This window comes from Pelophylax lessonae, assembly GCF_965119305.1.
Source record: "Pelophylax lessonae genome assembly, chromosome: 2".
NCBI lineage: Eukaryota > Metazoa > Chordata > Amphibia > Anura > Ranidae > Pelophylax > Pelophylax lessonae.
In genome coordinates this window covers 427,653,270-427,941,627 of record NC_138769.1, presented here as the reverse complement: position 1 = coordinate 427,941,627, position 288,358 = coordinate 427,653,270, and the positions used below count along the sequence as shown (strand labels likewise).

The following is a 288,358-nucleotide window of genomic DNA, read 5'->3' as shown; positions in this document are numbered from 1 at the left end:
CTAAACATTAGTACCACTTGGTACAGCATATAGCTATGTCCAGTCACTGCATTTTTCAGCATCTCATAGACTTATACAGGGTGCTTGTGTCAGGAACCATGAATCAGACTGAGACAGTAAATGCAGAAACAATCACACCTTTAATGTAACGGTAAAAAATGGTACAGAACAGTAAACGTAGTCAAAACATAAGCCCGGGGCCAGAAGCCAAAACAGGAAGTCAGTCGAGCTGTGATCAGGAAACCAGAAATCAGCATAGTCTGAGGCAGAGGAACAGGATCAGGAACCAGAAGGGACGTCAGTAGGGCAAATTCTTTCACAGGAACACAGCAGAGAAACTCCAGATATGTTGACAATTATCGGACAGCTGAGCAGCCTGAGCACAGAGAAGAGAGCTGTTGCGAGTCCAGCCCTGACAGCTTGCAGCAGGGCTGGATGGTGCACCTGTACCCTCTGCTTGCACAAAAACATCAGAATTTCAAGAATTGGGGCTAAACACTGTCTAAGTGTTAGAATAGCTTCTATAGATTCTGTAAATCACAGGTTGGTTACAATAAATATACTGTATACCATTATGTACTTTTGCGAGCACAACAGCACATAATGATAAATTCAAGATTTTACAGTTATTGCTGGATTTGTATATCTTCCAAAAGAGACACCTGTTCTAGTGACAACTTTCTAGCAGAGTAATTATTTTTAATTTGATGAGATTTTCTCACTTTTTCTTGTGTCTCTGGAACAAAAAGAGAAGGCAAACTTCCTCAATGGAACACACAAAGCGAGAAAAAAAAAAAAAACACAACGGGGTTTTTAACAATTACTTACACTATCCAGAATTAGTGATGAAGCAAACTTCTCTGGGTTCAGATCAGGGCAGGTTCAACAAGCATTATTAAAGTTTGGGTGCCTAATCCAAAATCAAGGGAAGCCAAATGCTTAAAAATTGAAACAAATGGCACAGAGACTGGGCACTGCCCCGGGGGACATATACCAATGCAAAACAAAAAATCCCCTTAGTGGGGACTGGGTAACAGCAATTACATTGTAAGATTATTTTTATTACCAAGCCAGGGGAAAGTCCTGACCCTGCCTGGGAAGAGGTGCAACAGTTTGATGTATACATCCTACTAGAGCAACACAGACATATACAAAAATTGTTTAAATTGCAAGCAAATGACTGCTCCTTGCCACTTCCTTCTTTTTGTAAACAGAGAAGCCCTGGCCACTGGATTCCTTTTATCAATACCAGACCCATTTGGTATTTCATACCAGGATCTTCAGTTCTGGTAAGAATTTTAAGGGGGACCCACACAAAACAATAGTGTGAGGTCCCATCAAATTTTACCAGCCCCTTATCCAAGTATGCAGACTTGCAAGTCAGGAAATGGGGAAACAAGCACATGCTCCTCTCCATTTGAAACAAACTAGGCCACGTGCCTTCAACATATGGGGCATACCTCCCTGGCAAACTACCTTGTCCCCATGTGGATGAGGAAAAGGGCTTCTTTCCCACAGCCCTGGCCCAGTGATTGTGGAGGTCTGTGGGCAGAGGGGCTTATCAGAATGTGGAAGCCTCCTTTCACAAAAAGAGGTACCAACCACCCCCCCACCCCCCGTCATGTGAATGAGTAAGGGGTACATAGTACTCCTATTCATTTACAAAAAAAATTGTAATGTGTAAACCAAGACACTGTTTTGAAAAGTCTTTTACCAGATAATCATAAATAAAAAAAAAAAAAAACTTATCCCACAATATACATTTTGACTCCCATGGCAAAAAATAAAGCCATTGGACTTTTGCTTATTTCCTAATCAGCACATCCTGTTACTCCCAGTGGGTTACAATCATATTCTCCTGACCTTACATTTAGAAATATACTGGCAACAATTGTGCGAACATTTTTGGCCTGCTTACTGTTATAAATCTCACCCACTTAACAACACACACAATAAGAGCTCCAGGAAAAGGATGTACTAGCATCCAATGACAATATGCCTGTGTGCTAGTGCTATGCTGCCTGTACATTAAATGCAATATTGTTTATTTTGATTCACTATGCAAAAAAACCCTCCAAAAGTTTGTTTGGGTAATTAAACTTCATATTAGTCTGGTCCATCTTAAAGATTAAATATAGCTTTAAAAAACTATAATGAGGGTGACTGGGGGTGCAAAATAACTTGTAACTTGTTTCCTGGCACATTTAGATACCATCATACCTTTTCTAAAAAATAGATCACTCCATAGTAAAGGGAATATTATTAAAGAAGTTGGATAATAGTTTAACTATCCCAGAACATGTATTCATATTTGCGTAAACTGTTGCATTTACCAAAACTTTGTTCATTTAGGAGCTCAATTTTTTTTGGTGCGTTGCTGACTTTAGCCTTGTGATTGTTAGGGACTTCAGAACCGGTTGGCTGGCGCTACTCCCTACTAGGGATGATCGAACTTTTGAAAAGTTCGGTTCGACCAGAACACCCGAACTTCACGAAAGTTCGGTTCGGATTTCAGAACCCCATTGAAATCAATGGGACCCGAACTTCTGTAATCAAAAAACACCATTTTTAAGCCCTAAAACCCAATAAATGCCCCTAAAAAGTGCCTAGGGTTCTGGGTCATGCCCCAGGGACTATTAATCACACAAAAAAAAGTTCTTAAAAATTGTCGTTTTTGATAGATAGCCAATTATTGAAAAAATTAAAAAAAAAAAAAAAAGAGATTTCTTTGGATTTAGTGTCTGGGGGGTCTAAAAGTTGTACCTGTGAAGTTTCAGCTCTGTAGCATGTCCAGAACCAGAATTACAGCATACCAAACCTTCAAAAATGACTTTTTTGCTTAACCGCACCTTTCTTTTGCTCCTAATCAACGGCTCAGCCAATGTGTATGATGGGGACATAATGCAGTGCACTGGGAACAAGATTAGAGGTTTTTTTGGAAAAAGGTGCTGTCTCTTTAAATGTGCATATAATTAACGGGTGTATTTCCACAATGGGGCTTTTATTACCAAATGTTTCAAGAAGTCCAAAGATGTATGTAATTGCACTTTATTTCATGTAAAATGGTGTTTGGTGCACTTTAACTTGAAATCTCACAAGAAACAGACATATATGCACGGATACATTGAGGGTTAGGGGTAGGGGCCACAATGTAGTGCAGAGTGAACAAGATTAGAGATGTTTTGGATGAATACTGTTGTCTCTTGACTTTGAATAGAAGTAAAGGATGCTTAAAAATTGGGCATTTGGTGGTGCGGACGATGCCTTGACACCATATCCCTATGAAAGTGCTGGTAATGAAAGCAATAATTGCCTTTGTAAGGAAAAAAATTACAATGATATGCATCTGTGTGACAGGTGCGCAAAAATTGTTGTTTGGGTGTTGGCGGAGCCATACCACTGTAAGCCCAAAGAGCTGGTGTTGAAGAAGGCGTAAAAATTATGAAGGTGTGCACCTGTGGAACAGGTGCGCAAACATGGTAGTTTTGGTGTTGGCGGAGCCTCCCCACCATAACCCCAAAGAGCTGGCTTTGAAGGAGGCCCAAAAATTGTAAAGGTGTGCACCTGTGGAACAGGTTCGCAAACATGGTAGTTTTTGTTTAGCATAGCCTCCCCACCTTAACCCCAAAGAGCTGGTGTTGAAGGAGGCCCAAAAATTGTAAAGGTGTGCACCTGTGGAACAGGTGCGCAAACATTGTAGTTTTTGTTTTAGCATAGCCTCCCCACCTTAACCCCAAAGAGCTGGCGTTGAAGGAGGCCCAAAAATTGTAAAGGTGTGCACCTGTGGAACAGGTGCGCAAACATTGTAGTTTTTGTTTTAGCATAGCCTCCCCACCTTAACCCCAAAGAGCTGGTGTTGAAGGAGGCCCAAAAATTGTAAAGGTGTGCACCTGTGGAACAGGTGCGCAAACATTGTCGTTTTTGTTTTAGCATAGCCTCCCCACCTTAACCCCAAAGAGCTGGTGTTGAAGGAGGCCCAAAAATTGTAAAGGTGTGCACCTGTGGAACAGGTTCGCAAACATGGTAGTTTTTGTTTAGCATAGCCTCCCCACCTTAACCCCAAAGAGCTGGTGTTGAAGGAGGCCCAAAAATTGTAAAGGTGTGCACCTGTGGAACAGGTGCGCAAACATTGTCGTTTTTGTTTTAGCATAGCCTCCCCACCTTAACCCCAAAGAGCTGGCGTTGAAGGAGGCCCAAAAATTGTAAAGGTGTGCACCTGTGGAACAGGTGCGCAAACATTGTAGTTTTTGTTTTAGCATAGCCTCCCCACCTTAACCCCAAAGAGCTGGTGTTGAAGGAGGCCCAAAAATTGTAAAGGTGTGCACCTGTGGAACAGGTGCGCAAACATTGTCGTTTTTGTTTTAGCATAGCCTCCCCACCTTAACCCCAAAGAGCTGGTGTTGAAGGAGGCCCAAAAATTGTAAAGGTGTGCACCTGTGGAACAGGTGCGCAAACATTGTCGTTTTTGTTTTAGCATAGCCTCCCCACCTTAACCCCAAAGAGCTGGTGTTGAAGGAGGCCCAAAAATTGTAAAGGTGTGCACCTGTGGAACAGGTGCGCAAACATTGTCGTTTTTGTTTTAGCATAGCCTCCCCACCTTAACCCCAAAGAGCTGGTGTTGAAGGAGGCCCAAAAATTGTAAAGGTGTGCACCTGTGGAACAGGTGCGCAAACATTGTCGTTTTTGTTTTAGTATAGCCTCCCCACCTTAACCCCAAAGAGCTGGTGTTGAAGGAGGCCCAAAAATTGTAAAGGTGTGCACCTGTGGAACAGGTGCGCAAACATTGTCGTTTTTGTTTTAGCATAGCCTCCCCACCTTAACCCCAAAGAGCTGGTGTTGAAGGAGGCCCAAAAATTGTAAAGGTGTGCACCTGTGGAACAGGTGCGCAAACATTGTCGTTTTTGTCATAACCAAAATGAGGTTCTGTGAACGTAAAGAGAATGAGAGGAGGGTTTGAGGGTGGCACCATGGTCCAGGCTTAAACTGAGGCTCAACTGCCACATCACAACGATAGCCTAGTCTACAAGGTCTGCATCAGGTGCATCAAAGCTTGATATCCACGACTGATTCATCTTAATGAATGTCAAACGGTCGACTGAGTCGGTGGAGAGTCTAGTTCGATGGTCTGTGACGAATCCTCCTGCTGCGCTGAATGCCCGTTCCGATAGGACACTGGAAGCAGGGCAGGCCAACAACTCCATGGCATACTGGGCCAGTTCTGGCCAGTGGTCTAATCTTAAGACCCAGTATGCCAGTGGATCGGATTCGTCACATGAAAAGCCCTCTGTGTCACTTTGTGCCCTCACGTAATCGTCCACCATGTGATGCAGACGGTGTCGATGCGATGTGGCAGCTGAGAGGCCTGGGCGGTGAGGACTAAAAAAAGACCGAAAGGCATCCGTCAACCGCACGCCTTCTCCAACGCTCCTCTCGTGACCACCAGTAGAATCCATGGTAGGTTGTCCCCGCCCCTGCACCCTACGGGAGTCGGGGAACATGTTCACCAGATTCCTCTTGAGACTGTCCTCAAGGGATTTGATCCTGTGGACTCTATGGGTGGATGGGAAAAGCTCCGAGACTTTACACTTGTACCGGGGGTCAAGTAGGGTGGCCAACCAATAGTGGTTAGTCTCTTTAATGGCCTTGATTCTGGGGTCCTTTCGCAGGCTCTGGAGCATGATGTTTCCCATGCGTCGCAAATTAGCGAAGGCCTGAGAAGCTGACTCCTCGGGGTCACTCATAACGACATTATCTTCAACGGGCTCCTCCTCCTCCCAGCCACGTACTACTCCAAAGTGTCCCGAGGGAGTCAAACTAGGCCTTGCAGATTGCCGCATGTCTTCCTCCTCCTCCTCCTCAAACCCTGCAAAAGTTCCCGCAGAATCGTCCTCCTCCTCCTCTTCCACCCCTGGATCCTGCTCGGGCCTCTGGGAGCTAGGCATAATGGGGTCAGGATTCTCAGGATAAAGGGGGCCTTGAGAGGCAAGGAAGTCCTCCTCTTCCTCCTGCTGCTCTGCCTCCAGTGCCCTGTCCATAATGCCACGCAGAGTGTGCTCCAACAAAAACAGTACCGGTAGGGTGTCACTGATGCATGCGCTGTCCCGGCTGACCATCCTTGTGGCCTCCTCAAATGGCGAGAGGACAGCGCATGCATCCTTAATCAAAAGCCACTGCCGTGGTGAAAAGAAGCCCAGGCGCGCAGAGCCAGTGCTGGTGCCGTACTCGCATAGGTATTCATTGAGGGCCCTCTGCTGCGTGTACAGGCGCTGCAGCATAGCCAAGGTGGAGTTCCAGCGGGTGGGCATGTCACAGATGAGGCGGTGTACCGGCAGGTGAAACTCGCGCTGCACTTCGGCCAAACGTGCAGTGGCACTGTACGACCGCCTGAAGTGACTGCACACCCTTCTTGCCATCCTTAGCACATCCTGCATTCCCGGGTACGAGTTCAAAAACCGCTGTACCACGAGATTCAGGACATGCGCCAGGCATGGCACATGGGTTAACTTTCCCTGACGAAGGGCGGCCAGGAGGTTTGACCCATTATCAGTAACCACCATCCCTGGCTGCAGCTGGCGTGGTGTCAACCACCTCTGGGCCTGTGCCTGCAGAGCCCCAAGAATCTGAGGGGCAGTGTGCTGCCTGTCCCCTAGACACACAAGCTGCAGCACTGCGTGACACCTTTTGGCCTGAGACATAGAATAGCCCTTTGAACGTTTACGTGGTATCTCATCATATTCAAAGGACCATTCTGCAGAGGAGGGCATGGAGGAGGTAGAGGAGGAGGAGCAGGAGGGGGTAGAAGTGATCGATCTACCCGGATCAGCGACACCACCAGCTGTTTGCAGACGTGGGGGCAACACTGGCTGCAGCACCGAGCCCTGGCTACAATCCCTTCCACTGGCAAGCAGTGTCACCCAGTGAGCAGTGACAGAAATGTACCGTCCCTGCCCATGTTTGCTTGACCAAGTGTCAGCCGTCAAGTGTATCTTACGGCTGACTGACTTGGCCAGGGATGACACTACATTGCCTTCCACATGTTGGTATAGGGATGGCAGGGCCTTACGGGAAAAGTAATGCCGACTTGGCACCTGCCACTGTGGAACTGCACATTTTGCGAAGTCACGGAAGGGAGCAGACTCTACCAGGTTAAATGGTAATAGTTGCAGAGCCAGTAGTTTAGCCAAACTACTGTTTAGACGCTGGGCATGTGGGTGGCGGGGAGTATACATTTTTTTTCGTTCCAGCATGTGTGGAATCGAAATTTGGCGTCTAGATGATACAGCTGGTGGTGTGCTGGAGGTAGATGCGACACTGCCTGCTATATCATCATCCCTGCCAGTGGAGGCTGCCAACAGGTGACGAGTGACTATAGCAGGGCCAGGAACAGACTGATGTGCAGGTGGAGCAGGTGGAGCAGATGGAGCATGAGGAGGAGCGCGAGGAGAACTAGGAGGCCGACTGACCAATCTTTGGCCCTTTTGTGGGTTCTTTAAATGCTCCTGCCAACGGGCCGAGTGGTGGGTTGTCAAATGCCTGTTTAGGCAGCTTGTACCCAGGTGGTTGACATTTTTGCCACGTTTTATACCCTTCTTACAAATCTTGCAGATCGCAACTGTTTTATCTGCATGGGATGTCTCAAAAAAGGCCCAGCAAGATGAGGTGTGTATAGTGGCCCGGGAGACAACAGGTGCGGCCTTAGATGGAGTAGGCCGTCTGCTCTCCCCTCTTGCTTGCTCTGCCTCCTCCTCAACCTCAAACCCAACATCTGACTCCATCAAAGACTGAGCATCAGGCCTGGCCTGGGAGACAACAGGTGCGGCCTTAGATGGAGCGGGCCGTCTGCTCTCCCCTCTTGTTTGCTCTGCCTCCTCCTCAACCTCAGACCCAACATCTGATTCTATCAAAGACTGAGCATCAGGCCTGGCCTGGGAGACAACAGGTGCGGCCTTAGATGGAGCGGGCCGTCTGCTCTCCCCTCTTGTTTGCTCTGCCTCCTCCTCAAACTCAGACCCAACATCAGACTCCATAAAGGACTGAGCATCAGGCTGGAGTAGATGGCCGACACTGTGGTCAAACAGCTCAGCTGACTCCTCTGCCATGTCTGAAATTGGGTCTAAGGGAGGACATGAGGTGGACATGGACTCATCTGTATTTGTTCTGACAACTGCAGAAGACTGACCACTTTTCTCTGCCTGGGTCACTGTAGTTGCAGATGATGCCGATGATGAGGGTTTGTTCATATAGTCCACCACCTCCTGTACATACTGTGGACGTATAGCTTGGCCACTGCCGGAGAACAATCCAAATGGTGGCCTGGCTGAGGACTGACCACCACGTCCACCCCTGCCTCTAGACACCCTAGAAGCTGTGCCCCTTTCCGCAGCAGGGCCACGTATGCCTTTTCTTGGTCTACCAGGCATATTTCTCAATGATGCGTTGGCAACTGTGTGCGGTGAAAAACGCACACTGCTATGCGACCCACAGTTGTCGCTGGATACAGCACAGCAGTTGCGGTTCACGCACAGTAGCAAAGCCTTTTGCACAGTGGACCTAACGCTTTGAACAACAGGCGTTAGGTTGTCACTGATGCGTTGGCAACTGTGTGCGGTGAAAAACGCACACTGCTATGCGACCCACAGTTGTCGCTTGATACAGCACAGCAGTTGCGTGTCACGCACAGTTGCAAAGGCTTTTGTACAGTGCACCTAACGCTTTGAACAACAGGCGTTAAGTTGTCACTGATGCGTTGGCAACTGTGTGCGGTGAAAAACGCACACTGCTATGCGACCCACAGTTGTCGCTGGATACAGCACAGCAGTTGCGGTTCACGCACAGTAGCAAAGCCTTTTGCACAGTGGACCTAACGCTTTGAACAACAGGCGTTAGGTTGTCACTGATGCGTTGGCAACTGTGTGCGGGGAAAAACGCACACTGCTATGCGACCCACAGTTGTCGCTGGATACAGCACAGCAGTTGCGTGTCACGCACAGTTGCAAAGGCTTTTGTACAGTGCACCTAACGCTTTGAACAACAGGCATTAAGTTGTCACTGTATTTTGCTGCCTAGCAAGCACGTATACCTGCTGTGATACAGCAGCACTGTGCCACGTGCTCACTAAACAGAACCCTCACACTTTCCCTACAGAAACTAAATTTTCAAATCTAACTAATGTAGTACAAAGTTCCCTAACTACACTAGATATCCCTTTCCACTAAATAGAAAGCTCCATACAGCAGAAGACTGACACTGTCCCTTAAGTTTTTTTTTTTTTTTTTTTTTTTTTAACTCTAAGAACCAGCACAATCGCTGTATCTAACTACACTGGCTGTAAGCTAAATACAATTCTGCTATATGGAGCTTTAGAACCACTCGATATGTAGGAAATGTAGTGTAGCAAGCAGGAGTCAGACAGAACTGCTTCAACTCTCTTCAACAGGCTCTGGATAACTGTGCTAGGGGTTAGGCGGGGCCATCTTATATAGTGTGGGGCGTATTCACTCCTGATTGGCCTCTGGTCCCCGTAGTCACTCCAATCACGTTCCTAGGAGACTCCTGCCCCCTCATTGGCTTTTGCAGACGTTTCTGGGCCAATCACGGGCTTTTAAAGCCCAGTTCCTGTCCCAGTGCATTTTGGGCGGTTCTGGTGGCCGAATACCGAACTTTTGCCGCAAAAAGTTCGGTATTCGGCCGAATATCGAACATCCAATGTTCGGGTCGAACCGATGGTCGACCCGAACCGTTCGATCATCCCTACTCCCTACAAGCCCTCAGGAACACACAGAGACACCTACACACCAGGGTAGAGTCAGAGTATGTTTGTTTATTACTGGAAATGTCCCGAGCATATATACAGTTGTGTTCAAAATTATTCAACCCCCACTGAAATTGATTGTTTTGGCCAGTTTGACATTGATTTTGATCATTCAGTCATCCTGCTTACAATTAAATCAAAGAGGCACGTGTAGGTCAGACAAATATAACATAACATTTATAATGAAATAACCACAAATGTCTTTTCTGTGCTCACATCATTATCAGTTTTATTCAACCCCCAAGTGACATTCAATCTTAGTACTTAGTACAACATCCTTTTACAGTTATAACAGCTTTTAAACGTCAAGCATAGCTTGACACAAGTGTCTTGCAGCGATCTACGGGTATCTTCGCCCATTCGTCATGGGCAAAAGCCTCCAGTTCAGTCACATTCTTAGGCTTGTGCACTGCAACTGCTTTCTTTAAGTCCCACCAGAGGTTCTCAATCGGATTCAAGTCTGATGACTGTGATGGCCACTCCAAAATGTTCCAGCCTTTAATCTGCAACCATGCTCTAGTGGACTTGGAGGTATGCTTGGGATCATTGTCCTGTTGAAAGGTCCAACATCTCCCAAGCCTCAGGTTTGTGACAGACTGCATCACATTGTCATCCAATATCTCCTGGTACTGAAGAGAATTAATGGTACCTTGCACACGCTGAAGCTTCCCTGTACCTGCAGAAGCAAAACAGCCCCAAAGCATGATTGACCCCCCGCCATGCTTCACAGTAGGCAAGGTGTTTTTTTCTTCATAGGCCTTGTTCTTCCTCCTCCAAACATAGCGTTTATCCATGGGCCCAAACAGTTCTAATTTTGTTTCATCAGTCCACAAAACACTATCCCAAAACTTCTGTGGTTTGTTCACATGACTTTTGGCATACTGCAGTCGACTCTTCTTATTATTTGGAGACAGCAAGGGGGTGCGCCTGGGAGTTCTGGCATGGAGGCCTTCATTACGCAGTGTGCGCCGTATTGTCTGAGCAGAAACTTCAGTACCCACATCTGACAAATCTTTTCTCAGTTCCTCAGCAGTCACACAGGGACTTTTCTCCACTCTACGCTTCAGGTAGCGCACAGCAGTCGAAGTCAGCATCTTCTTTCTGCCACGACCAGGTAGCGTTTCAACAGTGCCCTTTGCCTTGAATTTGCGAATGATGCTTCCTATGGTGTCTCTTGGTATGTTTAACATCTTTGCAATCTTCTAATTGCCATTGCCCTTCCTGTGAAGAGTAATCACCTCTTCTCTTGTCTTCCTGGACCATTCTCTTGACTTCACCATGTTTGTAACCACACCAGTAAATGTCTAGAAGGAACTGAGTATCACAGTCATTTTAAAGCTGCCTAATTGGGGCTTATTAGGCTTTATTGCTGCTCCCTGACATCCACAGGTGTTTTCAATACTTGATTGAAAACACTTCAAAGAACCTCTGTTCTTGTAGAGGTAGTCTTTAAGGGGTTGAATAATTGTGTCAATGAAGAATTCACAAAAGAAACATTTACTACTGTATTACAAAACCAATTGATGTCATTTTAGTTGCATATGGTTCTTTAAGAAGTCCTTGTAGGATTTCACTCTGAATACAATTACAAATGTACACTAAATTCCCTAAAACCCTTTACAACATTGGGGGTTGAATAATTTTGAACACAACTGTACAATTTGAAACAGAGAGATTGATTTTGCGATACTTTTTTTCCATACTACATGAGTTAGATTATTCCCATAACAAATTTATGTTCTCATGTGAAACTATTTCTGCAAAGTAAGACATATATGAACAAACAAGATGTTATGACTAAGAATCAAGGATAGCTACATGAGAAATAGAGAAGAATATACAGCATGAAAACACCATTAACCCTTCAGTGATATATAGGTGCATCTCTCTGAAGAGGTGCTAGCCAGCTACTCTTTATAGTGCAGACAGTCCCAACCCTTCGACTCCATACCATGCTCCACTGACAGATGGTTGCTGGCTTCAGGTGGTCCATTACCCGCTCACAGCGCTGACATTAACGAAAAATGAAGACAAAACAAAGGGTTGTAAGGACCAAGAGAGGTCCCAGAAAGTGGGACTATACCGGCATAGCAGATGGTTGCAGGAATACAAACACAACACTAATATATGTAAAACATATTCATTTTATTACACAAGATAAAAAAACAGATATGACAACAGGACATACAAAGCATAAAAATTGAATATACAGGTCCGTGTGTGTATGATAACTATGAATAGATAACAAAATATCACACCAACAGATCCCAGTATATATGCAGACTTTTGGTCTCTGGATAAGCTGATGCGTTTCGCACTCATTGCTCATCAGGGCATTACAAAGACCAAATAGGTGCTGCACTAGAGAAATATAAGGATATAGAAATACAAATGTTACTATCACAATTAATATTAGTACATTCATATTACATCAATTTGCAACTATAATTATGCTAACCTGAAAACAAGAAAGGCGAGATGAAAGAGTACCTCCTCTGCAGGCGCCGGGAGCCCATATGTGTGGATCATGAAGGTGGTGATATAATAATTGCTGATTACATCATATAGATAGGCAAAAACCTCATATGAGTAATAGAATATATATGAAGCTCCGAGTAGGATGCTGTATGTAGCAACACTGGGGGGGGGGGGGCTGTTGTATGTGTGGGGGGCTAATAACTTTAACTTCAACTTCAAACCGGTAGCCGTATCATCCACAATACAGATGAAAAAACACCCCTCCTAAAAAAGATCCAAAGGAGCAAATTGTACCAGGGCTGATGACCAGAATGGTAAATATAAGATACCAGAGAGGTATTGAAGTAAAAAGTAATGGAATAGGTTGCATAGGAGGAAAAAATAATCCTCCATAATGTGCCTCCATTCAAACATGTAACATACCTCGCTGCATAGTGTTGTGAAATGAACGCCGTCTCACTCCTTCTGGTCATGTGACCGGCTATATATAAGGCACCGCCTCTGCCATGGGACCAAGGAAACAGCTGCTAAGCCGATGAACACTCATCGGCCGCAGCTGTGTGACCGTCCCCTAGTCACGTCCGCAAAGCCGAAGTGACGTCGGCAGAGCGGCGGAAGTGCTCAGAAGGCCATAGAAAGAGAAAATCCCCTCCCCCATCACTTTTTTTCTCCTTTTTATTAAAAAGGAGTTCATGACTTGTTTTATTAGTAGCTTTATTATGTGCTTTGCGTAATATAGACTTGGAATATCCTCTCTTTTTAATAAAAAGGAGAAAAAAAGTGATGAGAAAGTCAGGTTCATTACTACATATTCTGGACAGCATGCCAAAATTTATGAGATACTTAGAAAAAATTGGAATATTCTTACAAATGATCCAGTCCTGTGCAAATATCTGGGATCTTCCCCAAATGTCACGTATAGGCGGGCAAAGTCTTTACGTGATAGTATGGTACATAGTCATTACACCAGACCTCAGAATGATGCTCAACTACCTAAAGGGATGTGCAAGTGCGGTAACTGTAGTTTTTGCCCTTGGATTCTGGAAGGGCAATCTTTCAGACTCCCATCAGGACGTATACACTACATGAATGAACATGTGACCTGTCAGACCAAAAATGTAGTATATATTATGCTATGCAGCTGTGGCTCATTTTATGTGGGAAAGACGATCCGATTTCTGCATAAACGTATTTCCGACCATATTTCCTATATTAACACAGGACAGATTAACACACCCATTGGGGGACATATGGAGCTAAAACACAAGTTTGAGGACTCTGTGATTAAATTCACAGTCTTGGAAGTAATACATCAGGACTCCAGGGGGGGGGGGGGCAATGTGGACAAAAAAGTTTTATGTAAGGAGGCCAAATGGATTTTTGACTTAAAGGCCACTCAAAGTCCGGGCCTGAATGATGTTCTGAGCTTCAACTCATTCCTATAGCACTATGGTATAGGTAGCTCTGGGAGTGATATGCATACTTATGCCTTTTTCTCTATTTTCTGTATGCACTCCTGTTATTATGTCTGTGTATTAACGCATGTATTTCTGCCAATATATTGTACATTAATGTGCGTATTTTCGCTCAATATTTAATTATTGATATATGTACATCACATTTGGGATAATTATAGAGGGCTTCGGCCTTCAATTTTATATAGATGTTACTGTTACCAAAATATGACAGGTTTTCTGATGGGATTCTCTTCTGCAGGCGTTCGGTGGAAGTCTACACTTCGGCCGCTAGATGGCGGTACGATATGGAACGGCCGTGGAGGGGATTTTCTCTCTCTATGGCCTTCTGAGCACTTCCGCCGCTCTGCCGACGTCACTTCGGCTTTGCGGACGTGACTAGGGGACGGTCACACAGCTGCGGCCGATGAGTGTTCATCGGCTTAGCAGCTGTTTCCTTGGTCCCATGGCAGAGGCGGTGCCTTATATATAGCCGGTCACATGACCAGAAGGAGTGAGACGGCGTTCATTTCACAACACTATGCAGCGAGGTATGTTACATGTTTGAATGGAGGCACATTATGGAGGATTATTTTTTCCTCCTATGCAACCTATTCCATTACTTTTTACTTCAATACCTCTCTGGTATCTTATATTTACCATTCTGGTCATCAGCCCTGGTACAATTTGCTCCTTTGGATCTTTTTTAGGTGGGGTGTTTTTTCATCTGTATTGTGGATGATACGGCTACCATATCCTGGGACTTTTTTACTTGTTCTGCTATAGGAGGTATGTATCTTTGACTATCATGGGGGTTTCCTGCGGGGACTCCAGGAGCGGAGTATCTGTATTCCCTCCTTCCCCTATATATTTATGGACCTAGTTGTCCCTATTTCCCTTATTAAGGGGACTCTGCTTTTAGATAATATACATATGTGATACATTTATTATCTTTCTCTTTAGGCAACAGTCTCCCTGGTGGATCTCACAATGATACCTGCACCAGCGGTTTGAAGTTGAAGTTCAAGTTATTAGCCCCCCACACATACAACAGCCCCCCCCGGTGTTGCTACATACAGCATCCTACTCGGTGCTTCATATATATTCTATTACTCATATGAGGTTTTTGCCTATCTATATGATGTAATCAGCAATTATTATATCACCACCTTCATGATCCACACATATGGGCTCCCGGCGCCTGCAGAGGAGGTACTCTTTCATCTCGCCTTTCTTGTTTTGAGGTTAGCATAATTATAGTTGCAAATTGATGTAATATGAATGTACTAGTATTAATTGTGATTGTAACATTTGTATTTCTATATCCTTTTATTTCTCTAGTGCAGCACCTATTCGGTCTTTGTAATGCCCTGATGAAGCAATGAATGCGAAACGCATCGGCTTGTCCAGGGACCAATAGTCTGCATATACACCGTTGGTGTGATATTTTGGTATCTATTCATAGTTATCATACACACACGGACCTGTATATTCAATTTTTATGCTTTGTATGTCCTGTTGTCATATCTGTTTTTTATTCTTGTGTAATAAAATTAATATGTTTTACATATATTAGTGTTGTGTTTGTATTCCTGCAACCATCTGCTATGCCGGTATAGTCCCGCTCTCTGGGACCTCTCTTGGTCCTTACAACCCTTTGTTTTGTCTTCATTTTTCGTTAATGTCAGCGCTGTGAGCGGGTAATGGACCACCTGAAGCCAGCAACCATCTGTCAGTGGAGCATGGTATGGAGTCGAAGGGTTGGGACTGTCTGCACTATAAAGAGTAGCTGGCTAGCACCTCTTCAGAGAGATGCACCTATATATCACTGAAGGGTTAATGGTGTTTTCATGCTGTATATTCTTCTCTATTTCTCATGTAGCTATCCTTGATTCTTAGTCATAACATCTTGTATGTTCATATATGTCTTACTTTGCAGAAATAGTTTCCCATGAGAACATAAATTTGTTCTATGGGGATGATGGCATATATATCACGGAACCCTTTTTTTTGTCTAACGAAAAATGAAAGCAACATATAACAAATAATAAAAAAAGCTAAAAGACCATTTTTGAAGCCCCCCCCCCCCCCCCCACACACACACACACACACACACACATGCACTTTATATGAAACTACATACAGAGATGAAGACTACACTACACATACCGTATTTTCCGGCGTATAAGACGACTGGGCGTATAAGACGACCCCCCTAATTTTCATCTACCGGTAATACTTATACTTGGGTTATCTTGGAGATATTATACTCGGCGTATAAGACGACCCCCCATTTTTGGGGGATTTTTTTGAGGTTCAAAGGTAGTCTTATACGCCAGAAAATACAGTATTAAGATTAAGTATGCCAGGGTGGGGGAAATAATTCAAGGGCCATCATTCACAATTAACTTGTGTAAATGCTTTTAAAGCCTTATCTATGGACAATTTTGGGTACCAAAGTTTGTTGTGCAGTTTTAAAGCTTGATCCTTTAGGTATTTATTCACTCAACACATTCTCATCTTTTATATTTTGCCAAAAAGTGGGTAATATATTGTGTTTGTGTGCACTAAAATTACCTTTAACATATTTTTTACTGAATATTGGGGGTTTGTGCAAATATTGTGTTACATTAATAAATTGCAGCTACCACTTTTTTTTATTCTCCAGGGTCTTTGCTTTCAGGAAGTATATAAGGATTTGGGGGTTCAACTAATCTGCTGGCCTAAAATGTGCACGTTAACATGTGTGAGTGGAAAAGGGGTTGTCAGTGCTTCCTGGCCTTTTGTGGTCTTTCTTGGTGACAAGGGTCACTAGTACAAATAGAATAATGAATCCCCAAATGTGGGCAGTGGCAGAAAAAAACAAAAACAAACGGGGGGTCTATCCCTTCCCCGCATCATCCAAAAAAAAAAATCAAAGACTTGCCTAGTCCAGCTTTAACCACAACTTGCTGTGTAGGGCTATTTTCTTGCCTATTGATTTAGTACTTTTCTTACCTCTTTACAATAATGATGGGTAAAGGCTGTGAATACTCAACGTCTAGTATGTTTATCAGAAAATATTCCAGGGAAATTGAATTTAGTTTGACAAGGTAGTTCATGATAATAGTTACAAAAAAAATAAAACAACACTGTGTTGAACTAGTTAAAGTTTATTAAAAATGGCAAAATCAATAATCCAGAGATCCAGCCTCTGGCAATCACATTCTTTGCTTGTGGCAGAAAAATAAGTGTATGTTCATCAAGGATTTGTCATTCTGTATTCATTACTTTTGATGTCGTTGGGGATGACTAAAGTCATGCTGTAGTTATGAAGTCAAACACAAAACATTTTGTAACTAATACAGTATGTGGGGTTGTGTACCAGGAATGAGTGATTATAATTATGGTTCCTGAAAAGTGTTGAAACCTGTAAAGTCCTTACATCTCTACATATAATCAAACACCATCTTACTGCAAGTATTCCTGTTGGGACACCAAGTGTAGCCATGATCAGAAGTATGCCGCTGCAATGAGAAAATTATACTCAGAACTAAGTGAAGCAATATGATTTATTAAGAATTCAACATAAGTGTCAAACAATATAACCACAGCAATCCATACATACACCAGCGATTACAGAGAAAAAAAAATGAACTAACTAGGCTATCTGCAATGCAGATGGATAAAATTGGGTAAAGCATGGTAAGTTGCAGTAACACAGGTCAGAAATGGGCCAGGACAAGGATGGGGTTCACAGGCAACAGGTACCAGCAGCAGGATAAGTAACTGATACAAGGCAAATTGGACAGAGAAAAGAGGCACACAGGTAAAATGCTGAGGAGCTGAGAGATTCCTGAGAAAGAACTAAGTACCCTCCCAGAAGCCAGCACTAAGTGCAGATTAATTCCTGGGAGCTGTTGACTGCTGGAAGACACCTACTGGTGGGCACTGGAGTTGCATTTTTTCAGGTTGGTGGACCACAGTGTTACCAGCACGTGTTCTAGCTCCTAATAACGTCACAATCAAAGTTACCAAAAAAAATTATAAATGGACATCTTTTACCCATAACTTTTACTCAAGACAGCAACACCTTTTAGGAAAACTGCTAGGTTGAGAATATGGCTAGTAAAAATTGTAGATGTTTTCAGTGACAACTAGTCATGGTCAATATTTTATTTTTTTTAGTGAAGTTTGGATAATCAAAGCTAAAACCTTATTGGTTTCCAAGCTCAGCTCCATTCCCGAATTACTGACTTCTCATTTTTTTACTGCTGCTCCAGTTTTCATAACCTAACCCCTTAAGAGGCACCCTGCTATAAGTAGTGATGATTCTAATCCTGTATCTTACACAGCAGCAGAAAATCCAAAATAAATAGAAAAAACTTTTGATCATTTTCTATATATGGAAAAAAGATAAAGCAGTACATATTATAAATAATTGATGCAGATAAAGTTCAGTATTCCTGAATCCCATAAGCATGCACTAAGCCTCAAATATATTGAACACATCAAATGGTCTTATATTCTGAATTTTCCAACCATGGATCAAAGACTAAAGAAGAAAAGATGCCTTTTTAATGAAACTGTCTGCGTAATGTACACAACTCAATAAAGCGGGTATGTTTTCCTGTCTTTGTTACTTTGTAGTGTCAGTATACCTTTGTTCTTTTCTATCATCCATGTCTAAACTATGGCAAGAAGGTGGAAATAAATGGCCCGTAAAACAGGACTCCTTGATAGTTTTGTAACATCTACTGTGGAAGGTACTATAAGCAAATAATAGCACTATCTTTTATTTTCATGAGAAAGAAAAATAACATAGCACCAATAAAGGATGTCAGTACTGTGGCAAGGCAAATAGAGCCCGTGGAGCCCTTTATAAAATACACAAAAGCAAGTATGTACTGAGTTTTGTTGTGCACCTTCTTTAATTAGATACCGTGCTAGGTGTGTCTTTTATACTCATATGGGTAATACAGTATTTTGGGTACTATGATTATAAATGAGACAGGAAAATGTATTGTCATATAACCCTGCTGCTACTAATCACACTGAAATATGCATTATTATTTTGCTTTAATGTCTACTGCAAGCTATGTATGCTGTTTTTTTACTGTAATATGTGTATCTGGGCCAATATCATGTCAAGTTCATGGTAAAAAGAGGTCACTAGTCCCTAACAGTAGACAACTAGTAGACATGGGGAGAAGATAAAGACTAAACTGTGTGGGGACACTAAATCCACAAATGGACCTCTGTCTATAGCACTAGTGGACCTCTGTGATAGCACAAATAATACCAACATTTTATCTAGATAGGATCCCATTTAAAAGAGGAGCATTGCCAATGCTTTTTCTGGCCATACTTCTCTTGAGGGTCACAGGAGTATATTTACTTTTGTTCTCTCGTGACCCAGAGTCAGCTGATAGCAGGCTATTGCCCACATCAGCTCAGCTGGCAAGGTCGAGCATCACCAGGCTCTGGAAGGATCCTGATAATATTTCCAAAAGAGAATGCATATAGCTCACCCTTTTCTTGCATGGACTTTCCATCCACAGAAGTGCATAGGAAGGAGCCCTCTCTGTAGACAAATTACTGTGTAAGGAAAGCAAGTATCCAACACAGCATAATGCATCTTTCCTTCATTGGAAAAGCATTAAAAGAGATCTGCTACCACTATGATTAGGCCCTTTCAAGCAGAAATGTGCTAGAAGATTGCTTTTAAAGCTCCCTAACAGTAGACAACTAGAAGGCATAGGGAGAAGATAAAGACACTAAACTGTGTGGGAACTCATACTCTAAACCCACAAATGCACCTCTGTCCATCGCACCAGTGGACCTCTGTAATAGCACAAATCATACCAACAGTCTACCTATGCAGAATCACATTTAAAAGAGAAGAATCGCCAATGCTTTTTCTGGCCATACTTCTCCTGAGGGTCACAAGAGTATGTTTACTTTTGTTCTCCCGTGACCCAGAGTCAGCTGATAGCAGGCTATTGCCCACTATCAGCTAAGCTGGCAGGGCAGAGCATCACCAGGCTCTGGAAGAATCCTAACAATATTTCCAAAAGAGAATGAATATAGCTCACCCTTTTCTTACGTGGACCTTCCACCCACAGAAGTGCATAGGAGGAAGGAGCCTTCTTTGTAGACAAATTACTGTGTAAGGAAAGCAAGTATCCAACACAGCATAATTCCATCTTTCCTTCATTGGAAAAGCATTAAAAGAAATCTGCTACCACTATGATTAGGCCCCTTCAAGAAGAAACATGCTAGCAGATTGCTTTTAAAGCCCAACTGTGGGCAACAAAAAAGTTTTCCCATGTGTGTGTGCTGTGGCTGCACATGTTAACTGCTCATTTTTGTCTAAGGGATTGAAGAAAGGAGATTTACTCACCTAATCCTCCAATCCCCCCCCCCCCCAACACCCACCGAGCTACAGCTGTTTTGAATAGTGGACTGTTTCTGACATCATGAAGCTCAGGGCTGGCTCCATAGACCAGGAACAGTCCACCACTGGACTGTGGGAAAGAGCCATTTTTCAGGGTAAAGGAGGATCAAGTAAGTATAAGCTTTCTCCTCACCCCTAGACAAAACAAGCAGTTGACTGGGGCAGTGCGGGCACAGCCCCACTGCATAGATAAAAATGTTTTGCCTGGAGTTGGGCTTTAATACCATCAGACCTCATTCACACGGGGCAATGAAATGCGTGCCCCCTGCAGGACCATGTTCTTCTGGCACGAGGTCGCACAGCTATTGCATGCATCCCTGGGCTGTCAGTCCAATTGTTGTATATTTGGACAGATAACTGCATAGACACAGCCACTGTATCCCAATGTGACATCAATGTGCATGCAGGTCCTCAAACCCACCCTGTGTGTATTTGGGGACCCACACCTACATGCACAAGGAAGTCATATTGGGACACAGCAACTGTGTCTGTGCAGCCCTGTGTTCCAATAGACAGCAATGGTAGTTTTAGCACAGGGATGCACGCAACACTTGTGCATCCCTGTGCTGGCAAAACACAGCCCTGCATGGGGCACACATGTCATCGACCCATGTGAACAAAGCCTTACAATAAAGAAATTATTCTGAGAAATATGCTGTGCTTGGATACTTGTTTACCTTATTCCGACAATATTGTCAGGATGCACCCGGCTTCCTGATTGACAGTTGACTCTACCTTTCAACGAGGAGCTGAGAGCACCAGCCATCCCAACCCTTCTCCAACCTGATCTAGTGCATTATCCCAAGACAAAAAATGTATTGTATAAAAACACGGTAAGTATTATATTCACAAAAGTAACAGTAAAAAGCGCATTACAGATCTCAGTAAGTTCCATCTAATGCATCAAGACATATAAATAACAGTGACTGAAACCCCCATGGGCTGACACGTTTCAAGGAATTCCTCCTCTTCAGAAGAGCACCTGATGCTCCAATGAGCGCTGGAAAGCAGAGACATTGACTGACTGGTCTGTGCTTGGAGCAGGCCGATAGCTAACGGATCAGTGGTCATGTGACTGCTCAGCCCTCATTATTAGAGCTAGTGTGGCACAGCTGCAGCATTACACAAATGTTGCAGCATGGAAGTGAGTATGTATGTTTGTTTTTTATACATCCCACACTCCTCTTTTAGGTAGATATGAACTTTAAAACAGGCATCTTTTTATGTTTTGTGTTTTTAAGGATACCCTTGCTTTCCAGCGGGACTGTGCATAAATATATGTTTGCCAGGGGCTAATTGACAAGGGCAGCAGCAGGACATGTGACCAGTGACCACTTTCTTCTTGCTATAAGAGAGATCCCTTCCTGACATTAAATGTGCTGTTGTAGGATTGAAGCCAATGTTCTTTTCTTTTATCCAAACACCATGTAAGCATTTTGTATGGTTGTCTCAACAAATTACTTTTTACAATTTGTGAACAAAAGATATAAAACAAATGTATCTACAAATCATTAGTGTAATTATTGCCTTACATGATATTGCAAGTTCACAGAAGGTCACAATATAATTTGGATCAAAATACATGCTAAAGGGACACAAATGTTCATTGTTCTGTACGCAAAGGTGGCAAGCATATCATTGTAAATCAATCAATTATTTCAAACTTTCATCTTTTTTTATAATACACATGATTTTTTTTGAAACGTGTTTCATTTTTATGGAAACATTATATAATCTGGATCTATTTCTTTTTATATCATTCAATAATGAAAGAAGCATGCGTGGAAGTTTTTTCTGTTTAAACCTACAAATTCTACAGATGCAAATTTTGGCCAAAAGACAAAGTTTGGAGGCTTGACAGCTATTTCAGATTAAAAAGAAACATCCTCCTAAAACATAGTCTGTGGAGCATGTGGTGCTCACTAGGTATAGCGGATGTTGGGTAGTGAGGAACATATGACTGATTGGCATAGTATGCCATCAGTGAATATACACTGAAAACCATAGAACCTACTGACAAGCGTGCTATAATTATGTATTAGACATAATAAGACCTAGATGCATAATGCCACAAACATTTTGAGACTTTTTTCTTAATCTTCATACTTCTACAGTAAACCAGACCTAGAGCACAATCATTATATAACTGGACAGTGTATAAGGGGCAAAAGATCACAGATGTGCAGAACACAAATATCTTCTAAAAACCTAACTGCCCTGGTTTGGGACTTGCCATTTAATATTTTCCTGATCCCCTAAAAGGCAAGCAAAGAAAAGCTCCATCAAGTTGAGGGATTGTTTTTAAATATTTCAATAACTGCTAAAGGGTTTATAGTGGGTCAAGTGTACACAACATACACTTTAGTTTGGCTGTTTCCTACCAAATGAATATCATACTATTGGCGCTTTTCCACTGCATGGAACCGAACGGTTTGGCTCGCTTTTGTGCTTTTCCACTGCATGGTACCGCATGGTACGGTGTAGGAACGGTACGGTATGGCAGCGCTTTTCCACTACATGAAACCGAACGGTACGGCTCGCTTAAAGAGTACCACCTCGGTTGTGGTTCCAAGAGGGCCGTACCGGTACCATATCCCACAATCCTTTGCATGCAGCCTTGACTGTTTATCACTACTAGCCACTGATTGGTCAGAGAATCGTTGTTATCCCACCCACTTACTATAGTACTACTTTAGTGGAAAAGCAAACCATACCAAACCGTACTGAACTGTTCCAACACCGTACCATGCAGTACCATGCAGTGGAAAACCAAACCGAGCCAAGCAGGGCCAAGCAGGGCCGAGTAGAGCCGAGCCGGTACTTGCAGTGGAAAAGTGTCATAAGTCTACAGACTAGAACTGTGGAAACTGTTCCTAAAAAAGGCAAGCTGCTGTTTTATCCTCATCAAAAACTTACCGTGAATCATTCTGCACCGTGTCAATCTATATCCATCACAGTAAATGAGCAAGGTTTTCTTTCTTATGGTATAGCTACCCTCTGGCACTGCGAGCGTTAACTGCTCATTTAGGTCTAGGGGGCAAGAAAAGTGGATTTACTTACTTAGTCCTCTGATGTTAGGTCCCTATAGTGTATTTTCCTCCATGCTCCATCAATCTAAGCCAGGGGTCTCCAAACTTTATAAACAAAGGGCCAGTTTACTGTCCCTCAGACTTTAGGGGGGTGGACTGTGGCCAGTAGGAATATAACTTTTTCTGACATCAGTGGAGTAAACATTGCCCCATCTTTGGTATTAGGGGGAGGAATAGTGCCCCATTGTTAGTGTCAGTGGGAGAAATAGTGCCCCACTGTTGATGGCAGTGGCAGGCATTATGCCCCCTTGTTGGTGTCAGTGGGCAGAATAGTGTTTCATTTCATTGGGATAAATAGTGCTCCAAGAGCTGGATAAAGGCAAGCAAAGGGTTTGGAGACCCCTGATCTAAGGTTCTGATGTCATCAAAAGCAATGCAAGGTCCAAAGCACGGTGCTACTGACAGGATGGCAGGGGACGGTCCACTGCCGGAGCATGCATGAGCACTGTCTGCTGTGGGAGTGCAGGATTTGAGTAAGTAAAGGCACTTTTAAGCCAAGTTCACACTAGAATGAGGTAGAGGAAAGCAACGATCACTTTTACCGTTCAAAACTCACTACAGTTGCAATCTGCAGCAGATGTCAATGATAAGTTATTGACACCCCACATACAGATCACAAATGCAGTGCGTTTTCCTGCACCGGATAGCATGGTACAAAAGTGCTATGCAATCCAGTTGCAGTGCATTTCCACAAGTAGTGCATGCACTACTTTTGGTGCAATGGAGTGTGATTTGAGCCCATTCAAAATTAATAGGCTCAAATCGCACCACACTGAATCGCACAGGAATGTGCACATTTCTGTTCAATTCATAGGGTGAACCAGTTCCTTACTCTCCTCTAAACTAAACAAGCACAGCCTCACTGCAGGGGAGAATTTTCAGATTCCCTGGAGTTGGGCTTTAAAGAAAAAGACACCCAAAGCTGAGTAAAGGTAATAAGAGCACAGCCACATATACCATATAAATGCCTTTTGGTAACAGATACATAGAGATTTGTTTTGACTAATCTTCATGAGAAAAGTGAATGAAATGCACTGAAGTGAATACATTAGGCTACTGGTTGCCATGTAGGGTAAAGACAGTGGAATTAAAAGTATGTAGAAAAAGAATGGAAACATCAATTTTTATGCTAATCTAAACCTTGGCAATCACAAACTACCAGTATATTGTAAAATACATTTCCAAGTCACACCCTGACTATAGAAGTACCTCTGCGCTTCAGGAGGAACCAGCTATTCACTGTAATGACGAGTAATAATAAATGCTGCTACTTGACCAAATAATGGAAATATTTGATAGAAACCATAAAATATAAATAATATCAGCGCAAGAGTCAATGTATAATTGTCTCAACAGAACTATAGGTGACCAGTGAACAATATATACATATGATTAATATAGCACTACAGTCACTAAAAATCACTAAGAACATCCCATAGTCCTCTGAATAAAATGTCAGAAAGTCCAATAAACAGCCGACAATTCGTGCAGTCTATCAGGATCACCTCTTTTTCCACCACCAAGTGCCGGGGATAAAATCAGAAGAAGTGGTAACTCACCAGATCCTATTGCTCAATTGTTCTCACAACTGAGCGCAAAACGCAGGGGTTTAAACTGGACCAGCAGGAAAACATGACATGACATGTACAGTCCACTCTGCTTCAGGATCGTTGTCCACTCCTTTTAATATAATCCTCATAAGCCGCACAACATGTAAGGATAAATACCTCAAATTTTGTTCATATATTTTATGATATAAATGTGTTTTTATTGTTTGCATATTGTGTCTATGAAAGTTGTGGGTATACATTTTATTAATGTTAATATATGACTGGCGTACGGCAAGCTATCCAGTCGGATCATATCGCTATAGTCTATATTATACGCCCTTTCCAGTATCCAGATTTGGATTAACCATCTTTTTCCCTTAGGTGACATCTCCGATTTATTTATGACAGTTCCGGTGTCTAATAATCAGGAACGGGGGTCACGCTATATTGGGAGAGATTGGGACTTAACCTGTTTGAGGTTTTACTTCCGCTGCACAGAGTGATAATTTCCTTCCAGTTAGCTTGCAGGCATGCTGATTGGTTAGGACTGCGCAGCAGCGGGGTATTAATGGGCCGTGGTGCGTCATTCTGGTCACGCCCCCAGTTGAAGTCGGATATGACGAAACTCGTCGGGCGTGACCAGACGACGCATCCGGCAACACGTGATACAGCGGAGGAACATCCGGGAACTAGTTGCGCTGGCGTTGAGCCAGCTCACAGTACACAACGGCTGTTTCCTCTCTGCCTTAAGTTTGATGATGTGCCTACTTTCTTCCTACTAAATGTGAGTGTAACCTAATTTATACCTTAATAAACGTATTTGAGACGTATTACACTATTGGAGGTATTTATCCTTACATGTTGTGCGGCTTATGAGGATTATATTGAAAGGAGTGGTCAACGATCCTGAAGCAGAGTGGACTGTACATGTCATGTCATGTTTTCCTGCTGGTCCAGTTTAAACCCCTGCGTTTTGCACTCAGTTGTGAGAACAATTGAGCAATAGGATCTGGTGAGTTACCACTTCTTCTGATTTTATCCCCGGCACTTGGTGGTGGAAAAAGAGGTGATCCTGGTAGACTGCACGAATTGTCGGCTGTTTATTGGACTTTCTGACATTTTATTCAGAGGACTATGGGACGTTCTTAGTGATTTTTAGTGACTGTAGTGCTATATTAATCATATATATATTGTTCACTGGTCACCTATAGTTCTGTATATTTATACATAAATATATTTATATTTTATGGTTTCTACCAGTATATTGGTTTAGGGGCATAAAGGGTATAAAAAATATAAGGATGTTTTAGCCATTAAACACTGTACACTGCTCATTACATTTTGTTGATTTGGAGAATGCAAAATCTAGTGCAGCTCTGCATAGAAACCAATCAGCTTCAAGGAATTTTTGTCAAAGCTTATTTGAACAAGCTAAAGTTGGAAGCTGATTGGCTACCATACACAGCTGCATCAGATTTTGTACACTTCAGTCTTAGTAAATCAACTTTGCCAAACTCAAGAGCACTATAAAACTCTATAGAGTGCTCCAGTTTACCCAAGGGCTCATAACAACGTATTAGCTGCAGTATTATGGCCGACATGTTATTGCTTTTGTTTAAAATATGACCGTTGAATGATTTTTTTTGTCTCCCAATGTGCTTGTAGACTTTGTAAACATAAAATACATCACCAAGCATGTTGACAATCAGATCCCTTCACATCTCCTTTGTAAAAGTGCACAATAGGGAGTCCAAAATTTACAACCTACGTTATTGCATTTTCTTTTAACAATGATGTCCGTAGGGGGACCTGTTATGATCAACTGCAACCAATACAGATAAAACTGTCCTATAAAATTCCATAATTTCCTGTAAATATTTTGTACACAAGTATTTCCTTTTTTTCTTTTGCATAGATATATTGATATCCAAACATTAATATACCATATGGCAAATATTAACATTCATTCTGGTGCATCGCTCACAGACATACAACCTTGAAATGCAGTTCTTGTAACTTTGGATAATACATCCATCCATACCCATATGCACATAAGGATCCAATGTTCTGTGAAATTAGGCTACTTTTTTTAAATACAATCAAACACAAACAAACAACCTTCAACAAAAAAATGCAGGAGCCTGCACAGAAACATTTGGAGGTGTATTCATAAATGTGATGACTTTGTAGATAGAGGAGTAAAATAAAAGTGGTTTTGTCAAATTGGCTTTAAAGTATTGCAGTGCATTGATTTTCAATCCACTCTGTGGTCTTTGTGTTGTGTATGTTTTGAGAAGATAGTTTTTGCTTACCACCACTGTGGGATTAATACCTAACCTGTCAGAGTGAACAGTTTGGCCCAAGCAGGAGTTTGGGCCGAACGTTGGCTGTTCGCCTATTCAGCGAACACCTGAAATGTTGGGGAGTTTGACTATTTGTTCTGCCTGCCGAACGGCCCAAAATGCGCTGTGTGCGGCACAGATTTGTCAGCTCCACCACCTTCTCCTCCATGCCCTCCCACTACTGAATTGTCCAATGAACCACCAGTACCCTCTAAGTGTTCAGGGGGCTATTTATTGAGTCAGGTTAAAAGATGCCATGCAGTGCTTCAGCTGGTCTGTCTAGGGGATTAGAAACTAGTGGAGGAGCTAGTGATGTCAGACTCAGCTGTCTGACTGCGATATGAGCTGGGAAGCCACTGAGCGCAGCTCCATCATGAAATTTAAAACAAGACAGTCTCTGCACTATTTGATTTTAATGTCTAATTCCATCAACCAAAATGTGAGTGTTCTGGATACTTTTCTATGCATAAATTAAGTTTTAAAGGATTGCTGCACTATGGTATTTCCTTCTCTATCTTTGCATAAACGCGGAGATGACCCATTGTTATAAGGAAACACTCTTGTCAAGCTGAATTGTCCTTCCGGTGGAGGACTTTTAATATCATACTGCACACGTTTGTTGCTCCAGGTGAGTGCGCACTGCACTAAAAGGTGGAAGTGTGTGGCACAACAGCACTATATTCAATGAAGAGCCACTTTTGATAAAAGTTTTTTATTTGATCACATTGAAAAAGCACTGCATGTTTAATCACGGGCTTTTATTAACTACTATAAATTTTGTTTATTAGACAAATGCTCTAAAGGTTTTTTATTGTTTGTAAATTGAAGTTTATCTATGTTTAAAATAAACACATAAGAATAGAGTACCACCATTCATTCACATTTTCTAGGGGACAAGAGCCACACTGGAGCAGAGATTCTTTCAGCTCTGCAGGGGCAGGCCCAGAGGTGGTTCACGCCATGCCAGCTGGAGCCAGGAATGGTGGTGTGCGATAATGCCACTAACCTCCTGTCCGCCCTTAGACAGGGAAAGTTGACACATGTGCTATGCCGGGCACATGTTCTCAGTTTGGTGGTGCAGTGTTTCTTAAACAGGTACCCAGGGTTGGAAGATCTAACTTCCAAGCAAAGCAGAAGAGTTTGTAGCCATGTCAGGCAGTCATACACAGCCAGTGCTGGATTGGTGGAAATTCAGTGGGAATTCAACCTGCCAGAAAAACTGCCTAATTTTTGACATGCCTACCAGACGGAAATCAAATTTGACAAAGCTGCAGTGGCTGCACATGCAGCAGAGGGCAGTCAATGAGTGCCTGTGTCAGTATGGCATAATGAGAGACTCAGGTGAGCTTGTTTTTTTTTCCCCATGCCAATTGCTGCTAATAAAGGATGCATGCACTGTACTGTCACCATTTGAGGAGGCGACAAGGATGGTGAGCCGTGACAATGCATGTATCAGTGGCACAATCCCCGTTGTGTTCCTGCTGGAGCAGACTTTCCATGGCATTATGGACAGGGCGCTCACGGCAAAGTAGTGGGAGGAAGAGGAGGACTTCCTTTCCTCTCAAGGCCCGTTTTATGCAGACACCATTCTTGCGATGCCACTGAACACACAAGAGGAGGAGGAGAAGGAGGGGAATTCTGGCCATTTTGGAGGCATTGAAGCAGAGGAAGACATGCATCAAACATTAACCCCTTCCTGCCTAAGCCTTTTTTTGACATTTGTTGCTTACAAGTTAAAACAGCATTTTTTGCTAGAAGATTACTAAATTAAAAACCCCTAAACATTATATATATTTTTTAGCAGAGACCCTAGAGAATACAATGGTTATCATTGCATTATTTTATGTCAAACGGTATTTGCGCAGCGGTCTTTCAAATGCAATTTTATTTTGGAAGAAATATACTTTCATGAATTAAAAAAAAAAAAACATTAAAGTTAGCCCAATTTTTTTGTATAATGTGAAAAATGATGTTACGCAGAGTAAATAGATACCTAACATTTCATTTTTAATTGAGTAAAAATAATGCCAAAATACAGGCCTGAAGAAAAGAAAGGCAAAACGGGGAACAAAATATCACACTTCACATAAATACAAACAAAATAATTTTTCAAAGTGTAAAAGTATATAATAGAAGCATCCAGCATAAGTGCCAGAAGTGAGAAAGAATATTTTGTCTCGGAGGTCCAAAAATTGTGAGGGGGGACAGGGTGATGAAGGGTGGAGTGAGAAGAGAAAAAGTGAGAGACAAGTAGGAAAAAAGGGGAAGGAAATGAGTTGTAGAACTAAGCCAGGAAAGAGAAAGAGAAACAGTCAAGACAGGAATGGAAAAGGAGGAGGTGTAGGCCTGCAAGTTGGGTGGTATATTAGAACAGTCTGGAATACCCAAACTGGTCAGGGGCAGGGTGGGGAGAGCGTAGGGCCACCATGGGTTCCACACTTTGAGGAACTTAGCATGAGCGTCATGAAGTACACTGGTCATCTTCTCATGCGACATGAGGGTAGTAAAAATGCTCTTCACCTCTTCCACCTAGCTCTGGCAATAGCGCATTTTGCGGCATTGAAGAGGTAGGTGGCCAGCTTTGTTGGTATGAGAATAGGCCTGGGAGGGGGCAGTGAAGAAGAGCATGCCGGGCGTCTTTGTGGAAGGGTACATGAAAAAGGGTTGAAATTAAGCCATAGACCCTAGACCGGAAACCCACCAATCGTGGGCAAGACCACCAAATGTGAATCTCATCTCCGCATTGGCCACATACCCTGAAGCATCTACCGTTGTACTATGGGTTAGAATGAGCTCTGCGGGCCGGAAACCTAGTACCAGGGGAGGAGAACCTTATAGGCCGCCTCTATAGTGACCAAATTGAAAGAACATTTGCCGAAGGGTGACCAAGACTTGCTCCAGTCCTCTAAATCTATAGAGACTGCCAAGTCTCGCTCCCATTTGGAGACGTACAGGTGGGAGCTGGACGAGCCCTCCACAGTCAACTAGAATAAATAGAGGAGATAGTGCCCTGGGTTCAAAGATCATCGTCTGGAATGGGAAAGAAGAGTAACAGCAGGGAGATGAAATCCAGTTTTGGAGTTGTAGATAATGAAACCATTTAGGGGGGGGGGTGTGTCATTGGTCTGGCGAATGGAAGCCCAGGATGGTGGAAAGGTGCAGGGTCCTAAGAAGTGACATACCTGTGAGTAGCCATGAGCGGGCCACAAGGCAACTTATTTCTTTTTCTAAAAGACCCCAAATCTCTCCTTTGCACTTAAAAGCATTCAAAACACCTAGTTTGGCTGTTTTGAATACTGTAGGAGATCCAGGCCAGCTGCGGAAGGCGGCGGGAAGGGAGGGACATCCCCTCTCGCTGCTTGTAATAACAGCTGAGGGACTGATTAGCTGCATCGGTTGTTATTACAAGAAAGCTGACTGATGCCTCTAGCTGCAGGCATCACCCCGGTACAACCCCTTGAAAACGGGGCTTCATATTTGCGTTATATTGGCGGGAAGGGGAGGGACTCACAGTGTCCCCACTTAGGGAGCAGAGGATGAAATATCTTGAGGACACCTTAAAGAGGAGATTATGTAATGCCTTTCCAGACTCTGCTAGGTTACAGTTTTTAAAAGCTAGTTTGGAGGCTTCTGTTTGAGGAGCGGTGGAGAAGGGAGCCACCTTAGTGATGCATTTCAAATTTTTTTTAGTTCTTGACGCCCAGGGCTGTCAGCTTCTACATCCCATCAGCAGCATCTGCATCATATGGTGGGAGATTATCTAGAGGCGAAAACTGACATGGAGAGTTTTCTAGTTGATGATCCACTAGTTTACTGGGTCGTGAGAATAGACCACTGTCCAGAACCTGCCCAGTATGCAAATTGAGCTGCTGGGCTGCCCTGCATCCAGTGTGCTTTTCAAATGGACAGCTGAAGGTTTTGTGATAGATAAAAGAAAGCGTCTGTCCACAGACTCCGTTGACCGTCTGACATTTATTCAAATGAATCATTCCTGTATTAGCAGAAGCTATCAAGCCCCTGATGCCGATGTCGCTGATTAAGTCTTGCTCATTTAAGAATTATATTTTTTCAAGGTTTTTTTTCATTAATACATGTCCCCTAGGGCAGTACCCGGACCCCCATACTGTTTGTATTTCTAATAACTTGCATCTACAGTAAGCTCTCAAAATGGGCACTTTTGATTTTTGCAATTCGGGTCCCATAGACTTTAATGGGGCACATTATTCAGCTTCAAAACTTCAGCCCATCTCTACAATTCAGTTTTTTCACACCTGTATGTCCCATATGGAACAGAGGAATTTTTCAGCTACAGGTTTATTGATTGATAACTGTTGTTACTTAAGATGTTGATAGTAAATCTGCATTTCAAATAGAAATGATATAAATGTACTTTTTTTCATTTGCATTTTAAATAACTAGAAAAAAAAGTAAAAAAAAAACTAATTAAAAGTAAAAAAATATTAATAGTAAAAACACTAGAAATAAAGAAAAGTCAGTAGAAAAATAATAACTAAGTCTAAAAGGAGATGAAGGATTTAGGGTTTCACAGGGTTCACTAATGATTAATAAATAATTTAATAGGATCACAGTTTATTCAACTTTGCTTAACTTGTAAGGGTAAATAAAATACACAAAAAACAGTGCTACATATATAAATGACCATGGGTGATAACACCCACATAAGTGTGCAATAAACAAATAAAGTAAAAACAACTTTGTGCAATAAGTCTGTAAGACTCAGTGAATGATACTCTTCCACCTTCATGTTCAGTGCTCTAAATATATAGAAGGCTCACCAGATTCCTATGACCCATTTTTTATATACTGTATATTTCATATTTTTTGAAAAGTTAACAAATATACAGAATGTAATCACAATGGTAAGAAAAAAATAACATAAGAGAAAAAAGCATAATAAGTTCACCTTTTAACAACAAATAATAAATGCACATCATTTGCAGGTTTTCTTTTTTGTTTTTTCCCATTCACAAATGACTGTGAATAAATGACGTGGCTGGACGGGAGGAGCCCCGCATGGCCATTTTAGTTTCAAAGAGTGACAGCGGGCGCCCAGAGAAGATGACCCCCCCGCTGTCCCTGGGGATGGGGGAGAGGAAAAATGGCTGCAGCTGCTGGAACATGTTACATGTTCCACCCTAAATATGGGTGGAACATATTAAATGCTCCAAAAGGTGAATGTATCCTTTAAGCAACCAAGGCTGCCCTGTTGGCTAGATGATATCATTCAAAGGCTCAAGAAAAAAAAGTAAAGGCACGTAACTTTAGCTGGCCATAGCTTATACAATTTTCCTATTCAATTTCCTTTGGATTTACCCTCAACTATGTAGTGTAGGGCCTGACTGATTGCATACAAATTGAAAGTGTTCAGGTTTGACCTCATATTATATGTTTTTGCTAAATCTAAAGGAAAACTGTAGAAGACTACTGTATAATGTATGGCCAGCCTTTGTACAATACATGTTCAGTAACCCATTCAATAGAATTCATTAATCACACCTGAGGTAGAATTTAAAGTAATTATTACGGATATATAATCATAAATTGGTGTGTGCAAAAAGTATTATTCCAATAATGTTGTAAAAATCATAAATGATCACAACTAAATTAAAATTAAATGAAAAAAACACATATCATGAAAATAAAGAAAGTCCAAGTGCATCAGTCTCTGTGCTTCTTCCTTTGTTCCACTCAGTATATTATACTTCTACGAAGATTATCCACTTGATGTGTTAAATTATCACTTGAAAAGTGTATCCACTCTTCCACTCTTGCTCCAGTGCACCGCCAACACCAGAGATTCCCCCAAAGAAGTCATGTGTTCCTGTGAAGGGACGGGACTTATTGAATGACGTCATCACACATTGTGAAACAGAAAGTACGTTATCTATACAGCCAGAGCTATATAACGACACAGCATTTATCAGTGTGGCTTTTACATGTGGATGCATTGCATGCACCATATAATGTGAGTGGAATTTTTTTGAATGGGTGAATAAAAGGTTTTAAAAATGTGAAGCACTATGTGTGTCTGTTTGTTTTTTGTAGATACTGTGATTTGGAGGAGAAAAGGACAAGAGGTGAAACCTGCTAGCGAGAAAGTAGTCCATTTAAAGTGAACTTGTGCTATTATTGACCTTACATTGTTTGCGGGTCATATATACCAGGTGAGAGCACAACTGGTGTTGGTAGAGCACTGGAAGTGGAGGAGTAGATACAGTTTGCAAGCATTATTTACACTTTAAGTGAATGCACTTTGTAGAAGTATAATAATATAGTGATTGCACAAAGGAAGAAGCACAGAGTTATATGTTATGGTTTTTTGTTACTGTATATTTTGCTTATGCACAGATGAGGCTGTTCACGGAGTATAGCTAGTGTATAAATAATAGAGCACTGTTTTTTTCTAATTACACAGCAATGATAAGGATAACATGGACTAGAGTCCCCTGAGGTTAAATATGTCATAGAAGCAAAGGCCTTGAAAAAAAAAAAGGGGGGGAGGAATAGCTACCCCACTCCCCTGCCCATCACACCTTATTTCCAAGCAGGTCATGAAGCACATTATGCAGGTATGTACGGAATACTCCTGTACTCTCTCTTTCTATCTGCTCCACTCCAACTTCTTTACTCACAAGGTAACGTTGCTCTTCCAAACCATTCAACACTGGCAGAGGTGCTTACAATGATCAGTTTTAAAAAATGATCAGTTTTATTTAATTATGTAAAACCATTATCCCAAAAAGGAAAACACTGTTAGCTGTAACTGCTAAAGAAGTGTGAGCTGGAGTTTGGCTTCAATTTGTGTATTTAAATACGCTATTTCATCTAACATTCCCCCCAGACTGACGATGTTGCTGTCTAAATATACCCCCTGTGCTTATTTATGCATGGGGGGGGGGGGGGCACTCTAATACAGGAGGTTTGTTACTGCCCGGATTGTTAGGAAAAAAAGCCTAAAAATTTTGGTTTTGTGTTTAATACCGATTTCAAACAAGAGCATCTCCATAGTGTAGAAAAAAAAGTAAACAAATTATTTTATTAAAGATGATCATACTCACATAAAATCCCCTAAACCCCAGAGAAGCATAAAAATGTTCCTGCAGGTGTAAATCCCTGTAGTTCTTGGAGTCCCTAGCGTCTGACCTCACTTCTGCTTGACGCGTTTTGTCACAAAGAACTTCTTCGGGATCTGACGTCATATCATGAGGAAGTCCTAACAAACTCTTGAACTCTGGGGCAAATTCCCATGCAAAGTGAACAGCATATTTGCCCTCAGTAAATCAAGCCCAGTGTGCACTCTTGGGAATCAAGGCAGCAGAATTGTTTTTCTGGGATAAAAATTAGTATTTGCATGTGCAGAGGGACAGAGTTGGGTGGGGATAGGATAAGCTCTGTAGTCCAGCAAACAGGGCTGACAACATTGGTTGGGAATTTATGGCGGCAAAGACACCAAGTTGCCAGCCCAGACAAGGAAGTTAACAGCATGCTGGATTTCTGGGACATCATTTTTCTGTAATTGTAGTTTTAAGGAGAAAAAAACATGGGTAATTGTGCTTGTATTGGAGACTGAACATATATTTGTGACCATTTTGTCCTATAATACATGTTAAGCATTTTCTTGCATATCATAACAAGGCCAAAAAAGGGACAGTGGAGAAGTGGTTTAAAAAAAAAAAAATGAAAACTGTGAGGAATATGTGTTTACAGCAAATGTAGCAAAGATGTGATTTCACATTTCACTTGCAATGGAAAGACTGTTGCAGTTTAAAGGATAATATTGGCAGAGAGATCTGAGATATATGCATTAAAGTTAAACATATCAGCTTTGGAAGAACAGGAAAGAGGCAATTTATTTTCAACTGTAGCTTGTTTTTTTTTTCTCTTTGTTCTTTGCACATCTATTTTTATTAGAACCATTTTTCATGCTTTCATATAAATAAAGGAATCCTGGGAGGTTTTATAAGTCAGGCTTTGCGTATGGAATAAATATAAGGTGGGACCTCACCTAACCTATTATAGAGAAAAAAAACATTGAAGCAACCCTTTCCTATTCTGCTGCTAAAGCCTAAAGTGTTACCAAACCCACCACAGTAAAATCAGTCCCCGTATGCAGTAAAGCATGCTTGTTATACTCATTAATCCCCTGCATTGTTTAAAAAGGCTGTTTGATCCTGTCCTGTCTTCTCTTAACCTCTCCTTTTCCCACTGTCCCAATCTATCTGCTGATAGAACAGAGCCTTGGGGGCAAGTTGCCCATACTCAGTTTGGTGTGTATCGCTAGAATTTTTTTTTTTCCTAAAAGAGTGCATGTGATAAGTACAGGGCCAATCAGCACTGCCCAGACAGAGAGTCAGGAGTCATGCAGTCTCAAAGGACAAACAGGAGAGAATGAAAACTACTCCTAAAAGCTTTAACCTGACACTGAAAGAAGTCATAAGACTGCTATATACTGCTGATGAGAAAAGGTATTTAGCAGTTTATATTTGCTAAAATAATTACCTTTCTATGTTCTGTGTACTGTGGGAAACCAGATATAATGAATGCAGAGTCCTGGGTTTACTAACACTTTAAGGGCCAGTTCACACCACATGCAGTCCAGTAAGTTTTTTTTCTGCATCAAAAAAGCATGGAAAGTAGGTTATATGGTTTCCAAAAGCATAGTTCACACTAGTGCTTGCAGTTCCAGTGTGTTCCAGTTCCAGAAAAAAAAGTAGAACATGCTGCATTTTTCCTGCACTGGACTGTACTGGAACGCTGTAAAATGAATCAAAAACACACTGGAATGCACAGGAACACACTCTAAATGCACCAAAACTGCTCTGGAACACACATGTTCTTATTTAATGTTAAAAACACGCATGCAGTAAATCATCTGGATCGCATTCGGACTGTGTTTCTATGGTGTGAACAGGCCCTCAGGGATTATCTCACCAAAAGTTACATTTCTATTTCTATTACAGGGGGTGCCTCAAATTTGACTTGTATATTAGTGTAGACTTCTAGGAACATCAGTGTGCCAATCACACAAGCAGGAGACATTCCTGAAGAACCGGCTGTACAGGCAGGCTAAATGTACCCAAGTTTATTGATCGATTAATTGATTAGTATATTGATTGTGATTATTGCTAGCGGCTGTTATAGACCAGCACTTTAACCACTTCTGGACCGAAAGGTTTTACCCCCTTAATGAGCAGACAGTTTTTTGTGATACGGCACTGCATTACTTTAACTGACAATTATGCAGTCATGCGATGCTGTACCCAAATAAAATTGATGTCCTTTTTTCCCACAAATAGAGCTTTCTTTTGGTAGTATTTGATCATCTCTGCGATTTTTGTTTTTGCGCTATAAACAAAAAAGGAGCAACAATTCTAAAAAAAAAAAAACAAAACATATTTTTTACTTTCTACTGTATAACATTCCCAATAAAAGAAAAAAGGAAAAATGACATGTTTTCATTATTTTAGGCCAATATGTATTCTGCCACATATTTTTGGTAAAAAAAATTCCCAATAGCTGCATATTGATTGGTTTGCGCAAAAGTTATAACATCTACAAACTAGGGGAAAGATTTTTTTCATTTTTATTTTGTTATTTTTTTTTTACTAGTAAAGGCGGTGATAAGCGATTTTTAGTGGGACTGCGACATTGCGGCGGACAGATCGGACACCTAACTGACATTTTTGACCCTTTTGGGGGGACCAGTGACATTACTACAGTAATTAGTGCTAACAATATGCACTGTTACTGTAATAATGACCCTGGCAAAGAAAGGGGTAACACCAGGGGTGATCAAGGGGGTAAATGTGTCCCTAGGGGGTGCTTTTTAACTGTGTGTGGGATGGGCTTGCTGAATGAACACAGAGACCTGTGTTCCTAAATAAGAGGAACACAGGATCCCTGTGTTCATTACTGACAGAACAGTGGTCTGCCGTTATTTCAAAGACAGACCGCCGTTCTGTCTCCACAGGCAGCGATCGATTGCGGCCCCCCGACCCACTGATTAGCTCCCCCTGTAGCCAATCAGTGCGTGCGCCCCCACTAAAGGTCCTGCAAATTGACATAAGGTATGTTGTTTCGCTGGACAGAGCCGACCTGCCAGAGTATAAGTACGGCGGCTGGTCGGCAAGTGGTTAAAGTTGCAGGCATTAGGAGTTTACGAAGGTGGCCGGGAGTCAGAAAAAGAGGAAGTTCATATTCATTTTTACCACCTTCCAACTGCTCACCTACAAGTGGATATGGAGGCCGATTGGGTCTGTTTACATTTCCATGGTCACAATGTTTTACTATGCAGTACAGCAATTTTATTATGGCATGTCAATCAAGTCAACGGGACAACACCGCAACCACGTGCCAAATGCAGCTGTGTGAGTTACCGCATTGTAGAAAAATGTAAAACATTTAAAAAAAGAAACTGCCATTCAGAAGGCGTAAGTATTACAATCAGAATGCCTGTAACTGGCTCCTGAAAAAGCTATCCACTGCTGATGGCTCTGCAACCCATGTGAAAAGGCCCTAAAAAGTATCTAAACCTAAAGTATAACTAAAGGCAAAACCTTTTTTCATAGTTTTGGATAGAGTGGAGAAGGATTACAACCCCTGTAAGTTTTTATTACTATCTATGCCCCCGTTAAGGTGTTTCACCCGCTCTATTTCCCCTGTTGACCATTATCAGTGAAAGTAAAAGAATATCCCACATTTTGGGTTGTCCCCAGAAAAGTAATAGGAGGAAATCTTTCAATGGGGACACTAGTTTTGGTGACCTTGTGGTCCTCAAGGAATGCCCTTAATTTGCAGCAATATACCTTTCACTTCCTGTTTGGTTATTGCACAGGAAGTAAAGGGAAAACTCCGCAATTGGACAGAGATGGCGAAAAAAAATTCTGTCAGGGGTTATAACCCTCCCTTACTCCATCCAAAATGAAAAAATAGTTTTCCCTGTAGTTCTACTCTAAGAGAAAATTGTAAAATAATTCAGTGCTTAGATGTGATGGCTACATTGTTTTTAGTTTCATGCTTTTTTCCCATTTTTATCACCTGGTGATCCTACCAGTAACACATTTCCTAGGGAGACAACATTCACTTATCCCACTGTTCTTATGGAGAAGCAACATTGTCACCCTAGGACAGAAAGGCCCCTTTCACAAGGCTGGCCCGATCAGGTCCACCTGTCAGTTTTTCAGGTGGACCTAATCAGATGGTCCATTCACCCCTATCCATTCACTAGACTTTTGTCTATTTACACCAGCCCACCTCTGGCTCTGATTCAGTCCGCTAAAAAAACACATCCTCTTCCCTTTGGGTGAATAGGATCTGAGGGTAGTCAGGTGTAAATAGACAGAAGAATCCGCTGTCTGTTTACACCTGGCTAGCCATAGAGCAGAGCGGGCTGTGTCCATGTTCACTCTGCATACAGTGAGCGGACATGGATTTGTCATCGGGCCACTCTGCTCTTATTAGTAGGAGATCTGTGATTGGATCCCCTGCTGATCAGGACAGAGTCCTCTCCGTCTGAAAAAACTGGGAACACCGATGGCAGGATAAACGGGCATTTTTTTTGCACCTATTGAACAGATACCGGTTTAACAAAATGTTTTCAATGGTAAACTTAACAAATCCACTGAATAGTTTCTTACTGTGACTTTACGATTAATACCTGATTACGAAAATCTCTGTCCCTCCTCCAATTGACACTATTCATGAACTGTACCTACATTCCCCCCCTATCTATTCCTGGTCTCCTCAGTCCTGTCCCGTCCACCCCCCCCCCCCCCCTCTATTCCTATGTCCACCATTTTATTATATACCTTTGTCATGCTCTTATCTTAGCCTTTTGGCTTACAGTTACAAGGCCTACTAATTTGTGGGAGGTGCATTATGTTCCCAGTGGGGCGCGCCCAAAGGGAACCCATATCCAGCTATATGGACATTTCTCTGCTTGTCCTTGTGACGCTGTTTTTGAATTTGCATTATTATGGAAACTCATATTGTATAACCATGGCATATCTGTATGCTTCGTTGTTTTACTTTCATGTTTTACTTTCATGCTACTTTTGTAATTGTTCTTTTGTTATCCTTCTTTAAAAACTTATAAAACTTTTTTGGAAAAAAAAAAGTATGTAAAAAAAAATCTTAACCGACCAAAAGGGAAAAATGACTAGAGGTTTATTGTTAGGATTTACATACACTTTAAAACGTGCACTCCAGTCAAAGTTAGATATTAACCCATTAAATACATACCTGTAAAGGTTAGCACTCTGGCTTTCCACTTTCTTTCAAACACTGCTATAGAGCATCAGTTTACCCCAAAGATTTTTAGTAACTTTATGGCCCTTTGCTTACAAGTTTGTAACATGGGGGGTTATTAAAAACACACTCTGCAGATGTCTTACTCTACCTCACACATGGAAAGCAAAATGGATAAAATAATTCATGAATAATGGATAAAGAAGGATTGAATCCCAGCCTAGAAAGTAAAAATGTTATTGGTCACACAATACATCAAGTGCATAGAGAATGTAGAGACTTCAAGAAGAAGACCCCCACCCCACATATAGATCTCCAGCTGCAGGTAAATGCACAGATTAAGGCAGATTGAGCTGACATTCTAACTTTTACATTGTTGCAGAAATTGCCAGAGAGCGACTGATTAGTTTCACTTTTTCCTTGGAATTACACTTTATATTCCCTAATGTGCATTTTACTGACTCTGGCTTCGCTGAAATACGTGAAAGCCAAGAGATGTGATTTCTGTAATGCACGTGTACTGTGTGTGTTGACATCTTTGGTACATCCCGACAGATGTATCATTCTTTTAAAAATGTACAGTAAAATAATTGTTCCTTATTCTACAATGAAATAGTAAATTATCTTGAAACATTATTCAATCCTTTCTGAATTATGTGATATTATAAGGTTGTACAGTGAGATATTTTAATGTTGAATAGAACATGATGTACCCATGGTATTTTATGAATGCACAAGCTTTTTAAGTACACATTTTTCCCAGTGGATACAGGTTTTAAACGATAGGAAAATGTTTGAAACATTCTAATTGCCATGGCAGTGTGTCTACAGCTGTCTACAGCTGACTGTGGATTGTTCACATAGTCTATAGTTACACCATGACAACCAGCACTATATGAAGATTTCCAGTATGACATAATGAATAAGGCAGTAAAGGCATGACAGGTAAGGTTATTTATAAAAACAGGTTCTGATAGCACTCAGAAGCTAACGAAAGCTGGTGCTTGAGAATGGAAGCAATGATCCATAGGCAATGTTCAATAAAAGTGCTGTCATTTTATTTATAACATTTAAAAGGATGTAGGTCAGCAGCACAGTAGAGCTGAGATTATAACTTTGTACTTTTGTTGCATATATACTCCTATGTGGGTGTTTACAGTATATAGCGCCTGTAACTTAGCTTTTGCTTTTTTAATGTTATTTATAAAGCCTGCTATTTTTAACTCTGCCCTACGTGAGAAGGTGGTAGTCTATCTATAATTTATTTACAGTAATATGCCAAAATAAACCTCTGGAATTGACAGTTAGTTATTTAGTTAGTATTCAGTTGTCCCTGAATACTCATTAACCCCTGTACAATACTATTACTGGTAGTAACATGCATATTAGTCATACTACAGGTAATGGTGGCCATACAGGTTTTTATTATATTATACTAACAATGTGAGATTTGATCAAAGCAATCAAATCGGCAAACAATGGAAAAGGTATAATTTCCTTTCAGTTAAATTAAACTCAATTTGCATCGGGTTTGATCAAACTGAGTTGGTTGGTCAAGATGGAAAATTATCAATCTTGTTGCATTTATTGGCAACACTGAGATGCTTTGTTCAGAAATTAGATTATTTTTTGACTGACCAGATTATAAGATTGCATGGTGATAACAGAGATTAATCATTTACGATTGTATCTTCCAACCACCAATGAAAACCAATTTCCCCTTTTGTGTCATATCGATTGAATAGGCTGTTAATTGTAGAATGAATATTCCTTTCAGGAGAGATTGATCGGAAATGAATTAATCATTTATCAAATATGTATTCCTAACATAAGATTTGGCTTGGAGAGGGTTTTATATAACTCTATAACCAGTGTGAACTTTAATCACATGTTGCATGATCAGTATAAATCAATAGTTCCCTATGAAAGTCATCTTAACTGCTTCGACACAAGAAGGTATGACTTTGAAAAAGGTTCCTGCACTACTTTGGTCCAACTTTGTTCCATTTTCAGTTCATTCAATATCATCAAGCCGGATCAAAGACGGATCATTAACTTAACTGATCTGACTTTTGGCATGGACTTTTAGGGGAACCCCATGCCAAAAAAAAAAATGGTGCCAGACCCTTATCCAAGCAGGCAGCCCGGCAGGCAGGCAGCCCCCCTCCTGGACCATACCAGGCCACATGCCCTCAACAGGGTTGGTTGCTTTGGGGCAAGAGGTGCTCTGCGACCCCCCCCCACCCCAAAGCATTTTGTCCCCATGTTGATGGGGAGGTGGCCCGGAAGGGGGTGCTCGCTCATTCCCAACCCCTTTCCTGACCTGCTGGGTTGCGTGCACATATAAGGGTCTAGTATAGATTTGGGGGGAACCCCACACATTTTTCCTTTTTGCGTGGGGTTTCCCCTCAAAAACCATACCAGACCGAAGGGTAAGGTGTGGTCGGATCAAAGTCGAATCCTGCTTATTGAACTTGCATGGAAGTTGGACATGAAGTCGTAGGAAAAAGCCAGATCAGAAGTCATCTGACTTCCATGACGGAGCAGTGTAAACCCAGCCTTTAAGGACTAATGAAAAAAAAATTCTTCTAATATGAGCGTTTAAAACAAACACAAGCTCAGACAGCTGGTGTATAAAATGTTAAGCCTTAATGCATGGTAATTATGGTGTCATGTACACTTTATATAATCACTTTATGAACAGCAGATGTTTTCAGGACATGGAATCAGTAACTCTGGTGCTTGGGTTTTTGGAGTGCCTTTCCAGCATATGATTCTTAACTTGAGGTCAAAATATGCCCAAAATGATTACCAGACATAGACATGTACATAGAAACATGGCTGCATGATGCATATGTATCCTGAGTTAGGCCATGACTATTTAATTACACCTGAGTATTAGTTCAGTGGCAGATCTCTCATCATTTGCAAAAGGTGGTGAGAGATGACCATCTATGGTCAAATCACATACTGCTGGTATCCATCATGGATTTGCCTCCAACATGGATGACACACACATTCAGCACACATGAAGTGAAGGAACGGTCTCTTTTTCTATGAAAAACAGATTGCTGAGTGACTGCTCAGATTTTCTAACACGTACCAAACCTCTGTGCAATACTGAACACTGTAGAATTTCATAAGTGCTTTTTATTAAATCGTACATAACCCACGGATCACTTGATAATCCTGTTACTGGTCATATTACAGGCACATAATGGACTATTATGTATGGCCAAAGCCAGAAGAATAAATTATCACCTGGTATTTGCTACTGGTCGCTACTACATAACTGATCTAGCTCTTTATCTTCTGTACTTCTCAGATAAACCTGTGTTTTGCCTATGTAGGGTGCATAAACAGGCTCATTTAATTGCCCCCACCCCCTGCAGTACATACATTTCCTTCAGTATCTTGCCACCCCATTATGCTGCTCAAGTTGGGGATTACACAAAAATATAAACATATTTCACCCCCCTGTATTAACAATGGGCCAACCACCAGCACTGTGAAATGCTCCTCCATACCCACAGAACTAGGTATTCACTTCACTCCCATTGGGGTAGAAGTATGTGAATGAAGGAAAGGTAAATTGATAGAAACATAGAAAAGTGACAGCAAGTGGTCCATAGATGCTGCTTAGGAAGGGGGGAATTACCCTGTTGCTTTTTGCTGCTTGGGCAAAGTTTGCTGTAAAGAACACTGTCATCTTGTCCTTTACAATTGTCACCTTGGGCAACATAAAGGACCAATAAGGAGACTTGAGAGTAGACAGGACATGCGCAAGAAAGGTTGAAAATTGCATATGGTTTTAGCTGCTGATTGCTTTGACATGCGCTTTCATTGACCATAACTTCCGATTATATATTTTTGATCATAAGCTCAGTTTGAACTAACCAGAATTCTGACAGATTTGATTAAAGAACATTTTTAAAAAATCACATTGTAAAAAAAAGTCCAATTTCCATAAATGTTTTTGACCTTACAGTGACACTCAACTATATCTATATTCTCTAAGAATAATCTATTCACATCCACTACTTAAAGTGTTACTAGACCTAGGAGCCTGCATTCACTATACCTGGTCTCCCACAGTGCACAGAACATGGAAATGCAATAGTTTTAATAAATATAAACTGCTAAATACCTTTTCTCATCAGCAGTTAGAGCAGTCTTGTGACTTCTATATGTGTCTGGTTAAAGCTTGTAGGAGGAGTTTTCATTCTCCCCTGATTGTCCTATGAGGCTGCATGGGTCCCTTTGTCTGGACAGTGCTGATTGACCCTGTGCTGATCACATGCACCCTCTCAAGAAAAAAAACTCTCTACCAATACACACCAAACTGAACATGTGCAGCTTGCCCCCAAGGCTCTCTTTTATAAGCTACTGGTTTGGGACTGTGGAAGAAGGGGGACTGTGGAAGAAGGGGGACTGTGGAATGAGGGGAGGATCAAACAGCCTTTTTAGACAATGTAGAGGATTAACCCCTTAGGTTCCAGTGAATATAACAATCAAGCATGCTTTATTGCATATTTACTGTTGTGAGCATGCTTTACTGCATATTTATTGTTGTGGGTTTAGTAACACTTTAATACCTTCTACTACTTGTCATAAAATTGTGTTATTGTGTTTTTTATACTGTGATACTGTGTTTTTTTGCCTCCTTGTAACTTTCTCCTCTTTTGTCCCTCACTTACTTGTTGGGGATGAGCAGCAGGGCTGGCCCAAGACATTGTGATGCCTGGGTCCAAGAATAAAATGCTGCCACTCCCCCCCCCCCCAAAAAAAAAAAATCACACCCACCAAAAGGCCCCCACATCCATTATTTTATATAAATATAAAATTTAGAAAATATTATATATCCTGTTATCTTCATCCATAACTCCCCACTGGACTGGTCCGCCAAACACCCACTGTCTGTCCTCAGTCCTCCTGTCACTCCTGTGTCTGCCGCGGCCACCGCCTTAGAAGATCAAGCCTGCCCTGCGTGAGATGGAGTACACTGATGTCTGACATCATTGCGCACACCACGATCATGAAAGGGACATTCCCTGGAGGAGATGCTCCGCCTCCTCATACTCATCAGTTTGCACTACAGGCGGCAGTATGAGATGGGAAAATGCCACCCGTAACGCACAGCAAACTGATGACACACAAAACTGCTGGAAAAAATCTTGGGAGTCAATTTGCTGCCTCTCTCCAAGTTCTGCCTTGGTCCAATGGACCCAGCGGGACCCATGGTAGGGCCGGCCCTGATGAGCAGTACACATTACTTGCAGCCAGGTGAACTGCTCTATGCACACTACAAATCCCACAGTCCATAGTTCATAGTCCATCTCAGGAGCAAGCAAGCGAGGGTGGTTACATTCCTACATACAGTGGGACTATGGAGAACGAAGGTAGAAATCCTCTAATAGGAAGTCAGATCACAGGAGCAAAATATAAAAAGAAACTTGAAGATTTAGAAGTGGCTGAGAACAATATAGGGCCCTTTTTTTTAACTTAAGGCGGAGTTCCGGGCACAAAATCGATGTTTTTTTTTTGTGCCCGTCCGCTAGTTCTGGATAACCTGAAAAGGAATTGGATAGTTAGGTTTTTTTTTTTTTAAAACTCACCTTGTAATTGTAGATCGTAAATACTCACCTCAGGGTACTTCCTCCCTCGGAGCCGCGGCTCACCCCGTCACTTCCTGCCTGGCGATGATTCCTGGGAGCTGAACGTCATCGCTCCCAGGAATCAATGCGACGGCACCGGCCCCGCACGTCATTTCCGGGCGACGCCGCTGTTTAGGAATGCGGCGCCGCACCGGAAGTGACGAGAGGGGCCGGTGCGGCGCATTCTGGGAGAAGAAGACGCGGAAGAAGACGCAGAAGAGGACCGTGCCGGCTTCAGCTGCCCACAAGAGAGATGGAAACGCTGTGGAAGAAATTTTATAAGTAAGTATTTCTTCTAAAAGGTAAGTGCGCACGGGGACAGATCAGAGGCTAGCCATTGTGGAATGTGCTAGCCCTGACTGTCCCGGGGGTATGCTTATTGAAAAATGACATCTGTGCCCGGAACTCCGCTTTAAGAATACATAATTGAATACATTTTTATTATTTTCTTTTTTAACTTGAGTTTAGTTTAAAATACTTTATTTTAAGCATCAGATGTGCCTGACATACAGGTTTATATAATGTGATTAGCCTATAAAATTTCACAATTTAAAAACTGAAACAATTAAATAAATTAACAGAAGAGAACGGTAAAAAGTAACTATATAGTATGATTACAGGTTTCAAGCCATTCTCTGTCTCGGTAGTTGTGGGAGCCTGGGGGTTAAATGTAATAATGCTCACAATATATGCAGCCCACTCCTCCCAATGTAAAGTCTTGTCACAACCCACCGACCTCCTGCGCTGTCATCAATGAGTGCAAGGGCAGACAGGCTGGAATTTCACTACAGCCAAGTGTTGCATGCAGCTGCTGAAGGCAGGAAAAAGGCAGAGCTTACACCCAACAAAAGACAAGCCAGAGAAGAGAACTGCTTCTCATTGCTTCAAGTGCTGCTGTTCCACCAACATCAGAGATGGAGAAACTAGCCTGCTAAGGAATTGCTCACTGTACAAGGAGCAGGTCTGATAAGAGTTAATGAAATAGGACACATCAGGAAGGAGAAAGGATCTTCTGGTACCCATCATTCTAAAATGAGATTTCCAGGAGGTGTGCTGAGCTCAGACATGTTGCTGCTGCTTTGGATAACTGTAGGTGCATACCTTACCCCTGCTGCAAGTAGGTTTGCAGAGTTTTCAAGGTAAGTTTGAATTAGCAATTGTCTCAATGCTGATAATGCAAAATCAGTTTTCCCTCTATTTAAATGTGTATTATATTATATATATATATATATAGATATATATATATATCTATATATATATATATAGATATATATAGATATATTTGTGTGTGCAGATACATACATAGATAGATAGGTATATATGTAGATACATAGATAGATAGATAGATAGATAGATAGATAGATAGATAGATAGATAGATAGATAGATAGATAGATAGATAGATAGATAGATAGATAGATAGATAGATAGATAGATAGATAGATAGATAGATAGATAGATAGATAGATAGATAGATATAAAAAACACACTCACAATATATATATATATATATATATATATATATATATATATATATATATATATATATAAAACACACACAATATATATATATATATATATATATATATATATATAAATTTTCTGCAATGGCTTAATTTTCTTGTACAAAATGAGGTTCTATTTCAATTAAATGGTTTGAGTCCTTGGGGTTGATTTACTAAAGGCAAATAGACCATGCACTTTACAAAGTTACTCTTAGTACGTGAGGTAAAGCTTCACTTTGCAAAGAGTTCCCAATCACGTGCAAGGAAAATAAAAATAAAAAACATTTTTACTTGAACGTGATTGGATGATGGAAGTCAGCAGGACTTTTGCTCATTTTCTAAGCTCTGGAGCAACTGCACTTGTAGAGTGCAACTGCACTTTGCAAAGTGCACAGTGTATTCGCCTTTAGTAAATGAACCCCTTTATTTTACATTAATTTTATATTTGCTCTAATGTCTTAAATTTTAGAAACCTCTTTAAAAACAATTTACTAAATAATTTGCTTTACCGACACTACGCACGCTGCAACATTTGCAGGTTTAATTTGTTTTGTGAATGTACTGGATAGCATACTTAAATGGTTATTTAGCAAGAGGATTTCCATCCTAGAATAAACACTGTGGGTTGTGTAAAGCTATGCTGGAAGTCTGGCTCTTGTCATCCTAAGTGATGCCTTGTGTGTGTGATTTTTCTCCGGTGTGCCAATGCTCTGGCTGGGTCCTGGGCAGGATTAAATGGAAGTCCTGTAAGTAGTAGACAATTGCCTTAAGTGGCAGGAAATGAGCAGTAGACAGATATTCAGTGTGCGGTTACATGCACTGGAAGTAACAGTTGATTGGATAGATAAGCAGCACGTTTTTGCACCACCATAATTGCTGCGTATTTGTTTATAAATCACACGTTTATTATTTTCACAGAGGGGGGGGGGGGGGGAGCAGGTGCAAATGGATGCAGAGACCCAAATAATAATTTCAACCAGATGTTTCATAAGGAGTAAGCCAACAGCAGCATAATCCTGGAATTCTGCTGCCCTGGAAAGCAGGAGTTGGAAGTCTGTTTTTCACATCACTTGCTTTCTTGCCCTGGAGTTAGAAACAACTACTGTAATAGAAATTTCCTTAAGTAGACAATCATGCCCTTCATAAAAGCAGTGTAACCTGAGAAACATATCTTAAAGAAAAAAGTATTAACTGCACCAGTAGAAGGTGACGGTGGTCACAATACAGTGGAGGCAATGATTTCTGCCCTTCTTTTACAAAACGTCGGTGAGTACAGATAGCCAAGGTATTAAGGTTTTTGAAAGAATAGTCAACATTTGCCTATGACCCCGTTTAGGGAGGTTTTTCTTCCCTTCCTGATTCCCTTATGCCCCTACATGAATTTGAAGGAGCCCTCAGTTATGGGCACAGAAATAAAAAAAAAACTTTACAGAAGCCCAAAAGTTTTGGATGGAGTTGGACTATCCAACTGGGCTATAACTCTCTAAGAATGATTATAGGCAGATGTGACAAATTCGAGCAACCTATGAAACATTAGTTGGATCTTGTTTTGGGTAATTCCTAGGTATTAAGAATCATGACCATGATTCTTGAATATACTTTTCCTATGTATAATCCTGATTCTTGAGACATCAATTCCTTTTTTAATGACTCAGATAAAAATGATAAGGTCTCTTACTCTTCATTGTGTGAGCTCTTCCTTCCTACTTGACCAAGGCAAAGTCCTTTCTTGTAATATGGACTCCAGAGAGAGAGATATCATTTTGCCCCTGTACAAATCATTAGTAAAACCTCATCTGGAATATGCAATATGAGGAAAGATTAGAGGAACTTAATGCATTCTCTCTTGATAAGAGGAGATTAGGGGGGATATGATCAACATGTATAAATACATAAGGGGTCCATATAGTGAACTTGGTTTTGACTAATTCCCTTAAAGGTCAACACAGAGGACAAGGGGGCACTCTTGGAAAATTGATTTTGTCTCCAAATACGGAAAGGTTTCTTCACTGTAAGAGCTGTGAAAATGTGGAATAGATTCCCTCCAGAGGTGGTTCTGGCTAGCTCACTAGATTGCTTTAAAAAGGCCTGGATTCTTTTCTAGGTGTACATAATATTAATGGGTACTAATATTTATAGGTAAAGTTGACCCAGGGAATATCGGATTGCCTCTCGGGGGATCAAGAAGGGACTTTTTTTCCCTGCTATAGCAAATTGGATCATACTTTGCTGGGGTTTTTTGCCTTCCTCTGGATCTACTGCGGGTATAGAATTGTGTATATGGGATTGTATGGTTGGGTTTTCTTACTGTTACTGTTTTTTTTGTTTTTTATTGGTTGAGCCAGATGGACTTGTGTCTTTTGTCAACCTGACTAACTATGTAACTTGTCTTACTACCCCATCCTGCATTTATAAAGCAACCAGTCAATAAAATCAGCCAGTTATAATGATGAACACCCAATTGGGGGTTATTTACTAAAACAGACACACACAGAAACTGGTGCAACAGTACATAGTAACCAACTTCTAACTTCATCATAAAACCTGGGCGTTGATTGGTCACCATGCACAGCTGCATCACATTCTGTGTGCTCCAGCTTTACTAAATATCCCCCCAGTGTTTTGCTCTGCAGTGAACCATGAACAAAAATGCATTACCAAGATATGTTATCTCCTAGACTTGGTTACCAAATAATCAAATGATTCAGAAACCCTCCATGTAGCAACAACACTATTGTACCCTTATACACCAAAGTAACAATCTATTCTTTCCACTGAGTTGCTAAGTTTAGTTACTTTGCATCCTCCAAGTAAATTATGTCTCAGCCTGTGGGTTTATTGGAGAGGTTCATGTGTAAGTGATCCAAGAAGAGTCACGCCCCCATAATTTGCATATAAAAGACACTCTCTCTCCCTATGTTATTCACTTCAACTGAAGAAGGAGTGCGCATGCCCTGCCCGGGCCCTCGCTCAGACTCCGAAACGCGTCTTGAAGCTCCCTCAGCCATCTTGTCAGTTTCCTGCTGCTGACGTCAGACGCCTTCCGGTTCCTTCCACGGCCGTGTCTTTCTGATTGCCCGGGCGCATACAGCCAGTTGGTCTGGCGCTCTGTACCCGAGGCACCCTGGATTGTGTGGACCCCTCTCACCATCGTGGAACCGTTTTTGGACCTGACAGACGCTTTTATCCTTACTTTAATGTAAGTTACTACGTATTTATGTCATAATAAATCATAATCTTGCACTCAAGTGGCGCTCTTACCTCCTCCTTTACATGTGACCATTGTCTATTTGTGTAAGATTCTGGTACCTTTGGTACCCTTATTTACCATTTTCCTTTCAAAACATTGCGTCCCACCTTTCTAGTTAGGTGGAACGCATACACCTTTAAGACGGATGACGTCATCGCTGAGCGCCGCTGAGCGGCTATTTCAATCGCCAGCGTTCTCTCTCACATTGTTCGTTCAATGTGTGTCTACATGCTCACAAGCCTTGTCTTGCTGTCGGAACCTCCAGCTATTTGCCTTTACCTGGAACAGACCGGAACCTCGCAACTGATCCCGTATCTCGCTACCGGATCACTCCCTCACTACTGGACCCCTCTACTTACTAAACCTTACTAGTGATAAGTACCCCACAGGGGAATCCTCCATAACTAACTTACACTATCATCTTCTGCACATTAAGGACTGTTACTATATATGCATACTAATTCTACCATCTGCACTGTTACATAGATTGCTAGCTCTTGAGTCTACTACCATCTATCCTTGCACTGGGTTAGTCTATCCTGTCTATGTCATCTGCTGTCCTTACCACCTGTTACCATACATGATTACTAACCTATCTGCATTCTACCTATTACCATCTACTACTCTCCTGAACATTACTATCAAGTGCTTACCATTACTGTCACTGCTCACACCTGTCCCTTCAGCACATCACCTCCATACTATCATATACATCCTATCACTCCAGGAACATCTTATTGAGTGTGTGTATATCTGTATGCTGAAGCAGACAGGCCAACAGTGATGAGTCTGGAGAGTTGGATCTGGTATTCCAACACATCTCTGCATGACTACTGAGTGGAGATTCTGCAGCTGCAAATCCAGCTTACAATAAAAACGCAGGAGCGTTACAATTTGCTAACTGTAAAGTCTTGTGGATGCCAAGAACTTATGAGTTTTTATATGAATATAGATTGATGATAGTAATATAACAAATATTCAACATTCCAGTGAAAAGTTAATCATATAACAGTCAAATACCCTTATAACAGTCACACAGGTACTCACTCAAATTCTAGGGCAATTTAGGTCAGGAACCAATTAACCTGCCAGCATGTGACTGTATTGCAGGAAATAGCAGGAGCCCACACATACACTAGATCACTAAACAAAATCTATGCAGGTAGCATCTTAGGGGAGTAAAAGTTCTTGATCACAGTAGTAAATCAGTTCTAGCAACTGTGCCACCCGCTATGTTTCACTTCAGTAGCAAAGACACATTTTGCACCATCATTGTATAACTGGAATTGTCTCAAGATCCTTCACATTTCCAAGATTTAGGAGGATGTGAGCTTTGGAAGTTTAAAAGATATCTAAACCCAAAAATAAAAATGTTGTATGTTTTAGTTCAAATAAAGTTGCTGCATAATTTTTCCTTCTTCAAAGTGGTATTAAACACAGCAACAAAAATTTAATGTATTGCAGCTCACCAATCCTTAAACATGGTGGCTACATTAGTTTTCTTTTTTAGGCATTTTTACTTATGGTCATCATGCCAGCAATAGCTTTTTTTAGAGGTTTTATATAAATAAATAAAAGCTGACCATTGTAAGCCCCCCTGTCAGAGGTAAATTATTATTATTATCATTAAGGATTTCTATAGCGCCAGCAATTTACGCAGCGCTTTACAATAATAGAGGGAGACAGTACATATACAATACAATACAATAGAATACAAGAGGATTTAGAGGGCCCTGCTCAGAAGAGCTTACAATCTAATGGGGTGGGGCAGGTGTTACAAGAGGTAAGAGTAGGGAATCAGCTGATGGCAGATTAGTTGTCGGTGTGATAGGCTTCCCTGAAGAGATGAGTTTTCAGGGATCGCCTGAAAGCAGCTAGAGTAGGAAATTGCCATACAGGTTGAGGTAGAGGGTTCCAGAGGATGGGAGAGGCCCTGGAGAAATCCTGGAGATGAGCGTGAGAGGAGGAGACAAGGGAGCTTGAGAGTAGGAGGTCTTGAGAGGAGCGGAGAGGATGATTTGGGTGATATTTGGAGACAAGGTTGGTGATGTAGCTCGGGGCAGAGTTGTGAATGGCTTTGTATGCTGTGGTTAGTATTTTGAATTTAATTAGCTGGGCAATCGGGAGCCAGTGTAGGGATTGGCAGAGAGGGGAGGCAGACGCTGAGCGGTTGGTAAGGTGGATAAGCCTGGCAGCAGCGTTCATGATAGACTGAAGAGGGGATAGCTATAAAGTGGTAGACCTATGAGAAGGGAGTTGCAATAGTCGAGGCGAGAAATAACTAGGGAGTGAATGAGTAGCTTGGTGGTTTCAGTTGTTAAAAAGGGGTGAATTTTAGAGATGTTGCGGAGGTGAAGTCTACAAGCTTTTGACAATGATTGGATTTGGGGCTGAAAGGACAGGTCAGAGTCCATGATTACACCTAGTACCCTGGCATGAGGGGAGGGATTGATGGTTGCATAACTAACTTTGATAGAAAAGTCATGGAGGGGGGCACGGGCAGGAGGGAATATTACCAACTCTGTTTTAGAGAGATTTAGTTTGAGGAAGTGGTGCGACATCCATGTTGATATGTCAGTGAGTAAGTTAGCAATGCGAGAGGAGACTGAAGGAGTGAGGTGAGGAGTAGACAGATAGATTTGAGTGTCATCGGCGTATAGATGGTATTGGAAGCCGTGGGAGGTTATCAAGTGACCAAGGGAGGTGGTGTAGATAGAGAAGAGGAGGGGTCCAAGAACAGAGCCTTGGGGAACCCCCACTGAAAGGGGCAATGGGGAGGAGGAGGTAGAGTTGTGGGTAACACTGAAGGAGCGCTGTGATAGGTAGGAGGAGAACCAAGATAGAGCAGAATCTTGGAGGCCAAGGGAATAGAGGGTGTCCGTAGTAGTTGTGAGGGAACAGGATCCAGGGAACAGGTAGTTAGGTGGGCATCTGAAAACAGTTTTTTAACCTCTTCAGTAGTAGCCAGTTCAAAGGAGGAGAGCGTTGACTGTGCTGTTAGGCAAGGTATGTTGAGTGGGGAAGATGTGCACGCAGTGGAGGTGTCCTCACGTATTGCATCAACCTTGTCTTTGAAGTGATTGGCAATCTCTTGGGCAGTGAGTGAGTTAGTGAGTAGAGGGGGTGGGGGACAAAGTAGAGAGTTAAAAGTTGAGAAGAACCGGCGGGGACTGGATGACAGGGTAGTGAAAAGAGAGACAAAGTAGGCTTGTTTGGCAGCATGGAGGCATGAATTGTAAGTTTGGAGGGAAGATTTATATAGGGTAAAGTCCTGCAAGCATTTGGTTTTATGCCATCGTCATTCAAGAGCACGGCAGTGTCTCTTGAGATTTCTACTAAAGTCAGTTTGCCAGGGTTGCAATGGTCGGGGCTTGATTCTGCGTGTAGTTAGAGGAGCAAGTGCGTCAAGTGATGACGAGAGTGAACTGTTGTAAACAGAGGTGGCCAGGTCAGGACAGGACAGGGGAGAGATTATGTCATGTAGGTGGTCAGTAGCAGAATAGAGGCGAGAGGGGTTAAAGTAATGAAGGTTCCTACAAGTAATTGTTTGCTGCTTGGGGGGTTGGGTGATTTGAGGCAAGGATACAGAGAAACTGATGAGGTTGTGATCAAAGAGAGGAAAGGGGGTGTTGGTGAGGTTGCCAGCAGAGCAGAGATGGGAGAATATAAGGTCAAGGGTATTATCATTGGGTAAATGGTTTGTCACAGCATAGTAAGGCTGGGTTCATACATGCTGCGGCTGTGGCTCACAGCAGGGGGTTCAGTATGTCCCCGTTCACTGATTCAGTTGTGAATCAGGTCTGAATTGTTGCCTGAATTTGCACCTGATTCAGAACCAAAGATGCACAGGACCCTTTCCAAATGTGGTTATAAAGATTAAACATGTTTTTCAATGAATGTATTAGGGTAAAAAATGTTTAGTAGGTAGCAGTATCCCCCCCCCCCCCCCTTATACTTACCTGAGGCCTCATTCATTCCAGCGCTGTGCCCGTCTGCAGCTGCTCTCTACCCTCACATCCTGGTCTCACAGGTTTTAATAAGGCAGCGGGAGCCAAAGCCAATAACAAGATAGCAGGGGGGGTGGGGCCGAGACCCGCTGTCTGTACCTTCAAATGGCAAGCGGCTTCCTATTGGGGCACTCGCCACAGAGGAGGAGGCAGAAGCCAGCAGGGGACCTAAGCAGAGGGGGCTCAGGGCCATTGTGTACAATTCCACTGCACAGAACAGGTAAGTTTATAAATCTGTTTGTTATTAAACAAAAAATGTATTTACATTGACTTTAAATGTGTCATTGGTTTAGATACGCTTTAAAGTCAAATTACTAGAAAACAAATAAAAAAGCAATAAAGATAAATTTCACAGAAATGTTTACGTTTGGGGGGGGGGGGGGCATGAGTGGGTTCAGTCAGCAGGCATTGCCTTATCATTTTTGCAAACTTCATTGGAAGGGAGTTCTTTGTGGTATTTTGCATCTTGACCTCGTGCCATAGGATAGGACATAACATTGAAAATCTTCAAGGAAGTGCTGCATGCCACCACTATTTGACTTTATAAGGGTCTGTGTTAATGAGCTTTTTAGGAATTGTATTCTCAATCAAGTCTTTGCTGCTGCTGCTGCTTAACCACTTCAGCTCCAGAAGGTTTACCCCCCTTCATGACCAAGCCATTTTTTGTGAAAAGGCACATCGTTACTTTAACTGACAATTGCGCGGTCATGCGACACTGTACATAATAAAATGTATGTCCTTTTTCCCCACAAATAGAGCTTTCTTTTGGTGGTATTTGATCACCTCTGCAGTTTTTAATTATTTTCTTGCGATATATACAAAAAAAGACCGACAATTTTGAAAAAGAAAATATGTTTTACTTTATACTATAAAACATTCCTAATAAAAAAATTTTTAAAAATCTGATTTCTTCATTAATTTGGACCAATTTGTATTCTGCTACATATTTTTGGTAAAAAAAAAAATCCCAATATGTGTATATTGTTTGGTTTGCGCAAAAGTTATAGCAGCTACAAACTATGATCAATTTTTATTTATTTTGTTTTATTACTAGTAATGGTGGGGCTCAGCAATTTATAGCAGGACTGCGATATTTCCGCAGACAAATCAGACACCGAACTGACACTTTTGACACTTTTTGGGGACCAGTGACACCAATACAATGATCAGTTTGATCAAAAGGTTACTTGTGTCCCTAAGAGTGATTACTAATAGTGAGGGATGTGCTTTGACTGGGGGAATGTAGAGATCCATGTTCATGCTTAGCAGGAACACAGGATCAGCACATTCTCCTCTCACAGAATGGTGGTCTGCTTTTCTCCTGAACAACCAGCGGGTCCCGGCGTCCGCCGGACCCGCTGATTGGCTCCCGCTGTGCCCAGTCACAGCAGGAGCGAATGTCCCAGACCCGGAAGTGTCAGATCACATACTAGGTACGTCATCTGGCACAGAGCAGCCACAGTATATCTGCGAACAAATGCCACCCTCTATCACAACCTTTCTCAACCTTTTCAACACAGAGGAACCCTTAAAAATAACTTTCAGGGTCTCAGGGAACCCCTGCTAAAAATGACTATATTTACAACTCCTTACACTTGTGGACATTGGGAAGAATTACCTTCTTCCAGACAGCTAAAAAGATCATTGGTGTCAGGGGAACTTATCTTAAAGGCAGAAATTGCTCGTTGATCAAGGAACCCCTGGCAACTTCTGGAGGAACCTTAGGGTTCCATGGAACCCTGGTTGAGAACCATTGCTCTATCAGGATATCCAATCACAGCAGTAAAGTTAGGTTAAAGCGGAGTTCCACCCAAAAATGGAACTTCCACTTTAAGGCCTCCTGACCTACTGACACGACACATTTGGCACGTCATTTTTTCTGGGGGGGGAGCAGGTACCTAGATTTGACAGGTACCCGCTCCCACTTCTGCTCCCTCCCTGCAATCTTCTGGGACACATCACATCACACATAACAGGTCCCAGAAAATTTCCCGTCCACTCAGGACAAGCAGCGCAACTCATACATGCGCAATGCACACCCGGCTGTGAAGCCGCAAGCTGCCACAGCTGGGTGCCCACACTTGTGATGCCCCATCGGCATCGCTGGACCATGGGACAGGTGAGTGTGTGTTTATTAAAAGTCAGCAGCTACACTTTTTGTAGCTGCTGACTTTTAATAAACACAAAAATGGGTGGAACTCCGCTTTAGGAATATATACTTGAATATAATTTTTTTTCCAGTGCTTAGGGTCACAATAAATGCAGGTCGGAATGAGGTCAACTGCAGGTAAAATGCACCTATCAATAAATCCTGAATGATCTCTAAAGTGTTTTCATAATGATGTCAAACTTATGCTGTCAACACAAGCCCAAAGCCCGTTGACACAGGCCCTAATTGTGTGAGTTGAGAAAAAGAAAGAGCTTAGTAGATTGCCTGTGATATGTAAGGAAACCAGCATGTGATTTAACTTGCCTCGAATAACAACAGCTGCTATGGGGCCCAGGTGCAGATTTGAAATTGAAGGAACTTGGGTTGTCACTAAGAATTATTGACACTGAAGTGATCTATTATCCAGCTGCGATGATTGCAGAGATGTTGGCCCTAAAAGTGACATCACTGGTCACATAATCTAGTCACACTGTCTGAGCAGACAGCCCCTCCTCAGAGAAGAGCAGCATGCTTCCCTGTGCACCATTGTAGAATAGTTATGTCTCTGCCACTTTACATCAGTTTTCATTTTGGACTAATGGAGGTTACAAATGCTTTGGTTTTATTATCTGATCGATATATATGATTCAATCAAAATGTTTCTGTCTGCAAACAACTAAAAAGCCATAACTTCCTGCCATCTTAAGGGCCCAATTAATCAGATAAAGGTGAAGCGCTCCACACCATAGAAATAAATATAAGAAAACAAAACACAATATTGCAAATAAAAACAAGTCCTAAATAAAGCTCCAAATGTCACACATGTGAAATATGTGACGTTCGGGGCTTTATTTAAGACTTATTTTTATTTGCATTATTGTGTTTTGTTGTCTTATGTTTATTTATATGTTTGTAGTGTGAAGCGCTTCACTTTTATCTGATTTATTGTTTTTTTATGTGTATAGTGATTGTACATAGGTGGTAGCAGCTCTACTTAGGCATGCCATACATGTTTAATACGCTTGTACAATTGTCCTTTAGATTTTCAAAAAATCATATAATATGTGATCAAAACTAAAGAACTTACAATTGTATCCAATTAGGCAGGCTCTTGCACTACATAGTTTAGGGTAAATCTAAAGCAAATTTGTACAAGACAATTGAACATGTATGGCCATCTTTTCACTGTATGGTCAAAAGTATTGAGAAACCTGCCTTTACACGCACATGAATTTTAATGGCATTCCAGTCTTAGTCCGTAGGGTTCAATATTGAGTTGGTCCACCCTTTGCAGCTCTAACAAGTTCAACTCTTCTGGGAAGGCTTGACAGAAGGTTTAGGAGTGTGTCTATGGGAATGTTTGACCATTCTTCCAGAAGCTCATTTGTGAGGTCAGGCGCTGATGTGGACAAAAAGAACTGGTTTGCACCCTCCACTCTAATTCATTCCAAAGGTGTTCTATCGGGTTGAGGTCAGGATTTTGTTCAGGCCAGTCAAGTTCCTCCACCCCAAACTCACTCATCCACGTCTTTATGGACCTTGCTCTATGCACTGGTCTAAATCATTTGGTGGAGGGGGGATTTTGATGTGGGTTTTTTTTTTTCAGGGGTTGGGCTTGGCCCCTTAGTTCCAGTGAAGGGAACTCTTAAGGTGTCAGCATACCAAGACATTTTGGACAATTTCATGCTCCCAACTTTGTGGAAACAGTTCGGGGCTGGCCCCTTCCTGTTCCAACATGACTGCGCATCAGTGCACAAAGCAAGGTTCATAAAGACATGTATGAGCTTGACTCCCCTGCACAGAGTACTGACCTCAATCCGATAGAACACCTTTGGGATGAATTAGAGTGGAGATTGTGGCCCAGAACTTCTCGTCCAACTTCAGTGCCTGACCTCACAAATGCACTTCTGGAAGAATGGTCAAACATTCCCATAGACACACTCCTAAACCTTGGGGACAGCTTTTCCAGAAGAGTTGAAGCTGCAAAGCTGCAAAGGGTGAGCCAACTCAATATTGAACCTTACAGACTAAGACTGGGATGCCATTAAAGTTTGTGTGTCTTTTGTGAAATTTAATAGCGCAGGAATTTTTCATTATTTATTTCACCTTAAGGCCCCATTCATACCATTTCTATTGGGCTGCATTGGGCAAGCTTTAGCTGGCCATAGATGGAGCAAATTTCTTTCCTGCAACCATGGGTTGCAGGAAAGAAAATTGCTTGATTCCCCCATCAACACAATCAGTGTTGATGAGGGAATCCCTCCCGCAGAGCTATTGTGTTCTCCCAGCACGAAGATGTAGGGAGCCTTCCCCTCTGGGAGAACACACAGTGATTATTGCTAGTGGCTCTAGTCACTGGCAATCATCACAAGAAAAATCCAACAACCTAGTTGTATCAAACTAATCAACTTGGGTACATTCAGCCTGCCCATACATGGTTTGAATCTCAGCTTGCCCCGCTGAACCGGCCAAGTTTGGAACCATCTATGGCTTGCTCTTCCCTGCGTAGTCCCAATGCAAAGACAATGCAATTTGCCTTGCTTGCTATAAAGTCAGTATACATGAATGCAGTACTTGCAGCATGTTGCCACACAAACCCCAGCATCACAACTTTGCTGCAGTCAATCAAACTAACTGAAACTTGTCATCTAACAAAAAAAAAAAAACCCCATAAACAGTGAACAGTATTACCTCCCAGTACACACCAGTGGCTTCTGGTGTGAACAAAATCTAAATAATAAAGAAAACTTTGACTATAATTATGTTTTATATGATTATGTTTTTTGTTTTTCTATTATGTTTTAAAGAGAGAGAAAAGCCCTAATGCATAAATTCCAGTTTTGTATACAAATAAGAAAATCAGCCTTAGGCTTTTAAAAAGGCAACAGCTGGACCAGGCTGTCACATTACATAGTAGCCATCATCCTGTGATCATATTACTGTCAAAATAGTTCACATCTACTAACTGATCATGGCACCAGACCCCATCGCTCAACCATGTCACAGGAGGAAATAAACACAAAAAATACCTTGTAGAGATTCAGAAAAATAAATGATTCCAATCTCTTTTAAATTCTCTTGGAGGTACATATTTTGAATAAATGTGAAACATACAAAGACATGTCATAATAAAGGAAACTTGCAGAAGTTTTAACTAAACCTTTCCGGGTTTAAAGCATATATCCTTCTCTACGATATCTTTTAATATTTTGAATAATAATATTACATATTTTAGTATTGTGGTATAAATGCTATTGCAGACTCAGTTTTGTTTTCTGAATAAATCTATAGTCCGGAAATCCACCAGTGGCATACTAATGCTATACTCCATATCTGCACACTTGTATGTAGACAAAACATTAAACATTACATCTGATATACATCTCTACTTTTGGATTCTTTTGCAAAGCTTGGGAAATAGCTGTTTATCTGTAAAGTAAATGCATACTGCTGAGTGCATGTGTAGTTATCTGCATGACAGTAAAATAACTATGCAACATTAGATTTATTTTAAAATGTTAGAAAGTTCATAATAAATTCATGCTTGAGTAAACGTAAATTAGACATCTAACCAAACATCTTAAAGACATAACATATGAAAATGTAGTGGCATTTACACTGGCTGTAATGGAAATTGGGAATCTAATAAATATTTTAATAATTATATTGAATATTTTCCTTTTACCTTTTTACTTCACGTCATTTAATTATTTTTTGTCAAGGAAGGTGCAAGATACTGTATGTTCAATCTTAAAATGTATGTTTATTTTAAAGCTGTAATAAACCCAAAACCAAAAATGTGATTTATTGCAGTTTACCAATCATTAGATGTGGCGGGTGTATTCCTTTGTTCAATTTTTAGGCTTTTTCCTCTGTTTTCACCTGACGATCTGGCCAGTAACACAACTCCTGTATTAATGTGCCACTCCTCTGGATGAAGGAGCACAGGGGCACCTTTGGACACTCCGGGGGGAGAGGAGTGTTAGATGTACTAGTAGATTTAAATATACTAACAACTTGAAGCCAATCTTCAGCTCACACTGCATTTACAAAAGCAGTTACAGCAATATTTGTTTCTTTTGGGATAAAGGTTTTACATAAATAAATAAACCCTTACCAATATGATCCAGAACAGTTCTGCACATCAGTTCTAACTTTACTCCAACTTTCCTGATCTGTATACGTAGATAAGGGACGGAAAAAATTGTAACTGCAAGGTATTATGCCTAAGTTCCGTAAGATCTAGGAACCATGAGTCTTGCTAACTTTGAGCACCGTATCCTTCAACTCCAAATCATATAACCCACTTCTGCCACCATGACCAAACTCCCAACGCCCCTATCACTCAATCTTACTTCCTTCATCTTTCATCTACCTCGTGACCATCTATACTACATACATTATTTTGTATACACTGTATGTACCCCTTACTTCCTCTGTTGATGTAAGGTTTATGTGCACACTTGTTATGTCCCGATATTGCAACCTTTGTATATCTGAAATTTTCCAAATAAAATAATTGAAAATTAACAAAAAAATGAGTAAATAATAGAATAAAATGTAGTAGCGGGGTGAGAAGTCATCCCTCAAAAGTGTACTATAGCTCTGCTGTCGAAAATGTTGGGTAGACATTGAAAAGTTAAATTACCTTCTGGTATGATTTTCTTCTATTGTTCTTGTGATTGCTCCACCATTATTATGGTGTCTAGGGGGGGCGTGGCCAGCTTGGCATGTGAGTGGTATAGCCTTACAGAGCTCCCAACTAATATCCTGCTACCGATCCTGACTCCAGACGTAAAGCGATATAGGTATCATTCTCTTAAGCACAGCCAGATTAATCTATTGACACCACTCCCGACCAGATCCGATCGATAATGACCTGAGGAGGCAAGGGAAAAAAAACAGCCCTGGAGATTCAACATGCACTGCCTAAAGGAACACCACAAGGCTCCGAGAAGCACAAAGACACAGGCACCAAAGCGGGTAAGGGTCATAAAAATGATGCCCCCAGAGACATGCTCAACTATACACAAAAAATCACAGAGGTGCAGGGGCAAGGCTCCTCTGCAGCCTAGGAGGAAGAAGCTGATCCATCCCAGTATATAGAGACAGAGCATGGGACCTGAGCTTGACACCATGTCTCTCCCTGACAGTGATCAGCAGACAGGCACTGCAGATATGATAGAGGGAGAAGTACAACCCACCCTAAGTCAAATCTTACAAGCTGTACAGCATTGCACTGCTTCAGTTAACTTAGTCAAGGAGCGCTTAGGGGGGCTAACAGAGGAGGTGTCGCTGCTGTGACAAGACCTCCAGAAGATTAGAGAAAGAACAACTGCTGCTGAAGGCCGCATCAGTGATCTTGAGGACAATATACCTCCACTGATTGCTGAAACCCACACAACTGCCCTAATAGCCACTGCCACAAGTGACAAAACGAATTGAAAATCGTCTTAGACTAAACAATGTTCACATAGTGGGGCTGCCAGAAAAGATGGAGGGTCATTACCGCACAGAATTAGTCGAGAAATGGCTACTGGACCTATTCAGGAAAGAAGCCCTTACTCCATTGTTCGCGGTTGAAAGGGCGCATCGTGTTCCTGCTAGGGCTCTCCCAGGCAACGCACCTAGGCCAGTCCTGGCACAGATACTCCACTACCGCCACAGAGAGAAAATCTTCAAGCTAGCAAGGGAGAAATCCACCATACATTACAATGGCACCAGGGTTTCATTTTATCATGATTTCTCGGCGGAGGTGCAGAAGAAGCAGGCCAAATTCCTGGATGTCAAGCAACATCTTCAACGCCTTAATTTTCCATATGCAATGCTCTACCCTGCACAGCTGTGGATTACAGCCAGAAGCCAGGGGCACTTTTTCAACTCAGCCGGGGAAGTTGCAGACTGCTTGGATGTCAATAAGTCCTCTCTTCGTGCCAGGCACCGAGACAACGCTGAAGCCTATGACCGTTTCCTTGTTCTTCCTCTACAAATGGGCGCAAACCTTTGATTCGGTTGTTCTCAAGGGTGCTGCACTTTTCTACCGGAGTCACTAAATTGTTGCTATGTTTGCAGATAAGCTCAAATGGAAGCAGCCCTTTAAAAGAGATAGTGAAAAGCTCTCTGCAAAATCCCTCACCACCAAATGCGAACGCACCTGATAGGTGTTATCTGTTGGAAAGCTTTGCCTGAAAGGCACCACTTCAAGTAATGGTTTTGTTTAATTGATACCTATAGCCGGGAAGAACGGTCTCTCAACCCTCTCGGCCGGGATTTACCTGAGTTAATCTTTGGTATTTTTTTGTTTTATGCACTTCCGGAGCTATCTTGTTCAGTTACAATACTTACTATGCCTAAGCAGGTGCTTTAGTAGTATGAGGTGCAGATGCATCTCACTTGCCACATTGTATAAGATCTTATCATTAGTCTAATGACGGACATACCTCTGGTTACCTGAAATGTTAGGGGACTACACGATCCTTTAAAGTGGGAGATAGTGAGTACGGTCCTCCGTAAGTACCATCCTGCAATAATAGGTCTCCAAGAGACCCATCTCACACCAGAGACTCTTAGCTGTTTAAAGTTCTCCTGGGCACAAAAGATATATCATGCCATGCATACTTCATACTCCAGAGGGGTGTGTGTCCTTGTACACAAATCTCTGGATTTTCATGAACGAGCTGCAATATTTGATTCGGAGGGGTGATATGTATTTTTATCTTGTAAAATGTTCTCTTTAATATGTATCATAGCTGTGGTATACATACCTCCACCCTTTTCCATTTCAGTGCTGCGGGACCTGCTGGTCCTCACTTTAGATAAGCCTGATATTCCAAACCTTGTCCTAGGTGATGTTAATAATGTCTTAAATCCTTCCCTAGGCAGACATCCCCCCCCAAATTTAGGTTCCTCACAACGAGGCAGCCCACTTCTACGATTTATGGAAGAAGTAAAATATGCGGACGTATGCAGGGCCGGTGCTTCCACTAGGCAAACTAGGCAGCCGCCTAGGGTGCATTGCCACCTAGGGGCGCAGCCAGGAGTCGGCACTCTCTCTCCATCAGAAATGATTATTGTGAGCTGAGGGGAGAGGTGGCGGTAGGGGAGGAAGAAGGGACAGAGAAAGATGCCAGGTGTCTTGGGCAGTGGCGGAATTATCTGGCCCTGGCTTTCCCCACTGTTGGAGGGGCCCCAAGAGGCAGGAATGGAGCCCACCAGAGTGCTGCCTGCATGATGATCCTCTTCAGCTGGAGCTGAACGGCCTTAACCCCAGGCAGGAAGTGACTCTCTGCACTGAGCTGGTAGGCAGCCGTTCATTTCCCTGGGTTGGTATTAAGCAGGGAGCGGAGGAGAGCTGAACCTGAGCCGGAGCTCGGCACTGGAGGGTGGAACCTTTACTGGGGCAGAAGTGACAAAGCACCGAAATGGTCTGAGGAGGTTGGTGATGAAGGACATGCGGAGCTCTCTGACTGCTGCTTTTCCCTCCACCAGGAGCCGGTTGGGGCTGTGGTGAGCACTGTGGTCCAGGAGAGGAGTGTCCTGGGAGAAGGAATCAGCAGGATCACTGTGAAGGAGGGCAGAGTGGGGGCCACTCTGTTCATACCGCCCAGTTAGTGTCCCCAGAACAGTGGATCGGGTCCCTGGGTGTTACATGGAGCATCCCTAGTATGAAAGGGAATCAGGGTCACCAGGTGTGCCATGGGGAATCAGAGTCACCAGGTGTGACATGGAGGATAGGGGTCACCGGGTGTAACAGGAGTTCAGGGTCACCAGGTGTGCCATGAGGAATTGGGGTCCCTGGGTGTGCCATGGGGGATTGGAGTCCCCAAGTGTGACACGGAGGAACATCAGGGTCCCCAGGTGTGACATGGAGGAACATCAGGGTCCCCAACTGTGACATGGAAAAACATCAGGGTCTGACATAGAGGAACATTGGGGTCACTGAGTATGACAGCATGACATGGAGGAACACGGGGGTCCCTGGGTGTGACATGGAGGAACATCAGGGTCAGTGGGTATGACAGCATGACATTGAGGAATATTTGGGTCCAAGGGTGTGACATGGAAAATCATCAAAGTCCCTGGGTGTGACACGGAGGGATATTAGGGTCCCCGAGTGTGACATGGAGGAATATGGGGGGTCACTGGGTATGAAAGCATAACATGGAGGAACCATCGGATCAGGGTCACTGGGTATGACATAGAGGAGTTTTTAACCCCTTCCCTTTTTTTTTGGGGGGGGGGACGCACGTAGCAGGTCTTGCCTAGGGCATAAAATAGTCTAGCACCGGCCCTGGACGTATGGAGAGAAAAGTTCCCTGTAACTGTCCAATTCTCTTGTTATTCTAAGACATATGGGTCACTGTCCCGTATAGATCTTTGTCTTGGGTCAGCTCGATTGATTGGACTGCTTTCGAAAAAACTGTATGCTCCTAGAGGTGTGTCTGACCACTCACCTTTGATATGCTGGATTACAGCTAGACCTATCCTGACCCTTCCCAGAGCTCTGTGACGTTGAAATGTTTTTTGGCTGAAACTGATACCTGAGAGGGCTGGAAATTGGACAAAACATGGTTAGTTTCTTTGAGGATAAAGCACTCTATACTGATAACCTACTGAAGTGGGATGCTTTTAAATGCTATATATGTGGAGTCTTCATATCCGCAGTTATTAGTATAAATATAGAATCTAAAAAGCATGAAAAACTTCTCACTCAGCATGTCCAGGAAAGGGAGAGGGTGTATGTTTCACAACCCACAGACAAGGCCCAGTCAGCTTAGCTCGTTGCACAGGATACCCTGACACAAATGATTAACTCCAAAGCCAAAAAAAAAGAGTTTTTTTTCCAAGGTAGCCTTTTATGAAGAGGGGGAACAGACTGGTCGTCTGTTGCAAAAATGGTTAATGTACTCCCAGCGGCTCCGGTGATTGGTGCACTAAAGCACCTATAGGGGCCTATGCGGATTTCCCAGGAAACGGTTATGGCAGAACTAGTACAATTCTATCGGATCTCTATGCCACTAAGGTCTCATATACCCCAGAGGCCCTATCAAGTTATTTATAGTCTATCAATATACCCACCCTTGTCAGACGCTCATAGAGTAAGTTTGGATGTTCCTCTTACATTAGAGAAGATCCAGGAGGCGACCAGCTCTTTTCCCAACTCCAAAGCACCTGAGGATGATGGGCTGCCAATGGAGGTATTCCAACAACGTGCTGATATCCTTTTTACCTAAGCTTTTGAAAGTATTCAATGAGACCCACGAGCATGGATGGTTCCCGCCTTCCATGAACAGGGCTAGTATTATTTTGCTTTTGAAGCCTGATAAGCCAGCTACAGAGCCTAATTCCTATAGACCTATTTCCTTGTTACCGACTGACATAAAAATTGTGTTTAAAGTACTGGCACAGAGGCTAACAAAGTAATTGCTGATATCATTCATGCAGACCAAGCTGGCTTCATCCTTAACAAATCAAATGTTTTCAACCTCAGACGACGTTATATAAATATGCAAACACCAGCTGATAATGTAGGGGCGAGAGCGCTTTTTTCGCTGGACGTAAACAAAGCCTTTGATAGCGTGGAGTGGTGCTATTTGTAGGCAGTGCTGGAAAGATTTGGCTTCAGAGAACAATTTATTGCATGTGTCCATTTATTGTACCATAATCACTAGGCTGCTATCTGGGAGGTTGACAGGACCTCACAGGTATTTTCACTGGGTGGGGGTACTAGGCAGGGGTGCCTCCTCTCCCCCCTCCTATTTGCCCTTGCAATAGAACCCCTGGCGGCTAAAATTAGGATCAGCTCTCTGGTTGAAGGCTTTAAATATGGTTCACACCATGAAAAGATCATGTTGTATGCAGGTGACATGCTGCTTTTGATGGGAAACACCTGCCCCTCTTTGCAAGCTGTAATGGACATAGTCACTGAATTTGCCATTTATTCAGGCTTTACTATTAACTGGACCAAGTCCGCCCTGTTGCCGCTGGATGGAGTTCTTGACCCCCAGTTATCTTCTTTCTGCCCAGTGGGGCAGTTCAGATATTTGGGAATCATAGTCTCGGCTGAGATTATGGACTATTGCCATTAAACATATTTCCCCTGCTGTCACAGTTTAGGGATAAGGTGAAATTGTGATTTAAACTACTGCTGTCAGTGGTGGGTAGAGCTAATTTAGCAAAAAATTACCCTAATGCCCCAGCTGCTCTATTTCCACCACAATACACCTGTGGTTATACCCCTTAAAATAATTTGAGTGTTAATTTCCTCGCTACTATGGAACTCGGGTCCTGCTAAAGTGAGAGCAACCCCAGAGGTCTAAGGATACTGGGAGCTTAGCTTTCCCAAATCCCTGGCTGTACTATCTGGCAGCCCACCTTCAGCAGCGGATATATGGCATGAATGTTGTATTAATATGGTGTCTCCCTGCCTCACCTCATCACTTGAGGCTAATGGCAATTGCTTCTTCAAGAGCCCAAAAATATAAAAACAACTAGATTGATATTAAATGGAACAGCATTTATCTAACACTAAAATACCGCTTCTGGTTGCCTTTGGCTTTTATGTTTTATTATAATCATAACAGTTACTAAACAAATCAGTTAATTTACCTAGTAGAATATGAATGCATTTACATCAGGTGATCACAGTGATAATTTTATTTACTTTTTAACAGCCTTTGGTAATAGTATATTGTTGCCATTACATAGTGATGAGTACATTCATAAATTGTGTTTTTTTATGTCGTGAAACAGCTGCTCACAGTGTATGTCTCACATTACAAAGAGGTGCTGGCAACAATGGCATGCATAAGTACCTGTTGTAAACGCTTAGAAAATAGCTAAGTACAGTAGACAAGTCAATAAAACCCTTTTATCACATTCTTAGATCTCCAAGACTTTGTTCTGAGGCTGTATTTTTTGCTATAATAACATATTGTCTAACAAATCAGTTGCTTTTAACACATACTTTTGTGGTTGCTATCCCAACATTTTATTTGTGAACAGTGTTGCACAATGGAGTTGATTGGAGGTGTCTAGATAACTGTTAAGATTCCTTTTCAGTATTTAGTGGAGGCATTTTAAGTTTCAAACACCAAATAAGCTAAAAATTCTATTAGATCACCAAGGTGAGTAATTGCAAACAGCAAGATATGATGCAAACAGTCACTGATGGTTTTTAGCACAATGACCCCCATGCTTTTCCAAGACATATGTTTAAAGCGGAGTTCCACCCTCAAAAAGAACTTTTCCCCATTCGCTTGCTCTAAATTACCTGAAAAAGAATTGGATAGTTAAATTTTTTTTTTCGATTCACTTACCTTGTTTTTAAAGAAAATATACTTACCTTCCTTCCTCTTCCTCCCTCTGCGGACACGGCCGCCAACGTCACTTCCTGCTTGCATTGACTCCTGGGAGATAAGCGTCATCGATCCCAGGAGTCAATGCGCCTGCACCGGCCCAGTGCAGGCGCGTCATTCCCTGCTAAACAGCTTATGGGCATGCCCAGAAGCTGTGCAGGGATGACGCACCTGCACCGGAAGTGACGAGCAGGGCCGGTGCAGGGCATTCTGGGACTCCAACGTCACTGAAGAGGACACCGAAGAGGGACGCTCCGGCTTCAGCTGCCCACACCTGAGATGGCAGCACTGGACAAGACATTTTCAAGGTAAGCATTTCTTCTTACAGGTAAGTGAAACAGGGGAAAGTTCAGAGGCTATCGTTGCTTAAATGCACTAGCCCTGACCGTCCCGGGGGTATTTTTATCTAAAAAAACATTTTCAGGGTGGAACTCCGCTTTAAGAACAAATCTTTATGACTGATCTGACTATAGTTTCTCAACATGAACTCATTAAGTTTATGCTGTTTGTCATAAAGTACAGTTTTGCCCTTTAAAAAGAAAAGGTACAGCACTGGAGTGTAAAGAGAAAATACAGTGTGTTTTCTGTTAGCATATATTTTTTTATTTTTTCAGTTATCATTAAAGTAATTGTTTATGTGTATTTTGACATACTTACTTTTCCATATTTTTTATTGTATTAAATATTGAGATTTATAAAGCAGCCACTAGAGTGAGCTCTGTATTTGAATTAACTTACACCCCCTTAGCCCTTGCATTAGGGGTTAATACAGCTAGAGGGCAGTCAGGAGGTCTCATCAAGTGAGCTTGACCATGCCACCCTTTCCTGCCACACGATCTCTGAATGAGGATGGGTGGATGATTGATATCTCCGCTTCCTCCATTCAGAGATCCTGTGTCATTCATAGAAGCTGTATTACAGATTCTTTAAATGTCTGATCTAGCAGGAAAGGGCAGGCTTAGTTGAGATGTAGGTGGTGGCAAGGGCGCGGGTGAAGTAGGACAGATGAAGATATCTACTGAAAGTAGAAGAATCAACACAAGGGACACATCATAGTAAATGTCCCTTGTGTTGATTTTTATGTTTTTTAGCTAAACCTAGGCTTAAAAATTTACCTTCACCCCTTTCTCTAAGGTCCTCTCTCCTGTCTTTTTCTACCTTTGCCCGCAACTTGCCTGAACTTTGCCTGCAAGCAATACAAGGCTGGAATCCATGCACTAAGAAGTATGTGTTTTTTTTTTTTTTTTTGTATACATGGACACGTATTAGGGACTTAAATTTTCTTCTTTGGTAGGTAGGGTGGAGTTCCTCTTTAGGTTCTCATCCCTTTAAGAAAACTATTGAGGCAAGATATCAACTACATTTTCGTTCATCAGTTTTCAAAAGTTATCCACTGTTTGGATAACTAATAAACTAATACTGGGCCTACTGTAAACTTGTGACATTCTCCTCTTTTGCATCTTCTTTGGACCACTCAGAGGACCTGCCTATTAGAACTGGGGACCACACACTTCATTACACTTACCTTTGGGTCTGGCACTCCACCAACACTTTCTTTGGACATATGAATAAATGGAGATTCTAAAGCTGGGTATATACTGAGTTTTTTTTTTTTTCATTCAACCAGCGGGCTGAACAATAGAAAACTCACAGATCCCGGCATCCACCCAATGAATGTGGATGCAGGGATCTCCCCCGATGCGCTGTATTTTCACAGCAGGGACTTCTTCCCCATCGGCATACACCGATCAGTGCTGCAGAAATTGGCTGCAGCAGCTGATCGAATGCTGGTTTTCCAGCAGGACCATTTGTCAGAAGCCAGTAAAACAATCGGCTTTTGTTGAACGGACAAGGCTACTCACAGATCAAAATTCAAGTCTGCCTTCTGATTGGACAATGAAATAGCCGCAGCATGCTCATCACAACATTCTGCTCTTCTTTTTGCTTTGACCTTTAGTTAGCATATTCACTGTTAGTGCACTGCAGGATAGTTGAATTGGCTTCTAATGCTCACCCTCTCTCTCCCACTCCAAGTACTGTTCTGCGGGTAATTAGAGGAGACATACATCAAGACCAGTTCAGGTACTTTTAGTTCATTTTAAAATAAAATGTAAGTGGATCTTAATGATTTTTAAATTAAAATGAAGTTAGAATGAATACATTGTTGTTTTTTTATATCTGCCTGATAGCTTTGCCAAACATGACAAGACTACATGTATACATGTTAAATATACGTGGAAGCCAAACAAAAGAATCAGGTTCCAATGCAAAGAGAGAGTTCTGCTCTTATTTATGGGAGTACAGGCATTTGGATATACACAGAATAAAATGCAGAGGTTACCAAGCCCTTATAAAAAAAAAAAAAATAATTCCAATAGAGGACTAGACAGAAGACTATGGCCATGGCAGCTGAAACTTGAATTGCTGTGAACCAAAAAGTGAAAAGATGAAAAAAATGGAAAAGGGAAATATATAAAACTACACATGGTGGAAGGTACAATTCAATAAAAGTAAACACAACCAAAATGATCTCAATACTGTTTGATCTGCAACTGCCATGGATCCTGCACAGGGAATCAGTTATGACATCAGCCGTTTGATGGTTTGACATTTTTTTTGAGGACACAAACAAATGTGACAGTTAGCAATCCCAGCATTCTTGGAATGTAACTGTTTTTTAAATCAATAAATTGATGGGTTTAGTTTTACTTTATGATTGACTGCTGCTCAGGGGCTCTGGGCTTCAGCAAAATGGCAGCTTTGAGAAAGAAGAAACAGGAGCAATGCTGGAAGCTATTTACAGCACACTAGGTTTAGTAGCATAATTAATAATGTAGAATGTATGTTCTGTGCTTGTTGTTCTGCTTTAAGTAAAGTCAAATGTAATTTAACAGGTTTGAAAGTTATGTTTCCTTTTTCTAGTATGTCTCTTTGGGAAAGCTAGTACTTAGATGCCACTTATTACACAATATGTTGAGCCAACACAGTCAGTTAGGTGATTTGTAAATTGCAGAAGAAAATACATTAAAATCACTCCACCATTCCACACATATTGCATATATTAGAATTCACGTAATAGTTAACAAATGCAAAAGATGCATTAATGCAAATGGAGATTTATATCATTCACCGTGATCTATAAAGAAGTTTACTCTAAAGCCCCATACACAGGAACGGAATGCTGGCTGACATTTGGCCCGTGTATATGGCACCCTGCCTGACAGAACCTGGCTGTTTGGCTGGCTTCTATTGGACAAGCATGCTGGAAAACCAGCAGCCGAACGCCTCCCGATCAGTGCTTTCTGCCAATGGCTGAGAGTGCTGATCGGAGTGTTCTGGGGGGGGGGGGGGGGTCATCCCTCCGTCACAACACAACAGCTCAACTGGAGAGATCTCTGTACTAACGTCGGTTTGTTAGTACAGCAGCTACAAACAGAGCTGACGGCTTTTTTTTTTTTTTCAACCTGCTGGGTTGAACAGAAAAAAACTAATAGTGTGTGCCAGGCCTAAACACACTTATACCACCAGAGTGTAGAGATAAGTCATCATTAAAGTTCAGCTCAATGGACATTCAGCAAACATTGTATGTGCATGCTCGGTGAAACCAAAACAAAGACCTTCTACTTCCTCCTGAAAGACCTATCAGGAGCCAATCGGTGATGCTAATGTTAGAAAAATCAGCTCAGTTTACAAAAATTATATTAAGACTAGGACTATTATAACTTTAACTTTATAATTACTGTTTGTACATTTGAAGGCCAACATTGGACTTTGTTACCATTTATTTTCTTTTTTTATGGGGCCCTGTGTGCTTAGTGAAAATTAATGCTTTTTTTTTTTTTCAACATCTGTTGAAATGCCTGTTATACATCAAGCAGTGATAGTAAAAATATGCATGGACTTTCTTCTTTCGTCTCTTCTTTTCACAACAGCTCTCTTAAAAGAGGCCTTAGCACAACATGCTTTTTGTATATCAACACTTGGGTAATTTGTGGGAATCCAGATGTCCAATGAAATATTAATATCACAAAGTTTATTTTTTTCAGCGCAGATCTGCTGATTTTAGGGCATTAACAAATCATTTTTTTTGAAGTAATAGAAAATAGTTGATGTAACTGAACACTTTAACACCACTCCAGCCATTTCCTGCATAATCTTCTCCACTGATCTTATATTGTTTCCCTTATGGAGACTCTAACAGATAAGAGAACTATAAAAGCCCTGAAGGCTGACTTGGTGATTTCCTTGTATTAACATGGGAATTCTCAGTTCCATTTGCTAATTTAGTTTTTTCTATGCATCCATTTAGAGTGTAAATCCAGTTGTTTTGCTATATAACTTCCTGTCTCTAAACAAGAACATCAGTGACCTTTTCTGACACGTTTTCTTGATTAGTAGGCCATTAGGATAATGAGACTATCATCAGTCTTTGTAGCACTAAACTAGAGGCTCTAAAATAAATATATACAATATATTGTGAGTCACTGGCTGGGAGGATTTGAATGGTGTAAAAGTATGTACATAAGTACGTCTTACCTATACATGGTAAGGGGCTACAGGAGATGTGTCTGCTTTGGAGAAAGCAAACTTTGTTGTAAACAATGATTTAGGCCTATAACAATAATAAGCCCTGTTATGGGTCATTGATCCCAGAGGCTTTGTAGAGCCTTGTTTATAGCCTTTATTCCTAGGTCTATATCATACCTGTTATTCAGATGTCATTAATTAGTCTCTGCTATCCACAGGCCTTAATTTATATGTGAGCTGACAGATACTCAGGGCTCTCTCTCTGCTTTGGGGGACTGCTGCTGTGTAAAAATGGCTGACTGCTGACAGAACACTAACACCTCCTGCACACAGACATTAACACACTCCTGAGTCTTGAAGCATTAAATGTGTGGTGCTTTCTTGCACTGTGTACAGCCACCAATAGTTAATGGCTGCATGCGCCCAGCTGCTTGTAAACACTGATTGCTTCTGCATTTACTGTATCTGCGCATGTACAGTACTGTGCAAAAGTTTTAGGCAGGTGTGAAAAGTTGCTATAAATTAAGAAAGCTTTTAGAAATAGAAGTGTTAATAGTATTTTTTTTTTTTTTGAACAGAAGAGAAATACAAATCAAATTAATATTTGGTGTGACCCCCCTTTGCCTTCAAAACAGCATACATTTTTCTAGGTTGTTCCAAGCATCCTGAAGAACTAAGCACAGATCATCTGTAGATGTAGGCTGCCTCAATTCCTTCTGTCTCTTCATGTAATTTCAGAGATCCCTCGATGATGTTGAGATCAGGGCTCTGTAGGGGCCAAACCATTGCTTCCAGGACTCTTTGTTCTTCTGTACGTGGCTGTATAATTGGTTATTGTCCTGCTGCAAAATACGTTTGAGGCCAATCACACTATTCCCTTATGCTTTGGCATAATAGATAAGTATCTGTCCGTATTTCTCAACATTGAGGACACTATTGATCGGGCAATGTTGAACGCAGTGGTCGGTCAAGGAAACCTAATGCAGCAAAAGAAAGACACACCGTGCTTTCTTCCATTCTACATCAGAAGATGTCCAGATCAGCCTACCCCGAAGAGTACACTTCATTCCAGGCTATAGGCTTACATGGTATATATCAGGGATAGCCTGTTCCCATCACTCTAAAGATAAATAGTCTAGTCTGGATCATTGTAGTGCCTCATCCTTACATATACAAACAAACCCTTACTTTCCCAATGTAGCACACAAACTGCATTGGTCTGATAGGCACACAGCAGCCAGGCAGGCACAGGACATTTCACAATCACTCAACTCAGAGAACAGGCTTTGCATGTCTTTTCTTTTGTGTTGTTTTTTTTTTTTTTTTTTTTTAGTAGGGATAGGGTGAGGGTGAGCCTAGGGATACTCCAATAACCATAAACTTGAAAAATGAGGACACTAACTCTGCACTAAAGCTTCAGGGTGAAGGCACCCCCTTTGAAGTTGTATAGATAAATGGTACAAACAGGAATTCCTCAACAGGAAGACAGTCCTGAATGTACTAGTAGTAGCTAGTGAACTCCCAGAAAAGCAAAGGAAAGTCTTTAGGTCCAGAAGGCTGGTACTCACTGTTTCTGATCTCAATGCAGCCATGTGCAGGGTCTGTGTACTTCTGTACTCCGACTGCCTGTGTTCTGTATTTTTAGGAGGCTTTCTGTAAATGCTCCAGGAGAATAGAACAGAGGTCCCCCAGCCAAACAGTAGCTGGGACCCCACATAGGGTGCTTGAAGCTCCAGACAAACCTTACAGGGATGTCACAGCCCTCAAACTGGGTCTTACTTCCCCAGGAACAAGAGGCCTCTGCTCTGGACTCTAGCCCATGTATGCCCCCCTTAGCCTCCTGCTGGTCACCTGCCATATTGACAAGGGATTGGCTGGGGAGATAATAACATGCAAGATGGGGTCATATTCTCCCACCCACCCACCCATGTCCTAGGGTCCCCTGGGAGATAGGAGGGAGTAATTGAGCTCATACCTACAGAGCCCAGAGCAGACCTAACTAGTCAAATACTGCTCTCCCTCATTACAGGGAGGACTAAAAAACTACATTTAACAAACAGTAGCTATATGGGGCGCTACACCAAAATCAAAAATAATTTCTCAATGTTTAAAAATGTACACTATTTATTACAGCATGTTAAAATAATCATATATAAAACCACATGAAGTAGTTGATGACAAAATCCATAAAAATATCACCATGCAATAGCATTTGAACAATTGTAGTGCCGCAATATTGTCATGAAAATAGACCCCAACGCATTTTATCCAGAATCGTCATCAGGGGGACATACAGTGGGGATCGAAAATTTGGGCACCCCAGGTAAAAATTTGTAATAATGTGCGTAAAGAAGCCAAGGAAAGATGGAAAAATCTCCAAAAGGCATCAAATTACAGATTAGACATTCTTATAATATGTCAACAAAAGTTAGATTTTATTTCCATCATTGACACTTTCAAAATTACAGAAAACAAAAAAATGGCATCTGCAAAAGTTTGGGCACCCTGCAGAATAGCATGCACTGCCCCCTTTGCAAGGCTGAGACCTGCCAGTGTCATTAATTGTTCTCAATCATTGTCTGGAAAGACCAGGTGATGTCGATCTCAAAGGTTTTAAATGCCCAGACTCATCTGACCTTGCCCCAACAATCAGCACCATGGGATCTTCTAAGCAGTTGACTAGAAAACTGAAACTGAAAATAGTTGACCCTCACAAAGCTGGAGAAGGCTATAAGAAGATAGCAAAGCGTTTTCAGATGTCAATATCCTCTGTTCGGAATGTAATTAGGAAATGGCAGTCATCAGGAACAGTGGAAGTTAAAGCAAGATCTGGAAGACCTAGAAAAATATCAGACAGAACAGCTCACAGGATTGTGAGAAAAACAATTCAAAACCCATGTTTGACTGCATGATCCCTCTAGAAAGATCTGGCAGACACTGGAGTTGTGGTACACTATTCCACTATAAAGAGATACTTGTACAAATATGGTCTTCATGGAAGAGTCATCAGAAGAAAACCTCTTCTACGTCCTCACCACAAAAATCAGCGTTTGAACTTTGCAAATGAACATATTGTGGCAGGCGCAGCACTACAAAGTGCCTTATGCGCTTTGGCATTAGAAGAATTGGATCTCTCTGACTTCAGTCTAACCAGACTGTCTGTTACTCTATAAATTCCTCTAATACCATTCTATGGAAAGCAGTAGGTTTAAAGAGCACACCAAACGCTTAAGATATCTTCTTTATTAACTTCAACTTTTCTTCATAGATAACAGTGACACTTTTGCAGCAGACAGTCCATGTACAACATGTGCTGAATACAGTATAACAAATGGTGGATATATTTCTCTCTCTATTGCTGTTTGCTGTTTGAGTTTGTTTGCTTGGGTTTGGTTTTGAGTTGTTAGAGTTGTTTGGGTTTGTTCAATAGTTTGAATTCGATATAACTTTTGAAGTTTGATAGTTTGTTGGTTTGTTTTGGTGGAACTACAAGTGAACACATAACTAGTTCAGTATACAGCTCTAATCACATTACTAACAATAGGAACATGTATAACTGTTAATTACCTATTTTTGGCCACTTCCATAAAACTGCTCTGTGGATCTGTGTGTCTATTCAGTTCTCTTGCTCTGTAGTGGAAATGAGAAGGCTGGCTGAAGCATGAGGCTTTGAGAAAAAATGAGTGTAAGGCTGGCTGTGATTGGCCAAGACTGTTGTTGAGTGTGAGTTCGGCTGTGATTGGCCACAAACTCCTTATGGGTAATAAAGTTTAACTCTGTGCTTTCTGGTTTCAACTCTGCTGTGTCTGAGCTTACCTTACATGCATATAAATGAATCTTACAGGCAATTTCCTTTTGCTTCTGTGAACACAACTGTTATGTGACATCCAAACATGAAATCACAGTAAATAACTCTGCTTTTGTCTCTCACATATAAACATATGCGCTGTATTGAGGTTATTAACAGGTCTAACTGTATATGCATGTAGGTCATATTAGCAACCTAGGACAGGTTCTAGCTGGCCAGCTACACATATAGACAAGCCTGATGCATTTTGGAAACAAGTTCTGTGGACCGATGAGGTTAAAATTGAACTTTTTGGCCAGAATGAGCAAAGGTACGTTTGGAGAAGAAGGGGCACAGAATTTACTGAAAAGAACCTCTGTCCAACTGTTAAGCATGGGGGTGGATCAATCATGCTTTGGGGTTGTATTGCAGCCAGTGGCACAGGGAACATCTCACGAGTAGAAGGAAAAATGGATTCAATAAAATTTCAGCAAATTATGGATGGTAACTTGATGCCATCTGTGAAAAAGCTGAAGTTAAAGAGAGGATGGCTTCTACAAATGGAAAATGATCCTAAACACACCTCGAAATCCACAGGGGATTACATCAAGAGGCGTAAACTGAAGGTTTTGCCATGGCCTTCACAATCTCCTGACCTCAACATAATTGAAAATCTATGGATAGACCTTAAAAGAGCAGTGAGTGACAGACAGCCCAGAAATCTCAAAGAACTGGAAGACTTTTGTAAGGAAGAATGAGCAAAGATACCTCAAACAAGAATTGAAAGACTCATGGCTGGCTACAAAAAGCGTTTGCAAGCTGTGATACTTGCCAAAGGGGACAGTACAAGATATTAACTCTGCAGGGTGCCCAAACTTTTGCAGACGCCATTTTTTTGTTTTCTGCTATTTTGAAAGTGTAAATGATGGAAATAAAATCAAACTTTTGTTGACATATTATAAGAATGTCTAATCTGTAATTTGATGCCTTTTGGAGATTTTTCCATCTTTCCTTGGCTTCTTTATGCACATTAATACAAATTTTTACCTGGGGTGCCCAAACTTTCGATCCCCCCTGTAGGCACAATATAGTAAAGCATGTCAAGCATATACTACTTGAATGGGTGTGTAGTCACTTGGGGATCCCCTCAGTGCATATGGGATGCAGAAGGGGTGTCATATTATTCCCAAACATCCGAATATAAATCGGCCAAGGGAAAAACTTGTGATGTATACTAAAGTATTCAGGAGTTATGCCAACTGGATGACAGAGTCCCATATACAGTGTATATTTATATATATATATATATATATATATATATATATATATATATATATATATATATATACTGTATATATAGGCTGTGTAAGGAGGCTATCTATCAGCAGGATAATTAGGGCTTCCTTAGTATTGAAAGAATTCAGCGGCCCTCAGCACAAAAGATGGGGAAGGCATAGGCCCACATGGCCCACAGAGAAAGAGTCCTCAGCAAAATGGCAAAGTTAGGGTATATCCAATTTCAAGAAAGTTTTCTTGATAATGGAATACTTTGTGCATAAAACCCAACCAAAAAGGTTAGACCCCTCTGCTTAGGACTTCTCCCATATGGTGTACCCACTAGTCACAGCCAAAAGAGGGACCTTACTAAAAGGGGTATTATCCCCTGCTTTTTTAACTGCAAGCTGTGCACATACATTAAATTTAACTTAAATATCCCTGCACAGCACATAGTTAGGTAGAAACATCACAGGAGCCAATTAATTGGGCTGCATTGCTCATATGCTAACTATAAACTGGCGTTGCTGAAAGGAAGAGTGCGCAGACTAATAGAGAGATGAGCTCATCAGCCGGATGCTACTATTTTATTCTCCATTCACAAGGTGTGGTTGAGGAGAATACTTTTAAGCATTACTTAACTGCGGCACAGAAAAAAAAGTACTTCCTATCTCTTGGCAGGTAAAACAGCTCTCTTATATGTATTTAGCTGTTCCCTGGTTCAGCCATTTCCCTAGACATGATCAATAGTATATCTTTTTGCATTTAATTGTTTTTTGTTAGTTTTTTTCCAGAAATAGTGCTTTCAATGTGTTATTTAACAGACAAAAATGTTTTTTTTTGTAAGGGGTTACTATACACAATAAGGGGTATATAAAGCCATCAAAAGCATACCTTGCTCTTAAAGTGGCTTACAGACTGATATACCTACTACACTTTTGCAAACACATACAGTTAAGCCAGAAATGAATTTAAACACAGGCATATGTTTAGATGCTGCAAGGAAACCTGGCAAAAATCCTTGCAAATCAGGAAGAAAATACAAACTAGGCAGACATCATCCCTAATGGGATTCAAGCCTAAGACACTGCGCTCAAAGCTACAGTGCTATCTGCCTAGATCCATCACACAGCCATTCACTAACATATAACCAAATGTTAAACCACATGATGCATAATCTTTAGAGAGACATAAAGCAGACTAGTTTCTTTGCAGTGCCGAGACTGTATTTTTTGTTGTAACATACATAAAATCGGCTCCAATATCCGACTATCCCTTGGATGATTACAGAGCATGCCAGGGAAGCATTACATATTCCTGTCCATTTTGTTCCATGATTCCTTGAGAAATCTGTTTTACATTTTATCTATAAAACCACCTGTACACTGTTAGGATCCTTTCAGCAATTCATCCAATTGGCATTTCAACATGTGCCTCTAATTATCTGAAAAGGAGAAGTTTATCATTATATTAAAAATACGAAAAAATAAAAAATCTATTTGATTCTCATCTTTTACAGTGCTAAAATTTTGTTCTGGCAATAAAAAACAAAAGTATACTGTAAGAGTATATTTCTTGTAAGAATAAGTAATAATTTTTAGAAACTTGGACTACAGGAAAAGAAACCAGGCATATTATTTGAAAGGGAGGTCGAGTAGCATATTACAGTAAACAGAATGGCACCAAGCTTGTCTCTTAGTCCATCGGTTTTGTGGTAATGTCCTTTTATAGGGCTGGTATGTGGAAACATATGGGACTGTTGAGCTGTGGGACAGGGGTCAGGTTTTGGTTAAATGTTTGTGGTATGGTTCAGGCTTGGGAGACCCTTTAGGACTTACTCACATTCCTGTGTGATTTGAGTACACTGAGTTTTCAGCCAATTCATTTGGAGGGGCTTAAATCGCACTGCACCACACCAGGCAATCTGGTGCAGGCAGGCACACTGCGCTTGCGAGCTGCATTCGGGGGGGGGGGGGGGGTCATTAGCTTTACATTGACATCTGCTGCAGATTGCAAGTGCGCTGCATTTTGGGCATGGTCCTTTGACAGAATGAGGGTGCGTTGCCCTATGCACTTTAGCCAACAGTATAAAATATAACCTTTTTAAGGATTCCTTTAAAAAGAGAATGTATATATATAACTATGTGTACAATACTTAAAGGGAGATTATTGGAGTAATTTTAGAAGATACAAAAGTGGACAGTAGTCACTTAGAGACAAAGAAATAGACAGTGGTCATTTAGTGTATACCTGTCCAAACATTGGACCTTTGGTGTCCTGCGTATTTGTCTGTCTATGGCACGTCTGTCAAAACCCAAGGCCCGCGGGATGAACACGGCCCTCCAGTCTTTGTTATGTGGCCCTCACACCCAGTTTTGCAGCCGGAACATGGTCCGAACCCCATTCCACCACCTCTGGCTCTCACTCTCCGCTCCCACTCCCTGCTGTAACTTGTACATTCAGAAGTCTTCTGTTTATATGGGACAGCTTTGCCCTCAGCAGCTCCCATATCTAACAGATTCCTGGACTCCCTCACGGGCACAGTGGGGACAAGAGTTTCCCGGTGTCTTTTTAGGGGTCTGGAGGCTTCCACAGGTAGAATTGCCAACAGGAGGACCACAATAAAGAAGAGGAAGGGACTGATTTATTTATTGTGGTCCTCCTGTTGGCAATTCTACCTGTGGAAGCGTCCAGACCCCTAAAAAGACACTGGGATGGATGGATGGATGGACAGCTCTGTCCATCCATCCATCCCACTGGATATCTTATCAATCGTGGCCATTTGACTGGATTCCTTGGTACCACAGTACATGCTCCATTCTCTCTCTATTGTGGTAAGAGTCCATTCATATCACTGGGTGTCACCTTAAGTTTGCAGTTTTTGCACAAAGTCACACTTTATTGGATCATTGTTTTGGTAAGAGGTTCATTCACCTATCACCCACGAGTTGGTCCTTTTGCACGCATCACTTTGGGAATACCCCTCTTCAGATGGAACAGACTCTTTATTGTTTTTGGATTTTTTCACATATGGACAATTATTATTGTACAATCCTTTCATTCCTAACACATTACCAAGTTCATATCAGTATAGATATCCAGCATGATATTTTGACCTTTGATATTAAAGGTGTTTATGTTTACAACATTTTTTTTGAATCTAGATTTATAGCTGTTTCATACTACGCTTATAATTTTTCTTATAATAAAATCAATCCAATTTAAAATCATAAGTTATCAGTTAGATACTCTGCACTAAAAGGTTTCATTAGGTATGGCCAACCACATGAAATGTAATGTATTCTGATGTTATATCTTTGTAATATATTTGTCATTTATCTATTCCAAATTTTTGATACTTTGGCGATTCTTCATTATTTCCTATGTTGTAAATGGTTATCTTTGTTAATTTTTTTCACATGCAATAAGGCAGTGGTTCTCAATTCCGGTCCTCGGGACCCACTAACAGGCCAGATTTTAAGTATTACCTTGGGGGATGCAGACTAGAATACTGCAATCACTGAGCAGCAAATGAGATCACCTGTGATGTAATTTAGTTATCTTGCAAACCTGGCCTGTTGGTGGGTCCCGAGGACTGGAATTGAGAACCACTGCAATAAGGGTCATTGTAATGACAATTTAAGCCGAAGTGTACTATGTATATAATGCCTTCCCTTGTAATATCCCCAGATCATCACGCAAACATTTTCAAGCAAATTATTTGGTTTCTAAGAAATTTCTCTTTTGAGACCCAGTAACATAATCACTGGGTCTTCCTGCTGTGCCTAGTACACATGATGAGAAGATCGTACGAAAAATACCGCTTTTGAAGCATTTGTGCAATAGTCTGATTGTTAGAACACGAGAGCCGATCATGACAGTTCATTCAAAATTGTCTGAAGGGACCAGCACGAAAATTTTTCATGTATGGTACCAGAATGAACGATTTTCATTGAATCAGTACATTATTCATCTGAAAAAAATTGGAAGACCAAGCACACACATGCTCTGAAATTAAAGAATACATTACAATACAATACAATACGTTACATAACTTCCACATTTGTATTCTGTCGTACGAGAATTTTCATAACTTGAGTAACCTCTTCATTTTCGATATGAGACTAACATGCAAAAAAAAAAGCGAATGATCATTCTTCTGCTATTCTCATCCTGTGTACGAGGCTTTATCTTTTGTTCCATACTAAGATCTAAGGGCCAGCAGTGGTCTGTAAACTTTAACAGCCAGGAGTCTGTTTACACGTCTTCAGCCAACTCTGCCTAAGATAAATCTTGACTCCATGTAGGATATTGAAATTGGTCTGTAACCCAATGGAGCTCATATTCAGTCAGAGAATTTAAACCAAGAATTTTAGTAAAATGAAGGCACAAAGCTAAACTACTAATTGCACTCACCTTAAAGTGTGTCAAGATATATATATATATATATATATATATATATATATATATATATATATATACAGTGTGTATATATATATATATATAAGTGAAAAGGATTGCTGCACATAAAATCTATTGAACAAAATGTTCAATTTGTTCTATATTATTATAGAGTACTTTTGAAATGTATGAACATTCAAATCCTTTTGTCTTTCTTTATATATGGTCGGCGGGATGACCAGATTGCTTTGTGCTGTTTGCCAAATGTTGTGCTGCCCACGTATCTTATATATATATATATATATATATATATACGGTGTATATATATATATATATATATATATATATATATATACAGTGTATATATATATATATATATATATATATATATATATATATATATATATACTGTACTGTATATTGCTTTGGATACTTTGAATAGTGGGAAAGACTAGAACTCTTGTTAGAGAGATTTACTTTCACTTCCTGCCCTACTTATAATGGTTTTACCAGATAGAAGTGAGGGAAAACATGCAATAAAGGCAGAGAGATAATTTAAATCTGACAGGGGTTCTAACCTTTCCCTAATCTACAAAAAAAAAAAACATTTTTATATCTGTCTTCATTGCTTTGGCAAGTTTTCTCCTACTTCCTGTCTGGAAAAAAGGTTACATTTTGTTAGCAGGACATAAAAAAGGTTAAATCTCTTTAAAGCAGGGGTTCCTGAAGTGATATTAAACCCAAAGCCAAAAATGTAATATATTGCAGCTTCCCAATCATTAGATGTGTGGCTGTTTAAGTTTTCTTGTTTTAGGGTTTTTCCCTCTGTTTCTACATGGTGATCTAACCAGTAACACACCTCCTGTATTAAAGTGTACTCTAAGCTACACAGGGGCAACTTTGGACAGCAGCATTGTCAGTTTGGGTGGTAGGGAATGTTAGATGTACTGGCAGATTTAACTAAACTAACAAACTGAAACCAGACTCCAGCTCACACTGCAGTTACACAAGCAGTTACAGCAACAGTTTTTTTTTTCTTTTGGCATAAAGGTTTTAGAGAAATAAATATACGATTACCATTGTAAGATGCACCCCTGTCAGTGGTAAATAGGTTGTCTCAACACTCTAGCTGCTACATTTGCAGGGTAGCTTGTTCTGCTAAAAAACAAAAGACTAAGGCTCGGTTCACACTGGGGCGGCACGACTCTGTACTACTTCGGGGGCGACTTGTTCATTCCCATGCACCACGACTTCGGAGCGACTTGCACGGACTTCACATAATGGAAGTCTATGCAAGTCGCTCCGAGGTCGCCCCGAAGTAGTACAGGACCCTTTTTCTAAGTCGGAGCGACTTGTGTCGCTCCTATTAGAACAGGTCCTGTAGCAGTCAATGGACTGCAAGGAGTGCGACTTGTCAGGCTGACAAGTCGCCTGACAAGTCGCGCTGGTGTGAATGGAGTCTTACTGGCCAGATCACCAGGTGAAAATAAAGGAAAGAAGGCCCAAAAAAACCAAACAAATTTGACAATTACATATAAGATTTGGTAAGCTGAAATATAATAAATGTTTGCTTTTGGGTTTAGTACCACTTTAACCTGGGCTCCATGAACCCCTAAATGATCCATAGATGGGTTTCAGGGAGTCCATGAGGGTCAGATAAAAAATACCATTTGTATTCACTATACAGCCCTCCCCTTGTCCCAATCAATGGTTTCCCATTAAAATGCACCCTAGCACTTGTTAAAGTGCTGACCTCTAAGTACCTCTTGACTCATTGTTGGCCTATGTTTACAATAAATTTATGTTCTCATTTTGTGCACAACCGCCATCTATAATAGGAGTGAGTTTTTTTGTTAAGATTGTTCACTTTATTCAAACTGTGTATGTCATATATGTTGTATGTATGAGGCAATCAAATTTCAATAAAATAAAGTACATATATTCATTGAATGTATAGTTGTGCTTATGTGAATATTTCTGGAGAGGGGTCCATAGCTTTTATCAGATTCCTAAAGGAGTCTGTGATATAAAAATAATAAGAACCACTGCTTTAAAGAGGAAGTAAACCCTCTGAAAAAAAATGTGAAAAAAAAAAACCTGTAAAGACAAAGGCATAATGGCCTAGTATGCATCGCATACTAGGTCATTATGAAGTACTTACCTAAAAACGAAGCCCCCACAGTGCCGACAGGATGGCCAACATGTTCAGCCGTCCAGCTTCCTGGATCGCGTCCTCCAGCCATCAGATTGGCCGAAGACGCGATTACATCACTCCCGCGCATGCGCGCAGGAGCCGCTGTTCACGGCATAGGGCTCTGAAGGAACGGCACATTTCCCTATTCCAGCTCAGAGTAGAGTTGTCCCATAACCTGCTCTAGGCATGTAAAGACTAATTGTTGAATGATTTCCGTGGTTATAGGAAATACCCAGATATTCATAAAAAAGGTGAATAGAAATAGTGATATGTGTAAAATGTTGAAGCAATTTAAATACATCCAGCTAAACTAACATTTCAGTCTAAACTGTTACTGAAAGATAAGACTTAAACTATGTTTAGCCAAGAATTGGATTTCCTAGCAATCTTTCACCTGTAGTCCCTGTACTCGCACAAAGTGACAGTGTACTCAAATGAACATAAAGAAATGGGATCCTTGAAGGTTTTACTTCACTTAGAACCTCACAGGAAATATAGAGTAGACTTTTTGATGTGATTGAATGTCATGAATGAAAAATGTATTAAAATTAGATTTACGCAAGTAGTAGTTAGTTCTCGTAAAACACACACATATATATTACAGGTCATGGATTCCAACTCTAATCCAAAAAATAAGGGCTTTACATTTAACTTTAGCACTGTGGAGAGGGCCACTAGCTTATTTCCCTAAAAAAGAATATATTGAATTTGTATTTTGGCTTCTAGTTACCTGCTGCCCTTTGAAAATATTTAAATTGAATATTCATTTTTTTTTTTTAAATCATATGTATGCAGCTCAAGAGGACGCAGGCAACTTGTATCATCTGCACACACAGCTGGTTTATGTCGATATGGAACCAGAACTGAATGCTGCTATGGATGGAAGCGAAACAGCAAAGGACAATGTGAAGGTAGGCTTCATACTCAATCCTTTCTCCTTTGTGTACTTCCAGTTATAGATCTAACAGTAAGTATAGCAATCCAATCACTCAGAATGATATTGTAAAAGTAATATACATGACCTGACAGAAATCATTACAAAAAAAAAAGTTAAGACACCAAGCAGTGGCAAACAATAAAAAATCTTTAGTCTCTTACAGTATGTAGTCAAAAGAAAGGGAAGGATTAGCACCCTTGTCAAGTTTTTTATTTTTGTTTTTTTCCAGCTAGATAAGGCTCTTTTTATTTGTGCTGGTGTCTGTTGTCACCAGGACAGACAGAAATAATAGATCCCAAATTTGTCACCAGAGTTGAGGTGAGGGTAAATCTTTCAGTGGGTCCATAAATACTGTAGCACCCTCCTAGTTAGGTGCTAGGTAAGAGAGTGTCGTTTTGGCTCTCTCTGCTTACCAGAAGAGCACTAGGCAAAATATTTGTGCACTCTGTCTATTAGGGAGCAGGATTTGTAGTCAGGTCTACTTAGTATGCCCAGTGTGTGATTCATCTGGTCTCAGGGAGTGTCCCCAGCTGATCCAATAGGGAGGCACGTTGGATGCTGGAGGAAACCTGACCAATGACACACAGGTTTTTGGTACTGTCCCAGGGGTTGGCGCAGAGAGTGGTGCATTATGGGACAGGGTATAAAAGCCACGAGCACATGAGGTAGAGGTCTTTAGGCGGGAAGCCAGGTCCCAGAAGGAGGGTTACGGCTGCCTCCTCTTCTGCAGCAGTTGGTGGTGGTCACAGGCAGTCGGCCTAGTATGCCAAGGGTGTGAGGCTGAACCCAGAGATCCAGGAGAGCTGACTACAGGAGTTGGGGCAATGGAGAATCTGGAAAAACAGTGTCGTGAGTACAGAGGATCTTGCCCAGGGGTCTGCCCAGGAAGGGGACCACTCCGGAGTGTAGAGTCAGTGGACGGGTGTCAGCTAGTCCAGAGAGAAAGGGAGAGAAATATTATAGGAACAATTACCTCATCTTCATTCAAGTGGCAGGTTGAAGTATTCTCAAGTTAAAAGTCCTCAACATTTAGGAATGTTAACAGTTGGAGTATCCGTCTCGTCCCTTCTCCCATCCTAATTTAAATAAAACAACAAAAAACAACATCCCCTGGACACTGATCTTTGACTGAGCCAAGAACTTAAAGTGTTATGTTTTCTGCAAACAGTTGCGACGGGTAACCCCGGGGAATCCCTAAAGTGTAATATCCAGCAGTCCTCTAGGGGGCAGTGCTACAATACAAAAAGTTAAGTGCACTCCACACAGCAGAAATGTTCTGTAGTGAAATGGCAGATGGTGCCACCCAACAGGAGTCCCAATCCAACATATCACCAATGACCTGCTGCTGGAAGAAGAGGTCCTTTGTAGCTTGCAAATATTGCTTTTTGTTGGTGACAAGACAACAGTGTTCTGTCTTTTTATTTTACCATGATGTGCTAGTGATATCTTGGATGGATTAGGAATGTTCCAAGGGCGACACCTGTTCTGGTGAAAACCTGTGAGAGGTCAATTCAACTCATTTCAAAGAAAATTAATCTAATTTCATTTTGTGTCTATAGGATACAGAAAGCAAATAAAACCAGGGTACCTAAAACTGAAACAGAAATGTGTTGGCTGTACATACACTTGAATTTTTCAATGGCCTAACTTTGCATGAAACTTTGGTTCTGTGTGTGCTTCTAGCACCAGAATTGGACTGTTTCTAAAAGCCCTGTTCTGTAGACTTTGCTAGGAACTAGTCAGTGCAAAGCAAAGCAGCTCCCAGTTATATTTTATATATACTGCGTTAATCCAGACTGTCACTTTATAATCACTATCAGTGTTTGAAACTCACATTCTACTCAATCTCATATGTTAGCAGCACTAGCATACAGCTTGTCCCTTCATCCTCTAAAATTTACCCTATACATATAGGGACATCCACCAAGGGTAGGCTTCATTTCTTCTGCATTCTTTGCCCCTTTGTGCTGGCCTCTATCTAGAATCAACCACTTGCCTACAGTGCACTTTCACCCCATTCCTGCCCAGACCGATTTTCAGCTTTCAGCGCTCTCACACTTTGACTGAGAATTACTCAGTAATGCAACACTGTACCCATACAAAAATTGTGTCCTTTTTTTCACACAAATAGAGCTTTCTTTTGATGGTATTTGATCAATACTGTTTTTTTTATTTTTTGTGCTATAAATAAAAAAAGACTGAAAATATTGTGAAAAAACTCATTTTTTTTGTTTCTGTCATAAAATTTTGCAAATTAGTCATTTTTCTTCACAAATTTTGGCCAAAATTTATACTGCTACTTATCTTTGGTAAAAATAACCCAAGTAAGTGTATATTATTTGGTCTTTGTGAAAGTTATAGAGTCCACAAGCTATGGTGCGAATCATTGAAAATTGATCACACTTGATCACACCTGATGTACTGAAGGCCTATCTCATTTCTTGAGACACTAAAAAGTCAGGAAAGTACAAATACCCCCCAAATGACCCCTTTTTGGAAAGTAGACATTCCAAGGTATATAATAAGGGGCATGGTGAGTTTTTTGAAGTTGTAATTTTTTTCCACAATGCTTTGCAAAATGAAGATTTTTTTTTTTTTTTACAAATTGCCGTATTAACAGGTTATTTCTCTCACACAGCACATGTATACTTGCAACTACACCCCAAAACACATTCTACTACTCCTCCTGAGTATGGCGATACCACATGTGTGAGACTTTTTCACAGCCTGACCACATACAGAGGCCTAACATCCAAGTAGCAGCGTCCGGCATTCTAGGAGCACAAATTACACATATAATTTCCTGACAACCTATCGCACTTTTGAAGGCCCTGGAGCACCAGGACAATGGAAACCCCCATAAAATGACCCCATTTTGGAAAGCAAACAGCCCAACATATAATTTTTGAGGCATAATGAGTCTTTTGAATATGTCATTTTTTTCCACAAGTTTTTGGAAAATGTGGAAAGAAAATGAAAACACATTTTTTTTTTACACAAAGCTGTCCATTTATGCAATATTTCTTACACATAGCATGTACATAGCAAAAATTGCACCCCAAAATATATTCTGCTATTCCTCCTGAGTATGGCGATACCACATGTGTAACACTTTTTCACAGCCTGGCCACATACATAGGCCTAACATCCAAGTAGCGCTTTACACAAAGTTGTCCATTTATCCACTTTAAGACTGGGCCTATTTTTGACACTTGGTGTTTACAAGCTAAAATCATTTTTTTTGCTAGAAAACTACTTGGAACCCCCAAACATTATATATTTTATTTTAGCAGAGACCCTAGAGAATAAAATGGAGATCGTTGCAATATTTTTTATCACACCATATTTGCGCAGCAGTCTTCCAAATGCGATTTTTTTGAAAAAAATTCACTTTTTTGAACTAAAAAATAAGAAAACAGTAAATTTAGCCCAATTTTTTCCATAATGTGAAAGATAATGTTACGCCGAGTAATTAGATACCCAACATGTCATGCTTCAAAATTGCGCATGCTCACATAATGGCGCCAAACATTGGTACTTAAAAATCCCCATAGGCAACATTTTAAAAATTTCTGCAGGTAACTAGCTTAGAGTTACAGAGGAGGTCTAGGGCTCAAATTATTGCTCTCGCTCTAACGATCGCGGCGATACCTCACATGTATGGTTTGAACACCGTTTACATATGTGGGCGGGACTTGCGTATGCGTTTGCTTCTGCGCGCGAGCTAACGGGGACAGGGCGCTTTAATTTTTTTTTTTTCCTATTTATTTTATTTATTATTTTTTTATTTTTACACAGTTTAAAAAAAAAATGTTTTGATCATTTTTATTCCTATTACAAGGAATGTAAACATCCCTTGTAATAGAAATAGGCATGACAGGTCCTCCTTATTGTGAGATCTGGGGTCAAAAAGACCTCACACCTCACAACTACACTAAAAAAGAAAAAAAAAATTGTTGAAAGAGGAAAAAAAAAAAAGAAAAAAAAAAGCGGCCCTTTAAACCGGTTGCTAGGCAACGTCTTTTGACGTAGCTCCGGTCCTCCAAGACCATAGAGTCGAGTGAGGGCCATCTTGCCCTCACTCGACTTCCTGTCTCTGAGGATCCGGGACCGGATAGTTTTCCCCGCTGCCGGCGGGTCCGATAAGCTGGGAAAACGTCTTGGACGCGGCAGGAGGGGGGGGGGCACCTCTTCCCCTGCACCGTAAGGGTAATTCCGCGGCGAATCTGCCACTGGGACCACCCTTATCTGAAAGCCCACCGCCCGCCGTTTAAAAAAATACCGGGGTTATGGGGGCTATCTTCTGCCATAACCCCAGTATTTAGCTTTTAATGGCCGACGCATATAGTCGTTAGGCGGTCAGTAAGTGATTGCATGTATATGGCAAACAGGTGACGATGACTGATGGGGTGACAGGTGACGATGACTGATGGGGTGACAGGTGACAATGACTGATGGGGTGACAGGTGACGATGACTGATAGGGTGACAGGTGACGATGACTGATGGGGTGACAGGTGACGATGATTGATGAGGTGACAGGTGATGATGATTGATGAGGTGACAGGTGACGATGATTGATGAGGTGACAAGTGACGATGATTGATGGGGTGACAGATGACAATCACTGACGGGGTGACATGTGACGATGATTGATGGGGTGACAAGTGACGATCACTGATGGGGTGTCAAGTGACGATGATTAATAGGGTAACAGATGACGATGACTGATGGGGTGACAGGTGACGATGACTGATGGGGTGACAGGTGACGGTGATTGATGGGGTGACAGGTGACGGCCGATGGTCACCGATGGGTGACAGGTGACGGGCGATGGTGCACGGCGGTACTGATGGCAGTCTCTGGTGACCGGTGAACTTTAGGCTACGTTCACATGTGAGCGTAGCGATCGCGGGCAGAAATCATTGCAAATCGCGGGGCGCCTGTGCGTTGCCTGTGATTTGCAATAGCACCCCAAACGCTGTGCGATGATGCTGCGATTTCCGCCTGCCGAATCGAGGTAACATCACGCAAACAACGCATGATGCCCCAAAGAAGCTCTTGTACCTTTTTTGGGCGTCATGCGTTGTTTGCGCGATGTTACCGCGATTCGGCAGGTGGAAATCGCTGCAACATCGCACAGCGTTTGGGGTGCTATTGCAAATCACGGGCAACGCACAGGCGTCCCGCAATTTGCAATGATTTCCGGATCGCGGGCAGAATCGCTGTGATTCTGCCCGCGATCGCTACGCTCACATGTGAACGTTATGGGTGTCAATTTCTGGGAACTGATGAGGTGACTGTTGGGTGACAGGTGACATTGGGGGGGGGGCTGAGGACTGTGTGGGGACATTTATTTCTGTGCTTTTACTTTGTGACATGTGTACAGAGCAGTAACTCACTATTTCTAGCTCTGCTCTCCTCACACTGGAAGCTGTGTGAGGGGAGAAGAGCTAGTAACAGTGAATTACTGCTCTTTGTTTACATTTTGTGATCGGCTGTGAATGGATTCACAGCCGATCACATAGTAAACAGTCACTGTCAGTGACTGTTTACTACCGCCGGTGACAGCTGTGTTCCTACGGAACACAGTGCCACCGACATGACCGCGCTGCGCACTCCCGATCGCGCATGCGCGGTCATCTTGTGGGCGCCTTCATTGTGATAGGCTGTGTCATTGGAACACAGCCGATCACGTGGGAAACAGCCACGCCCATTGGCTGTTTCCCCCCTGCCGGTGACGGGGGGTGTCCCGGGGCCCCCCCCGACACCTTGTCAAGACAGTTTTTTATAGACACTCTATAGACATTTATGGATTTTTTAATAATTCTTATTTATACAAGATGAGTTTAAAGATTTGGATGTCAGCGCTACAGTGTGCTTTTACACTTCCATTGTGATAAATCACTGCTTTGACTTAATCACTTGTGTCTGTAAAATTGAGCTTCATTTAGTGAGTTATAGTGACCCATAGAAAGTAAAGTTGGCCATAGATGTATAGCTAGCAAGCTGAACAAAATAAATCAGATTTATCCAGTTATGCTAACAGTGTGGATAGACAAATCCCCCTGCAAAACAGTGTCTGCATCTGGTTGGGCTGATTGAACAATTGACATTTGTAAAACTGAGTGGGGCAGTCAGAGCCAAAAATTATTTCAATTTCATCCATGCCAGCAGGAATAGGACAAAATTGGAGCAGTGTGTGACCAATTTAAAGAAACATGAACATGTGTTATAAGTAGTCCAAAGTTCCAACTATTGGCTCAGAAGGAGTATATAAAATAGTTAGACCCCATTCACACTGTTTTGTAGTGTGTTTACCTATGCCTGACTATGTTAAACATGCAGAATCCCATTGCTTGTACCTACAGTCAGGTCCATAAATATTGGGACATTGACACAATTCTAATCTTTTTGGCTCTATACACCACAATGGATTTGAAATGAAACAAACAATATGTGCTTTAACTGCAGACTTTCAGCTTTAATTTGAGGGTATTTACATCCAAATCAGGTGAACGGTGTAGGAATTACAACAGTTTGTATATGTGCCTCCCACTTTTTAAGGGACCAAAAGTAATGGGACAGATTAACAATCATAAATCAAACTTTCACTTTTTAATACTTGGTTGCAAATCCTTTGCAGTCAATTACAGCCTGAAGTCTGGAACGCATAGACATCACCAGACTCTGGGTTTCATCCCTGGTGATGCTCTGCCAGGCCTCTACTGCAACTGTCTTCAGTTCCTGTTTGTTCTTGGGGCATTTTCCCTTCAGTTTTGTCTTCAGCAGGTGAAATGCATGCTCAATCGGATTCAGGTCAGGTGATTGACTTGGCCATTGCATAACATTCCACTTCTTTCCCTTAAAAAAATCTTTGGTTGCTTTCGCAGTATGCTTCGGGTCATTGTCCATCTGCACTGTGAAGCGCCGTCCAATGAGTTCTGAAGCATTTGGCTGAATATGAGCAGCTAATATTGCCCGAAACACTTCAGAATTCATCCTGCTGCTTTTGTCAGCAGTCACATCATCAATAAATACAAGAGAACCAGTTCCATTGGCAGCCATACATGCCGACGCCATGACACTACCACCACCATGCTTCACTGATGAGGTGGTATGCTTTGGATCATGAGCAGTTCCTTTCCTTCTCCATACTCTTCTCTTCCCATCGCTCTGGTACAAGTTGATATTGGTCTCATCTGTCCATAGGATGTTGTTCCAGAACTGTGAAGGTTTTTTTAGATGTTGTTTGGCAAACTCTAATCTGGCCTTCCTGTTTTTGAGGTTTACCAATGGTTTACATCTTGTGGTGAACCCTCTGTATTCACTCTGGGGAAGTCTTCTCTTGATTGTTGACTTTGACACACATACACCTGCCTCCTGGAGAGTGTTCTTGATCTGGCCAACTGTTGTGAAAGGTGTTTTCTTCACCAGGGAAATAATTCTTCGGTTATCCACCACAGTTGTTTTCCGTGGTCTTCCGGGTCTTTTGGTGTTGCTGAGCTCACCGGTGCATTCTTTCTTTTTAAGGATGTTCCAAACAGTTGATTTGGCCAGACCTAATGTTTTTGCTATCTCTCTGATGGGTTTGTTTTGTTTTTTTCAGCCTAATGATGGCTTGCTTCACTGATAGTGACAGCTCTTTGGATCTCATATTGAGAGTTGACAGCAACAGATTCCAAATGCAAATAGCACACTTGAAATGAACTCTGGACCTTTTATCTGCTCCTGGTAAATGAGATTAATGAGGGAATAACACACACCTGGCCATGGAACAGCTGAGCAGCCAATTGTCCCATTTCTTTTGGTCCCTTAAAAAGTGGGAGGCACATAAACAAACTGTTGTAATTTCTACACCTTTCACCTGATTTGGATGTAAATACCCTCAAATAAAGCTGAGAGTCTGCAGTTAAAGCACATCTTGTTTGTTTCATTTCAAATCCATTGTGGTGGTGTATAGCGCCAAAAGGATTACAATTGTGTCGATGTGCCAATATTTATGGACCTGACTGTATGCCTGTTCACATTTCAATGCTCAGTTGCATGCACACTTGACGCCCCATATGTTCAGAGAAGTACAAGAACTATTTTTTTAGTGTAATCAGGTGCTTTTGGCCTCTAAGGTTTTTTTATGGTAAGGCCTGTAAATGCATGACACATATGGTTTTGCATGTTTTTATTTTCTCTCTAGAACTACTCCCTTCCTGTTACCCAGCTCAGGAAACAAATGCCTGAAAGTTTGATACATGCACAAAAATGCTTGTATAAAGCTTTTGAAAGGCTTGTAATACGTTTTACAAATGCTTCAAAATCACCAGGAATATACTCTGTTCAGGTGCAAATGCAGGCTAATATGCAAATATTTCATTTTTTGTCTTACTGATAAAAAATTAAATTTCTACAAAATGACTATACATTCAATTTAAAAGAAAAACAGTTATGGACACCAAGTCCACTTTTGTCCTTGCTGTTTTAAATCAGCCCCGGAGTCTATACATAAATAAATGCATTTAATAACAGGAACAGGGATATGATTAACTTACTGTTGATTCTGACCTGTCCCTATGTGGCCTGGAAACACTCGCTTTTCTCCAGAGGATGTAATTTAATCCCGCTACTAGAGCAACAGTATTTAAAATGTCTTTTAATGATGGGATTTGATAACAAAAGAATTTCTATTAGTTTTACCTATCAGTGCATTTACTGTAACTCCACATATCTAGTTTCAGAGTGTCCGTGTATTTCTGATTAGTCTGCTATAGTTTGACTATTAAAGAAATATTATTCTAAGGTACTCAGCTATACAGCTAATCCTTTAAACACATAGCTTTACAGTCAATTAAGACTATTGGAAGACTGCTAACATATACTGTATGTTCATATTTCTAAATGTTAGTAGAAACTAGATACACATTTCTACATGCCCTTTATTATGGTGATAGCTGGAATTACAGCCTTAAATTAGTATTTAACTCCCCCCCCCCCCTCCAAAAAAAAAAAAAAATGAAATTTATTGTAGCTAAGCAATCCCCTTTGATGTGGTGGCTGCATTCGTTTTTTTTAAGCTTTTTTTGACCTGGAGATCTAACCAGCAAGCCAGTTATTTTGCAACTTCCTTTTGCAGGCCATTCTGTTTAGGAAAAGTGTCAAAGAGTTAGAGGGTTGAGACAAACCATTTACAATTAGGGGGTGCTTACAATAATCAGATTTTATTAATTTATATTAAAAAAAACTTTATCCCAAAAGGTAAATAAAAACTGTAGCTGTAACTGTTTGAAAGTGTTTTTGGGTTGATATTTAATATATTTTTGTTTTTTGGTTTAATACTGCTTTAAACATTACAAAATGTCGTTGGTAGGAATATGTAGGGGTATAGCTATAAATTTAACACCCTTTAGCATAATATTAAAACTAAAGTGGAGCCATAAAAAAAACATTCTCCATAGTTTAGTAAATTCAGTTAGCAGTAATGAAGGATGTCCCACATCCTGCAGAAAGGTGGATCCAGTAGACGTTTTTACTGTAGGGATGCCAGGCCCTACAGTAAAGGCCAGTTGGGTTTCTAAACAAATCAAAAGGCCAGTGCGCTGAAAAAGATGAGGTAGTATACTCACCTTTCTGGACAACCATGACTCACTCCTACCTGTCCTCCATTGCAGTGCTGCAGCTGTCTACGGTCTTTTCAGCTTCCATGTTCTTGTAGTTCAGTATGCTTGCGTCTCACAATGCATGCTGGTTCTTTCCATATGCATTGGACTCAAACAAAAGTGCACATTTATATCACTGGAGAAATTAGAAGGCCAGACCCCCTATTAAAGCTGGGAATCGTAGCAGTCAGGTTTTTTTGTTTTACCTGCCTGATCAATCATTATCAGTCAGGTTTCTGGTGCAGCCATAGACACGAGATCATCAATCGATGGTCAAAATTTTTCCTTGTTTTATATCACTGCATCATCCATTTTCTCTGAATCCCCCTTTATTGCATCCTTTTTTTTTTAAAAAGAGGTTAGTATTTCAATTTAAGGCGTAAGTGTTGATGGTTTCAGATGGTAGCGAAACATTAATATCAGCTTGAAATTCTTCTGGGATCATTCAGAATTTATTAACAGGTAAAGATGGTCTGCAGTCGACCTCCATCTGCCCTATATTTCAACTTCTTCAACTGGGTTTTGCATTCCTGTAGATTAGTGAATGCCAACCTGTCTGATAAAGACAAAAACTGTCAACATAGGCCTAGGTAGTGAAATGTTCAAAATGATCGTTTATATAGCTTGTACTATGATTGTTACTCATCAATACATTTTGTTCCATTCCCTAGCTGTATGTGAGGAAGGCTGTAAGTATGGTGAATGTGTTGGACCAAACAAATGCAAATGTTTTCCTGGATATACTGGAAGAAGCTGCGGTCAAGGTATGTTCTAAATATGGATAAACCCTTTCTGCACCTACAAATATGAACAAAGCAGGGATTGGTTCCATCCTAAAGAAATGCAGTAACAGCAGTACTAGTCTGTTTAACAATTTGGGATACTTTTAGTCATCACTTTTCCTTGCTTTGCTTCAAATAAATGTACATTTTTAAATCAATATATGAAATGTGATCCAGTATTGTCTGATCCTGTTTCAGCCACATAATTAGATCCCAATCCAATTGCAAATCAATGTATTGTTTTTCTATTTTTCTAATTTCACATTTCTAATTTTTCACATTTCTAATGTCCAATGTGCAAACATTGGATTGCTTGGGCAAATACGTGACTACAATTTAAAATATTGTAAACTTAAATTTGAACAAAAGGGACACAGAGCTGTAATTAATTGGAAGAAATCCCTCAGTAGAAGAAATTAGTGGGCTGCCATTGCTAATCTCTCTGAAAATGGCTAGTAACATGCTGGTCCAGTTGATTCATTACTGACCCAGAACAAGTATTCAGATCTAGAGTCCTGAATTCACTTGCTACTTGTTCATTTAAGGTCAGTGGGGTTGAATTCCTAAATAAGTAGGATGTTTACTTAGCAAAGTGTATATTAACTTTGAAAAGTGAATGCAAGTAAATAAGGTGAACCTGTGCTCACTTTGAACACCCAATTAAATCCAAACAAACCAAAAAATGTAAAAAAAAAAAAAAAAACAGGATCTCCACCTGATGACTTTCTGCCCCCCTTCTTGTAAAAATGGCAATCAGACCTGGGTAGAACATTCTCGAAGACGCAACATTCCAATATAACCTGATTTTCCTTGAAATCCTCAATCTGCATGAAAGTGCAGGAAACCAGTTTCAAGATCCTTACCAGGTGGTATCATACCCCATCTCTCCTTCATAAATATTCCCCGACCACCTACGCTCTATTTTGGAGATATCAGGAGGAACGTGGGACGTTTTTACATATCTTCTGGCCCTGAACTAAGTTGGGAGGTTTCCAGAAGGAGGTCCGTATGATTATCCAAAAATTTACTGACAACAGTGTCCCCCTGAGGATCCAGCATTTTTCCTATTGCATGCTTCCACAATCCCCGCCAAGGTCAACGGGAAATCTATTCTTTGACACCTTCTGAATGTGGCCAAGTCTTGCATTCCCCTCACCTGGAAACAGACACAGCCTCCAACAATTGGACTGTGATTGAGGAAGGTTGAGGAGCTAAACCAGATGGAGGACCTGATTTTGACCGTCCGGAAGAAATGAGAGGCCTACGTGGACACCTGGATATTATGGAACATGTTTATCTATTCTGATGAAGGGAAGGCTCTCCTTGAGGTGCCTTCTACTGGTTGATGGTAATCTCACATCTCCCTGCAGATTTACTAACTCAGAGCCTACTTTTCCGCCCTAAACCTCCCACACCAATAACCCCTATAATCACATTATAACATGCCAGCCTGTTAGCACTAGGGGACGTTAGCACACCAATGCACATAGGGAGGGTTGTTGTTTCTTGCGGCAATCTATGCATTTTACCGCAATGGCCCGATGATAATGCGTCAGGGCAGATCCTTCATGGGTATGCAGGCATGGAACTATAGAGTAAATGCTTATTACAAAAAAATACACCAATTGTCACAAAATACAGTGAAACAGTAAAAGAAAAATAAACAAAGTCAAAGAATAACATTTTTTCTTTCCAATCAAATCTGCTGATCCAACAGAATATAACAAACGGAAAAAATAACAAGGTATGGTCTTACAGTGTCTGGTTATCATCCACTACAGAATACTATGTTGATCTATGCTGTCCATAAACTGTATATTAAAAATGTCTGGAACTCTTCAGTTCATTAAAGTATATTTGCAGATTAATCATGATTATTATCTGTGCTTGATGACAAAGTTGCCAAAAGAAATAAATGTCAAGCCTTCATGTGCTTCTGGATTTCCTCCAAAGCTGTATATTTGCAGTGTAAGAGAATCATGTCTTGGAACTTCCTATGTTTTCCATTATTTCTTATACTTTTGATGTATTTTGTAATAAAACCAATATGGCAGCATAATTTATCCTTCTTTTTATTTTATAAAACTGTATTTTGTCATGTTAGTATTATTAATTAGGAAATATGTATTCTAAGAAAACAGTTGTTATATCTCCTTATATACAAGTTAATAGTGTGTAAATTGCTGTTATTGGAAAGTTTTTTTCAAGGACATATTATGCTAATATTGGTAAATGCAGTTGTCTAGACCAGCATTTCTCAATCAGGTTGCCGTCTGAGTTACACTGGGATGCCATGAGCACCGGTTTCTGCTCAGGTACAATTGAGTGAGTTTTTAGGGATCGTCTGCAGGCGGAAAGGGTAGGGGCTGACTGGAAATACAGGGGCAGGGAGTCCCAGAGGATGGGAGACGCTCTGGAGAAGTCCTGGTGGCGAGCATGTTAGGCAACAAGGGAGTTAAAGGCAGGAGGTCTTGGGAGGAGCGGAGAGGATGATTTGGGCAATATCTGCAGATCAGGTCCAAATTTTTGCCTGAATCAGAACCAAAGATGCACAAGATCCTGGCTATTCGAGAATTTGGCCAGCCACAATAATCATTGTACCTATGTGTGTGTATTTGTATGCCACAAATAGACAACAGGACCAAACTGCATTTGGCCAGTAAATGCAGTCTTCAGTTAAACTCTTCACAGCTTAAACAAAAAAAAAAAGTTTTGGCTGGAGTTTTACTTTAAAATCAAACACATGTAAAACATTTGCTCTACTACCAATTCTAGTTTAGACGTTTGTTACAAACTGATACGTGATATCTTTTTCTTTTTAAATACATTGTAATGATGAATGTTCTGTAAACAGATAGTTTCAAATAATCAATGCTTTGGCAGTAAAATGTATCATGGGACTTAAAGTCTCATTAAAAAAAACTCAACATATATCTTTGCTGTTGGGCTGTCGGATGTGCCTGCCGATTAAACAATAGCAGCTGTGCGCTAAAAACAAGTGCAGACATTAACCTCTCACAACCTTTTCTAAACCTTCAAAAAAACATTTTTAGTAAATGAACATGCTATGGTCAGATGATACCCAACAGTATCATTTGTATTCTTGCTGTTTTTAAATTTGAACCTTTCTAAGAGTACTACATTTTCTTTTTTTATGAATGCAAACTTTTATGGGTGGGAAAAAAGCATCATTTTTTTAGTACAAACTTTCAGAAAGTTTACTAAAGGAGTCTTTACAAAAAGGAACAGCAAATAAAAACATTCACCCAGGATTCACACATTTATCCACTTAGAAACTTTTAAAACACCAATTGATTTAGTTTAACCACATTTTGATTTAATATTATTTATTATTTCAAATTTCCTTAAATTAGTGGTAAACAACATGAATTGGAGTTTTTGTTTCTGAATTTAAAGAGACACAACATGATATATATAGAACACATCATACATATCATACACATGGAACAAACATTAAGAAAGATACAACGTAGTCTATAATTTTACCCCCAAAAAATCATTAAAAATAAAAATATGTACACCAAAGTTCTTCATGTTTTTTTAGTTACATTTGCAGCTGAAGCTTCTTAACCCCTTCATTACGGAATGTAAAACAAATCCTAATTCCTGAACACCGGTTTACAACTTTGACTTGTGTTAGTAAAACTGTGCTTATTGTATCCAGGTAGATTATACCTTTTATTTTCAAGGATGAATTGAGCTTTCATTGTTACATATATTGTACATGTACATTGTATATTTTTCTCCATTAAAGAGGATAAAAAACACAGGGGCGGGCTGCACAGTGACTGATCAATTGCAAAAAAGAAAATGGTCCTGGGAACCCTGTGCATTCCAAAAAGAGAGATGTACTTCCCTATAATAATGTAAGGAGGGTGTAATCAATAATATAAATATCCCAAAAAATAAAAAACAAAAAATAAATGATATATATGTAATGTATACAATGTATATGAAATACAATCAAATACACACACTAATGAGTTACCTCTACAAAAAGTTTGTTAGCATATATAATGCAAAGAAAAAAGTCAGCATCAACACCCATAAACCCCCCAGGACCCTCCCCTTTTCTTCCCACCAAACAAAACAACCCTAACCGGCTAGTTCCCTCCCTATGGTACACCCTACCTGGTACTAAAAAATAACCACCAGTGGGAGCTGGTGTGTCCCTCCCCCAGGCCCCTGCTCCCTGCCTATCTAACTGCAAAAAAATAAATGAAAAAAAAAGGACCTGCTTGTAGGGCCAGGACCCCACCTTAAAACCACAATGGGTAAACAGGGTGCTCAAGCTCTACAAGGCTATGGCCGAGATCTTGGGTCAGCCTGACAAACTAAGACCACCTTTACCCCAAAGAGGTCCTAATGGGTATAAAGTCCATAAAAGACAAGTCCAGTTCCATAAGTATGAAAAAAAAAATGTCTTTAATATTTGACACCATAAACGAACATATGAACAGAAGATGACGGATTAATGAAAAGGCAAAAGTATAATTTCATTTATAAGGTGATGAAAGGTGCCAGTTGGCTGCTGTATGGAAATATCAGGGTCTGTAGCTATATCCGCATACAAGGTAGGGATCCACTGCTAGTGTGACTAGTTGTTGTAATCAAAGCTGTGGGGACAGATAAAAGACTGTGATGTAAACAGCAGGAGCAATCCATCCAACCCAGTATCATGTAATGTAGACCAGTGGTCCTCAACCCTGGCCTACAGGGCCCACTAACAGGCCAGGTTTGCAAGATAACTGAAATACATCCCAGGTGATATCATTTGCTGCTCAGTGATCTGCATCTCCCCAAGGTATTACTTAAAATCTGGCCTGTTAGTGGGCCCTGAGGACCGGAGTTGAGGACCACTGATGTAGACTATAGGGTGTATAGAGCTGCAAGCCTGGGCTGGTCCATGGTTGGGTAACCTATCCCATATGTTGACCTGCAGCTGATAGGACCATAACCAAAGACACCTAGGGTCTGTAACGTCTTGGTAATCATGATCCCTGATCCATCCGATTAGCAAACCGCTCAGCTATGATCAGTGTCTCAACTGTTCTCCTGGGGATGTGTATCCTCGGATGCTGGTTCCCGTTACGATCCCTGGCTTTGTAACGAAACAGTGATAGTGGCAATGATAATGGCTCCTCCTACTGATTACTGGTTGATCTCAGGCAATCCAGACAGGTCCAGAAAAGTAAAAGTTAGATAATGCAGCAACACAGGGAGGTGGGGGCCGGTCTCTACACCTACATGTTTTGTTCCGCCCACATGTTTTGTTCCGCCCACCGGAATCAGAGGCAATCAGGTGATCAGGAACTAGGCTTCCCAGTTTCAGATGATTAGTATGGGACCTGGGGCTCTCAGTGAGAGCCCGGTCCCTGTGCTGGGAGCGCACTGCACAACATGCTCCCAGCACAAACATGTGTATGCATATATGCGGCATCACTGAAAAAGAGAAAAAGCACCCCTGCTGTGAGGCCACATATATGTGTACATGTGGCAGGAAGATGTTAAGGCAAGACCAGAGAAGACAATGACCGATTTCCTAACTTTATCCCCGTCAGTTACAGTTTCATTCCTATCCTTATTCTGACCCTTGGAAGCCAACAGACTCTAAAATTACCCCTCCTAAAACATAGCTACTATGGCTGCCATCAAAATCCCATGGGAAGTCACCAGTCCCTTGTCCATATGGCTTGCTCCTGCATAAACTCTCTAGGGTTGAGAGCACTTCTACTTGGCATGCATTCATGTAACCTAATAGCTAAAATTGTGATCCAAAGCTCAGACCTATTCTAGGGTCACCAAATGGTAAACATAAATCTACAACTGTATGTTATGTCAGTGCTTGGACAATCATTCTTCTTGGTCCTTGTAGCTGTTCAGTATACCACCCAGTCATTAATGACTGATATTTTACGAAGTTTGTTCTCTGGTTACAGTTTTTGTTTTTCTGAAATGCTCTGAAACCAAATCATCCTTGCATGGGTCCCTGGAGAAATCACCACTTGAGAAAGTCCATGCCTACAACGTTGTACATCTAAACCAGAAAAGGAAGAAAACTAAAATTTGAAGAAAGGGAAGTCATTACATTACACAGAAAATCCATTTTTATTTTGATGTGAAGATCCAATACATTTGGGAGTGTTTTCAATTGTCCTAATTATCAGACTCACCAGATAAATTAGCTTAGCTCTACCCCATGGCTGTTATCATCATGGAGCAGGTTTCAGTCTCCTAACTGTGCTCTTCATAACCCTATCCACTTGGCACTCAAAAAAGTAAACTCTAGCGCGCAAACATAATCTACAGAGTTTATTGTTAAAAATCAAGTGGTCCAGTATACAGCAGAAAGCTAATTCATTTTAACTTACAAAGCCTTACTCATAGCAAGTCTGTTGTCATTAGAGATCCCATTTATAAGCTGCTTGGTCACTTCAATAGTGGGTGTTAATTAACAAAGCTACTTCAATCCCTTCATCAGGGCTACAATCAAACAATAAAGCATATTCTACAATAATCAGAAAGGTGACAAAGGACAAAAATATTATATATAAAAATATATCAAAAGATAAAGCAAAATGTAAAAGTTTTACCTTAATGTCATATTATGCCTAAAGGGGTTGTAAAGTCAGAAGGTTTTATTTATCTTAATGCAATCTATGCATTAAGATAAAAAGCCTTCAGTGTGTAGAAGCCCCCTAATACTTACCTGAGCCCCCTCTCTATTCAGCGATGTCCGCGAGTGCCTCAGCTGTCCGGGATCCCTCTCCTAATTGGCTGAGACACAGCAGGGGTGCAATTGGCTTCCGCTGCTGTCAATCAAACTCAGTTAGCCAATGGGGAGATAGAGGGGGTGGGGCCAAACGGCAGCTCTGTGTCTGAATGAATACGGCTCGTGTGCCCCAATAGTAAGCTGCTTGCTGTGGGGGCACTCAACAGGAGGGAGGGGCCAGAAACTCAAGCCAGGGACCCGAGAAGAGGAGGATCTGGGCTGCTCTGTGCAAAACCACTGCACAGAGGAGGTAAGTATAACATGTTTGTTATTTTTATAGAGAAGTAAACAATACTTTACAATCACTTTAATTTCATTAAAGCACCTATTTATTTTGGGCAGCGAAAATCTATTCAGGCAAGAGATAACAAAACTCAACTGACATAGCTTGTACCTTCTATCATACCTGCACATAACTGATGTAATATACAGAAACTTGTCGCCCTAGGGCTTAGAAAAGTTGTCACCACATCTGCTCTATCACTGGCTTTGTTCACTACAGTCATTCACATGTTTGCAAATAAGTATTACTAAGGGAAATTGATAACAGTGTCCCGACTTACATCCTTCAAGACAAACTCAAATCAAAGCATCTCTGTCAGTCAGGAGTTTAACAGTTAACACTTGGGGCTTGTTTCTTGGCAATGCTAAGGAATGTTACACTGACTGGTGATCCATCAATGAAATGCCCTAGGAAGATCATACATGTCTGAACAATCTATCTTTTATGTAGTACTGTAATTTCTATACTCTATATTTTTGATCTGACAGCCTATGACAATTTATCAAGTTGCCTTTTTATATGTTCTTGCTTGGGTGACAGCTTATCACCTAGAGAAGTTGTAAGGGTCACTAATATTGCAGTGTGAACTTCACATGCATGTAGAGTAGATGGAGAAATTGCTGAAATTCCAAGAGACGCTTTCTTTTACAAATTTTTTATTTTCACTTCTGTATGGCATACAGACATTAATCAGGACATACATTCTGGACATTTGGGTTTAAATATATAAGTGTTACAATTAGCAGAGCTCCATCACATCTGACAGTTTTGGACACCAATATCACAGATAGTAAATGGATATAACTGCATAGCGAGGAGCCATGTTAGAGATCAAAAACCGAGGGGACAAGTTACTGTGCCAGTGAGATAAAGGCATACACACTGAAACAGACTAGAAATTCTAACTAGGTTTGAAGCCCAACTTCACCTAATATTATATTGTTTTGGATACAGGTTAGAGCTTCCATCACTGGCCTTTTATTGCTATCTCTGTGCCTGTTGAGGAGATTACCCTCAATTTTATCAGGACAGAAACTGAGAAATAAATCTCTCCAATAGGGACACTGGGGAAAACAAAAATACATTTTTTAGTAGAATGAGGAATTATTATAACTTCTGTCAATGTTTGTATTGCTGTCCGTGCCCTCCATTTCTGGTGGCAACTGCTAAGGGAAAATCTCTCCAGTGGGGTCACAAACTAAAATAAATTACTGACATTACATTTTCAACTCCTACCTGCACTATCCAAACCTAAAAACAAAAAAGAAAATGGTTGGAGTTAGGCTTTAAGGTCAAAGAACTTGGGATTGAAGTACACAAGACTAATGCCTCGTACACACGCATCGATTATTGGCCGGGAATTTTCGGCCAACGTCCAATCGGCCCATTTTCGGCTTGTTAGTATGATGCTTTCGACAACCGACTCCGACTTTTCGGCCGAATAAAATCTGGTGTGCAGGCTATAAAATTTTTGTTGGCCGTTAACACAACGGCCGATTTTCCTTCAGTCAGTACAGATTTCGGCAGACAAAAATCTGATGAGCAAGACTGGGCATGCTCAGAGAAGAAAAAACACACAGAAAGTAAACCAGCACATGACATCACTTCTGAAGTAGATTTTTGTTGGGCGAGAAAATTCGTGTGCAGTCTAGGCACATTCCAACCAACAAAACACAACCCTCAAAAGTCGGGCGATCGGTCGGCCGATAATCGTTGCGTGTGTACGAGGCATTAGTCCCGGTTCACACTATAGCGATGACAGACAACACATGTGATTCCGAGCGCACTGCTCTGAAAATCACATGTGATGTCTGTGTGATACGAATTCAGCCATACAGGTTGTATGGCTGAATTTGCATCGGATTTAGACAGAACATGCACAGGATCGTTTTTTGAGTCAGCAGCAGAATCGGATCGCATGGTGATTCACACCAATGCAATCCTATTCATTTCCGAACTGTCTGGGGGTGTCGTTAACTTTGTATTGACACCCCCAGAGATTTGCATATGGCATTGTGAACTGCTTGTCATTTACATGCTATGCGGGAACAACCCGCAGTGGATTTGCAGGGTTCCCGCATTGCATATATGTGAACCGGCAGTAAAATTTCAGAGATACAGCCCATTATAGATACAATATAAGCCACTAATGACATGCTAAAAGCATTGCATAAGAAGTGCAAAGAAAACAAGTAGACAAATGTAGCTTAGTAGAGAGAAAGAATGGGAAATAAAAGGGCAAGTGGACAAGTAGAGGCTAGAAAGCAGGAGCCAATACAAAGTAGAACAGGGTAACCAAAAGCAACCAAGATGCTAGAGGTCAGAATAATCACAGGATAGTCATAAATTCCCACTCTTGCCCATTTATTCTTTTTAAAAATACCAGAACTTAAAGTGTACCTAAATCCCTCACATCAATTTGATATCACAGAAAAGGGATTTTACACAGTTTACAGAGGTGAACTGGGCAGGGGTCATAACATTTCTTGGGATTTCAACAAGAAATTACAAGTTCATTCAATGTTGGCAGGGTCAACAGATATCTTTCCACCTATTAAACAGATATAACAAAACCCTTTTAGTAGTATATTTAAAGTACATGTAAACCCAAAGAAATTCATGTCTCTTATTGCTTCCTGTTGCTGTGGTAAATGCACCATTGAAAGCATTTTTTTACTTATTTCTGTGAAGACCTGTTGATACTGCCAGTCAGAAATCTTGTGAGCTGATAACTTCTACTGTCTGCCTCTGCTGACTGCTTTCAGTTAGCAGTGTTCCCAGTTCTCTCTGTGGACTTGACAACATCTACTCCTTGTATGGTGAATAGGGGACGGGGGGGGGGACGGAGGGGGGTGGGTTGTTCTGTAGTTTTGTCCTAGGCTGACAACAGTGTTGCTCCATAGATACAGTACAGTAAGCTAAGGTTGTCACCAAAGCCGTATCTAGCCTGCCTGATGTGGAGATGCAGTAAGAAATGTTAAGGGGGCAGAGGATGGGGGGTCTGCATGGCAGAAGATAGGGCCAAGAGTCTGTAAGGCAATGTACAGAGGCCATTTATTTGTAGGGCAGTGTACAGTGGGTTGGCAAGGCGCTGTGTATGGGTACACAGGGTAGAGGATAGCAGGCAGCAGGGCAGTGTACAGGGGGTAAACAGAGCAGAGGGTGGATGGTCAGCAGAGGAGTGTACAGGCGTTATCAGGCAGTGTACAGAGGGTCAGCAAAGCAGAGAATGGGGGTTCAGCAGAACGGTGCACAGAGGTAAGCAGCACAGAGGACAGGGGTTTCTGCAGAATGGAGGACAGAGATCAGCAGCACAGAGGACAGGGGTTAGCAGAACGGAGGACAGAGGTCAGCAGCACAGAGGACAGGGGTTCAGCAGAACGGAGGACAGAGGTCAGCAGCACAGAGGACAGGGGTCAGCAGAACGGATTTCAGAGGTCAGCAGCACAGAGGACAGGGGTTAAGCAGAACAGAGGACAGAGGTCAGCAGTACAGAATACAGGGGTCAGCAGAACGGAGGACAGAGGTCAGCAGCACAGAGGACAGGGGTCAGCAGAACGTAGGACAGAGGTCAGCAGCACAGAAGACAGGGGTTCAGCAGAACGGAGGACAGAGGTCAGCAGCACAGAGGACAGGGGTTCAGCAGAACGGAGGACAGAGGTCAGCAGCACAGAGGACAGGGGTTCAGCAGAACGGAGGACAGATGTCAGCAGCACAGAGGACAGGGGTTCTGCAGAACGGAGGACAGAGATCAGCAGCACAGAGGACAGGGGTTCAGCAGAATGGAGGACAGAGATCAGCAGCACAGAGGATAGGGGTTCAGCAGAACGGAGGACAGAGGTCAGCAGCACAGAGGACAGGGGTCAGCAGAACGGATTTCAGAGGTCAGCAGCACAGAGGACAGGGGTTAAGCAGAACAGAGGACAGAGGTCAACAGTACAGAATACAGGGGTCAGCAGAACGGCGGACAGAGGTCAGCAGCACAGAGGACAGGGGTCAGCAGAACGTAGGACAGAGGTCAGCAGCACAGAAGACAGGGGTTCAGCAGAACGGAGGAGAGAGGTCAGCAGCACAGAGGACAGGGGTCAGCAGAACGTAGGACAGAGGTCAGCAGCACAGAACACAGGGGTTCAGCAGAACGGAACACAGAGGTCAGCAGCACAGAGGACCAGGGGTTCAGCAGAATGTAGGACAGAGGTCAGCAGCACAGAACACAGGGGTTCAGCAGAACGGAACACAGAGGTCAGCAGCACAGAGGACCAGGGGTTCAGCAGAATGGAGGACAGAGGTCAGCAACACAGAGGACAGGGGTTCAGCAGAACAGAGGACAGAGGTCAGCAGCACAGAGGACAGGGGTTCAGCAGAACGGAGGACAGAGGTCAGCAGCACAGAGGACAGGGGTCAGCAGAACGGAGGTCAGAGGTCAGCAGCACAGAGGACAGGGGTTCAGCAGAACGGAGGACAGAGGTCAGCAGCACAGAGGACAGGGGTCAGCAGAACGGAGGACAGAGGTCAGCAGCACGGAGGACAGGGGTTCAGCAGAACGGAGGACAGAGGTCAGCAGCACAGAGGACAGGGGTCAGCAGAACGGATTTCAGAGGTCAGCAGCACAGAGGACAGGGGTTAAGCAGAACAGAGGACAGAGGTCAGCAGTACAGAATACAGGGGTCAGCAGAACGGAGGACAGAGGTCAGCAGCACAGAGGACAGGGGTCAGCAGAACGTAGGACAGAGGTCAGCAGCACAGAAGACAGGGGTTCAGCAGAACGGAGGACAGAGGTCAGCAGCACAGAGGACAGGGGTTCAGCAGAACGGAGGACAGAGGTCAGCAGCACAGAGGACAGGGGTTCAGCAGAACGGAGGACAGATGTCAGCAGCACAGAGGACAGGGGTTCTGCAGAACGGAGGACAGAGATCAGCAGCACAGAGGACAGGGGTTCAGCAGAATGGAGGACAGAGATCAGCAGCACAGAGGATAGGGGTTCAGCAGAACGGAGGACAGAGGTCAGCAGCACAGAGGACAGGGGTCAGCAGAACGGATTTCAGAGGTCAGCAGCACAGAGGACAGGGGTTAAGCAGAACAGAGGACAGAGGTCAGCAGTACAGAATACAGGGGTCAGCAGAACGGAGGACAGAGGTCAGCAGCACAGAGGACAGGGGTCAGCAGAACGTAGGACAGAGGTCAGCAGCACAGAAGACAGGGGTTCAGCAGAACGGAGGAGAGAGGTCAGCAGCACAGAGGACAGGGGTCAGCAGAACGTAGGACAGAGGTCAGCAGCACAGAACACAGGGGTTCAGCAGAACGGAACACAGAGGTCAGCAGCACAGAGGACCAGGGGTTCAGCAGAATGTAGGACAGAGGTCAGCAGCACAGAACACAGGGGTTCAGCAGAACGGAACACAGAGGTCAGCAGCACAGAGGACCAGGGGTTCAGCAGAATGGAGGACAGAGGTCAGCAACACAGAGGACAGAGGTTCAGCAGAACAGAGGACAGAGGTCAGCAGCACAGAGGACAGGGGTTCAGCAGAACGGAGGACAGAGGTCAGCAGCACAGAGGACAGGGGTCAGCAGAACGGAGGTCAGAGGTCAGCAGCACAGAGGACAGGGGTTCAGCAGAACGGAGGACAGAGGTCAGCAGCACAGAGGACAGGGGTCAGCAGAACGGAGGACAGAGGTCAGCAGCACGGAGGACAGGGGTTCAGCAGAACGCAGGACAGAGGTCAGCAGCACAGAACACAGGGGTTCAGCAGAACGGAACACAGAGGTCAGCAGCACAGAGGACCAGGGGTTCAGCAGAATGGAGGACAGAGGTCAGCAGTAAAGAGGACAGGGGTTCAGCAGAACAGAGGACAGAGGTCAGCAGCACAGAGGACAGGGGTTCAGCAGAACGGAGGACAGAGGTCAGCAGCACAGAGGACAGGGGTTCAGCAGAACGGAGGACAGAGGTCAGCAGCACAGAGGACAGGGGTCAGCAGCACAGTGGACAGGGGTTCAGCAGAATGGAGGACAGAGGTCAGCAGCACAGAGGACAGGGGTTCAGCAGAACGGAACGGAGGACAGAGGTCAGCAGCACAGAGGACAGGGGTCAGCAGAATGGACGACAGAGGTCAGCAGCAAAGAGGACATGGGTTCAGCAGAACGGAGAACAGAGGACAGCAGCACAGAGGACAGGGGTTCAGCAGAACGGAGGACAGAGGTCAGCATCACAGAGGACAGGGGTCAGCAGAACGGAGGACAGAGGTCAGCAGCACAGAGGACAGGGGTTTAGCAGAACAGAAGACAGAGGTCAGCAGCACAGAGGACAATGGTCAGCAGAACGGAGGACATAGGTCAGCAGCACAGAGGACAGGGGTCAGCAGCACAGTGGACAGGGGTTCAGCAGAATGGAGGACAGAGGTCAGCAGCACAGAGGACAGGGGTTCAGCAGAACGGAACGGAGGACAGAGGTCAGCAGCACAGAGGACAGGGGTCAGCAGAATGGACGACAGAGGTCAGCAGCAAAGAGGACATGGGTTCAGCAGAACGGAGAACAGAGGACAGCAGCACAGAGGACAGGGGTTCAGCAGAACGGAGGACAGAGGTCAGCATCACAGAGGACAGGGGTCAGCAGAACGGAGGACAGAGGTCAGCAGCACAGAGGACAGGGGTTTAGCAGAACAGAAGACAGAGGTCAGCAGCACAGAGGACAATGGTCAGCAGAACGGAGGACATAGGTCAGCAGCACAGAGGACAATGGTCAGCAGAACGGAGGACAGGGGTCAGAAGAACAGAGGACAGAGGTCAGCAGCATAGAGGACAGAGATCAGCAGCATAGAGGACAGGGGTTCAGCAGAACGGACGACAGAGGTCAGCAGCACAGAGGACAGTGGTCAGCAGAACGGAGGACAGAGGTCAGCAGCACAGAGGACAGGGGTCAGCAGAACGGAGGACAGAGGTCAGCAGCACAGAGGACAGGGGTTCAGCAGAATGGAGGACAGAGGTCAGCGGCACAGAGGACAGGGGTTCAGCAGAACGGACGACAGAGGTCAGCAGCACAGAGGACAGGGGTCAGCAGAAAGGAGGACAGGGGTCAGCAGAATAGAGGACGGAGGTCAGCAGCACAGAGGACAGAGGTCAGAAGGATGAAGAACAGGAGTCAGTGAAAAAATGTCCTGCATCAATGGTCAGCTGTGTCTTAAAGAGAATCTGATCCCAGCTAGGTGCTTATGTAGGGAGGAGGATCTTTGCAGCAAGCCCTGTGCCCAGGCTGTGTGCAGTGCAGGGATGTCAAGAAGAGCACTGAGGGCCAGCACATCATCCACGGGGAGAGAGGCCAAGCTCACATCAGCACCCCCCTAGATCCAGCCATGGTTGCCACCCCTAGAATAGGAAGTGTGTAATGGCTCATCAGGTGAAAAAAAGATTTAAAATAAATTAATGCACCCTAATATACTGTATATTTCTCTTCTTAAATATTGTTACTGTTTAAAGTTAACATTTGCCCTGTATGTATTTCTGTCGTTTTTTGTGAACATCGGCACTGGCAAAAAATGACTAATCTTTTGCCAGGCCATCTTTTGCGAAACGGCACTGCGCTACTTTAACTGACAATTGCGCGGTCCTGCGACACTGTACCCAAATAAAATTAATAAAAAAACGATTTAAAGAACCTAAAAAGGCAAAACTTTTTTTTTTATTTTTTGTTTTGGATAGAGTGCAGAGAGATTGGAGCCCTTGTCGGGTTTTTTTTTCTGTCTGTGCCCCCGTTAAGGAGATTCACCCTCTCTATTTGTCCTGTTCACCATTATCATTGAAAGTGAAAGTAAAAGAGAATCCCAAATTTTGGGTTGTCCCCAGAAAAGTAATAGAGCGGAAATCTCCCAATGGGGACACTGGTTCTGGTGACCTGGGGGTCCCCAATGAATTCCCTTAACCACTTCAGCTCCGGAAATATTTACCCCCTTCATGACCAGGCCATTTTTTACAATACGGCACTGCGTTACTTTAATTGACAATCGTGCAGTCGTGTGACACTGTATCCAAATAAAATGTATGTCCTTTTTTTCCCCACAAATAGAGCTTTCTTTTGGTGGTATTTGATCACCTCTGCAGTTTTTATTTTTTGTGCTATAAACAAAAAAGACCGACAATTTTGAAAAAAAAAATATATATATTTTATACTTTCTGCTATAAAACACTTTATAAATAAAAAAAATGTATAACATTAAATCAAAAAAGTACACAAGCTACTTTTCAGGCAGAATTGAGCATTTTTGTCCCCATAGACTTCAACTGACGCACCTGAAAAGTGCAAAATTAGTTTTTTTCAAGCATTTTGTTGCATGTTTTCTGCTCAAACAACAGCACTTTACACCTTTTAGTTGAAAAATGCCTAACAAAAAATGCAAAAACGTGCAATTCTTCATTAAAATAATGCTTGAAAAATGCTTGAAAATGTGACGTTTAGATGTGATTGTAGCCTCAGTCTGGACCTATGCTTCACAGTAATTTATTACCTCTAGAAGTCTTTAGTCTTCTGGGTAGTTATGGGCCGATAACCTGGTGTTCAGTTCAAACCAGAACTCCCGAACATGGAAAAAGTTCCAGAACCATGAACCCCTTTAAAGTCTATGGGACCTGAACTTGAAAAATCTAAAAGTGCCCATTTTGAAGGCTTATATGCACATTATTGGCCATAAAAAGAGTATGTGGGTCCAGGCACTGTCCTGGGGGACATGTAAAAATGCAAAAGACTGTTTTTAAAGGAGTAGTGATTTTAATGATGCCTAAAGTGAAACAATAAAAATAAAATATTCCTTTAAATATAGTTTCTGGGGGGGGGGGGGCCCTTAGTCTGCCTGTAAAGTGACGCATCTGTACCATGTATAAAACCTGCTGCAGCAAAACTGACATTAAAATAAAAATAAAAGCATTAAAATAATGCTTGAAAAATGCTTGAAAATGTGACGTTTAGATGTGATTGTAGCCTCAGCCTGGACCTATGCTTCACAGTAATTTATTACCTCTAGAAGTCTTTAGTCTTCTGGGTAGTTATGGGCCGATAACCTGGTGTTCAGTTCAAACCAGAACTCCCGAACATGGAAAAAGTTCCAGAACCATGAACCCCTTTAAAGTCTATGGGACCTGAACTTGAAAAATCTAAAAGTGCCCATTTTGAAGGCTTATATGCACATTATTGGCCATAAAAAGAGTATGTGGGTCCAGGCACTGTCCTGGGGGACATGTAAAAATGCAAAAGACTGTTTTTAAAGGAGTAGTGATTTTAATGATGCCTAAAGTGAAACAATAAAAATAAAATATTCCTTTAAATATAGTTTCTGGGGGGGGGGGGGGCCTTAGTCTGCCTGTAAAGTGACGCATCTGTACCATGTATAAAACCTGCTGCAGCAAAACTGACATATTTAAAGAAAAGAAAATTACATTTAAATAAATTTTCCCAGCTGCAAGCATTGCCGGAAAAACACATTTTAAAAAACGGCCTGGGGTCCCCCATAGAATCCATACCAGACCTTTATCTGAGCATTAGCGAGCACCCCCCCCCCCTCTTAACCATACCAGACCACATGCCACATGGGGGGGGCTGCTTTGGGGCAAGGGGGAGCTTTTTTTTTGGGTCTGGCAGTGCGGCAGGCATCGTGATTGATGATGGATCTACATCGGGGGACATTGTTTTTAATAAAGGAATTGTCAAAAAATGTGTGTGCGTTTTTATTTCTTTTTGACATTTTTTTTGGTAAAGGGGTGCAATGTACTCCATGCTCATTCACATGGGGGGGGGGGGGCAGCCTCCATATTCTGATACGCCCCCTGCCCGCAGACCCCCACAACCACTGCCCAGGGTTGTGGGAAAGAGGCCCTTGTCCTCATCAACATGGGGGCAAGGTGCTTGCCAAAGGCCTCATGTTGAGTGCATGTGGCCTGGTATGATTCGCTCACCCAGCCCCGCCCCCCACCCCTCTTTTACTGGCTTGCCAGGCTGCATGCTCAGATAAGGGTCTGGTATGGATTTTGTGGGGTCCCCCACACTTGTTTTTTTCACAATGTTGTGATGCCACCATTGTTTTTTTTTTTTTTTAGCTGTCAGCAGAGAAGCCGGCTGACAGCTGATGACTCATCTATTGTTAAGGATGTGGCGGCCAGGTTCACGGCCCGCTCCTTACCAACCAGCTATTCACTGTGCCCTGATTGGGTAAAGTTTTGCACCTGACCAGCAGTTGTTTTAGGCAATCAGGGCTTAGAACGCACTGTGCAGCGAACTTTCCACGAAGCGCCCCACAACGGGTGCTGTTAGGGGCTGAGCCGATGCTCGGGCCCAAACTGTTCACCCATCACTACTTCTGGGTTGAATGATAACCGACTTTATGCAACCCACTTCTTATGAGGATGGGCTGTCATAGATCCACCCCCAAGGGCAGCATCATTATGCATTGTGGGCTCAAAGTATTTCTGTATTGCATGGCACTCACACGAACTTATACGAGTGCCTTTCAGTGCAGCAGTATAGGCCACCTCCAACAAAGGAGAAGAGAAAGGACAGATGACAAAATCTAAACAGCTAGAAGGAATTTATGTGTGTTTTATTTTTAAAGTGCAGGAGAAGTGGCAGTTAAAAATTCCTTATTTATCCTAATTATTTTTATGTAATCAGGTCTCTTGTTTTCCCAGATATAAATGCCTTCTGCCTTTTTTTTTTTTGCATAATTATATATGATTCTATGCATTGCAATTTGTTGCTGGTTTCTTGTTAATTAGCTGCAAGTCTGTTTCATTGGTATTTATAGTACAGTGCAGGTTAAAGCTACGGGTGAGTCTAAGTAAGCCACATGAACTGCTGTTGAACTCATTTCACTTTCCAGCTCAAAATCTTTGGCTCAGCAATAAAACCGCTGAAAAATATGCATCCACATATTTCTGAATGAAATGTCTTTTGCAGATCTGAATGAATGTGGTCTTAAGCCTCGTCCCTGCGAGCATCGGTGTATGAACACTCATGGCAGCTACAAGTGTTACTGTCTTAATGGCTACATGTTGATGCCAGATGGCTCTTGCTCAAGTAAGTTATATAAACAGTTCATACATTTAATTTTTATCTCATTATATCCAATGTAACTTATAGTTTGTGCTTGAACACCTTTACTATTCTTATATCCACAAGACAGCCAATACAATATTAGTTGAAAATCCCTGGCAAGACTGGAAACCAAAATGCTTGGATCACTAAATATGACCCAATTTGAATAACATGATCCATCTGCATTTCCTATTCAGCACTACTGTATATAGTTTCCTGAATATATGTTTATGATATTTGCTAGGACTGCTGCGCTACATCAATCTGAGGCTCCATGCACACTGGGCTTAAAACAATGCCAGTTCCCCTGGCAGAAAAAAAATGCTCATATAGAACATTTTTTTGTACAGAGTTTAGACGAGTTTAGGAGAGTTTTGCATTGTTTCTTTCTGTAAACTCCAATCAGAAGCGCAAACCAGAGGGGCTTTTTTCCCTGCCTCTAAATGTTGAGCTTAAAATATGCCTGTAATCGTCCCAATGTGCATGGACACATGGAATAACACTGAGTTGCTTCTACAGGCATAACATAAAACTCCTGTAGAAGCAGTGATTTGTGTACATGGAGCCTAAAGGCTCGTATACACTATAAGAAAATCGGGCGAACATTTTCATCCAAAGAATTTTCGTACGATTTTCGTATAGTGTGTACAGAACTTTCTACAGACGATACAGAATTTTTGTACGAAAATTCTCGAACAGCCAAACTCCAAAATTTTTCTCGTACGGGAGAACTAACTATTTTCGTTTAATGTGTCTCATTTTCGTACAATTTTCTTACAAGAAAAATCAGAAAAGAAAGACTGCGCATGATCAGAATCAATAAACATCAAAAAAAAAAAGCCTTTGTCGTACAAGAATTTTCGTTCATCGGTTCTGATTGGCTGTGAAACACAGAGGAGAATCGATGTATCCCACTTATGTGATATTTTTGTAGAACTTTACAAATGAACTCAAGGCAACCATTCAAATACTTACATGGTTGCTGTCTTATCTGCCAAAGGATTTATATTTCTTTCTATGCTTCACTGAGAGTTACATAGACCTGCAGGCAACAGGGTCAGATTGGTGGTCTGCAGTTAAGAGGAGTTCCGCCCCCCCCCCCCCAGGAAAAAAAATACAAATACTGTAGCTGCTGACTTTTAAATATTAGAACTTACCTGTCCAGGGTCCCGCGATATCAGCACCAGAAGCCAATTTTCGTATCGATTCTCGGGTCTGCCACCGCCATTTAGGGTAAGGGAACCTGGCCTTTGGGCTTCACAGCTGGTTCCCTACTGCACATGCACGAAGCGCGCTGTGCTTTCTAATTGGCCCAGTGGCAGAGAAGGAAGGAGGGGAGCCCGAACTTCCAAGGGACAGGGCCACAGCGCTGTCTCCCGGAAGTGTGGAAGGGTACCTGTCAAAACCAGGTACCTGTTCCCCCCTCCCCCCTGAACGGTGCCAAATATGGCACCAGAGGGGAGAGGAAGCATATAAGCAGAAGTTCCACTTTTGGTTGGAACTCCGCTTTAAGCAATATAGCCTGTGCGAGCAACAAAGATCAGCAGCAGTGGCTGACAGATTTGTACTGTGTAGAAATCAATGGCTGGTGTGCTGCTGTTCACATTTAAAAACTCATCCAAGAACTTACATGCAAATAGAGCTTCTGGAACACCCCATTGAAAGCTTTATGTTTGAAGCTGACCCCTTCAATACATTGAGTATATAGTATATAATTGGGTGGCACAGTGGTGTATTGGTTAGCACTTTCGCCTAGCAGCAAATCCCAACCACGGCACTTCCTGCCTGGAGTTTGCATGTTCTCTCTGTGCCTGCGTGGGTTTCCTCCAGGTACTCCGTTTTCCTCCCACACTCCAAAGACATGCTGGTAGGTTAATTGGATCTGGTCTAAATTCGCCCTAGTATGTGTATGTATGATTGTGAGCTAGGGACCTTAGATTGTAAGCTTCTTGGGAGTAGGGACTGATGTGAATGCACAATGTATATGTAAAGTGCTGTGTAAATTGACAGCGCTTTCTAAGTAGCTGAAATAAAATAAATATATAATTAAGTACAGTATATATACATACAGTATGTTTTATGTGTTGGGTAATGTATATCATATTACTGAAATGTAATTAGAATATGCAGAGACTGGCATACTAGTGGGCTCATCGAAATGTAAGTGCACGTTAGAGGTACATTACAGGATCTGGTACATGACATGACGCAACCCCCATCCTTAATTTCAAAAGAAGCTTCTGAAGATGCCCATGGGACTTTAATGGGGTATATCATACCATCAACAAAATGTATATAAGAAACAAATCCTATATTATATCAAAAAATAAAAGTATTTATCCTGTAAAATGTAAAGAATATTTGAAAACGCAAGCTGATTTTCTGTTGTCAGTCCCTTAGCATAGCTAATACAATATCTTATATAGTATTTCAACACTCATACTGAGGTATCGCAAAAGTATAATAAAACTAGAAAGAATAAAAACCTCAATCTCAACGCGTTTCTTAAATATTCATTCACTTCATCAGGAGTGGATGCTACTGACAGGGCATCTAAATAAAAGCCCAAAAATATATTTTTTAACATAATAACAATGGCAATGTAACCTAAAGACTCATTCAAGCAGTAGGTCGATATCAATCCCCCCTCAAAGCGTTTTTGTGCATGCCTAAAGTAAAGTCACTCGGGCAGTTTATTTTGGCAATGAAACTTAACTTTTTATATTATTTTAAAGAACAATATTTGGAAAGTAAACCTTGTGGGGGTTTCCTAAAGACTGGAGCAGACAGCATTATTCTATTAATTTACACCATAGTGAAGAATTTATCACATTTTAAAGAACTGGCATAATAACTTCTTCAGTTCAGGAATGTCATACATATACAATATGTTCATTGATGTAACATATTTAAATTGTTATCATAACTTACAAAAAAAACATGCAAGCAATAATGAAAACATGTATAACAGCAAATATTCTGACCACATTAGTCATTTAAGGTTGGTAACACTCTGAATATATACTAAGAAAAAAATTATGGAGAACTCCTTCACAATCTTTGTTTTAGTTTATATTTTGTGGTTGTGGTTGTTATGGGAAATTGCTTATTTGTATCACAGCTATTTGTAATACATTATCTAAATAGGAAAAAAGACTCTGCACAGTAGAGTACAAGTCCAGAGTGAAGCTGACCAAACACAGTTTTTTTCCTTCAGCCACACAATTTATTTATTTTTTTAAATCTGCGGTTGCGCTGAAAATGAAAATCAAAAAACGTTAAATGTACAAAAAAAAAAACATGCATTCATACACACACTAAAAAGTGGGCATGCAATGTGCTAGGCCCTGAAGCCTGGTAACACAAATTGCCCCAGACTTAGCCAAAAGTCCTATTTTAAAAGGTGCAGTGCAGTAAAAAGCTTTGGTGCTATGACCATGTGCCTGTTCACGTTGTGGGGTCATACACCTAAGTGTTATTAAGAGCACCCCTAGGGTGACCACTGCCAGAGGGGCACAGACACCGCAGACTCTCTGCCTTCTCAGATCATGGCCAGACAAGGTAGATTCATTCAAATCCAGAGGAATTACTCCCATGCCCCAACTGCCTGTGGGTGTCCTGGTTTCTATTCCAGGCGGTACAATCCTTCAGAGCCCCCCCCCCCCCCTCATACCAGCAGGGATACTATATAGCCAGCCATTTCAGCTCTTGATAGGCCAGAATGATGGCACAGCACCCCTACTGGACACTGATAAGAACAGATACTGTACTTGACCTTAGCCAAAATGAGGTGGATGGAGGAATCAACCCCACTGGAGCATCGTATTGTGTCGGCTGAATCAGAAGCAGTCAGAATACGCTGATTAGCGGCTGCAGGCACCGATGGAGAGAACATTTTCTGCTTGTCCCTTCAACAAAAGTCAATCAAAGGATCGACTTCTATTGAGTGGGGACAGCTTCACACTGATCAAAATGCAGTCTGGCACTGCTGAATCAGACAAATTTTGATTAGTGGCCAATCTTTATACACAACAATGCCCAGAATGCAAAAACTCACAAACAAGGACCACACACCAAGTAGCTGTAAACTATTTAAAATAATTAAACCCCATACATACACAAATACATCTAATACAATATTATACTCCTACTCAAAATATTTTATTCCAGGTAAAAGTCTGAATTTCTGTAATGTACCACAGGTGTATGCACTCAATGAGTCCATAATGTTTAAAATTAGCCTTTTTTCATAAAATTATTTCTTACTGTGATTTTTGTCTCTCCTTTCCCCCCACACTTCTGTTTGTTTATTACATTTTGAAATCTATGCATTAAGGATTTTGGAATTTTCTGCTATTTAGAATAGTCCTAATGACAATTTCCTGGCAGCAGTACCGTTAAGAACTACCTCTTCCTAATCCAGGCAACCATTTGTGCCAGTGTTGCTAACAATGTTGCAATGGCAGCAGGAGATTATTAAAAAATGACCATCAATTTTGTAATTAAAAAATAACATAATATAAGTGGTTCTGAAGCAAAACATTTTTACCCTAATGGATAACCTGCAAAAGTGTCTCTAAAGCCTCAAATTTTTTGTACCTTAATGCATTCTATGCCTGCAGGAACCCTCCAAACCCCCCCCCCCCCCCAATTCTTATCTGAGCCCAATCCGGTCCAGCGATGCGCACAAGAGCAATGGCTCTCGTCGCTGTCTCCATCCTCATTGGGCAGATTGATAGCAGCGGCAGCCATTGGCTCCCGCTGCTGTCAATCAAATCCCGTGATGAGGGAGCGGGCGAGTTGCCGGGTCTGTGTCAATAGAGGCAGACTAGGTTGCTCGGGAGCGAGCACACATGGGTTCCACTAGGGAAAGTGGCCTGGAGTGCCGGCAGGGGAGCCTGGAAAAGGAGGATCAGGACTGCTCTGTGCAAAACTATTGCACTATTGCACAGAGCAGGTAAGTATAACATGTTTCTAATTTTAGTTTTAAAAAAATGAAGGTTTCTAATCACTTTAAGGTAAAAAACATACCACTACCTGCTGTGCCCCCCACCCCCTTAAACACTTACCTGACTCCTCCACCAATCCAGTGCTGTTCTGTCTGCTGCAGCTCTGCTCCCTCTTTCTCTTCCTCTTCTTACAGGAGACTCTGGGAGCAGCGAGAGTCATAGGCAAATGCTGCTGTCAGTGAAATCCTGTGAAGAGGGTGTGGGGGACATGGCCAAGCCACACTGTTTGTCTCTATAGACACACACAGCCCCACTCAGGAGAGCGGCCACACAGGTGTCCCCTCAGCACATGGCAGAGAAATGGGGGCGCAGACAGCACTGGCAGGAGACTCCAAAATAGGAAGTAAAGGACCAGTCTGTACAATACCATTGCACAGAGCAGGTAACTATAAAAAAATATATATATTTTAAGCAAAAAAAGTACCACTTTAGAGTGGTGGAACTAAACCTAACTTGTCCAAAACTGTAAGCAGACAGCTGTTTATTGCAGAAGAGACTTGTTATGCTTCTTTTTTAATAATACCCACTTGCCTGCAAAATCGCAGTCTTTTATTGAATGTACACTGACTGGCAAATGGATGAGATGATGCCACCACCAAGTGGCCAATCAAGAGGCCAAAAACCAAAAGAGGAAGATGACAGCAGCTGGTGAGGGAGGATGTAACTGCTACATCACTGGAGGGTGGAGATGAGTATATTAAGGAGTTTAGTTCTGCTTTAAGGCCATCTCTGAGCTGGCGTACAGAGGTACATTAATCCTCAGAGTGGGGCATGGTTGTAATGAACATGACAGCTTTCCACACAATACTGTATTGGTGACCCCATTTAGTTGTTGGCTGGGAAGATTCCCTGTCTGAAAGCCAAATGTAACAGAGGGGCCAAGGATACAGGTGATGTCATTACCCAAATATGACAATGCCAGTATTTGGTCAATGACTTGTCAATAGGTGAGCAGAGAGTGATGAGGAACTGAAAGATTAGTTCTCCATCAGGTCTACTTTACTTTTGTCTGATGGCATGGCAGTGGGTGGATTTCAAAGCCACCATTGGACTAAATAGTGGCTGTCAACCTGCCTACTGTCATTTACTGTCAATCAAAAGTAAGGTGGCTCTAGTAGGGAATTTTTTTTTTTATCAGGCTTTGGCCACCTCTAGTACAAGACACCTCATCCATGTGCCTGTCAGTGTGGCAGGTCCAATGGCCTGGGAGGGAGGGCAGGAGTACACTGCAGAAGGGATGTCCAGCATGAACCCCCTGACCTCAGAGTGCCCACTGACAGATTCATGTACCTGTCTCTGACAGGTACATGAATTGGGCACAAGCACCAATGCTTTCAGTGATACGCCCCAACAAAATATTACAGGGTATTCACCACACCCTTTATGTCACCCCAAACAGTCTTTTCACCCAAGATTGTCTCGGTTTATGTTTACTGAAATTCAGTAACGATGTACGTCGCTAATCTCTACGATGATCGCAGGTATCAGTACAAACAGACAGCTTTATGTGCCCTGGCCTCTCCTAAAACATAATTTGTAGAATGTGGGACATATTCCTGAGCATAAATAAAATATTGGCTGGTATTACATGACTATGATAGAGTTATGGAGAAGCTAAGCCTTCCCTCTTCCAGCTAAGCTCTATCTGCCTTCCTTACTGTATCGCTGCACCTTTCTTACATGTATTTGGTACCAGTATATGAACTGGAGCTTTTGCAGTCTCAAGGTATATTTTTGGATGTTGGGAGGTAACAAGGACACATGGAGGAAACTTGAACAAATTTGGAAGCATTTATGTATGGAGCAAATGAGAGAGAAAAACCTATGACCCCAGCACTGTAGTCATTAGAGTTAAGTCAGCCAAGTGTGCGGTGAAGAGATTAGTAAATGTTTATTAGTATAAATGCTGGTAAAAAATTCACAGTGCTCTAAATACAGCTAATGTGAGTAGAGAATGCTGAAAAGCATGTGCCCTTGCTTTAATCAACATAACAAAAAGCAGTCCTTTCCAGATGTAATATTTTATGAAACATTCATAAAGGTAATTTTTACTGGGTCCCACTGAAGGTATCCAATTTTCTCATTGTTGCTGATGAGAAGACATGAAAAAAGTAATAACAGACATAATTTAAACCGTGTGTTTTTAATCTTGTTTCTCAGACTCCAGGACTTGTGCAATGGCAAACTGCCAGTATGGCTGTGAAGAAGTCAAGGGGGAGGTGCGATGTTCATGCCCATCTAGTGGACTCCAGCTGGGACCAGATGGAAGAAATTGTATAGGTGCGTTAAGATATACCTTTCAGATTTCAGCTCACAGCAGAATTGACCCATTTATGCCAAATGACCATAAAACATGAAAAAAGTGGTGTATTGCGTAGCTCATTTATTTAAGTAGCACAATCAAAAATAGTTGTGTAACTTGCTACATATGATCACTTAACAAACTATAATACTTCAACAATGAAAGCCTCCAGTTTTTTATTATTCTTTTTTGTTGATTAAAATTAAAACTGAACCTGTAGCAAGTCATCTGATTCTTATGGTAGCCAAACATGTAGTGATTTGTGCTCCATTTAGATACAAATGTTTTCAAACAAGTGAGTCATCATCGATTAAAATATCAAAAGATGCAACACATGAGGTTGGATTTACTAAAAACAGTGTAAAATCTGGTGCAGCTCTGCATAGAAATCGATCAGTGTCTAACTTCAGCTTGTTCAATTAGGCTTTGACAAATAAACCTGGAAGCGTGTTGGTTTTAGCCTCAGATTGTGCACTCTCCAGTTAAAGTAAATCAACCCCATGGTATTATTACACACTTTGGAGTCCATTGTAATAATTGAATCCTCCTGAATTACAATAGATTCTTCAACTCGCATGCATATATTTATTCAATTAATCAGAAGATATCAACAAAATTCTACCTTGGCCAGTCAGCTTGGCAGAGTTGAATATACCCAAGTGTTCACCAAGCTGGCCAAATGGAGTTTCATTTGGTTTTCAATTTTTATCCAATTTGATCAATTTAGTCCCATTGAATAATAGTAATAGTACATTTGTGGCCCTCATTAAGGCCTGTGTTAATAGGTTATGACCTTGTGTCATTGAGCAGATGCAGCTTTCTTTCAGGCCCATTCCCCTTTGGTTTAAGATCCATTTAAAAATCTTTTGAGATCCTCCAAAGTTCATTGACATGAATATTTGACCTGCAATTGACCACCTCCTGACCACATTTTAATGCCATTTAAGCTACATCATGCTGAATTTGTGCTGGTATTGACTTATATAGTAAGATAACCAGTTCGGATGCAAATAAAGGCCCATCAACACAGACCCAGGGGGGTAGATTTACTAAAACTGGTGCACTCAGAATCTGGTGCAGCTGTGCATGGTAGCCAATCACCTTTTAATGTCAGCTTGTTCAATTAAGCTTTGGCAATAAAATCTGGAAGCTGATTGGTTTCTTTGCAGAAGTAAGCCTGATTTTGCACTCTAGCTAGCTTGAGTAAATTAACCCCTTAGTAATGCTGCGTGGAATCCTATGTACTATTTTGGGAGGTAAGCTTCAAAAACACCTTTATTAGCGCCATTTTTAACAATCAATTTGTTGGCAGTGATTTAACAAAGCTATGGCATTGCTGTAATAAGCATTTATGATGCTAGCAAAACATTTATTTGAGTCAAAGAAAGGTCAGTGTCACAGGAATTCCAGCAGTTTGCAGTTTAGCCCCTCAGTTTTATATCAATAGGTTTAGTACAATAGAAAACAAGAGATTATATTTTGCACAATTCCATTCAAAGAGGAGCTCCAGGCTCCTACAAAAAAAAATAATAAAAGTCAGCAGCTATTAATGCTGTAGCTGCTGACTTTTAATAATTGGACACTTTCCTGTCCACGAATCCAGCGGTGTCTTCACCGGAGGCAATTTTTCAATCAGCTCTCAGGTGCTGCCGCCACCATCTCAGGTAAGGGAAACTGGCAGTGAAGACTTGCAGCTTTTCAGCCGGCTCCCTACTGCGCTTGCGCGATAGCTGCGCTTTGTGAATGGCCCAGCGGCGGGGAGGAAGGAGGTGGGGGGTCAAACCTCCGGATGAGTTCACTGCGGCAAAGTCAGCTGGAAGTGGGAGCGGGTACCTGTCAAAGCAGGAAAGGTGCCAAATGTGGCAGTGGGGGGTAAATAGGTGGAGCTTTCCCTTTTGGGTGACTAAATGGCAGAATGTACTTTTGTATCACAACCAAAATTAACAGAATTATATATTTTTTGTTGTAGATATTGACGAATGTGCAGCTGGAAAAGTATCTTGTCCTTTTAACAGAAGATGTGTGAACACTTTTGGAAGCTATTTTTGCAAGTGCCAAAATGGTTATGAATTAAAGTATGTGAATGGCAGATATGACTGTGTAGGTAAGAATACTAAAAAAAAAAAAGGTTAAAGTTGCATTATTTTCTAATTTTGGATTAGAGGAAAAGGTTAGAGTATCTGCTGGTCATTAGGACAGTGAGGAGAAAACTCTGTAGAAATAAAAAACAATTAATACATTTTTTAGTGAAATAGTGAAGGATTAAAAACCTCGTCGGGTTTTTATTGGTGTCTGTGCCTCTCTTGGCGACCATGTTCGTCAGGTCAAGAATTGGGGGAACACATACAGCAATAAAGCCTGAGGTATTCTTACACTTTACAGAAGGACAGGTCTGGATTTTGACTTTCAAGGGCCTATACTATAGAATACTTGATCTCATATAATTCCCTATAGTTATTACTGATTTTCACTGCTTTGCTATATAACATGTTTTCTGGCTAAACAGCAAAGTGATTTGTCTGTTTTGTATTGCACAGTATTTTGTTAAGACATAAAAAAGCAATATGCATAAATTATTACTTTAAATAATAACTTCAGGTAAACTAAACTTTAGTGATATGATACTGTAGGATGCACACAGTGCTAAGTTAACAAAAATCCTCCTGCGCGAACCACTGGACCCACCCACTGAAATTTTCTATGCAAATAGTTAATTAAACTGATTGTAAAGGTTTTTTTTTTTTTTTTTTCTTTTAAATAGCAAACATGTTATATTTACCTGCTCTGTGCAAAACTCTTGTCCCTAAAGTGTTTTCAGCATCATTCAGCAAAAATATTCACAACTGCTTCTTTGTTTAATACTGGGAAAAAAAAATCAGTAAGGCCTTTTTCACACTTGTGCAACATTTCTTGCGACCTGGGATGCAAAGTCGCATGACAAGTCATACCCCATGATTTCCAATAAGTACTGTTCATATTTGTGTGACTTCAAGTCGCAGTGACTTCAAAGTAGTCACTGCACTACTTTGATCCGACTTTGATGCGACTTGAGGTCCATAAACCTCAAGATTGTGAAGGCATTGCTTCAAGTCCAATCAATGTTGCATCAAAATTGCGCCAAAATCACGCGACTTTCAGGCTGCACAAGTATGAAAGGGGCCTAAAGCTGAAGAATATCAGGTCAGATCGCATGTCAGCTATCGACCCCATCATTTTCATTCTGCAGAAATGGGGAAAATGCCTGCCCTGAAGCTAATCTTTCCTTTAGGGACCCAAGAAACTGTTAAAAATAAACCCTCCATCTTTTTCTCAGTCTGTTCTGCCTTCCAGTAGGACATTATATAAAATGACTTGCACTACTTCAGCTAACAGTTATTAGAGGCACAGCCTTTACTTCCTATCATAGAGATGATATGTGAGTGTTACTTGAAAGAAAAAATAAACCCAACGATTTGTAACTCTTAAATTGGAACTAAACCATTGATTTAACGATTTCCCAAGACAAATTCAGTCAAGGTATGCCATGAATGATTAAACCAAAAAGCAAAAGATCAGAGCTACAACCTTCTCACCTCAATGTGCTTAATCAGATGCAATGGTTTCCAGACTAAAGGCTGCTGTAAGCCCATCACATAGTGATTCTTAAAAGGAAGGCCAGCACTTTGGTATGATGCACAAAAGACAGAATCCTTTATTATAAGTAGGAATAATGCAAGAAAATCCACTTGAAAACATTTTGGCCAATTAGGCCTTCTTTCTTCTTTAGGCCACTTTGCTGCATGTCAACAGATTTTTTAAGAATCTGTTGCTTCATAAAGCTTACAGTGAGACTGACATTTGTGAGGAAGAGACTAGACACCTGGACACCACTGAACAAATTAATTAACTGTTTTTCAAAATTCAAGATTAATGTTGGAGCAGCTGAAGTTTGAATCCTCTTCTGGCATTTGTGGGGTTTTATGATAGTATAGACTATAAAGGTGATAAATATTTTTACCCCATCTGTGCCAGAAGTGCTGCTGTAGAGGCCTTCCAGGAAGTGGTTGAGCAGGAACGTATAAACTAAAAAATGAGTCTAGTGGGGCACACAATTCCACTATCACTAAATCTGAAAGACAAGTGATCTATAACTTGAAGTCTAACAAAAATATAGTGATTAGGAGAGTGGATAAGGGAGGTGCGTGGCTGTCCTTCGTGCGGATCAATATATAGCTGAAGTACTGAGGCAGCTCAGCGATATCTCCACTTATCTTGCCGTTAAGTAGAACCATACCACCTCTTTCCAGCAATATCTTTTACAATTGTTAGGTTTAAGCAAGGAGAGAAATGTCAACAGCATTAAAACAGCTGAAACCTGTGTATTACCTGTAGCACCCTCCTAGGTAGGTGCTAGAGAAAGAGTATAGTTTTGAATCCTTTCTGCTTACCAGAGGGATTGCAGGTAAATCTATATTGTTCGATGCCTACCAGAGAGCAGGATCTGCTAGTGAGGTCTGCTCAATGTGCCCAGTGCATTTTGGACAGTGGGAGCCCGATGATTTGGCAGAGCAAAATGCCTTGGTGCATGCTGGGATACTGTGTAAATGCCAGGAGCACATGTGCTCGGGGTCTTTTAGCTGGAGAGCGGAGTCCCCGAAAGGGAGGGGGCGGCTGCCTCCTCCTCTGTAGAAGTTGCCATGCGACCTCAGGTAATCGACCTGAGGGCCTGAGGGCCTAAAGTGCTAGAGAGGAACTGAACCCGAATGTCCTGTAAAGCTTACTAGAAGGGAGACACTGGAAGGATCTGCTTCTACATACAGTGAGTACAGATCTGTGTCAAGGGGCCTAACCTGAGGGGGGCCATCCCTGCAGCTAGAAGAGTCAGTGGATGGGTGTCAGTAAAGAGGATGCTAGAGAATATCCTGAAGATAATGCAGTTCACCAAGTCTATTGCTGGAGAATGAGCAAGGAGGCTTAACCCTTTCCATACATGTGACAGTATGGTCAAGGAGTGTAACTGCTTCCACAAGCAACCTGGTGAGGCCAAGTTAGAGTTGTCCTTATCAACTGTATATAGTTCCAGTTGGAGTATCCCACTATTCCCTTCTTCCATCCAAGTTCCACAATAAATACTAAAAACCAACACCCCTGGACTGTTTATTGAGTAACGAGCCATTGGGAGTAAGGATGAATGTGTGAACTGTACTCTAAGTGACTATCTGCTGGTAATCAGAGGAGGCCCAACAAGTCATCATACAGTAAGCCCTACGGGGACAGTGCTACATACCATTTACCCAAAATACATTCAGTTGTGCTCAAAAGTTTGCATACCCTGGCAAAAATCATGACTTTTTGGCATTGGTTTTGAAATTGACTGATCGTGCCATAAAACTTGTATTTAAGGAAAGTGATCATCTGAAACCCTTTATTATCACATAGCCCACACAGCCCATGGTACATTTACTGCGGCACTCTGCCACTGCTGGGCAAAGCGACGTAGCCCTACGTCGCTCCCTCAGGCGCCTGTGGGGGCCGAGCGTGCGCTGCCGGCAGCGCGCTCCCGCCCCCCGCTCGTTCCCTGGGGAGCCAGCAAATGTGACCGGCGGCTCCGATGGCCGCCGGCCACTCGCGATCTCCCACAGCAGAGGGAGAAAGACAGACGGCTAATGTAAACACAGCCGTCTGTCATTCTCTCTTAGATCATCACAGAGGCTATGCGATCCTGCTATTTAGAATCGCATGTCTCTGTGATGATCTCACAAGCCACGCCCCCTCACAGCTATAATCACGCCCCTAGGGACACACTTAACCCCTTGATCACCAGTAAAGTTAACCCCTTCCCTGCCAGTGTCATTTTTACAGTAACAGTGCATATTTATAGCACTGATTACTGTAGTAATGTCACTGGTACCCCCAAAAGTGTCAAAAATGTCAGTTAGGGGTCCGATCTGTCCGCCGCAATGTCGCAGTCCCGCAAAAAAAAAATTGCAGATCGCCGCCATTACTAGTTTAAAAAAAAAACAATAAAAATGACATAAATCTTTCCTGTAGTTAGTAAACGCAATAACTTTTGCGCAACCCAATCAAAATACGCTTATTGCGATTCTTTTTTTACCAAAAATATGTAGCAGAAAGCAAATTGGCCTAAAATGTTAAAAAAAATGTTGATTTTTACTTTTTTTTTTGAGAATTTCATATAAAAAATGTGAAAAATATTGTTATTTTTTCAAAATTTACGCTCTTTTTTTGTTTATAGCGCAAAAAAAAAAATCACACAGGTGATCAAATACCACCAAAAGAAAGCTCTGTTTGTGGGTAAAAAAGGATATCAATTTCCTTTGGGTACAGCATCGCACGACCACGCAATTGACCATTAAATTCACGCAGTGCCGAATCGCGAAATAGGGCCTGGTCATTGAGCAGCTAAATCCTCCAGGGCTAAAGTGGTTAAATCATAATTATAACAGAAATCACCCAAACAGCCCTGATCAAAAGTTTACATACCCTGGAATGTTTGGTATTGGTACAACACACAAGGTGACAGACACAGGTTAAAATGGAAATTGAAGGTTAATTTCCCACATTTGTGGTTTTTAAAATTATTGTGCAAAATTAGTCAATGAGTTTGTTAGCTTTCACGTGAATGCACTGAGCAGACTAGACACTGAGCCATGGGGCCTGCATAACAAGGTAATAGAACTTTATAAAAATGGAAAAAGATATAAAAAGATATCCAAAGATCTCTTGGTACCAAGCCAAGGTCAGGTAGACTAAGAAAGATTGCAGCCATAACTGCCAGAGGAATTGTTCAGGATACAAAGAAAAATGCATAGGTAACCTCAGGAGAAATACAGGCTGCTCTTGAAAAAGACAGAATGGTTGTTTTTAAGGAGCACAATACTTGAACAAAAACTAGCTTCATGGTCAAGTTGCCAGAAAAAAAAACTTTTTACTGTACCAATGTCACAAAAAAGCCTGGTGAGACATATCAAGGTATTGTGGGAAAGAAACACACAAAGGTCCAAGCGCTTAAACCACTGTCCAACCAGGAGAAATGTTTAGTCTGCTGGATGGTGGCTGCTATCCCAGGCTCATAACCAATGAGATGAGAAGAGAAAAAAACTAAAAATTGAGAAAAAAACGCTATACCAAAGCAGAAATGTAACACCATTCATCAATGGATAAAAACATAATTTTTTATTGAACAGCCAACGGCTTACAGAGGCAGGCAGTAGCCACATGGAGCATTGTCAACAAGGATGAAATACCTTAAAGTGGAGGCTACATGAGTGACAGGGTACTCCAAGTTGTTCCAGGGAGATCAGCTGGGCTGTGTGATGAAGTGTAGAAATGGCCAGACTCCAAAAGAAAAGGTGGTTGTAGATCAATCCAGTGATGCTCCGGTGCCGATGTAGAATCCTGTCAGTAGCAGAGTGGCCTCTCGGGGGCACAAAGGCAGATGGAAACAGCCAAGGCACTCAGGACTGATGTCCAGTTCATGGAGCCCTTTGGCCCTGATGGCCCTTTCTTCAGGTCAAACAGCACTCTCAGCTTCTGTCAGACCAGGTAACATACACACGGGCCAAATTTTTTTTAACAGGCCGATGTCTCCCGACATTCAGCCCGTGTGTGCGGGGTTTTAGAGTTTGTTTGATTTTTAAACTCTAGAGCCTGGCACACCATTGTTTTCTAAAGGTGTCATAGAGATAAGCATGTTGCTCAGTCTGCAGCCTCTTCAGACTTACTTACTGCCCAATTTATATCCTGGGAAGAACTGGCCAGTTTAGATTTTCCTAGCCAGTCATTCCTCTTCTACAGACCCAAGAGTGACAGGAGTTGTCTATTCAGTTTGTTTAGTGGACGGTTCTTTCTTTATTTCATGTCTATGGCCTTTAACTTGTTTCTTATTTCACAGATATAAATGAGTGTTTGATGAAGACTCATAAGTGCAGCCCTTACAGTGATTGCCTCAATACTCCAGGCTCCTATAAATGCCGATGTAAACAAGGATACAAGGGCAGTGGATACCAGTGTTCAGGTAGGTTTACTTAGCAATGAATTTTTATATTTGACCATGTACTGTACTTTCCTCAGAAGAACATAGGCCAGTATGGAGATTATTATAAACCTTTGTTGTTACTCATAAGCACCCTATAGTTTATGTAACATTACCATTTATTATTTGTATTCTTTGAGTTGGAATTGGAATATTGGAGAAGTAAAAGTTTTAAGACTTTGACATCATAGGAGTGTGTAAAATTGTTATTTTACATTGTGTGTGCGGAGCCTGACCCTCTGTACCACTAAAAGTCTGTGTCCAAAAAATGAATAAACTTCTGGGTCTTTAAGATGTGACCTATTAATGGTACTTGAGAAACAGAGTTTGGTAACACTGCTCTACATCAATATGCTCTGCTTCTAAGCTTCTCTTCTCACCAAATAAATTGGCTTGTAAGCAAACACTATACAAGAGGTTATGGACTAAGCCCAGATTTTAATCAGAGAAGTAGAATACATTTTATGAGAAGATATCCTTGTACCTTTTAGAGTTGGGTATGAAATTGGTCTCTTAAAGTAATGACAACTACACCTATGAGCCCCTACATATGAAAGATACAGTATATACTTTGGCCATGAGTGCAGATAGACATTCCTTGCAGTCCCCCACATATGCGCATACTTTTATCTTTTACCATTAGACTAGAGATGTAACATGAACAGAAGTATGAAGTCATCACTCTAGAATGCACTACACAATGAAATGTTCTTTACAAATATCCTTAAAGATAATAGTATAGAAGTAACAGGGTCAATTAAGCTTGTCTATTAAGGTGAACTACAGAATAGAATGAAATCAAAAGATCTGAGGAAACATGAACTAAGCTTTTCTATTAGGTGAGCTGTAGATTCAAATTGACATTAAAAGATCTGAGGACTCACCAAGGAGACAGCAAACACATTCTTAAGCCTGGTTTGATTGTTGCTCTTCAAAGTGTATTGCACTGGCAGTCATAAGACTACTGCTTACATTAGAAGTTTTTTGGTCCTGGAAACACCTTGGTTTTTGCCATTTTATACCAGTAACTTAAATGTATCCAAAGCTGGCCAAACACATTTTGGAGGGTAAAATATCAGTTTGGTCATAACTGTTTAAAATCTGGTCATCTGATTTGTGCATTGGTGCCATAAACGTAAATGGCCACTAACCATATTGATCTATCAAATTAAATTAAAAATGCCACAGTTAACCAACCATTACATTTGATTGCTTTTTAACTTTAAATTATTTATACTAAATAAATAGACCCATAGTCTTAAAAGAAGTCACTTAAGTCTCATACATGAAATATACCATTTAAATATCAGTTTCCTGAACAATAGCTAAACTTTTCCACTTCTCCTAAATTCCAGGAGATTGATGTGAAACAGTGCAACATTCAGCCATTGCATATGTAACTGAAGGATCTCTGCCAAGGTGACAGGAGTGATTTATGACTTCACTCAATAATCACCATCAATAACTTTAAAGTGGTGTGTATGTTCTTATGTATCAAAAGTATGTAACCTTATAAATACTAAAAAACAAAAAGTTCTCTAAAAACAAAGTGAACAATCAGATTTCTTGTTTCATTTTTCCAAAGAAGTTTTAAATAACAGGCCCAATTGAATTGACATTTGTTTTAAATGCCTTATAGTCCTATCAGGGCCAACAGGGCCAAGACAAAGAAGAGGGTTAGGAGAACAAAAGAGTCACATGCCCTGGGGTCAATGTTTTTATGTGAAGGGGGGGGGGGTCTTAGGGAGCTTGCTGCCTCAAAAACAGGAGTGATGGGCAGTGTCATCACTTGGTCCAACCAAGACCAATAGCAGACTACAGGGGGCAGAAGAAAAGAGGGCACCCACTGAGAACATACCTCTTTCTCAGGTGCCTCACTCACTGATACAGATGCTCTGCCTTCCATCATTTTACACAGTCATTCCGTACTATAACATTCCCCGACCGGCCTTTCACCGGTTTGCCTCTTTTCACTGGCACAGCATTTGAACCTGGCCAGGATAGAAAACTACTGTCCCTCCAGGTTGGACCAAGAGACCACAAGCCAGGTAAGCTCTCTCACGCAGTGAATGGTAGCATGGGGTTAATGCTGCAGTGAGGCTGTCCAGGCTTAGGGTTTAAACAGCAGACATGACCAATAGAGGTAGACTGTCTAGGTATGGGCTTGTTTAGTTAAATGCACTAACATTACTACTAGTTATTTCCTTAAAGTTAAACTAAAGGCTAATCTCTTTAATACCAAACATGTCATACTTGCTCTATGCAATGGTTATGCACAAAGCAGCCCCAACCCTTCTCTTTTCCGGTCCCCTGCTAGCGCTCTGGACTCCTTTCCCTTGCCGAATGCCCCCATTGGAACCCGCTTGCTATGGGGACACTTGTGCTTACTCCCTCCCACAAAGTGTCTCCTTAAGACACATATCGCTCTGTGTGTCTTATGGACACACAGAGCAGGGCTCGGTCCTGTCCTGCCCCTGATCCCTCCTCACTGCCTTTGATTAACAGCAGTGGGAGCCAATGGCTCCTGATGCTGTCTCTGAGCCAATGAGGAGGTAGAGAGCCAGGACAGCAGCTGCTCTCGTGCACATCAATGGACCGAGATTGGGTCAGGTAATAATTAGAGGGCCTGGAGAGGAACTGGGGGGAAGTCTTTTTACCTTCATGCATAGAATGCATGAAGGTAAAAAACCTTCAGCCTTTACAACTACTTTCATTTAAAACATCTATTTTTTTCCCACCTTCTGTATGTCATGAAACTGCATATAATAGAGTTGATTTATTAAAGGAGACTGCTTTTAAATGTTCACATTTCAAAGTGAAATTTACTGAATAAGATTAAGTTGTATTTGCTTAGAATACCCAGTCTTACTCTATTATGTATAAAAAGTGAACATAGCTTCACTTTATTCGTTTACATTCACTTTGCAAAGTGAATATAGACTCTACTTTAGTAAATTAATCTCAGTGTCTTTATGTTTTCAGTTATAGGGAACTTTGAGGTTGGTTTACAAAAACTGAAGAGCACAAAATCTAGTGCAGCTGTGCATGCTAGCCAATCAGCTTCTAACTTCAGCCTGTTCAACAAAGCTTTGACAAAAAAACTGGAAGCTGATTGGTTTCTATGCAGAGCTGCACTAGATTTTGCACTCTTCAGTTTTAATAAATCAACCCCACTATGTATGGCCGACATGAGATGAAAACTCATTGATAGAAGAATAAATATTAGGTTTTAAATGTAAAAAGAAAGTGTTTGTTTAAAGAAATGACAATATCTCACTGCAGTTTATGTCTGAAAGGAGTAAACATCTTGTCCTTAATAAAAGGCAAAAGTTACATTTCCATGGAATAGAGTGGTTTGTTCTTGGTTGACTCTATACGGCTTTGTAATTTGTGGCTTGGGTCTGCCTTTGATCCATATACTGTATCACAATTTTTGGAATTAGAGGCCTGGGAGCATTTGTCAAACTGTTCAGATGAATAAATATTTAGGTAAATGTGAATGTTTGACTCCATATACAGTAGACATGTGCAGCATGGTTCTTGTACATTAGCAATAACCTAAACTAAAGTGCTATGTAAACAAGTAAGAAATACAGCACAACTAGGCATTATTTTCTATTGGTAAAACATACCATGTTTAATGGGCAAACACAAATATTCTGCATGTTTATATCTTTACTTTATAGGTATGGTACCATCTTCAAGTTTTTAACAGAGTAATTCTACATTCTAAGTAGGGTAGTGCATGTTTTTTCTGTAATAAAAATATAAAAAAAAATAATAATAATACAAATAATACACATAATACAACACTATATCAGTTATCCTACCATCTAAATAAATAACAGATGTTTGGACTGCAGATCGCTGTCAGTGATTTGGCAGTGGCTGCACATTCTTGCGCTCCAGAAAAGTTAATGTGTGGTATGTTTGATTTAGCTTACGTATCAACATACAGGAGTCACGTCAAGAATGTGTAACCTATGTTCTATGTTTCCCTTAACAAAATAAAAATGATCAAAGAGCCTTATTCGGCATAGTATTTGTTTTCATGTGACACCATGATAAACATCGAATGAAATCTTGAATGCTTATAATAATATAACTACATTATATAAATAATGTTCAGATATTATTGCAACTGTTCTTTGGCTTGAATGACTGTCAGCTTGTACTAAGCTACCTATGCCAAGCACATCTGATTACCTATGCCAAGTCCCCGCTGCAGTGAACAAAAAGGAAAATTCCACCCAATGGATTTAAGAAGCATTGAAGATGGTATACAATAAAGTAATATTCCTCTCCTGTTGTTTCTGAGTTGCACAGTTTTTGGTGTCTCAATACATTTCTCCCCCTGTGTGAAACCTTAAGTTTGCTTAACCCCAAGCATATGAAACATGTTCCAGTTGTATTAGTAACACTTCCTCCAGATTCCTAAACTCGTATCTACTCCAAAAAAATTAAATAACACTTTTTTAATCCAATTAGTTGTTTTACATTTGAATATTGATCTTAACATCCCATCGTGCGTTTGGGCATCTAAAATTGTCAAAGCCTAGTATAGGTTAAATCATAACAATTTATAATAATATACTATTCAATCTTTGAATACCTCTCAATTTGTGCTCAGTGCATAGTAATGGACTGTAATTAAGAAATAATTACTTCTCAAAGGTTGCAGTGTAGAGCATGTTAATCATGGTAGGTAGCAAACCAGTAGAAAAGCTTTTATTGTGTTAATGCCTAAATTGAGAATTCAGGTGTGGTTTTGCTTTGGCATTTGCAGCTTTTATTGCTTAACACAAGGCAAACATTTGTATGTAATTTATGTCCAAACATATAACTATTTATGTACACAAAAGCATTTATACATTGCAGACTTGAAATATATTTGCGAATTAAGATGCAAATTAAAGTGACTGTAAACAATCACCTTGTAAAACAACCCATTCAGTTTGAAATAGAAAAGAAAGGCAAAACATTTGTGTATAGACATGAAAAAAAATATGAATACCTTTTTTCCTTTTTTATTTAAATTATCACATTCCCTCTGTTCTCAGCTGCATAAGAACTGGGGTGGGGAGAAGCAGCAGCACACTGAGCTTGCCAGTAAATGGCCCTGCAGAAGGGGCGTGTCAGGACAAGTCTGATCATTGGAGGAGAGCAGGCTGAGTTCCCAGCACAGCTAGAGAATTGACCATGGTGTGCTCTCCTGCTTAGTGTGGTCGGTTTTTAAAAGGGAAGCAGAGGGACTGGCAGGAACACCAGGGATTTCACACAAAGGAAGCAATACATAGAGAACAGGATACTTTCTCATACAAGTACATGGTACAGCAGGCACATATCATGAATGGCTGACAGGAACACCAGGGATTTCACACAAAGGAAGCAATACATAGAGAACAGGATACTTTCTCATACAAGTACATGGTACAGCAGGCACATATCAGGAATGGCTGACAGAAACACCAGGGATTTCACACAAAGGAAGCAATACAAAGAGAACAGGATACTTTCTCATACAAGTACATGGTACAGCAGGCACATATCATGAATGGCTGACAGGAACACCAGGGATTTCACACAAAGGAAGCAGTACATAGAGAACAGGATACTTTCTCAGCAGGCACATATCAGGAATATGAAGTTTTGGGGTAACAAACACTTTAACATCTCTTTGGTTCCATTATAGCTGTTCCAGATAAACCTGTGAAAGAAGGACCTAAAATAGTTGGAAGTGCAAAAGACACAATAAAAAAACTGTTGGCATATAAGAACAGCTTAAAGAGAAACGAAGACATTAAGAATCTAATACCTGAATTGGTTGTGACACCATCTCTGAAACCACGCTTGCAGCCATTTGACTATGAGGATGGAGTCTACATAGGAGAATCTAACAAAGCAGAGGAGGAATATGAGGAAGAGGAGGAAGACCAGGATGACAATGAAGATGAAGAAGAGGATGATGGAGATGATGATGATGACTATGCAAATACAATTGGACAAAAGAAAACACTAAGAGGGGATGTGTTTGGTAAGTTTGGATTTGCTGTATTTGACAAGTAATACATGGAAATAATCAAAAGTGGAAAATTCTGTTCCATCACGCAGCCCTACCCCACTATCCCATTAGATAGATTCAAATCCATCATTATCTAATATTTCTTTTTAACTCTAATTTCTAAACAGTTTATCAAAACATTAAAAAGAAAAGGGCATGTAACCTTTCTTATGGCACTTTTCCACTGCATGGAACCGAACAGTTCGGCTCGCTTTTGTGCTTTTCCGCTGCTGTTACCGCATGGTATGGTGTAGGAACGGTTCGGTACGGTACGGTATGGCGGCGCTTTTCCACTGCATGGAACCGAATGGTACGGCTCTCAAAAACAGTACCACCTCGATTGTGGTTCCAAGAGGTACCATACCCGGTACCATATCCCACATCCTTTGCATTCAGTCACTACTAGCCACTGATTGGTCAGAGAATCCCATCCACCCCATTGTTATCCCACCCACTTAACTTTAGTACTACTTTAGTGGAAAAGCAAACCATACCGTACCGTACCGAACCGTTCCAACACCGTACCATGCAGTACCAGCAGTGGAAAAGCAAACCGGGCCAAGCAGGGCCGAGTAGAGCCGAGCCGGTACTTGCAGTGGAAAAGTGCCATTATATACCTTATAGCACCCTAGTCACATGGGAGGGGAAATTTACTAAAACTGGTGCACACAGAATCTGGTGTAGCTATGCATAGTAACCAATCAGCTTCTAGCTTCAGCTTGTTCAATTAAGCTTTGACAAAAAAATCCTAGAAGCTGATTGGTTACTATGCACAGCTGTACCAAATTCTCTGTGCAAGAGTTTTAGTAAATCTCCACCACAGTCTGCTATCCCCATGGCTGAAGGCATATGCATGTTTGGATCCCATGCCTTGCTAATACCAGACAAAAAGGTTTACAGCATTTGATGGAGAGGACTTGGGAAAATGAGTCCCCCCCATCTGAAAATTTAGCTCACCATAGATATTGAATACTGGGCTTTTCCATATCACCACTTCTTGGGGATGTGGTGAGGAAACATGGGGAGGGGTTATATACACTACTAACCTTTACCACAGGAGTAAACAAGTTTCTAACCGACATACTATTGTAGTCATAACTAGGATGAATTATCTCTAGTTGCTTTCATCCACTATGCAGTACATCGAGAATAATCGCATCCTGACTCATATGAAACCCAATTAAAAGTACACAGTTATGATACTAAAGGGAAACAATAATTATTTGTGGTCAAATACAATTTAAAAAAAAAAAAAGTTACACAACTTTTAATTGTTTATATTAACAAATAAACCTTATAAGCTGCCTCTATGATACTCAGTTTGTAAAGAATGCTGAGCTTTCTAATAACCAAGCTCAGCAGTGGTTGCACACTTTGTTAGTAACTATGTGAAACTGTTCCCAGTGATAGACAGATCTATTTGTACCACAGTAGGTCTAAAGAAAAGACTGTTTAGATAGCACAGAGCTCACACAGTGCTCTCTATCTACTGGTTGCAAATATTGAAGATACAAAATTCATATGCAATAGTTCAAAGTTTCCTGATTTAAACATACATCATATTAGCATTTTTAAACAACATTTTAAATTCAACTGAGTTTTGTAAATAAACAAAGAATACTGTATATCAAAATAACACATTTGAAACCTTAAATTTTACATATGCCCAGATTACAGACATGAAACCTTTTACGTATTCTTAACAAACAGTAAATTGGCTTTTAGGCTCGGTTCACACTATTGCGATGCGGGAAGGCTGCGAATTCGCAGCCTTTTCCCGCATCGCACACGCACCCCCGGCAGTTCACACTGCCATATGCGATACGCTGGGGGTGTCAATGTAATCTTAACGACACCCCCAGTTTGATCGCATATCGCAGTGCGATCATGCAGTTCGCACAGGATGGGATCGCACAAGTGTGAACCGCTGTGCGATCCGATCCTGATGCGGCTGCAAAAATACCTCCTGTGCGTGTTTGCACCGGGTGCGATGCGAATTTATCCATACAAACTGTATGGCTAAACTCGCACCGCACAGCTGATCGCATGTAATGTCGGAGCAGTGCGCTCCGACATTACATGCGAACCCGGCACTCGCATCAGTGTGAACCGGGTCTAAAACAAGCCATAACTGACCTTCTAGCTGCTTGTACTTTGAAGGAATTCATTCTCACAATTCACAAGAAATATGTTAAGGTGGGTTTCAGTTTGTTTTACCCGATTCTCACCACCCTCACACATTCACTATATTACCAAAAGTATTGGATCGCCTGCCTTTACACACACACACATCAACTTTAATGGCATCCCAGTCTTAGCCTTAGGGTTCAATATTGAGTTGGCCCACCCTTTACATCTATAACAGCTTCAACTCTTCTGGGAAGGCCGTCCACATGGTTTAGGAGTGTGTCTATGGGAATGTTTTACCATTCTTCCAGAAGTGCATTTGTGAGATCAGGCACTGATGTAGACGAGAAGGCCTGGATCCCAGTCTCCACACTAATTCACCCCAAAGATGTTTTATCAGGTTGTGGTCAGGACTCTTTGCAGGCCAGTCAAGTGCCTCCACCCCAAACTCGCTCATCCATGTCTTTATGGACCTTGTTTGTGCACTGGTTCACAGTCATGTCGGAACAGGAAGGGGCCATCCCCGAACTGTTCCCACAAAGTTGGGAGCATGCAATTGTCGAAAATGCCTTGTAAGAGTTCCCCTCGCATGAACTAAGGGGCCAAGCCCAACCCCAGAAAAACCCCACAGCATAATACCCCCCATAATACCCCCACCCCCCCAAATGATTTGAACCAGTGCACAAAGCAAGGTCCATAAAGACATGGATGAGCGAGTTTGGGGTGAAGGAACTTGATTGGCCTGCACAGAGTCCTGACCTTAACCCCATAGGAACTGAGAAAGTTTTGCTATGTACATCCTTAGATCTGAGTCTCTAGTACAATACATTATTTGGTATGGAATGCAAATTGCTGTGGGCTACAGACAGAAGGAATTTAGAGCATGACATTTAGACGTTTAGATTTATTAGATTGAGATGAAAAAGGAAGCCCATGATACCCTATTACTGCAACGGGTCAGATATTGTAGCTTTTGTAAATTCAAAGAATATCATCTCAAAAAAAAAAACAAAATGAACTTAACAATATTAGAAGTTGCAATAATGAAATGATAAGGATAATACCATAAATGCTTAATCTACTTTTCAAAGGAAAACTGCTTGTATTATCCATTCCAGAGATCATGACCCAGACAGAGGCTCTGTGTTAGGTAGATAATAGCAGCATGCTGCAGCATGCTTTATTATCACTAGAATCCTACCAGGTGTCACTAAGCACTGATTGGTTCTGGGTTATAATGTAGAATGCGCAATATGAATGCTGCAAATGCTGGAACTATTCCATGTTCTCCTACAACCATTAATGTAGGCAAGACCATCCCTATATATCCCCTGGTGAATAATAAATCCCAGTTCCAGACAAAATGTAACATCTCTAACATTTTTTGCATGTTTTGTGGAGTGGGAAGTTGGTAGAATTTCTGTGAAACTTCTATGGCTGTTTGCGTACCCAGTAGGGTCTAGTGTCATCAGGCAAGAATGGAAGGAAAATATCCCCAGTGGAGACACAAAGAGGTGTGGAAACCTGGATTCTATCCATTCTCCACATTATCCAAAACTATAAGAGAATGTTTGGCTAAATTTGGGTTTTAAGGGGATTTCTACTTTACTTATAGAATAGATTTATCCCATCTCAACCTTACTTTCTAATAGTTAAATGCTAAATGTTCAATTCCCTGTAGGATTTAGGTTTTCATGTTTGACACATTTAACCACTTCTGGACCGGAAGATTTCCCCCCTTAATGACCAGGCCATTTTTTGCGATTCGGCACTGTGTTACTTTAACGGACAATTGCACGGTCGTGCGACGCTGTATCCAAATAAAATTGATGTTCCTTTTTTTCCCACAAATAGAGCTTTCTTTTGGTGGTATTTGATCACCTGTGTGATTTTTATTTTTTTGCGCTATAAACAAAAAATGAGCTTTTTAATTCTTAAAAAAAAAACAATATTTTTCACATTCTGCTATATAAGATTCCCAATAAAAAAAAAAAGTAAAAATCAATTTTTTTTCATAATTTTAGGCTAATTTATATAATGCTGCTTTGGTAAACAAAAAAACCCAATAAGGGAATTTCGATTGGTTTATGCAAAAGTTATCACGTCTACAAACTAGGGGAAAGATTTATGTCATTTTTATTTATTTATTTACTTTTTTTTACTAGTAATGGCGGCGATCTGCGATTTTTAGCGGGACTGTGACAGCGGACAGACCGGACCCCTAGCTGACATTTTTGACACTTTTGGGGGGACCAGTGATATTACTACAGTATTACTGTAATAATTACACTGGCAGGGAAGGGGTTAACCCAGGGGCGATCAAAGGGTTAAGTGTGAGCCTAGGGGGTGTTTTCTAACCGTGAGGGGGAAGGGCTTGTGGAATCAACGCCAGGCGCTCTGTGTTCATTCCAGAAAGAACAACCATCATTCTCTCTCCATAGGGAGTGGTTGCGGGTGCCCGCCAGCAATCGCGGCTACCAGCCCCGTGGATCGGCTTTCCCACTGCCTAATGGGGGCATGAGCGCACAGCCAGGAGTGCTCCCACAAACCGATGTATAGGTACGTCGGTTCGCACAGACGAGCCAGCCTGCCATAGTATATCTGCAGCGGGCGGTCAAGAAGTGGTTAAATGACCCTCATTTGTTAGGGGTTTTGCTTAACTTTTAGTGATATCAGTAAAAAGGAAAAATAGAGAGGGTGAGCCTAGGTTTACAATACTGCATGTAATTCACACAGAAATTGCAGCACATTCCAGTGCGAATTACATGCGGTGTCTCTGGGGTACGATTTGAGCCATGGATTTGTATAGTACAAATCGCACCGCATTCGTAGCAAACTGGTGCAGTACCCTTTTTTTGTCCGCACCAGAATCAGGTCACATGTGATCTGATTCTGCAAATCTCGCTGCTTTTTAGCAAACCGTTTGGGGTGGGTGGGGGGGGGGGTGTAGTCGTTAACTTAACATATACTCTGCAATCAGTTCACATGGATGGGCTGTGATTTAGATGTGGTGCCAAATCTGGGGTGAATTTGCTGTGAATTTGCACCGCATCTAGCGTGAACCCAGACTGAATTTCCTATGGGCATACAGACAGCAACAAAAACCAGCCTGGTGTTCTCATCTCTCTTGAGTTTTAAATACTCACTGGGCAGCCCTAACATGTCCATGTATTATGTTCAAACAGGGTGAGCTTAACAATAAAGAAATGAAAGAAAACAATACTGTATTTACAAAGTGTCTGTATGTAAGGTAAAGAACAGCCAAATTTTGAAATGTTTATCTGCAAGTGTTTCCCAAGCCAGATCTCTATATACGCCGCTTATATTTATATTAGAATTTGAAGACCTCACTTGACCTATTTCTGCCATCAGAAAAAAATGTAGCTAAGTAAAACACTACCAGTGTCTACACAAATGTGCGCGTTACCATTGTAAGCAACCTGGCACAACACACCTCTTCTCTTCCGGCTGCTGGCATAAACAGATGTTTGCTTCCACTGAAAGCTTTCTTTTTTATTTTTTAAAGCCCAACTCCAGGAAAAATAAAGTTTTCCCCTGCTGTGGGGCTGTGCCCACACTACACAAGTCAACAGCTCATTTTTGTTTAGGGGATTGGAGAAAGCTTATACTCACCTGATTCTCAGATCCACCTACAAACGGTGCTCCCCCCACGATCCAGCAGTGGACTTTTCCTGACGTCCTCACATCCAGAGCAGGTCTCTGGGCATGATGATGACCAGTGCTTTAAGTGGGCCGGTACGCACCGATACTCAGTACCGCCACTTCCGAAAAAAGCTCTTGAGAGTACCGCCACCTCTCCCTGCGCCCAGAACGTGATTTTTGCGTATGCAGCGCAGGGCCGATCCACTGTTGAAAAGGGGGGGCGCTGCTCTGCAGACAGAAGTAAATCCCAATTCCCACATCGATGCCAGCCGCACCGCTGACCACTCTGCCTCTGCTGTGTCTGTGCTTCCTTCCTGTATCAATGGTTGCTAGATCGCCTACCACTTGGCGTCTAGCAACCAATGCCGTCATACGCCCGGCCCGCCGCCCCAGCATTCACAGCGGAGGAGGAACTTATTCCTCCGCGCCTAAACAGCGTTGGGGCTGGCTCCAGTGCTCCATCCCCCACCCCCTCCAGCAGTGTCCTGCGAGGTTTAGAAGAACAACAGGTATCCTGCCGACTGCCGAGAGAAAGTAAAGCCTGGCTGCTTGTCACCCCACAGTGCCCTGGCTGCCTGCCAAAACAGCACCTGCCTAGCCTGCCAGTGCCACCACAGTGCCTTGCCATCCTTCCTGCCACCACAGCGCCCTGGCCCCTGCCACCCGCACAGCACAGCACAGCACATTAGGTGAGTAGCAGCAGAGAGCACATTATAGGTGAGTGAGTCTAAGGTAGCCATGATATATGATATGTATAGGTAGCAGCAAGCTAGGCATCCATACATTTTTTTTTTTTGCTGCTACCTATTACCAAATACATATGGCTACCTTAGACTCACCTAGAAGCACACAATGTGCTGTGCAGCTGTGGCAGGCAGGCAGGCAGGGCACTGTGTTGTCACTGAGGGCGGCTGAGCTTGAACTTGAGGCCGAGGCACCACTTTCTCTCTTTAGGAGAAACCGATGCGATTTTTGGATTATGCGCTATAAACCAATAAAGGAGCGTCAATTTTGAAGAAAAAAAATAGTATCTCACTTTCTGCTTTATAATATTACACCAAGAGCGATACACAGATTAATTAAAAGTAGGGGGGCCTATCTGTGTATCGCTCTTGGTAATATTATATAGCAGAAAATGAGAAATACTACTTTTTTTTTTTCAAAATTGACGCTCCTCCTGGACTAAAGCAGGCCACATGCCCTCATTGTGACGTTACAAGGGGACGGGGCACCAGGTGATTTTGCCAGCTGGCCCCGCCCTTACCTATGTAAGAACTATCAAAGCACGAAGGAGGCATTGAGCAGGCTGCTGTCCTAGAAGGCAGAGTGTATTTTTTTATTTTTATTTTATGGGTCGGCGGTGTGTGGGGGGGGGGGGTGTGATTTATATCAAGGGACACTGTTTTTTTTTATTATTTTTAATAAAGGATTTGTCAAAAACTTGTCTGTTTTTTTTTTTTCATGGGGACAAGGTGCTCTGGGGTGGGGGGGGGGCAGAGACCCTCTTTCCCCAAAGCACCCCCCCTATGTTGAAGGCATGTGGCTTGGTAAGGTTCCGGAAAGGGGGGAGGCGCTCACTCGTCCCCCCTCCTTTCCTGATCTGCAATGATGTATGCTCGAATAAGGGTCTGGTATGGATTTTGGGGGGACCTCGCTCCATTTAATTTTGGGTGTGGGTTTGGCGCCATTTTTTTTAAAACCGGCACTTTTTTTTATTCAGCTGTCAGCGGGGAAGCCCATTGACAGCTGATGTCTCATCAGTTGTTAAGGATGCTGCAGCTGGCTTCCTGGCCCCGCTCCTTAACAACCAGCTTACACTGAGCCCTGATTGGGCAAAGCTTTGCCCAATTAGGGCACAGAATGCACTGAGCAGTGCATTGCAGGGTGTTTGGCGGCTTTAAAAAAACACCCTGCAGAATCGGGTGTCCGGCGAACGGTCAAATAGGCAAATGTTCGGCCAAAACTCATGCTCGGCCCAAACTGTTCGCCCAACACTAGTGATCAGTTTAGAATAAGGAAGAAAGATGACTGGCAGGATCAACCAGGTACTTCAGATGGAAGAAGTTCATCAAAAAAGCTGCTTTTACAGGCCATTCAACTTTTTTCTTTCTCTGTCTGCAAACTCCTCCTGTGTTAGCCTATGTGTCTATGCACACTATAGGCATTTTCAGGACTTTAGTGGTATGGGAGTTTAGAGGCAGAAAAAAGTAATCACCTGTGCATTCAGGAGAGAAGCTTTTGAGCAAAAAAAACTCTGAAAAACTCATAACGCGCACTAACGCCGGCGCATTCCTGCCAGGATTCTAAGCAGTAGAATATATTACCGTCAGATGTGGAAACTCACAATAACGCACATTAACACCCATTCAAAATGTGGCTTTTTACTGCGTTTTTGCTGCTGCTAAACTTCTGTAGAAGACAAAAGCATCAAGAGCATACAGTGTGCATGAGGCCTTATTCTTATTTACTTGGGAGGCAAATGAAATGTCCATATGTTTCTTTTTATTTCATTACCATTTTAGTCATAAATGCAATAAACTTAACACTGCGATTCATGAATCAGATTATAGCGGTGGTTTATCTTTCTATAGTACACTATAAATGGCATGCATTTAGCTAAGCCATTGATCTCCCTGCTGTGGAATACATTATGAAAGGATACATTTCTGACTGACTTTTCAGCATTGGAAACAGTCCTTATTTATGGCTTATATGTTCATTAAAGACATGAAATGTAAGAGTTTTGGAATTCTGTGGAATGCAAAAAAAAAAAAAAAACATTTCCATTAAGTTAATGGCTGCCACATGCGCAGAAGTGTTCTGCCTATATAGCTCCTGGGGCACAGATGCAAAAATATATTTATAATAAAACTTTTTCACAACCATAGCTGTTAGTATAACAGCAATCTGCTCCCCTGTTACTAATAGGTAGGCAACCCAATGTGGGCACTTTCTGAAAAATGTACGCTTGCCGGGACGATAAGCAAATTAATGTCAACTTTTCCATATAAAATAAATAAGCTCTCCTCCCCTTGCCCCACATTTTTTCTTACACAGTCACAGAAAGTTTATGCAATGTAAATACCTTTTTTAGTTATTCATAAATTATAACTAAAGGCAAAACTTTTTTTTTTTTTTTTAGTTTTGGATAGAGTGGAGAGGAATTAGAACACCTGTCGGGTTTTTATTGCCTCCATAAGCTCTTATGAGCAGGGCCCTCTTAACCCTCTTGTATTTTATTGCATTGTAACTCTACTGTCCCCCTGTATATTGTAAAAAGCTGTGCAAACTGTTGGCGCTATATAAATCCTGTATAATAATAATAATCCAGCACCAGACCCCTATGTTTCCCATTTGCCGGGAGTGCATGGCCCATAGTCGACAACCATTTGATAAAAACACCAGCACTCAACTGTTTTTTTATTGCCGTCTGTGCCATCTGTCACTTCTTGTTTTGGCTATGGAACAGAAAGTGAGAGGAAATCTCTCCAATAAAGTCCAGGTGGCAAAAAAACTGACACGGGTTATAATCATCCTTTATTCTAAAATTTAAAAAAAAAATAGTTTCGCCTTTTTGTTCTACTTTAACCACTTAAGCCCCGGAAGATTTTACCCCCTTCCTGACCAGGGGGTTTTTTGCGATTTTTTACTGCGTGACTTTAACGGACAATTGCGCGGTTGTGCGACGCTGTACCTAAACTAATTTGACGTCCTTTTTTTCCCACAAACAGAGCTTTCTTTTGGTGGTATTTGATCACCTGTGCGATTTTTTGATCATGCGCTATAAACAAAAAAAGAGCGTCAATTTTGCAAAAATAACAATATTTTTCACATTTTTTTATATGAAACTCCCCAAAAAAAATGTAAAAATCAACATTTTTTAACATTTTCAGCCAATTTGTTTTATGCTACATATGTTTGGTAAAAAAAAATCGCAAAAAGCGTATTTTGATTGGTTTGCGCAAAAGTTATCGCGTTTACTAACAAAGGGAAAGATTTTTGTCATTTTTGGTGTTTTTTTTTAACAAGTAATGGCGAGGATCTGCGATTTTTTTTGCAGGACTGCGACATTGCGGCGGACAGATCGGACCCTTGACTGACATTTTTGAAACTTTTGGGGTTACCAGTGACATTACTACAGTAATCAGTGCTATACATATGCACTGTTACTGTAATGTAAAAATGACACTGGCAGGGAAGGGGTTAACTGTATTGGAGAGGGAGGGGTTAAGTGTGTCCTAGGGGTCCGCCGGTCACACGCACTGACTTGTTAGGAAATGAGCCGGGGCAGGTGCGCGCCTTAGCGGACGCGCGCTCGCCCGCTATTGGCTCACAAGCCAGTGACAGGCTAGTGACGTACCGGTACGTCACTTTGCCTGGCCGGGGCTGACCGCGGCAGTATATGTACTTGCGGCGGTCGGCAAGTGGTTAAAGCAGTATTAAACCCAAAATCAAAAATGTAATATATTGCAGCTTACAAACCTTTAGATGTGGTGGCTGCATTTGTTTTCTTTTTTAGGCTGACTAGCAGATTTAGAAACACTAAACTAAATATAGGCAATCTTCAGCAAACACTTTTTATCAAGTACACAGGACTGTCTTTAACACAGGGCAAAAGGGCCATTGCCCCGGGCCCATTCATTGTTGTGGGGCCCAAAGCAGCTTCCCCTTGAGCCCTCGCTTCCAGCAAATAGTTGATTAGTGAATTTAGGAGGGCTCAATAAAATGTTTGCCCTGGGCCTAATCAGTAGTAAAGATGTCCCTGCAGGTACAGCAAAGTTTTTGTTTCTTTTTGGGTTAAAGGTTTTACATAAATAAATAAAAGCTGAGTATTGAAAGCCCCCCTGTCACTCGTAACTGCTACATCTGCGGGACAGCTGTTCTTTTAAAAATTAACAGACCTTAATCACTAGGTGGAAATAAAAGAAAGAAAGCCTAAATAGGAAAACAAATGCAGCCATCATATCTAAGAAGTAGTAAGCTGCAATATAGTAAATACCCCTTTAATAGTGTTTCTTCACCTAAGTGAGGGTGACATTGGTATTGGCTACCTACAGCCTCCTGGGAAAACCATGTCACACACCCCAGGAGGCAGTGTTTCAATGTGACTAAGTCATCAGGCTGTTTCAATATTACACAGAGCTAGATCTTCATCTGCACATGTGCAACGTTTAGTGGTGCCAGCGCAAAAAAACTGAAAGAGACATCTGGAGAATTCTAGCTGTGAAGAGCACAATGTTGGTTTCAAAGTGCTTGCCAGTATGAAGGAGTAGTAATTCCTGGGCAGACCTGTGCATGCAAACCACCCTTGGTATGGCCCACATGTGATGATGAGCCACTGTGATCCAAAAACCTGTAATTCATAGAATGAAGGGGTAGGCCAGTCTGGAGTCTGGATGCCCTCCAGTTGGGAAATGAGATGGGCTGTATCTGACTATGCAAGACTGAAGGTACAACTGGAGTTTAGCTTTACCATACTTGGAGCTTTTTTTCAGATAATAATAGGTACAGGAACTCAGCCCTCTCTCCCTTCCCCACTGTCCCACTGTCCCCCAAGAATACAACCCCACCACCAAGGAGTGTGCTATGCAAAAAAAAGCAGAGTTGAGGAATGCACTGCATACATATCTCATATACATTTATCACAGAACCAAAAATGACCTCCTCCTAAATTCTCTCCAAAAGTCAGTGATGACCCCTCCTGTACATAAGCACACTGCGTCTGGGCAACTGTTCCTCTCTTGTCTGGCCCTGAGTGCAGGGGCAGAGCGGGTTCTGTGGGTACCGCCGGGAGGGTACGCTGCCACTTGTAAATGCAGATCCCAGGCTTTTATGTTTACAAGAGGCAGATAGCAGTGAGCACAGGGCCAGTGCTGTAACTCCTGAAAAAATCCCAGTAGAAGAAACCTTTCAATAAATGATCACAGATAAATTATAATAAAGCCCTGTTCACACACTGTAATCCATCTCAACTCAGGGTTATGGTGTGAACAAGGCACATAAAAAGCTAGTTTTGTCTATGTGCCCTTGTGTTGAGCTTGCATTGATCTATTCACATCAAGGCAGTTCAGCTGACATGGTGTTAATTAACCCCTAATTTTTTTTCAAAGCAGCCAGAGCCCTCCAATCAGTAGGGAGAATGAGCTTTACTGATTACGGAACTGTAGTTCTGACTCATCAGAGACCACTGCTTCCGCACAAAAAGCAATGGTCCTTTTCTACAGCATTTTGGCAGGAGACTTTTCTATCAGCGCTCCATCATATGAATGAGGCCTAGGACTTTATAAAATGTTTGTTTTGATGCACTTGGTATGTATTTAGCTGATGAATAATATTCAGTTGTGCTGCTCATGGGCCATTCACATTTCTGGCCATAAAAATATGCAGGTCTTAATATGTGTTATCAAATGCAATTTTTAAGCAGTTTGGGTGTGGTATAATCATGCAAAAGCAGTTTTAGGAGAGATAGAGTGCATCCGGAAAGTATTCATAGCACTTCACTTTTTCCACATTTTGTTATGTTACAGCCTTATTCGAAAATGGAATAAATTCATTATTTTCCTCAAAATTCTACAAATACCCCATAATGACATTGTGAAAGAAGTTTGTTTGAAATCTTTGCAAATTTATGAAAAAATAAAAAAAAATTAAAAATTCCATGTACATAATTATTCACAGCCGTTGCTCAATACTTTGTTGAAGCACCTTTGGCACCAATAACAGCTTCAAGTATTTTTAAATATGATGCTACAAGCTTGGCACACCTATGTTTGGGCAGTTTCTCCCATTCTTCTTTGCAGGACCTCTCAAGCTCCCTTTGGTTGGATGGAGAGCGTTGATGCACAACCATTTTTAGATCTCTTCAGAGATGTTCAATCGAGTTCAAGTCTGGGCTCTGGCTGGGTCACTCAAGGACATTCAAAGAGTTGTCCATAGCCACTCATGTGTTTTCTTGGCTGTGTGCTTAGGGTGATTGTCCTATTGGAAGAAGAAACTTTCATCAAGGATGTCTCTGTACATTGCTGCATTCATCTTTCCCTCGATCCTAACTAGTCTCCCAGTTCCTGCTGCTGAAAAACATCCCCACAGAATGATGCTGCCACCATCATGCTTCACTGTAGGGATGGCATTGGCCAGGTGATGAGTGGTGCCTGGTTTCCTCCAGACATGACGCTCGCCATTCAGGCTAAAGAGTTCAATCTTTGTTTCATCAAACCAGAGAATTTGGTTTTCCATTGTCTGAGAGTCCTTCAGGTGCTTTTTGACAAACTCCAGTCAAACTGTCATGTGCCTTTTACTGAGAAGTGGCCTCCGTTTCTACCATACAGGCCTGATTGGTGAAGTGCTGCAGAGATGGTTGTTCTTCTGGAAGGTTCTCCTCTCTCCACAGAGAAATGCTGGAGCTCTGTCAGAGTGACCATTGGATTCTTGGTCACCTCCCTCACTAAGACCCTTCTCCCCCGATCACTCAGTTTGGCCGGGCCACCCGCTCTAGGAAGAGTCCTGGTGGTTCCAGACTTCTTCCATTTATGGATAATGGAGGCCACTGTGCTCATTGAGACCTTCAATTCTGCAGAAATGCTTCTCTACCCTTCCCCTGATCTGTGCCTTGATACAATCCTGTCTCGGAGGTCTACAGACAATTCCTTGGACTTCATGGCTTGGTTTTTGCTCTGACATGCACAAGTAACTGAGGGACCTTATATAGACAGGTGTGTGTCTTTCTAAATCATGTCCAATCAACTGAATATACCACAGGTGAACTCCAATCAATTTGTAGAAACATCTCAAGGATGATCAGTGGAAACAGGATAAACCTGAGCTCAATTTTGAATGTCTTATGTACATGGGATATTTTAATTTTAATACATTCGCAAAGATTTCAAACAAACTTCTTTCAAGTTGTCATTATGGGGTATTGTTTGTAGAATTTTGAGGAAAATAATGAATTTAATCTATTTGGGAAAAAGGTTGTAACATAACAAAATGTGGAAAAATTGAAGCACTGTGAATACTTTCCGGATTCACTATATGTAGGATTGCACTTCTTACCATATGAAAATACAATTGCTTAGTAGTTATAATGACTTCAAAACTGTATAAATCAGTGACCTGGAACAAGTATGCAGATCAGGAATACTGACATACTGAGGGCAAGACACAAAGCATTTTCAGAAGGAGCTCAGTAATGGCATTCTCCATATTTCTTGCACAACAAAGTTCCTCTAACCACTTGCCGACCGCCCTATACCAGTCTTACTGCTACACAACAGCTGCACTGTGCAGGATCACATATATATACAGGATCCTGCACTTCCGTGTATCGGGCGGGAGTGCACGCCACCATTGCCGGCTCACTCCTGCTGTTATTCAACACAGCAGAATCTGATCAGCAGGTCCCATGGACCCGATGTCCGTCAGCACCCGTCAATCATTCGGTACACAGACAGAATGGTGATCTGCCTATGAAGACAGGGCTGATCCTTGTTTTATCAGTAGGGAAGGTAATGATCCTGTGTCCCTACAATGCAGGGACATGGATCTATGCCTTCCCCTAGTAAAATCACCTTCCACACTACAGAAAAACACCAGCTAGTCAAAAAGTAAACCCCATGATCGCCCCTGATGTTAACCCCTTCCCAGCCAGTGTCATTAGTACAGGGACAGTGCATATTTTTAGCACTGATCACTGTATTAGTGTCACTGGTCCCCAAAAAAGTGTCAGTTTGTCCACTGCAATATTGCAGTCCTACTATGATTTGCTGATTGCCGCCATTACTAGTAAAAAATAAATAAATACAAATTCCATAAAAATATCCCATGGTTTGTAGACGCTATAACTTTTGCGCAAACAAATCAATATACGCTTATTGGGTTTTTTTTTAACTAAAAATATGTAGCAGAATACATATTGGTCTAAATTGATGAAGAAATTTGTTTTTTTAACATTTTTTATTGGATACGTTGAATAGCAGAAATATTGTGTATAGCACAAATATTGTGGGGTTTTTTTTGGGGGGGGGGTTTTGTATTTTTTTGTTTAAAAAAAAATGCTGAGGTGATCAAATACCGCCAGAAAAAAGCTCTATTTGTGGGAAAAAAGGACAAAAATGTGATTTGAGTACAGTGTCACATGACTGTGCAATTGTCAAATAAAGTAACGCAGTGCCTTATAGCAAAAAATGTCCGGGTCAGAAAGGGGTGGTAAATCTTCAGGAGCTGAAGTGGTAAATAGGTTAGACAGCAGGTGTGTAGGGCCCCAACAGTAACATGTTATCCTATTATACTATTATTCCTGGCACATGTTCCTTAAAATCCCGAGTAGATTCCGTTGATGGATTTTCCAGATATTCAGAATACTAAATGCTTTTTTGCGTGTTCCCTGTGCAAGACTGAAGTAAGTAGAAAGACATATAGTGAACTCTAGGTTTTAGTTCACTGTCTGTGTATGATTGGTTAGCTGCAATCAGACCATCTAAGGAGACATAAAAGTCAATGGTTGTAAATATAAACCAAGTCACTGGAAAATTGCCCTGTATCCTTAGTCTTAACACGCATATTGCTGTAGCTGTTGTAAGCTCTGTTTTGTCTGGGTGTGAGCATTTCTAAACAAATGTGTGTGTGTTTTTCCAAAGACAGGCACTTGACTTCTAATTTAAACAGTGCTATACTAGGCTATTTTAGGAAAATTTGAAGAACAGTTTTACCTAAACCAAAAATCAAAAACATGAAAGTCTTGAGATACAGTACATGCTTAAAGTGATTGTAAAGTCTCGTGTTTTAAAAAAAAAAAAATAACAAACATTTTATACTTACCTCTGTGTAGTGGTTTTGCACAGGGCAGCCCAGATCCTCTTCTCGGGTTCCTCTTCACTGCTCCTAGCCCCTCCCTCCTCTCGAGTGCCCCCACAGCAAGCAGCTTGCTGTGGGGACACCCAGGCCGAACTACAGCTCCCTGTGTCCATTCAGACACAAAGCTGGAGTTCGGCCCCACCCCCTATCCCCTGATTGGCAAATTGACTTTGATTTACAGCCGCAAGTGCCAATGGCACCTCGGCTGTGTCTCAGCCAATCAGGAGGGAGAGTCCCGGACGGCCGAGCGACTCGTGAACATCGCTGGATAGAGATGGGGGCCAGGTCCTTATTTTCCCACAAATAGAGCTTTCTTTTGGTGGTATTTGATCATAATAAATTGAAAAGTAGTAAATTGATATTTTTAATTTAACATCCCCCTTCTTTAAAATATGCATTATTATTATTTGCATTTATATAGCGCCAACAAATTCTGTAGCGCTTTACAATATTCAATTACAAGCAAGCGAGTCCCAAAAAATAACTGTATTCAGTAGTGGATCTTGGCCAAAACGGTTGGGAAGCCCTGCTCTATATCATTTATAAATGAATTAAACAGAAGGACTGACAAATAAATGAATTAAACAAAATTGGTTCCAAGGCAGAGCCTTAGAGTACCCCACTTACCACTCTAGACCATTCTAAGCACACGTTATTTAACACCACCCTTTGGTTGCCCCTGTAACCAATTTTCTATTCAAGAGCAAACTCTATGGTCCATGCCTACAGACCTCAGTTTGTAGATTAAGCATGTGTGGGGTACTGTATCAGATGCTTTTGCAAAATCCAGATACACCACATCCACAGGCCTACCTTCGTCCAGATGGCAGCTCACTTCCTCGTAGAAGGTTAACAGGTTGGTTTGGCAAGAACAACCTTTCATAATAGTGAACACAGGGGTTGTGTGCTCAGCATGGGCGCCATTTATAGGACGCCTTTAATTTTTCTTAAAGTGTTACTAAACTGACAACAGTAAAATCAGTGTGTATATGTAGTAAAGTATGCTTGTTACACTCACTGTGGAACCTAAGGGGTTCATCCTCTGCATTGTGTATAAAGGCTGTGTGATCCTGCCTCTCTGATCCTCCTCTTCTTTAACTGACTCCACCCCATCTTGTGATAAAACAGAGCATTAGGAGTCAGGCTGCACATGCTCAGTTTAGTGTGAATTGATAGAGAGTTTTTATTTTTCCTTGGGAGGGTTCATGTGATCAGCACAGGGCCAATCAGCACTGTCCAGACAGAGGATCAGGGAAGAAAAAAAACTCCTCCTACAAGCTTTACTAGGAACTGATAGAAGTCACAAGACTGCTATTTACTGCTGATGAAAAGGGTATTTAGCAGTTTATATTTTCTAAAATAATTGCATTTCCATGTCCTGTGTACTGTGGGAGACCAGATATAGTGAATGCAGGTTCTGGGTTTAGTAACAATTTAAGGAATGCAAAGCATTCTCTGATTGGAGTAGGTGGTAATGGTCACTGCCCTGCATCTCCACCTTGTCCAATCAGAGATCACCCTGCATTCATTGGAAAAAAGTGCAAGTTGTCCTAAGAATGGCATTTGTGATGAGTAAGTGACCCTCAGTGGTTATTATGCAGCACGGCAGCCATGAGATGCAGAAGGCAGTGGCGATCACTGTAGTAGTGAAGACTACTACAGTGATTCTCTGCATTCCCTGGTATGACATACGCATAGTTACATTGGTCCAAGCTGGATTAGTGTACTGTAAACTATGCAATAAAATCCATACCTGGAGTTCAGATTTAATGCTCAACAAAGCTCCTTAGATGTACATTGCAGGTGCACATCTGACTACATCTCCAAAATAGTAAATACATGAGCTGTCTGATTGAAGGCTTGTTCATTAACATCAGGTTCAAATATATATTCCTCAGTTCCTCAAAATTTAGGGAAATTCAACTTCAACAAAAGTAAATAAAATCACAGCACCTCTGAAAAAAAAAGTTCCTCAAAATTTAGGGAAATTCAACTTCAACAAAAGTAAATAAAATCACAGCACCTCTGAAAAAAAAAAGCTTTAATTTTAATAGCAAATACAACACATTCTTATACGTTAAATAAAACTTTTGTTGCTTATTGTTGCAAAAAAACCCCTCTTATTTAAAGAGAAGCTGTTAAAAATAAGGACAGAGAGCACTAACCTTTCACAATCACATATGTACAGTCCATTCGATGCATTTCATCCATTTTTGTGTTATTGGCACCAGGGTTTTATTAGGGGAAATACCCGTCTAGTCTTCTATGCCTGTGGAATATTTATTTATTTATTTATTTATTTACTTAATTAATTATTTAATATCTCTGTTTGTATTCATGTATGCAGTATGTAAAAATGTGAAAATTCATTTAACCTTGGTATACTTAGCTCTACAGGTTAAAGAGAAGGTGAGAGAAGAGACTGCTTATAGTCCAGATGCAGTAGACCTAAAGGTTCTACCACAAAAATATGAAGGTAAATTAATGATTCAAATGCACATTTTGCACATGATGGTAGCAAAAAATTAGCACAATAAATGGCTTTCTGAATGCTCCCTAGACTAGCTTTAAATTTGTGATGGGTTTAAAAAAAATGTTCAAAGACTTTTAAGTAGAGCTCCCTTTTACATTATCCTTTCACACAACTTAAAAAGGGGTTCCGCCCCCCAGGAAAAAAATACTGTAGCTGCTGACTTTTAAAGTGTTTGTTACCCAAAAAAAAAAAAAAAGATCCTTTTCCTTTAAAGTATTTTGCTTGTGTTGTGTGATTTGGCCCACCGTATCACCTAAAAAACCTGGCTGATCCCGCCTGGTTCTGCCCTCCCTTCTGTAAACTGACCACGGCTTATCATGGCTACTAAGCCCTGACACCGTGGTCAGTTTACGTGCCTCTATCATCCACAGCTCTCCTGTCCTCCTCTGTCCTCTCCCTATCTGTCTGTCTGCTCTGTGTCAGTGCCCGCCCCCTCCGCTCCTGCTGAAATTACTTTTAATATCATATATAATCCTGTGTGTTTTCTAATGACAGGTGCTCCTGTCTCTGTGTTTATTAAAAAAATGCCGGCCATACCTGATTTCAGAGCGCCACTCGGCGCTCATGTGACTGGCCAGCTCTCTCCTCCTCTCATCCCACATGACGTCAGCAGGGGAATCTCAGCCCTGCCCACTGCAGCTGTCAGACAGGAAGAGAAGAGAGCCAGCTGATCACGTGAGCACCAAGAAATCAGGTATAGCCGGCTTTTTTTTTTTATAAACACAGAGACAGGAGCACCTGTCCTTAACCTCCCTGGCGGTATGATTATGTCTGGAAGTTTATACCAAAAGCGGTACAATTATTTTCATGGAAATTTGGTGTTATGTATTATAGGCCTACAATTCTTAGTAATTACTGACTTAAACCTGACCAAAACAAGACTCTAGTAGACATCTGTAAGATTCTGGTACCTTCGGTACCCTTATAGGTCATTTCCTTCTTCATATTGCGTCCCACCTTTTCAGCTAGGTGGAACGCATATACCTTTAAGCCGCATGACGTCATCACTAAGCGCCGCTCTGAGCGGCTATTTCAATCGCCGGCTTCTCTCTCACAAATTGTTCGTTCAAACCGCATGGTATACAGCCTTGTCTTACGCTGCCGGAGCCTCCAGCTATTGCCATACCTGGATAGACCGGAACCTCGCTATTGATCCCGTATCTCGCTACCCGATCATTCACTCATTACCGGACCCTTCAGCTTACTAATCTAACTAGTGATAAGTACCCCACAGGGGATTCCTTCCTATCAAACTTACACTATCTACTTCTGCATACTAAGGACTGTTACTATCTATGCATTACTATTTCTATCATCTGCACTGTTACATAGATTGCTAGCTCTTGAGTCTACTACCATCTATATCCTTGCACTAAGTTAGCCTCTCTTGTACACTCCATCTGCTGTCCCCTACCACCTGTTATTGCACATGATTGCTAACCTATCTACCATCATCTACTACTCTCCTGAACATTACTATTGAGTACTCATCATTGCTATCACAACTCACGCCTGTCCTTTCAGCACATCACCTCTATACTATCATATACAACCTATCACTCCAGGAACATCTTATTGAGTGTTTGTATATTGTATGCTGAAGCAGGCTGGCCACAATGATGAGTCTGGAGAGTTGGACATGGTGATTCAACACATCTCTGCACGACTACTGAGTGGAGATTCTGCAGCTGCAAATCCAACTCTCTAAACAAACGCTAGAGCGTTACAGATTGAACGAACCTTTAAAAAATGGATTCAGCAGAATTAGCCACTCAAGTGATACAATTAACACAAAAGGTAGATTTATCCGTGCTCTTACTGAAGTAAAAAATGAAAATCAGACTTTAAGACAGCAGATAGCCCGTGTTTCACAACTCACTGCTGCTCAACCTCGTGAGCCTAAAATAAACCCTCCTCTAGTGTTTTCAGGTGATCGGAAAAATTTTTGTGAATTTAAAAACGCATGTCAATTGCTTTTTAATTTAAAACCTCGTACTTATACTACAGACCAAATTAAAGTCTGTACTACTATTTCATATTTATCGGGTGATCCACGGGCTTGGGCAGACTCTCTCTTTGAGAAAGAGGACCCTCTTCTCAACTCCTATCCTTTGTTCATAGCGGAACTCGCTAGCTTATATGAAGACCCCAATAGGCAGAGTACTGCTGATAGCCAATTGAGGGCTTTAAAACAAGGAAGGAGACCTGTTGAAGACTTCATAGCAGAGTTCAAAAGATGGACCCTTGATTCTGGGTGGAATGATGCATCTCTGCGAACTCAGTTCAGACTAGGGTTATCAGAAGCCGTTAAAGACGAGCTCGCCCGAGCGGATTTACCTGGCACTTTGGATGCCTTAATACAGCTCAGCATCAATATTGACAGGCGACTGCGAGAAAGAAAGGCTGAGAAGATGGGAATGCCATTGTCCAGTCCTTCTCGGGTTTCGCCCGTTGACCCTACTCCTATGGAGGTAGGAACGATACGCCCACCTTTATCAACTACTGAACGAGCCAGGAGAAGATCCGAAAACCTCTGCATGTACTGCGCCTCCTCGGATCATTTGATAAGAGTCTGTCCCCTTGTCCGCAAAAAAGACGGTGAGTGTTCACATGTCTTGCTGGGGGGTTTAACGACTTCCTTTTCTAATCCCTATCTCTTTATTCATTTGACACTACAGAGGGACCAAATTAGGATCACCACCAAGGCTATGATCGACACAGGATCTTGTGGGAACTACATCGATACTCGTTTTGTTACCTTAAATAAAATACCTATTATTTCAAAACCTAAACCTGTCTCTGTTAGTTTCATTAACGGTATCCCGTTATCTTCTGGTCCAATCACCAATCAGACACAAGCACTCCTTGTTACTGCTAACGAGTCTCATGCGGAGACAACCACTTTTGATGTATTACCTTCACCACATTTTCCCATTATTTTGGGATACCCTGGTTACACATACATCAACCAACCATTGATTGGAAGACACGGACTCTAACCTTCCCTTCTCACTATTGCGAGATCACGTGTAACCTCCAATCATATAAAAAAATCCTGTCTATGGTGTCAGATGAAATTACACCACCACCATGCTACCAGGATCTGTCAGAAGTCTTCCTTGAGAAAAACGCTCAAGTGTTGCCTCCCCATAGGGACTATGATTGTTCTATTGATCTACTCCCTAATAGCAAATTACCTTTCGGTCATGTTTATCCTCTTTCTCAGGATGAACTTTCTCATCTCAAGGAATACTTGGATGAGAATTTAGCGAAAGGGTTTATCAGACCCTCTACTTCTTCCACAGCTGCAGGACTTTTCTTTGTCCGCAATAAGGATTCAAGTCTTAGGCCTATTATTGACTATAGGCAATTAAATACCATTACGATAAAGGATCGCTATCCTTTACCTCTCATTCCTGAACTCATTGAACAAGTGCGCGGAGCTACCTACTTCTCTAAATTGGACCTAAAAGGGGCATACAACCTAATCCGAATCCGTGACGGGGATGAGTGGAAAACAGCATTCAGAACCAGATACGGATTATTCGAATATCTTGTGATGCCTTTCGGGTTGTGTAATGCTCCCGCAGCTTTTCAGCGATTCATAAATGACATCTTCAGAGACTTACTTGATGTTTGTGTTGTGGTATATCTGGATGATATACTCATTTATTCTCAATCTTTGTCTGAACATATAAAACATGTAAGACTTGTGTTGTCCAGATTACTCGCACACAATTTATACGTAAAATTAAAAAAATGCCTATTTCATAAAGAAGAAGTACTATTCCTAGGATACATCATATCTAAGAACGGAATCAAAATGGATATGAGCAAGATATCGTGTACTCTGGATTGGCCTGTACCAACAACTCGTAAAGCATTACAACGATTCCTTGGAGTCTCAAACTTCTATAGGAAGTTCATCAAGAATTTCATTTAAATGGTCTGAAGAAGGCAATGGAGCTTTCCGCTTGTTAAAATCAAGCTTCACTTCCGCTCCCATACTACGCCATCCAGACCCATCCCTCCAATATATACTGGAGGTAGATGCGTCAAATATGGCAGTAGGAGCAGTTCTCTCCCAACGACCAACAAATACTTCACCACTTCACCCAGTTGCTTTCTTCTCTAAATCATTAAGCAACCCAGAGGTGAATTACCCAGTGGGTGAAAAAGAGTTGCTTGCCATAAAACTGGCACTAGAGAATTGGCGACATCTACTTGAAGGTACTCGATTGCCAATACTCATATATACAGATCATAAAAATCTCCAATACCTTCAGACTAACAAGACCCTTTCTCACCGGCAGGTACGTTGGTCACTATTCTTCCTAAGATTCAACTTCCTAGTGACCTACACGCCTGCAGACAAAAACAAAAAAGCGGATGCACTATCACGATTAACCGAAGATAACTGCGCCAAAATCCCTTCATTTCCTATAATACCCTATGATCGTATTGTTGGTGTTGTTCGCTCCCTGAAGGAAGAGATTCTGCACAGTATAGGACTGGATTCACCTCCATCACAACTAAGTGCTGATGCAGAAGGCTTCCTCTACTTTAACGACAAACTCTACATACCTCCTAGTATGCGTACCAAGATCTTGGAATTATCACATGACGTACCTATGGCAGGACATATGAGTATGACTAAGACATTTAATTTGTTCACCAGGCAGTTTTGGTGGCCTGATATGAAAACGTCTGTACAAAAGTTTGTTTCCTCATGTGACATCTGTGCAAGGTCCAAAATTGACACTACAAAACCATCTGGTCTACTTTGCAGTCTACCAATACCCCAGGTTCAATGGGAAGTTGTATCCTTGGACTTTATAGTAGAATTACCCCCTTCCAGGGGATTTAATACCATTCTAGTGTCAGTGGACCATCTGACAAAGATGGCACATTTCATTTCTATTCGCAGATTACCTTCATCTAAACAAACAGCGGAATTACTAGTGAAACATGTGTTCAAGCTACATGGAATTCCAAAGACTCTTCTATCTGACCGAGGTTCACAGTTCATCTCCAAGTTCTGGCAAGCTCTATGTCATATACTACGTATTGAGCGAAAACTCACTTCTCCTTACCATCCTCAGACCAACGGACAAACTGAAAGAGTCAACCAGTGCATTGAACAATACCTACGTTGCTACACCTCATACCTACAGGATGATTGGGTGGACCTCCTCCCTCTGGCAGAATTTGCTTATAACAATGCAACCCACAGTACTACTAAGCAGAGTCCGTTCTACTTAAACTATGGGTTTCATCTAACACTTCTTCCACCACCCATCCTTCCATCAAGTAACCCAGTAGCCTCAGATTATCTTACCCAAATAAAAGACTCTCTGGGTTTACTTAACACCACCATCTTACATGCTCATAGCCCACAAAAAAGGTATTACGACCTTCGTAGAAAACCTTCTCCTCAATACGCTATTGGGGATCTCGTTTGGCTATCTACAAAAAATTTGAGGTTAAAGATACCCAGTAAAAAGCTTGGACCTCTATTTCTCTGACCTTTTCCAATTAAAAAGCTCATTGGAAGAGCTGCAGTGCAACTCACTTTACCGGCAGATCTTAGAATACATCCCATCTTTCACGTGTCGTTACTGAAACCACATGTTCCCAACCAAGGAATAAGGCCTACCATCTCGCCTCCACCTCCAGTACAAGTTGAAGGCAGAGAGGAATTTGAGATTAGGGAGATTTTGGATTCTCGTATCCACAGAGGAAAACTCCAATATCTCATAAGATGGAAGAACTATGGACCCCAAGACACCTGGATGGATACTTCTGACGTTCACGCACCCAGGCTTATACGAAGGTTTCACTCCAAATACCCGGAGAGACCAGTGCTATAGGCCTTCCGGAGCCGGCCTTAAAGGGGGGGTACTGTAAGATTCTGGTACCTTCGGTACCCTTATAGGTCATTTCCTTCTTCATATTGCGTCCCACCTTTTCAGCTAGGTGGAACGTATATACCTTTAAGCCGCATGACGTCATCACTAAGCGCCGCTCTGAGCGGCTATTTCAATCGCCGGCTTCTCTCTCACAAATTGTTCGTTCAAACCGCATGGTATACAGCCTTGTCTTACGCTGCCAGAGCCTCCAGCTATTGCCATACCTGGATAGACCGGAACCTCGCTATTGATCCCGTATCTCGCTACCCGATCATTCACTCATTACCGGACCCTTCAGCTTACTAATCTAACTAGTGATAAGTACCCCACAGGGGATTCCTTCCTATCAAACTTACACTATTTACTTCTGCATACTAAGGACTGTTACTATCTATGCATTACTATTTCTATCATCTGCACTGTTACATAGATTGCTAGCTCTTGAGTCTACTACCATCTATATCCTTGCACTAAGTTAGCCTCTCTTGTACACTCCATCTGCTGTCCCCTACCACCTGTTATTGCACATGATTGCTAACCTATCTACCATCATCTACTACTCTCCTGAACATTACTATTGAGTACTCATCATTGCTATCACAACTCACGCCTGTCCTTTCAGCACATCACCTCTATACTATCATATACAACCTATCACTCCAGGAACATCTTATTGAGTGTTTGTATATTGTATGCTGAAGCAGGCTGGCCACAATGATGAGTCTGGAGAGTTGGACATGGTGATTCAACACATCTCTGCACGACTACTGAGTGGAGATTCTGCAGCTGCAAATCCAACTCTCTAAACAAACGCTAGAGCGTTACAACATCCCAGATGTGATAAATTTTGAAACAATAATTATCATGAATTATAATCTCATAAATAATGTAATTTTATTCAATAATGTAGTAAATAAGGAAATTTGCCAAAGAAAGAAAATTCAATACACATGCTGCGTGTGATAAATTTTGAAACAAGGAACTACACAAAGTCCGACGTCACAATCAGGTCAATGGAACCTGGTTTCCTTTCAGACTTTCTTTCCATTTCTATCGCGTTTCGAGCAGCAAATAACACACATCCTGGTCGGTGCTGCCTTTTTTGCAGTTAGCGGGATATAGTCTGCAAAGTGACGGCTGGTCAGACGCTCTGGGTTGACCACGTCAACAGCGCGACGTCCAGGTCTATTTACAACTCCTGATGGTGTCTGGTGCTTTACAAAAATCTGCTCAGCCACCTTCCAGACAAACTCGGAATGAGCAAGAGGCATGTCACTGTTGGCTTTGTGCAGGATGTAAGCGTTCCATAGACATTGTTCCAGAAGGTGTCTGAATATTTTTTTATAATATTTTTTTTGCTGTTTTCGCATATCGGGATAGAAGGTCATGGCCTGATCGGCTCTGTCGACACCTCCCATTGTTTTGTTATTGTCAATCACGACCTGTGGTTTCAGCACATCTGTCCCACATTTTGTGTGGACCATGGCAGTGGAGGTATTGTGCACAGTGCTCATGAGACACACATCCTTCTTGTCTCGCCATCTTATTGCCATCATCTTACGCATTCTGCCAGGCAACCATTTCTCTGGTTTTTAGTTTTTTTTTGGCAAAAAAAGATGGCATGTCTCGTCGGTTAGGCCTAACGGTACCATATGCGTCGGTTCTATTTTGTAGCAAAACATCATATAGTTCCAGGGACGTATAGAAATTGTCCGTGGTCACACAATATCCCTGGTTCAGCAATGGCTCCAGAAGTGTAAGGACGGATGATGTGGCCATCCCATAGCCGCTGTACCTGGGGTTGAATTTAGTGCCTTTGCCGGTGTAAATTACCGAATTCCATATGTACCCCGTGGATGACTCGCAGAGCATATATGATTTGATGCCAAACCGCGCTCTTTTGAATGCGATGTACTGAATCCAGCTTAGGCGACCCTTGTAGGCCATCAAACTCTCATCCACGCTGACGTCCCTTTCTGGCACGTAGGTCCGCTGGAAATTGGCCACAATAATTTGCCATACCTCCCAGATTTTTTTCAGTTTGGGCGCAGGATGCGTGGCCTCATCAAACTCCTCATTGTTTGTGAAGTGGAAATACTTCATAATCAGGGAGAAGCGATACTCAGACATCACGGTGCCAAAGAACGGAGTGGCCAGTAACCTGTTGGTGGTCCAGTACCATTTCTGGAACGGTTTCCCCACCAACCCCTGAAGAAAGAGGAGTCCCAGAAATAGCCACATGTCCTCTTTCGTCACCGGTTCCCACTTTCTGCTTCGGGAAAGCCTGGCATGCAGCGTAGCGGATTGCTGCTCTTGGTAGCGATTCGTCTCCATGACAATTATTTCAATTACCTCCTCAGTGAGGAATAATTGCAGGTATGCCAGAGGATTGTCATGCTCGACATCTACCTTCATCCCAGGTGATCCGGTGAACGGGAATCTTGGGGGCGCTACCTGGTCCGCATCGCAATCAATAGCGCACCAAGTGCGCACATCGCTCAGGTCCAGTGCAGGGTCATCGCCGTTGTCACTTGCCAGATCCGTGTCAGTGTCAGACGACAAATCACCGCATGACTCGCTATCGCTCACTTCCGCGAGCACCTCCGGGTCGCTGTCGCTGCCGCTGTCTCTCAGCTGGTCCAAAAGCGCTTTAGACTGGCGCTTTTTTGATGCCATAATATATATATTTTTTGGGCACAAATCACAACTATAATGTAAGAAGGGGCACTGTACTGTCAGATGTGTGGTAATCTGTGGTGATACAGTGTAATCCTCTCAGATTACAGTGTATCACCTCTTTTATTTACTTTCACTTTTCAAAATTCCCGCCCAGTTCCGCTCCCGTGCGCCGCCTCTGCTCGCAGGGAACGGAACCAGGAAGTCAGACGCCGGTCACCCGGCGATCGGAGCGAAGGACATTGCTGGATCGCCGGGATAAGGTAAGTGCATTACTCGGGGAGCTAATGGGGCTCCGCTGGCACTCTGCAATACTACCCCGAGTGTGACTCGGGGTTACTGCTCCTGATAGAAAAAACTAACCCCGAGTCACGCTCGGGATCACCGCCAGGGAGGTTAAGAAACACACAAGAATATTTGAAGTTAGCAGAGTGGGTTAACAACCACTTTAATATTAGGGCTTACCTGTCCAGGATTCCCGCAATGTCTGCACCTGAAGCAGATTTTCAGATCAGCTCTCGAGTGCTGCCACCGCCATTCAAGGTAAGGGAAACCGGCAGTGAAGCCTTTAGGCCTTTAGGCTTCACAGCCAGCTCCCTACTGCGCATGCGCAAAGCGCGCTGCGCTTTCTAATTGGCCCGGTGGTATAAGAAGGAGGAGGAGAGTCGAACTTCCGAGGGACGGTGCCACTGCGCTGTCTCCCAGAAGTCAAAAACAGGTACCCATTCCCCCCTCCCCCCTAAAAGGTGCCAAATGTGACACCAGAGGGGGGGGGGAAGCATATAAGCGGAGGTCCCACTCTTGGGTGCAACTCCGCTTTAAAGTGACCCTGTCAGCACAGAGCGATCAATTTACTAAGAAATAAATACTGCATGAATTTCTGCCTTAAAATAACTTAAGCAGTATTTACCTCGAAAATAGTTAATTCACTAAAAAGCATTATTTAACAAATAGGTTAAAACAAAATAAGTAATATTAAACCCCTGATATTTTTAGCTTAACGTGTTGAGCACATTCCCCATAAACTATTTGTCACAATTCTTAACCCAGCACTTGCAGTTTACAAATTTCAATGCTACCCTCTCAGTGCTGCTTCCCTGAAATTCCAGTCTTTACAGGAAAGAGTTAACAGTGGACAATGCAGTCTCCAGTCAGTCAATTAGCTTGAAGAAGGGAAAGAGGAAGAGGAGCAGGGAAGTGCCATACCATCTTCTACAGGCTACAGGACGTTGTGTTCCTACTGATGTACACAGTGTAGGGCAGTAGCGGAACTATCAGGGTCGCAGAGGTCGCGCTTGCGACCGGGCCCTGGAGTTCCGCTACCTGAGGGGGGGGCCCGCCAGCCCCCGTTCTCTTACCGCGGCCGCGGCGTGAGGGGGCCCGTCTGTCAGCCTGACTGTTCCGTGTCCGCTAGTGGCTGTCTGGCTGAGACTGAGAGACGATCGTTGTGCGGGCGGGCGGGGGGGGGGGGGGAGAGGTGTCTAAAGCAGCCAGTTTTCTGTGTAAAGCTGCAATCTGCTGCTGTGCTGCCTGCACCGCCCCCAGCCCTGCCGATCCTCCAATCAGAGCTGATGCAGTGAGGCAGGGACACCAATAGAGTGCAGGGGGAGGAGGAGTTCTCCCCTCTGCGAGTGCGAAGAGACTACATGCTGTGCCTGCTAGAAGTGTGCCTGCCTGGCTGGAGTTGCTGAGTGACTGAGGGGGAAGCTGACTGACTGCTAAATGCTAATTGTAAGTGAACTAACTTGCCTTTTTGATCCCAAACTCCACCCTTGCTGGCTTGCTGGAATGCTGCCTCTTAATGATCCCAGACCCATGTCTGGCACAGAACATATCTCATCCCTAGCTACAACAGAGGTGTTGGGGGGTGTAGGGATGAGATCTGTGGTGGTGGGGGGATGGGATCAGTAAGACAGGGGTGGTGGTGGTGGGGGAGGATGACACCACATCCCACCCCTCCTCCACCCCCCCCCCACCATCACCCCCACTGATCCCTCTCCACCATCACCTCTTCACCACCGCCATTGATCCCACCCCCCTCCCAACCATCACCCCCCCTCACAACCATCACCCCCCCTCACCACCGCCATTGATCCCACCCCCTTCACCATTACCGCCACTAATTTCACCCCCCCTTCACCACCATCACCACCTCTGATCACACCCCCCTCCCCACCACCGCCACCACTGATCACACCCCCCTCCCCACCACCGCCACCACTGATCACCCCCCTCCCCACCACTGCCGCCAATGATCACCCCCCCTCCCCACCACCGCCGCCACTGATCACACCCCCCTCCCCACCACCGCCACCACTGATCAAACCCCCCTCCCCACCACCGCCACCACTGATCACCCCCCCTCCCCACCACCGCCGCCACTGATCACACCCCCCTCCCCACCACCGCCACCACTGATCAAACCCCCCTCCCCACCACCGCCGCCACTGATCACCCCCCCTCCCCACCACCGCCGCCACTGATCACACCCCCCTCCCCACCACCGCCACCACTGATCAAACCCCCCTCCCCACCACCGCCGCCACTGATCACCCCCCCTCCCCACCACCGCCGCCACTGATCACACCCCCCTCCCCACCACCGCCACCACTAATCAAACCCCCCTCCCCACCACGGCGCAACTGATCACCCCCCCTCCCCACCACCGCCGCCACTGATCACACCCCCCTCCCCACCACCGCCGCCACTGATCACACCCCCCTCCCCACCATTGCCGCCGTTGAACCCAGGAACAGAAATGTTTTACTTTGTTATACGTTGGAAAAAAAAGTGTCAAAAATATGCTTTTTCGGGGGGGGCCTTCATGATTTCTTGCACCGGGGCCCTGAGAAATCTAGTTACGCCCCTGGTGTAGGGAGACAGAGCTCTAGTTCCTACAAAGGTTTCTCCATAGGATGCTGCAAGAGAAAGGAGACTCCCTGAAACAGGAAACCTGGGGAAGTGATCGTGGCACCAGCTTAAACAGGAATATAGGCAAGGATTAAAACATAAAAGAAGCTGCATACCTCCTAAGTAGTTGCTAGGTAAAATATATTTGTGACCCTGTTCTGGTTATCAGGAGGGTCTGATCTTTCAGTTAGCCTGTCACATGTTTCCAGGTGTATCCTGTTGAGTCCGAGGAGTATCCCCACTGTATCCAATGAGGGACCTTGTTGGGCAGTGGAGGAAACCGAGCCAATAGCACACCAGGGTTTATGACTGTGCCAGTGGGTGGGCATTGCTGCAATGCATCCTGGGATTGGGAAGCATGTGACCTGGTGTCTTTGGGCAGGAAGCCAGTTCCCAGGAGGAGGGTGACGGCTGTCTCTCCCACTGTTGCTGAGGAAGGTGGTCCAGGCAGTCGGCCTGGGGACCAGGGGTTGAGCTGTGCCGCAGAGGATCCAGTGTGTGCTGACCAAGTGGAGCTGCTGGGCAGGATTCTTCTGGGAAACAGTATCGTGAGTACTCAAGCACCTGCCCAGGGGTCTGCCTAAGAGAGAGGACCACTCCAGAGAGGTCAAGGGGATCAAGGAGCCAGCTACCCAGTGTGCTATAGTGAAGGGGGTGCCAAGTTGTGAAGCCCTGAAGATTGGGGGCTAAAGGGGGAGCCAGGAAGGGCCCTGAAGTTGCTCAGCAGTGCACTCTGCTATTAAAGTCAGTTACCTCAGGAAAGGAGTGCCTTAGGAAGCTAATAGGACTCTTTCACAGTCAAAGGTGAAATACAGTAAGCGCCCTAGCCGTGACTAGCTCAAACAGCGTTAATCAGCATTTAACCAGCGTTAATCAGCATTTAACCAGCTTTAATCAGCATTTATCAGATCGTCCCTGCTTGTTGTGCATGGTTTAGTTCTGTTGGAGTATCCCATTCATCCCTTCTCCTATCCAAGTTCCTAATAAAACCTAAAAACCAGAGGTAAAATCACTTGGAAGCATGTCTGAATGTTCTACTGTTGCTAATGATAACCCAGGGGAACCCGTCTTCAGCAGCTCCCTTGGGAGTAGTGCTACATAAGTAATTAGGTCAGCTGCTGAAAGTGCTTAGAAAATGGAAGGTTTACTATAACTATTTAAGGTATGTGATATTTAGCACTTTAAGTGTTATTTTGTAGTGTTTTATCGCATTTTGTTTTCAGGCTAACACTGCACCAGCGGGAGAGTATTCTGTAAATGAAAATGCACATAAATATTGTAAATCTATGAAAACATTATAGTGTATCTTCATTCATTGAATAATCTCCCTTTAGTGCAGTTGTATACATTCCTGAGCTAGGGACATTTCCACCCTGATAAATCGTTTTGTATCCTAACCTACTGGCCTACTGGCATGTGCAGAGTTACCCTGATTGTTAATTTGTGCCTTCCTAAAATACTGACTGCCTATACCCCTGGTGCAAAACATGCGGCACAGGGGCAATATGCCCTTTGGCACACTTTTGTGTGGCCCTCAGGGCTACTGTAGACACTAATCACTAATTTGTCATTCTCTATTGTCCTGTTATAGCAGTGATTTCTAGCAGTCTCATGTAATTTCCCCACAATCAATGAATGTCTACAGAATCATGTCCCCAGTCTCCAACAACTCCTATAGCATGCTCACAATCTCTGACAGTTTCCTGAAGCATGTCCACAGTATTTGATCATCTCTTGTATTAGGCCTGTAGTCTCCAACTATCTCTAGCACCATGTCTGCAGTCTCTGGCCATCTTGTGTACTAGGTCTTTAGTCTCCAACCTTCTCTAACACCATGTCTGCAGTTTCTGTCCATTACTTGTATGATGTCCACAGTCTCTGATAACCTCTTGGGCCTGCAGTCTCTGGCCATCTGTTGGATGATGTCTGCAGGCTCCGACCATCTCTTTGATAATGTCTGCAGTCTCTGACCACCTCTTGTGTCATGTCTGCAGTCTCTGACCATCTCTTGTATCATGTCCACATTCTCTGATCACCTCTTGGGTGATGTCTGCAGTTTCTCACCATCTGTTGGATGATGTCTGCAGGCTCCGACTATCTCTTGGATAATGTCTGCAGTCTCTAACCATCGCCTGTATCATACCCACATTGTTTTACTATATCCTGTTGTGCATCTGTTGTCTCTAACACTGAATATTCACTACATTTTATGTGTGGCCCTTTGATGGTGTTGAGGGCCACACTTTAAGCCCACCATATCAAGAAAGTTAACCACCACTGACCTATACCATGGGATAAATAACAAATGTGTGTGCTTTTTGTTTTGTTTTGTTTTGGGGGGGGGGGGTTGTGAAATGGTTAATGATTTATCTCAGGTTTTTGTGGTATTTACCTCACATACTTACCAGATTTGCAGCACTTACCTTATATATTTACCATATTTGCGGTGTTTACCTCAAATTCAATATTTTATTTTGATTAATTGCCTCTTAGATTGTAAGCTTAATGAGCAGAGACCTCCTATTCCTTCTGTATTGTAATTGTACTGTCCCCCTCTACATTGTAGAGCACTGTGTAAACTGTTGGCGCTATATAAATCCTGTATAATAATAATAATAATATTGCATGCAATATTAAAAAAATACAAATGTTGCATGCAATATCCTTTTATTGAATTTAGTTCATATTTACCGAATTTGTGGCATTTGCTAAAAATTCTATATTTTACTTTGACATATTGACCTTTTTATTATCGCATGCGAAACACAAATATTGCATGCAAGAACCGTTAATGGATTTACCCCAGGGTGGCAAAGATATACAAATATGTACAATAGGTTAACTGTGTCCACATCGTTAGTCTTTTTTTTTTCCTCCTTTAGGCTTGCGTAGATTTAGCTTCTTTTTAATTATGTTGAATTACCCATTTCAGTACTGTATTTGTTTCCTAAGCAGCATTGTAGTCATTCATTTTGATTTGCACTGTAAATAAGCGTTTCTTTGATTTTTCCATACATACAGAAGTGTCTTTTGACTGCAGCTTTGATCATGGAGCTTGTGATTGGAAACAGGAAAGTGAAGATGACTTTGACTGGAAGCAAGCAGAACGCAGCCAGGGTACGCGGTATTGAATATACTGGGTTAAGCATAATTTTATGTTTTTCTTCTAAATAACAAAGATTTTCTACTACTGTATTTAGAAACCTTGCAGGTTCAAAAGTGTTTCTGTTATTTAAAACAATTTTTAACTGCACATTAATGCAAAATGAAGGCTTTTTCATTTTCTCTTTATTAACATAAAACATGAGTGTTTCAAATCAACAGTAAAGGCATTTACAATTACTCTACATGAGGCTTTTAATATTCTTGGTAATGCAAGATACATATATAAAGGAATAGTGGGAAGATAATGTGCAAGGAATATAGACACATATTGTACTAGTCTGTGATCATTTTTGGATTCCTTTTCCATGTTCCTGACCATTCTTTTCCATACTGTTTTTTCTATGAGTATTGTAAGCCCCAAGTTACCTTTTTTGGCATCTAAACAGCACTTGTTGCTTATTTTGTACCAAACAATTGGAATAGAACAGACAGTCATTGCCCATATCTATGTAAATTTTAATAGAGATTCATGCAATGTGATAAGAAGTACCAACGTTGTGCAAAATTTACAAGTACAGGCGGTCCCCGGGTTACAAACAAGATAGGGACTGTAGGTTTGTTCTTAAAGCGGAGTTCCACCCAAAAGTGGAACTTCCGCTTTAGGGAGTCCTGACCCCCTGACATGCCACATTTGGCATGTCATTTTTTTGGGGGGGGAGCGGGTACCTAGTTTTGACAGGTACCCGCTCCCACTTCCTCTCGGAGCGCCGCGGCGCCCTAAGCGGAAGTTCTCCTCTCCCCCTCCCTCCCTGCAATCTTCTGGGACTTGTCAAAGGTCCCAGAAGATTGCCGGCCAATCACGGCGCGCAGCGCAACTCGCGCATGCGCAGTGGGTACCCGGCTGTGAAGCCACAAACTATCACAGCCGGGTGCCCACAGCAGTGATGCCGGGGCCGAGGGAGAGGATCGAGGCTTCGGGCGGCCGCATCGCTGGACCGTTGGACAGGTGAGTGAATGGCTGGAACTCCGCTTTAAGTCAAAGTTGTTTTCAAGTCGGAACAGGTACATTTTTTAAGTGTAGCCCCAGCCAAAATAATAATTTTTAAGTTTTTTGGATAGCATAGGGAAGGGTTAACACCCCTGTAACATTTGTTTTGCTGTCTTTGCCCCTGTTCAGAAGATTTCATCTCACTTCCTGTCCCTATGACAATTGGATTTTGAAAATTTTTGGTTGCTTGGAAAAAATGATTGGTGGTAAAGCTTCAGTGGAGACACCTTTTTCCCCATTATAACCTTTAAAGGAGTGAATTTCCCTTCCTAGGGGTAGATTTCTCCTCATTTCCTGTTGTCTTACTCCATTTGTAAGTAGGAGTAATTTGTAAGTCGGATGTTTGCATCCTGGGGACCGCCTGTAGTAATCTCTAATAAAGTATGTTAAATGCAGTATTTGTTATCCTATCAAAGATTATGAATTTCCCTACATTCCTTTAGACCATTATTTACTCTAATATTTGTTTCCTCACCTCTTTCTTAACTACCTGCTTCCACAAACGTATGCTGATAGCATGTGAACATAATTCACCCAATGGAAGGAGTTGGAAAAAAAGAGATACTACATATTTTGCAGCCTCTGCATACCGCCCTATATAATGATGAGAGAAGAAAAAGCTGTTTATACATAGAATAATTGCTTGTACATTTTTTTCTGCAGATGTTTACTGCAGTTCTGTAACATTTTTTTTAAAAAAGCATACATTTTATTTTATACACCAGGTGGTGGATTTTATATGTCGGTTCCAGCAAATGCTGGTCTCAGGAAAGAGATTGGACGGCTCAGCTTTTCACTACTAAACATAAAGTCAGATAGAAATTTATGTTTGGCATTCACCTACCAATTGACTGGAGAAAAAATTGGCAAACTGCGTGTGTTTGTGAATGAGAGCAACAATCCAGCATGGGAAGAACACAAAAGTAGAGATGAAAGATGGAGGATAGCAAAAATTGAAATACCAAAGGCCTACAACAGAACTACTCAAACTGTAAGTTTTCCAAAGGGTATTTCTTCTTCTTTCTCTCAATCTATTACAAAATGGAAAGATATAGAATTAATAGGCATAAGGTGGCAGTAAGCACTTTATAGATGCGCTGTCATTCTGAACATCCAATACAAAGTCAGTGTGTGCAGAACTGCAGATAGCTGTTCCCACCAAGAAGGTATACTGAACCATGTACCCACATCTCCTCCTTGCATTGCTAATTTTTATATGGGTATAGAGGAGCACTCTATACAGGTTCATAAGACTTGAGGGTAGGTTTAAGCAGTTTATTGAAGTTAACAGTTGAGAGGTAACAGGTAAAGACAACGCATTTCGAGGGAACCTCCACCCACTTCATCAGCGCTAGTATATGGAAAAACAATAGACAATAAAAGCAAATGATAAATATTGTACTAGATATCTCATTGAATAATGTACATAACTCATGAGTGGCAACATACAAAGAAAATATAGTGAAAGTATAAATTGAAGAATAAAAAAATACACCATAGGTCACTTATATTGTATATTTCTATGCATAGCTGGTTAAGGTAATTCATACATATAATACAGAGATGTTCCAAATAAACATATTGTTCCAGGTAATTTCCAGTTACATCAGCCATTACAGTCCCTCCTCCTTCCCCACTATTTTATATGAAACTATATAATTATATATTGTAGTTTTTATTCTGGATTTTATGAATGTCTGTATGTTCATGTATGTGTCATGTGCACGAATTATCTTAACCAGCTATGCATATGAATATACACTATATTACCAAAAGTATTGGGACGCCTGCCTTTACACGCACATGAACTTTAATGGCATCCCTGTCTATGTCCATAGGGTTTAATATTGAGTTGGCCCACCCTTTGCAGCTATAATAGCTTCAACTCTTCTGGGAAGGCTGTACACAAGGTTCAGAAGGTTTGGGAATGCTTTACCATTCTTTCAGAAGTGCGTTTATGAGGCCAGGCACTGACGTTGGACGAGAAGGCCTGGCTTGTAGTCTCCACTCTAATTCATCCCAAGGGTGTTCTATCGGGTTGAGGTGCAGGCCAGTCAAGTTCCTCAACCCCAAACTCGCTCATCTATGTCTTTATGGACCTTGCTTTGTGCACTGGTCCAAATCATTTGGTACAGGGGGGATTATGGTGTGGGGTTGTTTTTCAGGGCTTGGCCCCTTAGTTCCAGTTAAGAGAACTCCAATGGCATCAGTATACCAAGACATTTTGGACAATTTCATGCTCCCAACTTTGTGGGAACAGTTTGGGGTTGGTCCCTTCCTGTTCCAACATGACTGCCCACTAGTGCACAAAGCAAGGTCCATAAAAACACAGAAGAGCAAGTTTGGGGTTGAGGAACTTGACTGGCCTGCACAGTGTCCTGAACTCAACCCGATAGAACACCTTTGGGATGAATTAGAGCAGAGACTGGCCTTCTCGTTCAACATCAGTGCATGACCTCACAAATGCACTTCTGGGGGAATGGTCAAACACTCCCATAGACACAGTCCTAAATTTTGTGGACAGCTTTCCCAGAAGAGTTGAAGCTGTTATAGCTGCAAAGGGTGGGCCAAATCAATATTGAAACCTACAGACTAAGACTGGGATGCTATTAAAGTTCATGTATGTGTTAAGGCAGGTGTCCCAATACTTTTGGTAATATAGTGTATAAGTGACCTGTCAAGTAATTTTTTGTTTTATTTTTCAAAGACTTTAATAGAGTTCGCATGTTAACTAGAACTTTTTTCCTGTTCGAGATGTTCTGGTGCGAACCGAACAGGGGGGTGTTCGGCCCATCACTAGTGAAAATCTATGTAAATAGTATATGTGAACAAAGTGACAGAAAACCTAACTAGTACACTAACTATACTACTAAATATACAAGCAAAGGGGAAGCACGGATAAACAGGGCATAAACATGAATGGGACTGGGAACAAGGGAAGCAAGGGGTGATAGGATACAGGATAAGGCAGGGATCACAATAATGAGCATGCAGGATTAAGGCTAACAGGCAAAACACAAAAGCACTGATGCAAATCAATTGAGGGGTTTATAACTTTCCAGCAGCCAGGAACAGATTGAGCCTAATTACTGGGATCTGCAGACTGCTGGAAGACAGCCACTGGTCTCCACCATGAGTTGCTAAACTTTTTAAACTGCTGTACATAACAAATATGTAAGCTGAACTGTAATGCTGTACATTTCTGAAGATTTGTGATCATAGTAGTTCTATAAGTACAGTAAGTCCCCTACTTAAGTTCTGTTCTGGGAGGTTGTTCGTAATTTTAACTTTTTTGTACATCCAGCAAAAATCAGGGCTTGCAGATAAAGAATGTCAGCGCTGATAAGTGTGTTCTGGTGTCAGAACACAAAGGCACAGCATGGGAGATCACTGCACCAACATTGCTTGTGTTGATACAGCGATCTGTCAGTTTTTTTTTTCATTCAGCCTGCTGGGTTGAACAAAAAAAAACGAGTGTGTGTACCTGCGTTTACAGGAGTTGACATGCGAACACATGTTCGCATCTGTGAAAGTTTGTAAGTTTAATATTCGTACGTAGGGGACTTAATGTATATAAACCATCAATCTTTATTGCCTAGATGTTTGAATTGTGTGTGTTCTCTTTGAATCACACAAACTGCTTGTACATATCTATATGGTTAATAAGGTTTAAAAAAAGTCACCTGTCTATTCAGTTCAACATGTATGCTTGTATGTGTGTGTCGCTACCATTTTCCATATCGCTATACACTGTGCTCGCTAAGAAACACATCTAAAAGTTTTTTGAATTTCTCTAAGCTACTGACAACCACCATCTGTGGGAGGAAGCTCCACATCCTTACCACTCTAACAGTAAATAAACCCTTACGCACTTTAAGATTGAACTGCTTCTTGTCCAACTTCATTGTGTGGCCGCATGTCTTTTTTATAGACCTTAGGTAAATAGTTTACTATACTGAAATCACATATCCACTTAAACACCTCGTCTCCACGGAGAATAGGTTTAATATTTCCTCCCTTTATTAGCTTTGTTGTCCTACTCTGGACTCTCTCCAGTTAAAGCACATCTTTCCTGAGGATTGGTCACCAAAACTGGATGGCACAATCAAGATGCGGCCAAACCAGAGTTTTGTAAATTGGTAGAATTAAAGTTTTATCACTTAAGTAAATCCCCTTTTTAATACATGCTAATAGTCTGCTGGCCTTGCTTGCTTTAGTTTGGCATTGCATGCCATTGTGAAGTCTGTGATCTACAAGGAACCCCAGATCCTTTTCCATCCTCGATTTCCAAAGAGTTTCCCCCTCCAGCGAATAATTTACATTCATATTTTAGCTCCCAAGTGCATTGCATTCTTCAATATTAAACCTCATCCACAATTTAGCTGCCCACCCCTGTATTTCACCTAGGTCTTCTGGTAAAGTTGCTATATCCTATTGTGAAGTTATTGCTTTGTTTAGCTTTGTATCATCAGTAAACACAGAGATTGAACTATTTATTCCAACTTCCTATATCTAGGAGAATTAAAATGGTTCTAAAGCCTCAAGGTTTAGTACCTTGAGGCATTCTAAGCATTAAGGTAGAAAACTTTCTGTTCGGCAGGAGCCCCCCAGCCCCACCCCCCTATTCTTACCTGAGCCCGATCCTATCCAGTGGTGTACCCGATAGCAGTGGCTCTCGTTGCTGTCTCCCTCCTCATTGGGCAGATTAATAGCAGCGGCAGCCATTGACTCCCACTGCTGTCAATCAAATGCTGTGGTGAGGGAGCAGGGGGTGGGGCCAAGTTGCCTGGTCTGTATCAATAGGAGCAGACTGAGTGGCTTGGGAGCGAGCACGCACAGGTGTCCCTGTGGAAAGTGGGTTTCCATGGGGGCACTCGCTAAAGAGGAGGGGCCTGAAGCGCCAGTGAGGGACCCCAGAAAAGGAGGATTGGGGCTGCTCTGTGCAAAACCCTTACACAGAGAAGGTAAGTATAACATGTTTTTTATTTTAGTTTTGAAAAAAATAAAGTTTAATGTCACTTTAAAGCCTTTTCAATTTGCCACAGCCGTGGCCAAAAGTTTTGAGAATGACACAAATATTATTTTTACAAAGTCTGCTACTTTAGTGTTTTAAGATTTTTTTGTCAGATGGTACTATTGTATACCGAAGTATAATTACAAGCATTTCATAGATGTCAAAGACTTTTATTGACAATTATGCAAAGAGTCAATATTTGCAGTGTTGACCCTTCTTTTTGCAAGACCTCTGCAATTCACCCTGGCATGCTGTCAATCAACTTCTGGGCCACATCCTGGCTGGCGGCAGCCCATTCTTGCATAATCAATGCTTGGAGTTTGTCAGAATTTTTGGGGGTTTTTGTTTACCCCCATTTTGAGGATTGACCACATTTTCTCAATGGGATTAGGGTATGGGGAGTTTCCTTGCAATGGGCCTAAAATTTCGATGTTTTGCTCCCGAAGGAACTTAGTAATCACTTTTGCTTTATGGCAAGGTGCTCCATCACGCTGGATAAGGCATTGTTCATCAATAAACTGTTCTTGGATGGTTGGGAGAAGTTGCTCTCGGAAGATGTTTTTGTACCATTGTTTATTCATGGCTGTGTTCTTAGGCAAAATTGTGAGTGAGCCCACTCCCTTGGCTGAGAAGCAACCCCACACATGAATGGTCTTAGGATGCTTAACTGTTGGCATGACACAGGACTGATGGTAGCGCTCGCCTTTTCTTCTTCGGACAAGGTTTTTTCTAAATACGCCAAACAATCGGAAAGGGGTTTCATCAGAGAAAATTACTTTAGCCCAGTCCTCAGCAGTTCATTCCCTGTACCTTTTGCAGAATATCAGTCTGTTCCTGATGTTTTTCCTAGAGAGAAGTGACTTCTTTGCTGCTCTTCTTGACACCAGGCCATCCTCCAAAAGTCTTGGCCTCACTGTGTGTGCAGATGCACTTACACCTGCCTGCTGCTATTCCTGAGAAAGCTCTACACTGGTGGTGCCCTGATCCCTCAGCTGAATCAACTTTAGGAGATGGTCCTGACGCTTGCTGGACTTTCTTGGGCACCCTGAAGCCTTCTTCGCATATGCAGTGGAAATGTTTTTTTTTTTTTTTATGGGATTAAGTTCATTTTTATGGCAAAGAAAGACTTTGCAATTATTTCAATTCATCTGATCACTCTTCCTAACATTCTAGAGTATATGCAAATTGCCATCATAAACTCTGAGGTAGCTAACTTTGTGAAAATGTATATTTGTGTCATTCTCAAAACTTTTGGTGGCCACGTCAGTATACCAATTTAGTGAGAGAAGGAACATTTTTGGCAAACAAGGAGAACTTTCAGATCATACCAGTCTCCAAAGAAGTTACACATTTGGGTTTATTTTCTATTCTTTTAGTAAATTATCACTCAGCAAAGTGAATGTTCACTAAGTTTGGATGAATAAGGCAAATCAATATTCAATTTGCACTCAAACATCTTCTGCACATGAATGGGTATTCAAAGTAAACACAGCTCCACCATATTTACTAAGCTAAGTGCATTTTCATTAAAATGTGTGTCAAGATTTTCCCTATACTGACAAATTCCTTCCAATAATTAAACTAAACAACAGTGCAGACTGATTGGGGTTGATTTACTTAAGGAACTAAAAACACCCAGCTCACTTTGTAATCAGTGTTAATTTTGACAGCAAATGGCATTTTAGTTTTAGCCTCATTTTAGTCTTCTGCAAGCGTTTTAGTTTTAGTCGTATTTAGTCGACTAAAACTCCAGTACATTTTAGTAGACTAAAACTAATTTTAGTCATCTATAATCGAATGGGTGTAGTTCAATTGTAATTTGTAATGCATTATTTAAGCATTTCTCTACAATTTCCAAACTTATTATATACTACTGCTGGTCCTGGAGTGAAAAATCTAATATGTTATTATTTATGGTATTAGGCTTTGAGCATGCACCAGTGATAATTTTGGCAGCAAATTTCGATTTAGATTTAGTTATAGTCTTTTGACTAAAATGCCATTTTAGTTTTAGTCGTATTTTAGTCATCTGAATTGTTTTAATTTTAGTCGTATTTTAGTCGACTAAAATTGTGTTAATTTAGTCGACGAAAACGTTTTAGTCGATTTTAGTCGACGAAATTAACACTGTTTGTAACATGACTGTTCACTAAGTTTAATAAATGAAGGTGTTTGTTTCAGTCAACCAGTCATGCTAGCAAAAATCCTGATTTTCCATTTTCTGTACACAAGATTGGGTATTCAAAGTGAACCTTTGGGGGGGGGGGCTCCCTCCATATCCATTGTTATATGTGCTCTTACTATGGAGGCTCTGGAAATTTAGAGTTAGGACCACAGTATATACAGAGGTGAAAACTCTGTTTTTTAACGTAAACTGTTAGACAGGACCAATTAGGTTCTTTTGCAGGCTGGTCGGTAAATGTGCTGGGAAATCTTTTGTTTGTTTGTGGTATTCAAAGTGAACACAGGTTTTCCTTTTTTACTGTCAATCACTTAGGAAAATGAAGATACAGTTTTCCAAGTGAACATCCTCTACTCCTTTAGTAAATCTTCCTCACTGTCTTAATTTTTGAAACCTAACCTTCCTGCTGTTATCTGCTTTCAGATTACATTTGAAGCTGAACGCGGGAAAGGCAAAGCTGGAGAGATAGCCCTGGACAATGTCTTCCTTGTCACTAGTCCATGCCCTGAAGATTGAACCTGATATTTTTTATCCAACTGTACTGTATGCCAAAAAAACAGACGTGCCTCATTTTTTATAAGAAAAGAAACTGTATTTTTTTCTGTGAGATGTGACTACATGGACCTTGGTCACAGTGCCATCTTGTTTACAGACAACGGGAACACATAGAACACATGAAGGGGAGAGAGTAGGTGTGTGTTCTGGAGTTAATATGTCATATACAAATATCTACAATGGCAAAATGGTGCTTATAGCTTTGTTTTAGGTAGAATAATCTTTTATAAAACTATTTTGTAGGACATTTGATGCAATGCGGCACTAATTAGTGGCATATTTCTATCAAATCATTATCTGTGTTATTGTTATTGAAAAGTATTATAAAAGAATAAGTATGCACTGTGGAAAAAAAAAACATACTTGATGGAACAAACCACATATTGTAGACACGTGATTGCGTAATATTCATTCTATACTATTGATAAAGAAAATTTCCAGTTGAAATATACATCCTCTATTTGCTTGGGGCTCATCTGTGCAGTAGCACAAATAGGTCCTCACCTTCTGCAGACAGAAAACAAGAACCCTACTAATCATGCATACAGAACTTTATGTACTCAAGTCCTAATGTTCAGATACAGGTTTTTTTTCTGGCACAACAACACATTTTCACACAGAATTTGAAATTTGTTTTTATAGCTCCAATGTCTGCTAAAATGTAGGAGCTGTGAGTGATGAGACCCCTTGTTAAAAAATGAATAGCAAATGGAGGTTTTTCATTTTTTTTACTGTAAATAGAATTTAGGCTTTTGGTTACCCATTGTATGGCTCACATTTTTTGTGGCCCCACACATCGCTTTCAAGTTATAATACTGGCAGTGTTGGGTTAGTTACTCAAAAAATGTTACTAGTTACTAGTTACTTCTGTAAATTGTAACGAGATTACTTTACTAGTTACTGCATTTGAAAAGTAACTTCACTACTTATTACTTTACTTTCCTCTTTCTTAAAGCGGAGTTCCGGGCACAAAATCAATGGTTTTTTTTTGTGCCCGTCCGCTAGTTCTGGATAACCTGAAAAGGAATTGGATAGTTAGGGTTTTTTTTTTTTTAAAACTCACGTTGTAATTGTAGATCGTAAATACTCACCTCAGGGTACTTCCTCCCTCGGAGCCGCGGCTCTCCCCGTCACTTCCTGCCTCGCGATGATTCCTGGGAGCTGAACGTCATCGCTCCCAGGAATCAATGCGACGGCACCAGCCCCGCACGTCATTTCCGGGCGGCGCGCCCAGAAGCTGTTTAGGAATGCGGCGCCGCACCGGAAGTGACGAGAGGGGCCGGTGCGGTGCATTCTGGGAGAAGAAGACCCGGAAGAAGACGCAGAAGAGGACCGCGCCGGCTTCAGCTGCCCACAAGAGAGATGGAAACGCTGTGAAAGAAATTTTATAAGTAAGTATTTCTTCTAAAAGGTAAGTGCGAACCGGGACAGATCAGAGGCTAGCCATTGTGGAATGTGCGAGCCCTGACTGTCCCGGGGGTATGCTTATTGAAAAATCACATCTGTGCCCGGAACTCCGCTTTAATTGACCGTGTAGAAGAAGATACATGACACTTTTTCTGCATAGAGTTTATTGTATAAACACAGGCTTTGGTAAACATGAGAACAAAACCTGAAAAAACAGAATAAAACATAAAGTGCAACAAAAAGTCATAAACTTCATCCCTCTCTATTCTTCGAAATAACGATTGGATCTCACGGCTTGGGTAAGGCAGGAAAGCACGTTCCTATAGCCTAGTAAAGTAGTGTAGTTACCTCCTATAGCCTAGTAAAGTAGTGTAGTTACCTCCTATAGCCTAGTAAAGTAGTGTAGTTACCAATATTAGTATTGTAACTAGTTACATTACTTCGTTACCAAAAAAAGTAATGTAGTTACTGTAATCAGTTACTTTGTAACTAGTTACCCCCAACACTGAATACTGGTTACAGAGATGTCAAATCATTATGTAACTCAAAGCAGACTTATTTCCTATTAAAAGGAAAGTTTTGTGTATTTTCAGTGAACACATATTTCTGTTATTATTGTAGTGTTTAGCTTAAAATAATTTTGATATGGCTTAGATTTTTACATGCTTGCTCTTCCATACATTTGTTATATATTAAGGCTAGTAGGCGCATTTAGTGGCTTAGTACAATAAATGCCTATCAACTCAAAGCAGACCTACTGTATACTCAAAAAGGTTTGCTATTTTATATGGACTATACAGTGGGTACGGAAAGTATTCAGACCCCCTTAAATTTTTCACTCTTTGTTATATTGCAGCCATTTGCTAAAATCATTTAAGTTCATTCTTCTTCCTCATGAATGTACACATAGCACCCCATACTGACAGAAAAACACAGAATTGTTGCAGATTTATTAAAAAAGAAAAACTGAAATATCACATGGTCCTAAGTATTCAGACCCTTTGCTGTGACACTCATATATTTAAACTGAGGTGCTTTCCATTTCTCTGATCATCCTTGAGATGGTTCTACACCTTCATTTGAGTACAGCTGTGTTTGATTATACTGATTGGACTTGATTAGGAAAGCCACACACCTGTCTATATAAGACCTTCCAGATCACAATGCATGTCAGAGCAAATGAGAATCATGAGGTCAAAGGAACTGCCTGAAGAGCTCAGAGACAGAATTGTGGCAAGGCACAGATCTGGCCAAGGTTACAAAAAGATTTCTGCTGCACTTAAGGTTCCTAAGAGCACAGTGGCCTCCATAATCCTCAAATGGAAGACGTTTGGGACGACCAGAACCCTTCCTAGAGCTGGCCGTCTGGCCAAACTGAGCTATCGGGGGAGAAGAGCCTTGGTGAGAGAGGTAAAGAAGAACCCAAAGATCACTGTGGCTGAGCTCCAGAGATGCAGTCAGGAGATAGGAGAAAGTTGTAGAAAGTCAACCATCAGTGCAGCCCTCCACCAGTCGGGGCTTTATGGCAGAGTGGCCCGACGGAAGCCTGTCAGTATGGGGTGCTATGTGTACATTCATGAGGAAGAAGAATGAACTTAAATGATTTTTGCAAATGGCTGCAATATAACAAAGAGTGAAGAATTTAAGGGGGTCTGAATACTTTCCGTACCCTCTGCATATAGGCACTGCTGTTCCTATAGCCTCAAAGCTAAGTATCTGCTGTGTGGGATTATTAAAGGCATGACTGTTTTTCCCATGTTTTGGAATTACGTTTGGTGATGCACTGATGCCACTACTGTGCTGCTCATTGTCCTTTTGAGGACTTGCTGCAAAGCAAGCTGTACCTTTGGATCTGCAGAGAAAGGATCTCCCTACTCCAACTTTATTCATTCTGTGGATCTTATTTACCTTTCCAAAATTCATACTAATGCCACCCCATCGTGTGCTCCTTTCTATTGGTAGAATCTTCTTCATCCCTATTTCCCCACCAGTCATCAATTTGCCATCCATCAGTTAATTAGATCACCAGTCATCGGGAGGGCAGATCTGACATGAAAAAGAAAAGCCCTTTTCCTTCTTCTACTAAGAATGCTATTGTTCTAGGGTGACACAGTGGGGGAGATTTATTAAAACTGGAGAGAGCAAAATTTGGTGCAGATCTGCATAGAAACCAATGAGATTCTAACTTCAGCTTCTTCAGTTAAGCTTTGACAATAAAACCTTGATGCTGATTGATTTCCATGCAGAGCTGCACCAGATTCTGCATTCTCCACTTATAGAAAATAACCCCCAACGTGGAAAGATGAATGGTAAGTTGGTCCTTGGGAAAAGAACAGCTGCAAGAAGCCGACAGGCAAAACTGATGACTAGTCCTTGGCCTTGCAATTTACTTTTTTGGCACAGCTTACTCAGTACAAGTCCTAAGTTTGTTGAGCAAAGATATTGGCCACCTAGGTTTTTTTTCAATGGATTAGCCAACTCACACACTTGCATTGTAATTTAGATCAGTAAAGCACTACCATTGTGTTGCATTGCAAAGTTGAATGCAGTGCCGGAATATGTATTGCATAAATATAGCTGGCCCCACGTACGTATATATATTCACAAACTATATACAGAGAAGCACTTTCCTACCATGCTGCTGAGATTGGTAAGTCAGTGTTCTCTCTTTAGGAAATAATCAGGCTGGTTAATTACAAGATTCACATTATAACGAAAAAAAAAAAGTAATGTAAATATTTCTAAAACATAAATATGGGATACCCTGAACACTTTTTAGACAAATAGGTAGGGATTGCTCTTTTGTGTTCTCCACTAACCACATTTAAACAATCTTAACGAAATAGGTATATGCTTGAATGTAGCTGATTCATCTTTAACCCAGGTTAGATACCAGTTCATCCAGCACATTTGTGCCTTATGCAGCAAGAGAGATGGAAAAAATCCAGAAGTCAGAGTAGGCTAGAACTGCTGCATGCAAACAGGTAACAGCTTCCTATTCTTTTGGAACTGTACTAAGGGGTTGCCATATTTTTGGTTAAAAGGAATGTGTGATAGATGGATCTGCATTCTAGGAAGATTTATGGTCATACATTACCCTTGGCTCCTGCAGTTTACCCTGCCACATAAAGGCAAGAGGTATAACAGATTGTAGCTGGGCTGCTGACTGCCAGGAAGCACAGAATAAAAACAACCTGGGAAAGTCTGCTGTATCCATTTGTGTACCAGCATATAATTCATTACCTGTCAATTTGTGCACTGGTGTGCAGTCATGTTGGAACAGGAAGGGGACATCCCCAAACTGTTCCCACAAAGTTGGCAGCATGAAATTGTCCAAAATGTCTTGGTATGCTGACACCTTAAGAGTTCCCTTCACTGGAACTAAGGGGCCAAGTCCAACCCCTGAAAAGCATCCCCAAACCATAATCCCCCCTCCACCAAATGACTTGGACCAGTGCAGAAAGCAACGTCCATAAAGACATGGATGAGCAAGTTTGGGGTGAAGGAACTTGACTGGCCTGCACAGAGTCCCGACCTCAACCTAATAGAACACCTTTTGGATGAATTAGAACGGAGACTGCGAGCCAGTCCTTCTTATCCAACATCAGTGCCTGACCTCCCAAATGCGCTTCTGGAAGAATGATAAAGCATTCCCATAGACACACTCCTAAACCTTGTGGACAGCCTTCCCAGATGAGTTGAAGCTGTTATAGATGCAAAGGGTGGGCCAACTCAATATTGAACCCTACAAACTAAGACTAGGATGCAATTAAAGTTCATGTGTGTGTAAAGGCTGGCGTCCCAATACTTTTTTAAATATAGTGTATGTGTATGGCCAGCGGGAAGTGATTAAAGAATAACTGAAAGACAAAACTTGGGGGAAAGCTACTAATTGTGATAACTTTCCGGGGCTCCAAGGTTTTCCTCTAATTTGCAGAAATTTCCTCTCACTTCCTGTTGTAGGACAGGAAGAGAAGGTAAATCTTCCCAATGGGACCCAGATAGCAAAAACAAAAACTGGCCTGGGTTGTAATCCTCCCTTCAAATCCTCCCTTCAAAAAAAAAAAAAAAAGTTTTACCTATAGTTTTACTTTAAGCATACATATCTTTGAAAAACAGATGGTAGGTGTCAGGTTTAGTTATGGATGTTTTCAAACCGTATTTTCAACCATCTCTTGTTTGGTTCTCCACTTTTTCCTTAAGAGTAGTGATTCTTGACCAGGGATTTACAGTATAAACCACTGGAGCACCTCAAGGCATACAAAGTGGTACCTCTGAGGTTTCTTCTGATATTGACAATTATAAATTGACCCTCTCTATTACTTTGGGATGCTTGGAACACCTTTTTAAGTTTGCAAAAGCTGTGCCCAGATCCTGAACTCCTAGTTCTAGGAGTATAGACTTACCTTCAAATGATGATGAACAAAGACAGCTTTCCAGCTGAAGAACAAGTTTGACCAAACTCTTTAAATCTGGCTTTACAGGATAGGGTTGGGATGAGCCTGTGCTCCTTAATGAGGGAGTACAAGCTCTGAGAACAACATTTTTAGTGTACTGGTAAGGGGGCCCACAACTTTCAAATCCATAGGGCCAGTTCACACCAGAATGCAGTGTCGGAAACTTGCATTTCGTACATGTTTCCTGCACCACGTTCAAAATGCACTGCACTTGCGATCTGCAGCGGGTGCTAGTGTTAACTTATTTGACACCCCAAATGCAGGACAGAAATGCAGTGCGTTTTTCTGCCCTGGATCACATGGTAAAGTAGTACCAGACGATTCAGTTGCTGTGCGTTTAGTGCATGCACTCATTTTGGTGTGGCTTGGCGTGGTTTCAGCCCATTCAAATGAGCACATTCCTGTGCAATTCATGGTGAGAACTGGGCAACAGTCTAGTTTTTCTCTAGATAGGCATCCGACTCTTTTGGAATATTGGTATTTTCCCCTGGGTGTGTTAAACAATGAAAAGTAAACAATAAATGCATTGTAACTGTGCCAAATCTAAGCTTTTATACATAATTTCAAACATGTTTTGCAAAATAAGCAAATAAATTATGTGTGTTTTTATAAACTATATAAACAACATATTGAATATGTTTAAATTAAACGCAGACGTTATTGTTTAACGGATTACTGTCTTTTTTTTTTTTTTTTTTTAAGTGAAAAACGATTTTTATGCCTCTTTTTTCATGCATATTTAAGGTGCAGTAATGTACATAAGCTGCATAATGTGTGCATACAGTGCATCTGCAGGTACAGCTGTTTGGGCAATTATCACATCTTTTACATAGTTGCTGTACAACCCTGTTGACTTGCATTGGTCATGTTTGAGCCACCTAATGCAACATGCTACTTAATTTATGCACAGCCCTGGGCGCCTGCATGCTCAGGTTTCGGAGGATTTGGGGGGGGGGGGGGGGGTAAAACTGCAGCTCAGACAGCTGGTTTTTCTTCCCCAAAAAAAGATTAGTGCTGCTCAGCACCCTACTCCTGCGCTCAGAACCTGGTCCTCAGGCTGCCTCAATCTTGGAACTTGTACTCATACTTGGCATCCACTATGGCTAGGCTATGCTGCCCTCTACGACCGGGGCGGTCAACCAAACACTGGAAATACAAAACAAAGAAAGGGCGCACCAGCCTAGCGCATTATCCTCAGCAAGTTTATTGATAATAAAAAGATAAAAATCAGCTACTCACAAACATGCGTGAAAGTCAAGCATTTCAATTCTATAAAGCAGCATCTTTACAGGAGTGCAATATCTCATAGAAGCGGAGGGCTGACGCGTTTCGAGGCCTTGCTTCTTCCTCAGAGCCAAGGCATGTTTGTGAGTAGCTGATTTTTATAATAAACTTGCTGAGGATAATGCGCTAGGCTGGTGCGCCCTTTCTTTGTTTTGTATTTATGGTTTTTCTTCCCCAGCTGCCTATTAGAAATATATAGCCTGACAGAGCTGTACACATGCTGTGGCTGCGAAGTTTTGCTTCGTGGCTGTGCCAATTTTAACTCGGGCTGCAGAGTTTGACAGGTCACAATCAATAGGGCCGCACCACAACTGTGAGCTAACCTCTTGGCTTGCAGTTGAGGCACTGTCACATAATGTAAAATGACTGTCCGGCAATTTAAAAAATAGTAAAAAAAACAGGCATCATGTGGAGATAGTAGTGCCTCCTGAATGCCTGCCAACCACTGCTATACTGCCCTCTAAAAAGCAATCCACTGTTAATCACTCGTTAGAGGGTGATCAGCATTACCACCAGTCTGAAAGAGCCCTAAAAATTAAAATTTCAAGACCCACAAGTACCTTTGTTCTTGGGATGTGCAGCTGAATTACTCGCTCCTTGTGTTGTGTGCAGTGACCATTATTGGATTGTGTGTATATATCAGAAAGAAGGACTGAGCTTTATCGAAACATTGACAATACAAAAATGCTGCTATTTTGATCTATCTCCTCTATAAGACCTATGAGTGTCTCTATACTAGGTTTGGAGATATATATATATATATATATATATATATATATACAGGCATACCCCGTTTTAAGTACACTCACTTTACATACACTCGCGAGTACAGACACAGCCTGGTCAGCTTGGCATGGCACTACTCCCTGTTTTTAACTTTGGTGTCTATGGGAAATCTTGGTCAGTTTGACATGGCACTGCTCCCAAACCATAAGTGACAGGGATACCAAACATAGGGAGCACCGAGAGGGGACCCAGGACTACAACATATCCTATTTGTGGCCAGCCAGCTTGCCAAGGTAATCTACCATATCATAGTCCTGGATCCCCTTAACATGCTCCCCAAGCTTGGTGTCCTTGTCAGCAGTGCCATGTCAAGCATACCAAGATTTCCTATGGCGCTAGTGTATTTACATGCATTGAGAAATGAAAAAATGTATTGCTTCACTTTAAGTACATTTTCGTTTTACATGCTCTGGTCCCATTGTGTACTTAAAGGTAGGGTATGCCTGTATACAGTATATATATAGATGCACACTGCTTAAAAAAAATAAAGGAACACTTTTTAATCAGAGTATAGCATCAAGTCCATTAAACTCCTGGGATATTGATCTGGTCAGTTAAGTAGCAGAGGGGGTTGTTAATCAGTTTCAGCTGCTTTGGTGGTAATGAAATTAACAACAGGTGCACAAGATGGGCAACAATGAGACCACCTCCAAAACAGGAATGGTTTTACAGGTGGAGACCACTGACATTTTTTTTCCCCTACTCATCTTTTCTGACTGTTTTTCACTGGTTTGCATTTGGCTAGGGTCAGTGTCACTACTGGTAGCATGAGACCATACCTGGACCCTATAGAGGTTGCACAGGCAGTACAACTCCTCCACGATGGCACATTAATAGAGCAAGATTCCAGAAGACAGGCAGTTACTCTAGGAGAGCTGGACAGGGCCGTAACAGGTCCTTAACCCATAAGCAGGACCAGTATTTGCTCCTTTGTGCAAGGAGGAACAAGATGAGCACTGCCAGAGCCCTACAAAATGAGCTCCAGCAGGCCACTGGTGTGAATGTCTCTAACCAAACAATCCGAAACAGACATCATAAGGGTGGCCTGAGGGCTCGAAGTCCTCTAGTGGGCCCTGTGCCTACTGCCCATGACCGTGGAGCTCGATTGATATTTGACATTGAACACCAGAATTGGCAGGTTCGCCACTGACATCCTGTGCTTTTCACAGATGAGAGCAGGTTCACCCTGAGAGACATGAAAGGCTCTGAGGAAGCCGTGGAGAACGTTATGCTGCCAGTATCATCGTTCAGCATGACCTGTTTGGTGGTGGGTCAGTGATAGTCTAGGGAGGCATATCCATGGAGGGATGCACAGACCTCTACAGGCTGGACAATGGCACCCTGACTTTCATTGGTATCTGGATGTAATCCTTGGACCCATTGTCAAACCCTACACTGGTACAGTGGGTCCTGGGTTCTTCCTGGAGCACGACAATGTCCAGCCCTATGTAACGGGAGTATCTTTTATTGGCTCACTAGCTGTGATTGACTTGATTGAGTGAGGAGCTAGAGAGAGATCTGGGAAAGCTGAGGCTCCTGTGCACATTGCTGGATTGAGAGGGGGCTTGGGTGAGTGTTGGGGTGGCTGTTGGGGGAGCAGCACGCAGAAGGTTTTTTTACCTTTATGCATAGAGTGCATAAAGGTGAAAAAAACTTCAGACTTTACAACCAGTTTAAGTGGTTTGTTACATTCATGAGCTTGTAAAAAACAACATACTTCCTGAATGGATTAGCAGAAAAAAATATAATAAAGAAAGGCTAAAGAGGAAACTAATTCAGCCATCACATCCAAGAATGAGTAAGCTGCAATATGATAAACGTTTGCTTTTGGGTTTAATACTGCTTTAATTCCACATTAATTTATCTCTCATGCAATACTCCCTTCCTCCCTCATGCAATACTCCCTCCCACATGATGAGCCCACTCGCATCAACTGTGTTGGAAAAAAAAAAAACATTAGGTCCTTTCACACGGGCTTTCCGCCCGGCGGACTCTGTTTTGCTCAGGGGTCCCCGCTGAGCAGGCAGATGACAGGGCCATCTTTGCTCTCTGTGCTGAATGGAGAATCGGATGAAAACGGACCGTCTGTCTGTTTTCATCCGATCCTATCTGATCCTCCAGACAGATGGAAAATAGGGTTTCCATCCGTCTGGATTTCACAGACAGGATCGTATCGGAGAGCAGCGGGTGTCAGCGGACATGTCACCCCTGACATCTGCTGCTCTATAGGGGTGCATGGAGCATCCGATCAGGTCCACCTAAAAAACTGACAGGTGGACCTGATCGGAAAGCCCGTGTGAAAGGACCTATTACCTGAGACCTGCCACCTGATATATCATGAATGATGGTTGGAGCACAACACTGCAAATGGATAGGGAATGCTAAAGATGAAAAAATCGCTTTGACTGTATGAGGATTGATACATTTTAGTTCTGTTTTGGATCATAAAGTGGGTGTTGCAATGGTAATCAGGAGATACATACTTCATTATCATACATCATACACAGCTGTGTTTAGAAGTGCTGAAAGATGAGAGAAAACACACATAAACATCAACAAGCCAACAAGTCCTGGGCCAAAAACATCTGGAGATTTGATAGAAAACGGGACAAAATAATCTAATTTATGTCTCTCACATGGGAACCTTGGCCAGATATAACCATTTTTTTGAATGTATTGCAAAAAATAGAGTAATGTAAATAGGGACTTTTTTTTTCTAAATGTTTATTTATGATATAACTAAAGGTACTCAAATGATGTTAATTGATCATGACCAATCAGTGTGAATACTTTTAGGTTTTAGCAGACACCTATTGGCAAGGGATCTTGAATGACTTGGAACATTTGGACATTAATCTGTTGTTTCTTCAGGAAAAGAATATTGTTGATTTTTGCTCAGATTACATTTTATACACATGTGCCCTTCAGGGTTAGTTCAAGTATGTGTAGAGCACCAAAACAAAGTCCCAAATGCCAACACAATAACAACCGGTTATATTGCAAAGCATGTAGATTGTATATATCCTGGAGATACAATTTGAAGTAATAAATGTTCTGCCAACCAAGTGTTGCTCATTACTCCACAATATAGAGAAGACAATCAAGGCCCAATTAGAGGCCCTATAGTACTACACACATATATTAACATAATGCAATCTCAAGGCTGGTGCAAGGATTTTTGTGCACTTAGGCGAAGGTGAATTTTGCTGTCCCACCTCCCTTCCCAGCGACAATTGGCCATGACAGCACCAGGTCTGCAGGTGGGACAGCGGAGAATTGCAGGGGTCACTCAAAGGGAGGGCACATTGCGGCTTGCATCACGTCCACATAAAAGCCGACAAGTCGGCTTTACCAAAGTACACACACTGCCGGACGATATAGCGTGTAAAAAAACACATCTGCAGCACTTTTTGACAAAGCACACTAGTCGCTTGAAACGCGCCACTTTACTTCCCCCTGCCTGTACACCATTGTGTGTGTGTTTTTTGCTTTTATTTTGCCTCCTGAATAAACTAAATTGCATTGTCTATGGGAGTGCAGCCATCCTTCATTTTTTTATCTAAGTCTGCTGAACTGTAGAAATTCAAAACCCCTGCAAGTGGCTGGGGATTCCGATTTTAACGCCCCCCCCCCCCCCCCTCTTATCCTGGTGCCCTAAGGCAGTTGCTTAAGCAGCCTTATGGTAGGGCCAGCCCTGTGCACTCTGCATATCCTATCCATGCAGAATGAAATGTAAATAGGGCAAGACCATAGCAACTTAATACAGCAATGCAATAGTCTTGGCAAGAAAAAACACTAACACTAAATGCTAGGTGCACATGCAAGCATATTAGTAATCCAAAGTATATGCAGATCTAATATGCCAGAGGATACTGGAGTGAAGGGATTGACAGGCAGGGCTGGGTTACAGTAACATGGATGCCAGCTTTCTCCATCTTTCTGCAGGTCCCCCAAAAATCCCCTGCTGCTGCATCACACACAGTGAAAGACAGCATTTACGTCACCTGGGCTAACCTTCTGTGCTACTTCCCAAATTTTCATGTAAGTGAATATTGTTGTTTAATAAAGGTGTTAGTGTAGCCCCCTAGTCCTAACCAAGGGCTACTGTGTCGATTTAGTTTTTGGATGGGCTGTAGTTAGCGCAGATTGATTGTAGAGTTTTTCACATGGTTTTTCCCTAAGCTTAAGTTGGCTTGTGATTTCTCACTGTCGCCAGTAGATGACGCTATTATCACTGGTCGTAGTATGAGATTTCATAAACAAAAACAGTTAGGATTATTTTAATTTGCTCGCTCTTTTTCCCTGGACTAGGAAGATGTTGCTAGATGGAGCTCAGCTGTTAGGCCCAATAGCTTGTTTTGGGCCCTAATGTGTGCTAAAGTGGTCCTGAAGCTGTCCTACCTGGTCTAGAGGAAGCTGTCCCAAGGAGACCCAGGGAACCCCCCTGCTGAGAAAGAGCCAGGAAGGAGGCTGGTCTCTCAGAAGGGCCTGGTGACTCACTTGGAAAACGCACTGATATTTGTGAACTTGATTACAGTGTTGCCTTGTCAGCTTAAATGTTCTGATGCTGTAAAGCTGGACATTTATCTGGAGTGTCTGTAAGTGATCTGCTACGGTATCTTGAACCCCCTACACTCACCTCCCCAACTGTTCTGCAATTATTCTGCAATAAATTGAATTTAAAAAGACAAAAGTGACAGGCGCCCAATATCCTTTCTTGAGATACTGGATGAGAAGAGAGAGACACGGAGCGCCTCTAAGTGCAGAATGCTTTAATCCAAGATTACACATACGATATAAAAACTCACATGGGGTACAGTAATACAAGGCTCAAGAGATGGTGATGGCAGATGGTCGTGGAATCCAGTGGCCGAAGATGGAGTGCAGATGGAAGCTGATGGATACGGCAGGAAAACAAACTAAGCCGCCCGTTGTCATCCGGAATCCGGTACTTCTGCGTGTTGGGCTGGAAAGCAACGTGAAGCCGCGTGACGTCACCAAAGTCTACTGGGAGACACAACGCGTTTCAGAGCATATGCCAAGCTCCCAGTGAGCATGCGCGCTCTTTTTTCAAGTGTAAATGCAGATAGGTCGGAAGGAGCCTGTTATATGATATCAAGATGAATGGGGAGTGTACATAGCAATCACCGCCACTTAAAACCAGGCAGCGGAATGAATTAAATTATAACACGGGCATCACAAAGGACATGTGCGATCAAAAAGACACACTTATTAACCCAAATATCTTATAATCATAATACAGTAATAGGATTACAAAGAGTAATAAAAGATAATTAAATTAAAAATGCGCACAGTTTAACATTATGGTAAAGTGATAAAGAAATATGAACTATAAAAAAGGATACTAATGGAAAATAAAATTAAGATGAGGATGGAAATGAGAATAAAGTAAAAAATAAAAAATATAAAAAAGAATATATGTTTTTATTTTTTATTTTCTACTGAACACCGTGAGGTGAAATGCTAGCCCCCCCCCTGGCCTCTGGAAGTGCTATCCTGCCTTTGTTGTTACAGAAGGGTGTTACATTTACACTTGTATTTGCATCAGTGCCCTGCACTTTATTCTGCCTATGCTTCAGAGTCTGTGTATGTGGGTCAGAAGCTGCCATCCAACCCAACCACCTGTCAGCCTTCCAACAAAGCATAACACTGTGTCCATGGACTGAGAGCACTAGGAACTGGGACTCATAAGAATTATTTTACACTATTTTCATGTATTTGAGGTCCACCTTCAGGTGGTATTTGCGCTCTTCATCTCTGTTTTGGATTTTTTGCAAGGCAATAGCCTTGCAGATGTTCCATTATATAGGTGTATGAAGTGTACATTCAGGTACATTGTTTGGAAGCGAATACTGTTACACAGGTGGAACCCAATTGCAGCCCTAGGTACACTCTTTCCATGAGATGCATCTTGCTGTAATAGTCAACCATCCACAAATAAAATGTTATCAGTAGGTAATTGATAAGTAACTGCAGTATGTAATGAGCGAATGAACGTAAAGTCATTGTAAAGTCAAATAAAGATTACTGCCAGGCCCCCTGTTCTACTAAATTATACTATACCTTATTTCAGTTCGTTTCTGGCCGGTCACGTGACCTCTAGCCACTCTCCTCCCCCGATCTAAGGGCTATAACAGGAGTGGCCAAGGTCCCCCTCTGATGTCAGCCGTGAGGTCATGTGACCACTGTGCTGTCCACTCAGCCTCTCCCACTGTAGCCCTTAGATTGAGGGAGGAGTGTGGTCGGAGGTCATTTGACTGTACATAAATTAACTGAAATAAGGTTTTTAGAGGCACAATTTTATACAAACATGTACACAGTGTAGTATGCCCAGCTACTATTGTCGGCAGGAGGGGAGGGGAGGGGCGGGGCAGAAATTGGCTCCACACACAGGAGCTGACAGGCAGGGAGGGAGGGGGGGAACAAAGGAGAGCACCGAATGATGGAGGCATGTAACCTGACCATGGTATCATGGATCAGCAGCCATGATTACCATGGTCAGCACACTAAGGGGGGCACAGGAACAGGCAGAATTAACCAGGTTTCTTTACAGCATAGAAAGGGCAGATTAGCATTGTGCTGTTTAGCGTGCTATAAGGGAACAGGATCTCTTTTTTTTTTTTTTTTTTTAGGTTTACAACCTCTTTAAGAAGACGATTCTCCAAGTTAATGCATATAAATACATAGTTATACCACAATGGATGACACCACTACAGTAAGTAGGTAGCATCTACATAGTGTCCTCTGGGTGCAACAATCATTACATTCGAATAGACAGAGCCATAATATGTATGAAATGGAATGAACTCATGGCAAGTAATGGCCTAATAATTGATTCACCCTAAACATATCAAGGAAATTGAATTTGCTGTAGTAAACGACATCTTGCAACAGCAAAAGCCACCAATTGGACTAGTGTCACTGGTGAACTTCACTTATGAACTTTCTCCTTCCTCATCTCATCCCTTTTAAATTGCATAATGGCCACTTACCAGTCCTTAGATGATGTCACTGCATTTGTTTTCTTATTTCATTTGCTGCAAATACCGAAAATACCTGTTGATTTAACCAGAAATGCCATGTACTCGCCACTTCTTGTTAGTTTAGCTGAAATCCCAAACAATGTTATCTTTTTTCCAAGCTATTTCCTGAAAAATACAAATGCCCCAACCCTATTACTAATCCTAATCCTAAAAATGGAACTGCAAATCCTAACAATGAACTTTTCATTTTTGCTTCCTATTTAGTTTGTTAAATATACCTTTGAAAGCATGTTGTAATATCTGTGCAAAAAAAATAAATAAATACTAGAAGCAAATGGAAAGTGCGGTGGAATTGAGACACTCTATAAATCAAGGTTTATTTAATAAAATGTAAGGTATCTACAAGTGATCTTAATATGAATGCTTATCACATAAACAACATCCAGAAATCTTGTACGCTCATACCTTCCTGTGCTCTCTGCCTCCACTTACAGTTAGCTTTCTTCTAAAGTATTTGTGAACTACAGAACACCCTCCCCATGTGGCAATAAAACAGAAAGGAGGTGGTGTTCTGTAGTTCTAGTATTCTTCTCTGGCCATTCACAAATTGTCTTGCTTTCTGGGAGAAGAAATTTTGTGACTGGGCAAAGAAATAGGGGAGAGGGAGCAGCAGGATCCTTCACAGTCACATCCACTTCTCTTACCTCTCGCAGCACTGAAAGATCACCGCTGTGCGGCATATGCAGCAACAGTGAAGGGAAGATTTCTACAGTAAGCAGTATCCAGAAAAACATGGGATATTCTTTATTAAGGGTACATTTTGAGATTGGTTGTTGTGTACCCCAACAAAAAAAAAAAGTTACTGGAGTTTAGCTTTGAACTTAAAAAGGAGCGATAGTCTCTATCCAAAAATATTAAACTCATGCTTATCAGTCGCATATTCTTTGCATGTTCTCATTCATAGTATTGGGATGCCTTCCTTTACACACACATGAACTTTAATGGCATCCCAGTCTTAGTCCGTAGGGTTCAATATTAAGTTGGCCCACCCTTTGCAACTATAACAGCTTCACCTCTTCTGGAAAGGGTGTTCACTAGGTTTAGGAGTGTGTCTATGGGAATGTTTGACCATTCCTCCAGAAGTGCATTTGTGAGGTCAGGCACTGATGTGGACGAGAAGGCCTGGTACGCAGTCTGCATTCTAATTCATCCCAAAGGTGTTCTATCGGGTTAAGATAAGGACCCTGCGCAGGCCAGTCAAGTTCCTCCACCGCAAACTCACTCATTTATGTCTTTATGGACCTTGCTTGTGCACTGGTGCGTGGTCATGTTGGAACAGGAAAGGGCCATCCCCAAACTGTTCCCACAACCTTGGGAGTATGAAATTGTCCAAAATGTCTTGGTATGCTGACACCTTAAGAGTTCTCTTCACTGGAACTAAGGGGCCAAGCCCAACCCCTGAAAAACAATCCCACACCATAATCCCCCTTCCACCAAATGATTTGGGCCAGTGCACAAAGCAAGGTCCATAAAGACATGGATGAGCGAGTTTGGGGTGGAGGAACCTGACTGGCCTGCACAGAGTCCTGACCACAATCCGATAGAACCTTAAGGATGAATTAGAGCGAAGACTGCAAGCCAATCCTTCTCTCCAACATCAGTGCCTGACCTCACAAATGCATTTCTGAAAGAATGGTCAAACGTTACCATAGACACACGCCTAAACCTTGTGGACAGCCTTTCCAGAAGAGTTGAAGCTGTTATAGATGCAAAAGATGGGCCAACTCAATATTGAACCCTACAGACTAAGACTGGGATGCCATTAAAGTTCATGTGCGTGTAAAAGCAGGTGTCCCAATACTTTTGGTAATATAGTGTAGCTCGGTGCAGCAGGAGCCTTTTGATTACTCATGATTTGTCCATCCTAGAAAGATTGCTAATAAAGTTTTAATTTAAATTTGAATATAGTTTTGAATAAAAACTGCACTAAAACATTGTAAAGGTGTTTCATGCCATGGCAAACTTTTTTGCAATTACAGTACCCCTTTGATGAAGAAGTACACCCACCTCCAAATTTTCTGTGTTGAAAAATGGCTAAATTGTTTCATAAATATAAAAGATATTGTGCAAAATGTCAAATCAAAAGCAAATTATGATGGTACTAGTTTAATAAATGGACCCCTGATACAAATAAACAGCAGAAGTGAAAATGTTTTTTCTTGTAAAGCAGTGTGTGCATGCCCTCTACTGGAGAATAGTAAGCATTTTCATTACCTAAAAACTTGGCTTTACAACCCTACACGATTAGTGTCTTCAAATGTTTTCTTGTATACTTCTAACTAAATTTTCTACACCATTAAGTGTCTTATAATAATAAGTTGTAGCTCATTACATCACAAAAGCAAAATCAATATTAACCATTTGCCAACCAGCCACCGCAGATATACGGCGGCAGGTCAGCAGGTTCCCGCCAATCGCCATACCTGCACGGTGGTTCGGGGAAGCGATCCTGGGGGCGTGCACGCATGCCCATTCGCCAGCGGGGAAGCTGATACACAGAGACGGCAGCCACGATTGCTGCCGGGCACCCGCGATCGCTCCCCTTGTAGAGAGAACGTCAGTCTGCTGTCTCTCAGCAATCAACACAGAGCTCCTGTGTTCCTCCTATTTAGGAACACAGGTCTCTGTGTTGAGTACATAAACCCCCCCCCCCACCCACAATTAGAAAGCACCCCCTAGGCTCACATTTAATCCTTTGATCGCCCCTGCGTTAACCCCTTCCCTGCCAGTGTCATTAGTACAGTAACAGTGCATATTTTTAGCACTGATGAATGTAGTAATGTCACTGGTCCCCTCAAAAGTGTCAAAAATGTCAGTTAGGGGTCTAATCTGTCCGCCACAACGTCGCAGTCCCACAAAAATTCGCAGATCGCATCCATTACTAGTAAAAAATAAATAAATAAATAAATAGAAATTACATAAATCTTTCCCCTAGTTTGTAGACGCGATAACTTTTGCGCAAACCAATCAAAATACGCTTATTGGGATTTTTTATTACCAAAAATATGTAGCAGAATACAAACTGGCCTAAAATGATGAAAAAATTTGATTTTGATCTTTTTTTATTGGGAATGTTATATAGCAGAGTGAAAAATATTGTTTTTTTTTTATTCAGACTTGTCGCTCTTTTTTTGTTTATAACGCAAAAAATAAAAATTGCACAGGTGATCAAATACCACCAAAAAAGCTCTATTTGTGGGAGAAAAAAAAGGACATCAATTTTATTTGGGTACAGCGTCGCAAGACCTGCGCCATTGTCCATTAAAATAACACAGAGCTGAATCGTAAAAAATGGCCTGGTCATTAAGGGGGGAAATCTTCTGGTCCAGAAGTGGTTAAATAACTTAAAGCGGTTGTTTTATTACTTGCATCCTCTCTGTTTTATGAAGCTCTAATGTACTGTGTGTGTTTTTTATATTTTTTTTTAAGTAATACTAAAGTCTCATTTTTTTTTTGTTTAAAAAAACAAACACGTCATACTTATTTTCTCTGTGCAGGTAAGTATGGTCAGTGGTTGGAGAGCACCTGGTGCCTAGAGGAGCTAGCCTAGCTAAAAGGGCAGATTACAAGAGGAGGTCATCTATTTGGAGCACACCAAGCTAATAATACAAGACTTTAAAGGCGCAGCATGACCTGTAATGGGTCATAGAGTAAGGTGAGCAGGCATTGCACCCAAAGGTGTCTGGTGATGGCTTTCTAACACCTAGCTGTCTCTGCATGGATGGATAGCACATTGTTTATTTTTCATCCTGGGAACATTGTTTTTTGAAGTGGACTTATATAATTAATGGAGGTTTTTCTGAAATAATTTCTTCACTATAAAAAATGCATTAAGACAAAAAACTTCTGCCTTTAGAAGAACTTAAAATTCTAATCCTAAATACCTTTTCTCTCATTGCCGCTCTGTGGTCACGTGATCCCCCTCTGCTCTCCTTCCCCTCTCTAAGGAGAGCAGCGGGAGGAGCTGAGATTCCCCTCTGATGTCAGCCGGCTTGCAGAGGGAGGATACGTGACCCCAGAGCGGCACTATGAAAGGAGGTATTTAGGATTATATTTAAAAAAAAAAACAGACAAAGTACTTTAGATATTCATAAAACAGAGGATACAAGTAATGGGGTGTATTGCAGCAGAAATAGCGTCAGAAGGAGAGGGGAGCGGTGGGGAGCAGATCGACTCGGACATACATACTAAGGTGACAGGCAGGAAGAAGGGGAAATCACGGTATCATAGATCACCAGCCATGATTACTGTGGTCAGCTCACATAGGGGGACACAGAAACAGGCAGGATCAACCAGGTATTTTAGAACATAGAAACTGACAAATTACACTGCAACAGCACTATGTTGGTATTCATACTTTAAAGGAACAGGACATTTTTTTTTTTATCATTGTCAGAGATATCATTTACCTAGACTGTTCAAAAAAAAGTTTACCCCTAAATTAACCATAAAAGTCAATTCAATAATTACACTGCCATAATCCTCCAGTGCCGCAGGTTTGTAACAAGGAAAAAGGACCCCTGGACAGATGCAACTGACACATTGGTGGCTCCATGGGTTTGCTACACCTGCCTTTTTCTGCATCTACCAAGAAGTCTTGTGATTCTGATGATTTTGGTGGCTCCAGATTGGCCCTGCAGGTCTTGGGATGCCAACTCCATTTGTTTGGTATTGGACAATACTTGGAGACTACTGCTCCTATAAGACCTATTATTTTAGGGGCTTGCTTACCACATTGCTTTACAACTGTTGTTTTTAATGGCTTTGGCTTTTAACAAATCAAGTGTTGTGGTGTGGATTATCGGTTGTGATCATCCACATCATGCATAAAGTGGAAGTCTGATCAAAAGTTAACTAATAGACAGAGAACGCAGGGCGGGTTGGCCTTGCCCAATCTATGGAAGTATTACCAAGTGGCCCAACTGGCCCAGCTCTCTATGATTTATACTCGCGGACCTAAACCTGACTGGATTCAAATAGAGAGGCAAGCGATCCCCCACCACACGCCAGATTATATCGCTTGGTGCCCACCTAAGCTTCAACCAGCGATACTAGCACCCACCCTCTCGCACTCGATCAAATTATGTAGACAACTCTATCAACTCAACTCACTGGTCTCGTCTATGAAAGTGTTAAACCACCTATTTCATCACCCCCTGTTCTTACCTGGGCATGACGTCAAGGCATTTCAATGGTGGACGTACAAAGGTCTATATCGCATTGTGCACTTTCTCACACCCTCTGGTCCTCTCTCCCTCTCCCATTGCATTTCCAAACTTAAAATGCCGGCTTCGGAACAATTCCGGTTTCTTCAAATTTCCCATTTCCTGCACTCAATGTGGTCAGACAAGCGAGTTCCCCCGATTTTGACTCCATGCGAACGGTGGTGTTCTGAATCTGCTGAATTGAGGATGGCATATCGATTATTTATTCTGCACTGATGGAATCCCTGGAAAAACCTGCTTATGCACTTATATGGGAGCGCGACTTACAGGTGGAATACTCACCTAATGAGTGGTACCGCATTTTCCATAGATACTTCAAGGGCATAATCAATACCTCCCTCATCGAAGCGAACGTTAAAATACTAACCCGGTGGTATCTTGTCCCGACCCGTCTGGCACTCATGTTTCCTAACACCTCCCCATTGTGTTTCAGGGGATGTGAACATCAGGGCTCTTTCCTTCATACCTGGTGGTCATGTCCCAAAATACGTTCCTTCTGGAACAAATTTTTCCATTTACTCCGGCTTGTCACAAGCCTCCAGATTCCGCAGACCCTTCAAGTGGCCTTCCTGCATGATTTTCTTCACAAATATCCCAAACACCTGTCAGCCCTACTGTTCTTTATGCTCCTGGGAGCAAAGCTCACTCTGGCCAAAGCCTGGAAAAAGCCCTCAGTCTCCCTAAATTCTGCCAAACAGAAGATTTCTTGGATAATGTCCCAGGAAAAGGTTGTACAGTAGCTGTTTTACAGGATCGGGTGGACAAGTTCGAAACTACCTGGGACCCCTGGGTGCACTACCTACAAGTTGCCCTGTGATCCTCCCTGGCCTGCAGTGTGTGATACATCCCTTGGTGACTCTTTCCTTTTCCCTCTCCCCTACTATCTTCTTTCTACTGATTCTTCTCTCCCCTTTCTCTGTCTTCTTCTTTTACCTCGACCACCTTTTGCAAGTTGAAGCGCCACTATTCCTCCATGTGGAGCCTACACCCCACTAGTATATATTTTTGTTTGAGTACACGGCCCCCTTGTCCTGCAGGGGCTCTGTCACAGTTTGACGGGCAGCCTGGTCCCCAAATGTGTCGCAACCCACATGGGTGCTTGGGGTCAGGGTCTCGCTCGCCAGCTTAGCTCCATTTCACCTCCTGCATTCGGTTCCTTGGCTCCCGGGAGGACATAGGGGTGTATTACCCTTCATGAGGTAATCTTTGTAATGTGACATATTGCTGAGCCGCACAGCTGGCTCCTGCTCTTCAATGATATGTACGTTTTATTACTTGATTCTTGCAGTTGTTTCACCTAGCTTGTGTTACGATAACGTTCTATTACCATTTCTTATGTTGTCAATAATCAATAATGACTGTTTGTATTTACGCCACTATCTCCAATAAAAAATGTTTGAAAGTAAAAGTTAACTAAGCTTAACTAAGTTAACAAAGCTTAAATCGACTACCACCCCCATTCTAAGTATAGTAACTATCCTGTAAAAGAAAGATGTCTATACTTACCTAATATAAGGGTGCCCTGGTCCAGTCACATGGTCTCCCCAGAAGCCGGATTCAGTGAAGAGGAGAGATTGCTGACAACAGCTGCAGAGCCTGGGCAGTGATGTCCCCCATAGGTTTCTTATGGGGCATGTGTTGTCCACTGTCCTTTCTCTACACTGAAGCAGGCGCTGGGACTCGATCGCATGACCGGATTGGAGCCCCTTCAGCTTAGATAAGTATACACATCTTTCCTTTACAAGATAGTTAGCATAGGGCTTAGAATGGGGACTGAGAGTAAATTTAAGCTTTATACTGTTATGGACCTATATGTATACTTTTTGTATTTTTACTGTTTGATCCTGTCTACTGTGTATTGTATGACAAAATAAAATGCAGTTTTTATGGCCTACGGTACCCACCTCATTTAAAGTCCCATGGGCGTTTTTCTTTTCTTTTTATGTACATATAGGGATGGAGGTGTGTTACCTATAAAGCAGTCTCAGACCCTGCTCTCTTTTTTGCATTGAACCCAGGTGGAAGACACCTATTTGCCCATTGGGGTCTGATTATGCCTTAGCCATAGTTTCAGCCTAGACCCATGGTTGATGCTCATTTTTTACTTTCTACCTCTTACACAAACATGTTTTTTATTTATTTTGCAGCCTCATTGGTGGTATTATGCGTAGAGATGTCCCGAACTGTTCGCCGGCGAATTTCGCATGTTCGCGTTCGCCTCAGCGGGCGAACAAATGCGATGTTCGGTCTGCTTCCTATACATCATCATTGAGCAAACTTTGACCCTGTACCTCACAGTCAGCAGGCACATTCCAGCCAATCAGCATACCCTCCCTCCCAGACCCTCCCACCTCCTATAAAAAAGCAAGGGCAGCATCCATCTTAGATTCATTCTGAAGCTGCAGTGTTAGTTAGAGCAGGGAAAGTGCTGCTGCTGAATTAATACTGAAATCATTAGCTAGGCCAGTGTTCTGTGTCCACTCCTGCTGTAAGGACAGCATCCTGACAGCACCCCAAAAAGCCCTTTTTAGGGCTGATATATCTGTCTGCTTTTATTTATTTTTTTTCTATATACTTATACGGCATTTTTGGAGGCAGGCATGACTTTTTTGGATTAGTGTCGGGGGGGGGGGTCTAAAAAGTGTACCTGTGAAGTTTCAGCTCTGTAGCATGTCCAGAACGAGAAAAGAAAGATCATATAGGTGTAAAAGGAGGGTCCCACCATCCCTGCTCTACTGAAAAATGATATTTTTTTCTGGTTCTGGACATGCTACAGAGCTGAAACTTCACAGGTACACTTTTTAGACCCCCCAGACACTAAATCACACAAAAAAAGTTCTTAAAAATTGTCATTTTTGATAGAGAGACAATTATTGAAAAAAAAAAAAATAAAATTAAAAAAAAAAATGTCTTTGGATTTAGCGTCTGGGGGATCTAAAAAGTGTACCTGTGAAGTTTCAGCTCTGTAGCATGTCCAGAACCAGAAACAAAAAAAGATCATATAGGTGTAAAAGGAGGGTACCACCATCCCTGCTCTACTGAAAAATGATCTTTTTTTCTGGTTCTGGACATGCTACAGAGCTGAAACTTCACAGGTACACTTTTTAGACCCCCCCCAGACACTAATCCAAAAAAAGTCATGCCTGCCTCCAAAAATGCCCGATAAATGCCTGCAAGAAAAAACACCGTAGAGAAGCCGTATTCCTGTTCTAATAAAAATTATAAGAAAAATGCTATTTTTTGGGGGGTTCTGGACATGCTACAGAGCTGAAACTTCACAGGTACACTTTTTAGACCCCCCCAGACACTAAATCCAAAGAAATTTTTTCTTTTTTTATTTATTTTTTTTTAATTTTTCCAATAATTGGCTCGCTATCAAAAATGACAATTTTTAAGAACTTTTTTGTGTGATTTAGTGTCTGGGGGGGTCTAAAAAGTGTACCTGTGAAGTTTCAGCTCTGTAGCATGTCCAGAACCAGAAAAAAAGATAATTTTCAGTAGAGCAGGGATGGTGGGACCCTCCTTTTACACCTATATGATCTTTTTTTTCTGGTTCTGGACATGCTACAGAGCTGAAACTTCATAGGTACACTTTTTAGACCCCCCAGACACTAAATCCAAAGATTTTTTTTTTTTTTAATTTTTCCAATAATTGGCTCTCTTTTTTGTGTGATTGATAGTCCCTGGGGCATGACCCAGAACCCTATGTACTTTTTAGGGGCATTTATTGGGTTTTAGGGCTTCAAAATGGAGTTTTTTGATTACCAAAGTTCGGGTCCCATTGATTTCAATGGGGTTCTGAAATCCGGGCCGAACTTTCGGGAGGTTCGGGTGTTCTGGTCGAACCAAACTTTTCAAAAGTTCGATCATCCCTAACTGTAACCCTAATACTATGTATCAAATCCGAACCCTAACCCTATGTATATAACCCTAACCCTATGTATATAACCCTAGCCTAACCCTAACCCTCTAACCCTAACCCCCTAATGCTAACCCTAGGTATCTAACCCTAACCCTATGTATCTAACCCTAAGTATCTAACCCTAACCCCCAATCCTAGCCCTAGACAAGCCCTAACCCTAACCCAAACCTCACCCAACCCTAACCACTAACCTTAACCCCTAATCCTAACCACTAACCCTAACCCCAACCCTAACCCTAACTCTAACCCTAACCCTAAACTATAACCCTAACCCTCTAACCCCAACCCTAACCCTCTAACTATAACCATAAACCTAACTGTAACACCCTAACCCTCTAACCCTTACCCTAACCCTAATCCTAACACTCTAACCCTGAGTATGTAACCCTATCCCTAACTCTAACCCTAACCGTAAGTATCTAACCCTAACCCAAACCATAAGTATCTATCCCTAACCCTAAGCCCTAACCCTCTAACCATAACCCTAACCCTTGAACCATAACCCTAACCCTTACCGTAAACCTAACCCTAATCCTAACGCTCTAACCCTAAGTATCTAACCTTAACCCTAACCCTCTAACCCTAACCCCCTAACCCTAACCCTCTAACCCTAACCCTAAAAATAACCCTAGCCCTAATTCTAACCCTAACCCTCTAACCCTAACCCTTTAAACCTAGCACTAAAAAAACCCTAACCCTAGCCAAAACCATAGCCCTAACCCTAATGCTAATCCTAACTCTAACCCTAGCTCTAGGCCTGACCCTAACCCTAACCCTAACCCTTAACCCTAACCTTTAACCCAAACCCTAAACTCTAACCCTAACCCCAAACCCTATCCAACCTTAAAACAAACTCTATCTAACCCTAACCCCCCTAACCCTAAATCCCTAACCCTAAATTCTAACCCTACCCCTCTAACCCTGAGCACTAAAAATAACCCTAACCCTAGCCCTAACTCTAACCCTAGCCCTAGGTCTGACCCTAACCTTAATGTTAAACCCTAAGCCATAACCCTAACCCTTAAAGCCCAGTTCATGTCCCATTTTGGTCGGTTCTGGTCTGTTTGCGGTTGTTTGCGGTGCGTTAAAAGGGGAGTTTGGTCTGTCAGAGTTTGGTCTGTCACTGTGAAGCGGGCGTAACCCTTACACTACCTGATCGATACAACATCATACCTGATCGTATACACACACTGGATGTTTTAAAGCACGTTATTCCAAACAATTTAGGAATGTTAGGTGATTTATGCCCTTTATGGATTAAAACCTGACTCTGCGTCAACTACGTAATTTTCCATGGGAGTTTTGCCATGGATCCCCCTCCGGCATGCCACAGTCCAGGCGTTAGTCCCCTTGAAACAACTTTTCCATCACTATTGTGGCCAGAAAGAGTCCCTGTGGGTTTTAAAATTCGCCTGCCTATTGAAGTCTATGGCGGTTCGCCCGGTACACCGGTTCGCGAACATTTGCGGAAGTTCGCGTTCGCCGTTCGCGAACATTAAATTTTATGTTCGCGACATCTCTAATTATGCGTCTGCTGTGACCATACTAATTGACCTGTGCTCCCTCTGGTGGTTGGTCTGGCCTGCTCCAGGAGTTGCGATGTGTGATTTGGGGAGATTTCTCGTCCCTGCTGTCCCCTCCTTTTCACTACATGGACAGGCGGGGCCACCTTCACATCGGCGCTATGCACCATGCCCGACGCTTGACGATCACTTCAGTGACGCCATTGCTTCAGCCACGATTGTTCCACCTTTTGTAGGCTTGGGGAAACCAGAGTTTTGGCTCCATTTCTTCCCCTGAGACGACGCCCGCCCACAGGCATCTGTCCATGTCTCTCATTAGCCGCCCCACAAGGCGTTGGGTGTGGCGCTCACCACACCTCCTTGGGGGTACATAGGGGAGGTTTTTGCACCAGGAATTGCAGACTCACTCAGTCACTTAGGAGAATCATCCCACACCACTGGCTTCACATTTGTATGCCATGGCAGACTTCCACTCACTCTGGTATATTCGTTTGTTCCCTATGGATTTCCCACTTTCCTACCCCTATATATCTCTCACTCTTTCTTGACTTTTTTTGCCACATTCTCTATTGGTATTATTGTTTCTTTTTCCTCCACTTCCCTGGTCTCCATCTGTTTCACTATACATCTTTGATCTTCTTATCTCTTGCTCCATACTCCTGCTTGTGCTCTACTATATGTATATTACACAGATACCTCCTTTACTCTATTACTATATATAGTAGATGACCTTTTTTCATTACTTTTACATATTCTTATATATGCATATAGACATATATTTGTTACAGAAAACCACTATGGAGCACAAGGGATATCGTCCCACATTGGATATACCACACTTATCTCCCACATGTCCCCCCTTGGAGGCTGTCTGTTTGTTCCACTCCTTCAACTCCCGGATCAGGCGTTTGCTGCCGCTACCTGGAGGTTGCACGGGTCTCTCATCCCGGCTCAGCCGATGTGAGTATTTATCCGCCTTTAGGTCCATTTTAAAATAAAATTGTATGATTACTGCATTGTATTTTGATACTATGTTGTATTATTTTTATAGACCAAATACGCATCGGCTCTTGAAGTGAGTCGAATCTTACAAAATGCATTGAGCCTCAAGATGTTCATGTACCAATATGCAATTTATACTGTTATGGACCTATTTGTATACTTTTTGTATTTATACTGTTTGATCCCGTCTACTGTGTATTGTAGGACAAAATAAGATGCAGTATTTATGGCCTACGGTACCCACCTCATTTAAAGTCCCATGGGCGTTTTTCTTTTCTTTCCCTGTGTGTAACTGGACATTCAGCAAACCCCCCCCCCCCCCCATTCTGAAATAAGCCAGACTAAATTTAATCTTGAAGCTTTATTAACAAATAAGGGTGGGTGAAACCATTTGGAAAAAGCAAATGACAAATACATACAATCAATGAATGAAAGGTACAAAAACAAAATGAAATCACTAGGCTGCAGATGGAAATAAGTCCATGCTTCCAAGCGATGCTGTCTGTAGGGGATATAAGTTTAGTCCACAACATATGCTGCAGGTATGATAGCTGGTTTCCTCTCCCTCAGTTCTTAAAGCGGAGTTCCACCCTGGAATTTTTATTTTTTTTTAAATACCCCCGGGACAGTCAGGGCTAGTGCATTCCACAATGGCTAGCCTCTGATCTGTCCCGGGTTGCACTTACCTGTTAGGACACATACTTACCTTAAAAAAGTCTTGTCCAGCGCTGCCATCTCAGATGTGGGCAGCTTGAAGCCAGCGCGATCCTCTTCGGCGTCCTCTTCCGCCTTCTTCGGTCCCACGATGCCCTGCGCCAGCCCCGCTGTCACTTCCGGGGCGCGCGCTTCATCCCTCCACAGCTTCTGGGCATGCCCAGAAGCTGTTTAGAAGGGGAACTGACGTTGGGGCCGGTGCAGGCGCAATGATTCCTGGGAGTGATGACGTTCAGCTCCCAGGAATCATTGCAGAGCCAGGAAGTGACGATGGGCCGCGGCCGAGGAAGGAAGTAAGGTAAGTATTTTTCTTCGCTACGAGGTTAGTAAAAAAAAAAAAAAAAAAAATGCGATTAGCCATATGTTTTTCAGGTGACCCGGAGCGAGAAGATGGAGGTAAGTATAAAATTAGGGTGGAACTCCACTTTAAGATGGAATCTGAGCTCCCAGGATGCACCTGCTTCCCTTTCACAGAATGAGGGATGATGGGAGCTTTTATTAAAGCTGAATACTTTCTAGTTTCTTTAAAACAGTATATGTATCCCATGCTCTATCTTGTGCCCAAATTTAATATTGCATGAAGAATAGACATAACTAGCCTCCTACTCCTGCAGGTGGCAATATAACCAGTGGGTGATAAGGGAAACTGCACCTATTTTTTCTTGCACCATTATAAAATATCGTTATCACTCTTTCTCCTTTTGTACTATTACCATGGTATACCACTGACATACACAATTTCCAATTCTTAATGACATTTGGCTTCCTTCAACCACCCTGTAGTACAGTTTTCACAATCACAGCAAAAAAAAGTACAACTAGTAACATCTTGCATGGTTGCCTAGAGTGCATAATTTTGCAGGACAGTTATTGGATTCTGTACCCTGTACCACAGGATCCAGGAGCTTGCCAGTCTGCTGCCTTGTTTCCCTAGGGGTTCGGCACCAACTAGCTCTCCAGTGGGTGCTCTAGATGAGTCCACAGACAGTACCATACAATTCGCAAAGGGTTCACTTGAGAAGTAGCATATAACAGCCAATGATTCACATGGAAAGGAGAAAGGGGTTAAAATACAGAGCACACAGCAGAATAGGATGTACGGAGAAGGAAAGGGTTAACACGCAGAGCACACCGCAGAATAGGATGTACGGAGAAGGAAAGGGTCAAAATGCAGAACACACAGCAGAATAGGATGTACAGAGGAGGAAAGGGTTAAAACACAGTGCACACAGCAGAATGGGATGTACAGAGGAGGAAAGGGTTAACACGCAGAGCACACAGCAGAATGGGATGTACACAGGAGGAAAGGGTTAACATGCAGAGCACACAGCAGAATGGGATGTACAGAGGAGGAAAGGGTTAAAACACAGAGCACACAGCAGAATGGGATGTACAGAGGAGGAAAGGGTTAAAACACAGAGCACACAGCAGAATGGGATGTACAGAGGAGGAAAGGGTTAACACGCAGAGCACACAGCAGAATGGGATGTACAGAGGAGGAAAGGGTTAACACGCAGAGCACACAGCAGAATGGGATGTACACAGGAGGAAAGGGTTAACACGCAGAGCACACAGCAGAATGGGATGTACACAGGAGGAAAGGGTTAACACGCAGAGCACACAGCAGAATGGGATGTACACAGGAGGAAAGGGTTAAAACACAGAGCACACAGCAGAATGGGATGTACACAGGAGGAAAGGGTTAAAGCACAGAGCACACAGCAGAATGGGATGTACAGAGGAGGAAAGGGTTAAAACACAGAGCACACAGCAGAATGGGATGTACAGAGGAGGAAAGGGTTAAAGCACAGAGCACACAGCAGAATGGGATGTACAGAGGAGGAAAGGGTTAACACGCAGAGCACACAGCAGAATGGGATGTACAGAGGAGGAAAGGGTTAACACGCAGAGCACACAGCAGAATGGGATGTACACAGGAGGAAAGGGTTAACACGCAGAGGACACAGCAGAATGGGATGTACAGAGAAGGAAAGGGTTAACACGCAGAGCACACAGCAGAGAGTGGTTGTGCAGACAGGAGGAAAGGGTTAACTTCATGACACGTTCATCAGTGACGCATGCAGAATCTTCCAGCTCCACGCCCAGGTTGGGTCATGTGACGTCACTCTATACGGAAGATCGGGAGCGAGCGGAGAAGAAGAATGCTCATGCGCAGTGTGGTAGACGGGGTGCGGGTGCGCGCACAGGAGGCAGGAAACAGGCGGGGAATGTTGTCTTCCGTGTCACATCACACTGCTCTAACCTCGTCCCTCCTGCACAGCGTGAGGTCAGTAGAATCACTGTGTGCTCGCTCTCACAACAGAACTAAACACCTTAGCCTAATAGATTGCTGGCTCAGTCATTCATGGAGAAGTAGTGAGCCCCTTGTTGGCTCTCATAGAGGAGAGATGATGGGGGAGGGGGAATTCAGTAAGGTTTTTCTGGTGCTCTGAATGTCCCCTGTATAAAATGAACTGTGCCACACTAGAAAATCCCTGCTGACATTTTCTCTGGCATTACCAACGCATTCAGCTGGTTCTTAAAGCTAAACGGGGAAGCTCCTTTTCTTCGCACCCTCCACTGCCACATTTTTGCACTTTTTGGGGGGGCACTTGGTTTATTTGGCGATCTATGACATTTCTAGCGCCTGCCTGCCTTTTTTCCAAGAGGTACACGAATCTGTCACTCTCCTTTTTCCAAGAGGTACACACATCTGTCACTCTCCTTTTTCCAAGTGGTACACAAATCTGTCACTCTCCTTTTTCCAAGTGGTACACAAATCTGTCACTCTCCTTTTTCCAAGAGGTACACGAATCTGTCACTCTCCTTTTTCCAAGAGGTACACGAATCTGTCACTCTCCTTTTTCCAAGAGGTACACGAATCTGTCACTCTCCTTTTTCCAAGAGGTACACACATCTGTCACTCTCCTTTTTCCAAGAGGTACACGAATCTGTCACTCTCCTTTTTCCAAGAGGTACACAAATCTGTCACTCTCCTTTTTCCAAGAGGTACACAAATCTGTCACTCTCCTTTTTCCAAGTGGTACAGGAATCTGTCACTCTCCTTTTTCCAAGAGGTACACGAATCTGTCACTCTCCTTTTTCCAAGAGGTACACACATCTGTCACTCTCCTTTTTCCAAGAGGTACACAAATCTGTCACTCTCCTTTTTCCAAGAGGTACACAAATCTGTCACTCTCCTTTTTCCAAGTGGTACACGAATCTGTCACTCTCCTTTTTCCAAGAGGTACACAAATCTGTCACTCTCCTTTTTCCAAGTGGTACACAAATCTGTCACTCTCCTTTTTCCAAGAGGTACACACATCTGTCACTCTCCTTTTTCCAAGTGGTACAAGAATCTGTCACTCTCCTTTTTCCAAGTGGTACACACATCTGTCACTCTCCTTTTTCCAAGAGGTACACGAATCTGTCACTCTCCTTTTTCCAAGTGGTACACACATCTGTCACTCTCCTTTTTCCAAGAGGTACACGAATCTGTCACTCTCCTTTTTCCAAGAGGTACACAAATCTGTCACTCTCCTTTTTCCAAGAGGTACACAAATCTGTCACTCTCCTTTTTCCAAGTGGTACAGGAATCTGTCACTCTCCTTTTTCCAAGAGGTACACGAATCTGTCACTCTCCTTTTTCCAAGAGGTACACAAATCTGTCACTCTCCTTTTTCCAAGAGGTACACAAATCTGTCACTCTCCTTTTTCCAAGTGGTACACGAATCTGTCACTCTCCTTTTTCCAAGAGGTACACAAATCTGTCACTCTCCTTTTTCCAAGTGGTACACAAATCTGTCACTCTCCTTTTTCCAAGAGGTACACACATCTGTCACTCTCCTTTTTCCAAGTGGTACAAGAATCTGTCACTCTCCTTTTTCCAAGTGGTACACACATCTGTCACTCTCCTTTTTCCAAGAGGTACACACATCTGTCACTCTCCTTTTTCCAAGAGGTACACACATCTGTCACTCTCCTTTTTCCAAGAGGTACACGAATCTGTCACTCTCCTTTTTCCAAGTGGTACACACATCTGTCACTCTCCTTTTTCCAAGAGGTACACACATCTGTCACTCTCCTTTTTCCAAGAGGTACACACATCTGTCACTCTCCTTTTTCCAAGTGGTACACGAATCTGTCACTCTCCTTTTTCCAAGAGGTACACGAATCTGTCACTCTCCTTTTTCCAAGAGGTACACACATCTGTCACTCTCCTTTTTCCAAGAGGTACACACATCTGTCACTCTCCTTTTTCCAAGAGGTACACGAATCTGTCACTCTCCTTTTTCCAAAAGGTACACACATCTGTCACTCTCCTTTTTCCAAGAGGTACACGAATCTGTCACTCTCCTTTTTCCAAGAGGTACACACATCTGTCACTCTCCTTTTTCCTAGAGGTACACAAATCTGTCACTCTCCTTTTTCCAAGAGGTACACACATATGTCACTCTCCTTTTTCCAAGAGGTACACACATCTGTCACTCTCCTTTTTCCAAGAGGTACACAAATCTGTCACTCTCCTTTTTCCAAGAGGTACACACATATGTCACTCTCCTTTTTCCAAGAGGTACACGAATCTGTCACTCTCCTTTTTCCAAGAGGTACACACATCTGTCACTCTCCTTTTTCCAAGAGGTACACACATCTGTCACTCTCCTTTTTCCAAGAGGTACACGAATCTGTCACTCTCCTTTTTCCAAGAGGTACACACATCTGTCACTCTCCTTTTTCCAAGAGGTACACAAATCTGTCACTCTCCTTTTTCCAAGAGGTACACACATCTGTCACTCTCCTTTTTCCAAGAGGTACACAAATCTGTCACTCTCCTTTTTCCAAGAGGTACACACATCTGTCACTCTCCTTTTTCCAAGAGGTACACGAATCTGTCACTCTCCTTTTTCCAAGAGGTACACAAATCTGTCACTCTCCTTTTTCCAAGAGGTACACACATCTGTCACTCTCCTTTTTCCAAGTGGTACAGGAATCTGTCACTCTCCTTTTTCCAAGTGGTACACGAATCTGTCACTCTCCTTTTTCCAAGAGGTACACAAATCTGTCACTCTCCTTTTTCCAAGAGGTACACACATCTGTCACTCTCCTTTTTCCAAGAGGTACACACATCTGTCACTCTCCTTTTTCCAAGAGGTACACACATCTGTCACTCTCCTTTTTCCAAGTGGTACACGAATCTGTCACTCTCCTTTTTCCAAGAGGTACACGAATCTGTCACTCTCCTTTTTCCAAGAGGTACACACATCTGTCACTCTCCTTTTTCCAAGAGGTACACACATCTGTCACTCTCCTTTTTCCAAGAGGTACACGAATCTGTCACTCTCCTTTTTCCAAAAGGTACACACATCTGTCACTCTCCTTTTTCCAAGAGGTACACGAATCTGTCACTCTCCTTTTTCCAAGAGGTACACACATCTGTCACTCTCCTTTTTCCTAGAGGTACACAAATCTGTCACTCTCCTTTTTCCAAGAGGTACACACATATGTCACTCTCCTTTTTCCAAGAGGTACACACATCTGTCACTCTCCTTTTTCCAAGAGGTACACAAATCTGTCACTCTCCTTTTTCCAAGAGGTACACACATATGTCACTCTCCTTTTTCCAAGAGGTACACAAATCTGTCACTCTCCTTTTTCCAAGAGGTACACACATCTGTCACTCTCCTTTTTCCAAGAGGTACACACATCTGTCACTCTCCTTTTTCCAAGAGGTACACGAATCTGTCACTCTCCTTTTTCCAAGAGGTACACACATCTGTCACTCTCCTTTTTCCAAGAGGTACACAAATCTGTCACTCTCCTTTTTCCAAGAGGTACACACATCTGTCACTCTCCTTTTTCCAAGAGGTACACAAATCTGTCACTCTCCTTTTTCCAAGAGGTACACACATCTGTCACTCTCCTTTTTCCAAGAGGTACACGAATCTGTCACTCTCCTTTTTCCAAGAGGTACACGAATCTGTCACTCTCCTTTTTCCAAGAGGTACACAAATCTGTCACTCTCCTTTTTCCAAGAGGTACACACATCTGTCACTCTCCTTTTTCCAAGTGGTACAGGAATCTGTCACTCTCCTTTTTCCAAGTGGTACAGGAATCTGTCACTCTCCTTTTTCCAAGTGGTACACGAATCTGTCACTCTCCTTTTTCCAAGAGGTACACAAATCTGTCACTCTCCTTTTTCCAAGAGGTACACACATCTGTCACTCTCCTTTTTCCAAGAGGTACACAAATCTGTCACTCTCCTTTTTCCAAGAGGTACACAAATCTGTCACTCTCCTTTTTCCAAGAGGTACACACATCTGTCACTCTCCTTTTTCCAAGAGGTACACACATCTGTCACTCTCCTTTTTCCAAGAGGTACACACATCTGTCACTCTCCTTTTTCCAAGAGGTACACACATCTGTCACTCTCCTTTTTCCAAGTGGTACACGAATCTGTCACTCTCCTTTTTCCAAGAGGTACACGAATCTGTCACTCTCCTTTTTCCAAGAGGTACACACATCTGTCACTCTCCTTTTTCCAAGAGGTACACGAATCTGTCACTCTCCTTTTTCCAAGAGGTACACACATCTGTCACTCTCCTTTTTCCAAGAGGTACACGAATCTGTCACTCTCCTTTTTCCAAGAGGTACACACATCTGTCACTCTCCTTTTTCCAAGTGGTACACGAATCTGTCACTCTCCTTTTTCCAAGAGGTACACGAATCTGTCACTCTCCTTTTTCCAAGAGGTACACACATCTGTCACTCTCCTTTTTCCAAGAGGTACACGAATCTGTCACTCTCCTTTTTCCAAGAGGTACACACATCTGTCACTCTCCTTTTTCCAAGTGGTACACGAATCTGTCACTCTCCTTTTTCCAAGAGGTACACGAATCTGTCACTCTCCTTTTTCCAAGAGGTACACACATCTGTCACTCTCCTTTTTCCAAGAGGTACACACATCTGTCACTCTCCTTTTTCCAAGTGGTACACGAATCTGTCACTCTCCTTTTTCCAAGAGGTACACGAATCTGTCACTCTCCTTTTTCCAAGAGGTACACACATCTGTCACTCTCCTTTTTCCAAGAGGTACACATATCTCTGTGCAAAAGGGGCAAAATCAAACGTTCTAAGGCTATATTATTTGCCTATTAAATGTGTGAATGGGGGGAAATGCCACATTATAGCCACTAGATGGTGCTAAAGAGCATACTTATTTCCTATGGTAGCGCAATCTAGTGGCCATAATGCTGAATTTTTCCCATTCAAACTATCAGCAGAGAATACAGCCTGAGAACATTTGATTTTGTCTTATTTGCACAGAATTGATTTACATGCAGTTTGAAGAACAAGGAGCTATGCAATTTTGTTTTAATATACCCCTTAGTCTTTATCATACTCGCAGGTACATTTTTATGTTTTTTTTTTTCTTCTTCCCCTAGGTACCCTTTTTTTTTTTTTTTTTAAATTTGCACTCTCTCCACCTTCCAGCTGCCCAGGGATATTCATGCATCCCATGAACTTCAGGACAGCTAGTGGGCCAACATTGCTATTTTAGAATCTGGCTGTCACTTCCTGAATATCACTAAAGAAAAGAAACACCGAGGAAGCTTTGAGTGTGAAGAAGAGGATGCTGTACTACATGGAAGTAAGTGTGTATTATATGCTGCAGGGGCGGGTTCTTGGTATGGCTGATTTTTGGTTTTCAGCAAACCGGGACATTCCTCTTTATCGGCACAGGAGCAAATGAACGCAGTATATTGTGCCAGGGCAGGTATGTAATGTGGTGTAGCTCTGATTGATCTGCTTAATACAGAAAAAAGTATTTTCTTCCCAACACCTCTTCCCCTGTGCTCCAGCCTTGTTCTTCCAGACTCACTGCCTTTCAGTATATTTCCACTCATTTCCTGTGATCAAAGAGTGTCAAACATCTGACCCTGGAGGGCATGTTCTCTGGACACACACTAAAATGCTGCAAAAAAGCACTGCACTGCTACATGGTGCTGTTTTCAGCAGTAATTAGGACCTATCCACTATAATAGAAGGAAGAGCTATAACACTTGATGACCATACTAAACACTACTGATTAATTTAAAGTGACGGTGACATTACAAAAAATGCTCTTGTCCCTTTAGGGCACGAGATATAGCATAGTGTTTTTGCCATGTCAATTATCCCTCCTCCATGTTGTACAATACTTTGAATCTGCCTGTTCCTATCTCCCCCTGTTTAAACTGACCACGTTTATCACGGCTGCTGATCCATGATACCATGGTGAGTTTGTGCCTCCATCATCCAGCTCTCTTCTGCACCCTCCCCTTTCTTTCTCTAACCCCCTGGCAGTTCCATAGCCAGTGTGTGACCCTCGCCTCTCCTGTGCTTGTAAAGAAACCTGTATTAATTGATTTGATCCTCTCTGTTTTAGGTCCCTTCTCAGTACAGTATGCATGTTTTCCTAAAATGATAATGCTAAATACCTTCTTTGCAGAGCCCTGCTGTGCAGACATGTGACCTTCCTCGGCCAGCTTGCATTCATCAGAGAGAATGTCAGCCCCTCCCACTGTACTCACTGTGGTCAGTCAGTGGTCAGTGAGGTCACATGACATGACAGCAGAATTCTGTAAAGAAGGTATTTAGCATTATAATTTAATGAAAACACACAATGTACTAAACATGGACCTAAAACAGAGAGAATGAAAGTAATCAATGCATATGACTTTAAAACCACTCTAAAATAATGGGGGCTGAGGGGTGGTAACGGTAAAGATGAAACCTTATTTCTTTTTTTGTTTTTTGTTTTTTGTTTTTTTTTTTTTACTCTAGTTATGGATAGAGTTAAGAATAGTCAAAAAAAAAAACCCTGTCAGGGGTTTTTTTTTTTTGCCCCAATGTAGAGCTTTTACTTCACACTTTTATTTTTTACACAACTGGAAGTGAAAGGAGACATTTCTGAAGGGAACCACTCTCTTAACTAGTTGTTACTGAAAAGAGTGTCCCCCATTAGAGGAATTATGCCTCTTTTCCATTTAACTGACAACAGTTAATGTTTCCCTCCCGTTCAGTCTGATGTATGTACATTTGATACAGACAACAGATAAAATGTGCCCGATGTTCATTCTCTATTCTATCCACTAAAAACAAAATGCATTGTCTTAATAAGTTGCACTTTAATATAAATAGAATTATGAATGATGGGGGGCGGGGCATTCCTGTCATTGTAAGGACAAATGGCAGTATAAGGCTGGCCATACACTATACAATTTTCTTGTTCAACTTTCCTTTAGATTTACCAAAACCATGTAATATAGGGTCAAACCTAAACACTTTCAATTTGTATGCAGTTAGGCAGGCCCTTGCACTACATAGTTTAAGGTAAATCTAAAGGAAATTGAATAAGAAAATTGTATAGTGTATGGTCAGCCTAAGCAGCAAGTATCCCTCCTGCTCCTGTGGAGCTACAAAGTCCAGAGCATCTTGCCGGCTTCCCAACTGACCTTTTACATTTTTAGATGACAGGGCATGATGGTATTTATAGTCCCACAGCAACTAGAGACCTGCAAGTTGCAAAAATGTGATTAGGTTAGACTTCAAAATTAAAGCTTACTATTTTTGTATTTCATAAGCTGCTGTTTGTGAGATATTGTACAACATTTTGTTGAGGGCAAAACTCCGGTGACACCTTTTTGTTCTGGAGAGTTAAAGCCTTTTTAAATGTAATTTAAAAAAATAAATAAAATTTAACCTGCTCTGTTAAATGGTATTGCACAGAAAGACCCTGAACCTCCTCTTCTGAGATCCCCTGCCAGCGATCTTGGCTCCTCTGCTCCCAGACGTGCGGGCTCACTCCCAAGCTGGGCTGTGTGTGTCCATCGACACACACAGTGCAGCTCTGTCCCACCCCCTGCTGTTTTCTTACAGGGTTTGATTGATAGCAGCAGGAGCCAATGGCTTCAACTGCTGCCCGATCCTACTGTGAGAAGAAAAAGACAAGAGGGAAGTCCTGCAGCTAGGCACAGAACTGGATCGATACAGGACTCAGGTAAGTGTTTGTGGGTGGGGGGCACAGCAAGTGGCAAAATGTTTTTTACCTTAATTCAAAAATGTACTTAGGTAAAAAAACTTGTTTTACAATTTTTCCTAATCTCCCATTCCAGTAACATGTTTCGTTGATTAGAGTGCCCAGCTAGGTCTCCATCCCTACTCTATGTAAACCCTTGCATGTGTGCCGGAAGATTCCCCATAGACTTCTGTGAAACAATTCTTGTAGATAAGATAAAACAGGCTCTCCTTTATGGAACTTCAGAGTTCAACATTGACAGTACAAAGAGTGTGCTTATAGTGATGGTTCTTACAACCTTACCCTAGGGTTAGGTTTTAGATTTTAGTCATGCAACTGCAATTTTTAAAATCTAACAAGACTGATGGCATTGCTTGACTCCTATTAGTTTTAATGAGAGATGCTATGCAACCTGTTTTTAATTACACGTGTAAGTGATCAGGCTCTCACTGATCGCATTGCTGCAAGTTCTTCTTAATGAGCATTAAAGTGATACTAAAGACACAATGGTTAGAGTAGAACTACAGGCAAAACTTTTTTTTTTTTTTTTTTTTTTTCATTTTGGATAGAGCAAAGTTATAACCCCTGTCAGATTTTTTTTATTTATTTTTTATTTTTTTGCCATCTGTGTACCATTGCAGAGATTTCCCTTCACTTCTATCTCAAAGTCAAATAGGAAGTGAGAGGAGATCCCTGCAAATTAAGGTAATTCCTCTAGGTCACCAGAACTAGTGTCCCTATTGGGAGATTTCCTCTCTCTATTATTTTTCTGGGGCAACCCAAAATTTGGGATTTTCTTTTACTTTTCACTTTCAATGATGATGGTAAATAGGACAAATAGAGAGGGTGAATCTCCCTAATGGGGGCACAGACCACAATAACAACCTGACAAGTGTTGTAATCCCTCTCCACTCTATCCAAAACTAAAAAGTTAAGATTTTCTTTTTAACTCCCATAGACTGTTTTTAAAAAGTATACAAACAATGCTTTAGCATCTATATTTTTTTTTTTTTTATTTTAATTCCTGAACTTTATTTTTTTTCATGCTTCGGAGTAGTCACGTGATCTTTCCATGCTTGTTCCCCTCTACAGGAGGAGACACTAGTATCTGCTGTTAGTCAAATCCTGCGAGGAGTGAGCCAGGGGGTGGGTGGCTAAGCCACCCAGCTTAGAAGCCTACCCACGCAGATGCCCCCAAAGCAGACAACTTGTTTTGAGGGCACTCATAAGAAAGAGGGGAGAACGCTGGCGGGGGACTGCCAAAGAGGAGTTAAGGAATTGCTTTGTGCTCGTTGCACAGAGCAGATAAATCTAACCTTCTTTTTTTTTTTTATAATTATTTTAATTTAAAAAATAAAATGCCTTTGGAACCACTTTAAGTAATATTTCTGTAATATTTATATATGCAGAAGTCTTTTGTATGGTTTTATAAGAAAACTTTATATGTACAGGTTTTAAATGTAAACCTTTTTCTCTGCCATAGGAATGCTGAATGCAACTGGTATTAAAGAGCTGACATACAGAGCCTTACAAGTGGAAAGGCTTCTAGCAGACAGAAAATATGAAGACATTCTATACCACCTCTCTTACTTTGAAACTCTTGAGGTCAGTCTGCAAACCTTTCAAGAGACAGACGTCATTAGGGTTGTTTACAGGGTACTTAAGAGCTGTTCCCAAGGAGCTATGAAAAAGAAGGCCAAGTGCTTGCTGTCCAAATGGAAGCTCTTGTATAAAGAAAGCTGTGCCCATCCCAAGGAGGAAAACCACACAGGTGAAAGCATGGAACTTGTAACAGTGCAGCCAGTTTCAGAAAATGAACAAGACAAAAGTGTTCTGAGTAGTACAATGGACCTTCATTTGTCTACAGAAACAGCAGCTGAAAATTCTGATTCAAGCACTCAAGCAGCTTGTACAAAGTCCAGTGCGGATAATGAAAGTCAAGAGAAAATCATTTCTGAGGAAATAAGAGTAAAATGCCGTGAACTTTTGTGCCTGGCTTTGTCTGATACTACAGAGTGCCCCGAGAAAACCAATGCATATGCACATGAGCTAGAGGAAAGCATCTATAATATGTATGCTAGAAATGAGAAGAAGTATAGGAACTGTGTACGGAGTAAAGTTTCCAATCTGAGAAATTCAAAGAATTCCCATCTAAAAAGGCAAATTTTCTCTGGAGAATTAGGTCCTGGGGAGTTTGCTACAATGACTGCAATGGAGATGGCCAGTGATGAACTCCGAAAGCTCAGAGCTAGCTATACACAAGAAAGTGTTCAGGAGCATCAGCTACCCCAGGGTGTTGATGGCCTCCAGACAAATAAAATTAAGTGCAAGAAATGCGAAAGGTTTAATTGTACAGTTACCATGATTTCAAGAGGAACTCTGTTTCTGCCTGGTTGGGTGCGGGCTGGAAACCCTGATGAAGAAATGATGACGTTTGTCATTTGTAATGAATGTGGAGAGAAGTGGTATCATAGTAGTTGGATCTGTCTGTGAAAGCATTCTGTCCTCTTCTCACTCTTACTACTGTGCTAAGTACCCTAGCTCCATAGATGATAAAATGAAGAGTTGCTTACAAGGATAGACCTTGTGGTGGTCATCAACCTCAACAAACTGATCAATCCTGGGCAGATGATCACAGAATAGACAGAGATATTCTGATCTCTAAAATGCTGCATTGAGTTGCAGCAAACTGATAGATTCCTACTCAGTACATGTTTAACTACAGGCTATCAGGGTTTACACTCTGCTCAGAGTAGCATGTAGCAGTACACTTTCTTCTTTGTACTTAAAGCTAAACCAAGAAATTTTTAAAGGAGGAGTAGGGCCAAAGCTCTTCTGACCCTACTTCTCCTGTGGGTGCAGAATAAAGTGCACTTCTGTGAGCCAGGCTAAAGTCCACTGTTAGCTAATGTCACTCAGCTGATCCAGGCTCTGGATCAATACCACTTTATTGTTGGGATTCACACAGATGCCTGGACTGGCAGCTGGCTGAGCCTCTCAGAGAGCTGCTGGGAGACTGAGCCAGCTGCTCCTGCTCCCCCCACAGCCCAGCGCTCCAGTGAGCACTGGAGGGGAAGAGCTGAGAGCCGTGACTGACAGTTGAGTGATCTACGGTCTTTGATCGCTCAGTGTTTGGTATAGAGACGGTGGGGGACAGATGCAGCATCGGATGATGCTGCCTTTACCTAGGTGAATATGACTGTGGTTTTTTTTTTTTTCCTTAATTTCTCTTAACTGCATTCATTTTTATTTATTTTTTTATTTAAAAACTGGAACTGGTTTAGCCACCTGAATTAGATTTGGTGTCTTTCCTGTATAGCAGCACTGGGGTTAGGAGGAAAGAGCAGAACTAAGAGCCAAGTTCTTCCTAAACTTATGTAGAATCAAAGTTATAGGAGGAAGCATATAGTAACAGCAAAGTGAGCAGCTGTTTAGTCATTGTCCGATCACAGGAAGGGAGCAGGAGGTGACCAGGCTTTGCTGCTTAACATAATTACATAGTTAATCTGGTTAATAAAAAAATGCACAAGTCCATCCAGTTCAACCAACAGTTTGACTGCAGGAGAGCAATGTCTGGTCCCCAGCCTGGTGATACTGTCTAACACAACTGTGTAAATCCTAGGACTGGATGGCCAGATCCTTGGCTAATTTCAACAGCTTTCATACATTATGGGGGAGATTTACTAAAACTGGTACAGTTGTCCATAGTAACCAGTAAGCTTCCAGGTTTTATTGTCAAAGCTTAATTGAACAAGAAGAAGTTAGAGGCTGATTGGTTACTATGCCCGGCTGTACACCTGCACTATATGTATTTTAACTGTGTCTTTTGCCTGAGTTCAGCTTTGAGCACATAGCATCATTTTTGCATTATAATAACCCAATGCTGTTACTTGTGAGGTAAAAAAGAAGGCTTGAAGAAAGCAGATATAGCTAAAACGATTACATATTAAATATATTTATTAACCTTCTCTTTAGTTATTTATTTATCATGGTTTTTAGTTAATAACCTAAAGTTCTTATGTGGATATCAGTTTAACTTTAAAAACAGCAACACTGCTTTTGCTTCAAAAACCTGAACTAAATCAGTGGATTTGTAAAGCAGTACAGCTGACCATACATTGTGGGAAATTTGCTTCATGAGTGGCCGGATGGAAACTTTTTGGCTAAACAGCAGCTGTATCCAATCATATGCTGCCTGCTTTAGGAGGAGACTTGCTCATCTGCAGGCTGAATGAAAAATCGTTTAATCGTGTAAAGTGACACTAAACCACATCCTTATTCTTCAAAAAGAATCCATACACTTCCACTAGATAATCACACTGTAATCTATATAGCGATCCCATGATCCTCTGGCCGATTAAAGTGGGTAGTTACTGGCATTCACAAGGGCACAGCGGTTGTGGGAGTGGCATGGTTTGTGCACCAGGGAGTGTGCATGTGCTAAGCAACATACAGGTACAGCCAGCCTGTAGCTGCCACCTGCCCGCAGTATATATACTGCGGGCGGTCGGCAACTGATAAAGAGAGTTCATGCTGCTGTTCTCCAATTTTGATCCGAATTTCAGTGCAATTATTTAGTGCAACTTGGATGCTACTTTGAAGTGGTTTGCACATTCTAAGAAGCCGAAATTGTGTTGGAATCGCAGCAAAGTAGTACAGGAACATTGGCTGTGCTGAGATGCATTGATATGAATGGGCACCATTAAAAACAATGTGATTTCCATTGTCATGCGATTCTGTGTGACTCAAGTCCCATCTGAAATTGCACTAGTGTGAAAATAGCCTACAGTAAGTGCATATGGCTAGATTTAGTGTTCCTGACCAACTACTACACTGGTTTTCTGCTTTTTCACTGGAGGGGGAAATCTCCTTTAACTTCTTAGCTCCAGCCACTTTAAGAGCATTATGATGCCGGGAGGGTGGGTGCGGCTTAACCGCGCGCGATTGGCTGTCACGGCGGTCACGTGGTTCAAAAACTCCCGATCACAACAAGCAATTGGGAGCTTTTGGTTAGAGGACGGTAACTGTGCTGGGAGCGTGCAGGGTATGCACTCTCAGCACAGGTGTATACACAGCCATTCATGCAAATATGCGGCCCCTCTGAGCTAAGGACCAGGCTGCATATTTGCGTATGGCTGGCGCCAAGGGGTTAAAAAAAACTGTCTGTTCTTGTTCAAAAAAAAGTTGATGCAAAACTATTTTCAAAATGAAATTCATGACAAATTGTTTTACTAGTTTTTGATTGAGTGGGAAAAGGTTAGAAACTCTATAAGGTATTTATTGTCAGTGTTCCAGTTATGAAGTTTTTCTTTCTAGAGACAGTGGGAAGTGAGAGGAAATCTTCCCAAGTAAGCTGTCCCCAGAACCTTTTTTTTTTTTTTTTTTTTTTTTTTTTTTAACCGTTCTAAAAATGTAGATCACCCCTGCTTTTTTCGTCCAAGTGGAGCACACAGGCAGCAGTAATATCTGACAGAGGTTGTAACCTTGCCCCATTCTCCCAAAAACAAGAAAAAGGTTTTAGGCACCAGTATATGCCCCATGCACTGCAGCAGTTTTTACATTTCAGCTACTTCAGGGACAGATGAGCAACACTGGATGCATAAAAATGCCTCCGCTGTTGGACATCTATCCCTAACCACAGGTAACTGCTGGTTGTGCTGATACATGGGAACAGCGATGGTTCCTCAGCCTGTTCTTGCTATGTCTAGGCTGAGTGGCTGCAGTTGTTCCTTTGCTTTACAATCCGCAGTATACACATCGCCTGTGTGAAGGAGCCCTTATACCCATGCAGAGCAATGCTCGTACAGATTTTTAATTAGTGATCTCTCATCAAACCAGCTGTTACCAAGTTGATCGCATAAAGCTGCTGGCACATTTATTATTATTATACAGGATTTATAAATAATTTCTTTGCACCTACATTATTGGAAGCCCCATTACCCACTTCTTATCCGGGCCAATTCTGACACTTTGTACCTACATGTAAAAATCTACTTCCTCTATCGTCCATCGACAGACGCAGCTCTATATCATCTTAGACCATTGGGTTATGCACCTCCAATCAGGAATAGGCACTAGGCAGGAAAACGCTTTACCATGCCTAGGGGGGCTGTCCCTGCAGGCGTAACCTCACACACTCTGCTACAGCAGCCAGTTTGTTTCTGCCTAATTTAGGAATAGGACCTATTTCCCTGCTGGGACTTCGGTCTTGGCTATAATAGGGAAATTTTGTTATTTTTTTTTATTTTCACTACTTGGAGTTCCTTGAGAACTACAAGCAACAGCGGGGCTGTGGTTTCGGACTGGATATTCTAGATCCTTATGGTCTTCCAGCCTGGCCAGCGAGCATGAGCAGGTTATAGTCCAGAACTAGGCTTCGCCACAACAGAGCCCCAATGGATGGGGACAAGCCTGCGAGTGGAGAAGTCTCGCTGGGACGCGAGCAACCTGGAACGCCCTGAGTTGCAGAGTACCCCCTGGCTGTCAGCACCCCCACCCTGGGTGGGAGGTGGTCTGTGTGGAGTGGCGCCCACCTGGTACCGTGGTATGGTGTGTAATGCTGTACCCCGAATCCTCATGTGGTCTCGGGGTGAACGTGGGCCCCCTCCCTGGATTAGTCAGACCTTCGGGGCTCCCTTGGTTCCCCTGGCCTTTGGGATATTGGGTCTACCCCCTCCACTTTCCCCTACCCATAGCAGGTCCTACTTCTGGGGGGCAGAAAAATTGAACCTGCGGCGGCTTTTTTTCTTGGAGGGTGGCATTGTTCTGGTGGGGTCCCTTCCTAGGGCCCCTCTGATGCCTCCTGTCTGGGACCCCTTCGGGGGGTCTGGGAGACTGCATGGCTCGCTATTTTGCTTTAGATTCGTGCCTTTTCTTTTCCCCTTGAATTGCATGGCCAGCCATTTTTTGTTAGTTCCTCATAGGAATACATGGGGCAGCCTTTTCTCTGTAGTCCACAATGCTGGAGAGGCGAACGGCATGTAACCTAAAAAATCTATCTATGACAAGCTGGCTTGTCATTTCCTGTGAAGAAACATTTTACTTTCAGAAGATAGTGCTGGCAGTCTCCTGAGCAGTCTGGTAACGTTTTCTGGGGTCCCCTGTAGGTTTTACTCGCCCATTCTGCTATCGACTTGTGTTGCATTCATTGGCATTGAGTATACTGCACATGCGGTGGGATCGTGATTTAGCAACTTTTAAAGTGACGCTGCATTTTTTTCATATCAGTGCAATATGGAGTCCCAGGGTACTATTTCACCTACAGACCCCTTAGGAGTGGCTACGGAACCTTCTAGGTCACAGCCCTTATCTGCGATTATGGCAGTCTTGGAAAGCCTTGTGTCTAAGATAGATTTTGTATGTAAAAGCATTGCTAGCCACAAACGCCCTCTGACTTCGCCTCCCCCTGTAGTTTCCTCAGACTCTGAGGCAAACTTGGCCGCCACAGACGCACCCCACCCTAAGAGGTTGGTGTCGTTGCATTCTGATGGTGAAGAGCACCTGTCCTCATCTGCCGCTGCACGTTAACCTGCCTTGATGGAAGCACTTATAGTTTCAGTGCAAGAAACTTTAAAATTGGCTGATAAATCTACAGCATCGGGTTCGCAGTTGTCTTTTGGCTCCTGCAAATCCTGAATCGGGCAAGGTATTTCCTTGCCCGGAACTTTTTGACAATATTGTCAATGAACAATGGCGGTGTTCCGTGAAAAAACCATACCCGTGAGAAAACCATACCCTCGTCACTTCCGGTTCCGCTACGGAGGGTATGGATTTCTCACGGTAGTTAAACTTGCGGCGGGTATATTAAAACACTTCGGGTGCAACATAAATCATGTCCTCTCCTATCGCTGTAACTTCCCTCATCTCCGGTAATAAATATAAAAGCGGATCACGGAGCCGCGATCGCCGTCACATTTACGTCTCATACACCCGCCGCCGCTTTTATATTTATTACCGGAGATGAGGGATGTTACAGCGATAGGAGAGGACATGATTTATGTTGCACCCGAAGTGTTTTAATGTACCCGCCGCAAGCATTAAATTTCACAGAGTGCCGTGAGTTTTTCCTAACCTCTGAGCATGCGCACTTCTCAAATTCTTTGATTGTCAATTAGGTATCCGGGGCTCTGAGCATGCGCACTGCTGCGCTGCTCAGCTGTTTCCCACAGGAAGTGATGAGGGTATGGTTTCTCCACGGGGTATGGAATTCTAACGTTACAGCGGCACATCAAGCACATGTTAGTGGTGCCTAAGCGCTTTAAACGCTGTTATCCATTTGCAGATGCAGTTTCTACTAGGTTGACCGTGCCACCTAAGGTGGATCACCCTGTTTCCAGGCTAAATAAGTCTACTGTGGTTCCGGTGGAAGAATCCCCGGCCTTCGCGGACCCTATGGATAGGCGAGTGGAGTCTCTCTCCCTTCATTTGCAGGTGCTTGCAGGTTCCATTTAGAAAACAATATTTGTGAATGTCATGGTGTCACAGAGGGTTACTGAATGGGTGAAATTACTAAGAGGCAACTTGGGAGCGGAGCAGCTCCCCCCAGCGGTGCTGGAACTAATGGACCAGATGGCTCAAGCTCTGGTGTTCATGTGTGATGCGTCCCTGGATGCGGCTCCCCTAGTGGCCAGAGTGTCGGCAGTGGGGATTGCGATTAGATGCTTAGATGGTGTGGTTGAAAAGCTGGTCCGCGGACCAGGCTTCCAAAAAGGCAGGGGGCAATCCGGTCATTGCTGGCAAACAATCTGTCCTCTCTGCAAACTTGCATGCGGCCCTTGGGTCTGATGGAATCTCGGAAGGATCCAAAGTCTTTAGACAATTTGATTTGGTTGAGCCTCAACACCAAAGCTGCGCTGTTATGGTGGCTTCACTCTTCAGCACTATGCCAGGGCAAGTCCTTCCTACCGTTGTTTTGGACGGTGGTAACCACGGACGCCAGCCTTTAGGTTTGGGGTGGGGTGATGGGGAGGTTCTGTGCCCAGGGAACCTGGAAAGTAGAAGATTTAAAACTACCGATAAATGTTTTGGAGCTCAGAGCAATAAAGCTTTGTCTGAGCCACTAAACGACTCATCTGCAAGATTGTCCGGTTCGGATTCAATTGGACAATGCCATGGCTGTGGCTTACATCAATCACCAGGGGGGCACCAAGAGTATCTTGGCGGCCAGGGAGGTGGCTGAAATTTTTGGGTGAGCGTGAACAGTTTGTCCCAGCCCCCTCTGCTGTGCACATCCCAGGTGTGGAAAACTGGCAAGCGGATTACCTGAGTGGTCAGGTGTTGGATCAAGGGTAGTGGTCCCTACACCCGTGTTTAATTTCCTGTGTGTTAGGTGGGGGACACCCAAGGTCGATCTGTTTGCTTCTCGTCTCAACAAGAAGGTACAGAGGTTTGTAGCCAGATCTCGAGATCCTCTGGCCAACGCCACAGACGCACTGGTGGCTCCATGGGGTCGGTATCGGCTGATCTATGGGTTCCCTCCGCTGAAACTTCTGCCGAGGCTTCTACTCAGAATAAAGGTGGAAGGGATTCCGGTCATTCTGGTGGCTTCAGACTGGCCTCGCCAGTCTTGGTACGAAGACCTAGTAAGGTTAGTCGCCGATTCTCCTTGGGAAGTTCCTCTCAGGGACGATCTGCTGTTTCAGGGTCTGACCTTCCATCCTGCTTTACAGTCGTTGGCTTTAACGGCATGGCTGTTGAGAGATAGAGGTCTTGCTGACTCTGTGATTCCTACACTCTTGAAGGCTAGGAAGTCAACTTCCAGGAAGATATATCATCGTACATGGAAATCATACATATCATGGTGCAAATCGCTGAAGGTGAACCCTCGCTTTTTTTCAGTTGCTAGGGTTTTGGCCTTTCTGCAGAAAGGGGTTGAACAGCGGTTGGCTTTGGGCACTATCAAAGGCCAAGTGTCGGCCTTAGCGATATATTTCAAACGCCCGTTAGCTACGCATGCCTAGATTCATATCTTCATTCAGGGAGTGCGCCATATGGCTCCTCCGAGGCGGTCCTCGCTACCTCCATGGGATCTGAATCTGGTATTATCTGTTCTTCAAAAGCCTCCTTTTGAGAACTTTAGGGAGATTTCTCTGCTTTCATTGTCTCAGAAGGTTGCCTTTCTGGTGGCTATTACTTCTGCTCGCAGAGTGTCTGAATTGGCGGCATTGTCCGGCCGTTCACCTTATCTGGTGGTCTACAGAGATAAGGTGGTACTCCGACCAAATCAATCTTTTCTCCCTAAAGAGGTTTCTGATTTTCATTTGAATTAAGACATTGTGCTGCCTTCACTCTGTCCGAAGCCCAGGCATCCTTAGGAAGTTGCTTTACATTCTTTGGATGTGGTTTGAGCGATCAGGGTTTACCTGGCGGTTACTGAGTCTTTTAGAAAGTCAGATGCTCTTTTTGTCCTTACTGAGGGTCCTCGTAAGGGATTGGCTGAGTCTATGGCGACCATTTCCAGGTGGATCAGGCAGATGGTTGTTCAGGCTTATTAACTGAAGGGTCAGGTTCCTCCTTTCCCAGTGACGGTGCATTCTACTAGAGCGCTCTTGGGCTTTTCGCCATCAGGCATCAGTGATGCAAGTTTGCAAAGCGGCGACTTGGTCGTCTGTGCATATGTTCACAAAATTCTACAAAGTTGATGTGTTGCCATCTTTAGATGCTTCTTTTGGCCGCAAGTTTTTGCAGGCTGCTGTTTAAAGAGAATCTTTTTTGTTCTCTTTGAGGTTGTATGTTTTTACTATGTGAGCTCCAGTTGTTCCTGGTTGAGCTTCATATCACCTGGTGAGCTCCAGTTGTTCCTGGTTGAGCTCCATATTACCTAGTTGGCTATGTTTAGCCTTTGGGGAGTTACATTCTTCTTTGCGTTGTCTTCCCACCCCTCATATTAATACTGCTTTGGGACATCCCAATGGTCTAAGAAGATATGGAGCTGCGTCTGTCAATGAACAATAGAGAAAACTGACAGATGCAGCACCCGCCCCTCTGCTTCTGAGTGAATGGGATTGTTTTGTCTTCTAAACACTGCTTGCAACGAAACTGGCTGCTGTAGCAGAGTGTGTGGGGTTATGCATGCAGGGACAGCCCCCATAGGCGTGGTAAAGCTTTTTCCTGCCTAGTGCCTATTCCTGATTGGAGAAGCATAACCCAATGGTCTAAGAAGACATGGAGCTGTGTCTGTCGATTTTCAGAGAAAAGGATTTTACGGCAAGTACAAAAATCATTTTTTTTTTTTCTGCTAGATAATTACTTGGAACCCCTAAACGTGTGTGTGTGTGTATATATATTTTTTTTTTTGCAGAGGCCCTATAGAATAAAATTATTGGTGTTGCAATTTTGTATGTCACATGGTATTAGCGCAGCGGTTTTTTAATTTGTTTTTTTTTTTTTCGGGGAAAAAATTCACTTTAATTAACAAAAAAAAAAAACAGTATTTACCTCAGTTTATTTTTGTATAATATGAAAGACGATGTTACGCTGAGTAAATATCTAACATGTCACGCTTTTAAAATTGCGTCTGCCTGAAAAATGGTGGCAAACTACATTGCCTAAAATTCTCCGTAGGCGTCGCTTTAACACCTTTACAGGTTACTAGTTTAGAGTTACACAGGAGCTCTGGTGCTAGAATTATTGTGACCATACCTCACGTGTGGTGCAATCACCATTTACATATGCGTGCTGGAGTAACGTATATATTCACATTTGCGGGTAAGCACGGGGAGACAGGGGTGCTTACATTTTTTTTAATATTATTTATTTTATACAAAACTTAATTTTTTACACTTTTTTACATTTTTTTTGGAATACCTTTATTGCTTTTCCAAGGGATGAACAACATCCCTTGTGACAGCATGGGCTGTGACAGGTCCCCTTTTATGGAGGGTTCTGGGCTCATCCTATCTGTGCATTAGAGCAGAGAACAGAATCGAGGACATGCCCTTTTAAGATTGTGGGGGGAAGGAGGGTGGATCGAGATCACAACTTTTTAACGACTAATTGTGCAGCTCTAGTCCCTAGTAGTGTCTAATCTGTCACCCAACCAGGTTTTCTGTTGTAGTGCATGTGAGATAACAAGGGGGCAGATATGCGTCTGTGACCAGTCCTTAAATATATTAGCAGCTAAGAGGGCAGCAGATCCCTACAATAGAATTAGACTACTATTTACTAAGATCAAAGCAGCTTTCAGTTGTCATTTTCAAAGCCTAAAACGGTTCTAAAGTCAAAATAGCTGCAGCCCTGTGCCCCTCACTTCCTGGTCTCACAGGGGACACTGAGGGTGGTGGGAGTCATAGGCTCCTGCTGCTGTCAGTTAAACCCCATGTGAGGGAGGAGTGGTGGTGTGGCTTACTGGTGCTAAGTTTGCCTATAGATGCACACAGCCTGGCTAGGAAACATGATGGCATAGGTGCCCCCATTGCACACAGCCTGCCGAGGGGGCACTTGGAGGAGGGTGGACTAAGGCTGGCCATACACTATACAATTTTCTTATTCAATTTCCTTTAGATTTACCTTTAACTATGTAGTGCAAGGGCCTGCCTGATTGCATACAAATTGAAAGTGTTTAGGTTTGACCCTATATTACATGGTTTTGGTAAATCTAAAGGAAAGTTGAACAAGAAAATTGTATAGTGTATGGCCAGCCTAAGGAGAACAGGTGAGGGACTAACAAAGTAAAGTAAAGGAATCACTCTGTGCAATATTGTTACATAGAGCAGGTACATTTAACATCTTTTATAATTTAGGCCAAAAAATATTTTACCCTTAGTATTATTTTAAAGTGGAACTTTACCCATAACAACTTGATAAAAATAATGTTCTTTAGCAAGGAACATACATTCCACATTAATAATTATGCTAGCAAAATGAATATGTGCTGTAAATTGCTCCCAGAATTACTCCTTTTTCTTCTTGCTGGAGGCTGCTATTTTGTTGAAGCCCAGAGCCCCTGAACAGCAGTAAATCATGAAGGGGAACTAAACCCGTCCATTTAATTATTTCAAAAAACAGTTAAATTCCTGAAATTACTAATTGTCACATTTGCTTGTGTCCTCAACCAAGCTGTCAAACCATCAAATGGCTGGTGTCATAACTGACTACATGTGCAACACCATCATGGCAGTTGCAGATCAAACAGAAGTAGCTTCCTTGGCTGTAATAAAGCAAAGGAAGGTTTCATTCCGCTTTAAAGTGGAACTTTACCCATAACAACTTGCTTCTTGCTGGAGGCTGCAATTTTGCTGAAGCCCGGAGCCCCCAAACAGCAGTAAATCATAAAGTGGAACTAAACCCATCGATTTAAGTTTACAAAAACAGTTACATTCCTGGAATGCAGGGATTGCTAACTGTCACATTTGCTTGTGTCCTCAACCAAACTATCAAATCATCAAATGGCTGGTGTCATACCTGATCACATGTGAAGCACCGTTGCAGTTTAAACAGAAGCAGCTCCCTTGGCTGTAAAGTATTGGAGGGTTTAATTCCACTTTAAAGGGTAACTTCACTTTCGTGGGGAAAAAAATTGCAAATAAAGAAAAAATAATATAGTGTATACAATTGCAACACAAATCATATTGTAATTGAATGTTATTAAAAATGACCTTTCCTTTTCTATCTGCAGCCATTATAATTTTCTGAAAATGCAATATCCTGGAGGTGTTCTATACACAGAATGCACTGATCACACCCCAGTAACATTATTTCCTGTTTGTGTGATTGGCGCACCAATTTCCCAGAAGTCTGCCTAAGATACAAGTCAGATTTCTGGCATCCCTTGCAACAAAAATGTCATTTTTGGTGAGATACTCCCAATAGGAACACGTCTAAAGGGATGCAGGCCCAGCAGATTTCCTCATTAGAGCCCTGCAGCTGCCACAGCTGACAGATAATTATGAAACCACTCCCATTAGACCCACTCAGCACAGAGGAACAAACAGGGATTTCTTCAGAATAACAAAAGGTAGGAATGTGCAACAAAGTTTGTTATAATCCTTGCAATGTACACAGATCACCCAGAGGGGAATGTTTTTTTCTCAACAAAAGTGGAGTTACGCTTGAGGGCTGTCAGCAGATCGGCCTCTACAAACTTAGCAGTGCCTAAAAATGCCTAAAATGGAGAGCAACTGAGCATGTGCAGAGCAGGGAGAGAAAGTGTATTACTGTATTTTAAATAGTATAGACATTAGACACTTATTTTTAATGTTTTACTTAGCTATACCTGCAAAAGGGGCCAGCCTAAAGTGATCTAGCAGGACTTAATTTTCTGAATAAGGTTCCACTTTAAGGCTGTCAGCAGATCGGCCTCTACAAACTTGGCAGTGCCTAAAAATAGAGATGAACTGAGCATGTGCAGAGCAGGGTGAGACAGTTTAGTATTGGATTTTACACAGTATAGGCACTTATTTTAAATGTTTTACATGGTTATACCTGCAAAAGAGGTTAATCTGAAATGATCTAGCAGGACTTCATTTTCTAACTAAAATTCCACTTTAAAGCGGTTGTAAACTGTGGATGTTGCAAAAAAAAAAACACCTGCAAGGCAATGGCATAATGTGCTAGTATGCATTACATACTAGCACATTATGAAATACTTACCTTAGAATGTAACCCTCCAACGCTGTACTGTCACTGCTGAGAGGGCTGACTTGTTCCCCGCCTTTCTTCCGGGTTTGTGTGCTCCGGCTATGTGATTGGCTGGAGCCGCAATGACATCACTTCTGTGCATGTAAATTAGTGATCCTGCGTGCTAAAAAAAGGTCTAGCACTTACTAAAGAGTATTGCAGCGAGCACAGCACTCTCCCTAAGTGTATAAAAATCCAAAAATAATAAGATATGCCGCGCAATATAAAGTGCTTAACCACTTAAGCCCCAGAAGATTTTACCCCCTTCCTGACCAGGGGGTATTTTGCGATTCGGCACTGCGTGACTTTAACGGACAATTGCGCGGTCGTGCGACGCTGTACCTAAACGAATTTGACGTCCTTTTTTTCCCACAAACAGAGCTTTCTTTTGGTGGTATTTGATCACCTGTGCAATTTTTTGATCACGCGCTATAAACAAAAAAAGAGCGTCAATTTTGCAAAAATAACAATATTTTTCACATTTTTTTATATGAAATTCCCCCAAAAAAAAAAGTAAAAATCAAAATTTTTTAAAATTTTCGGCCAATTTGTTTTATGCTACATATGTTTGGTAAAAAAAAATCGCAAAAAGCGTATTTTGATTGGTTTGCGCAAAAGTTATCGCGTTTACTAACAAAGGGAAAGATTTTTGTCATTTTTGTTGTTTTTTTTTTTAACGCGTAATGGCGGCGATCTGCGATTTTTTTTTGCGGTACTGCGACATTGGGGCGGACAGATCGGACCCTTGACTGACATTTGTGACACTTTTGGGGTTACCAGTGACATTTCTACAGTAATCAGTGCTATACATATGCACTGTTACTGTAAAAATACGCTGGTTGTGAAGGGGTTAACTTTATTTGGAAGGGAGGGGCTGTGTGTATCCCTAGGGGCGTGCTTTCTACTGTGATTGGCTGTGGCTTGAGCTGTAAGGACACTGATCAACGGATCTACATACTAGATCCGTTTTATCAGTGTCTTTACAGCGAGGAGAATGACAGGCAGCTTGTTTACACAAGCTGCCTGACATTCTCCCTCTCCCCCGCCGATCGCCGAGTGACCGGCGGGCATCGGGTCCGCTGGTCACACGCGCGGGGGGGTCCGTGACCACGCGGGAGCGCGCCTCCGGGGGCGCGCTCGCTCCCTAGACCCTCACAAGCTAGTGACGTAGCCCTACGTCACTTTGCCTGTGAGGGGCTGACTGCCGACGTAGATCGGCGTTAGGCAGTCGGCAAGTGGTTAATGAATATATATCAATAAATATGTGTATATGATCAAATCATGGTTGATCAGAGCATCGGACATTGTTCAGACTGTTCCAGGCCTCCCTTCAGCCACTTGCAAAGTGGTCTGGAGGAATGTTTCTTCAAAGGGACTCACCAACAGGCATAAAGATCTGGCGTGGATGGCTGTCCAGGGGCGATTGCCACTCAGGACATTTGTGCATGCCAGAAACTTGTGCAGATACAGGCACTGCCCTTTTTGTATCATCCATGAGGAAACGTCTTTCCACGTTTTCTGGGAGTGCTCCTTTGCACAGAGCCTGTTGAGGGCCTTGGAACCTGAACTTAGAGACTTTGTTCCACAGACTGCCATCACACACTTCGGTGTGCTGAACGGACTTTTTCGTGGAACTTTTTCCCAAGAGGACATTGACAACGCCTGGCGGGTGTTGTGTTGCTTTAAGGACGCTTTATGGTGCGCCAGAAAGCGCCTTATCCACCAGCGGGAGAGGATGTCTATTCAGGACTGTCGCAGACTGGTTCACAGTCTGCTCAGAGACTATAACCTGATGGATCTCATGGAGGAAGAGGAGGTCTGAAGATTTCCCCTTCCCCCACTCTCCCTTGTGTGTCTTTGTCCATTCAATAAAGCTTCGGGCTTGTGATTTCATTCCCCTCCCTTTACCCCACTCTCCCACCCCCCATCACACCTGTTGTTTTTTTGAAATGTAATACTATGTTGTTTGATATCATTTGATTAATGCAACGTATAGACAACGTTTTCCAGTTTCATGCTTTAGGGGTATTGCGGCGTCATGCATGATGTGATGGCACAGGGCATACTTACTCCGCACAACACATCAGGCATCATACCGCAGAATGAATGTATTTGATTGAATGTATTTATTTGTATGACCGGAAATGTATTGTAATGTAGTGTATTTATGCGCTGCGTCGCAGTACAGGGGAGATTGTACCCCGACAAAGTATTGTTTTTTGTATATCTTTTATGCAAATAAAGATTACATTTTCAACAAAAGAAAAAAAATCATGATTAAATAAACAGATAATATGTAAATCTATATTAATAAAATGGAAGTGTCCCTGCGTCCCTCCCTGTGTCCGTGGAAATGCGCTACTGCGCATGTGCCGCACGAACAGCCGAACGCAGAGAGACTTTGGGCGGGCGGCCGGCGCTGGGTGGGCGTGTTAGACAGGAGCGGATCCCCGCCCACTTCACTTCCTCCTCAGAAGAGCGCGGCTCCGGAGGAAGAGACCTGTCGGATGATGCCTCGAAGGCATTATCCGACATGACAGAGGCATCATCCGACAGCAGAAGGTACATCATAGCGAGCAGTCTCTCCGATCTGTCCCAGCTCCTCCGATCACCTCCCCGCCATAAGTTCCATCAAGTCACCGGAATCCACCAAACTTCCCACACACCTGCGGTAAATCCACACTGACAGCCCCGGGATCTCACCGATCACACACCGCACTCCCAGCGCTGCACTCTGCTACGATACATGCCGACCTCATGAATATTTATAGAGGGACCGGACAGGTCCGCCCCCGACCAATCCGATTAACCCCCCTGGAGGGAGGCGGCAGTTGAAAATTTGGTGTGTGTGTGTATATATGTATATGTATAAATATATATATATATATATATATATATATATATATATATATATATATATATACACACACACACATGTAGATATATATATATATATATATATATCTACATGTGTGTATATATATATATACACACGTGTGTGTGTGTGTATGTATATATATATATATATATATATATATATATATACACACCAAATTTTCACCGCCTCCCTCCAGGGGGGATAATCGGATTGGTCGGGGGCGGGCCTGTCCGGTCCCTCTATAAATATTCATGAGGTCGGCATGTATCGTAGCAGAGTGCAGCGCTGGGAGTGCGGTATGTGATCGGTGAGATCCCGGGGCTGTCAGTGTGGATTTACCGCAGGTGTGTGGGAAGTTTGGTGGACTCCGGTGACTTGCTGGAACTTATGGTAGGGAGGTGATCGGAGGAGCCGGGACAGATCGGAGAGACTGCTTGCTATGATGTACCTTCTGCTGCTGTTGTTGTTGCTTCTTTCGCTGTGTGCATGCTGGCTCCCCCCGCGGCTCCGGAGAAAGAGGCCTGTCGGATGATGCCTCTGTCATGTCGGATAATGCCTTCGAGGCATCATCCGACAGGCCTCTTCCTCCGGAGCCGCGCTCTTCTGAGGAGGAAGTGAAGTGGGCGGGGATCCGCTCCTGTCTAACACGCCCACCCAGCGCCGGCCGGCCGCCCGAAGTCTCTCTGCGTCCCAACGGCTGTTCGTGCGGCACATGCGCAGTAGCGCATTTCCACGGACACAGGGATGGACACAGAGACACTTCCATTTTATTAATATATATATATATATATATACACACACACATATATATATATATATACACACACATATATATATATATATATACACGTATATATACATACATATATGCATACATTAATTTAACGGGCTTAATGTCTAGTAAATAATAAAGTGCCTAATATATAAATAGTATTTCATCAAATATAATATGCAAATAATATGCAAATATCGTCAATAGTGTCTTTTTTAAAAAAACTGATAAATGTGAATACATTTTACACATAAAAGCAATAATCAAAAAGATAAATAGTGAATAAAGTGCCAGGTGCCAATTTCCAGTGCTATAGTGTTTATAAATATAAATAGTTCATTATAGACGTGCTTCCATAGAAAACTTCTATAGTGACCTCCACCACAACACCCTGTGTGCCTGGGTTCTCACATCCTTTCCTGTGACCAAGCCGCTAAGCAAGGTCTCACTGCGCAATTTACCCTCTCAGGGTCGCCTTTCGTGAAGTTGATGGTAAACCAGCATTTCAGGGGGATAATTCTCCTTTAGGCCCCTTTCACACAGGCGGACCGTTCGCATCTGCCTGTCCATTTTTTTGGCGGATCTGAACGGTCCCCCCATGCATCTCTATGGGGCATCGGATGTCAGTGGAGACATGTCCGCTGACACCAGATCCGATCCGATCCGTCAAATCTGGATGGATGGAAACCCTATTTTCCATCCGTCCAGCGGATCGGATCGGATGAGAACGGACCAACATAGAGATCTATGTGGCTGTGACAGCTGTGTCTCCGCACACAGTGCGGAGAACAGCTGTCATTCTCCTGCTCAACGGGGGATCGGCGGATCGATCCCCCGCTGAGAAAAGCGGAGTCCGTTTGACGGACTTACTGTGTGAAAGGAGCCTAATAGATGTCCATCATTTTACCAAGCGGAGTCACATGAAAGAAATAGGGGGGCCACAATAGTGCTTATATCTTTCAAACAGCGTTACTTTATTAAAAAGGTGGTAATGTACTCACGTGAATTGGGTGCTCATGTGCACCAATCAGGTAGGAATAGAAACCCTCTTGTGTGCTGCTCCTTGCTTCGTAGCAGTGATACCGTCCGGGCCCCTCCCCTGGGCGCACGACACAGGGTCTCCGTGTCTTCAAAGGGGGACATAATCAGCCTTATATCCCCTTTCGAAGACACAGAGACCCTGTGTCATGCGCGCAGGGGAGGGGCCCAGACGGTATCACTGCTACGAAGCAAGGAACAGCACACAAGAGGGTTTCTATTCCTACCTGATTGCCATTACATCCTATCTATGCAAAATGCCGTATGTTTGGTGCACATGAGCACCCAATTCATGTGAGTACATTACCACCTTTTCAATAAAGTAACGCTGTTTGAAAGATATAAGCACTATTGTGGCCCCCCTATTTCTTTCATGTGACTCCGCTTGGTAAAATGATGGACATCTATTAAGGAGAATTATCCCCCTGAGAGGGTAAATTGCGCAGTGAGACCTTGCTTAGCGGTTTGGTCACAGGAAAGGATGTGAGAACCCAGGCACACAGGGTGTTGCGGTATTTGCATATTATATTTGATGAAATACTATTTATATATTAGGCACTTTATTATTTATTTACATATTATCTGTTTATTTAATCATGATTTGATCATATACACATATTTATTGATAAATATTCATTAAGCACTTTATATTGCGCGGCATATCTTATTATTTTTGGACTTCTGCGCATGTGCTGGCACAAAGTTCTGAAGTTGCGGGAAGGTATGCTGGACCTTTAGAGTGCATGCTCCAGTGATGTAGTGAATATCTTCTAAACGGTGCAGGCTTAGGAGATATTTATTTTATCTACAGGTTAGCCTTATTATAGGCTTACCTGTAGGTAAAAATCACAAAGTGGGCTTTACTACTGCTTTAAAGCGGAGTTCCACCCTGGAATTTTTTTTTTTTTAAAAAATACCCCCGGGACAGTCAGGGCTAGTGCATTCCACAATGGCTAGCCTCTGATCTGTCCCGGATTGCACTTACCTGTTCGGACAAATACTTACCTTGAAAAAGTCTTGTCCAATGCTGCCATCTCAGGTGTGGGCAGCTTGAAGCCAGCGCGATCCTCTTCGGCGTCCTCTTCCGCCTTCTTTGGTCCCACGATGCCCTGCGCCGGCCCCGCCGTCACTTCCGGGGCATGCCCAGAAGCTGTTTAGAAGGGGATGACGCGCGCGCACCGGAACTGACGTCAGGGTCGGTGCAGGCGCAATGATTCCTGGGAGCGATGACGTTCAGCTCCCAGGAATCATTGCAGAGCCAGAAGGTGACAACGGGCTGCGGCCGAGGAAGGAGGAAGAAGGAAGTAAGGTAAGTATATTTTCTTCGCTACGAGGTAAGTAAAAAAAAAAAAATGCGATTAGCCATTTGTTTTTCAGGTGACCCGGAGCAAGAAGATGGAGGTAAGTATAAAAATAGGGTGGAACTCCACTTTAACTAAACAAGCTAAAGCTAATTGGTTACTATGCTCAGGCGCTCCAGTTCTCTAAATCCTGCCCAATATATTTAGGGCCATTCAGATTTAGGTCATTTCACCTCACAGGCGTCCTAACTTTCACTAGCATCTCACTCCTACTGTGACGGAATACTCCTCTGCTCAAGGGTCACATGACTGTGTCGTGACTCCTCCCCCCCAAACCTGTGCCTTTCTACCGCTAGCGGCTCGTCTGTCACATGACCGTCCCCACCCACAGCCTCACTCTCTGCTGACACTACACAACTATCAACAGCAGTCACGTGTACGGCGCGCCGTCCTATTGGCTGAAGTGCCCTCTGCTCTCGGCCGCAGGACCGCCCCTTGCCCCAGACGTGATGGGGTGGTGACGTTCGGGATGTTGTTTCTGCTGGAGTTGCGGCGGAGAGGAGCCGGCGGCTGTGCAGGTATGGAGGAGAGGGGGCTCGGGGATACAGCTATAGGAGATATATATGTGTGCGTTCTCCACAGAGACACTCATTCATATTTACCAACATTAGCGCCACCTTACTCACTGAGCCTCAGCGTTATACACACCATTAGCTGTATAGTGAACCTGAGCGGCATCCTATGTTCATGGTACATGTATGGAATTTCATCCTGGTGATATAGGTGACCTGGCAATGACATACACTAATCTCTCCATCTTTTATACTAGATCCCTGTACCACTCTACAAGACCAGCGGGAGGAGCATGTTCAGGGACCAGGTAAGGCCTCATCCACTGCACATCACAGTGATCACACATATATTCACACACTCACCGGACACTTTTTATTAGGTACCCCTTTCTTGTACCGGGTTGGACCCCCTTTTATGCCTTCAGAACTGCCTTATTTTCTAGTGGCATAGATTCAACAAGGTGTTAGAAACATTCCTCAGAGATTTTGGTCCATATTGACATGATAGCATCACACAGTTCCTGCAGATTTGTCGGCTACACATTCATGATGTGAATTACCCGTTCCACCACATCCCAAAGGTGCTCTATTGGATTGAGATCTGGTGAGTGTGGAGGCCATTGGAGTACAGTGACCTCATTGTCATCCCAAAGGTGCTCTATTAGATGGAGATCTGGTGAGTGTGGAGGCCATTGGAGTACAGTGACCTCCATGTCATCCCAAAGGTGCTCTATTGGATTGAGATCTGGTGAGTGAGGAGGCCATTGGAGTACAGTGACCTCATTGTCATCCCAAAGGTGCTCTATTAGATGGAGATCTGGTGACTGTGGAGGCCATTGGAGTATAGTGACCTCATTGTCATCCCAAAGGTGCTCTATTAGATGGAGATCTGGTGACTGTGGAGGCCATTGGAGTACAGTGACCTCATTGTCATCCCAAAGGTGCTCTATTGGATTGAGATCTGGTGAGTGTGGAGGCCATTGGAGTACAGTGACCTCATTGTCATCCTAAAGGTGCTCTATTGGATTGAGATCTGGTGACTGTGGAGGCCATTGGAGTGCAGTGACCTCATTGTCATCCCAAAGGTGCTCTATTAGATTGAGATCTGGTGACTGTGGAGACCATTGGAGTACAGTGACCTCATTGTCATCCCAAAGGTGCTCTATCACTCACTGGAGTGTTGGATGGGGGGGGGGCGTGGCTGGTTCCTTCTCTCTGCCGCATGCTGAGAGGCTGAGCCAGCTGCCGGTCAATGCATCTAGGTGGATCCCAACATCAAAGGCAGGGTCTCTCCAGACCGGCTGAGAGATTGCAGCTAACAAAGGACTTTAGCCCTACTTCTTCTTTAATCTTAAGGAAAGTTTACTCTCTGAATTGTATTCATCATTTTTTATGAGTGGCTTTATAAGAAAGGCAGGTTCCAACTGCAGGACCTAGACACTATACCTTGCCTTTATTTAACCCCGAATGTTAGGTGTAGGCAAGGATGGCGGTGGTGGGGGGACTAACCATTTCCGGCCCATGGCCTATCTGGGGTACATGTAAAAACCTGCATTTTGTTGGTAGAAAATTGCTTAAAACTCCCAGACATTATATATTTTCTGAAAGTGAATGCCCTATAGAATACAATTTTTTTATTTTTTATGTTGCACAGTAATTGCACAGCTGTTTATCAAAACGCAAACTCTCAGGAAAAAAAAAAGCCTGATCTCTCCTCTGCCCTACAGTGCAGCAGATTAAACACAGATTGGTCTGATCGGCTGCTTCTCTGGCCGGTGACTGCCAGTATACAAAAAACTGAAACTGTAAGTGCCAAAATCCTTGTTGCTTCCAGTTTCATACACCATAGAGAAAATCAGAGAAAGGCTGTTCCTTCTCTATGGTAAGCTGGCCCGACTGCCCCCAGTGGCCCCGAGCTCCCTGGTGGGAGTAGAGAGCATGGGAACAGTGGCAGAAGGAGTGGCTTCCTTCCACTCCCTGTAAAAGTGATCAGGCGGTTATATAGCCACTTTGATCCCTTTTACAAAAACAAAAATTGCCAGCAGAAAATTTTAAAACCAGGATTATGACGGCAGCCACAGCCATGATCCTGGTATAACCATTTAAACCCAAGGATTTACGGGTATGTCCTAATGTTGGAAGTGGTAATTCCAAGCTGCCACACATGTCCGTAAATCCAACATCCCTTGTTTGTGCTGGATCACCCCCAACACAGTGATGGCTCTCATCACTCTTTACAATCAGGGGTTAGTGAGGTGGAATTTCAGTCACTGTGACAAGGAATCAGTGATTCCATGCCTGGGAATCTCATGTAATGCCTCGAGCAATCCAAACTTGTAAAGGGCCGGAATGAAAGGGTTAAACAGTTGCATTAATAGAGAATAATTATTTACAGTTCACCCCAATATTATTGTGGGTTTTTTTTTTCTGTATAATTAAAGGCAATTTTGTTTTTTTTGGATAGAGTGGAGAGGGATTGATACCCCTGTCAGGTTTTTGTTATTGCTGTCTGTGCACTGTTCGGGAGATTCACCCTCTATATTTGTTCTGTTTACTGTTATCAGTGAAAGTAAAAGAAAATCACAAATTTTGGTTTGTCCCCAGAACAGTAATAAAGAAGAACTCTTCCAATGGGGAAACTCGTTCTGGTAACCTGGGGGTCCCCAAAGGATTCCTCTCACTTCCTGTTTGGCTACGGGACAAAGAGTAAAGGGAAATCTCCGAAATGGGACACAGATGGTGGGAAAAAAGAAATCTGATGGGTTATAACCCTCACTTGCTTTATCCAAAATGAAAAAAATGTTGACCTATAGTTCTACTTTATTGTTTTAGGCAATGTAAGCATTCTTGCATCATTCTTGTCTGTGTGCAACATTTCCAGCCCTCACCAGCAATCACACACACATTATGTAGGGAAAGAGGATCAGAAACTTGCATTATGCAGAACCTAAAAAAAAAATAATAATAATACTGATAAAGAACTTTTGGGGTAGAAGTTGCTCTCTATTGCTCTAACAGTTGAAATATAAAAGTCAGTTCTGGTGACATGGTCTCTCTGGCTTTAATATCTGCAGTCTCTCTGCTGGATCGGGTGTGCAGGAAAAGGAGTTGTGACCGATCTGTATTTCTTGATCTGCGTACTTTATGCAGGTCAGTTTAAGGCAGAGGGTCAGCATTCCCCCTGTTCTAAAAAAATGAGTGGACTGGCTATTGTCAGTGGAAGCTCTCATTTGTCTCTTAGGAAATGGTTTTCTTTAATATCTGAGAAAGAATAGTATCTGATTTGTCAAATACGGATTCTTAAAGGTTTATTTTAGAACTGTATATTTCAGGGCTCAATAGCTAAAATCAGACCAGGCGACTAGATTGCCCAATGTACATGGTAGTTGCCTCATACTTTGAGTAGCGCTGCCTTTACTACTGTAGCATGTGATGCATGTTTTAAATTGGGAGTTTTACAACCTTTCCCCCAGTCATATGCTGGCAGATTATAGTGGTTACAGCTGAACTCCAGGTTGCTGTCCAATTTTTGCTTTCCTAGATCCCCCTTCCCATGCTCATGCTGCTGTAAATTCTTTTTTTTTTTTTTTTTCCACGTTCAATCATTTTTATTAAAAAGATAAACCATACAGACAGTCTTCCATATAACGGACATCACTTCATGCAGGAGTTTAATTAAAGTGATTGTAAAGTCTTGTTTTTTTTTTTTTTTTTTTCTCAATAAAAAAACAAACAAACATGTTATACTTCCTTCCTCTGTGTAGTTGGTTTTGCACAGAGCAGCCCAGATCTCAGGTCCCTCTTCGGCTCTCCTGGCCCCTCCCTCCCTTTGAGTGCCCCCACAGCAAGCAACTTGCTATAGGAGCACCTAAGCTGAATCACAGCTCCGTATTTCCATTCGGACACAGAGCTAAGGTTTTGCCCCACCCCCTCTCTTTCCTGATTGTCCAGCTGACTTTGACAGCAGCAGGAGCCAATGGCACCGCTGCTGTGTCTTAGCCAATAAGGAGGGGAGTCCTGAATGGCTGAGACAGTCGTGGACATCACTGGATCTAGAGGAGGCTCAGGTAAGTATCGGGAGGCTAAGGGGAGCTGCTGCACACAGGTTTTTTTAACTTTATGCATAGAATGCATTAAGATAAAAAACCTTTTGACTTTACAACCCCTTTAAATGTATTGCTACATTAGAGCAAAGGTTACTGATGCTATAAACTGCCTGCATAAGGCCAAGGGGATTGGGCCTAATGAGCAGAGCAAATACCAATCATACAGGTCCATCAGATGGTGGTGAAAGACTGCGGATCCTAGGTTTGTGACAGATTTATGGTAAAGATACTGTAGCTTGCAAGTCCTTAGATGTGGTGCCTGCACTAGTTTTTTTTTTTTTTTTTTAAGGCTTTTTGTTTTCTGTTTTTATACCTGGTGATCTGCCAAGCAAGTCAGTAAAGCGCTTGTTACCACCACACTTTATATTCCTGATATGTGCCTGCTGTACTATGTAGTACTTGCATGAGAAAGTATCCTGTTCTCTTTGTATTGTTTCCTTTTGTGTGAAATCAGTGGTGTTCCTGTCAGTCCTCTTGCTTCCTATTTAAAAAAAAAAAAAAAAAAAAAAAAAAAACTGACCACACTAAGCAGGAGAGCACACAATGGTCAGTTCTCTGGCTTTGTTGGGAACTCAGCCTGTTCTCCAATAATCAGACTTGTTCTGGCACGCCTCCCTTGCAAAGCCATTCACTACGAAGCTCATTGTGCTGCTGCTTCTCCTCCCCCAGCTCTTTTGTAGCTGAGATTACTTATAAAAAAAAAAGGTATTTTTAATGTTTTTTTTTTTTTTTATATCTATTCAAAAATGTTTTGCCTTTAATTTCTATTTTAAACTGAATGGGTTTTTTTACAAAGTGATTGTTTACAATCACTTTAATTTTTTGCTTCCTTTAACCACTTCTGGATCGGAAGGATTTACCCCCTAATGACCAGGTCATTTTTTGTGATATGGCACTGCGTTAATTTAACTGACAATTGCGAGGTCGTGTGATGCTGTACCCAAAAACAATTGATGTCCTTTTTATCACAAATAGAGCTTTCGTATTTAATCACCTCTGCGATTTTCTATTTTTTTGTGCTAAAAACAAAAAAACAAACTATAATTCTGAAAAAAAAAAAAAAAAAACAATATTATTTCCTGCTATATAACATTCCCAAAAAAAAAAAAAAAAAAAACCATATAAAAATCAAATTTTTCATCATTTGCAGCAAATTTGTATTCTGCCACATATTTTTGGTAAAAAAATCTTGAAGTGTATATTAATTGGTTTGTGCAAAAGTTATCACGTCTACAAACTAGGGGAAAGATTAATTTTAATTTATTTATTTTACAAGTAATGGCGCGATCAGCGATTTTTAGTGGGACTGCGACATTGCGGCGGACAGATCAAACACTTTTGGGGGGGACCAGTGACATTACTGCAGTAATCAGTGCTAAAAATATGCACTGTTACTGTACTAATGACACTGGCATTGAAGGGGTTAACACGAGGAGCAATCAAAGGGTTATGTGTCCCTAGGGGGTGCTTTCTAACTGTGGGGGGGGCTTTCTGCATGAAATCAATAACACACACAGGATCTCTGTGTTTATAATTGACAGAACAGCAGTCTGCTGTGTTTACAACGGCAGACCACCGTTCTGTCTCCACAGGGAGCGATCGTGGGTGCTCGGAGGCAATTGCAGCTGCCAGGCCCACTGATCAGCCTGTGGCAAATGGGTGTGCGCCCCCACGAAGCGGCATACAGTTACATTCTTTCCCGTGGGACAGAGCAGACCTGCCACAGTAAAACTGCGGTGAGCAGTCGTTAGGAGGTTAAAGCAGGACTAAAGTCTAGGATATTTACTTTTCCTTCATTTTCTACCCAGCTACTTCTGTGTGCAGGGCTGCAGCTGTCTTCATTGCCTGGCACGGGAAGACGTCACTCCTGTACATGCACAGGAGTTCAGTCATCCTAGCATACGGGTTCTCTGCCTGAATAGAAATGCACAAGTGTAGTTTAGAGTACATTATCAGGAAGACTGCAAGCAGGCAGGTAGGTTTCTTTAATGCCTCTTCTGCAATAAAGAACCTGTCCTCCTACAGTTTTCTAAAACTAGAGTTTGTTTGCTTTATTAGACTGAGCAGTCCAGCAAAAGTTCTAGTCTAAATCTTCTAGTATGTCTAAGACTACCCCCTCTCCAGACTGACTGTGCCGCTGTCCAAAAGTGTCTCTGTGTTGCTCCTTCAGCCAGAGTGTAGGCACCCTAATACGGCGTTGTTATACGGGCCAGAGCATCACGTGAAAACAGAGGGAAAAGACCACCGATGCAGCCACCACATCTAATGATCGGTAAGCTGCAATATGATACGTTTTGGGTTTAATACCGCTTTAACTGTACTTATTTAGGAAGCACATGACATTTGGCTGTCGAAAATGTGGAGCATGATCTCTCTCATTATATGCTGAACTCATGACAGATATTTCTGACATGACGCCTCTTCTCGGAGTTGCTTCCTTTGTAATCTATATTCATTTAGAAAGTCATTTTATTTCCTTGAACTGTAAGTTCACTTTTTGTGGTAATGTTAGTACATTAGCTATATAAGCAGTATTTCATTCATTTTATTCTCCTAGAGATCAGATGTAAAATTGGATTAATCACCCTGTCTCGCTCATTCTCTCTATGTACTGTACATAATTGCATGCTCCCGCGCGCGCGCGTGTGTGTGTGTGTGTGTGTGTGTATATATATATATATGTATGTGTGTGTGTGTGTATATATGTGTGTGTGTGTGTGTGTATATATATATATATATATATATATATATATATATATATATATATATATATATATATATCATATACACACACACACACACACTTGGTGCCGGTTCACACACATGCAATGCGGGAACCCTGTGAATCCACTGCGGGTTACCACATCGCACTCAACTCGCAGGCAGTTCACACTGCCATATGCAAATCGCTGGGAGTGTCAATACAAAGTTGATGACGCCCCCAGATCAGTTGGCATATCGCAGTGCAAACTGCCAGTTCCGACATGAATCAGATCGCATAGGTGTGACACCCATGTGATCTGATTCTGGTGCGGACCAAAAAAAGGGTCCTACACGACTTTGGTCCGAATGCGATGCAAATTCAGCCATACAATCTGTATGGCTGAATTCGCAACGCACAGACATCGCAAGTGATTTGCAGAACAGTGCGGTGCGAATCGCATACGATGTCTTGCATCGTATATGTGTGAATTGGGACTAAGGGAGAATAAACATCACAAAGGACACTATGGGATATCTTTATAAAGCAGTGAATTTGACTTTCACCGAACATTTACTGGTGGACCTGGCAGAGTCACCTGCAATGAATGCTTGGTGAATATCAGATTCACTGCTTTTACAAATCTGCCCCTAATACTCCCTGCTGCATAAAAGTCAGGGATTTAACTTTTAAAGCACTGTAAACTTACAATTTTTTTTGCCTTACTTGCTATGTACAATGGTTTTGAACAGAGCAGCTGCACACCTCCTTCTCCGGGGACTCCTGCTGATACACTCAGCTCCTTCTCGTCTCCAGGTGCCCCCATTGCAAGCCACTCTCTATGGGGCCACTGGTGCGGGCTCGCTTCCAAACAGAGCTGTGTTTGTTCATGGACACACACTGCATGGCTTGCCCCCCCCCCCCCCCCACTCCTCACTGGTTTTGACTGACAGCAGTAGGAGCCAATGGCTTTCACTTCCATCAGAGTCTCTAGTGAGACCAGGTATAGGAGAGGAGAGCTGCAGCAGATGGACACAGTGCTGGACTGAGAATGGACACAGGTAAGTGTGTAGGAGGGGGTGTGTTGGCAGCTGATATTGACAGGGTTTTTTTTTACCTTAAAGTGTTACTAAACTTACAGCAGTAAAATCAGTATGTATATGCAGTAAAGCATGCTTATTATACTCACTGTGGAACCTAAGGGGTTAATCCTGTGCATTGGGTGAAAAGGCTGTATAATTTGACCCTCCCCTTCTACTGTCCCCAATCCATCTCTTGATTAGACAGAGCCTTGGAGCCACTCTGCACATGCTCCATTTTTGTGTGTATTGCTACAGAATTTTTTTTTCCTCTTGGCCCTGTGCTGATCACATGCACCCTCCCAATCTGCACTGTCCAGACAGAGGGTCAGGGGTCCTGCATCCTCATAGGATAGTCAGAGTAGAATACAAGCCTAATACAAGCTTTAAGCAGACACTGCTAGAAGTCATTGGTCTGCACTTTATCTGCCATGTGCCCTGCGCTGTTTTTGTTTTTATTTAAATCTTATTTTTATTTATTTTTTGGGGTTTTAGATTTTTAGGTTATATTGTTAGCCTCCGTTCACATTAGGTCACTCCGACTTAGGGGGCGACCTGTGAAGTCGCGTGCAGCGCGACTTGCAGGGACTTCATAGAATGAATGTCTATGCAAGTCACCTCCCAGGTCGCCCCGAAGTATTACAGGACCCTTTTTCTAGTGTTGCTCCTATTGGAACAGCTCCTGTACTACTCAATGGGAGCGTGAGGACCGCGACTTGTCAGGCTGACAAGTCGCCTGACAAGTCGGATCAATGTGAATGCGGTGTTAGTGTTATCTGTATGCACCGGGGGTCTAAGAGTAGTGGAAGAATTGACAATAAAGTAGATTTGACTTTGACTATATACTGCTGATGAGAAACGGTATCTAGCAGTTTATATTTACTAAAATAATTACATTTCCATGTTCTGTGTACTGTGGGAGACCAGATATAGTGAATGCTGAGTCCTGGGTTTGGTAACATTTTAATGCAGAGAAGGCATTAAGGTAAAAAAAACCTTTTACCTTCAGAACGACTTTATATAGCATGATATTCAAGGAACTGTAATTTTCAGGTCAAGACATAGGATGTGTCCACATTCCTTTAAACGCAGGGTTAAAAAAATGTGAGATATCCTCTCAGATAGTTCCTGTTTTTTAAAGCTGCTTTTGTAAAAAATAAATAAAAATGGAAGACACATCAGCATTTTGAGATTTATTGTAAAAGCCACATACAGTGAGAGGCGTACTGCTACAGATCAGAGGGCTACTTACTGTATGTGGCTGATGCTATAACAGTTATACAGAGACTGCATAGCAATGTCATGGAAATATAGGAGTTTGGGCCAGCTACAAGTTCAGCTTGAAGCCTCGTTCCAAAAACGACACAGTTGTGCAATGTGTGTGGCCACAGCTTCTTTTGGCACTGGGCACATAGTTTTCCTACGGTGCAGCGTTGAAAACTCCCTCCCCACAGGTAATTACCGTATGTCTGTTCCAAGCAACTCACAGCATAAAATAAAGGTTTCCATTGCTTCATGAGAGATGATTGATTGCCATTTAAATGAACATGAAAGTTTTTTTAAAGCAGTATTAAATCAAAAGGCAAACATTTAATGTGTTGCAGCTTATCAATTCTTAGATGTGGTGGCTGTATCAAGTTTCTGTTTTGGGTTTTCTGATTTATTTTTTCACGTTTTTGGGCACTTTTTTTGCTCAAAAGCTCCTCTTAAAAAAGGGAGGTAGGTGGGTTCTTTTCTGCCTGTAAATTCCTGAAAAAGCCATAGTGTGCATAGACATACTAGCTAACTTGGAGGGGAGTTTCCAGGCAGAGAAAAATGAGAGCTCAAAAAAAGCTCTAAAGCCTATAGGAGCAGCTTCTTTGAGATGCAGTGTGCATGAGCCCTATATCACATTCCCTTTCTTCTCAACTGCAAATTAGTTGGGGGGAGGGGGGGAGGAGATGCATCGCACTGAGCTTCCCAGTGAAAGGCTGTGCTGGGGGAGGCGTGTCAGGACAAGTATGATCATTGGAGGAGAGTACACAGTTCCCAGCATAGCTAGAGAACTGACCACAGTGTGCTGTCCTGCTTAGTGTGGTCAGTTTTTTTAATAGAAAAGCAGAGGGACTGGCAGGAACAGGGATTTGACACAAACAAAGCACTACATAGATAACAGGAGACTTTCTCATTCAAGTACATGGTACAGCAGGCTTGTATCAAGAACATGAAGTGTTGGGGTAATAAATGCTTTAATGACACAGTAAACAATAACGTAGTACTCTGGATTTTCAAAAAGTGTGTCATAGACTCTTTAAGAATTCTGTTGAGCCTCCACAAGACAATTTTTGGTGCCTACGACAAATGAATTGCATGAACATGAATTTGTTGTATGGAGGCATCCTTGGTGCAGGTTTAGCCCTCTGCAGAGCAGCATTGGTTGCTGAAAATCTGTTGGCTTTACAGCTGATGGTGTCATAACGTCCAATGACTCATCCCTGGCCCCATTCAGCTGCTGGCTGGGAGATTTTCTGCTCTTGTCAAAATCTGACCGTTGCCATATTTGGGTAAATACATCAGCATTAAATCCTCTTTGTTTACAATCAGCCATTAGACAGGGCCTTTTTTGGTTGTGGAGATAGGGATAGGTTAGAAAGGTGAAAATGTATTTTTGTGTGATTTTCTACTTCAAGTACTGTGCACTTTTAGATCTGGTTCAGTAATCTATAATCTCCTTTTGGCTTTAAGTTGAACTCCTGGATAAGCAAATATTGACAAAATACAAGATGTGTGTTCTTACTTCAGTCTGTGTGTACTTTGTGTGTTTCTTCCAGATCTGTGCATTATTCTGGTGTGAAACTTTCCCTCTGTGCAGGAGGTTCCTGTAATAAAGACTGGTCACTGCTGCTCTCTCACCTTGTGCAGAGTGACTGGTCTTGTATCCGCCCCTTCTTCTAGTTTTCTGTAGGCAGCCTGTAATGGGTGGAATTTGTGAGTCCCTCCCACAGCTCTAATGTCACTGCTTCTTTTACAAGGTCTGGGTTTGTGAAGGGATTGGATCAATGTGTTTTGTGCCTATTGAGGAATATACCTAAATAAACAATAACTTTCATCCCTCAGCACCTGTGTTTTTATAAGGTTCCTCTGTTGGGCTGTGTGGCCTGCCCATAACTGCTACAACCTGTGACTTTAGCCTAGTAAACACGGGCCGAATGTCGGGCAGCATCAACCAGTTCAATAAAAGCCGACCGACATTCAGCTTGTGTGTACTGCAGCCGGTCCGACAGAAAACAGCTATTCGGCCAGCCTCTGTCGAGAAAGGTCTGCCGGTGGGCTCCCGATCAGCACTCCCAGCCAATGGGAGTTCTGAGAACGCTGACTGGAGTGTACTGGTGGGGGGGCTGTCCCTCTGTCAGCACAATAGAACAGTAGGGGAGATCACTGTACTAACATTACATAGTTAGTACAGTGGTTTTGATCTGAGCTCTTTTTTTTTTTTTTTTTTTTTTTTTTCTTTCTTTATTCAGCCCTGCTGGGTTGAACAAAAAACAACTAGGGAGTATGAGGCTTTAGTCTTTCTCAAATATCAAACACTGATACAACAGACCATAAGGAATGATAGTCTTCTGTGGTTCTTAGAATGATTGTAATTGTGGATCATATGCTTAAGCCTTTCACATATGCCAGCCTCAATTGTTTTTATTCTGTTGAAGTTCGTTCTCTGTTTTATACATCTGCAGGCAGACTTTTCAGTGCACTGCAGACAGATTTGCTGGTCCTATATTTCATTTGTGAAATATCATACGTGTGTATGGACAGATATTATTTTCTTTCCAGGGTGCCTTTTTTTTTTTTTTTTTTTTTTTGCATTTGACTGATCTATAGCTTGGTGCAAGTAAATGACATAACCTGATTGAGGAGCTGTGGTTATTGTAGTCATGCTTTGTCTGGGTAGGTGCCTCAGAGTTACTGTTTGAAGGGGTTTTCCACTACGTCAGAATAGTCTTTGTCAATGGTTTCATAACCTGTACTTTGAAGAAACGTTAAAGGCTCTTGCTGTCTATACATCAAATCGAGAATATGGTTCTACTTGGTCACTGTGGCATGCAAGATGTTTTTTTGTTGAGAAATCCACCTACATATATTGAGTGCCTTAGTTTCAGACTGACTGTCTGATCACAGATGTTCTTGCGTATCAGTCCGTTGTGATAGTGCACACTTCATTGACAAAGCAATGTTTGTATAGTTTCCATGCTTTATGAACTTTTCCATGAAGCACACAGAGCAAAATGAACTTTGTTCACAGTGACTTTACCCTTTATTCTGTAATGCTGGCGGTCTCTGTACATGTGTTCTCTTAAGCCTGGTACACAACTGCAAGTTTTTTTTTTTTTTTTTTTTTTTCATTCAACCCAGCGAGCTGAATGGGGGGGAAAAAAAAAAAATGACAGATCACTGTACCAACACAAGCAAAATTGATGCAGCGATTTCCCCCACTGTCTGTATTGTGACTGACCCCAGTTTTCTATGACATTGATTTTTAATGATACTTCCCATTTCTGTAGCTATGAATGATCCTTTTCGAACCTAGATTGTGGACGTTGTCAAATTTTATTCTAATCTTCTGAAAAGTATACCCAGATATAAACAGCCACAACGTATCAATAGTCTGTTAAAGCGGATCTTCATTCACAATTTCACTATAGCTCCCTTGTAATCCTCATCACTCCCTGTTACACATTCAGGCTCCTTTCGCACTGCCAGAGTCCGCAATCGGATCCGCCCGCTGAGCAGGGCATCTCTCTGCCGATCCCCGCTGAGCAGGAGGATGACAGGTTCACATCAGCAGAGCAGACACAGCCCGCTGTCCTCTATTGGCTGTCGGATAGAAACGGGCCACCTGTCTGTTTCCATCCAATTTTCTCCGCCAGATGGATGGGGAACAGATCCTCCCAAAAACTGACAACTCCAGTCAGAGCCACTGTACTAACCATCCAGCGTTAGTACAGCAATATCCCCCACTGGGCTGTTGTGTTCTGACAAGGACATCCCCTCACCAGAATGCTCCAATTAGAGCTCTCAGCCATTGGGAGCGGGTTGGCTGCTGGTTTGCCAACATGCTCATCTGACAGAAGCTGGCCAAATGGCCAAGTTCTGTCAGACCGACTGACATACACCTGGGCCAAATGTTGGCCAGTTTTTATTGAACCAGCCGATGTCCCCCCAACATTCGGCCCATGTGTATGGGGGCTTTAAAAAGACATTTTTTTTGGGGGGGGCAAGTACTGTTTTATCAGGCACCTGATCGGTAATTCTTATTCCTTGCCTAGGTGAGGATGATGTCTCAGGAGGTTACAGGACCAGTCAACCCTAGCCAACCAATCTCGCACATGCACAGGGGAGAGCTGGCTGGAAATCATAAGGCAGTGTCAGTCAGCCCCAAAATCTAAGATAATGCAGGAACCCTAATGAGTGGTGAAGACTTTGAATTAGAGCTGCACAATTAATCGTTAAAAAATCGCGATCTCGATTCACCCCCCCCTGACGATCTTAAACTGCATGTCCTCGATTCTTAGGCTCCATGTACACGGGACGCTGGAAATGGCCGTTTAGGAGCAGTTGGGCGTTTTTTTCAGAAGTCCCTGAACGCAGCTCCATGTTATCTTATCTGTCCATGTACACATGGTCGTTTACAGTCATTTGCAGGCAGTTGCGTTCAGGGACTTTTTTTAGAACGCAATTATATTGCGTTAGAACGTGTGTTTCCCGACGTTTCAAACGCAGAAACGCGGCCGAACGTGACTAAACGTGACTGAACGTGATGAACCTACGTTCAGCCACGATACACGTTTTTTTTCTTCCATTCAAAATCAATGGTTCCCTATGGGAGCCTATTGATTTGAATGAATGGCGCACCGCAAGTCAGATCAGGATGATCCGACTTGCGGCGCGACCTGCACTGTGAGAATCTTGAGGGGGAACTCCACCCAAAAATGGGAAAAAAATTGCGTGGGGTTCCCCCCCAGGTTCCAAACCAGGCCCTTCGGGTCCGGCATGGAATTTGAGGGTAGCCCCACGCCGAAAAAACGGCGTGGGGTCCCCCCCAAAATCCATACCAGACCCTTATCCGAGCATGCAGCCCGGCAGGCCAGGAAAGGGGAGGGGACGAGCGAGCGGCCCCACCCCCCCCTGGACCACACCAGGCCAAATGCCCTCAACATGGGGGGGTGTTGGTGCTTTGGGGCAGGGGGAGCTCTGCACCCCCCACCTCAAAGCACCTTGCCCCCATGTTGATGAGGACAAGGGCCTCATCCCCACAACCCTGGCCGGTGGTTGTGGGGGTCTGCGTGCAGGGGGCTCATCGGAATCTGGAAGCCCCCTTTAACAAGGGGCCCCCCAGATCCCGGGCCCCCTCCCTATGTGAATGGGTATGGGGTACACTGTACCCCTACTCATTCACCACATAAAAGGCAGTGTATGGAAATAACGACAGGAGACGTTTAGGAAAGTTTTATTAAAAATCTTCATCCAGCTCTTCTTGTCTTCTCCTCTCCGGGGTCTTCTCCTCTCCGGGGTCTTCTGCTCTTTTGCTGTCCCCTCTCCAGGGTCTTCTGCTGTCCCCTCTTCTGCTGTCCTCTCTTCTTTTCTACTCCGGGGTCTTCTGCTCTTTTGCTGTCCCTCTTCTGCTGTCCTCTCTTCTTTTCTTCTCCTCTCCGGGGTCTTCTCCTCTCCGGGGTCTTCTGCTCTTTTGCTGTTTGCTGTTGGCTGTCGGCTGTCGGCTCTTCTTCCTCCGGTCCTCCTCCGACGACGTCTCCTTGATTATGACGATCTCTGGTCTCTGCAGCTTGTGAGAATCACAAGCTGCAGACGTCATCTGTGACGTGAGAGGCGGGGCCTCCCGATGACGTCATCGTGGCCACGCCCTAATGGCTATATAACAAGCTGCAGAGACCGGAGATCGTCATAATCAAGGAGACGTCGTCGGAGGAGGACCGGAGGAAGAAGAGCCGACAGCCAACAGCAAACAGCAAAAGAGCAGAAGACCCCGGAGAGGAGAAGACCCCGGAGAGGAGAAGAAAAGAGAGGACAGCAGAAGAGGGACAGCAAAAGAGCAGAAGACCCCGGAGTAGAAAAGAAGAGAGGACAGCAGAAGAGGGGACAGCAGAAGACCCTAGAGAGGGGACAACAAAAGAGCAGAAGACCCCGGAGAGGAGAAGACCCCGGAGAGGAGAAGACAAGAAGAGCCGGATGAAGATTTTTAATAAAACTTTCCTAAACGTCTCCTGTCGTTATTTCCATACACTGCCTTTTATGTGGTGAATGAGTAGGGGTACAGTGTACCCCATACCCATTCACATAGGGAGGGGGTCCGGGATCTGGGGGGCCCCTTGTTAAAGGGGGCTTCCAGATTCCAATGAGCCCCCTGCCCGCAGACCCCCACAACCACCGGCCAGGGTTGTGGGGATGAGGCCCTTGTCCTCATCAACATGGGGGCAAGGTGCTTTGAGGTGGGGGGTGCAGAGCTCCCCCTGCCCCAAAGCATCAACACCCCCCCCCCATGTTGAGGGCATGTGGCCTGGTGTGGTCCAGGGGGGGTGGGGCCGCTCGCTCGTCCCCTCCCCTTTCCTGGCCTGCCGGGCTGCATGCTCGGATAAGGGTCTGGTATGGATTTTGGGGGGGGGCCCCACGCCGTTTTTTCGGCATGGGGCTATCCTCAAATTCCATGCCGGACCTGGAGGGCCTGGTTTGGAACCTGGGGGGGAACCCCATGCAATTTTTTTTTCCCATTTTTGGGTGGAGTTCCCCCTCAAGATTCTCACAGTGCAGGTCGCGCCGCAAGTCGGATCATCCTGATCTGACTTGCGGTGCGCCTTCCATTCAAATCAATAGGCTCCCATAGGGAACCATTGATTTTGAATGGAGGCAGAAAAACGCTGCTAAAAGCAACGTGGCCAAACGTGCAATAACGCAAATGGAAAAAGCTACTGAAAGCACGTTTAACAGCTGCTTTTTCCCGGCGTCAGAAATAGCTTTGCAGGACGTTTTTTCTAACGTCCCGTGTACATGGAGCCTTACTGAGCCGTTTTCTGCTCACTCACAGCTGTAAAAAAAAAAAAAAAAGTCTTCTGCAAATGTTTATCAACATTGTTAAAGCTGCTAGTTAAGTATAAACAAAATGCTTTACAATGTATCTTTTCGTTCTTTAGATCAAAGGAATGATCTTCCGAGAGCAGTTTAACCTCTTAAAGTATTTTTTGCTAGAAAATTACTTAGAACCCCCAAACATTATATATATTTTTTTAGCAGAGACTCTAGAGAATAAAATGGCGATCATTGCAATCTTTTATGTCACACGGTATTTGTGCAGAAGTCTTTCAAACGCAGTTTCATGGGGAAAAAATACAAGTTAGCCCAATTGTTTTTTTTATATAATGTAAAAGATGATGTTGGGCCGAGAATCGTGATCTTTATTCTAAGCAAAAAAAATAGTGATTCTCATTTTAGCCAGAATCGTCCAGCTCTACTTTGAATGCTAGTAAGACAGCGGTGAACCCAATGGACTGGTAGGTATTTTTTTTTTTTTTTAGAAGTCCGCAGCTTCAGTAATTGTGGCTACTGACTTTTTTATTTTTGTAAGACCTATAAGACAGGTCAAGTTCCTCTTTGAATAAAAAAGGGGTTTCCACTAACATCCAAAAGGGTTAAAGTTGTCTAAAATCTTGGGGTATCTATACTCTGACTATACAATAGCAGGCCCATGGGACCTTGACCTTAACAACTGACTATTCTTCCTGATAGGCACAACCAGTAATTGGCATAAAGCAGTGATTCCCAACCTCATTCCTCATGTACCCCCAACATCCACTAGATAAAGTGGCTGTCCTAAATACCAAATACATTGGCTTTAAAGTACATGTGCTAGATGAAGGAAATCCTTAAAACATGACCTGTTGTGGGTACTTGAGAACTAAGGTTGAGAACATGCTAAAGGTATTATTACAGATCATTATGACTAGTCAAACTGCGGGTTCCCCTTCAGGATAAGCACAGGTAAGACTAGACCATTGCACTGAGGTTCCCTTTTTGTTTCTCCACTGATTGAAGGAAGCAAATCTCTACTGACTGGAGAGGGCCTTCTGTCTGAAAAGATATGCTTTATTTTGAATTGTGAGAAGTTAATGGGAGCCAGGGGGTTATATAGTGAACTTAAAGTCCTGACTGATGCATACATCTCACAGGCTAGAAATTAGATGGCAAAGCTCCTTGTAATTTGTTGTGATCTCAGCACAGTTTTGTGTGCATAATGGAAGTGTTGGTTCAGCTAGATGGCAGTTGTCGGCTAGGTTGACACAATCCCGAGTACCAGGGTTGTCAGGAGAGAGAAGTGTCTTGAGTCCATATTCTTATTCTGACATTGAATGACTTTCTTTTCCGTCTCACCAGTTTTAAAGCTTGTCAGATATTGATCTTTTTGTTGTTTTTTAGATGGGATATTTTTAATAGGATTTAAAGTATTCCTTTTGTTCTCTCTCTACTTTCCCTGTGATTGGACTGACTTACTGTAAAGTGGCCATCACTTTGTATGTGTGACTTCACTTTGAACAGTAGTCAGAGAACTTTATGCACCTCACAGTGATGATGGCATTGGGTTTACTCAGTGAGAAGAGACTTCCAAGATGTGTAAGGTTTGCGGAATTCCACTTTATGTAAAATGGGACAGAGACAGAAAAATCTCTTTATTTGGTATGTGTTGTACATTGTATGAATTTATTTCAGATGGACTATAGCACCAAACCATGTAGTCACTAAATGTGTATTTATTCCAAAATGTCCATGTTGGTACACAGGCAGGTATATACATATATATGTTTTATCACAGTTCTGTGATATTTTATGTTTTTGGGTACATGCTCCATCACTGCCCTTTTGTGAAGCTCACTAACTGAGGAAAGCCATGGATGCTCAAACGTTCCAGTTGCATTTACTGGTGTACCGACTTGAAAAATTACTGACAAGTTTGAAACCTACTTGCTGTTGTGCTGCAATCCTTCGGGGTCTTTTTTTTTTTCCCCAAACAGGATTTATTAAAGAAAGGGATAAAAACAGCATCACATACCAGGTCCTTTTGATTTTAAGGGGAACAAAAATTTTATGTAAAAAAAAAAAACGGTCCCCCCCTAAAATCTATGCCCAGACCCTTATCCAAGCATACGGTCCAGCATGCGTCGGTCTAGGAGGTCCATTACAGGGGGCGGTGCCACCAGGTGACTTCACCGGTGGCCCTGCCCCTTAGCTATCTAAGAAATGTCACATGGCGCAGGAGGCAGGCTGCTGGAGCGTTCGTCAAAAGTGGAGTTTTTTTTTTCTTTTTTAGGTTCGGCGTTGGTGGCGGGCGTCGTGATACTCCTTCACATGGGGGGGGGGGGGCAATCTGGGGGCTTCCATATTCCACCAATTCCAATAATATTTATGTTTATTTTTTTACCAGGCGAAGGGCCTGGTATGGATTGGGGTGAGGGCCCCACGCCGTGTTTCCCCCCGACAATTCTTGTTTTTATATTCCGCTGTCAGCAAGGAAGCCCGCTGACAGCTGATGACTCATCAGTTGTTACGGACGCGGTGGCCGGCTTCCTGGCCCACTCCTTTTGCAACCAGCTATAAACTGTTTGTTAAAGAGGAAAAAAAAAACCAAAATGCAGCATGCAAATTGCATGTAAAAATGCAACACTTGCGTTTTTGGTGCGGGTCCATTAAAGTCTATTACACGCAAAAAGCAGCCTGCTGCGGGGAAAAAATTCCTGGCTCTTTTCAAAAATGCACTGGCTGAAAAACGCATAGATGTGCATGTGTACCATAGGACAGCCCTCAAATTTTCCACTCGCCTGCTTGCATTTTGCGAGTGAAAAATGATTGAGGGCAAGTGTGGTGCTGCCACAGGTGCCGTTCTCCCAGTGATCGCCCAGGTGAAGAGAGAGGAGAGGAAGAGGAAAGCCGGCCAGATTATCACAGAGCAGGGATTGCCCCACTGTAACAGACTTCATTTGAATTGCCAGGCGCTCACTGTCTCACACAGCACCGCCTCCTGGCCCAGCTCCTTTGATAGACAGGACACTGGTCCGATTCCAGGACATGTGACGTCTATAATAGGAGCCAATCCAAGAGGTGGGCCTGTGTGGGATGACGAGTGCACGTCAATTCAAATGAAAGATGTTACAGTGGGGCCATCCCCAATCTGTGATTATCTGGCCAGCTTTCCTCTTCCTCTCCTCTCTCTTCCCCCTGCACTGGTGAGGCTGCGTTGACCGGGCACTGGTGAGGCTGCGTTGACCGGGCACTGATAAAGTTCTTATTATTTATTTTTGTAACTTCTGCATTCATGCAAAAACATTTAACAGTGTCATTTTATGATGGAGTGTTTAGGGGCGGGGCAGGGTAGGGTTTGGGTAGGGCAACTGGTGGCAAGTAACCCTTAAGGCCTGGCTAGTAGCTCAGGACTTGAAATGTTGAGCTCTGCCATAGGAAACCATGTTAAATGGACTGTAGTGCGTTTCTTCAAAACGCACTAAAAAATGCATATGTGTGAACCGAGGCTTAGGGGGTGAGAGGGGGGTATCCTGCAGCACAGAAGGTTTTTTTGTCTTAATGCAGAGAATGCATTAAGGTAAAAAAAATAAACCTTAAGGCTTTGAAGCCACTTTAAGGTCAGGGGTTGTGCCAAAGAGGAGTCCGGAGAGAGACAGTTGTGTGTGAAGGTGAAAGATGTTGCCCTCCTATAAGCCATGCTAAAATGGCGACATCCAATGGGGACTTCTATCACAGGCAGATATTGAGAGAAAACAATCTTTCTCTTTCGTTCATTAACGGACACCGCTCCTGATCTTCTTAACTATTGGGTTTTTCTGCCCTCTACAGGAGTAGGACACAAGGCAGAAAAAAAGTCTGGCTACGCCTATGGACAGTCTCAGGGGGTATACTCTCTCTCTTTGCTATAGGTACTCAGTTTTTTTCTGCCTGGTCAGGAGTAAGGACCTAGTTCCTATCTTGCTGGGATGTCTGGTCCTTGCATTTTTTCTTCTTTCTAGATAGAATGTTTGTTTTTCTCCTTGATTTTTTCCTGTGAGATCTACAATCAACTGCCGGACTGGGCGACGGGCTGGATAATCTAGATCCGGTGGTCACCCCAGTCTGGCCAGCGAGTGTGCGCAGACCTCAGCTCCACGCTAGTTCGGCCGTGACATAGCCCCACTGGACGGGGGCTGGCCTGCGAGTTAAAACTCCTTTCGAGGTCGCATGCGACCAGGTCTCGGACCGAGTCGCAGCGTTCCTCCTGGCCGACAGCCCCCCTCATTTTGATGGAGAGGAGGTTCTGTCTGGAAGGGTGCCCGCCTGGTTCCTGCTTTGGTAAGTAACTGCCCCCCCCCCTCTCCCCATGGAGGGTTTTGGGGTGGACGTGGGCCCCTCCATGGGACGGTCAGACCCTTGGGTTCTCCTCCTTCCCATTATGCACCCTCCTCATCATTCTGGTGGGCCATCTCGCCCCCCCCTCCAACTGATGCTGGGGCTGTGGGGTGGCCTGGTCCACCGCCTAGGGTGGGGGCAGGGTGCTGTGCTGGTGATGAAGGCGGGGGGGTGCACCGCCGACGGTCAGCTGTGGGGGGGGGGGTTGTACCTGGTGGGGGCTCCTGCCAGGGCCCCCCCCCCTTCCTGCCTGTGCCATTTTCTGAGTCCTTGTGAGCCCCGTGGTGCTGCGCTGGGTGGCCATTTTCTTGTAGCCTGTGTGCCTAATCCACAGAGGCCACGTTTGTGTAGTCCTGCGGCCATTTTTCAGTGATTTGCCTTTGAAAATAGCAGTGGCCATGACAGTGGAGCCCTCTGGGCGGCGATTTCGGTGGTGGGAGCCCCTCCTCATCCCCTGGTGCTGCTGACTCCTGGATCCTTTAATTTCCTGATCGCCATTCGTGCAGTGCAGATTCTCTTGGTAGCTGTGGTGCGGTCTCTGTTGCCGCCTTGGGACCTCAATTTGGTTCTCTCAGTCCTCCAGAAGCCTCTTTTTGAGAATCTTCGGGAGATTCCCCTGATTACGCTGTCCCACAAGATGGCCTTTTCAGGGGCTTTCACCCCTGCGCGCAGGGTGGCGGAATTGGCGGCATAGAGATACATTGCATTTCACATGTCCCATGACTTTGGGTCTCAAAGTCGGATCCTAGGTAGCAGGAGTGTGATAACCTTAATGAGATTGATACAACCTATCAAATTTAGGAGGAGGGAACTCCACTTCCAACGTTTATTTTCCATCTGATTGAGAATGTGAAGTAAATTGAGATTTGTGAAATTTAGAGAGCTCATTGTAAATGGCAGTAAAAATTTTGTGTTAATTTTTTTTTTAATTTAAATAAAAAAAAAAAAAAAAAATTTAATTTTAACAATTTCCATTCTTTCCAAATCAGCAATATACCAAAGACAATGTTGCAGGCTGAGAAGGGTTACTTTGTAGTACATAGCAGATTTATTGGCTTCACTGAGATCATACAAACATATAAAAGAGAATTTCTGTGCATTCCTTTATCCTGCCACTCTATTTAGTGTCTGCCACCTGTTGGGATGGAAGTGGAGTACAAAATGAATAAAGTGGTTATGAAGTCAGAACATTTGACCTTATTTCATTCCCTGCATTAAGGTAAAAAATGTTCCAGTAGGTGTATAAACCCCCTGCCTCGCTAAACCCTTTCCTGAGTCCTTTCATGATCCAGCGCTGTGCCCATCTACAGCGTTGCTGTCCTCTCTCCCTGCTCTCACAGGACACAGAGGCAGCAGCAGGAGCTATTGTCTCCTGCTGCTGTCAGTTAAATCCTGTGAGCAGGGGGCGGTGCTGAGCTGGGCTGAGTGTATCTATGGACGCATACAGCTTGGCTCAGGAGCCTGCTTGAATGTGTGCCCTCCATAGCACACAGCTTGCTGTGGGGGACTCCAGAAGAGGCAGTAATAGACTGCTCTGTGTAATTGCACAGAGCAGGTAAGTATAACATGTTTTGTTTTATATTAGAAAACAACAAATATATCCTTAGGGTTGCATCGTTAACGGTATCCGTGCCAATACTAAGCATTTGCACGGGTAACGGTACTTGTGCAAGTGCTCCAATACCTGAAACTGATATTTTCAGGCTTGGTTCTTTCAGACGACAGTGGAATTCCCCCACTGACAGCTGAAATGTAAAGAAAAAAAAAAGCAGACAATTATAAGTTAAGGATCGGGGCTGCCATGTCCTTAACAACCAATAATTCATTCAGTGGTCAATGGGGTTCCCCTGTTGACAGGTGTAAACTGAAAGTATAACTAAAGACAAAACTTTTTTTTTTGGGGGGGGGGGGGGGGTTTGTATAGTGGAGAGGGATTAGAACACCTGTCAGTTTATATTGCTGTTTGTGCCCTCATTAAGGAGATTTACTCTGCTTATTTGTCCTATTTACCATTAACATTAAAACTGACAGTAAAATTACCCAAATTTTGGGTTGTCCCCGGAATCAGAAAAGTATTAGAGGGAGGAATTCCCTTAATTTACAAGGATTTCCTTTAACTTCATGTTTGGCTATGAGACCAGAAGTGAAGGGAAATCTCCCCAATGGGACATTGAGATGGGGGGAAAAAGCCTTGACAGAGATTATAAACCCTCCCTTAGGGCTCTTTCACATGGGCTTTCCGTGTGAAAGGTCCGCTGCGGTCCTTTTTTTTTTTTTTTTTTTTTTTTTTCACGGAGGTGAAAAAAGGTCCGCATCTCATCCCATCCGTTTTTTGAACGGAACAGTTCAAAAAACGGATGACACCGCTGACATCCGATTTTCCTTCCTTTCCGTTTTTTACACGGAAGGAAAAATGGGGTTCTGTTCCATTCGTAAAAACGGAACAGAACTGACAGGAGGAAAATCGGGTGTCAGCGGATGGTATTCCGCTGACACCCGCAGGGCCATTCACTTACATTATGTCCGCAAATCATCCGCAAACGGATTGGATGATTTGCGGACACACGGAGCGGCCGTGTGAAAGGACCCTTACAAAAAAAAAAAAAAAGGAACTGATCGGGCAAAAAAAAAAGGAACGCCCGTGTGAAAGAGCCCTGACTCTATCCAAAATGGGGAAAAAAAAAAAGTTTTGCCTATAGATCTACTTAAAGTCTGTTGTTCCGTGATAAAAAAAAAAACCCTACCCGTGAAAATTCCCTACCCTCGTCCCTCGTCATTCATTAGCTGAGCCCCTTCCCAGTGCGCATGCTCACAGGTGTGGAGGGTAGGTAATTTTCACAGGGTAGTGTTTTTTTAATGTTACACCGCGTCATTCATCAGCTGTTTCCCGTGATTTATATTTTCATAGAGCCGCCGCTGCTTTAACATTTTCCTTGAGCCGAGATCAGGGAAGTCTCACGGGTTGAAGCCGAGATCATTTCATTTAGTGGCTGGCCATTCGCAGTGGGACGCGCGGCAACAGCTGATGAATGACGCGGTGTAATGTTAAAAAACACTACCCCGTGAAAATTCCCTACCCTCCGCAGCTGTGAGCATGCGCACTGGGAAGCGGCTCAGCTGATGACTGATGTACCCGTACCGGTGACGAGGGTAGGGAATTTTCACGGGGTAGGGTTTTTTAATGTTACATCAGCAATTGGAACTGTCTAAATAAATAAAAGCAGACAGGTAATGTTTATCAACAAGATTGCTCAGCCGAAAGATAAAAAGTAACATGGTTTCATTTTGTATCCTACTGCTTTCATCACCTACAGAGTAAAGGGATGAACTTCGATCTGCAGTTAAAGCAACCTTTTTATTAAATGTTCCTCTGTTTAACCCCTTATTAACCCTTAATTTACTCTAACCATAATTTACTCTAACCATCCCTAATTAACTCATTATTCTACTCCATTTAATTATTATTTTCCTGCTGATTTTTTTTTTTTTTTAGTTCGCTTCTTTTTTATAAACTATTAATAATTTAATCTTTTTTTTCTGGTCTGCTGCTATTTTTACACCTTTACCATATATTTACATGTTTCACATTGAAAAAAGCGTGAAAAAAAAAAAAAAGATTTAATTTGTAAATAACTTCTCAATGCTTTTGTACTTTTGCTGACAGCTGAAGTATAAACAAAATAGTTGGGGTAGGTATTGGTAATTGGTATCGGCTAGTACTAAAAAAAAAAAAAATGAATGGTATCTCTATTTAGAACCACTTTAAGTACTAAGCAAAGATTTTTAAATTGTTTTGTGCAATCATACATGAAAATCCATACACCACGTTATCCTGCATGCCCGTGGACAAATATTGCTTCTTTACAGGGACTTCATGGGATTGAGATGGAAGGCGGGGTGGTATATGGCTAGAATAATTGTTGCATTCGTTGTTGTTGTGTGAGTTATCTATTGATACAGTAAAGTGTCAGGCCTGTATCGGGAACAGCCTGCTGATTTTGGAATAAGCAGCGAGTGTCAGTTACACATGAACATTGGTATGTATGGGGAATTTTCAGGTTCAGTACAGAAGAAACACAAGTACGTATGTACAAAGTATTTAAATTCATTCTGCAGATCCAGCTTTAGAATTCAGTGTCTGTCCATTGTGATGACATGCTGCAATAACAGACATTTAAACTCTTGTGGGTTTTTTCTGTTCCAAGCCATGGCGTGTCTTTTTTTTTTTCTTTTTTCCTGCACGTTTATCAAAGTTTGTTGTGTAACATGTTTTTATTCTGGATTCCTTAAATAGATAAAGCCCATGCACTTTGTTTAGGTGCAAAACTTGAACAAAGTCTGGCTGTGGTGTTTGGAAGTCTAGAGATTACAGGGACACCATCTAGCACAGGGCTGCTTGGAGAGCGGTGTCCTTGGTATATGCAAATTTCCTCTAAATATGTGGTCATGGCAAAGAGATTCCAACTTCTGCTGAGAGAACTTTCATTTTGTTCCAGTTTAATAAATTGGCCACACTGTGTTTCATGGACACGCAGACATCTACTGTGATGGTTTTGAGGGCAGAAATGACTTTTTGCACTTATTCAAATTCTCCATGGTAGCAGCATTTCCTTCATGGCGACACTTACATAATTAATGCCCACAACGGGATATCGGGCGAGGGTTGAACTTGAGTACAACCCAGTATTTTTTTTTTTAATAAACAGGTTTTATATTCTGGTCTGTGAGCTGATTGCTGAATCCGTGTGGCCAGGAACAGTGCTCATTCACAGAAGTCAGCTGTAGCAGCTTGCTTTCTCTCCTCCCTCCTTCCTCTACTGGTCTTGTGATTCACACAGTGCAGGAAGCAGAACATACAGCACATTAACTGAATTTTGTAAAGGCAACGATCTCCTGGATGCCTTTATTACATATAAGATATCCTGTATGGAGGCTGCACGCAATATCAAACCATGCACCTGAACAAAGAAGTTCCTCTACTTTTACATTGTAAACTCTTGATACAGTAAGTTTAACTTTTTTTCAATATTGGGCATCAGTCTCAAAAAATGCTTTTGTGTGCTGGAATCAATTTCAATTTGTTTTAAAGATTTTCTTACTTGTAATTTTATCCAATATAAATATTTTATATATGTAGAGACTGTCAGTAAAATCAGATCTTTAAGAGTTATATTTGGAAATCGAATACACAGCTGTTTAGCTTCCAGCGAATATTTATTGTACTCCTTGAAAATAAAGAATTAGATTGCTATGGCTATGGCCTGGACTTTATTAGAATATTGCCGAATATTGTGTGTAAAGCGTGTGTGCTAGCATTGCACATCACAACACATTTTATAGCTCTTGCCTATTCTATATTCTACATCAGTGTTTCTCAACCAGAGTTCTGTGGAACCCTAGGGTTCCTCCTGAGGTTGCTAGGGGTTCCTTGAGCAATGGGCAATTTCTGCCTCTCCGATCCGTTCCCCTGACACCATGGTTCCTTTTAGCTACAGTATCTGTAAGGGGTAATTCTTCCCAGTGACACCATTGTTCCTTTTAGCTACAGTAAGGGGGTAATGCTTCCCCATGACACCATTGTACCTTTTTAGCTACAGTATCTGTAAGGGGGTAATTCTTCCCAGTGACACCATTGTTCCTTTTAGCTACAGTAAGGGGGTAATTCTTCCCCATGATACCATTATTCCTTTTTGCTACAGTATCTGTAGGGGGTAATTCTTCCCCATGACACCATTATTCCTTTTAGCTACAGTATCTGTAGGGGGTAATTCTTCCCCATGACACCATTGTTCCTTTTAGTTACGGTATCTGTAAGGGGGTAATTCTTCCCCATGACACCATTGTTCCTTTTAGCTACGGTATCTGTAAGGGGGTAATTCTTCCCCATGACACCATTATTCCTTTTAGCTACGGTATCTGTAAGGGGGTAATTCTTCCCCATGACACCATTATTCCTTTTAGCTACGGTATCTGTAAGGGGGTAATTCTTCCCCATGACACCATTGTTCCTTTTAGCTACGGTATCTGTAAGGGGGTAATTCTTCCCCATGACACCATTGTTCCTTTTAGCTACGGTATCTGTAAGGGGGTAATTCTTCCCCATGACACCATTATTCCTTTTAGCTACGGTATCTGTAAGGGGGTAATTCTTCCCCATGACACCATTGTTCCTTTTAGCTACAGTATCTGTAAGGGGGTAATTCTTCCCCATGACACCATTGTTCCTTTTAGCTACAGTATCTGTAAGGGGTAATTCTTCCCCATGACACCATTGTTCCTTTTAGCTACGGTATCTGTAAGGGGTAATTCTTCCCCATGACACCATTGTTCCTTTTAGCTACAGTATCTGTAGGGGTAATTCTTCCCCATGATGACAAGATTAAGGAGCATTCTTCCCAATGACTGTCACACTAATGTATCATGAGTTGTAGATTTTTCATTTTTAGCTGGGGTTTCCCAACGCCAGAAATTTATTTCAAGGGTTCCACTGTGTTGAAAAGGTTAAGAAAGGCTGTTCTACATACTTATTCAAGAAGTACCATACTTACCATTTCCCAACACTTTATTCTGTGCAGTGAAATTGACACCATATGCATAGCTGGCACCCACACTATGCTAACTTAGGACTGCTAGAGGGTTTCAATGCAGAAATCTTCTACTTTTTACATTACAACTTGGATGCAATTTTAAAATATGTTTAGAACTACAAGGCTGTTTTGAACAAACCTCAGCTTAAAGTGGATCTGACAAGCAAGAAGTATCTGTTGACTGGTTCTTGAAACTACCGATGGCCATCTTTCTTGGTTAGTCACTGACTGCCAGAAAGCATGTGCACATCAGGTGCTTTAATGCCTTCTATTATTCCAGGTCAGTGACTTTAGTGAATGAGGGATATGGGGGACAGCACTGGAGCATGCACGTTCAGGAGCAGTTCTTCTGACCACAAAATATGCTGAAAAACACACACAAACTCATGTTTAGCACTTAAGTGTTTATTTCAGTGGCCAAAATAAGTTAAATTCTGGCCAATGAAAAAAAAAAACAAAAAAATGCCAAACTCTGCTAAACTCTTTAGAAAAAATGCAGCTTAGGTGAGTTTATAACGCTGATTTTTTATTTTTTTTCCTCCTGTCAGGTTAAACCGCATTTACAAGACAGCAGTGTGCATGAGTAATAGTCTTGCTTATGTGTGGTCTGCAATACTTAGGGTGCTTTTACACGAACGATCCGATCAGATCCGCCTGTCAGTTTTTTTAGGCGGACCTGATCGGATCCTCCATGCATCCCTATGGGTCAGCAGATGACACCTGCTGCTATCCGATTCTGTCTGTGAAATCCAGACGGATGGAAACCCTATTTTCCATCTGTCCAGCGGTTTGGATGAGATCGGATAGGCGGTCCATTCTCATCCGATTTCCCCCATAGAGGAGAGCGAGGATCTGACAGTTCCCTCTCCGCACACAGGGCGGAGACCTAGCTGTTATCCACCTGCTCAGCGTGGATTGGCGGATCGATCCCCCGCTGAGCAGCACGGAGTCCGCCGGCGGAGGCGGACCGTGTGAAAGGAGCCGAAGATGAACTGGTTGTTAGGAGAGGGGCTGCCATAGATGCCTATTTATTTTAGTGACAGTGTCTCTTTTACAAACTATTGCAGCACTGCTGAGAAAATAAAGGAAAATATAACATTTTAATGATGTCAGAGGAGTGATTCTGCCACTAGAAACAAATCGCCAGCAGCATGATCACTAAACAGGCTGCCTGTGTATCTGCATGGTCCCTCTGTAGCCAGATGCAGCAAGATGTTGCTCTGTCCCTGGCCTGAACACTGCTGAATCAGTTGCTGGTGCTAGGAGCAAAATCTCGCCACACCTGCTACAGAATCAGTGATTCCATAGGGATAGACAGGCAGCCTCTTGGCAATCCTGCCTCTGGTGATTTAAAAACAAATTCCATCAGCAGTCATCCACCATTCTAGAGGTTAATATAAAAAGTGGATATATTTTTTTCTACCCGTTTTGAAAACTTAAACACAAATGCTACCTGAATTAGTTGCAGTTTTCCATAAATCTGCTCCTCTGATGCATGGCATAGGGGTTAAACTCTTCAAGCTTTTTATGGCGCTCACAGAAAACTGGTATTCACAGCAAGTAGTTAAATAATTTTCTATGCAGTTTAACCATCAATCATAGTTTGGAAAAAGTTGTGTAATCTGCATAGCTGAATTTATTCAGTGTAGATAAAGCTGTGATTCTAGGGAAGGATGTGCAAATAATATATGCTAGTTCAAAGCATGTAATTATATTGGCGAAAATTAGTATAATCTCCAGCACCTCCTCCCTTGCTTGTAACAGGGCTGTGACTGTTTATCCTTGTATGTTCTGCCTGGAAACTGGGTGTGACAGGGTTTTGTTTGTCTACTATGATGCCTTGAAGGATAAATTCAGAAAACTGCATTCAGTGAAGGGTGGGGGGAGGTGATATGGATGTTGGGATCTCCTTTAGTAAGCTGGGTACACATAGGCCGAATGTCAGACAGCAGCCGGTATAAAAAAAAGGTAGACATTTGGCCCATGTGTATGTCTGTCTGACAGCGGGCGTTAATGCTGGAAAACCAGCAGCCGACCGACTCCTGATCAGCGCTCTCAGCCAATGGCAGAGAGTGCTGATCGGAGTGTTCTGGTGGGGGGGGGGGGTAGTCCCCGGGGGTAGTCCCCTGTCAGAATACAACAGCTCAGTGGGGAAGATTGCTGCACTAATGTCTGATCATTAGTAATACAGTGTCTCTCCGACCGGAGCTGACAGTTTTTTTTCTGGTTTAAACCACTGGGTTGTACGGAAAAAAAAAAAACATGTAGTGTCTACCAGACTTTACCCGGTTTCACTGGCTACAAGCCATATATGTACCTCCCAACTTTTTGAGATAGGAACAAGGGACACTTATTAACAAAAGTATGTAGGCATAGGACACACCCCCTTAAAGGCGAATTATACGGAAAAAAAAATAATTAAACCCACAAGTTTACTTTTGGAATTTACAAATACAGCAATTTAGAAATTGGATGAAAGGTTTAGTGCCGGTTCACACTGATCCGACTTGTCAGGCGACTTAGTCATCTGACAAGTAGTGGTCCATGCTGTGCAATGGAACCGTTCTAATCAGAGCGACTCAAGTCGCTCCAACTTAGGAAAAGGTTCCTGCACCTTTTTTTTTTGCAAAGTCTGAGCGACTTGCATTGACTTCCATTATGTGAAGTTGTTGCAACCTGCGCCGAAGTCGCGGTGCACGGGCGACTTTATTAGTCGCCCAAAGTCGGGACGACTTCGAGTCGGATCAGTGTGAACCGACTGTTAGGACTGGGAAACCGTTTTTTGAAAGATAAATAGTGAATTTTATATAACACTATGTAGATCAGACCACAATGAGGGGCAAATGAGGAGGACAGAGGGAATTTATTCCAAATCAGGGACAGCCCCTCAAAATCGGGGACAGTTGGGAGCTATGCATATGCTTTGCACTGAAGTTCTGACACAAAGTAACTTCCAATCCTAAAACTGTGCCAAACTCCCAAAAATCTAGGGAAATTTGCAGTAGTGGTACCTAGAAATGCATAACTTTAACTCAGGTGATGGTTGAAGTATGGGCACAGCAACTGATTTTCTGCATTGGAGGCTCTCCACCTGAACTGAGTTAATGTGGTGCTTTGTGGAATGCAGTACTTACCCGTTGGGTTGGTAGGCTCTTTAGTAAAGCAAATGTTACATTATTATGCAAGGTCTACTTGTGTGGTTGCCCCCCATTCCTAAAACATTGCTTTAATGGAAGAAAATCATAAATAAGGCTTGCCTTACTGCCAAGCTTCCAGTTTGTAAAGTTGAGGATCGTAATTCCCATGAGAACAAGCTCGTTTACAGGACGGTAGCATCCTTTTGTAAGATTTGGGATCCTGAGTTTTTCCAAGATCTCTCAGTGAGACCCAGTGACTCCAGTGGTAGGAAGTGGCTGGGACCAGCATTTCCTTTGTGTGCTTTTTTCCACCTAAGGCAGTGTTTTGTGAGCAAGGGGTGGACAGCCACAATTCAGCCTTTACATTTCCATTTTAAACTTTTACCTTCATTTTTTTTTTCTTTTCCCCCGTGACATAGCCAGTATCAGTATCACAAATCTAAATGGCTCATTGGGATGTCACGCAGTCAGTTCCTAGTGGATTGGACATATATTCCTTGACCCTATTGATAATAATTCATATCTTACTATACGGTTTTGATATCTCTACTGGTATTCCTACCGAGATTGTTTAATGTTGAGATCTCCCTGTTTAATATTAGGAGGTCTACGAATATTTTTAGGGAAAAACATTTCTGTATTTATGTGCGGTTCCACATCTGTTTGCACTATTGTTCAAGATTTGTGCCTTATACGGCATTGTCTTATTACTTTATTTTATTATTTATTTCAGGTACTTATATAGCGCTGTCAATTTTGCAGCGCTTTACATATACATTGTACATTCACATCAGTTCCTGCCCTCAAGGAGCTTACATTATTACTTTATTTTATTTATTTCAGGTACTTGTATAGCGCTGTCAATTTATGCAGCGCATTACATATACATTGTACATTCACATCAGTCCCTGCCCTCAAGGAGCTTACAATCTAAGTTCCCTAATCCACATTCATAAATAGATAGTAGGGCCAATTTTCTATACAGGATCCAATTAACCTATCAGCATGTCTTTGGAGTGTGGGAGGAAACCGGAGTACCCGGAGGAAACCCACGCAGACACAGGGAGAACATGCAAACTCCAGGCAGGTAGTGTCATGGTTGGGATCCGAGCCAGCAACCCTCTTGCTGCTAGGAGAAAGTGCTAACCACTACACCACTAAAAATATTGAAATATAAACGTTGTCTTCAGTATAAAGCTTCATAGTTTTGGTTATTTGCTAGTTTAGTAAGGGTGAGAGGGAATACAATCTGAGAATGGTGCAGACAATGGCACCTGTGACTCTGAAGTGACAAGAGAAAGCACGGAGCGTTCGTCACTGGAATTTCGCGAATGCGGAGGTTTGCTAGAATGTACAAGTGTGCTGTGTAATGTAAGGTGGCCTAGTTGGAGCACAAACACAATCTGCTATAAAAATATAAGAGATGAGGGTAAAGACGGCTTCACAATGATAGCAGATGTTGGCGCAATCACCGCTTGGCACAGGGCTACAGAAAAATGTTATTTCTGGTTTGGCAGAAAAAGGAAAGTTATTTGAACATTCTCACATTTGCTCTGTGCATACAAGGAAGCATGCTTTTTTTCAGGTATTTGCTGACCTGATATCTTATAGTTAGAATCATTTGCATGATGTAAGTGTCTGTCTATTTACCGTACTCTGATGGCACTAAAACTCTGCTTATATGGGCTTTGGTAAAACCTGTTCAACCAAACGAAATGAACCCATGTAAATGGAGACTGTTGGCGCAGGTTATATAATGCAGTAACAACATTCATAGTGCTACAGGAAGATGATTTCATGTTGTTGATGGGTATGTGGAGTTACGCCTATGGGCCTTTGGAAGTGAAGTGAGTGTCCATGATATATGGTGCTTGCTGTGCTCATCTAAGCAGCCTTGATGAGCAATGTTCTAACATTGCCATATTACTAGTGCTTGTCTGCTTCTGTTCAGATGGCCATGTAACACTCAGTTCAAACACTGTACACCGCATATGAATCGCACCACATTCATGTGCAATTCAGTGAGGTGTGATTTTAGCCCATTCATTTTAAATGGGCTCAAATCGCGTCCCATCGCACCAAAATAGTGCATGCACCTTTTCTTGAAGCCACATTGAACTGAATCGCATGGTCGTTTTGTACCATGTGATCCAATGCAGGCAAACGCACTGCATTTGCGACCTGTAATTGGGATGTCGTTAACTCTGTATTGACACCCGCAGCAGATCGCAAGGGCAGTGCGGTTGCAATGAGGTGTGGGAAACGCAGTGTGAACCTAACCTAAAACTAATTTTAAAAATGTGTTTAAAATGATGTGCAAACCCTCAATGTTTCCATTCAGCACCTTACCATTTGGCTTTGTGACTGGCACAGCAAAATGTCATTACCTATGTTTTCCAAGTCTTACTAAAAACATTGCTTGCACTGAAACATATGAAACCTGCCAAAAACCCCATGTATATGTATATATGTAAACTATATTGTCAAAAATATTGGGACACCTGCCTTTACACACACACACACATGAACTTTAATGGTGTCAGTCTTAGTCCGTAGGGTTCAATATTGAGTTGGCCCACCCTTTGCAGCTATAACAGCTTCAACTCTTCTGGGAAGGCTGTCCCCAAGGTTGTGTGTGTCTATGGTAATGTTTAGCCATTCTTCCAGAGGCTCATTTGTGAGGTCAGGCACTGATGTTGGCTGAGAAGGCCTGGCTCGCAGTCTTTGCTCTAATTCATCCTGAAGGTGTTCTATCGGGTTGAGGTCAGGACTCTGCAGGCCAATCAATTTCCTCCACCCCAAACTCGCTCATCAATGTATTTATGCTCCTTCAACCTCTGCAGCAATGCTGACAGCATTCATATGTCTATTTCCCAAAGAAAACCTCTGGATATGATGATAAGCACGTGCACTCAACTTCTTTGGTTGACCATGGCGAGGCCTGTTCTGAGTGGAACCTGTCCTGTTAAACTGCTGTATGGTCTTGGTCACTGTGCTGCAACTCAGTTTCAGGGTCTTGGCAATCTTCTCTTAGCCTAGGCCATCTTTATGTAGAGCAACAATTTATTTTTTTTTTTCAGATCCTCAGAGTCCTTTGCTATGAGGTGCCATGCTGAACTTCTAGTATGAGAGTGAGAGAGATAACGCCAAAATTAACACACATGCTCCCCATTCACACCTGAGATCTTGGAATACTAACGAGTCACATGACATCGGGGAAGGAAAATGGCTAATGGGCCCAATTTGGAAATTTTCACTTAGGAGTGTACTCACTTTTGTTGCCAGCGGTTTAGACTTTAATGGCTGTGTGTTAAGTTATTTTGAGGGGATAGAAAAATTACACTGTTATACAAGCTGTACACTCACTGCTTTACATTTTAGCAAAGTGTAATTTCTTCAGTGTTGTCACATGAAAAGATATAATAAAATATATACATAAATGTGAGGGGTGTACTCACTTTTGTGAGATATTGTTCATACCCACAGTATATAATATATTTAAATTTGCTGTCCCCTCAAAATAACTCGACACACACCCATTATTGTCTAAACCACGGGCAACAAAATTGAGTCCAATTAGCAATTTTCCCTCCCCGGTGTCATGTGAGAGCGTGTTATCACTCTCACTCTCTCATACTAGTCACTGGAAGGTCAACATGGCACCTCATGGCAAAGAACTCTCTGAGGATCTGAAAAAAAAAAAAATCGTTGCTCTACATAAAGATGGCCTAGGCTATAAGAAGATTGCCAAGACTCTGAAACTGAGTGGCAGCACGGTGACCAAGATCATACAGTGGTTTAACTGGACAGGTTCCACTCAGAACAGGCCTCTCTATGGTCGACCAACGAAGTTGAGTGCACGTGCTCAGTGTCCTATCCAGAGGTTGTCCTTGGGAAATAGACGTACGAGTGCTGCCAGCATTGCTGCAGAGGTTGAAGGGGTGGGGGTCAGCCAGTCAGTGCGCAGACCATACACCGCACACTGCATCAAAATGGTCTACATGGCTGTCATCCCAGAAGGAAGCCTCTTCTGAAGATGATGCACAAGAAAGCCCGCAAACAGCTGCTGAAGACAAGCAGACTAAGGACATGGATTACTGGAATCATGTCCTGTGGTCTGATGAGACCAAGATAAACTTATTTGGTTCAGATGATTTCAAGCGTGTGTCGCAGCAACCAGGTGAGGAGTACAAAGACAAATGTGTCTTGCCTACAGTCAAGCATGGTGGTGTCATGGTCTGGGGCTGCATGAGTGCTGTCGGCACTGGGGAGCTACAGTTCATTGAGGAAACCATAAATCTCCTCCCTTCAGAGATTGGGCTGCAGGTCAGTATTACAACATAACGACCCCAAACACACCAACAAGATGACCACTGCCTTGCTAAAGAAGCTGAGGATAAAGGTGATAGACTGGTCAAGCATGTCTCCAGACCTAAACCCTATTGAGCATCTGTGGGGCATCCTCAAACGGAAGGTGGAGGAGCGCAAGGTCTCTAACATCCACCAGCTCTGTGATGTCATCATGGAGGAGTGGAAGAGGACTCCAGTGGCAACCTGTGAAACTCTGGTGAACTCCATGCCCAAGAGGGTTAAGGCAGTGCTGGAAAATAATGGTAGCCACACAAAATATTGACACTTTAGGCCCAATTTGGACATTTATAACTTAAGGGTGTACTCACTTTTGTTGCCAGCGGTTTAGACATTAATGGCTGTGTGTTGAGTTATTTTGAGGGGACAGCAAATTTACACTGCACAGGTGAGCCTGCGTTGTCGGGCACAGGTGAGGCGGCGTTGTCGGACAAAAATTGATGGGCACAGGGGAGGTTGCATTGATGGACACTGGGGAGGTTGCATTGAAGGACACTGGTGAGGTTTCACTGATGGGCACTGATAAGCTTCACTGATGATGCTGCACTGATAAGCTTCACTGATGATGCTGCACTGATGGGCACTGATAAAAAAAGTTGTTATTAATATTTATTTTTGTAACTTCCTCATTCATGCAAAAACATTTAAGTGTCATTTTATGACCTAATTTATGAGGGCGTGTTTAGGGGCAGAGCAACTGGTGGCAAGTAACCCTTAGAGTGAAAGTATCGTCGCCTTTTACCTACACATAAGCCTATAATAAGGCTTACCTGTAGGCACAATTAATATCTCCTAAACCTGCAAGGTTTAGGAGATATTCGCCCTGCATGCAGCCGCTGAAAGCAGCGGCGCATGCGCTCTGAAGGTCCGGCGGACCTTCAGAGCTTTTTTCCGGCTCCTTGCCGGAAAGTGAACTCCCGCGCGCGCATGCGCAGGAGTGATGTCGTCAAGGCTCCAGCCACTCACAGCGCCAGAGATGCCGAGGGAACATGACCGCACCTGTGTGTGTGTGTGTGTGTGTGTATAATATATACACACAGGCGGTCCCCGGGTTGCACATAACTCGTACTTACAAACGGAGGAAGACAACAGGAAGTTAGGAGAAATCTACCCTTAAGAAGGGAAATTTACTCATGTAAGAGAAGCTCATGGGAAAAAGGTGTCCCCACTGAAGCTTTTATTTACCCATCCTTGTTTCCACAACAACCCAAATTTTCAAAATCCAATTGTCACGGAGACATAGTGAGGTGAAATCTTCTGAACAGGGGCACACACAGCAAAACAAACATTACATGGGTGTTAACCCCTCCGTATGTGATCCAGAAAGTGTAAAAAATATTTTTTTGGCTGGAGCTACACTTAAAAAATGTACTTGTTTCGACTTCCAAACAAATTCAACTTATGAACAAACCTACAGTCCCTATCTGTTTTGTAGCCTGGGGACTGCCTGTGTGTATATAAGCACATTTATTACAGCAAGTAAATGGTATCCTGCCAATCGCTAACTGAAGCAGTGGTGTAGTGTACCATCTTTTTCCATCTTGAAATCTGAAACTTTGCACTTGACACAGCATGAGAAAGGAGGAAAAAGAAGCCGTCTCTGTATTGTGCCAGAAGGTACAACTGGAAGAAATGACTGAAAGGAAAATGTAGTCTTTTTACAGATGTATATATCAATGATTGTTTTTGGTTGAAAAAGCTTGTGTAGAGTTTGCAAGTATATATGAGCACATTAAAAGCAAACAAACTCTCAACTCCTCTAATAACTCTGCTCAACTCTGTCTCGCTACATGTGCATCAGTGCTGTACATTTTGTGCAGATATTGTATAGGAAAATGTTTTGCACTTGAGATCAGCTAAAGTTCTCAGTATGCTGATGACTTGCCTCGGCAAACCCTATAACCAAAACATTAGTTGTTGGTTATCATGACATAAGGGATTCCAGCATCTCTATCATGCGTTGATGCTGCAGATCATATTGCTATGTTGACGATGTGTTCTAATTTCTGGAGCAGAGAGGCATGCTGGGCTTCACTTGTTGATGAAGGACTTGGAGCTAGCTACCCGAAGTTACACTTTGTACATTTTTGTTTTTTTTATACAGTGACTATTAGGCCCGTGTCACACTAGTCGTTAGCCTTCTTAACCTCTGGTGAGACTTCAGAAGATTCTCAAAGATCACAATAATGATGGGGTCAGAGTCAGGTTTTGGTTGGTTTCATGCAGCTTAGAAACATCTGTTGATGGTTTACATAAGAGGGCTGACAGCCTACCATAAACAAACACTGTGCGTGCCTGTGTTGTGAACTTTAAGGGCTGGTTCACACCATTCCTGCACATGAATCACAGAAGAACGCACTGTGCGTTGCTGTGTGATTCAGAATGCATGCCAAACACACTCTATTTGCAATCTGCAGCGGGTGTCAATAGAAAGTGAATGACACCCCAATCACAGATTGCCCGCACCAGATCGCATGGTTCTTTTGTACCATGCAATCAGGTTACAGTGCTTTTTAAAAAGTAGTGCAGTGCGATTTTTAGCCTATTTAAAATGAATGGGCTGAAATTGCAGCACTCAGAACCGCATGTGAATTGCACAGGAGCACAGAGCATGTTCCTGTGTGATTCATTAATTCATGTGCAAGCATGGTGTGAACCAGCCCTTAACCAGTTCCCACCCAGGCCAGTTCTCCCATTTCTCTCTCCTACGTGTAAAAATCAGTATTTTTCTAGAAATTTGTTCAGAACTCCCAAACATTATGTATGTTTTTTTTTTTTTTTTTTTTTTTTTTTTTTTACAGAGACCCTAGAGAATAAAATGCAATTTGTTGTGTCACACAGTATGTGCGCAGCGATTTTTCAAACGCAGTTTTTTGGGAAAAAATACACTTTTTTTTATTTTTTAATGTAAAAAAAAAACCACAATATATAACCCATTTTTTTAATTGTAAAATATAAAAGATGATGTTATGCTGAGTAAGTAGATACCCAACATTTCATGGTTTAACCGCTTGCCAGCCCCGTGCAGGCAAAGTGACGTATGGCAATGTCACTCGCCTGCGAGCCAATAGGGGGCAAGCGCGTGCCGCCGGAGGCGCGCTCCCGCCCCCGCTCGCTCACTGTGATCCCCGCGCTTGTGACCGGCGGACCCGATGTCCGCCGGTCACCCGCGATCGTCCGTTACAGAGGGAGAAAAGCAGGCGGCTAATGTAAACAAAGCCGCCTGTCATTCTCCCTTGTGTAAGTGCAGAGATCATACGGTCCTGCTATGCAGGATCGTATATTTCTGTAGTTACACAAACAGCCACATCCCATAACAGTTAGAAGCACGCCCCTAGGGACACACTTAACCCCTGCATCACCAATAAAGTTAACCCCTTCCCTGCCAGTGTCATTTTTACAGTAACAGTGCATATGTATAGCACTGATTACTGTAGTAATGTCACTGGTACCCCCAAAAGTGTCAAAAATGTCAGTCAAGGGTCCGATCTGTCTGCCTTAATGTCGCAGTCCCGCAAAATCGCAGATCGCCGCCATTACTCGTTAAAAAAAAAAAAAAACAATAAAAATGACAAAAATCTTTCCCTTAGTTGGTAAACGCAATAACTTTTGCGCAAACCAATCAAAATACGCTTATTGTGATTTTTTTTTTTTACCAAACATAGGTAGCAGAAAACAAATTGGCCTAAAATGTTAAATTTTGATTTTTACATTTTTTGGGGGGGAATTTCATGTAAAAAAAAATGTGAAAAATATTGTTATTTTTGCAAAATTGTCGCTCTTTTTTTGTTTATAGCGCATGATCAAAAAATTGCACAGGTGATCAAATACCACCAAAAGAAAGCTCTGTTTGTGGGAAAAAAAGGACGTCCATTTCATTTGGGTACAGCGTCGCATGACCGCGCAATTGTCCATTAACCACTTTACCACCGCCCACAGTAATATTACTGCGGCAGAGTGGCTCGTTATCGTCTGACGACGTAGTACTACGTCGTCAGACACTCCCCCTTCTGGGCGGCGCTTGCACGCCGCCGGAGGCTCGCTCCCTGCTGTTTTCAGTCACAGCGGGAGTCGGGCCAGGGGAGGAGCAGCGGCGATCGCCGCCGCTCTTCCCCCGATCGTCGGGGATCTAGTGTGGAGATCCGCCCGCCTGTGTAAACACAAGCGGGAGGATCTCCATAGTGACAGGGAGTGACAGATCGGACTGTTCAGCATAGCTGGACATCCAATCTGTCCATGACTGACTCAGTCCCCTCCCCCCCCACACGTCAGTAAGCACCAGGCATACATTAACCCCTCCCTCTCCAATAAAATTAACCCCTTCCCTGCCAGTGTCATTTTTACAGTAACAGTGCATATATATAGCACTGATTACTGCAGTAATGTCACTGGTACCCCCAAAAGTGTCAAAAATGTCAGTCAAGGGTCCGATCTGTCCGCCGCAATGTCGCAGTCCCGCAAAAAAATCGCAGATCGCCGCCATTACACGTTAAAAAAAAAAAAACACCAAAAATGACAGAAATCTTTCCCTTTGTTAGTAAACGCAATAACTTTTGCGCAAACCAATCAAAATACGCTTATTGTGATTTTTTTTTTTTACCAAACATAGGTAGCAGAAAACAAATTGGCCAAAAATTTTTAAAAAAATTGGTTTTTACATTTTTTTGGGGGGGAATTTCATATAAAAAATGTTAAAAATATTGTTATTTTTTCAAAATAAATGCTCTTTTTTTTGTTTATAGCGCAAAAAGTAAAAATCGCACAGGTGATCAAATACCACCAAAAGAAAGCTGTTTGTGGGAAAAAAAGGACGTAAATTTCGTTTGGGTACGGCGTCGCACGACCGCGCAATTGTCAGTTAAAGTCGCACAGCGCCGAATCGCAAAAAGTGGCCTGGACGGAAGACAGCAAAATCTTCCGGTGGTAAAGTGGTTAAAGTCACGCAGTGCCGAATCGCAAAATACCCCCTGGTCAGGAAGGGGGTAAAATCTTCCGGGGCTTAAGTGATTAAAATTGTCCACACTCACGGAATGGCACCAAATTACAGTACTTAAAAATCTCAATTTTTTTAAAAAAATTTACAGGGTACCAGTTTAGAATTACAAAGGAGGTCTAGTGCTAGAATTATTGCTCTCGCTCTGACGTTTGTGGCAATACCTCACGTGTGGCACAAACACCGTTTACATATGCAGGCTCAACCTGTTTGCTTCTGCGTCCAAGCACAAGGGGACGGCGCGCTTTAAATATTTTTATTATTTATTTTTATTTTTTGTTTTTTCACTGTGTCCCTTTTTTTAATTTTTATTTATTTATTTTTGATTTTCATCACTTTAAGGCTCGGTTTCCACTAGTGCGACTTGCGGTGCGACTTGACACATGTCAAGTCGCACAGCAAGTCAAACCCCATTGTTTTCAATGGGGCACGTTTCCACTGCCGCGGCTTCAGTTGCCGCGACCTCAAAAGTAAATCGTGTACTACTTTTGAGCGCGACTTCCCTCTATATATGAGGGACAAGTCTAACTGAAGCCGCGGTTTACTTTTGCTACGAAGTCGTGCTAGAAGTAGCACGACTTCGTAGCCGCACTAGTGGAAACCTAGCCTTAGCGCCGGTTCACATTAACGCGACGCTACTTCCCGGGGCGACCTCCGAGATCGCGGTGCGAGCAGCGCGCCGCGACCTCGGAGCGGCCGCCACGGACTTCATAACATTGAAGTCTATGGCGGTCGCCTCCTGGTCGCCCCAAAGAAGCTCCGGACCCTTTTTCTAGGTCGGAGCGACTTGTGTCGCTCCTATTAGAATGGGTCCGCAGCTTCCCTATGGGAGGCGACCTGTGAGGCGACCAGGTCGCCCTAGTGTGAACCGAGCCTTATTCCTATCACAAGAAATGTAAATATCCCTTGTGAGACCCCGTTCACATTAGGTCGCTCCGACTTCAGCCCGACTTGCACAGACTTCATATAATTGAAGTCAATGCAAGTCGCCTCCAGGTCGCCCCAAAGTAGTACAGGACCCTTTTTCTAAGTCAGAGCGACATGTGTCGCTCCTATTAGAACGGGTCCTGTACTACTCTATGGACCCAAGTCGCCTGGCAAGTTGTAATAGTGTGAACCGGCTCTGATAGAAATAAGACAGGTCAGATCCTCTTTATGTATCTCTCCATAAAGAGGATCTGACATGTCTCCACATATCTCCTCTACCCTGGAAAGCATGACATAAAAATAATAATAAACATTGATAGAAAGCCCTTCATTTGGACACATTTAACCCTTTGATCGCCCCTGATGTTAAACCCTTCCCTGGCATTGTCATTAGTACAGTGCATATTTTTTTATTACTGATCACTGTAGTAGTGCCACTGGTCTCTTAAAAAAAAAAAAAAAAGTGTCAAAAATGACACTTAGTGTCTGATTTGTCCGCCCCAATGGCGCAGTCCCCCTAAAAGTCACTGATCGTCGCCATTACTAGTAAAAAAAAAAAAAGAAAAAAAAATTCCATAAAGATATCCCATAGTTTTTAGATGCTATAGCGGGATTTTTTTTTTTTTATTAAACACATGTAGCAGAATAAATGTTGGCCTAAATTGATTTTGATTTTTTTTTCTTAGCAGAAAGTAAAATATATATATATATATATATATATATATATATATATATATATATATATATATATATATATATATATATATATATATATATATATATATATATTACACACACAGGGCTTTTTTTCAGCGGGAACGCAGTTCCGGCACCTCCAGCCCTGAATGTATGTAATGGCAAGAAGTGCTTGGTTTTGCTACACTGTCTATTGATGCTGGCTGCTGAGGAACCTATTGTTGCTGGAGGGGATCTATTCCTGCAGGAGGATTTATTGCTGCTGGGAATATCTAATGTGGCTGCTGGGGGATATATTGTCTCTGGAAGAGATCTCGTTTTGCAGGGGGGGTCTATTGTTGCTGGGGTGGGTCTTATGTTGCTGAGTGGTCAGTTGTTGCTGGGAGGGATCTACTGTTTAGGCAGCAGTCTATTGATGCTGGCTGCTGGGAGATCTGTTGTTGATGCTGAGGGCCCACTGTTTCTGACCGGATCTATTGTTGCTGGGGGATCTATTGTTGTTAGCTGCATGGGATCTATTTTACTGCTTTTTTGTTATCATTAACAAATTCCATACAAATTACTTAGTATCACAAATGCTACTTTGTTCTGTATTTTCTAAAAGGGATGGTACTGGGAGGTGGGTAGTGGGTGGAACCAAGGAACGGTTTATGGAGGTAGGTAGGGGCGAAGACAAGTGGTAAGTCCAAAAGAGGGAGTTCCTGCACCTATTCTCTGAGAAAAAAAGCCCTGTGTGTGTGTGTGTGTATATATATATATAATCTCACACACACACACATATATTTATTATAATTTTTCATTTTTTTTTCTAAACGGTCAGTCTTTTTTTTGTTTATAGCGCCAAAAAAAAAGCCAGAGGTGATCAAATACCACCCAAAGAAAGCTCTATTTTTGGGGGAAAAAAAGGACATCAATTTTATTGAGTACAACATCTCCCGACCATACAAATTTCAGTTAAAATAAGGCAGTGCTGTGTAGCAAAAAATGGCCTGATCATGAAGGGGGGTAAACCTTCCAGGGCTGAAGTGGTTAAAGATTAGTGTGTGTGTTAGGCTTGAGGTTAAATCCACAGCCCTTTACCAGGAATGATGATAACCTCTACAGGTAACCAAGATGAACACTACAGGGAGGCAAGTATGAATTACAATTAGCTGAAATGTGAAACTGCAAGCAAATCTAAATCCGAAAAGGCAAGGTATAAAATTGTTTGAATAAAAGTTACTGAATAACTAAAAATGTTTAGAATTTGATCCCTTGAACAGAATAGCTAATGAATGTAATTAATGGCAGCGAATTGAGAGGGCGAGAGAGCACACTATATGATGACTTCCTATGATGCAGCAGTGTATTATTGCTAAATCTAAAAAAGTGAGTCACCAGTTACAAAAGGTGCAATGTTCTCTTTTGTGTGAAGACTTAACAGCTCTTGGCAAGTATTAAGTGTAGAGGTGCAGTTACAGTCTGAAAAAGCTGGTCTTTTTTCTGCTAAGAGCCCATATTCGAGGACTTTTTAAAAAGTTTTATATTTAGGGTAAAACAAAAAGTGTTTGATTTTGAGCTTTGATTTCTTTAGGGCCTGCGCAGTGAAGTTAGAGCAGATCTGTAGCTACCCTTAGAGGCAGCAGGGATCAAAGCAGCTGTTTACTTCCATTTGTGGGGGAACCAATGCCACTACATGATGCAGCTCTCAATGACTGGGCCTGAACATTGTCACATTAGTTGGTGGCGGGTGGTCCAAAGAAGTATGCATGTACTGAGTATTGCAGGTAATTGCCAGTAATATTTCAGGGCTGCTGCAGGGGAGTGGATGGTGTCTAGAAAATGATTTGGGAGAGATGGTTACAAGAGGCCTGCTTAAAGTGGTTCTAAAGGCAGAAGGTTTTTTTTTTTTTTTAATCTTAATGCTATTTATGAGGCAGCCCCCCCCTTAATACTGACCTGAGCCCATCTTTATCCAGCGACATTACATGAGAGCCGTAGCTGTTTAGGACTCTCCTTCCTGATTGGCTGAGACACACAGTGGGTGCCATTGGCTCCTGCTGCTGTCAGTCAAAGTCAGTGAGCCAATGAGGAGAGAGAGGGGCCGAGCCACGGCCCTGTTTCTGAATGGACACACAGAGCAGCGGTTCGGCTCCGGTGCCCCCATAGCAAGATGCTTGCTCTGGGGGTCAGGAGGCAGGGGGGAGGCCCAGGACCCAGCAAGGGACGTGAGAAGAGGAGGATCAGGGCTGCTCTGTGCAAAACCACTGCACAGAGCAGGTAAGTAGAACATGTTTGTTAATTTTAAACAAAAAAAAAAAGGCTTAATATTACTTTATTGCTACGGATTTCAAGTGTCTGATGTGTATTCTGATGCATGTCAAGTGCCACTCTGATTTCAAATTCGTTGACCTAATTAAACTGTCCTTTTATTTTATGCATTATTAATTTTTTCTTAATATTTTACTTGCTTTGCTCTTCAGGGGGAGACATTGTTTAGCTTCCTGTGGGTTGCAGTTTATTTGAACTCCAGGGAAATGAAAAATCTACCTTTTGCAGTGGGGCTCTTCTGCACTGCAAGGGTTAAATGTTAAATGTTGTCTAGGATACCTGTAAGAAGCACTTTCTTACCCTACTCCCCCTTGCTCCTCTTCCATGTGACTGGTTCCCGAAGCATTGTCCCTTTTTGATTGCCGTTCTGACTTTATCAAATACAATGCAGGGACAGTAGGCCTGCATTGTAAGTGAGGACACCAAGGGCCTGCCTACAAGTTGTGCATCAGCTGCAGGAATGAGGGATAAGGTAGGTAAACTCTCTTTTTACAGGTATCCTAGGCAAATAATGAGAAGTTAACTCTCCCCACCACTGTGGAGTGCCACTGCAAGGGTAGATTTTAAAAGTTTCAGAAGTTCATACTGTGTGTCAGTATGCAATGAGATTAGAAAATCACGTTCTTGTTTTTTTCTGTTCTGTTTCTTTCAGCTACTGAGTGATGACAGGAAGTGAAAGAAGAAGGTATGTATCTTGACTGACTGCTTCTTTTCTTTACTAGACTTCAGTGCATTAGTCATTGCCTGTGCAGGCTAATTACTTGGGTAAGTGGGCTTTATGCTGACATGTACTGTCTTTACACAAAAGAATGAATATGCCAGACAATCTAAGCCTATATACTACTACTGCAGCATTCATTAAGGGCAGATCGGTTTTCCCTACATTCAGCCTAAAGTTTATCTATAGGCAAAACTTTCTTTAGCTATAGAAACCCTTTCATTTACACATCTTTAACAAAAAGATAATCTTTATTTTACTGATGTGGCTCTGTTTCACTTTTTCTTGTCAGTTATTGGACCTTTTTAAAATAAGGATCCTTATTCTGGTGTGTTAGCTTTTTGGATCGAGCCTTTTGTCTTTTTATATCTGCAGTCATGCGTTTTCTCCACTGAAAAAGAGCAGTTATGCTTTAGCTTTGGAAAGACTGATTATAGATGCATAACAAGATGATGTGCATTAGGCCCTGTTCACACCTGAGCGTTTTTCAGCTCGTAAATCGCTCATCTCTGAAGTCTCAAAACTCCCAACAAGCAAAATCCCATTCATTTCAATGACCCCCTGTTCACATCTGAGCATTTTGTCACCCGAAGCTCAAAAAAGTACATGAGCTTATTTTTTGGCAGATTACAAGCGTTTTTGTTAGATATCAGTGCCTGCCTCCGAACACCTGCAAAAAACGCCTCAAAAAAACGCCCCAAAAAACGCCTGAAAACGATCCGCTCAGGTGTAAATGGAGCCTTACAGCTGGCAACTGTACAAGCATGGTTCTTGTACCTTTTCAGTAAATTTTCTGATTGACATTTGTTTATAGCCATTTTCCTGTATTCTGTGCAGATTCTTGAAGTATTAATTATGTCCAGTGAGAAATTAAAATATCGTGTAGTTGCTGTCCCTTAGTATGACCAGAATTCCTACACGCAGGCTTCAAATTCATTCTCTTTTTGTAAGGGTAGGACAATCTCTTTACATATACTGCTGTGTATCAGATTGGAAAAGCGGGATATTTCCCTGGAAAATCAGTGCATTTATTTTCTAAATATGATTTTGTATAATTTTTATGGATCTCTTCCCAGATTAATAAATTGCATATAAACTCAAGGAATTGCAAGCTTTTAAAGACCAAGTGCACCTTTATGATTATTCAAATCCTTCACACTTCAGACCAGATTTATTCCCCATCCTTAGTACTCTGGCTTACCCACAAACAATAGGTAAGGGAACTGCAGTTGTATATTTGTACAGCTTGGGTTGAGGTGAGAGTGATATCCATAACTCCTACATATGTGACCCTGATTCAAAGATCTTCATGTGTAAACATTGGTAGCCAGCATGCTGCTTTGGGGGAGAAAAGTGGCAAACTGCAGATCTCTGAATCATCTATAAAACCACTTTCACACGGGCAGACCATACAGGTCCCTCTGTCAGTTTTTCAGGTGGACCTCAGCAACGGACACCCACAGACCACCTGATCCTGTCCGGTAAAAATGGAACGGATGGGGATCCGTTCACCATTCGTCTGGCAGATCAGATTGGATGGCGGTCGGGTGTAAAGGGACAGGAGATTCGTTTACATCCAACTGCCCACAAAGGAGAGCTGTTTGTGCGGGTCCCCTCTGCATAAGCATAGCAGACACTGACCAGCCATCCGCCGGCTCAGTGGGGATTAGCAGGCAGATTCCCTGCTGAGCTGGCGGGCAAGCCCATTCCATGTGTAAGGAACTTAAGTTTAGTTTCTTAGTTGTATGCCACAGGACACAGAGCATCTTCTTCTTCTTTTTTTTTTTTTTTTTGTGAACATTTTATTATACCTTATGTGACAACACTGAAGAAATCACACTTTGCTACAATGAGTGGACAGCTTGAATAACAGTGTAAATTTGCTGTCCCCTCAAAATAACTCCACACACAGCCATCCATGTCCCAACCACTGGCAACAAAAGTGAGCACACCGCAAAGTCAAAACTGGGCCCAATTAGCCATTTTTCCTCCCCGGTGTCATGTGACTCGTTAGTGTTACAATGTCTCAGGTGTGAATGGGAAGCAGGTGTGGTAAATTTGGTTTTATCACTCTCACTCTCTCATACTGGTCACCGGAAGTTCAACATGGCACCTCATGGCAAAGAACTCTCTGAGAATTTAAAAAAAAAGAATTGTTGCTCTACATAAAGATGGCCTAGGCTATAAGAAGATTGCCAAGACCCTGAAACTGAGCTGCAGCACGGTGGCCAAGACCATACAGCGGTTTAACAGGACAGGTTCCACTCAGAAAAGGCTTCACCATGTTTGACCAAACAAGTTGAGTGCACGTGCTCAGTGTCATATCCAGAGGTTGTCTTTGGGAAATAGACGTATGAGTGCTGACAGCATTGCTGCAGAGGTTGAAGGGGTGGGAGGACACGGAGCATCTTCATATTCACAATCAAAGGGTGATTGGACACTAGCAAAAAGACAGGAAATCCCCCCTTATCTTATTAATTACTTGTATGAACAGGGTTACTGATAGTGGCAAGGGTGGACTATTCCTGCTAGAGTATATAGGTACTGCCACCTGTAGTCTCCACCAAGGGGTGCATGTCACAAGGTGACAACACAGCAGCACAGGAATTGCATGAAAAAACTGGTCACTTCAGAAGTGCGGAAAGATTTAAATCAATTCAGATATGGCGGCAGAAAAATCTATTTTTGTCAGACAGGTTTCATGGTTTGTGCCTGAGAGGAAATTAGATTTAGATGAGGGGAGTGGTGTCATTTATAGGGCATTGCTCGAGGACAAGTGAACAGCAATCACCCTGAGCGACGTTTTGTTTCCTGTAGTTCGTCTGCAGAATGCATGTTATTTGTCCTAGCTCCTTTGCGTCTGCGATCCACCATTGCAGTGGGGAGCCATCCCCACTATACTCACAGAAAGGCACGTGGAATGAATGGGGCTTTACTTATCCAGATATAACTCAGGCGTTGACTGTGTTCTTGTGGCTAGGTCTTAGCAGTGGATGGCAGAAGAGGTACAGCAATGGTATTAAGTCTAGACAGAATGAGAATTTTAAATTTCTCCCACCTGAAAAATGTTAAGAGGAAATCCTAATAGGGGCACCACATTAAAATGAATCTGCATTCCGTTGCCTGTAAAACTACACTGAAATATTTTATTTAAAGCCAGGAACTAGTGTTAACATACAGGGAAACCCTGTCTTACTTTAACTATGACACTGGACCTACTAGGGGTCCAGGCTTCGCCTGTCAAAGTGGGCATACCCCTCAAGGGGCTTCAGGGTCTGAGATCCATAGAAATGGCCCTGGACCTGGACCCGGTGGCTAACTAAACACATTGCACTACGTTCCAAGGTGAGGCCTAAGGCAGGATCCAGTGCTTGAAACATTAAAGGCCAGACTCTCAAACTGGGGCCCAGATATGTCCCCAAAGTAACACCAAGGTGTGAGAAAGCAGAAAGAAATTAAATAAATGTCGTTCCAGGTGAACCATTACTCACTCCTCACTGCGAGGCTATCATGAGGGTGCCGCACTGCCCGTCTGTGACAGCATGCAAAAAAAGGAAAAAGTCCAGAATTTGCTGCACTTCTCTCTATCTTAATTTTAACATCTTAATAGTATCACAGGCATAATGAGAACAATAGATGGTAACCCGTTTCGTGCTTAAAAAAAAAAAAAAATACAGAAGAGTGCATCAAATACTTTTTGTATAACACCAAGTACCGATCTGAAAAACGCAAGACAATAAGCAGTCCGATATGGCTAGAGGTGACAAAAAAATTTGAATGGTTAAAAAAGAAAATACTTCTCCAAAAGATAGGGATAGACCGATTATCGGCAAGGCCGATATGCACTTTCTCTGTTATATCGGTATCGGCCCTGGAACTGGTCGATATTGCCAATATTTTTGTGACATCATTCTGCCTTCTTAGGCCGCCTCCCTGGCCTTGGACAGCCTCGTCTGGAGTCGGGACTAGTCTCGCGGGAGTGTACCACAGCCATACACCCACCCACAGCAGCCCGGTGCCAGCCAGCCACCCACATCCACAGGCCCTGTACCAGCCAGCCAGTCACAGGCCCTGTACCAGCCAGCCACCCACAGGCCCTGTACCTGCCACCCACCACAGGGTGCCAGCCAGCCACCCACCACAGGGTGCCAGCCAGCCAGCCAGCCACAGGCCCTGTACCAGCCAGCCACAGGCCCTGTACCAGCCAGCCACCCACCACAGGGTGCCAGCCATCCACCACAGGGTGCCAGCAAGCCAGCCATTAAGCATTAAACAAAAATGAACATGTTAAGTACCGGATTTGTGTCAAAAATTGTCTTTATTTTTCAAAACTTTAAATGTACAAAATATCGGCCAATGCCGATACGTTGTGACCAAAATATCGGTATCGGCCCTGAAAAAACCATATCGGTCTATCCCTACCAATAGAGAACATGTCTGTCGCTTATGGACACTAGCAAAAAAAGGAATCTCAAGGAGTGGGCAGGGTTTTTTTGAGCGCATACTAGGGGTGGTCCTAGCAAGTTTTTTTTGTTCTCTTTGCCAGTGTTCAAACACCAAAAGGTTACCTGCATATAACCCATGGTCGGTAAATACAAGTCCTGTACTGTATGATTGAGATTATATTCGATTACATTAAACACTTGAGATTGCATTGATTTTTTTTTTGATCTGCTTGAAGTAAAACCTAATGAGTTGCTTTTGCTTACTGCAATATACCAATGTCTGTAGCGGTTTCTCCGCAGCTAATAATGCATAAATGTCTTGAATGTATACAAAGTATTTTTTCAATAATATTTTCTCTTTTTCAGAATATAAATTGAAAGACCTTTCTTTACAAAAATGGCAGGCAAGTCATCTTTGCTAAAAGTAATCCTTTTGGGAGATGGAGGAGTCGGAAAGAGTTCTCTCATGAATCGATACGTTACCAACAAATTTGACACCCAGTTATTTCACACCATAGGAGTTGAGTTTTTGAATAAGGAGCTGGAGGTGGACAATCATTCAGTGACCATGCAGATATGGGATACTGCAGGCCAAGAACGTTTCAGGAGCCTGAGGACCCCTTTCTATAGGGGATCTGACTGTTGCTTGCTGACATTCAGTGTTGATGACTCTCAGAGTTTTCAAAACCTAAACAACTGGAAGAAAGAATTTGTCTACTATGCGGATGTTAAAGATCCAGAACATTTCCCATTTGTGGTTTTAGGAAACAAAGTAGACATCAGTGAGCGTCAAGTCTCTGCAGAAGAAGCTGAGGCTTGGTGCAGAGACAATGGGAACCATCCCTATTATGAGACCAGTGCTAAGGATGCCATTAATGTGTCAGCAGCATTTGAAGAAGCTGTGAGAAGAGTTTTGGCTATTGAAGATCGAACAGATCAGCTAATCCATAATGATACAGTGAATCTACATAGAAAGCCCAAGTCCAGTTCAACCTGTTGTTGACTTTATTTATGGGAAGTCCACTTCTAACATCTTCAGTATGAGCTGGACTTTTTCACTATACAGGCCTACTATGTATTCATCAGTAGACCTGGTTTGCTTCACTGGAAAAGAACAAGTGATGATTAGTCATTCTTTTAATGAAACTTCACTATGGAAAAGCCATAGGCCACACAAAGACTTTACCCTTGTGGTGCCAGGATATGTACCACACACAGTGCGTACTGTTTCCTTGGTAAATGTGCTTATTAATACAACTAACCATTTACTATACAGAAACATAGAGGAAGACTTTATAAATTAAAACTTCATGCTGTATGATTTTGATTACATGGATGACAAAGATGAGAAAATAGACATATATAATAATTATGTTTGTGATTAATTTTCTTTTGGACTGTACCCATTTGCAACTGATAAATACAGAGTCCAATTACTGATGGCATTTAAAGTTGGTATCTTTCACAGTTACTGCTTTCAGTTTTGATCTGTGGTCATCTGTGTTTTTTTCCTCACTTGTTACTGCATCTAGTACTGTTATATTTGTACGTGAGACTATTTTTTATTTTATTTTTTTCCTAATACCTAAAATCCAGTGTAGACAATACAGAAATGAGAAGCCCTAGTCAGTACAGTCTAGCAGCATTTATAGGGAGCCAATTAACATGCACTTCATTGAGAGCTCAAATGCTGTAAGGTACCAGCTGTAGAGGGTAATTGGCTACCGGGCTTCTGGAATTTATCTGGCCCTGCCATGAATGAGAAACCACTAATATATGCATAACAATACCCTTGCCTATGATGAGCAGAATTAATATTTTGGAGCTATGTAATGTTTGTATTTGATAACATCTAAAATTTAATTTATGAACAAGCAATGAGCTATAAAAAAAAGTCTTTACTTTTTGGTGGCAGGGGGGGGGGGGGGGTTAGACTTGGGGCCGGTATGTCTTAGCCTCTGTAATTTTCAGAGGAGATTTTTGAAACCTGTAGCCTCAGTTGACCACTAACCAACACTGTTAGGATGTTTGGCACCTTATATATACAGATAATACTTTAGGTGATGTTAAAGCCTAAATGTTTTGTTTTTTAAATAACAAACATGTATACTTACCTGCTATGTGCAGTGGTTTTGCACAGAGCAGCCCCTTATCCTCTTTTTGGCTCCCCCCACTGGGATTCCTGGCCCTTCCCGCCTGCCAAGTGCCCCTAGAGCAAGTAGCTTGCTCTTGCGGCATCCAAGCAGGATCATGCCCAAGCATCTGCTCTGTGTGTCCATTCACTCACAGAGCCCCAGCCCAGCCCTACCCTATCTCTGTTCTCATTGCCCCCCTGGCTGTGATTGACAGCAGAAGTCTCGGCCAATGAGGTGGATGATTCCCCAGCAAACCGAGGCTATCTTGCACACTGATGGGTCTCAGGTAAGTATTGGGGGGGGGGGGGGGGGGGGTGGCTGCTGCACAGAGAAGGTTTTCCACCTTCCTGCATAGAATGCATGAAGCCTTTAGAACCACTTTCAGCAAAGACCTTTTTCACATACAATTAATAGCCATAAAAATAAATGTTCTAGCCTTATTCACATATAATAATGATGGGGTTTTCCCTTAAAATTTTCAGAGTAAGGATCAGCAATCATGGTCACATGATCAGAAGCTGGTCCAGCAAGCTACTGATCTTTAGTTGAGACCGGGAGCTGCCTTTTGATAGCTCTATCTTTGTGCTGTGAGCACACTCTTGGACATAAACATGGGTTTCAAAGCCAACCCTTTTTCTGCTGCACATTTGTTGGTTGGTTGGTAGTAAAGTATTAAAGCATGGGTCCCCAGGACAGAACATTTTGCTATATTCATGCCCCAGAGTGTATAAATTGCTTATACTCTCCTTTTTAAATAATAATTTTTTGGTCCACTATGGTACCAGGGTGGTTTGTTTAAAATTAACATTGGGTTTACAAAGTAAACCTTTTGGACAAAGCCTTATTTATAAAAGGTTGCATCCAAATAAATTTAATGATTCAGTTTAGAATAGCTCTGATATCAGTTATGTAAATTTTGACTTTGTCAAAACTCATCAGCTAAGCCCTATCTAACCAGTACCCTAGGGATGCTGACATGTTTACTGCCCCAGAGACAGCAATGCCAAAAGAAGGCCAGAGATGTCTTTGGTGTGCGAACTGTAATTGTCTGGTTTGTCAGTTGCTCGGCTGTGTAAGAGGCAAGATGGCAGCACAGCTCAGTTGGGGAATAACTTGTTTCAGGTACACGGTTTTTGTTTAGATTAACTAGCTAAACTACATTGAGTGGTTTACAAATGAAATAATTCATATTTGGCAGAAATTTCTTTGAATATTAGCAAAGAAAATGGTTGATTCTAAAACTGGACATCTACAAACATGTTCCTATTTTTTTTTTTTTTTTTTTTTTAACGGAATTGGGAAGGATTAGAACCTCTGTCATGTTTTTCTTTTTGCTCTGCTTGAGTGTTTTTCTAACTTTCTGCCCATGTAATACATGTTAATGGCCATAGGGAGTAAGGCGAATCTGCCAAATGGGGATGGAGTTTCTGGGCCTCCCTCACTTTGTCCAAACTAAAGAAAAAAAAAAGTTTGACTAGAGTTTTCACCTTTATTTTATAGGGCAGATATTGGGAATAATAATGACCTGGCCCAATCAAAATGCCCCTTGATAAGGACTGCTCCACGGCAACCGGTCAGTTTGTGATCTGCAGTGGAAAATTACAATTGAAGAATTAAAGTTAAAATCTTAATAATCATGTCAGGCTAGTTCTTAAGTTGTGTGTAAAATACCTCGAATTGTATGTCACATTCACTAAGCTATAATGTTGATTCTGTAACATTATGACCATAATTTTGGCAAAGAAAACAAATGAGAGTTAAAAAAAAAAAAATTAGCCCCAAGCCTGAAAATAATAGTTGTTGCAAGAACATATGCATTATAATTATAGCCTACTCAATTTAGCCTATTGAAGTATTGTGTTATGCAGAAAAAGGAAAAATAGCCAAATTTACTGTGTAAAACAAATGTAAGATGATTTAAAAATAATAACTTGAATGTATAAAAAGCACTACTTGAGAAGGCGTTTTAACAAATAAATGTTTGGATATATTTTTTATGAAAGTCTAGATTACATTGGTTTACAAATTGACTTTCTTGCTAATTTGAAGATATTTAGCGTTTTTTTTTATTTCACAGGTACTTTTGTTTTCAGGCTTTCCTTTCTAATAGAAATTTGTAGTTAGTTTTGGGTCCTAATCCATAATCCATATAAATGTGGAAGCTGCAGATTTTGAGTTTATATTCAGTGATTTGCTAATTTTTCAGCTTTTAAGTTGGAGAATAACTTTTGCATTATGTTTGTTCTGTAGATTTGTCAAATAATTGTTCCGATTACCTTCACCACTGCTGATTATACAGTTCCTGAGATGCTAACAATAAAGCACTAGATATTTAAAATTTAACACCTATTTTGCATAACTATGGTTTGTTTTTGTGTCCTTTGTATCCTAATAGGAATGCATAGTGTTTCTGGGAAAAAAAAAAACACCCCCTTACATGTTTTCTTGCACTACTGTCACAAAACATTAAATCAACATTAAGGCCGGGTGCACACTGCTCCAACACGGAAGTTGATTTGACCTTGCCCTGCAAATTCATGTCTGACTTCAATGAACGGGATCCAACCATACAAGGCACTTTGAGTCTGATATGAACCTTGGGGGAACCTCACTCTAAAATAAATAAAAAAGCTAGTGTGGGTTCCCCCCCCCCCCAACCAAATTAGACCCTTTGGTCTGGTATAGATTTTAGGGGAAACCTCCACGCCCCCCCCTGGACCATACCAGTCCACATGCCCTCAACATAGGGGCGTGGGTGCTTGGCCCAGAGCCCCCTGCCCCCAAAGCACCTTGTCCCCATGGGGACAAGAACCTCTTCCGACAAACCTGGGCGGTGGTTGTGGGGGTCTGCAGGGGGCTTATGGGAATCTGGAAGCCCCCTTTAACAAGGAGAGTGAAGAGAAGCAAGAAGACTGAAGGAAAAACACATTGGTGGCTGAACCGGAGAAAGAAGACACGTTGGAGCTATGACGGGGGACATTCTTAATTTTTAAAAAAGGACTTGTCAAAAACCGTCTCTTGTTTTTATTTACACTACACTTCTTTTTTTCTTTTTTTTTTTTGTGGTGAAAAGGT

General features: G+C 42.3%; 3 protein-coding genes across 5 annotated transcripts; all 3 read left to right on the top strand.

Moving 5' to 3' along the window:
* The first annotated feature begins 45,904 nt into the window (after positions 1–45,904).
* Positions 45,905–176,304, top strand: EGFL6 (EGF like domain multiple 6). The gene is made up of 12 exons (XM_082244727.1): positions 45,905–46,220; positions 84,328–84,443; positions 94,790–94,882; positions 112,910–113,029; positions 120,217–120,336; positions 122,328–122,462; positions 128,253–128,375; positions 134,086–134,427; positions 152,486–152,572; positions 167,146–167,241; positions 169,003–169,268; positions 175,897–176,304. Exons 1-12 carry the CDS (start codon positions 46,114–46,116, stop codon positions 175,987–175,989), a joined length of 1,698 nt encoding a protein of 565 aa, XP_082100853.1. The 5' UTR covers positions 45,905–46,113; the 3' UTR covers positions 175,990–176,304.
* Positions 176,305–205,571: 29,267 nt separating this feature from the next.
* On the top strand, positions 205,572–216,060 carry TCEANC (transcription elongation factor A N-terminal and central domain containing). Its single transcript, XM_082245674.1, has 2 exons — positions 205,572–205,699; positions 214,953–216,060. The coding sequence occupies exon 2, from the start codon at positions 214,955–214,957 to the stop codon at positions 215,960–215,962; it is 1,008 nt and encodes a 335-aa protein (XP_082101800.1). The 5' UTR covers positions 205,572–205,699; positions 214,953–214,954; the 3' UTR covers positions 215,963–216,060.
* An 18,811-nt stretch (positions 216,061–234,871) lies between these two features.
* On the top strand, positions 234,872–284,652 carry RAB9A (RAB9A, member RAS oncogene family). Of its 3 annotated transcripts, none has more exons than XM_082245223.1 (3): positions 234,872–234,954; positions 278,638–278,670; positions 283,515–284,652. In XM_082245223.1, exon 3 carries the CDS (start codon positions 283,546–283,548, stop codon positions 284,149–284,151), a length of 606 nt encoding a protein of 201 aa, XP_082101349.1. In that variant the 5' UTR covers positions 234,872–234,954; positions 278,638–278,670; positions 283,515–283,545; the 3' UTR covers positions 284,152–284,652. The 3 variants fall into 3 exon arrangements, with proteins under 3 accessions (XP_082101349.1, XP_082101350.1, XP_082101351.1); XM_082245224.1 differs by lacking the exon at positions 234,872–234,954 and adding an exon at positions 259,869–259,972; XM_082245225.1 differs by lacking the exon at positions 234,872–234,954 and adding an exon at positions 259,957–259,972 and having other exon boundaries at positions 278,638–278,750.
* The last annotated feature ends 3,706 nt before the right edge of the window (positions 284,653–288,358 follow it).

Bases quoted from the DNA above. Each gene is read 5' to 3' on its own strand.
- EGFL6 (XM_082244727.1), top strand. From the start codon at position 46,114: ATGAGATTTCCAGGAGGTGTGCTGAGCTCAGACATGTTGCTGCTGCTT. The intron at 134,428-152,485 runs GTAAGTTTGGAT...TGGTATACTTAG, and splicing joins ACTAAGAGGGGATGTGTTTG to CTCTACAGGTTAAAGAGAAG. The intron at 152,573-167,145 runs GTAAATTAATGA...CCATACATACAG, and splicing joins TCTACCACAAAAATATGAAG to AAGTGTCTTTTGACTGCAGC.
- TCEANC (XM_082245674.1), top strand. From the start codon at position 214,955: ATGCTGAATGCAACTGGTATTAAAGAGCTGACATACAGAGCCTTACAA.
- RAB9A (XM_082245223.1), top strand. From the start codon at position 283,546: ATGGCAGGCAAGTCATCTTTGCTAAAAGTAATCCTTTTGGGAGATGGA.